The sequence below is a fragment of the Saccopteryx bilineata genome, chromosome 8 (assembly GCF_036850765.1).
Source record: "Saccopteryx bilineata isolate mSacBil1 chromosome 8, mSacBil1_pri_phased_curated, whole genome shotgun sequence".
Taxonomy (NCBI): domain Eukaryota; kingdom Metazoa; phylum Chordata; class Mammalia; order Chiroptera; family Emballonuridae; genus Saccopteryx; species Saccopteryx bilineata.
Window position 1 is genome coordinate 68,515,280 of NC_089497.1, and position 205,333 is coordinate 68,720,612.

The following is a 205,333-nucleotide window of genomic DNA, read 5'->3' on the forward strand; positions in this document are numbered from 1 at the left end:
AGACAAGGTTGTCTTGACCATTAGACAGCAAGCTCCCTATGGGCAGGGCTCATGATTTGCTCCTGGATCTCCCAGCGCCTGGCAGAGAACCTACAAATCAGTGGAGAAAGAGACAGAGATTAACATTTAAAAAAAGAAATATTAAAAAAAAAAAAAAAAAGAAACACGAAAGAAGGACAGGCATGCACGGTGTGGGGCTAAACGGATGGCTTTCCACCGTAACCTCGGCCCAAGGGCTGGTGGGCGGAATTGGGGTCTGGGCGTGGCCTGGGACTGGGGGCGGGGCTTGGCGCGGCTCCCGCCCTAGTCCGTCTGCAAACGCGTTCCCCTGTCCCCAGCCGCACGCAGCGGGCTCCTAAGCGGCGGCTCCGGGCCCCTCCGCGGTCCAGTGAGTCCGGTTAGCGCGTCGCAATGCGCTCCCTGCTCGGCCTGCTGCTCGTCTTCGTTGGCTGCACCGTCGCCTTGTACTTGCTGTCGACGCGACTGCCCCGCGGAGTGACGCGGCGCTCCGCCGAGGAGACCGAAGGCAGGTGCGTGGCGGGGACCCTAGTTCCGGTCGAGGAAAGGAGCCAGTTTCGAGGAGAGGGTCTGGGAATCGGAGATTCGAGCTCCTGGATCCGGGGCGACAGGGCCTGGGTTTGTGGTTCCGTTCTAGGACAGGTGAGAGGGGTCTGGTATCCGGGCGTCTACATGGTCTCGGACAGGCTGGACGAAGGGGAGCCGGGCTGTCCTGGCCGGGACCTGCCGGCGGCGCGGGGGTGCTGTGCGGGCCGCCGCCGGTGCCTTTGGGCAGTGATTTGCGGAGGGAAATGCGGCGCTTTACCCCGGACGCAGCCGGCTCGCGCGCCCCGTTCGCGCCGTGGCTTCGTTTGTCCTTTCACGTTCCTATCGCTTCTACAGGCTCAGCTCTAACCCCGTTTGCAGTCGTCCCTCGCCCTTGCTTGCAACCGTAGCGCCTTCTTCACTACTCCCAGCCTTTCCCCATCGTCCTCTTCACCCCACATCATTTAGATCTGCCCTTGGGAGTCTAAGGCATTCCGTCTTCAAGTGAAACCTTGTACGGACAACTTTAAATTATGCAGGAATTAATGATCGGGCCGCTCCTCGTTTCTGGCTGTCTCTACTTTCCCCCGTCTCATTACCGACTGCGTGCGGCAGGAGGCGCTATATAATAATACCTACCGGGCTGGTTTGTGTGAGTGCTGCTGTCTGTGAAGTTCATGGCGGTATGCCTGGCACAACCTTGTGTCAAGGATGTTACTAGTATTTGAATATTAGGACAATTGTTTTCAGTTGCTGTATTCTTTTGCTCTAGATGAGGAGGTTTTTCACAAGTGTCAGCTATACTAACAAACATTTTGAGAACTAGGAGGGTTTGCTCACAATGGATCATTGATGGATCTAAGGGTTGTTCAGATGGCAGAGGCAAAGTAGCCTTTGCACTGTAACCCTTGTACAGGAGTCGGAGTGCACTGAGGACCGGATAAAGAGCAGGGTGAAAAAGCAGTCTCTTTGAAAGGGTTGGTTTCAAGCCCGACATTATCAAGGTTATGTTTATGGTGCAGTACAAATATACTTTCTGAGAGAATCTTTATTTTATTCTTAATGTTTACTTTATTGATTTTAGAGAGAGGAAGAGAGAGAGTGAGAGAGAAACAGAAGCATTCATGTGTTCCTGTATGTGCCCTGACCTAGGATGGAACTGACACACTCAATGCTACTGGAGGATGCTCTGACCAATTGAGCTGTCTGGCCAGGGCCCAAGAGAGTCTTTAATTGGCTTGTTACTGTCTAATAAGACAGTCGTTTTACCTGGTAACCCAGGAGCAGTGTGAAGTATGAATTGTCCTTGGCCTAAAGTTTCTGGGGGAGGGTCTTCCCCTTAAAAGAAAGGCAATTAAAGACATTTAGTGCTAGCCTGGAAATGAATTCATTTGTTTTTTTAAGAATAGATCATAAGACCTCAGAGCTAAAGGGGAGCTAACACCAGCCCTAAATTTTCAGATAAGGGCACTGAGGCCCAGGGACAAGCCCAAGATCACACAGCTGGATAGTAGCAGAGTTCAGATGCTAACCCAGGTCTTTTGTTTCCAAATCAGGGCTCTTCTGCCTGCTCTGCTGTGTTGTATCAGGTCACCCATCTTCCCGTGGGGTCCCATTATGTGCATATTCCTAGCAGACCAGATAATGAGCGCATTCAGAAACCTACTTTGGAAAGACAACACCATAAGTGACCTTTATAAGTCCTAGGCTGATTTGGACTCATGTTTCTGTCTGCTTTTCCAAATCTCCAGGTCACTGTGGTTCCCCTCTGATCTGGCGGAGTTGCGGGAGCTCTCTGAGGTCCTTCGAGACTACCGGAAGGAGCACCAGGCCTACGTGTTCCTGCTCTTCTGCAGTGCCTACCTCTACAAACAGTGCTTTGCCATCCCTGGCTCCAGCTTACTGGTCAGTGCTATGTCTTCCTTCCGTGCCTGTTAGGAAGCCACCTCTGTCTTTTGAGGGACCCTTAGGCTGCAAATCACACTGTCCAGAGGACAATCTACTGTAACTACTTTCCCTGTGGCAGGCACTGTCCTAGTTGTTTTACCTGCATGACCTTTTTAATTCTCCCAGCCGTCTTGTAATGTAGGAAGAAGCTAACTGTCCAAGGGAGGGGGCGGGCCTGGGGCCAGAACCCACCTCCCCCCGGCGGCAGGGTTGCCTTACCTCTCAGGTGTGCCGCTGTTGTTTCGAAGGCATCGAGAGCTGTGGAGCACTGTCCTTAAGAGACACACACATGGACCCTGGGCTGGGTCAGCTCTTCCTCTTCAGAGCTATTATGTTCTGCATTTTGGCACTTTTTGATTTTCTAAAAATCTGTGTTCAGAGGGACCAAGTCCTTCTGATTGAGCCCCCCTGCAAAAAAAGACACAACCCAAAAAACTGTTTTTTCCATTAGTCTGTGAATTCCTGAATTCCCTAAGGGTAGGGCCTATTTTTTATTCTTAACTCTTGTATTCCTTTGCCAGCTCAGGGAGGCGCCTTTATAAGTGATGAACAATGCAAGTTGTTCACGGGGATATTAAGCTGTACATGATTGGGAAGCTTCCTTGGTGTGGAGAGAACAAGTCATTCTGACTTTTCAGGTGTTAGACCTGAGCGTATTCTTTGGCTGTTGGATGCTTTTCATCAGTTGCCATCTAAGGTTATAGTGAATAATCTGCACTCCTCCTAGCAGCATTTTAAACTGGTCTGTGTAAATGTATATATATGTGAGAGCAGGGGGTGGGTTTGAATCCCAGCTGTGTGACTGTGGGCAAACCACTTTTCCAACCCTGTTCCCTTGTCTGTAAAATGGGCATACTCCTCTGTAACCCCCTAAGGCAGTGGTTGGCAAACTCATTAGTCAACAGAGCCAAATATCAACAGTACAACGATTGAAATTTCTTTTGAGAGCCAAATTTTTTAAACTTAAACTTAGGTACATTGTTATTAACTTAATTAGGGAACTCCTAAGCTGGCCTTTGCTAAAAACGTCCTCAATCTGATTGAGCCGGGGTTTGTGGACCAGTGCCCTAGGGTTATTCCGTGGGAGCCTTAAATGAAACAGTGGGTGGAGAGTGGCTGGCACGGCGGTGGGGCCGGGCACACACTGGCCCTCAGCCCTTGTTGAGTGCTTGAGTGGTGGAGTCCTGAAAGCCGCCTCCTGTCCTGCTGCCCTCTCCTGCCCCAGCGTCTTTTCTCTACTGCAGGCTTAGGCTGGGTCTGTTTCAGCAGTTTCTCACTTGGAAACTGGAAGGAAAGCAGATGTGTCTATGCCGAGAGAGACAGGGAGGTGCGTGGTCCTTGAGGTCAGGGGCTGCCTCCTTGGGTACCTGCCTTCCCACTTGAGCTGATCCCTCTTTAGGGCAAAGAGCCAGCTGCCACCTGGAGGTGAATCTCGTCTCCGCCTGGTGTGATCTGGGGCACGATACTTAATCTCTCACCTGCGGAATGGGGTAAGGATAGTATATGACACAGGGCCATAGTGAGGATTAAATAAGACATGCAGTGAAGCATTTAGCACATAGTAGGTGCTCAGTAGATTCCCATCATCTCACTTCCAAGTTCCCTTTTACTTTCTTAGATTCCATGTTTGGTAGGGTGTTGTTAACCAGCTAAATTGCATTTAGGAAATATTGGCTCACTTTAAAAAAGTTTTTATTTTATTAATTTGAGAGAGAGAGGAAGGGAGAGAGAGGGAGAACCAGAAAGATCAATCTGTACCTGTATGTGCCCTAACCAGGGATCAAACCGGCAACCTTTGCGTATTAGGATGACGCTCTAACCAACCAAGCTATCTGGCCAGGACTTGGCTCACTTTTTCATTTTTGTTCATCTAACACTTTTTGAATGCCTCCTCTCCTATCCTCTCTCTTCTCTCAAATAAATGGAAACAATAAAATAAACAAAGTAGGAGTCAGGTTTGGGTCAGGAGGGCGGAGAGAACCTATGACTCTTGACCTCCAGGATGAGGAAGCTGCTGCTGGTTCTCATGGCCGAAGGTTTGTTTTCTTTGCAGAATGTTTTAGCTGGCGCTTTGTTTGGGCCATGGCTGGGGCTTCTGCTGTGCTGTGTGTTGACTTCAGTGGGTGCCACATGCTGCTACCTGCTTTCCAGTATGTTTGGCAAACAACTGGTGGTCTCCTACTTTCCTGAAAAAGTGACCCTACTACAGAGGAAGGTAAGTGGGAGGGGTATATCTGAGTGCGGGGCTCCCATAAAGTCACCTTGTGGACCTGAGGGGAATGAGGGCAGGGATTTCCCACAGTGTTCCTCCGCTCTGTGAGACAGACATCAGTTTGTCGTTCCTCTTATTTATGCACTCATTGGTTGATTCTTGTATGTGCCCGGACTGGCGATCGAACCAGCAACCTTGGTGAACTGGGATGACACTCTAACCAACTGAGCTACCCGGCTAGGGCCCCTAGGGATTCTTTTGATGTTTCCAAGAGGCACAGACCTGGGATCAAATCCCAGCTCCGTCCCTACAAGCTCCATGACTTTAGGCAAGTTCCTGACTTTTCTGAGCTGGATGTACCTTGTTTTAAAAACAAGGAAAACAGTCTTTGCCCCGGGGGGTTGTTGGGAGATTGGGGAACATAGTCTATAAAGTATCTAGCACAGTATCTAGGCACTGACAGATATTCAGTACCTGGAAACTCTTTTCTGCTTCCTAATGGCCTTGTCTTTTTTGGTTGCAGGTGGATGAGAACAGAAACAGCTTGTTTTTTTTCTTACTGTTTTTGAGACTTTTCCCCATGACACCAAACTGGTTCTTGAACCTCTCGGCCCCGATTCTCAACATCCCTATTGGGCAGTTCTTCTTCTCTGTTCTGATTGGTAAGAAGCTAGTGGAGGAAGTTTGAGTCTTCAGAGTTGGCACGCTGGGGGCCTGCCCTGGGTCCCAGGGCGTGGACACGTGCCTGCCTCTGAGAGCACAGGCTCTCATGAAGAGCATCTTTCGTCTCACTAGCTGAAATCCTGACTTCACATCTACTCAGGCTTAAACTAGAAACCTCATAAGAATAATTTTGGAAAAATAGGACTGTTCATTCTGCAACTATATTTAGTGCCTATGGGGCAGTGAACACTGCTAGGCATTGGGATTAGAGGAGTAATCTGAAGCACAGGGCTTGGCCCATGGTAGGTGCTCAGTAAATACTAGCTGGAAAGGCAGGGTTGGAATGAGGGTGTGTGGGCAGAAGAAACAGTGATAGAGGAAAGGAACAGGAACAGAATAAAGGACTGCTGTCTTTTGGCCCTGTTTATTAAAAGCATTTTTAAGCTTTTTAATGGATTGACTTTAGGGAAACAGAGAGGAAGGGGTGGGAGAGAGAGAAAAAGCATTCATTTGTTGCTCCACGTTAGCTGTGCATCCATTGGTTGCTTCCCTCATATGCCCTGACCTGGGATTGAACCTGACCTGGGGCTTTGCCCCTGTTTTAATTGAGATCTGTCTTAGCAAGATCTGGTACCACTGAAGTTCCTTCTTGACCTTTGACAATTGTGCGACCTTCAGCAAGCTGCGTACCCTCAGTGGAACACCTGTTAGATGAGGGGCTAGAGCAGTCAGTGTTTCTCTAAGTAGGACCTTGGACCACCTTTATCAGAACAGTAAGTGCTTAACACTCTGTTAAGTTGGTGGCTAGTATTTTCTCCAAGAAGTAAAACATTCTCTCTAAGCCTAAGGCAAGTATTGTCTTCGTAAACCTTAGAGCAGGGGTCCCCAAACTTTTTACACAAGGGGCCAGTTCACTGTCCCTCAGACGGTTGGAGGGCCACCATATACAGTGCTCCTCTCACTGACCACCAATGAAAGAGGTGCCCCTTCTGGAAGTGCGGCGGGGGGCCGGATAAATGGCCTCAGGGGGCCACATGTGGCCCGCAGGCGTAGTTTGAGGATGCCTGCCTTAGAGCATGGAGGGAAAGAGTACTCAGGGTGTCTAGGTCAGATATAACAAATCTGTGGTTGAACAGCTGCTATTAATAGGAGGTACTTAGATACTTGAAAGAAATGGAGATCTTAAAGCAAAATTGACCACAGTTAATTCTGGTCATATCAGCTTTCAGACAAAGTGCCTTAGTGCCCCAGTCCTCAGCCTGTAATAACCTAAGTGGTCCAAAGCGTGGAAAGGCTCTGGAGACCAGAGTTCCAGGCCCATCTTTGACAGGCTGTGTGATATTAAGTAGTCTGTGATCTTGAGGCATCCTCTATAGAAGGATTTCAATGAGTGGGAGGGGAAAGGCTTTTAAGATGTAGGTTGCTAGGCTTTACTAGACCTGGTACCCAGAATTCCTGGGGTGAAGCCTGAAGATGTGTTTTGATAAATTCACCAGGTGATTATTATGCCACCAGGCTGTCTAGCCACCACTGAGACTGTTAGGATCTGGTGAATTTGATGACCTATTAGAAATAGTATATTTTAGAAATAGTAAATATCCTAAATGCGGGTATTTCTTACTTGGCTTAGGTACTCAGACCAAATTTGGGGCCCACCTCTAGCAAATGGGTGACCCTCATGCATTTTTGTCCTAAGTGACCCCTTATTTTATTCACTCATTTTGTTTTTCCTGTGAAAATCTTTATCTTATTGTAGTGTATATATTTTTGTTCCTTTGTTGAACAAGGCAGGTGTATATGGGAAGTGAAGAAAGGAGGGGAAAAGTAGAAAAGAAGAAGGGAAAGAGGTGATATGTGTAGGGGTTAGGAGCTGGGGGAAAAACCAAACCTGGAGTCACTGTTGGGAATTCATAGTGACATTTCTGAATGGTTCATGTTCTTCTTTCCTGCCCCTGCACACCCACCCCAGTAAAAGGCTCTTTCCCTTTTCTTCTTGCAGGTTTGATCCCCTACAACTTCATCTGTGTGCAGACAGGCTCCATCCTGTCAACCCTTACCTCTCTGGATGCGCTTTTCTCCTGGGAAACTGTCCTGAAGCTGTTGGCCATCGCTCTGGTGGCCTTAGTTCCTGGAGCCCTCATTAAAAAACTTAGTCAGAAGGACCTGCATCTGAGTAAAACAAGCAGCAGCAATCATCTGAATAGCAGAAAGGTCACGTGAGCTGGAGTTTGGGTTGCTGTGGCCTTGGACTCTCGCTCGCATACATATGTGTAATTGGTGTGGTCCTCTACAGCCCTCCGTTGTTTTTTTCTTTTTTTAACTTAACTTAAAATTTTTTTTTTAAATGTTGTATTTTGTTAGTTTTTTAGAGAGAGGAAGGGAGAGAGCAGGAGAGAGAGACAGGAACATCTGTTCTTGTATGTGCCCTGACTGGGGATCGAACCAACAACCATTGCATTTCAGGTTGATGCTCTAACCAACTGAACTATCCGGCCAGGGCCCTCGTTTTTTAAATACCTTCAACAGGTGGTTTGGACACGATTGATCTGTGTGCAGTCTTATCATAAAGGACACTGTACTCTAGAAGGTGAATTATATCAGGTTCTCAATCCAGCCCTGGTTTATTAGGACACTATGAAATGGATAGTCTCTTAGAAAATCCTGTTTGTATTTTATTGAATAACAGGGAACTCTGGATAACCTGTTGTATTTGCCTCTTGCCAAGCCCCGAGCTACCTCGAGGGAGGATGCTGACTGTCCTTGTCAGAGTGCCTCTTTTGTAAAGGGATAGGCTGTTGTGACAGGTGTTCTCTTAAGTCCCTGGTGTTTGTTATTGGTGTAAATGATGACATGAACCCACATCACTCTTCACCTTGTTAGTCTCTTGAAGAGTGTTTCTTTCGTACTTTTTTTGCTGATGACCTACCTCTTCCATAAAAAGGGAAAGAAGCTAATAAAACCCATCATTTATTAACAGAATGGTTGCCCCTGGGCATGATCTGCTGCGTTCGGGTTTGGCTTGGCCAAGAATCTTGCCAAGGCTTTAATGTAGGCCACACGTTCTACATGAGTTCTTGAGACTGTTCATTCTTGAGGATTAATTCCCAAACATTGTTTGTTTTTTTTGTACTTGTATGTTCAGAAAAGGGAAGAAAAAAGAAAGAAAACCCCCCAGACAGCAAGGACTTCATTTTAAAAGATGTGTTGCTTTAAAAGAAGCTTGATGAACCAGGGTCGGGGTGCAGAGGAGGCCAGTGGGACTGTGACGTCCGTGGCTTTTCATGTCCCTGGAGTGGGGAGGCGGAGCAAGGAAGCCCGACACTTCACCCCTTTGCAGGATGGCCCGCAGGATGGCCACGTTGGTCTCTCTTATCCCCCACGACATGCAACAATGTGCCTTATTAGTTGTGAGTTTACAGGCAAAACAGTTTCCCAAATAAATGGATACCAGTGTTGTGTGTGGAATGTGTTTGTGTGTGTTGCTAACACTCGCTTCCCCTTGCCAGCGGGAATCGGGAGGGGCTGAAAGACCGTCCAGAGGTGTCTTAGCTCTCCACTCAGGTGTTGTACCAGTATTGTTTCTTGGAAGCCAAATTTTCATTTTCACCTCTTTCCTCTCTGTGCTCACTTTATAGTGGGGTCACTGATAACACTTCGTAGCTATAAGACGGGCAGCGGTAAAGCCATAGGGAAGAAGCAGAGGGCCATCTAGGCTATTACAGGTTTATCAAGCAGAAACCATAACATGAAATACTGGTGTTCGTCCTCTCTGGGTGTGTCTAATGCTAGAGCCACAGAACCAGCTTTTCTACCGTCTTGTTTTCCTGGCTGTGGGGACGCAGTGAGGTAGTCTTCATTTCCCGAAAGCCTGACAGGTGCCGAGATTTGTGAAGGCAGCTCTCAGGACACGAGCAGTACCTTTAGGAAAAGATGACCAAAAACACAGTGAAGTCCACTTTTTGTTTAATTCCATGCATTTGTTTGCTTTGATAGTTGCTCTTGTTCCCATTGCTGTACAATTGTTCGGTACAAAGGGAGCCGGCATCAGACACCAGCAGGTGCAGGGAACTAACAGTGTGGGAGACCACAGGGGAGGCAGGTGCAGGGGTGCGTTCTGAGACTTGACCACAAGAAAGAAGTGATGCTCCACATTGAAAGGGGCTTGGCATCCTAGTTCATTCCAGTTTGACTAGATGTCTGAACTATTGTCTGTAACATGCAAACAAGCAGGCTAATGTGATTCTGTGTGCTGGTCTGTGAGGTTGGTAACATTGGTGGTGTGAATGAGGTCAGCAAAGAAGAAAAACCTTGCTGCCTGGAAAGGCACTAAATTCATACTGACAGCACAAGTGAGGGTTCTTAGAAAAGAATGTCACATTGTTTTGGTACATTGGTCACACAGTCGAAGAAGCAAGTAACAGACTGAACATTAACTCTCTGTGCAGAGAAGGCGAGGGAGGAACACACTTAACACAATGAACTGATGTAAATGAGGACACACATTTTGGAATTTAATTTATCAGTGATTGGAGATTATTCCACTGGAAGTGGTCCCAAAGGGCAGTGGGTGGAGGCAAGTGGCCTTTTTCCTCCCGATGACGCTGCCTCCGGAGAGCTGTGGGGTGGGACCCACAGAACACTGGTGTCATCCTGTCCTTCTCCCGTCAGGGCTAACTGGGTCTCAAGCCTCCCTTGGGAAATTAGTTAGCTCAGAGCTGGCTGGCTGGCTTCCCCCTTGCACACCAGTTCTAGTCGAGCGGCAGCTGTTGCTCCCAGCGCTGTGTGTGAGGGTCAGGCTGTGACCAGGCTCAGCAGGAAAGAATAGGGTGATCAGTAAATGACGCTAGGCTTGGGGGATTAGAGTGTAGATTGTAGATGGTGATATGAGGTGGTATTTTGGTTTCTAGCTTAGTGGCAAAACAGTATAGCACACTATATGGAGAGCAGGGAAGGGATTCCTAGGTGTCCAAGTATTATGCTCTATTTTGGAGAATTCAGTTCCAGGAACTTCAAGTAGGAACATTTTAAGGGGAAAAAAAGACATACGGGGCTGGGGGGAAAAGAGTAAATCATTTGATCAATAAGGATGCATTTACACTGGAAGGATATTAATGCTCCACAGTGAGGGAGGCATTTAAAGTTGGGTTGGTACCAGGCAAACCCCAAACCATCAAATCTATTACCTACAGTAAGAGGTAATTTAGCACAAAGAAGCCCTGATATGGATGTACAGTACTTATTGAATTCTACTAAAAATATCCTTAATTCTTGCAAGATGGATTTGTTGACACCAAAGTTTTAAAATATCTGAGCTGCAAGTGGGCCACACCAGATCCTCTTACAACAGAGCTAGCCAGTGTGTCACCTTTCTGTGTTAGGCCCCCCACAATCTTGCAAATAGGTCTAAACTTTAAGGTTTATTATAATTTCAAAGTGGATGCAGGCTTCTCAGTTTCTCTGCTAAGCACTTTAAAAAGGAATTGTTATTCAGAGGACATGATCTAGAAATAGAAATCAGAAACAAATGCCCATCTGCAACACAAATTAAAATCATTATTCTGCTGCCAAAAGCAGACGCTAAATGAATGTGGACATTAGTCCCACGCAATAAACTTTCCATTGACAATAAAGCTCGAAATCACAGCCCTGCGAGGTCCTGGAAGCACGGTGGCCCAGCGGCTAGGACTGAAGAATTAGCTCTTCAGTTCGCGGAGCTCTGGACTCAGTGCTCCTCAGGCGACCGTGGGCGACCGCGTGTTCTCAAGGAAACACCGATTCAGAACTGTTCTGATCACCTCTGGCAGCCTGGAAAGGGCAAGGCTGGGACAGACAAGGCATTTCTCTTTTTAACCTAGAGACACTTCTCTCAAGCCTCTCGTCACGTCTAAAAAAATAGTTTATTGAACTCTTGACAGTGAGTCAGTGCTGTGTACTCCCCTAACATGCTTATAATATTGAATCCAGATAGTCTATATGGCATTATCATGACAGATAGTCAAGATGGGAAGTCACAAAGCTTATGGAAAGTAGGAGCTGTCAGGTGGGGGTTTTCCAGGAAGCTCGTGATTGAAAGGTGTAAGACAGACATTGTCATGTTTTTCTTGGCACTATGGGTGGGGGGCGACAAGAACTGGACCAGCTGGTGTCAGTGTTTTACGTTGGATGGAAAGAGGACACGGAGTGTAGTGTCTCTTGTCTCAGAGACAAGTCACAGTGTAGTGTGGTCTGCAGTCAGAGGATGGAAAATAGGGCTCTTCAAGGTAGTACTTCTCCAGCCCTATGATCAAGCCTCTCTAGAATTTCTCTAGTCTTGAAATAGGATGATATCACATCTAGGCATTTTATGTCATGCATATATATTTTTTTTCTTTCTTTTTTTAGTTTCCCTGCTACTCCTAACCAGGAGGAAAAAGGTTGGTTTTGTGGCATCTGGCAGGAACGAGATGACAAACTATGCTACCAAGTTGTAGAACTACCTAACCCAGGGGCCCCATGCAGAAATTCTCTAGGTCTGTCCCTCTTAGGGCATTAAATAATTCTCTTTTTGCTTCTAGTGTAGTCTCATGATTTTATTTCTTAAGAAACTTGAGAAAGTTTACAGCTTTTGAACTATTTGTCCATCCACCCGTCATCTGCCCGCCCCAGGAGCTGTCATGATCAAGTCAAAAATCCCAATGTACCGACCGCTGCGCTCCAGACCAGAACACAGCATTCTCGGTGATGGCTGGGCACAGACAATGAGGCAGTGCACCTACGATGAATACTGGGGAGCTCCCAACTGGCAGCTCCATTTTCATTCCTTCATAAAAATCATAAAAATTCGCAGTAACTCATGGTTAGCAATAAACACAATCATTGTGCTACACTGTAAACCACACCTTCTGGTCGACAGAAAATGAGAATGATAATAATTATTATAAAATAAAATAACAACGATAATAATGCCATAACTTAAGAGCTTTCATGTAGTCCAGCTACATAATTTATACAAAATGGAATAATTTAATGCAAACAATACTGCTCTCTGTATAAGTTAAACATTTTCCTTCATCTTACATAAGAGCTATAAATTATAGATACTAAATTTTAAATTAATATCTCAACATAAATTGTAAACAAATGGAGGGATCAAACAAGCAAAAGGAACTACTCTGAATTCCCTCCTGCTTTTCCTTTTTGGCTGAGGCAGTCGGTGAAATCCAGAGAGGGCAACGTTTCTGTTGCACCGGAACTGGTTTAACACCCTTCTGTGTAAGTCAGTCTTTCCTAATGTCCGACATGATGCCGTGTCGGAGAGTCTAGCTATCTTCAGGTCTTGAGCCTAGAGACACTGTGTGACAGTAATCTATCTTGGAGACAAAGACAGGAACTAAGCCAATGTCTGTTTTTATGTAAAATTCTACATAAAAATGAGCTTAAAGCTGAGGTACCATCAAATCCTTTGGATGCTTTTCAGAGCCCAAGACTGTGGACAGGAAGGACCTCGTGCCTTGGCGGAGGTAAAATCTTCCCAATTGCTGCTCAGCATCCGTTGTTCTTTCCACAGATTTACAAATCCAATTATTTAAAACTGCATTGATCCAAAGAGAAGTAAAAGATATTTTACAAATAGCATTTTACAAAAATGTTATTGTATGGTGGGAGAGGGGGTGCCTTTTGCAAGTTGCTTATTTTGCCCTTATTCTGGTAGTGGTGGCCAATCACTAAAGCTTATAGGACAGGATGAGTTAACGAATGAACACGGGATGGTTTGGGATTGGGCATTGGACAGACTCACACACACACATCTTAGCTGCCTCCAAAATCTGTTCTCCTTTTGAATCAGTATGTTGCTAGTAGACAAGTAACCTGGGTCCAGAGAAGGGTGGTTCCGTCTTCTCCACGAAGTGGAACTGAGACATTCTGGCAATCTACTTCTACACATTCCACATTTGCTTTTCTAACACTGTTGTCAATTTACTTTTTCTCAGTCCTGGACGGTTGGCTTAGTGGTAGAGCACTGGCTTGGCATGTGGAAGTACCGGGTTCGATTTCCATTAAGGGTACACAGGAGAAGTGACAATCTGCTTCACCCTTTCCCCCTTCTCTCTCTCTCTTCTCCTCCCACAGCCAGGGCTTGAATGGTTCAAGCAAGTTGGCCCCAGATGCTGAGGATGACTCCATGGCCTTGCTTCAGGTGCTAAAAATAGCATGGTTGCAGAGCAACAGAGAAGTGGTGCCAGATGAGCAGGGCCTAGTAGGGGGCTTGCCAGGTGGATCCTGGTCAGGGCACATGTGGGATCTGTCTGTCTGCCTCCCTGCCTCTCACTTAAATAAATTTTTTTTTTTTTTTTTTTTTTTTTTTTTTTTACAGAGGCAGAGATAGACAGGGACAGACAGACAGGAACGGAGAGAGATGAGAAGCATCAATCATCAGTTTCTTGTTGCGCGTTGCGACTTCTTAGTTGTTCATTGATTGCTTTCTCACATGTGCCTTGACCGTGGGCCTTCAGCAGACCAAGTAACCCCCTGCTGGAGCCAGCGACCTTGGGTCCAAGCTGGTGAGCTCTTTGCTCGAGCCAGATGAGCCCGCGCTCAAGCTGGCGACCTCGGGGTCTCGAACCTGGGTCCTTCAGCATCCCAGTCCGACGCTCTATCCACTGCGCCACCACCTGGTCAGGCTCACTTAAATAAATTTTTTAAAAATCCCTTTTCTCATCCTTCTCTCCTCCTCATCCCTTCTCTTTTCCCTAAAGGAAGTAGTCAATAGGTAGGAAGAAAATGGCTACAAGAAAATGGCACATTGGTCAAGGTAACACATTTGTCAAAGTAATGACAATGACAGCATTTAAAAGGTAGAACTCTGTCAAGGAAAGTTTAACTCTGTGTAAGTCTCACTACCAAATGCTGCTTAAAATTAAAAAAAAAATGAAACCAATTTTCACATATATGGTTTTCCTTTTCCTCCTAGAGGAAGCAATGCCCTCAAAGACCTTGGGTGCAAGTGTCTGGTCACCAAACTTTTCTGGGTCATTTCCATCATTCATCGAATAAGCTGGTTGAACTTGATTTAGTCTGTTCACAAGTTACCTGGAATTATTTCTCTTTCGCTGTGTTTTGTTTTCTAAAAAGCTCAACATGTCTTGCTCTGGCTCTTCTTCAGTCATTTGTGGCCAAAAGAACTGGTCCCCTGTTCAAGCAGCAGTAATACCTCTCGGCTCCACAAATTCCCAAAAATGTTGCTCCTAAATTCCAGTTCTTTCTCTCTCTCTCTCTCTCTCTTTTTTGCAAGAAATTATTGTCTCTCTATATATTATAGATAGTTCAATCTTTACAGTACAAAGTGTTAAAATGTCAAACAAAAATAAATATCAATGTTACAGTAGCTAGAATATTCAATAAAATAGATCCCTGCCATTCTTGATTGAAATGTTCAGTGAGACTTAATTTCATTTGGATATTTTTTTCCAGAGATTTGCAAAGTCTCATGTTCCTGTTATTGCAGCTCATTTCTAGGGGTAAGAAATCTGGGGCAGCTCTCTTCCCAGATGAAGGAGCAGGGAGAACGGGAAGAACTGGGGCGCGGGGTGGATCTGAAATGCCAGCATTGTCATGACATCTTCAGGCTGGGTGTCCTCTCATTACCAAGTAGCAGAGCTGTAGTGTTTATTGGTCCTCACTGTGGCATCAGAACACTCCCCATCTGAGGAGTCACAGTCCGATTCTTCAAACTGCCCAGGATTCTGCAGGGTCAAAACAAAATAAAACCTTAATTCATTTCTGCAATCACTCAGTAAACATATATTGAACACCTCCCACATGACAAGCATTGTGCTGGCTTGGTGGGTAAGGGGACTGAAAAGATAGATGAGACCAGGTCCTGTCCTGTGGGGCTCATGGAAAAAGATAACTTATAAATATGATGATCACGATGACAGTTACAACCAGAGCCCCACTTACATAGCGTTTCCTGTGTTCTGGGCACAACTGAGTGCATTACATCTACTAGTCCCCTTACCCTTACAAGAACACTAAGAAACAGATGCTGGGGTGTTTTTGTGTGTGAGGTTTTTTTTTTTTAAGATTTTATTTATTGATTTTAACAGAGAGAAAGGGGGGGGGGAACAAGAAGTATCAACTCATAGTTGCTTCACTTTAGTTGTTTATTGATTGCTGTCATATATGCCTTGACTGGGCAAGCCCAGGGTTTTGAATCAGTGACCTCAGCATTCCAGGTCGACACTCTATCCACTGCTCTACCACAGGCCAGGCTAGATGCTGTTATCATACCCATTTTACAGATAAGAAAACTGATCCACAGAAAAGTGGCTTGGCCAACATCACACTGCACCCAAGGTCTTGGAGGGCATTGGTTCCTCTAGGAGGAAAAGGAAAACTGTATATGTGAAAATTGGTTTCATTTTTTTTTTAATTTTAAGCAGCATTTGGTAGTGAGACTTACACAGAGTTAAACGTTCCTTGACAAAGATCTACCTTTTAAATGCTGTGGGATGTTGGAAAGGAATCTAGGTAGTCAGATTCCAGGGTACACAATTTCAACCACTGTGCTATCCTGCCTCTTGAACGGCAGTATCAAATATGAACTAAAGTCTGACATGTGCTATGACAGCATCATCAAGGGATAGTGGAGACATGGGAGAGGGAGGCCCATACCGTCACCCAGACTGGGAGACAGGGCCAGGAGGAGGTGAGATCTGAGTTAAATCTTGGAACGAAGGGTTCCCGAGCAGTTCAATGTTTGTACCTCATTTGGGAGAACTACCCTCATTTTTGGGAGCTGTGTTATCTATGTACTTTTACTTACTCCATGAAAGCAGTTGTTGTATCTTCTTTTTGTGTGTGTGTGTGTTTTATGAAGTAAGAAGTGGGGAGGCAGAGAGACGGACTCCCGCATGGATCCCGACTGGGATCCACCCGGCATGCCCACTAGGGGGTGATGCTCTGCCCATCTGGGGCGTCACTCTGCTGCAACCAGAGCCATTCTAGCACCCGAGGCAGAAGCCATGGAGCCATCCTCAGAGCCCTGGCCAACTTTGCTCCAATGGAGCCTTGGCTGCGGGAGGGGAAGAGAGAGATAGAGAGAAAGGAGAGGGGGGAGGGGTGGAGAAGCAGATGGACGCTTCTCCTGTGTGCCCTGGCCAGGAATTGAATCCCAGACATCCACACACCAGGCCGACACTCTACCACTGAGCCAACCGGCCAGGGACAGTTGTTGTATCTTCTATACCAAATGATAACTGTAAAGGACCTTGGGACTTGAGCATGTTTTAACTCCACAGAGCCACAGGTAGGGACAGTGATGAGAGGAGAAGGGAAGAGGCCCCACCTCATAGCCACGTTCCTCCACACACAGCTTGCCCAGAGACATCTGCGTCTTCACGCGGCGCACGGCACACTCTTTGTCAGAGAGCCCATCGGAATGCGAGGATATCTCAATGGGAATCTCTGGAGTCTGGGACAACAGGTCATCTAGCTTCTCTGCCAGGCGGTCTTCAAGTTTATCAGCTAATTCATCGGGACTGTTTGAGTGGTCACTGGTATTTCCCTCCTCTCCATCAGACACAGAGAAATTCTCAGAGCTAAAGGTTGAATATGACTGGCAGCTTCTGATACAGCGATGGGGTCTAGAACCACAAAGAACCAGAATAACTTAATTACAGGAACAACTACTTTCCTTACCTTGTTTGTGAATCGTAGCCCTGGTGAGAGGTCACCTAGATATTTTCCTGCCCTTTAGGGAAAGTCAAATCCAGATAGGCTAATACTATTTAACTTGAAAGCAACTGAGAGGGAAATTTTATATGTTTATGTGGCTCATCTTCAAAGCTGATGGCTACCATTGTTTTTTTAAAAAAATCAGCTATTCTCATCATACTGCACACACCTATGCAGGTGTGGAAAAGTTCATATTGCGATTTTGCTTCTTATTCACAGAATCCCAGATCCTCATGGCTGAAAGAGACTTTGGAGATTGGTCTAACTCATTTTCTAGATCAGAAAACTAGAACCTGAGAAGGGAAACGACTTGTTCAAGGCCACACCATCAGAAAAGGCAGGGCTGTGGCTTGGGTGAGTCTGTTCACACTCCACTCAGTGTCCTTCTCTGCCTGCCCCTCCGCCCAGCCGGCAGTGCAGCCCTGAAGGAGCACCTTCACCACCCTGTCAACCCTTACCCAGCAGCAGTGAGCTTGGAAGGAACATTCACTGCAGCTGTGGGCACTGCCCAGCCACTCAGTGGCTCATTCCCATTAGCATCTGGGTTTTGCTCTGGTAAGACAAAGTTTGGGGGTGGGGGAATAGTGGGAGAAAAATTTGTGGAAGTTCCTCACTTCTTTCCTATGGTTTACAAGTACCTTAGTAAATAAGAATGCTGTTAGCTTCTACTAGTTTAAAAACAAAACAGGACAAATAATAAAAGGAGACTGCCTTTCCCTCTGGCACTGTCTGATCTTTCTGCATTTCTTTGTACAAAGTGACTTTGATGGCATATGATCTGAGCCTGGCTGATGACCAGGCCAAGTGGTGGGCTGGGGGTGGTCAAGGTCACATGAATAAAGCCAATATGGGAAAGGAAAGTGAAGGTAAGACTCATACAAGTTCTCAAGGCTGGTCATCCATTAGGGAGACAGGGAGAAGAATATTATAGAAAGCAAACATGTGGTAAAAAACAAATATAATTTGCATCATAGAACAAAAAAAAAAAAAGAAAGGTGGGAAACCATTAGGTAGGCTGAGTTCATGGTGTGTCATAGAAACAAAATCTAGTAACATCATTGTGATGCCAATAGAATGAGTACATTTTACTCAGGCTCAGTCTGGTTGCATAGGAGAGAACTGTGTCCAAGCAGACAATAAGACAGCAGTAGCTTCACGGCAGGAACAGCTCAAGAGATGAGAACAGATTTCACTTTTGTGCACAGTGTGGGGACCCAAAATACAGTTTACTAAAGGACCTGCAGTCCCTTGGTTTGCAGGGAATTCCTGTGTCCAGGCAGGTACACAGCCTTGTAGGGATTCTCAGAGCTCTGCTATTCAAGAACAAAATGCCTACTAGCAAAAATGGTAACACTACCTTCCTTGCATTTACATAGGAGTAGTTCTATTCTAGATGTAGGGGGTTGTGGTCTTTCTTTAATCCTAGAAGCAAAGTTACTATATTGCTGGCTAAACAGGAAGCTCTTTCTGAGGCTGGGTGGAAGGAAGAAGACTCAAGTAATCTAATTCAATTATAATCAACTTGAGACATAAAATCCAAGGCATGGAGTGCTATGGAGTGAACTGTGTGCCTCCCTCCCCCAATTCATATGTTGAATCTCTAACCTCCAATGTGACTGAATCTGGAAATAGAGTTATTAGGAGATAATTAGGTTAAATGAGGTCATAAGTATGGGGCCCTAATCCTATAGAATGTGGCTTTATAAAAAGAGGAAGATACCTCTCTCTCTCTCTCCCTCTCATTCTCCCACCTCTAAGCATATAAGGACACAGGAAGAAGGCTGTTGTCTGCACCCAGGAAGAGAGTTTTCACCAGGATCTTTAATCTTGTACTTCCCAGCACCCAGAACTGTGAGAAAGAAATTTCTGTTGTCTAAGCCACCAGTCTATGGTATTTTGTTATAGAAGCCCAAGCGAACTAATTCAGGGAGGTACACTAGAAACCAATAAAATATCCATAAAACACATGGCCCTCCCTCATAAGCTGCCCACTGTATTCTCAGTTTTAACTGAATCTGTACTTATGCTCTTCATCTTGAAGTCCCTACGAAATGAATTCTGATAACCTGGGACTGGCTGTGCATCGGCAGTTGCCAAAATGTGGCAGTGGGAAACCAGAAGTAGTGAGTTCAAGTTTCCTTACAGGGTGGCTGCAGACAGTGACATGCAATTGAACAGGAAGGGTGGCACACTCAGGATTTCTTTGATTACACGGAAAGCAATTGTGTATGTGATGGTTTTACCTCTGTCTTCGGGGAAATTCAACTTCACTGTCTACTTCCCCTTCTTCCTCTTCGGAGGACTCATCTCCACTCTAAGGAAAACAAGGAGAAAAGAGTTTTTATCTCTCTCTCTCTCTGTCACACACACACACACACTGAGTCCTTACAAAGATTCATTTATCAATAGGCATTGAGTAGTAGCTTGCTAAGTGTCATCTTTAAACATATCTATTTTCATTTATTCTTTTAGCAACTTTTCCTGGATGTCCATGATGACAGGCCTGGCACTAGCTGCTGGAAGACATACAGAACTGAATAAAATGTTATCTTTGTCCTCTGGGAGGCAAAGCCTCAGTGAAAGTGTCAGAGGTGAGTGACAGAGGAAACTGGAGAAGAGGCCTTGGATTTTAGGGGAGTCTCATGTAATTACTACCACTAGTGGTTCCAGGCTTTGTCACAGAGACTCCACCAAGTAATCTTTCAATTGTTCAAAGCCCAACTACTTTTCCTGCTTTTATGTACCACTTTTCCACTGATATTATACTTATTATGCTTGTATCATCTCCACTACTAAGACATATTATTTGAGAGTCAGACCATATCTTATTGAACTATAGCCCTCACTCCACCATTAACACAATGCTGCACACAGAGCAGGTGTTTAGTATGTTATTGTGTCAGCATGAGGCCTCATGATTGCTGGGGCTCTGTGGTCAATCTGGGAGGCTGGGTAAGTGTCCTGAGTAGGTGATCTTCCCTCATAGGGCAACTCCATTTCTCTTCAAGTGCATAGGAACAGCCACACTAACACCAACTGTCCTTAACCACAGCATCATGGTGCGCTGATTCTTACAATCCTTTGTGAGGTAGGCAGTTGGGTCCAAGTAATTTTACCAAAGATCGAGGATCATTTATTTTGAAGGTCAGTCTTACCCGCTTGCATTCTGATCTGCTTTCTGAGTGGGAAAGACGGGGATGCAGATATCCTGACTGCTGAGATGAGCTCTTCAGCCCAGGGGTACACACGGTTGTGTAACTCAGTAGAGAGAAGTTGAACTGCCCTCTGGGAATGCGGTTCTAATGAGATCAAATGTATAAGGTGTGTGCTCCTTGGCCTGCAGACCCTTAGAAGGTACCAAAATGGCATTGGAATGGTTCAAAGATACTTGTTACTTGGGAGGGGTCTGGGGAAGGGGGATTGTTAAAGGGTGCAAGGCTTTGCACCAAGGGTGGTGATGGCTGTGCAACTCTGAATAAAAAGAGCTGAACTGTACACTTTAATAGGAAAACTGTATGGTATATGAATTACATCTCAAGAAAGTTGTTACCCACCCTGCCAAAAAAAATACATGTTACTGGCCATAGGAGTGGGGGAGCAGAGACTGGATTAGCCTAAATCTATTGTACCGCCTGAAACACAATTTAATTTCTGGGAATACTTAGCAGTAGCACTTTCTGTGGGGGCCGAAATGCAGTTCTGAGCAGCAGTCCTCAGCTTCAACTTCTTTCCTATTAGAGGTCCAGTTGACCAGTACATTCTCATGTACATTTTAGTTTAGACCCAAACTTCTGATGAATAAGGATGGTGCTATGAAACAATACTTAGAATTGAGTGGATAGCTACCATGTGCTAAATACTTTTCATACATAACCTTATTTTTAACTCATCAGCAAAATGAGCTCACAATTTTTGGAAGATTGCTACGTACCAGGCCTTGTTCTAAATGCTTTATATGTATTAATTCATCTAATCCTCATATCCACCAATGAGGCAGGGTCCACTATTATTAGCCCCATTTCGTAGACAATGACACCAAGGTTCATAGAGATACTAAGTGGAAGAGCCTGGCTTTGAACTCATGTCCATCTGACTCCCAAGCTCATGCTCATAACCACACTGGTGGGCTGCCCCCTCAGCTAAGAGACCCAAGATGGCCAGTAAGCAAGGAAGTAAGGAACAGGTTTCAATGACTGAGAACTCACTAGTTCATGATGGCTATTAATTAAGGCCATCATGTGGCCTTAATACATTGTGAAGAAAATTAGTTCCACTGGAGAAAGCTGGCAATAGTAAAGCCATGTTATGAGCTTTAAAGACATTTAAAGTCATTAAGGTCCCTGAAAATGGCTATAAGAAAAAAAAGGAAATTAGTTTCATGGGGGGTTAATTGACATTATTTTAAAAGGCAGTGTGGTCAAATCGGTGAGGGAAATGCTGGATTAATGAGGTTACTACAAATCTCAAAGTCTGGGATTTGTAAATGTACTCTAGGAATCTCCCTGAGGTGACAAGAGAATACTGTGTGAACCAAACCTGTTTTATAATGGGGTCCTTCCTTCTTGCAATGTCCCTCAGGACTAGACTAGAGTAGTGGTTTCCAAACTACTGTGATTATATGTCCCTAATATATGGCTGGTTATCTATTAATAAATGATGTATATTTCCATCAGTCCACTGGTTCAATAGTTCTCAAAATGTTTTTCTAAGTCCATCACTTGAGCAGAGTGAAAAGAAAGTACTTAAAAGAAGCTTCTGTTTGTGCATTTGTTAGCTCATCCTTTTACAAAAGGTACCTGTTTTATGCATGTTTTATGATGCACAGAACATGACAGGCTCTGCCACTCTACAAAGGCAGCGGCACGCACCACTGTCGCCCCACCTACCTTCTGAAGGGGCCGCGTTTTCCGAGGTAGCACTGGCGGGGTGGTGTGATGGGGGGCGCCAGGGGACGAGGCCGACCGACAGCCGTGGAACTCACTCTCTTCCATTTTCTCAGAACCTTGGGCATTTTCTGAGAGGAGATTGTGTGCTGGTGATTTGTAAAGGTCGGGGCTCCTCCCCACCGGCTCAGCAAAGGGAACATCTAAGGACCCACACTGTTCTGGCCTGCACTGGACGCAGGGGTCGTAAGGGTCAGCCTGACAACAGCCCCAGGGGCCGGCCTGGCCCTTGTCCGGCTCAGGGCCTCTCCAGCAGTCGGCCGCCATGGCTGTAGAGATGAGGTCAGGGCTGGAGCCAGGCATCTGTCTTTGAGCGTGGTTGCTGAGCGGGCTCCGCAGGGCTGCTGCCGGGCCAAAGTACCTCAGGTTGTTGGCACAGGCCGCAATGTCCTGTCCGTGCATGTTGAGCCTGGGGTGGTGACTCTGAGATGCGGCAGGAAGGGGCTGCTGGTGTGGCTGCAGAGAAAGGTACTGGGATTGAGCGTGATGTAGATAAGCAGGGTGGGGAGAGTTCTCCTGGGCTGGCTGGTTTTTCAAGATAGCTGCAAAGTCACTGTGGCTGCCTCTGCTGTTGCCTCGGCGGTGGCGCGGTTTGCTTCGGTATCGGCTCTTGCTGCTTGAGGTGGACATTCTGGGGCTTCCGGACAGAGGGGAGGCAGCAGGAGCCACCTCCATACTGGGGATGCCTTCAGACCTCAACAGATCTGGCCTGGGGGACAGGACAGGTTTAGTTTTAAACATATAAAAGTTTGTAGAACTGTATCCCAAGCCTTAAAGTACACCGTCTCATACAGGGAGATAATGGATGGCCACAAAAATGTATGTTTGAAGATACTATATTAATGTATTGCCCAAAAGAGCAGAAATTTAGAAACAACCTAGATGTTTACTCACAGAGGATTCCCTTTGTGCCTTCTGGATTTTATTCTGTGCCTGTGGCCAGGTACACAATCCCCTTTAAATTCTAATTCGACCCTACAGGCTTCTTGATCTCTTCCTCATAGTATTAGCTATCAGCTTGGGGCCAATATGCCAACATATAGGCATTTGCCCATGATCAGAAATCTGTCCAACAATGGATCTGGATAGATCCTACAAGGGAATCACAAAGGAAAGAGTTCTGGCACCAGAGATGGAAAGGTCGGGTTAATGAGGCCAGAGGCTGAGTTCAGGGAGTTCGGTCTAGACACGGCCCTCTCGAGGGCGGGGCTGTGTCTTCTGCATTTCTGTGAAGGACACTAACAAAGACTCTTGATCATAGTAGGGACTCAACTAACTAAATAAATAAGTAAAAGTGGGCCAATTGTGGACCAAGGTTGCATAAATCAAGAATTCTAATTAGCCCAATTCTGTGCATTAAGGGTCAAAAAAAAGAAAATCGCATGTGCTATAGTTATAGCATTTTACTCCTGGGGTTGAAAGAGGGTGAGTGGCACGGCCCCAATCACACGGCTCGTAATTGGCAGAGCCAGGATTTCAGTCCAGGTCTGTCTGGCCCCCGGTTTATTTCTCTTTTCCCTACTCCATGCTAAGATAATAAACATCTATGCCTCAGAGACTAAAGCATGGATTCCTAGGGTCCATGATACACTTTCTCTCATGTTCCCACTCGTGGTTTTTTTTTTTTTTTTTTTTTTACAGGGACAGAGAGAGAGAGTCAGAGAGATGTTTTTAGATAGGGACAGACAGACAGGAACGGAGAGAGATGAGAAGCATCAATTATCAGTTTTTTGTTGCGACACCTTAGTTGTTCAGATTGCTTTCTCATATGTGCCTTGACCACGGGCCTTCAGCAGACTGAGCAATCCCTTGCTCGAGCCAGCGACCTTGGGTCCAAGCTGGTGAGCTTTTGCTCAAACCAGATGAGCCTGCGCTCAAGCTGGAGACCTCAGGGTCTCGAACCTGGGTCTTCTGCATCCCAGTCTGATGCTCTATCCACTGCACCACCGCCTGGTCAGGCCCCACTCTGTTTTATCTAGAGGCAAGTGTGCTAATGGTGAGGTAGAGTGGCCACACCCACCATCATCTGATAACGTGTTTTTAGGGGGATATCTTCCCATTTATCTGGACATCCAGTCAGCACCAGGGTCTCACCGTTTGGTCTGCATCCCAGGTTTGTGAGGCACGCCTTTCCTTTTCATGAGCTTCTCCATGGCGTTGGTGTGGATTATTGGGCGAACAGGGTGTCGCTTGTACGTCCCAGGATACTTCTTTTCCACTGCCTGCTCACGTCTGCACAATGAAGGAAAAAGCCCATCTCAGCCTGACCTGTGGTGGTGCAGTGGATAAAGCGTCGTCCTGGAATGCTGAGGTCAGTGGTTCAAATCCCCGGGCTTGCCCAGTCAAGGCACATACAAGAAGCAACCACTTTGAGTTAATGCTTTCCATTCTTCCCCACCTTCCTGCCTTTCCCTCTCCCTCCTCTCTCTAAAATCAATAAATAAAATCTTTAATAAAAGAAAAGCCCATCTCAGTCACTGCAGACAGAAAAGATGGGCAGAATGTTTCACAGGCTAAACCCACCCACAGATTCTAGCCACACTTACCAGGTACAGGCTGTTTGAATAACAAGCTGCTATTCAGGTAAAAAGGGGTAAAAGATATTAGATTCAAACTGACCCGACTTCAGTTTTTCCTTGAGCTCACAGGTGAACTCAGACACTGACCTCCCCTTCCCTAATACACCTCATGAGAGATATAATGCAATGATAGAATTCTACTTATTTCAGTAGCTGTTGTTTTGGTCAGGACCCCAGGATTTTCTTGCTATTCTCAGGAAAACCTTAAACCCCTTGCAGAAGCCACCTCACTTCCCCAGAGGGCACTAAGACCCCACCCTCAACATAGCTCTTCATGAGATGAGGACCCCTTCTCTGAGCTGTTCTGCGGGTGAAGTTGCAAATATCTTTCAAGTGCACGTTCCTCTAGAACCAGCTCTGGAGCAACTCCACTCAACTGTAAACCTCCCCATGGGCAGGGACCTGCACAGAAAATGTCCCCGGAGGACTGTTGAGTAGATGAATAAAATATCTGCCAGTTCTGAGTAGCAGTAACATGGAAGAGCAGCACATTGCTGCTGATGGAGACACTACATCTCTAGGGCAGGTGCAGTCTGGATACACACTTAACGAGCTCCTTCTCCCGCACTTCCAGCTGCAGCATGATGGCGCTCAGCTCCATGTATAAATTATTGGCCCGCTCAAGTTTTCTCTCATAGTGTTCACGAATATCCAAAGCATGCCTATCAAAGAAAACACAGGATCAATGTAATTGACTAACGAGGGGAGAACAAAAATCAGCTCTAATGAAATGAGAACCAGGATGGTTTATCTCAAAAGGATTTGCCCAAGGGCTCTCTAAATTAAAGGCTCCCTTGTCCAATGCAATGAATCAGCCAAGGTGCAGTGGGATCCCACTGGTTTATCCTTAGGGCCAGGGCCAGCCATACAGAATGGCCAAGAGGACCACAGATAAAATGTGAATGTGATTTGTATATAATTTGTAGCCTTTGGGTAGTGTTGGCAATTTCTTATGTTAATGGAAATAGGCAGTTAGAGCTGACACCATTATCACTTGTTTGTACTTGTCCACAGCACAAATCCTATCTAATTATAGTTGTTATCCATGAACCTGTCTTGTATCCCTTAAAATATTATAAGCATCTTGAAACTAGGGACTATATCTCATAAATGTCTGACTTCCATGTCCCTAGGACAGGGGCTGAATGGACAAATAGCATTTCTCCAGGAATCTCTGTTGCAGAGATATAATAAAGGAAGATAAGAGTTGGGGGGAGAAGATAAGACAGTGATATAAAGGAGGTCTAGGTTTTAGGGGCAAATTTGAAGAGAATCACAATAAATAGCACAGTGAAAGATGTGTAGGAAGTGCAATGGTGAGCCACACAGAGTTCCTGCTAATATCTGAAGACCTGGGGACGAGACGAGGTGCAGGAGAGATCGCTCACCTGAGCTCTTCTCTGCGCCTTTTGATCAGCTCTTCATCTAAGCGGTGTATACAGGTTCCTTCACTTTTGATCTTCTCAAAATGCTTTTTAACTTCTTCTCTCCATTCAGCCTGAGTGAGGACAAATTAGACTTTGTTAATACTCAATTCGTGATACAGACTTAGGATCTTGTACAAGATTTTTTTCCTGCATGCTTTTCCTGAAGAAGTTCACAGAATAATGTTCAGTTAATATTAGTTGATAGCAAAATAACTCATGAAAATGTGTCTCCACCCTACACCTCACCCCATTTTTTGTATTTAGTCCAACATGCAATGCTATCTCCCTTTTCCAGTTTCTTTGCAGGATAGGCTACCAGAAACATCACAGCTAGCACACTAGCTCTGCAAGTCAAGATGGTGGCTGAGAGAGCCCGGCCAGAAAGACTAGCTCTGATAACCATACGGTACAAGGATGTCGGCGAGAATATGATCATCTTCACACTGGCACCAGCATTCCTCTTAGGTTTTATGTATGAAAATATCTTGAAAAAGTATTTGGAGTAGAAGACCCAAGAGGCAAGAACAGCAGGAATCAGAATTAAAATACAGAGAATTATACAGGAACTTGGGAGTGAGGGAATGGACAGAAGAAGAGAGGAAGAGGGGAAAGAAAAATACAGTGGTACCTTGAGATACGAATTTAATTCATTCTGTAACTGAGCTCGTAAGTCAGTCAACTCGTATATCAAACTGCCAATACTGGACCCATGTGCCAACACGCCAACTAGCAGCAGCTTCCCGAATCATGACTCGTATCTCAGGATTTCACTCGGATCTCGAACAAAAATACGAACTGAGTCGCAGCTCATATCTTAAAAAATTTGTATGTTGGTCTGTTTGTATCTCAAGGTACCACTGTAGTATGCCCAAACAATTTAGTAAGCTGATGAAATTTTCAAGACAGAAATGGATGTCTAATATGTGATTTAAGTTGTTCAAAATGTCAGCCTCCTCTAATTTCCCAAACCTTTAGTAAAGTCTCTTGACATTCACTCTGACTTTGGCTGAGTGTTTTTGTTTTCTTAGAGATCAAGGAAAGGTGCTGAACTTCATGTTTGGGCCAATAACAGGACAAAGTTAAAGGAACAATCACAACATGGCAGAGATGGGGCCAAGAATTTTAGGAAGGCAGAGCCAGAGTGGCCATAAAATTATAGATCTCCAGAAATTCACAGGAGTATTTGGACATTGGTCTTTCCACAGGGCATGGAATTTCAAACCAATTTTATCTAAATTTTAGGGGTCAGGAAAACCTCTGCTGGAATATAGTCTAAGCAGTTTCTAGAAAAACAACTAAAGAATATGTTTCCTCAAATTATGTATAGAATATCATCCCAGGAAGTTAATGAGATTAAGATGATTTTCAGTGAAGGTTACAGGTGTCATTAAATGTTTCTATTGAATAATTGTATAATCTTTCTCCAGAGCCATTTTATTATTGTTAGATTCATGTTAACAATGATCTTTCTAGATCATGGAAGAAAAATTACAATTAGGTTATTGTGAAATTACAGGTTTCTCCCCAAATTTGCCATTTCTCATTTATTTATTTATTTGTATTTTTCAAAAGTAAGCAGACTCCTACATGCACCTGACCGGGAGCTACCTGGCATGCCCACCAGGGGGCGATGCTCCATTGTAGCTGGAGCCATTCTTGTGGCTGAGGTGGAGGCCATGGAGCCATCCTCAGTGCCTAGGCCAACTTTGCTCCAATGGAGCTTTGGCTGTGGGAGGGGAAGAGAAAGACAGAGAGGAAGGAGAGGGGGAGAAGCAGATGGGCACTTCTCCTGTATGCCCTGACTGGGAATCAAACCTGGGACTTTCACACGCTGGGCCAATGCTCTACTACTGAGCCAACTGGCCAGGAAATTATAATTACTTAGGAAGTGATTATCCTGCTTATTCATTTATAATATGCTATGTGTGTGTGTGTGGGGGGGTGTTTGTATGTATCTGTTGACTGACCATTGGAGAAAGATCTCTGTCAGTCAGTTGACTTTAGGGCACCAAACCTTCCAAACAACACCATTAGAAAGCCAAGATCCAGAATGTGCTGTCCATTGTTTGGTAACAGTCTTTGACAGTATCTAAGCAGTAAGTACAGGTTTGGTTGAGCCCCAGGTAATGCTGTTCTTTCGACCATCAGATCAAAGTCATGAAGTAGGAAGTGTATTGAGCTTTAAGAGGCCAAAGATTTACAATAAAGAGTTGTCAGAACAGAAAAGAATAAGGAGCAGGGTCAAATTTAGGTCTTAAAGTGCCTTCTTTTGTACAAAACCGTGTCATTGGATTCCAGTATAATACCTAAAGGAATCAGGAAAAGGAATACCTCCCTCTAGTGGTGGGGAATCAGATGTCACAGATTTTTTTTTTTCATTAATTTTGGAGGAAATAAACCTCCTGATATTTAGCTTATGGGTTTGGGAAACTTCAAGAGAATCTTCTGATGATGAAAACCATAAGAAAGTGAATTTCCAAAAAGAAGTTCCCTCCTGAGAAGAAGGAACATGGGGTGTGGGGAAAATAGCAGGTACTGATTAATAACGTTTTCCCCAAAGGCATCCTTTACTGGTAGATGGTAACTGGCGTTCCATCACATACACTTGGAGTCTTTATGTAATAGCAGTTCCAGTGGCATTTAACCTGCCATTCAGAAATGCGTGGGCATATCTGAAACCAATTTGCACAGAGACTGATGGGCCTCTGAGAGAAAACAGGCAGGACGGAGGAGTCCTGCACAAACTCGACCCTGACAAAGTCACCGTCATAGGCATTTTCCAGTGTTTCACTCAAACACCTGTGAAATACTGCCACAACCAGCACTGCTCTCACTTTTAATAAGGTGTAACTCAACGAAGAAAGGTCGAGTTCATTGTGTAAACAGAACAATGTGCAGCTTCGGAACCCTGTGAGGCCCAGAGCTTCAGTTGCAGCAAGAAGTGGCTCCCAGTGGATAACAGCAGTGCCTCAAGGACACGGCAGCACCCAGGGGACGCCAGCGGGGGACTCTGGTCTTTTATTTTCTATTTATTTATTTATTTTTATTCATTTTAGAGAGGAGAGAGAAAGAGGAGAGAGAGACAGAGAGAGAGAAGGGGGCAGGAGCTGGAAGCATCAACTCCCATATGTGCCTTGACCAGGCAAGCCCAGGGTTTCGAACTGGCGACCTCAAGGACTATGGTCTTTTTTTTATTTTTTTTATTTTTATTTTACAGAGACAGAGAGTGAGTCAGAGAGAGGGATAGACAGGGACAGACAGACAGGAACGGAGAGAGATGAGAAGCATCAATCGTTAGTTTTTGTGTTGCGCGTTGCAACACCTTAGTTGTTCATTGATTGCTTTCTCATATGTGCCTTGACCGCGGGCCTTCAGCAGACCGAGTAACCCCTTCTGGAGCCAGCGCCCTTGGATTCAAGCTGGAGGGCTTTCACTCAAGCCAGATGAGCCCATGCTCAAGTTGGCGACCTCAGGGTCTCGAACCTGGGTCCTCTGCATCCCAGTCCGACGCTCTATCCACTGCGCCACCGCCTGGTCAGGCAAGGACTATGGTCTTTTAGAAGAAAATAGTGCTAGCCAACAAAGTACCACCCAGCAGATGCCAGGCGGGAGACCGCTGTGTCTAGCCAGTCATTGGAAAGCAGAGCAGATGTTGTTATTTTGAGGCTATTTGAGACCTTACTTTTTATAGGGATTTCCCCCAAAATGCATGTGGAGAGTGGGAGGAAGGAGGCAGGGTTGCTTCACAAGGAACTTATGTCCTGTGTAAGCAGGTAAGGAAAAATTGCAGTGAAGCTTGGGTTATCGCTATTAATGGGTCTTCATGTCCCACATCAGGCCTCGGAAAGGCCATAATGTTTAGGTTTTTGCCTTCTCTGCCTTCCAGTTATTCAATCAGTAGAACTGAAGCTCTTGCACCCTGTGGGGCAATGTGTTAGGCTTGCTCGCGGGTTTACTGGCTGCAAGCACTTTGCTTGATTAGTGCGTGAGCACGTGGCAGAGGCACGTGGGCATAGCCTGTATAAGGCTATGGGTGCTTCCCCTGGGTGGCGATTCTCCCAGATGGCTCTCCCGCCACTGTGAGGTGCGGTTTTCCTTGCTCCCTTGCCCTTACTGCGAATAGCAGATTTTCCTTTGTTTATTAGCTCTTTCACTTTTATTGTTTATTTGCTCACCTGACTTTGCGAGCCTCCAATAAATGGTTATGTCCCAACACTTTCCGGCTCTGCATGTTCTCTACTGTCTGCCCACCAACAGCATTACAATGTCCAGTGTTGCCTGACCAGGTGGTGGTGCAGTGAGTGGATACAGCATTAGACTGGGACGCAGAGGACCCAGGTTTGAAACCCCAAGGTTGCCGGCTTCAGTGCAGGCTCATCAGGCTTGAGCCATGGTCGCTGGCTTGAGCAAGGGGTCACTTGCTCTGCTGTAATACCCTCAGTCAAGGCCATATGAGAAGGCAATCAATGAACAACTAAGCAGCCATAACAAAGAATTGATGCTTCTCATCTCTTTCCCTTCCTGTTTGTCTTTCCCAATATGTCCCCCTCTCTGTCTCTCTCTCACTAAATGAATGAATGAATGAATGAATGAATGAATGAATGAATAAATAAATAAATAAAAGGTGTCCAACATACTAAAGTTTTCCTCTCTTCCTTCCCTTCTATCTCCTTCCTCTCCCTTTCATATTCTTGCTCCAAAAGAACCATTTCTTTTTTATTTGAATTTTAGCACTGCATGTATTGATAAAAGTGAGTTTGTATAAGTAAGGATACTATTGGTGCTTAGTTGCACTATACAGAGCTTTGTATATGGGTGGGGCTCAGAATATGTTGTACTGGCTAAGAAGTGATATTCTGAAACACTCAAGTAAAATCAGCTTAGAACTTGAAGTTTTTCAAGTATATACAGTTATACTGTCTCAACAGCTTGTGACTTAGCACACTCACTGAAAGTGATTTTCAGAATTGTGGTATGTAGTTTTACTGTAAAGGAAGCAAAGCTGTGATTGCCACCATACCTTACAGTTTGAAAGATTGCCTAGAGAGTACTTACTATTATTCTTTTTCACTTCACAAAAGGCCTTTTTTTTTTCCTGAATATAACAGAAGCTATTTGGCCAATGACTGCTCCAGTGCCCCAGACCTCCCTGTATTTGACTAGACAGGCAATAATTTTCATAGTTCTAAAGGAGTTTATCGGAATGCATATTGAAGAGCATAGGAAATGATATTAAGTCAACCTCCTACATACTCTTCTGTAAGATCAAGCACTTTACTTACATAGTAATTCCTCAGAAACACTAAAAATTTAGAGAGGCAAGTCTAACTAAACATTTAAAGACATGGTTGGGGAGAGAGCTAAGTTTGTGGCTTACAGAAAGTGTGTTGGATCTTTGGGAAACAGGCTAAGAATCTCTGATTCATTGTTCCTTAGGAACTCCTAAACCCTGGGGCTTTATTAAGATATCCTCAATGTCTGATGGGCATAGATTCTCGGTGTTCATCAGCAGCCTGAGAAGCACATACTCTGAGCCTGGGGTTGGGGCAGATAGTAAAGCTATTGGAGGACCTGTTTAACTCCTTGGACGGCCCCTCCCATCCAGTACTCTCTCAACATACACTTCCCTGGTAGGTAAACTCATCACCCTCTGCAGATGCGAGGCTCTGAGGAGTAGACTGAAACACCAACTGGTAATAAAATATCTTCTCTGAGAGTAAATCTTTGAAATGATACTGGAAAATACTGTGGAGATGGAATTCATCTTACAAAAATTCACTTAGGGCCCTGGCCAGTTGGCTCAGTGGTAGAGCGTCGGCCTGGCGTGTGGAAGTCCCGGGTTCAATTCCCGGCCAGGGCACACAGGAGAAGTGCCCATCTGCTTCTCCCCCCCTCCCCCCCTCCTTCCTCTCTGTCTCTCTCTTCCCCTCCTGCAGCCGAGGCTCCATTGGAGCAAAAGATGGCCTGGATGCTGGGGATGGCTCCATGGCCTCTGCCCCAGGCGCTAGAGTGGCTCTGGTCGCGGCAGAGCGACACCCGGGATGGGCAGAGCATCGCCCCCTGGTGGGCATGCCAGGTGGATCCCGGTTGGGCGCATGCGGGAGTCTGTCTGACTGCCTCCCCATTTCCAGCTTCAGAAAAATACAAAAAAAAAAAAATTCACTTAGAAGCACAGTTACATGAGAGAGAAAGCAATACTGCTGTGAAATCCTGCAGGCATAAAGCCAGCATTTAGGATCATCACATTTATTTTGAAAGCCATAGCTTCATCCCATTTTACTCCTTTTGCTATTGCCTCGCTCTGGTAGGGAGAAGGACCTCATGTACATTTATCTGCCACCACTCCCTATCCATACTGATAGCGGCTGGACCACCAGTCCTTGTGACATTTACAAAATTTTAACTTAATAGTCACAAATTCCTCTCTCTCTCTGCACCCATGCCTTTCCAATGTGCTATGGCAGATTATTCTCTCATCAAGAGGTGACGTCTATTTCTCCGTCTGGGGTTGCCTGTGACTGGCTTTGGCCGATGAGACATTAGCATGCGTGATGCATACACAGGCTTGAAAATCACTTGTACCCTGGAGCTTGCTCTCTCGCTGCATCTGTCACCCTGAGAACACTATGTGAACAAGCCCAAGCTAGCCTGCTGCAAGGGAAGAGGCCATGTGGAGAAAAACTGGGGTGCTCCAACTAATAGTCAACCAGTTGCCAGACTTGTGAACGAGGCCATCTGGGACCTGCCAGCCTCCCATCCGACCTGTCAACCGACTGCAGGCCTGTTTGACCTGTCAAAGGCAGCAGAGCTGTCTAGCCCAAATTCCCAGCCCACAAAATCGTGAGCTAAACAAAAGTGTATTGTTTCACAAATTTTGAAATGGCTTGTAATGCAGTAAGAGCTAACGGCTACATTAAATTATATTGTATTTGCTGCTACTAAGTGACTTATAAAGTTAAAGGAAAGGTTCTCTCTGGGCCTCATTCTATCCTGGGCTCTTTCTGGTATTTAACTCCTCTCCTCTGTACTTTAGCTTTTCTACTACAAAGATAGTAATACTTTCATGAAATTCAGCAGTAATTCTAATTTGGATATATATACATTACAGCTCTCATATCATCTTTTTCTTTTCAACAGTTTTACGAGAACCTGCTATGAAGATCAGATTCTGATACATGTTCTTTTCAATTGAGATAATAATAGACGTGCTTAAAAAATCCAAAAATGTCAAATGTATAAGGTTTTATAGTTAATGTTTCACAGAGATGGAATGATACAATTGTTATAAGAATCAGAACGGGCTTTTTTAAAGAATGACTTGCTCTCACTGAGAGTTCCCTGTCTATCTATCCAGTAGCACCTGGCAGAAAGCTTCCTGACTTACCTGGGACTTGAAGTAAGTTTCTTGCGGGGTGGCAAGGACGTCTGCTGATGCGATGTCTAAATGCATGAGTGTCTGCCGAAAAGAAGGTCGGTTGCGAGGTTTACTTTGCCTAAAAGTAAAAAAGGGCAGCTTGTGCATTTCAGGAGTTATGTCCAGGAAGATAAAGATTTTGTTCTACTTTATGAAAAAAAAGACATTTTGACTCCATGCATGGCTATATCTCAGGCAGTGTTGATGGAAAACCAATCTCTAGGATCAGTGACCTGTTTGATAGTGATCCCTTAGGACTGGTAAAGTAATAAGACTATCATTTACTAAGGCCTATTACTTCAAGATGTACTAAATTCTTTGTTTGTAAATAGTCCCAAGGCTCTAGTGTTTATACTACCAGGTAAGACACTCCTAATACATACGAGAGACTTCCCTGTAGTTTTAGAGAAGTTGTAAATATGGTGTTGAGGAAGAAGGTAAAAGGATATTAGGAGAAATATATTTCTTACCATGTCTGTTTCATGAGGATTTTGAATCCATCAGGGCAAGTGGAAGGAACTGGAAGGTGGAGGCTATTGCTTCCAACACCCCAAATAATGGCTGAAGAGTCTACATCTTTGTAAGGGATCTCCCCTGTCAGCAGTTCCCAAAGCACCACTCCAAAAGACCTGCAGCAGGACCAGGAACATGTACAGAAGACAGTTCAGAAAGACTGATTTGTATTTTAGCTCTTCATTAATTTTTAACCAAATGTGTACCAGTTTTAAAATTCTAATACTGCTACAACAAAAATGGAAACGGCCAGGAAAACTCTAAAGAAGAAAGTCAGTGAGGGGTACCCAACACTACCAGATAGGAAGACACTTTACAAAGCTTTGGTAATTAACTCCGGTGCATAGACAGCCAGACTAATGGAATGGAACAGAGTTCCAGAAATAGACCAAATACATATAGGAATTTCATATATGATAAAATTGGCATCTCAAACCAGTGGGGAAAAATTAATTATTCAATTGAAAAAATATAAAGAAATAAATAAATGCTGTTGGGACAACTGGAGAGAAAATTAAATTTATACTTCATTATACATAAAGATTAATTCTTAATGAATCGAAGATTTAAATATAAAAAATGAAACCATAAAAATCCTGAAAGACTACATGGGAAATTAAAAAAAAATCTTAGAGTGGTGAAGGCTTTTCTAATTATGAAATTCAGAGCCATAAAGGGAGAGAATGATGAAAAAGAAAATCTAGCATAGAAACAAATTCCAGGGATGATGTCAGAGTAATGGTGCGGTAGGAAGTGATACTGATAAATCTCCCCCAAAACTCAACAAGATCTTCAACCAGAAACAGAAAAACCTATCCTTGGAGCCTCCAGATGTTTCACAATACACCCGAAGGTATGGTCGAGCGAAAAATTGGCTAAATATATCATCAAACCCCGAAGGAAACAGGGAGTAAGAAATGCTCTGCCTTCCTCACTAACCTAAACAGGGCTGCTTTCACTGGGAACTGAGAGTATAGAAACTAAGGCAGGCAAAGGCGGTGAATAGATCCAGGCCACGGCACAAACGGCCGAACCAGGCTGTGGCACGGAGATCCAAGCCGAGGTAACAAATTCCACCATAAGCAATATGTGGAAAATAACAAAATGTGAAAAGTATCTGTAATTCATATACACAAAAGGCTAATCTTAATATATAAAATATTCTTATAAATTGATAATAATAAAGATCAGAAAGCTTAGCAAAGAATCAGAATAGTTCACAAATAAATTACAAATGGTTTGTAAACATGAAAAAATGTACAACCTTATTTATAAGAGAAATGCAAATTAAAATTGCACCAAAGATACTTTTTTTAAACCTACATGGTTGGCAAAAATCCAAAAGTTTAACTTTGTTGGTAAAACTGAGAAGATATTTTTATACATTTCTGTTGGAAACATAAATTGGTATAATCTCTGAGAAGGACATGTTTATAATAATTACCCAAATTACAAGTGATCCCACATTTCTTCTTTATCTTATTTACTCTGGTGTTATATGCAATTTTAATATATGCTGTTATTTTGGTTTTAAGCCTAAAAGTTATTAGTAGTCAATTTTAAGAATGGAAGAAAAGCAACTACAGGGAAATACACTGTTAACAGCAAAGACTTAGAGGAAATTGATAAAAATTTTTTTAAAAGGCCAACAACAACAAAATAGTGTAGCCCACAGGGCTGCTTCATAAAAAGACAAACAGCCCTGTAGAACTCAAGTAGGTCTAAAGCACAGAAGTATATCACATCAGTAGATCACTGATACATAGTACGATGGCCTGAGTCACCAAGAACAGGTAAATTTTGTTTAAAGTATTTTATTTAAGAAGCTGAGAATTATGTAACTTGTTTCAGGAAGACTTTTATACTAAATGGTTATTTAAAGTAAACTTTCCATTTTCTAGAAGGTTGAGTATATTCTCTGAAGGTTCTAAGAACCAAAGATTTTCTGAAAGGACAGTTACCCTAATTCCTATCCCAGTCCTTCTTACCATATATTATTGCACTGGGGCAACTCAGCTAACATGAGCCTGCAGTCAACCAGAAGAACACTAAGGCAGACTTTGGGAAAGTCGAAGTGTTGATGAAGGAAAATGCTAGTGGGTGGAAGTGAGTACAGGCATTCTGGTTGGCACAGTGGTGAAACTCACCATATATCAACTTTTTCAGAGACAGGTTCATTCCGTATCACCTCTGGCGCCATCCACGCGACTGTGCCAGCGAAGGACATCTTGGTACTTTTATCGCTGAGTTCCTTAGATGTACCAAAATCTGAAATTTTTACTGCGTCTGTGTGAGTCACTAAAACACTTTAAAAAGAAATGAGAACACCCAGATCATTAGTAAACATGATGAAACCACCACTCATGAAAAAGCATGTCTCAAATCGGCACATGAAGAGTTTGCTGCCCTCGACCTTGTTGACTCAGTTTACTAATTCCAGAATTACTAGGACACTAATGATACACCAGAGACTGCACCATTCTACTCACGAGGCAGCAGAGCCTAGTGGGTTTTTCCACCTGGTTTTGTCCACCTCCACCACTGTGTGAGCTTTGCCAACTTTCTTAATTCTTCTACGCCAGCTTTCTCACCCGGAGGATGGAGACAATTCAGTTCACACTATCTTATCCACAACTCAAAGGTGCAAAAAGCTGAAAATGGTGTATAACTATTTTTTTCAGATATATATACAGCAGACTCACTTTATTCCACTTTATGTGACTATCACAGGATTTGCTACACAATTTATTAATAACAAATCTGCTATGAATGTGGCTGATGACTGGGTGCTGCCCCAGTCTTCGCTAGGGTTGTAAGGTAAATGCACCGTTACCTCTCTGAAATCATCCTACTCCAAGAGTTTTGGATAAGGGATAATGGGCCTGTATTAATGACCTCATAGAATTTTTGTTTGAATTAAATAAGGAAAGCACCCATGCTCAATTAATATTGGTGTCCACCCTGCCAGTCTTAGATAACCCACTAAAAAAATCCCACTTCTTTTAAAACACTGTTTAAATGATGGCACTAAACTAAAATCACACATGGGATCATGACACTAGAGACTCATTACATTAAAAGGCTGATAAATATCTTGGGATTCCACTAATGTTGATGAGGAAAAGCAGGAATAAATTTAAGCTTAAGTGGATTCTATACAACTCATGTTTTAACTTCCATGGTAGTTACCGGTATCTGAAATGTGACCTGGGGCAAACTGCTTTTGCTAGCTTTAAAGATGAACACAATCTAGTACCAGTTAAATCCAACATATTAACATCCTCACACACTAGACTGAGTTTACTTGAAATAGTCTGTTTAGAACTTCAGAATGTCAATGAGTTAGGGATTCAGAGGCTTAATGGTGTAGAGTCCTATTTTTAACAATAAGAAGGCTTAATACTCTAATAGTACCAAAATCAAGATGGTGGGAAAAAAGGAAACTTCTCAGTCTATCTCCTCCTTTCTGTTTGAACTGAAGACTTCATATTTGCCCCCCTCTGCTGCAATGCCACATAGCTCTCTCTTTACCAAACAGCTCAGTGCTTACAATTGCTTTAGAATACCTTCATCCACATCCAAGCCCTGGTTTTGCACCTGATATTAAAATTCACATAATTTAGGAATTTTGATTTAATGGTGTTAGTCTTGGTGAAAATGCATAAGGATTTAAAATATCACGGGCTATTTGAGATCATTGGAGAATTGATGGTATCGTAAACCATGAAGTCAGAAAGGGTGATAAGCCCCAGAAGGAAAAACACTAGAAACTTCCCCTTCTGTCTCTTTTGTACTGCTCTGTAAGGGCTCTGTTGGCATGACAAGAGGAGCTCGACACGGGAGGGTACTAGAGAAGACATGATGTTGACACTTCCGTGAAATCTTCTCTGAGACAAAGGTCACACACCCTGAAGATTTATGGTGGGCAGTAAAATCTCTCTTCACAACAAAGCCAGATTGATCTTTGATCTTTCAAAGTCAGCCTGGAACCCAAAGAGGCCACGGCTGCCAGGGGATCGGGATGGTACTAATAACAGAAGGAAAAGCTTACTGGGCAACCAACTGATTCTAATCTTTAAATGACAGAAGTGTGTGATTTTTATGTATTCTAAAATTTTTTGACTTCTTCCTATAAAATTAATTCTCATGGAGAATAAGGTGATTCAAAAGAAGCCCACTTAGAGAGGCCTCAGGCAAGTATTTTCTGTGTAAGTAGCAGATGACAAAAGCAACAGGCTGAGCTGAGAATGTAGACAGAAGGAACGGACATGACATAATAAAGTTATCTGCAGTAAAGCAAAAGGAGCTTGTTCAATGAGCTTACGATTGTAATACATGTGGTTGAGAACTATGGTGATAATTAAGAGCTCCTTTGAAGTTTATAATCAAGGACTGATTTGTAACTTCCATGGAGCAGAGGTAAGATCCCCTGTGAATCCCTCACCTTCACACGATGATGTAGGAAGCAGTGGTCTTTGGTCCAAAAGTTCTGGGTTCAAGTCCTAGCTCCATGGCTTTGGGCTCTGAGCCCTACTTTCTCTTATATAAAATAAGAATATGATACTTGTCACATCTATCCCACACAGTTTTTTTAAATACATATATTTATTATTATTATTGATTGATTGACCTTATAAAGACAGAGAGAGGAAGAGAGAGAGAAGTATTCATTTGTTGTTCCACTTAGTTGTGCATTCATTGATCACTTCCCATATGTTCCCTGACCAGGGATCAAACCTGCAACGTTGGCATATTGGGCTGATGCTCTAACCATCTGAGCTAACCAGCCAGGGTTATCCCACACAGTTTTTGCCAAGATCAAAGCAGATGTGATAATGGATATAAAAATATGTTGTAAATCACAAGAGCAGATGTAAATATGTTTGTTTCTCTAAACCAAAATGTTTGATGAGGAATAACAGAAATAATGTTTAAAAACAGGACACACATTGAAATATACTTATACTTAAATATAATTATACTTTATCAATTCCTTTCTTTCCTTTATGCAGTTTGAGGAACTGAATAAACACTCCTCTTAAAGTGGTTATTAGTAGTCAAGTCTTTCTGGAAACAGAGATTACTAGAAACACTTTGTTTCTCTTAAATAATGTTTGTATTTTTATTTTTTCTTTAAAGATTTTATGTTACTGATTTTACAGAGGCTAGGGAGAGCAAGAAGTATCCACTCATACTTGTTTCATTTTAGTTGTTCATTGCTTGCTTGTTGCTTGTTGCATGTGTCTTAACTGGACAAACCCAGGGATTCGAACTGGTGACCTCAGCATTGCAGGTCGACACTCTATCCACTGCACCACCACAGGTCAGGCTGTATTTTTCTTATGGACACTGTGAACCTTATAACTATTTCTTTCTTTTTTTGCTTAGACTCTAGAAAACTCAAAGCAAATATGTAGTCCACCTCTAATAACTGTATGGAATCTCATGATACATATTTTGTGAACAAGCTTTAGTTCTAATGTTTTTATTTTTCTCTTTGCTTCTGTTTTTTTTTTATCCATTATTTTATTTATTTAGTTTTTATTTTTAGAGAGAGAGAAAGGGATAAACAGGGACAGACAGACAGAAAGGGAGAGAGATGGGAAGCATCAACTCATACTTGTGGCACCTTAGTTGTTCATTGATTGCTTTCTCACATGTGCCTTGATGGGGGGGGGGGCGGCGGCAAACCAGTGACCCGTTACTCAAGCCAGCGCCCTTTGGGTCATGTCTATGGGTCCGCGCTGAAACCGGCGATCCCTCGCTCAAGCTGGTGAGCCCATGCTCAAGCTGGATGTGCCTGTGTGTACGCCAGCCACCTTAGGGTTTCAAACAGCAACCTCGGGGTTTCAAACAGCATCCCAGGCTTATGTTTTATCCATTGCACCACCACCTGGTCAGGCTACCCATTCACTTTTATCTGATCGTATTAAATACATTTCTGAAACTTAGTTTTAAGAGATGTTTTTCTGGAAACACACCAAGAAAACAAATCCAGCCTTCATGTGAGGAAGTTTGGCATTATTCAACATGATGAAAGGTGAGTACTTCAGATAATGAATTGTTTCATGTTGTACAACTAAAAAGTGACAAAAAGAGAAAACTACTGCTAGGTGCCTGAACATATCTGCCATAGAGATAAGTAAGTAGGTCAATAATAATCCATAAGATACACAAATAGCATTGCCTACTGTGCTGATTTAAACTGAAACAAAAGCATGATGTCTGAAAACTTCAACTATGGTTGATAGAGTTCCTTATTTCAAAGCAATAAAACCAAATAGCTGAAAAATCAGCTCCAGTACTCACTTAGGTGATTTGAGATCACGATGAATAATTTTGTGAAGGTGCAAATAATTCATTCCACTTGCAATCCCCGTGGACCAGTCTACTAACAGTCTAGGTGTGATCTTCCTGCCTGCTCGCAGAACCTCGTAGAGTTGGCCATGGGCGCAGTATTCCATGATGATACAGTAACATGGGGCCTGAGTACAAACACCCCTTTAAAGAAAACACAAATATGTACATAAATAAGTACACACATAGAAACAAACATATATGCATACATACTTATATTTTAGGAATATTTTATAAATGTAACCATTAAGACTAATTCTTTACCCAAATTATTTTTAATGCATTGGATTCTTACATAAGCATTAAAAACCCTCTGGTCTACAGGTTTCTTTACTAGGCATAGAGACAGTTTTAGTTTGTTTTGATCACTGCAGATATCTGTATATGCTATGCTGTATCTGGTAGGTCCATGCCATTCTGGGACACAGAGCACCCTTTCCTGGGGCTTTGCATGGCTGAGTATTTTCTTGCTTTACACTATTAAGAATAATTTAAATATATTCCTTTTAAAATTAAATAGAGGGTTTTATATATAATGTGCAGAAAGATAGAATTTAAGATATTGCTATTTTTATAATTATTTGCTAAATTTTAAATTACTCAAATTTAGGACAACTAATTGGACTGATTTAAAAAAAAATCAATTTTCTATATTACATAATCTTTGAAAACATTTCTGTTTAGAATAAACATAACATTATACAATGTGTTACACACATCTGTGTAACCTGTATTTCCATCAGTTCCTACATCTTCCCATGAAGCCCTGCCTGATCATTCCAGCCCAGAGAGCTCTTCCTCGTTTCTAAATTCCAATGCCACATAGCAGCCATGAGTTGTTTTTTTTTATTAATATATTGATTTCTAGAGAGGGAGAGAGAGAGAAAGTGGGGGGAGAAGCAGGAAGCATCACCTCATAGTAGTTGCTTCTTGTATGTGCCTTGACCTGGCAAGCCCGGGGTTTCAACCAGCACCAGCATTCCAGATCAATGCTTTATCCACCGAGCCACCTCAAGTCAGGCAGCCATGGTTTTTTACATGCGATTTTTCTCTCCTGATACAGATTACAGGCTCTTTGAAGAGAGAGGTCTTCACGTTCTTTTCTGTCTACCACAGGGCCTAGATGGCCACAGCAAGTCCCTGACAAATAGTTCTAAACTTCACCTAAACTTTCTTTTTCTTTCTTCAATGAGAGAGAGGAAAAGAGAGGGACAGACAGACAGGAAAGGAGAGAGATGAAAAGCATCAGTCCTTTGTTGTGGCTCCTTAGTTGTTCATTGACTGCTTTCTCATATGTGCCTTAGCTGGGGGCTATAGCAGACCAAATGACCCCTTGCTTAATCCAGCGACCTTCGGGCTCAAGCCAGCGACCTTGGGCTTCAAGCCAGTGACCATGGGGTCATGTCTATGATCCACACTCAAGCCAGCAATTCTGCACTCAAGCTGGTGAGCCTGCGCTCAAGCCGGTGACCTCGGGGTTTTGAACCTGGGTCCTCTGGGTCCTCTGCATCCCAGGCCAATGTTCTATCCACTGTGCCACCACCTGGTCAGGCCACCTTGACTTTCTTTGCAGACAAAGCCTTCACACAGACATGTGCAGGGGCGAGGAATGGGAGGAGGGGCACTAACATGAAAGAACATCTATTTGTCAAGCAGGTTTACATGTTTATTTAATTGTTTTATTTAGTCTGTTCTATGCTATTGTAAGATAGATAGTACCTTTTCCACTTTTACAGGTAATGTTCAGAGAGGGACAGTGACTTATCCTAGGTCAGACAACTAACAAGTGACAGTTGAGATTCAAATCCAGTCTGTTTAACTTCAAAGCCATGCTCCACTCAGTGCACCACACTGCCTCCTTTTTATGTCTATAACCTCAGTAGAGACAAGCATATCGGGGATGCCTATATTAATACTATTTTCTTATAAAAGAGGGAATAATAAATTTTAATTCATGGTTTGTTTCTGAGGATATGAAAAAAAAAGAAGAAAAATTACCATATGTGATCCTCTGTTATTTTTTTTGTGTGTGTGTATTTTTCTGAAGCTGGAAACGGGGAGGCAGTCAGACAGACTCCCACATACGCCCAACCGGGATCCACCCGGCACGCCCCCCAAGGGGCGATGCTCTGCCCATCCGGGGCATCTCTCTGTTGTGACCAGAGCCATTCTAGTGCCTGAGGCAGAGGTCACAGAACCATCCTCAGTGCCCGGGCCAACTTTGCTCCAATGGAGCCTTGGCTGTGGGAGGGGAAGAGAGAGACAGAGAGGAAGGAGAGGGGGAGAGGTGGAGAAGCAGATGGGCGCTTCTCCTGTGTGCCCTGGCCGGGAATCGAACCCAGGACTTCCGCATTCCAACACTCTACCACTGAGCCAACTGGCCAGGGCCGATCCTCTGTTATTAAGAGTACTCTTGGCCCTGGCCGGTTGGCTCAGTGATAGAGCGTCAGCCTGGCGTGCAGGAGTCCCGGGTTCGTTTCCCGGCCAGGGCACACAGGAGAAGCGCCCATCTGCTTCTCCACCCCTCCCCCTCTCCTTCCTCTCTGTCTCTCTCTTTCCCTCCCGCAGCCAAGGCTCCATTGGAGCGGAGTTTGCCCGGGCGCTGGGGATAGCTCTGTGGCCTCTGCCTCAGGCGCTAGAATGGCTCTGATTGCGGCAGAGCGAAGCCCCAAGATGGGCAGAGCATCGCCTCCTGGTGGGCATGCCGGGTGGATCCCGGTCGGGCGCATGCGGGAGTCTGTCTGACTGCCTCCCCGTTTCCAGCTTCGGAAAAATACAAAAAAAAAAAAAAAAAAAAAGAGTACTCTACCTACTAGAAACCCAGCTGAAGTCCTCAGCCAACCATCAATTCCTGCTCTATCTCTTAGGCTGCTATAAGTGATGAAGGAGTTTAAAGGCTATAATGGCTTGTGATTATGTGAAAGTCTTATAAATAGCAAGTTATAAAGAAATTAAGTAATTAGTCTTCATCTTCCCTGCTTTGATGTGCCTGTCAAATGCCACAAAGCTATTTTTATTTCTCCACCATTTTTTAAGCTACCCAGAATTCTAATCTTGATTTTTAATGAAAAAATTGTTTCAAGTTTCTGTTACTTGACTTTTAGGAAACCTCAGTGGAGCAAGAGTGTACAGCAACTACAAAGAGACAATTTAATTTTCATCACAGAGGAATAATGAGTAAGGCAGGAAAATGTAATACACTTAAGAATATCAAAATAAATATTTGCTTGAAGCTAGTTGGCATTCTGTTCAACTACGTTTGAACTTGTCACACAGACAGGAGGGGTCTCGCAGTGATGGGGTACGCACTTTTCATCCTCCCTAACGAATGAGAAGCAATCACTCCATCAGCCTTGTACTATGACAAGCTTCAGACTAGCTATAAATAACAGCGCTGTAATCACTTCTAATTTCTACCTTTTCTTCCCCTTGGCACTCAGTTCCATTAGGAGCAGTCAGGTTGGATTTTCTTATGAGACTGCCTTAAAAAATTGGAAGAAAAAAGAATATAGTATTCTTCCCTCACTCTTTCCCTTCTGTAAATGGTTATTACTTCAAAAGAAGCTATAAGCACAGAAGCCCGTGTCCAGAGAGACGTACTAAAATCTAATCTGGCCTTCACATCTTCCAGACGGTCCTGAACGACTCATTGGCCAGGCAACACATGGCACAAATGGCTGAGACATAACACTGCACAAGCCTCAAGAGCGTGTGTAATGGGCCAGGGACACAGTCTCACTATCGTCTTCCATGCAGAGGTAAAAACTAATCAAGTACCTTCAGCTTAAAGAGTTGGGCACCAGCATGGCAATATTTGTCCAAAATGCTGAAAAGTGCATGTGCAGGTAGGTGAGTCAGGGGGTGAGGTGGGGAGAAAAGCTGCAAAGGAAAAGGAAGAAAGAAAAGAAAGGAAGGAAAAACAAAGCTTCTCATACCCATCCTCTTAAGACACAATTCTGCCTGGAAAGCCCTCTTACCTGGGAGGCATGACCTATTTCATTTCAGGAGGCCAAAAGGCCATGCTAATCTATAGAATGTTCTGTTTCTCAAACCCTAGAGATCTGAGCTTCAATGTTTAGTTAAATGAAAGCCCTTCCTTTCATTTGGGATGGTGTAGCAGACTGGGAGGGAAGATCCTCTCAGTGAAATAAAATGAAAGAAAGAAGAGAGTCTCGATAGTTTGCTTAGAAATAATCCTCCTATTGTCTTTTGAACTGATCATCTTTGGAAAGATTAGAGCTGGTCTCTAGGGTGTCTTGTTTTAGTCTTACATCCTCTTGGCCCAACGAGGGCCACCAGGGATAGAATCACTACAGCAGCTGGAGCTCTCTCCCTCTGCACGGATGTTCCTCCCACAGGGAAAGAAATCCAAGCACTCTATTTAGCATCCTAGTTAAATGCGTCTCTTCTTTTTACACCCTTCTCTCTTTCCATAAAAGGTCTTGTTAGAGGATCAAAACTCAGCCTTAGTAATCATTTGAACTCATTGTATAAAACCTGTATCTTACTTTGTCCTTCGTAGCCTTACTTTGGGGATGTGGTTCCAATTAAAAATGATTACACCACATATTTAGCTATATAATGAGAATTTTATCAAGAAAGGATCCGTCTTGGGAGCTGGGAGAAGTTCCGTCTAGTTTAGGGAAGAGGGATTTATAAGTTATTCCACTTTTAACTGTAGCCTCATTGGTCATACTATTTTCATGTATATATAATAAAATATATAATATATTAATTATATTATATTAATAATATAATAAAAGTAATATATAAAGAAGTTCTAGTTTCTACACTTTTTTTTTAACAGAGACAGAGAGAGAGTCAGACAGGGACAGGCAGACAGAAACGGAGAGATGAAACGCATCAATCATTATTTTTTTGTGTTTTTAAAAATATTTTTATTTATTATTTTTTTTACAGAGACAGAGAGAGAGCCAGAGTGAGGGATAGACAGGGACAGACAGACAGGAACGGAGAGATGAGAAGCATCAATCATTAGTTTTTCATTGCATATTGTGACACCTTAGTTGTTCATTGATTGCTTTCTCATATGTGCCTTGACCATGGGCCTTCAGCAGACCGAGTAACCCCTTGCTTGAGCCAGCGACCTTAGGTCCAAGCTGTTGAATTTTTGCTCAAACCAGATGAGCCCTCCCTCAAGCTGGCGACCTCAGGGTCTTGAACCTGGGTCCTTCCACATCCCAGTCCGACGCTCTATCTATTGCGCCGCCGCCACTGCACCACCGCCTGGTCAGGCCAATCATTAGTTTTTCATTGTGCATTGCAACACCTTAGTTGTTTATTGATTGCTTTCTCCTATGTGCCTTGACCGTGGGCTACAGCAGACTGAGTAATCCCTTGCTTGAGCCAGTGACCTTGGGTCCAAGCTGGTGAGCTTTTGCTCAAACCAGATGAGCCCGCACTCAAACTGGTGACCTCAGGGTCTCGAACCTGGGTCCTTGGCATCCCAGTCCGACACTCTATCCACTGCGCCACCGCCTGGTCAGGCTAGTTTCTACACTTTCAATCCACCTAAAGGCTACTGTTTCTGTTCCTCCTGTTTCTTTTTCTAAAGCCACTTTCCATTCACTTGCTCAAGCCTAGGGCACAATTTGAAAGCTGTAAGAGGGAACTCAAGGCAGAAGAGATTGTGTACATTTAGAGCTCAGCACTGCCAAATGTGGTGATTTCCACTAATTTACCTTTAAGCTTCCCTCTTTTGCTAGGGATTCCTGCCAATAATATGAAAATGTTGGTCTAAACCAGGGGTCTCAAACTCAACTCAGCATGTGGGCCGCAGAGCAAGATCACAGCCGTTGGGCGGGCCGCACTAGGTCTACAAAAGGCAACTGTTACGCAACACTTTTCTCACTGCAGTTGAAAACAAAAAAAAATCAGTACAACAAGCACAATCGTACATGCAGTTTACTCAGTGTCACAAAACGACCAGAAACTGTAGTTCGCATCACAACTGCTGTTAACTAAGCTAATATCTAGCTAGGATGCTAGAGAAATGAAAAATACAAGTAGGCCCCTAGGCTTACTTAATTTTATCCAAAATATTTTGAACTTCGTGGATTAGTCTGCGGGCCGCACAAAATTGTTCGGCGGGCCACATGCAGCCCGCGGGCCGCGAGTTTGAGACCCCTGGTCTAAACTATAAAGATCTTGAAAACAACTAGTTTGTGAAATGAAAACAAGCACAAAACTTACTATCATCAATTACTCTGTATCATTCGATTTAGAAAGCTGAGTGTTTGAAAAGCGACCTAGCAAACAACGAGGCAGGGAGGAATGCTCTGACGGTACCTGTTATTACAAGTTAACATTGAAGGAGGGATGCTGATAGGAACTAATAAAAAGCACATCTATAACACAGGAACAAAGTGTTCTCTGATCACTTAGATGGTAGCTTTCTTTTCTTAACTGAATTGTAGGATATTTAGGTTATCTGGAGGTGACCCTGTCATCCTATTGATAAATGAGGTTGGATTTAGCAGATCTGACTGTTTGGCAGAAGCCATTTTCTCACTCTCTGTCCCATATGCACCCTTTCCAAGCAGGGCATCCTCTGGCTAAAAGGACTTCTAGATAATAAACACCTTAGCGACATGACTCTAGTTTAATAGTTTTTTGGTATCCAGCAAAGCCTCTAGCGCAGTGCTTAGTCTATAGAGTAATTCAAAGCATGAATTTATATGTATATATTGAGGGAAAGAAAGTTTCTCTATTTCTTAAAAAAAAAAGCCTTGACCTACTTGAAAGCGATGATGTTAGGGTGCTTCAACTTCCTCAAATGCTTGATATCCGTCTCATTCTGTTCTCTCACTTTCTTGATGGCCACCTCCTCCGCTCGGAACTTGCCCAGGAAGACAGCTCCTTGGGCTCCACTACCCAGCCACTGCAGCTCTGAGATCTCCTCAAATGGCACTTCCCAAGTATCTAGGCACACAAGTGAGAAACAAGCTTAAAAAGGTCTTGAAATCTGCTTAGGGACTGTTCTACAAGGCTACTTTAAAGGTAACAACTTTACCATCACCCAAAATGACCTCTTCCTTTTGTCTCCCACCTGGTAAATCACCAAAAGATAGAACCTATCTGTGGGCCTTGATACTACAGATCAGATATTCCCATGTATTCATTTGTGTCAATTTTTAACCAATGAAATCAAGCAGATCAGAGATCTACAATTACTCTCCTTCAAACAAAACACATACTGACATTCCTACTTCCTCACTTCAAGCTTGCATGTTCTGTCTATTCACTTGTCTGCCTCTATGCCACTATCCCTACCCCATCACCCATTCTAAGTGCTGTTTTATTCCTCTTCAAATTTCTAGTCAGATGTTCAATTGATCTTTGCTGAGTGAATTTTCAATGATACTCTCTTAAGAACCTAATTATGGATAATACCTGTATTAGTATCTGCCTTTTATTTAGTAGTTACTACATGCCAGACACTAGTATAGTGCTTAACATATCTCATGTGCTTAATCCTTATGAGAATCCTACAAGTTTGGCCTTATTTTGGTTATTTAAAGGTGAGAAAACTAAGACACGCGGTGGTTAAGTTACCCAATGTCATATAGATGGTAAGTGGCAGAACTGGGCCCAAAGCTCCAGAACTGGTTGATTCCAGGGACTGTTCTTTATCTGCTATACCACACTGCCTCTTGTGAAGTAACTGCGTGTCATTAGTCATATTTACTCACAACATGCAATATTTTCAACTTTCTCTTTTTCTTAGAGATCAATTTATTTTTTTGCACCAAAAATGTAACAGGAGTCATTTCTTCTTCTTTTTTTTTTTTTTGTATTTTTATGAAGCTGGAAACAGGGAGAGACAGTCAGACAGACTCCTGCATGCGCCCGACCGGGATCCACCCGGCACGCCCACCAGGGGCGACGCTCTGCCCACCAGGGGGCGATGCTCTGCCCCTCCGGGGCATCACTCTGCTGAGACCAGAGCCACTCTAGCGCCTGGGGCAGAGGCCAAGGCCCGGGCCATCTTTGCTCCAATGGAGCCTTGGCTGCGGGAGGGGAAGAGAGAGACAGAGAGGAAGGAGGGGCAGGTGGAGAAGCAAATGGGCGCTTCTCCTATGTGCCCTGGCCGGGAATCGAACCCGGGTCCCCCGCACGCCAGGCCGACGCTCTACCGCTGAGCCAACCGGCCAGGGCCTCAGGAGTCATTTCTAAGTGGTGGTATTATTAGTGATTCATATTGTTCTCTGTCCTTTTCTGTATTAAAAAAATTTAACTGTGAGTATATATTATTTTATAATGAATTAAATGCCATTTAAAATAAAGCACTTCAAAAGTTCAATCAATCTGTGCTTTAATCTTGTGAAACAATATAATTCATGGATCCTTCTCTTTGTCCCCCCTCTGGCCAGGGCACTATCACTGCATTGGTAAGAAGTGAGCATCAAAGGGCTAGGAGCACCACGGAATGAGGAGAGGAGGACTGCAATGTTAAAGGTTATGAGAATTCTTGTTGGATCACTGATCACTAAAACGCTTCTATTTGCAGAACATTGAACCAGGTAGTCTTGAGATAGCTTTGAAGATATTTTGGTCTTGAAAGCAAATCAACTCACCATTTACCATGTGAAAAAAGAGCAGAAAGAGTTCATCAGTACCTAGAAGAAAACTACATTTTCCTCTGCTAGAATTTTTCCTACTTTAAGAGAAAAGAAATTCTGTAGAATCTTAATAAAATGTGGCTTCTCATCACAATGGTGAAAACGTGATCTTCAAAACATAAGCACACAGAGCAGAAAGAATTATAGCAAAGGTGGTTTTATATCATGGGCATGCCTCCCGCGGTGGGACTCAGCTGGTTCACCCCAGTTTGGCAGAACTGACACCTAATTTTTGTTGAGTCCTGCTCAACCTTTATTTACCATTAAGTACTAGAAACATTAGAAAATATCAGAAAACCAGAAAAACATGTATTTTAGCTGATATTCCACCTCATATTCAGTTTTCATCTTCTCTTCTAGTCTTTGTTTTATGCATATGGCTATGTAAAAATTGTATGTAATGTGTAATTTTTTCTTTTTCATGTATTAAGTATTTCCTATGCATTAATATAGTTTTTATGATAAGTTTTTCTCTTTTTTTAAATTTTTTATTTATTCATTTTAGAGGAGAGAGAGAGAGAGAGAGAGAGAAAGGGGGGAGGAGCAGGAAGCATCAACTCCCATATGTGCCTTGATCAGGCAAGCCTAGGGTTTTGAACCAGCGACCTCAGCATCCCAGGTCGACGCTTTATCCACTGCGCCACCACAGGTCAGGTGTATGATAAGTTTTAATAGCTGTTTACTGTGCCCTCATCCCTTTTTAATACTTAAGTCTTTCTACCACTTTGTTTCTAATTTAAATTTGAAATTAAAATACTTTTTTCTTTCTTTATATCATTTCCTCAAACTCAGTCCTTGGGTTAAAGAGTACTGTTTCCTGGATCTTGGTATATAGGTACTCCAAATTGCTCTCCAAAACAATTTTACTAGCTTTTGCTGACAGCAGCAATGCATGTCCCTTTGACAACAACTCTGCCAGCCATGAATACTACCAATTATTTTTTGGTGTTAATTTAACTAGGTATAAAAGTGTTTTACAAGTTAGTACTACTTTAATTGCTAGTGATATAGAATATTTTCTTTATATTTGTTTAATACATGTACTTTGTATGATTGTGAAATTTGTCCTTTGTCAATTTATCTACTAGGGTCTTGTACTTCTCATAAACTTAAAGGAGGTTCCTCTCTATTTATTTGAAAGTATGAAGAGAGCCTGACCAGGCAGTGGCACAGTGGATAGAGCGTCAGCCTGAGACGGTGAGGACCCAGGTTTGAAACCCTGAGGTTGCCAACTTGAGCACGGGCTCACCCGCTTGAGGACGGGGTCTCTGGCTTGAGTGTGAGATCATAGACACGACCCCATGGTCACTGGCTTGAGCAAGGGGTCACTGGCTTGGCTGGAGCCCCTGGTCAAGGCACTTATGAGAAAGCAATCAACGAACAGCTGAAGTGCTGCAACTAGGAGTTGATGCTTCTCATCTCTTTCCCTTCTTCTCTCGCACGCGCGCTCTCTCTCTCTTGCTAAAAAAAAGATGAAAATATGAAGAGAATGTTTCTTTTGTTGTCATTGTTTTGTTTTTTACAAAAGCCCTTTTCATTATATTTTATTATTTTTTTGATCAAAATATTTTGGGGGTTTGCTGAAATTTCCTTTGTAATTTCTTCTATTGGCTACTTTATATCTAAGAGTTGACTTATAGTTGATTTTTTAAAAGTTTAACCTTTACATCCATCTTGAGTTTATTTTGATGTATGATGTGAGGACTGATTTAAGTTAATTTTTTCCATATTGTTATTTAGTGATTTCAAAATAATTTGTTAAATAACCCTTTCTTTTAATATAATTTTACAATACTCACATTGTAATTTACTATATTTTTAATAAATAGTGTCTATTATTAAGTATCTTTATAGAATGAGAAATAAATGAAATTATTAAAATACAACTCTGGAACTCAGATATCAAAAGTTGAGGATATTATAATGAATAAAATATTCCTCTACCAGCAGTAGCTCATGCATGCATTATTCAGCCAAGTCTTAATTATCTGTGAAACAATAAAGGGAATAGCATTGACAATTCAAGAATACAAAGTATAAAATAAAATAACACTTCAACCATCTTTGAATCCATCTTTTTACTAGAACTAATTGTAAAAAGTAAAATCGATGGATGTGATTTAGTCTTCTTGCCCTGTCCAAAATGTCCCTGTCATATCTAGTAAGGAGGCAAGAAACAGAAAAATAGTAGGAAAAAAAAAGTAGCAATAAGAATGTGAAAAATTGGGGGCCTCGATCACTAATGAGCGAGATCATTAACCTCCTAACAATAGAAACTGTCTGTGCTCCCTCAGGGTCAGCTCCAGACTTTCTGCTGCTTTGACATCTGTCCCATTGCTACTCGTCCCCAGCTTTTGTCTTCTCTCTGATTCATCACTATGACTACTATCTTAATTCCAAAATCCACCACGATTCCTGCTACTGAGAAAAAGCCACATGCCCACCCACTTTAATGCATAAATTCTCCTTTGTTTATTCTGACAAACCTATCACAACACTTGCTTTGAGACTGGAAACTATTTGGAAATAAAAGATTGCAATCACACATACTACCTTACTTGGACTTCACTACCAACAAACTAAATAGGAGATGAGGACATCACTAAAATTTTTAAAAATCTAGTGAAATTTCCTCATAAGTACCAAATGCAGGAACACATCTGTTACACGTGCTATCCTTTGGTTGACTGTAATCCAGGATTAAAGATTACCTCCCTGATCCCAGAGCTGACAAGGACAAAACTATATGTAGTGTCTGGCTAGCAAATCTCCTTCACAGCCCCCAGCAACACCGCCCACCGTAGGATACCTTGTCATCTTCTGAGGAGTTAGGCAGCTGCTCTGTCCCTATAAGCTTAAGCTGACCAGGCCCATTTCTTATTTATTCCTGCAATAAGCCTTTCTGCAAGTCACATAATCATTTGGAAGACAAGTTAAATACAAGTTTATAGGTAAAAAAAAAAATTAAAGGCTTCTTTCCATAGACACAGAACATGTATGTCTCTTAATGTGTCTGAACTTCAACATTGCATTTGGATTCTGACACCTTAAACTTGCCACCAAAATAATTATGAGACTGGACAAGTTAACACCCTAAAAATAAAATGCAGTTTATCACTTAAGCAGATAGTTGTAGGTTTTGTGTCTAAGCAGAGAAGAGGGAACTTCTAGAGAATAATAAATTAAAGGCAGTTATCTCTGGATTGAGGAATGATAAATCATTTTATTTCCTCTTTGTGCTTATCTTTATTCCTAATTGAAGAAATAATAAGACTGTGTAACAGAGGAGTCCCCAACCTTATAGTGACAAGAAATGATTTTTTAATTTCCTTGAAACCTTAAGATCATGGAGGGAGGAAAAGGTGAGATGTGCAGAGTATGAGAGTATGTATAAAAAGGCTAGAGACACAGACAGACAGACAGACAAAATGTAGGTACTGACAGAATTTCTGCATGGAGCAAGAATGAAGGCTGTGGTTCACAAATCCTGAAAAGTATGTGTGGCATTGACAGATATACCACTGAATTCCAACCACTTGTGGAGAAGGGTAGAGGGAGAAGTTGGTATTGGTTTAGCATAAGTATTTCTCAAGCAGGAAAAACAGAATGCATGGGCAAAGGGATTAATGGTGACTAATGCTGTCTGGCTGTTGTACAAAAACTGTCAACAGTCCTGAAGAAAAGAAATGAATATACTTTTAAGGGAGGGTCACAGAGTCCAACACCGAGTTATAAAATAAATAAAACAGTCTTATTTCTGGCCCATATTTTTCCTTTCCAAAAATTTTAAATGAGAGATCTCATAACAACTGAATCATTTATACAAGGCTACAAAGTATGTATCAAAGGCCTTAAAAGCAGCGAACCTTTTAAACCCAACCATTCCTCTTCTATGAATTTATCATAAGGAGTAATCAAATATATGTGCAAAAATTAAGTAATAGAAATTGCAGTGTGCCTTATAGTCACTAAAAATAGTGAACAAAATTGTTCACACAATTTAATATTAGGCAGCCATTAAAAATGATGCTGATGAAGTATATTTGATGATACGAGAAATTTTCACATTATGATGTGAAAAACAGTAAGACTCTATTTTTTTAAGGGCACATATACCACATATCCTCACACAGAAAGACTAACATAATATACCAAAAACATTAACGGTAGTTATTCTCAGGATACTGGGGATCACAGATTACCTTAACTTCTGGGGGGAACTTAACCTGTATGTTCCAAATTTTCTACAGATATTACTTTTGTTATCAGAAATAGAAATTTTTTTAAAGATCATAAATAAAGTTATAAAGAACACTAAGGCCATGTGTTCACTTCAAAATCATAATGCTTGAATTGGAATATATGAATATACATGTTACACAAGGATGGGAGTTAAAAACTTACTTTTTAAAGAATAGTGGAATCTAGAAATGATATTTCTCAAGGATGTTTAGATATTTGTCTTTCCTCAGAATGTGAGCTTTCTGTGCCTGAACTATAAGAAAAAAATTCCTTTCATCAGCACCCAGCGCAGGCCTGCAGTCATGGGCAGTGCCCTGTGTGCTCTCTGATGTTGGGTTAGTCCAGTGGCCCTCAGATTTTTTGATTTTGTAAACTTTCAAAATATTTTTTTTTTTAAATTTTCTGAAGCTGGAAATGGGGAGAGACAGTCAGACAGACTCCCGCATGCGCCGGACCAGGATCCACCCTGCATGCCCACCAGGGGGCGATGCTCTGCCCCTCCGGGGCATCGCTCTGTTGCGACCAGAGCCACTCTAGCACCTGGGGCAGAGGTCAAAATAATATTTTTAATTTGAAAATATTATGCAATTTATTTGTAAATTAGATATTGGCACAACTTTATTAACATACCAAATATAATATATAAAAACATGCATCAAAATAGAAATTTTAAATGATGAGATAAAAGGAACAGATGCTCTAACATTTTCTTCCTTATAACACGTGGATGGTCTTATCTGGACTCTACTTTGGGCACCACTGGACTGGACAACCATAAACGATGGGCTTAGAACCGAAAAAGCCCCAACCAAATGTGAGTCTGTTCCATTCAGAAAGTCTATGGGATATTGATATGGGTATTCATTTGGCACTAGTTCTTTTTTTTTTTTGTATTTTTCTGAAGCTAGAAACGGGAGAGACAGTCAGACAGACTCCCGCATGCGCCCGACCGGGATCCACCCGGCACGCCCACCAGGGGGCGACGCTCTGCCCACCAGGGGGCGATGCTCTGCCCCTCCGGGGCCTCGCTCTGCTGCGACCAGAGCCACTCTAGCGCCTGGGGCAGAGGCCAAGGAGCCATCCCCAGCGCCCGGGCCATCTTTGCTCCAATGGAGCCTCGCTGCGGGAGGGGAAGAGAGAGACAGAGAGGAAGGAGAGGGGGAGGGGTGGAGAGGCAGATGGGCGCCTCTCCTGTGTGCCCTGGCCGGGAATCAAACCTGGGACTTCTGCACGCCAGGCCTACGCTCTACCACTGAGCCAACCGGCCAGGGCTGCACTAGTTCTTTAATTTACTCACAGGTCAAAGTTTACCCAGTTAATGGCGATGGTGTGTTTACACAAGAAATATCTTCCAGGTACACACTATAGCTTACCTTGCTGCTGTAATTTGTAATCAGTTGAATATGCCTTCCCTATGATATTCCACACAGGCCGTAAGCATCCAAACAATCCTTCGAGAAACCCACCGCTGCCGCTGCCCGACCTGCTGAACTGAATCTTGATGTCTTCAGTTCCACTCATGCTCTCTCCATCTGCAGTGTTGCTGTTCCCCTGAGACATGGCCATTTCTGATTCATCTTGTTCCCTTAGCTGAAGAACACTGTTCTCAAACTGGTCCCTGGAATCCTCGCTTACACTTGTCAACACTGTTGTGGTGATGGGGCTGTTCAGGCCCTCAGTGGGCTCTGTTTGCACCACCCCTTTTTCTTGCTGGTCCTTAAGGAGCTTGGGGGAAAGGAGGCTCCCCACTGGTGGGAGTTCATCTTGTAGTGCATTGAAGGTTTTGTTTTCACTGGAGGTTAAGTGTAGAGAGGAGGAGCAGCTCAGGTGCTCCTGAGGGTCAGCCATCGTGCCATGAGTGTGCCCAAGGTCCTGAGATGACACTCAGAGGATTATTTGAATAGAGCTCTGATGTAAGAGAAGGCTCCAAAACCTGGGGAAACCAGAGGAGGACATGAGATCACCCTTTCTTTACTCATTAGCACTACTACACTTCTGCTTATAATAATAAAGACATTGAAACAGTGGGATCAGTTAAACAGTGGTGTATATCCACATAATGGAATACTGTGCAGCAATTTAAAAATCATGCTGTGGAAGAGTATTTACTCACATGAGAAAATGCCCATGACATATTAATATACAGGATAGAACAATATATACAACATAAACTGTTTTAAAATTTATTTCAAAGGATACACAAACACATATATAAGAAAAAAGACTGGAAGGATACAGCTAAAGAATTAACAATACGATGACTTGACTGGGGAGTGGGCACACACTCCAATCTACAGATCATGTCTCACAGAAATGTAAAATTGAAACCTATATGATCCTAATAACTAATGTCACCCCAATAAATTTAATTAAAAAAAACCACAATGAGATATTTCCTCACACCTGTCAGGTGGTTATTACCAGTAAATAAAAAAACAAGTGCTGGCAAGGATATGGAAAAAAGGGGACCCTCGTGAATTCTTTGTTGGAATGCAGGTTGGTACAACCACTGTGGAAAACAGTATGGAGAGCCCTAAAGAAATTAAAAATGGAACTGCTTTATGACCCAGTGATTCCACTTCTAGGTATATCTCCAAAGAAACTCAAAAACACTAATTCAAAAGAAATATGCACCCTTATGTTCACTGAAGCATTATTTACAATAGCCAAGATTTGGAAACGGCCCAGTGCCTAGAAAAGCTATGGTACATTTACACAATGGAATACTACTTGGCCATAAAAAGGAAATCTTACCCTTTGTGACAGCATGGATGGACCTGGAAAGTAGAGGAAGTCCCTGGGTTATGAACAAGATAGGTCTTATAGGTTTGTTCTTAAGTTGAATTTGTGTGTAAGTTGGAACAGGTACATTTACCTATTAAATGTAACTTAGATGTTTGTCTTAACATAGTATTTATTTTTACCTTTCTGTGTATACAAATACTTAAACATTTTCAAACCTATAGAACCTATCTCATTTATAACCCAAGGACTGTCTGTATTATGCTAAGTGAAATAAACCAGTCAGAGAAAGACAAATATGTCTTTACATATGTGAAATGTAATGAACAAAATAAACAAAAAAAGTAGAAACAAACTCATAAACTCAGAGAACAGACTGATAGCTGTCAGAGGAGAGGGGGCTCAGAGGACTGGGTAAAAAAATGGAAGGGATTAAGAAAAAAAACCTCACAGACAGACAGTATGGTGATGAACAGAAGGAGAGCGGCGGTGAGGGAGGCGGAAGAGGGCAAAGGATGATAAATGGTGATGAAGGAGACTTGGCTTTGGGTGGCTAACATACAACACAGCATACAGATACTGTGTTATAGAATTGTATACTTGGAACTTATTTAATTTTATTAGCCAATGTCACCCTAATGAATTCAATAGAAGTTTAAAAAAGAAAAAAAAAAAAGAATTAACAATAGTTAAGTCTAGGTGGTTAAACTGAGTGGGGGAGGGTGGTGGAGGTGGTTATATTGTCATGTTTTTCAAGCTATTCCAAGCATTCTGCATTAATATGTTGCTATATACTGAATGTTTGTATCTCCCCCAAATTCATATGTTGAAACCCCATTCCCATTGTGTTGATATTTGGTGGTAGAGCCTTTGGAAGGTGATTAGGTCATCAGAGTGCGCACCTCATGAATGGGATTAGTGATGTTATAAAAGAGATCCCAAAGAGCTCCTTGTCTTTTCTGCCACGTGAGGACCCAATGAGAAGACGGCTGTCTATGAACCAGGAAACAGGCAATGAAGATGAGGGGACAGACTTAAGAGGCAGAACTGGTAAGATCTAGTGATTGATCAGACATAGGGGTGGGTAAGGAAAAGGAAGAGAAGAATAACTTTCAGCCTACTTACTTAAGATAATGGATAGACGAGCAATGTCATTAACTGAGAATTAAATTATCAAGAGAAAAGATTTGGAAAGAATGTAATTAGCTCAGTTATAGCCATAAGGGTTTTAAAGCCTACTGTGTGTGTCATGCACTGAACCAGGCTTTTATTTTTGTTTATCTGATTTTTAAAAGGCACTTTGTAGAAAGGGGTTTGAGGAAAGATAAAGATGGGTGCTCTTTTAGCTCAGGGGAAGAAGTATCAAAATAATCAAGGGTGAACTCGGTTTAAATTAAAGATGTATTTATTAAATATGTGCTAAGAGCTGTGCCATGCAGCAAACCAGGCTCTGTGGACACAGACCCTTCCCTGTTGTCATGACTACTTTTAATGATAATTAAGACAAAGAGCTTCACAGGGTTTTTTGTTTTGTTTTGTTTTTTGTTTTGTTTTAGTGAGAGAGAGAGGAAAGGAGAGAGATGAGAAGCATCAACTCATAGATGTGGCACTTTTAGTTGTTCATTGATTGCCTCTCATATGTGCCTTGAAGGGGAGGGGGCTCCAGCCCAGCCAGCAACCTTGGGCTTCAAGCCAGCAATGTTTGGGCTCAAGTCAGCGATGATAGGATCATGTCAATGAGTCCACGCTCATGCCAGTGACCCCTCAGCTCAAGCTAGATGAGCCCATGCTCAAACTGGCAACCTTGGGGTTTCAAACCATAGAGCTCAGTGTCCCAGGTTGACACTCTATCCACTGTCACCACTGGTCAGGCGAGCTTTACAATTTATAGAGCCCTGTTTACATAATTCAGCAATGTGCTGGTAAACCAGCTCTTCATAAAAAAACTCCAACAATCCAATTTGTAGTGTGTGTTTTCCCTGAAAAAAACACACCCATCATAGCAGATTTCAAGCTAATAACAATTTAACAACCTGCTTGCAAAATTACTAAATATTTGACAATTGGCTCTTAAAATTTGTGTATAAGCTAGCTCCAACACTAATAATCCCTATAAGAGTGTCTTACCATTTTATAGAGAAGAAACTTTTCTAAGGCCATATATGGAGTAAGTGGTAGAGCAGAAATTAAAATCTAATTGAAAGTTCAGATTCCTAAATTTCCTTGTCTTTTTTTATAACATGATGGCACCTCTTACGATAATTCCTTACTTTCTTTTTTTGTTGTTGTTGTTTCTTTTTTCTTTCTTGGGAAGAGAGAGACAGAGAGGAAGGAGAGGGGGAGGGGTGGAGAAGCAGATGGGCGCCTCTCCTGTGTGCCCTGGCCGGGAATCGAACCCGGGAGTCCTGCACACCAGGCCGACACTCTACCACTGAGCCAACCAGCCAGGGCTAAATTCTTTACTTTCTTAGAGTGCTTCACAAGTTACAAAATACTGTGGCCTCTGATCTTAATCCAAACATTTTATCCCCTGTGTAAGGAAGCCAGAGCATGGAATCATTATCTCTGTTTTCAAAGGAGACTAAAGCCTTTAGTGACACGTAGGTGCTAAAGGTCACAGAGCCAGGACTGAATACCAGATTATTTTTCCTTAACCCCAAACTCTTCCCTGTACCATAGTCTCTGTAAGGCACAGTTCCTTCCTTGCAAAGCTTACAAACTAGTTAAGGAGTTAATAATTACATGAGGGAGTCACCTCCTGACTGCCCCCCCCATGACAAATGTACCATATTCTGTTACGTAGAGCTCTGAGAAGAAAAGCAATAATGGGGGTGGGAATAGTTAACTTGGGCTGAAGGAAAAAGGCAGGACTTGAGATGAATGTTTGAAAGAAAGATGTGTTTCCGACGCAAGAAAGGAAGTTGGGGGAATAAGAGCATTAGCAGAGGCAGGGAGGCAGACACGACCAGGACAGGGAAGTGACTGCTAACTTAAGTTCTAGGGCATGGACAAATTTAGGGGCTGGGAAGCTGCCTAGGAATAGAAGGTTGGAGGGAAAAGGGAAAGAAAGAAAAAGAAAAGCTGGATTCATTTGTTACAGCAATAGCTGTTTGCTGAATGGACTCCCTGCCCCCGCCCCATCCTCCCCACTTGGTTCCTTCTGTGCTCATCTCTAAGTTTTGACATTACTGCGTCGCTCATTTTGCTTTATTGCTGATCTCCTGCCACAACCTTGAGCTGTCTCTTGCCTTTGGCCTCTCCAACCTTGCTCTGCTGCTCTCTCTCTGAAGACTGCTGACTCCAGACACCTGACCTGCCACTGCCTCAGCAGTTCCTTCCAGGCTGCCTTGGCCGCTGGGACACGCAGTTATCCTATACCGCACAGGGTATCCATTATGCTATTGGCTCACATCAGACTTGAGCATAATGCAAATACCCAAATGTATATGTGAATTTCAGCCAAACATCTATTTATGCAATGTGTTCTCTGAATCAAACTACAGGATTTTATATTCATTCTTGGTAAATTTCCGTTCTGTCCATTTTTATCCTGAGTTTCTCCCTGATGACATCATATAGGAATGGGCTCACACACAAAAAGCTAGAAAAGCATGTGTTTGTTTTGTAATGTCTCCCCATTCCCAAGAGATTAAGGGTGCACGTGAAGTGGACCTGTTCCCACTGGCATGGGGGATGTCTAAAGAGAACTTCAATATGGTCAGCACATTCAATTTGATATAAAGAGATCAAGGAATAATGGGACCTTCAAGGAATTCAGTCCAGCTCACTTGTTTTACACATAAGAAGCAAACCTCAGACAGATTGCTGATCACTTAGTATAACAACTAAGTAGTGGCAGAGCCTTCCTCATCCTAAACTCTTTTTCTAGTCTGGTTGTTCATTCAGATAAGAGAAACAAATAGCCATGATAGTATGACCACTGATAACAAAAGCAATAGTAATTCAGTGTTATTCTAGATGCACTAAAGCTCCCCCCAAAGAAGTACAAGCCCCTGCCCCTGACAATGGGGCAGTGACAGGCCACCCAGCCATTGGTGATTCAGCACTGTTCTGAGAGTGGGCAGGGGCAAGGGACAGCTCAAGGTGTGCATAAAGATGTGTGGTCAAAGAGGCTTGCCTCTGTTCATCAAGAGTACCAAGTCCACTTTCAGCCAACAAAGGCCTCAGAGAAATGGAGAGACATAAGAACAAAGGGAAAGAAATCATTGCCATGACTGTATTCGAATATGATCGGAGCTGATTCTACATTTCAGAAGAGTGTAGGAGGATGAAACTATCTAAATCTCACCTGTGTTTGTGTGCACAACCACAACCACCACCGCACAGCGAGGAAGGGTGCGTGCACCCGAGGGAGCGCCCGCAGCCCCGCTGCCTCCGTCTCTGCCCTCAGCTCCTCTCTCCCTGCCCGGATCTGGCTCCGGTACCCTCATGGGAACTGACTGGATCTTTTAATTAATGATAAGTCAGAATAGTATTTATTAGAAGGGGAAAGGAAGGAAATGAGGCAAAAATTTTAAACACTGAGAGTCAAGTGGAAAAAGATAAAGAAGAGCAGAGTGTAAAGGGTGAGGCGGCAGGGCTGCAGATGAGGGGACGCTCGCCCCTCACAAGGGCTCCTGACTCTGCCCGCAGCTGTGCAGGGGCTTCATCAGCTGCCCCCCAAGCACATAGCCCTGCCCTGGGAGCGTCTCAGCACCAAGAGGAGGAAGTGGCTTGTGCAAAATTAGCAGGCAAGGGCTGGAGACAGCAGCAGCTGTGCGTTTGCCAGGGCACTGCCAAATTCTGGAAATTACCTTGGCTTTGTGCCAAGATGAGTCCAGCACAGAGAAAAGGAGGAATGGAAGAGGCGATGTGACCATATGGCTTCTAAAGTCTTGTGTTTATTATATAACATAAATTTTTCCATGTTGCTAATAGAGGATCATTTTATAATAGAACATATTTTGAGTTTTACATCATAAAAATGAGTAAATCAAAGATTTTGGAAAATTTTTGCCTCATAAAGTTTTCAATATGACTAAAAATGACTACAATTTTACCGTACGCATTATTGCTGAGATTTCTTGATTGATGGTGAGCACTTCCCAAGCTGTCTTCTCTTTATTTGGGATTTTCTTGCCTTAAAATAAAACAGCCCCGCCACCCTCACCTTCTGGTTATTTCTCTAAAATTCATATGGTAGTATCTAGAGCATAAGAGAGATTTCTGCTATTAGGGTATCCTTCCCATTTTAAAACTGGAGTTAAGTTATTTGTTCATAGTAATAACATAAAATGATCTTCTTAGGATAGAGGCCTGTCATCCAGATCTTGATTTGAATTTTGAAATAATTAATAGTTTTTTAATGGAATTAAAATGATAAACGTGTGATTTAAAATCAGATCAAGAGAGTGGCTTACAGCCGTGCTTTTACCCCTAACCTGCTCTCAGAACTTTGAACCATATAAAACTTCTATTTGAGAGGATAATAACCTCACACCCACTGAATCTACTTACCTACCTCCCCTCATCTTCTTTATGACATTTCACTCAACAATCATGCATTCAAAAATATTGATCCAGTGGTTACCATACACCTATATTTTGGTTAAGATTATGAATATTTAATAATACTGAAGTATTCTGGAGTCAGCAAAAAATTAAAATTACAAAAAGGCAAATCTTCCATGTTGATGGATCGCCTTCTGAATACTAATACTTGTAAGTACAACCATGGTTAAACTCAAAATAACTTTAAAATGTAGGTTTTAAAATGAATAAAGATGCTTAATTTTAGGAGTTGTGACTATAAACTTATCAAGAAATGGATACTTATGAGGCTTCAAATGTAACTTAAGTCAAAGGCTAAGCATAGTCTTGACCAAAGAAATGATTTCCCTATAACCCTTATAAATCTACTATAAATAATATACAAGGTCGGGCAATACTAGTTTACAGCTGTGAGTATGCAAACCACAGAGTTGATTCTTGCATAATTATTATTATATTTTTGATTGATGGTGAGCACTTCCCAAGCTGTCTTCTCTTTATTTAGGATTGTGTGTGTGACAGAGAGAGGGACAGACAGGGACAGGCAGGAAGGGAGAGAGATGAGAAGCATCAATTCTTCATTACGCCACGCTAGTTGTTCATTGATTGCTTTCTCGTATATGCCCTGACTGAGGGGCTACAGCAGACCAAGTGACCCCTTGCTCAAGCCAACGACCTTGGGCTCAAGCTGGTGAGCCTTGTTCAAAACAGATGAGCCTGCACTCAAGCCGACGACCTTGGGGTTTTGAACCTGGGTCCTCTGCGTCCCTGTCTGACGCTCCATCTACTGCACCATTGCCTGGTCAGGCTTATGCATTATAATTTATTAATTGAATTATTTTTCATACAAACAACTATAAATCTACTTTTGCACCACCCTGTCTACTATTTTTAGTGTTAATATTCTAGAACAGAATCAACATTTCCTGACCTATCTGACTTGCCAAATGAAGAAGAACATCAGTAACTAAATAAGTTCAGTTAAAAATGTCTTGAAGAGTGACGTCACGGAAATGGCGCCGTGAGAAGCGCGTCCGACAGCTCTCCCCTAAATCACAACAAATTTATCAACTAGAAACAGAAAAATTTATCCTCGGAGCATTCCAGAGTTCCACACAAACTGAAAGCAAAAGGACTGTTATCACTTGAATCTGAGAGACGAGGGTGTGGAGGAAGCTACCGCAGCAGCGACGCTCATTCAAGCCGCGAGGGAGTGCGCCTGCGGTGAGTCAGCCCATATACTTGGGAACCGCGAGCCGCCGCGAGCGGCCGATGCGAGCCGCCACCGCGAGCTGCCGCAAGCCCCCACGAACCGCCGCCGCTAGCGGCCGCCACGAGCCGCCGCGCACGCGCCCGGTCCGGTTGAGCACCGCTGACGTTCCCAGTGGCCCGCACACTGCGAGTGGGGGTCGCCGGCCACCGGTGCCCGGAGTGCCCCATTCGCGCACGTGCCTTGGGCATTCCACGTGCCCAGGGCGCCCTACTGGCCCACACACCCAGGGGTCTCCATTATCCTGCGCCTGGTGTGGTCCAGCCGCCAGCGGCGGGGCGAGCGGGAGAGGCTTGGGAGATTCTCTCCGTGGGCGGGGCACCTCACCCAGCCATTCAAGCTAACAATCAAGCGTTGGGGGAGGGGCGCGCGCAGGCAGCCTAAAATACCTTCGGAAACACAGCTGCGACCCAATCACTGAAATTAGCTTAACCCATAAAATATGCGCACCCTCGGTTCTAATTGATAAGATCTCTCTCAGTTCAGCGATCCAAGACAAGAGGCGTGATATTTTTTAGTGCCTCTCGCTAAAGGGGCGGGGGCAACTTGTGATTGATAGAGCCTCCATATTCAGGGATAAACGCTAACAAGAAGGACTTGGCAGATAATAAGGTCTATACTACACTAGTCGTAAGCAGAGACTAGTGCCTCTTCTTCCCTGCAAAAACAGGCTACAAAGTGTGGAAAGCCTGGGTTGAGAGGTCCAACTAAATGATAGGCGCTGAACAGTCACCTTGACAACAATTGACTCCCACCCCCGCCTGATTACACTGGAGGCCCTGACTCTCAGAGCCTTTCCCAAAGCCTTGCACTGAGTGGGGATAGAGTGGGGATTTCCCAGCTCTTTGAGCCTCTTACTCCCCAGGCAGAAGCAGTTGCAGCCTTATAGCTGGATCACCAGGCTGCTAATTCAGAAAGGAGGGACTAGGAGAGAGAATCCAGGAAAGCAAACTCTCTCATCGTTGGACCCTGCAAACGCCAACAAGCCTTTACTTCCAGCAAGACTAAAGCCAATTATATGACATTGCCATAGAATCCCATCAACTGCAAATCCCTACCTAAGAGTGACACAGGGGCAGAGCCTGGGGTACAGAGTCACCGACTAAGAAGAGGGAGAGAAAAGAAAAAGGAAGAAGTTAACCTCTCAAAATCAAGAAAAACCCACAGACTTTACAACTTGATCCACTAATTTTTTTTTTTTGTTGTTGTTGTTTGTTTCTTCTATCTTTTTGCCTTTATTTCCTCCACCTCGGTCCTTCTATTCTCTGCCCATCTTATGCTTCCCCTTTCTTGAACTACACTACCCATGAGTGTTGCATTTTATTTTTCTTCTTCATCCTCACCCTCCTTTAAGGTTATACTCCAAAACACTTAACTCTCACTCTCTCCTCTTTTATTTTTTTTTTTTTTTGTCTTGCTTTATTTTGTTTTTTTCTCCTCCTATTTTATTTCTTCCTTCGTTTTTCTCTTTTTCTTATTTTTTCCTTTCTATTCATTTTTTCTTTTCTCATTTTACTTTCCTCCCATATAATCCTCAATCACGAACAAATTAGTCAATTTGGGACTTAAGGCTTTTTTTTGGCTTTATTTCTCTTTTTTGCTATTGTTTTTATTTTTTTTTCTCTTGTTTGTTTATTTTTGTGGCATTTTGGGTCCTCCCAACCCAAGGTCTCCATTGTATTGAGTCTTCGCTCCACTTAATACAACAGATTTTTACTTATTATTTTTATTTTTTCTTCTTTATTATTCTTTTTTGGTCCTTTTTTCTGATTCCCTCTTATCCCTCTCATTATATCTCTTAGTTGACCATCACTTACAAGCAAATCATCTTATGCTTGTCTAAGATTTTCTTCCTTTTTTTTTTTTTTGCATTTAGTAGGTCCCTACTCACTTTTTTTTGCCCCTTGAACTCTTCACCCCAAATCAGGCCCTCCATTATAGGCACGATATTTCCCTGAGGAGGGGAGAGGAGGGAAAGAGAAGAGAGAAAAAAAGGGGGAAATAATAAATTATTACTGTTTTTTTTTTGTGGGGTGTTTTACCCTTTTTTATTTTTTCTTTTTTTTCTTTTTACTCTTTATTAATTCTAATTAGTGCTATCAATAAGACCACGCTCAGATGCCGATAAGAAAGAGGAAATCGAATATTATGGATACAAAAGAAAGAGAGGTAACACAAATAGATGTGGAAAAATCTATGGAGAAAAGACTTAACATATTGGAAGCCTTGGAGCTAAATGACAGAGAATTTAAAATAGAAATCTTAAAAATACTCAGAGATATACAAGAAAACACAGAAAGGCAATATAGGGAGATCAGAAAACAACTCAATGAACACAAAGAATATATTACCAAGGAAATTGAAACTATAAAAACAAATCAAACAGAAATGAAAAACTCAATTCACGAGCTGAAAAACGAGGTAACAAGCTTAGCTAACAGAACAGCCCAGATTGAAGATAGGATTAGTGAAATAGAAGACAAACAACTTGAGGCACAACAGAGAGAAGAAGAAAGAGACTCAAAAATAATAAAAAATGAGAAAGCCCTACAGGAATTGTCTGACTCCATCAGAAAGAATAACATAAGAATAATAGGTATATCAGAGGGAGAAGAGAAAGAAAATGGAATGGAGAATATACTCAAACAAATAATAGACGAGAACTTCCCAAGCCTGTGGAAGGAACTAAAGCCTCAAATTCAAGAAGCAAACAGAACACCGAGTTTTCTTAACCCCAACAAACCCACTCCAAGGCACATCATAATAAAGATGACACAAACCAATGACAAAGAAAAAATTCTCAAGGCAGCCAGGGAAAAGAAGAGTACAACATATAAAGGAAGGCCTATTAGATTATCATCAGATTTCTCAGCAGAAACTCTACAAGCTAGAAGAGAGTGGACCCCAATATTTAAAGCCCTGAAAGAGAGGAACTTTCAGCCAAGAATACTATACCCATCAAAGCTATCCTTCAAGTATGAAGGAGATATAAAAACATTCACAAATACAGAAAAGATGAGAGAATTTATCAACAGAAAGCCCCCACTCCAGGAAATACTAAGGGGGGTTTTCCAACCAGATTCAAAGAACAAAAGAAAACAACACCACAAGTAACAGCTCCACCAAGAACACAATAAAACCAAACTTAAACTGTGACAACAAAGGAAAAAAAGGGGGGAGAGGATGGAGATTAACAGTAGCAAAGGATGATGAAGTGCAGAAATACTTATAAGATAGGGTACTACAATGAATATGGTAGGTACCCTTTGCATTACTTAATGGTAACCACCCTTAAAAAAACCACCACAAAAACACTTGACTTAAAAAAGGTAGCAACAGAGGAAAGAAGTATGGAACACAAACAAACAAAAACAAATGATAGAAAAACAAAAGAGAAGAATCAAACTAGATACAAAACTAACAGAAAGCAATTTATAAAATGGCAGTAGGGAACCCACAAGTGTCAATAATTACACTAAATGTAAATGGATTAAACTTACCAATAAAAAGACACAGAGTAGCAGAATGGATTAAAAAAGAAAATCCAACTATATGCTGCCTACAAGAAACACATCTAAGCAACAAGGATAAAAACAAATTCAAAGTGAAAGGCTGGAAAACAATACTCCAAGCAAACAACACCCCAAAAAAAGCAGGTGTAGCAATACTCATATCTAATAATGCTGACTACAAGACAGAAAAAGTACTCAGAGACAAAAATGGTCATTTCATAATGATTAAGGGGAAGTTGAATCAAGAAGACATAACAATCCTTAATATATATGCACCAAACCAAGGAGCACCAAAATATATAAGACAGCTACTTATTGACCTTAAAACAAAAACTAACAAAAATACAATCATACTTGGAGACCTCAATACACCGCTGACGGCTCTAGATCAGTCATCCAAACAGAGAATCAATAAAGATATAGTGGCCTTAAACGAAATACTAGAACACCTGGATATGATAGACATCTACAGGACACTTCATCCCAAAGCGACAGAGTATACATTTTTCTCTAGTGTACATGGAACATTCTCAAGAATTGACCATATGTTGGGCCACAAAGACAATATCAGCAAATTTAGAAAAATTGAAATTGTACCAAGCATATTTTCTGATCATAAAGCCTTGAAACTAGAATTCAACTGCAAAAAAGAGGGGGAAAAACCCACAAAAATGTGGAAACTAAACAACATACTTCTAAAAAATGAATGGGTCAAAGAAGAAATAAGCGCAGAAATCAAAAGATATATACAGACAAATGAAAATGAAAATACGACATATCAGAATCTCTGGGATGCAGCAAAAGCAGTAATAAGAGGAAAGTTCATATCAATTCAGGCCTATATGAACAAACAAGAGAGAGCCGAAGTAAACCACTTAACTTCACACCTTAAGGAACTAGAAAAAGAAGAACAAAGACAACCCAAAACCAGCCGAAGAAAGGAGATAATAAAAATCAGAGCAGAAATAAATGAAATAGAGAACAGAAAAACTATAGAAAAAATCAATAAAACAAGGAGCTGGTTCTTTGAAAAGATCAACAAAATTGACAAACCCTTGGCAAGACTCACCAAGGAAAAAAGACACAGGACTCAAATAAATAAAATCCAAAATGAAAGAGGAGAGATCACCACAGACATCATAGAAATACAAAGAATTATTGTAGAATACTATGAAAAATTATATGCCACCAAATAAACAATCTAGAAGAAATGGATAAATTCCTAGAACAATACAACCTTCCTAGACTGAGTCATGAAGAAGCAGAAAGCCTAAACAGACCAATCAGCAGGGAGGAAATAGAAAAAACTATTAAAAATCTCCCCAAAAATAAAAGTCCAGGCCCAGACGGTTATACTAGTGAATTCTATCAAACATTCAAAGAAGACTTGGTTCCTATTCTACTCAAAGTCTTCCAAAAAATTGAAGAAGAAGCAATACTTCCAAACACATTTTATGAGGCCAACATAACCCTCATACCAAAACCTGGCAAGGATGGCACAAAGAAAGAAAACTACAGACCAATATCTCTAATGAATACAGATGCTAAAATACTAAACAAAATACTGGCAAACCGAATACAACAACATATTAAAAAAATAATACATCATGATCAAGTGGGATTCATCCCAGAATCTCAAGGATGGTTCAACATACGCAAAACGGTTAACGGTTTAACGTAATACACCATATCAACAAAACAAAGAACAAAAACCACATGATCTTATCAATAGATGCAGAAAAGGCTTTTGATAAAATACAACACAATTTTATGTTTAAGACTCTCAACAAAATGGGTATAGAAGGAAAATATCTCAACATGATAAAGGCCATATATGATAAACCATCAGCCAACATCCTATTAAACGGCATAAAACTGAGGACTTTCTGCCTTAAATCAGGAACAAGACAGGGTTGTCCACTCTCTCCACTCTTATTCAACGTGGTGCTAGAAGTTCTGGCCAGAGCAATCAGACAAGACAAAGAAATAAAAGGCATCCATATCGGAAAAGAAGAAGTAAAGCTATCACTTTTTGCTGATGATATGATCCTATACATCGAAAAACCGAAGGACTCCACAAAAAGATTATTAGAAACAATAAACCAATACAGTAAGGTCGCAGGATACAAAATTAACATACAAAAGTCCATAGCCTTTCTATATGCCAACAATGAAATATTAGAAAACGAACTCTAAAAAATAATCCCCTTCACGATTGCAACAAAAAAAATAAAATACCTAGGAATAAACATAACAAAGAACGTAAAGGACCTATATAATGAAAATTACAAAGCATTGTTAAGGGAAATTGAAAAAGATACAATGAGATGGAAAAATATTCCTTGTTCTTGGATAGGGAGAATAAATATAATCAAAATGGCCATATTACCCAAAGCAATATACAAATTTAATGCAATTCCCATCAAAATCCCTATGAGTTTTTTTAAAGAAATGGAACAAAAAATCATCAGATTTATATGGAACTATAAAAAACCCCGAATAGCCAAAACAATCCTAAGGAAAAAGAATGAAGCTGGGGGCATTACAATACCTGACTTTAAACTATATTATAGGGCCACGATAATCAAAACAGCATGGTATTGGCAAAAAAATAGACACTCAGACCAATGGAACAGAATAGAAAGCCCAGAAATAAAACCACATATATATGGTCAAATAATCTTTGATAAAGGGGCCAACAACACACAATGGAGAAAAGAAAGCCTCTTCAACAAATGGTGTTGGGAAAACTGGAAAGCCACATGCAAAAGAATGAAACTCGACTACAGCCTGTCCCCGTGTACTAAAATTAATTCAAAATGGATCAAAGACCTAAATATAAGACCTGAAACAATAAAGTACATAGAAGAAGACATAGGTACTAAACTCATGGACCTGGGTTTTAAAGAACATTTTATGAACTTGACTCCAATGGCAAGAGAAGTGAAGGCAAAGATAAATGAATGGGACTACATCAGAATTAAAAGTTTTTGCTCAGCAAGAGAAACTGATATCAAAATAAACAGACAGCCAACTATATGGGAAACTGATATTTTCAAACGACAGCTCAGATAAGGGCCTAATATCCAAAATTTACAAAGAACTCATAAAACTCAACAACAAACAAACAAACAATCCAATAAAAAAATGGGAAGAGGACATGAACAGACACTTCTCCCAGGAAGAGATACAAATGGCCAACAGATATATGAAAAGATGCTCAGCTTCATTAGTTATTAGAGAAATGCAAATCAAAACTACAATGAGATACCACCTCACTCCTGTTAGATTAGCTATTATCAACAAGACGGGTAATAGCAAATGTTGGAGAGGCTGTGGAGAAAAAGGAACCCTCATTCACTGTTGGTGGGACTGTAAAGTAGTACAATCATTATGGAGGAAAGTATGGTGGTTCCTCAAAAACTGCAAATAGAACTACCTTATGACCCAGCAATCCCTCTACTGGGTATATACCCCAAAACCTCAGAACATTGATACGTGAAGACACATGTAGCCCCATGTTCATTGCAGCACTGTTCACAGTGGCCAAGACATGGAAACAACCAAAAAGCCCTTCATAGAAGACTGGATAAAGAAGATGTGGCACATATACACTATGGAATACTACTCAGCCATAAGAAATGATGACATCAGATCATTTACAGCAAAATGGTGGGATCTTGATAACATTATAAGGAGTGAAATAAGCAAATCAGAAAAAAACAAGAACTACATGATTCCATACATTGGTGGAACATAAAAATGAGACTAAGAGACATGGACAAGAGTGTGGTGGTTACCAAGGGTGGGGGGGGGGAGGGAGGACATGGGAGGTAGGGAGGGAGAGAGTTAGGGGGAGGGGGAGGGGCACAGAGAACTAGATAGAGGGTGACGGAGGACAATCTGACTTTGGGCGAGGGGTTTGCAACATAATTTGATGACAAAATAACCTAGACATGTTTTCTTTGAATATATGTACCCTGATTTATTAATGTCATCCCATTACCATTAATAAAAATTTATTTAAAAAAATGTCTTGAAAATAAGATATAGACATATTGTCTTTAAATATACAAATATTAATAAGTATAAAAATATATAAGCATTACAAGAAAACAAAATTGGTTTAAATGGTCAACAGTGGTTATTACTGTTGTTCTTTTAAATTTTCTCTATTTTCCTAAATTTCTATTGTTAGCATGCATTACTTGTTTAATCAGAAGTTTTCAATCCAAAACTCACAGACACAGACAACAGTAGGTGACTACCAGAGGGAAAGGGGTGGGGGAGGTAGAAGAGGGTATAAGAAGCGTAAATGGTGATGGAAGGAGTCTTGACTTGGGTGGTGAAAAAAAACCAAAAAATGTTTTCAATCCAAATCTTCGCTGCTTTAAACACTTAGATTAATGAGCTAATTTACCTACATTTGTATATATGACCAATAATATGAAACATTAAGGATATTGTCAGGAAATCTCATTGTCAGTGTGTGCTAAGGCTTGCAAACAGGTTTAAGAATAATTATAAATTCAGTCTGACCAGGTGGTAGTGCAGTAGATAGAGCGTCAGATTGGGATGTGGAGGACCCAGATTGGAACCCCCAAGGTTGCCAGCTTGAGTGCAGGCTCATTTGGTCTGAGCAAGGTTCACCAGCTTGAGCCCAAGGTTGCTGGCTTGAGCAAGGGGTCACATGGTCTGCTGTAGCCCCCTGGTCAAGGCACATATGAGAAAGTGATCAATGAACAACTAAGGTGCCAAAATGAAGAATTGATGCTTTTTATCTCTCTCCCTTCCTGTTTGTCCCTCTCTCTGTCTCTGTCACACACAAAAATATTATAAATTCAAAATGAAAAAAAAAAAGAATAAAAAACAGATGACAATAAGGAAATAAAAGTTGACAACTCTTATTTTGTTTTTACCTTTCCCACTAGTAGGAATCATATTCAATAGGAAAAGGTAGAATAATCATGACTAAGAGAACTGAAACTCAAGAGAGACGCCGACACAAGAGCATATTTATTGTAATTATTTCCAAGTTATATGTTAAGGCACCAAAACCCATGCATTTAGGGTAACAAAACAACCTTTGGTTAAGAATGATCTTTAGAAACAAAGAGCAAGACATTTATTCCCAGAAAAGGAGAAGTTAGAGACATATCTTAATTTAAAATAAACAAAGGGGAGGATTATAGAATACATAAAACTATGAACTCAAGTTGGTCCCTGATAGAAGCATCAAGGATACAGTAAGCACTCAATAAGTGCTAGTCCATTTTCTTCTTTTCTTCTGTTACTTTGAGCCTTTCCCCTCTCTTTTTGTAAACCTATGGCTCTCTTTAAGACAAATAGTTTAGGAGAACAGATAAAATGACAATTGAAATTATTTAAAATTAAAACTAGGCCTGACCAAGCGGTGGCGCAGTGGATAGAGCGTCGGACTGGGATGCTGAGGACCCAGGTTCGAGACCCTGAGGTCGCCAGCTTGAGCGAGGGCTCATCTGGTTTGAGCAAAAAGCTCACCGGCTTGGACCCAAGGTCTCTGGCTCAAGCGAGGGGTTACTCGGTCTGCTGAAGGCCCATGGTCAAGGCACATATGAGAAAGCAATCAATGAACAACTAAGATGTCACAATGCGCAACGAAAAACTAATGATTGATGCTTCTCATTTCTCCGTTCCTGTCTGTCTGTCCCTGTCTATCCCTCACTCTGACTCTCTCTCTGTCTCTATAAAAAAACCACACACACACACAAAAAAAACTACGTTTAAAAATTTAGGCTATAATACAAACTTTATTGTTTCCCAATCAAGCAACTCAAAAACTCCTACACACATCATCATGTAGAGAACAATAGCATGAGGGTCTAAGTCGGAAAGCACTGGAAGAAGACCGCGATTCAAATATTCGTCGTTACTTTGACCTTACTCTCTCAGTCTCAATTTTGTTATCTATAATTGTCAATAACAACAGAGTCCACCTCATAGAACCAATCAGATAATTACATGAGATAATGTATATATAACATATTTATGCAGTACACAGTAAATTCCTAATACTTGTTAGCTATCCAAATCTTTAACAACAACAACAACAAAAAGAATAAAAAGATATATGTCAATATGTTCAAAAGAATGGTAAAGGGAACACAGTAAAGTTTTCTTAAAGGAAATGAAAGAATGAGAAGAGGGAGATAGATCAATATACACAGAAATCGAGGCATGTTGAGCTTATAACATTCGTTTAAATTATAAACGGAAGCACAAAGAAGAGGACAAAAGTAAGATGGAAAATAGGAGAGAAAAATCCCAGAGGTATGCAACTTCTTTTTCATATTTAATTTTCTTTGTCTTTAATTTCATTTATTTTACATTCCAGGTTTTAACTAAATTGAAAGAATAAAATGAAGGCCCTATGTAGCTATCATACATTTGGGAGAATGTGAATGCTAGGCGATCCTAATAATTGGGAGAAAAAACTAATTTCCAAATTTTTAAATTAGGAGATAATTACATTGATTCAAGAGAATACCTATAGGAAAAGATTATGTCTCTTCTTTTGTAGACTATGTTTCTACAGAAAAAAATAAGCAGAATCTTAATAGAGATTAATTAATATCCTAACTGTACTAGGGATTAAATTGAAGAAAACTCTTTATGCTGTACATCATTTTTCTGAATTAGGATTTTCTGAAGTCTGTGTGAACACTGCCTATATGATAGCAAAAATAGGCACTATCAGAGAAGTTTTTTAGAACCCTATTTAGCCCAGTTCTCGGCAAGAAATAGGTGGCACACTCAAATGGGATAAACAAGGAGAGTTGAATAAGAGACTACTTAGTGAGGCAGGGGCAGGAAAAGCAACAGGGTGCTATTCTCTAAAGTTAGTAACAGTCAGGAGGCTGTTAACTGCAGGGGACAAATGATTACCAGAACCCTAAGAGCACAGCGATAGAAGGTCACCCGACAAGAGCTGTAGCCTTAGGCAGAGAGCAATGCCACCAAAGAGTGATGACCTGATAGGGTGGGAGCCAGGGGAATTAATAATGAATTCCGTCCTTACTCTCCTCTTGCTCTTTGAGATCTTGCAGGTATTTCCCATTGGTTGATCCCAATGGAAAACCAGATGGCAAGAAAGTCCATTGATGCAGTCTCTAGAAGTCCACCTCTAGAGGCACAGAAAAGGGTGCTTTGAGGACAGAAAGGAGATCTGATCCTAAGCACTGTTCCAGTGGAGATCCTGCTGCTAAAGGCAGAGACAGAATGGCTAAAGCTGGACATGCAACTGTAGAGCTGAGCACTGGCTACGAAGAGTCCTATGTCTGGCTTCTGGATCTTTTGGTTTGGTGAGTAAACGTAAACTCTGGTGTCAGTCATGGGCTCTGTAGCAGTTGGGTATCCATTGGATAATCTGTTCTTTCTGCCTAGGCTGAAGTATGGGGAAATTTTTCCCCTCTAAATATTTAAAATATTGTTTATTACATTTAGGTAATCCACAAGTCTCCATACCATGTAATAGGCTACAAAAAGGCAGTTCATCAATGAAAACTAAATGACATCCATACTGTGATTAGATAGTGGAGGCAGCTTTCCACAAATGAGTTCTAAAAAACAGCCTTCCTCGTGCAGTTTATGTGCTATTCAATGAGATAATGGACATGAAAGTGCTTTTCAAGCTATAAAGAGGTATCTTGATGCCAACTATTACTGTTAAAATATATGGTTGTCATAGGGTGATGATGTAAGCGTAATTCTTAAATGTACTGCTTAGGAAGAATCGTATGGTTCTGTACTGTTCAGGACTCTAACCAAGTAAGAGAGGAGTATTTTTTTATTTATTTATTTTAGCAAGAGAACAAGGGAGATAGAGAGAGGGAGAGAGAGAGACAGGAACATTGATCTGTTCCTGTCTGTGTCCCGACTAGGGATTTAACCAGAAATCTCTGCCCTTTGGGACAACACTCTAACCAATTGAGCTATCTGGCCAGGGCAAGAGAGAAGTGAAAATATTTTTGAATGAAATTATATTGTGAAAGTTCTCTTCTTCCATTGAATTTATTGTCAGTATTTGCACTGTATAGTTGAACAGTAAAATATAACCAAAGCAGAGATATAAATAATATATATTCTGTACCTATGTTATACTATGTAACATTAAAACCAAATACTTCATTGCCAGCTTAATATAATAGAGCTATTGAAGAGCATCAATAGACTTCCAATGACATATGGCATTTCCCACACAGCTGCATATCCCACATAGACTGTTTCTGGGCAAGACCTCCACATACTTAACAAGCAAGGAGGTGCCAAGAGTCCTTCTGCCATCCTTGCATTGCTTTGTCAGGTATAGCTTAGAAATAATAGAATCACAGATTGTTAGAACTGGACAGAGCAATGAGTGGGTCATGAGTTCTATTTTTCAAGAGAACTAACTCATCCTCATTAGTTTGTAAATTTGTTAGGAGTAGAAACCAAGTATTATTTATCTCTGTACCTTGACCCTCTTCTTTTCCTGCCTACCTGGCCTCAGCACCTAGTACAGGACCTGATTTAATGAGGTGCAATCTATTTTTTGGATGGGAGAACTTTACATGCACACACACACAGAGCAGTGTGATAAGTAATATATAAATAACAATAGCTAACATTTACTGAGATCATTGTCACTCACAGCTCTAAACACTTTTATTAACTTCTCTAATCTGCATATCAATCCTTTGAGAAAGGTACGATTATTACCCCTGATCATAACTGATAAAGAAAGAAACTGGGGCATAGAGTTTAACTGACCTACAACTACCAAGTGGTAAAGACAGGAGTTGACCCCAGTTCCACTTCAGTTCCAGAGCCTGAGCCTGAGTCCAAGTCCAAGCCAGCAACCTTAGTCACATCACACACCCCACTGTCAATACTGTAATGGGCTTCTACTTCATTTAGAAAGCTCTAAGTCAGAAAAATATGGCCTAGATGCATGTCTTACCTTGAATTTCAGTTCTATACTTAAGATGAAAGGTAAAAATTCTTAGCAACAAATAAAAATAAGTGGAGAATCTAAAATGTGCCCCTTTTCTGTAGGGTTTACTTTATTCTCAATTAACATTAAATCCTTATACCTGCACTATCAATTATGGCTATTGTACTTAAAATTAATTATAATTAAATCAAATAAAAAACTTAGTTCCTTGGTTGCACTAGTCTATTGCAAGTGCTCAGTAGCCATGTGTTGCTAGTGGCAACCACGCTGGACAATGCAAAATACAACTTCCCATCATTACATGAAGTCTTATGGGACAGCAGTGCTCTACATGCTTTATTATTATAATGTTTTTGTTGTGAGGATTAATAAAAACTGTGGCTTCCCTTTGTAGGTGGGATTTGCTAAATGCATAGAACTCCAGTTCTGCCTTTAAAGTAACAGGTTTGCTACCAAATTTTAGTACTACCTGTAGATGAAATGATTTAAGTACAACTCATTCTAATGATGGTTTGCCAGGAACAAATTAAAGCAGAGATTTTTTTTTTAAAGGATTTTCCAAGGGGCCACAGCCAGGTATCTAAAACCATCAGAAGAATCAAAGGAATGATTTTCAAATATCTAAGTAGTTTCAACAGTCATTTGTGGAGAATTTTAAAATTGTAATTGGATGATTGTTATTCTATAATTACTCTTCCTTGAAGTTCCTAATCACAGTACTAGTGTAGGTGAAAGGCAGAAAACTAGGGGAAGGCTATTGGAGGGAAGAATAAACAGGACCAGAAGTTTCTACCAAATCACTAACGGCTCTTGTTACTTCCTAGAGAAGACTGTATTACAGATAATCAGAATAAACACTCCAGGAGGCACAAGGAACTCTAGACTCTGGATCCAATGTCCAATTTTAATAGTGAAGTAATTAAAACCATATTAGTGAAAGATCCCATTGCTTTACATTATTACACTTTTCCTTAATAGTGTTTTTGCTCATAGAAATAGTCCTAAGTTTTAATTTTTAAGGTAATGTTTCAATCAAGATGATATCCTAGATAATGGATAATGAACATTTTGAGCTTTACCAAGAATCAGAATTTGAAATTGGCAAAGATCAATCGTTTTTTACCTGTCTTTTGTCTCTGTTTTGGAATGTGAGTTTGACTTTGCGCTAGAGAGTAATCCAAACCCATTACTTAATTATTCATTGGGATAGTTTCCATTTCTACTCCTAATATATAGCTGAAATTTGCAGACTACTAAAGGATCCTTGATAAGTCTCATCTGTCCAAGATGAGGATGACAAGGAAGAACATCAATTAATATTAAATATTTATTCTAAGTGTTAAAAAATAATAAATGTACAAGACATTTCTAAAGAAAAGGAAAATAAATGCAGAATAACAAACTATTTGTGATAGAAAACAGTGCTGATTAATATTACTGAGGATGGAATTTAAAGACATATTTAGCTGCTTCCCTTCAGAAATTATAACTTTAGCTGATTACAAGCACACATTTTCAGTACACATGTTCCTAAACAGTTGTGTATAAATTATATCTTTTAAAAAGTTAACATTTAAAAATTCCCAGAAGTTACTATTTAAAGTAATATATACTAACAAATCTGTTTGCAAAATCCTTTTAAAATGCTAATGATCTTTTATTATTGTGGTTGTTCAGTTAATTTGAATTTTCCTCTGTCTCAGTGTCTGGTATAAAGCAGCTAGTAAACTCATTAGCCATCACTTCTTATAGCTTTTAGTAAATCTGCTTGAGTAATTAATTGTCCTTATAATTTGTCCTGGACTAGGAAACCAGATAACCAAGCTTGTTCAAAGGTTTTGTACAAAGGCTTGAAGAAGCTTCTTATGAATGAACTATGAAAATTGGTACATTGACTTTTATGACGTCTACTTGGTGGTGTGAGAATGTTTTTGTCTCTCTTTTTCTGGTTCTAGATAATTGTTTGCGAATTTATGTACATTATGTCTAGCTGTTTTTTAAAAGCATAGTGTGAATTACAATCACAAGGCTCTATAGAGTAAAGAAGAAGACACATCACCCTGTAAACTGAAGAACCTGTGAAATGACAGTGGCCTTTTGAGATGACGTCAGAGTAATGGCGCGGTAGGAAGCGATACCAATAAATCTCCCCCAAAACTCAACAAGATCTTCAACCAGAAACAGAAAAACCTATCCTTGGAGCCTCCTGATGTTTCGCAATACACCCAAAGGTATGGTCGAGTGAAAAATTGGCTAAATATATAATCAAACCCCAAAGGAAATAGGGAGTAAGAAATGCTCCGCCTTCCTCACTAACCTAAATAGGGCTGCTTTCACTGGGAACTGAGAATATAGAAACTAAGGCGGGCAAAGGGGGTGAATAGATCCAGGCCACGGCACAAACGGCTGAACCAGGCTGTGGCACGGAGATCCAAGCCGAGGAAAAACTGTGCCTGTGGCAACCCAGTCAATACAAGCTAACACTGGCGCCAAACCCAGACAAAGAAAGACAAGTGGGGCAGCCATTCGCCCCTATCTCCTGGTCGGCATGCACAAATAGTGGGCGAGAGATTCCTCCGAGTGCCTCAGCAGTGGGTGCTCGTGTTACCCCACAGAGAGGCAGAGTCAGGGGCCTTTGTGTGCAGAATCTCTGGGCCGCCCCAGCGCCCTGAAAAAGCCGCGCACAGGGAGGGAGCGAGAGCCAATTCCAACGCTGGAACTTTTCCATGCAGGCGGGGGTTTCACTCAGAGGGTGAGGTGGCCGGCCTGATACCCTGGTCGGCGCGCACAGAGAGTGGGCAAGAGGTTCCTCTGAGCACCTCAGGAGTGGGTGCCTGTGTTATCCCACAGAGGGGCAGAGTCAGGGGCCTCTGTGTGGGCCGAAAGTGGAATCTCGGGCCGCCCCAGCACCCTGAAAGAGCCGCGCATGGGGAGGAAGCAAGACCCAATTCCAATGCTGGAACTTTTCCGTGCGGGCGGGGGTTTCACTCAGAGTGTGAGACTGCCAGCCTGATATCCTGGTCTGCGCGCAGATAGTGAGCGAGAGTTTCCTCCAAGTGCCCCGGGAGTGGGTGCCCGCCCATGTTACCGGACAGAGTGGCAGAGCCAGAGGTCTTTGAGTGGGCGGAAGCCCAGCCTGATTATGCTAGCAGTTGACTGACTGAGCCTTACCCAGAGCCCTGTGCTGAGTGGGAATAGAGTGGGGAGTTGCCAGCTCTTTGAGCCTCTTACTATCCAGGCAGAGGCAGCAGCAACCCCATAGCTGGATTATCAGGCTACTAATTGAGGAAGGAAAGACTAGGAGAGAGGCTCCAGGAACACGGACTCTCTCACTGTCGGAGCCTATAAATGCTAATGAGCCTCGACTGCCAACGAGACTGAAGCACAATACATGACATAGCCATAGAGACTTATCAACTGCAAACCTCTACCTGAGCGTGCCAAAGGGGCAGAACCCGGGGTACAGAGTCACCAACCAGGAAGAGGGAGAGAAAAGAAAAAGCAAAAAGATAACCTCTCAAAATCAAGAATAATCCGCAGACTTTATAACCTATCCCATTTTATTATATTTGTTCATTTGTTTCTCTTCATTCTTGATTTTTTTTTTCCTCCTCCAATTTGGTTGTTTAACTCTCTGCCGGTCTTACTCTCTCCTCTCCTTGAACTACACTACCCATAAGTGTTACATCTCCCATTATCTTTTCTTTCCTCTTCCTTTCTCTCTACGAGGGTTGCACTCCAAAACCCTTAACTCTCTCTCCTCTTTTTTCTTTTTTCTTCTTTTAGTGGTTCCCTCTTTTTTTTCTCTCTCTCTCTCTCTTTTCTCCCTCTATATTAGTTTCTTCCTTTCTCCTTTACGTCTCCTCTCATTCAAACCTCAATAACGAACAAATTACCTTATCTGGGACTCAAATTTATGTTTGTGGCATTTTGGGGTTTTTTTACTTCACCTTTTTAACTCACTAGAAATGCTCCCATCCCTGGCTCTCCATTTTATCTAGTTCTTGTTCCACTAAATACAACATTAACTTTTTAATTTGTCCCCCCATTTTCCTGTTTCCCTCTTATTCTTCTCATCATAACTCTTAGTCAACCAACACCTAAAAGCAAATCATTTTATTCTTGATGGTGGCCTTTTTAGCCTGGTACCATGCCTCTTGCAAGGGCTGGGGGGGGTGTAATTGTTTTTTGGAACTTCTACTTCCAAAAGGAATGGATAGAACATAAACATCACTTGTTTCTCTTCACAACTTATTCAAAAATCTTATTCATGTGTTAAACTTATTTTTATATTAAACTTTAATGCCTTTATTTTTTTCATCAACATTTAATGCTGTAAATGAACTCTACAACACATATGTTTCTCTCACTAGAAGAGAAGCTTGCTGAAGGTAGGAACTATCTTAGTACTGTTTTTCCCAACACCTAGAATGGAACCTGACATTAATAGAGGTTCGATGAATTAATAAACTGAGGTAAAAAATGCCTTTTCAAAATTTAAAAGTGATACTTAAAAAAGTTTATTCCAAAAGACTTTCAAGTTTTATCTGATGTTCTTAAAGTCTAGAACTCCAGAGTTTTTACACGATAATTTTATAAATATCAACTTTTTTTTTCTTTAACTCAGGCTGCATTTCTAAAGCAGGACACATCTCCCTTGAATCATTTCAGTTGTTCTTGCTCATCCATCTCCAACTTCACTTCATCTGTCCCAGAATTTTTCTCTGAAAGTCACTACTCCCTGGTTGTGTATTAAAGAGAGCAAAGTTTTCTATTTCATTGCCAGATTCCTGATGATGCCCAACACATTAGAGAGTTGGCCATACACAGTACACTGAGCAAATTTAATTTGGGAATAACCTATTATTATGTCAAATTTCTCTCCAGAACTGTAATGAACCAGACTGTAATGAAGCCCAGTATAGCATAAATAGTTGTTTCCCCATGTTGAGTACATTATACTTATGATGTGTTGTAATAGCAAAGAATCTGGGATTTCAAGTCAGAAGGACCTCATTGCTTTGAATCCTAGCTTTGCTACTTATCAGCTTGAAGTCTTCAACAAATTATATAAATAACTCATTTGTACACTGGAGAGAAGATAAAACTCCCTTCTGGGGTTGTCAGATTCAAATCAAACTAACAGAAATTTTATTAAGTGCTTACTATAAACAAGAACCCAAAATCTTCAAATGGTTTCTCTCTATACTCAAATTTTCTGATTTATTTTCTAAAACTGTCAAATAATATTTCTAGATAAACATGGTGGATTGAACATAAACATTTTATTTATGGCTTCCCTTTTCCCCCACCAAATTCCACTAAGCTGAAAGGCAAGTGAGAAAAAAAGATATAGCATTTAACAATATGAATGAATCTTGAAAGCCAAACACAAAAGGCTACATACCATATGACTTCATTTATATGAAATCCATTTACAGAAAAGACAAAGCTATAAGGACAGAAAGCAGTATAATAGTTAAGGTGACCAACTTTTTTACAATGAAAAGGAGGACAAAAATACATAGAAGAAAACAATATCGTAAAAAAACCCAAACATTTTATTCATTGCAACAATAATACACTATGATATGATAAATGCATAATAAAACATTTGTAATATTTTACATTGTAATTATGCTTACATGCCTATTAATTTTTAATAATAATTGTAAGAAAAAAGTACTCATTTAAATACAAATATAGTACATCACATCACATGCAATGGATCGACTCAGCATCTATCGAAAATGGACATTTACAGATTAGTCTTCCAATATCAAAAAGGAGGACACGTAGGAGGACACTTTTCGAGGGAGGACGGAACTTACAAAAGAAGGACTGTCCTCCCTGAAGGAGGATGATTGGTCACCTTAACAATAGTTAACAGGGGCAGGGCTGGGAGGAGAGGTGATCGACTTAAGCTTTTCTTCCCCTTATCTTCAATACTGAGATCTGCAAATGGCATTCTGAAGGCCAAGTCCCTCAGCTGTCCTGCGCAAATGTAGAAGTGCCAGAACAGGCTCCTTCAATACAATCAGCATTCCAAGGCCACTGATACTTTTCCTGACACTTTTTACTAGGATGCTCTTGATAAAGACAGAGCCCATTTAGTTGGGTAAGTTGTGGCAAGCTTTGTTAAAATGTAATCACATTGCTTTACAGTTAAGACTTTCCGTTAATGTATACATTAAAATTAACTTTGTATTTAGAGCCTCAATACCTTTTGAGTCAGAGGTACCTCTGGGTGTGTCTAAATCAAAGTTCATAGAGGTGAGTCTAGAGAATAAAATGAGGTAAGAGTGTAGCACAGTCAAGGTTATGTGTCTTTAGAATCTGAAAGCTATCCCTAGAGTTTCCCACCTCAGAACCAGTGCTGAGTTAATGGCTGAGGTAAAGATCCAGGTTCTGCTGGCAGCAAATGGCTAAGAAAGAGACACAGGTTATCTCCTGAGGGTCACAGACAAACGCATAATCAGCCCGTAAATTGTTTCCCTCATGTATTGAGGTAAACCAAAGTGTGCTCCCCATAAAATCTTTAATATTTCTATTTTATTTCCTTTCTAGGCATGCTTTCAATATTAATTTTTTTACCCTTATTTTACTGGGTACAAATTTGTGGGAAAACACCCCACATCCCTTCTGTGATGGTCCCATCCCACTCTATGATTTCCAACTTTCATTTGATGAATTTTTCCACAAAGCCCTTTTTCACTTGCCCACCATAAGAGCAAGTAGATTCATTAGTGAGAGTGGGTTTTGAAATGGGGCATCCATTCAACCTCACTAGGTTAACATGAATTGAGCAACAAAATTTAAAATATGAAACTGACTCATTAAATACCTATGAGGAATCACAGAGTTCTTATTCCTAACCCACTCAATGGTTTTCTCATATTCACTGAAATGACAATGAGATTAGAATGGCTCACCAATTGTACCAATGACTTAGAAGTTAACCTTGGATAATTCAGGTTTTGGAATTAATGGCTTTTTCCTTTAGCCTACATATACCTAATCCCATGAGACAGAATTAAAGATATGATTGGCTATGTTCACAGAGAAGCTCAAAGAAAAGTCCATTACTTAACCCAGTAAATTCAGATTCCATTCTGGTTTATTCTCTTATTTGCTCTCTCCTTACTCACACAATCTAGGCAGAATGAAAAATTTAGTCTTTACTAAAATTTCTCAATAGCTCGCATTTAGTTTTAGAGTCAAAGTGATAAAATAAAAAATGTATTTAGGTACCCTTAAATAGGCCTACCATGTTATTGGCTTTATTTCAAACCTTTTCTTGACACGGCATTATAATTTAATTAAGGGAAGGTGCTACAAAAAGGAAAGTTGAGAATTAAATTGCTGGCTAGGGATGGCAAAATTGAGAGGCAAGTGGTACCCTCGGCTTCCTGTTTTTCTGACTTGGAACTGTTTTAGGTAATTTTCCCTGGCTAATCTAGGGCCCTCCAGTCTTTTTTAATTTTTCCACTCCTGGACTCTCATTACCCTTTCACCCAGAGTCACAACACTACACAATTCTAGGGGGCCTCACTTCCACTTACAACATTGCTTTTATTATTTCTCTCTTAAACAAGTCCAGTAAATCTAAGAGTCAAAACTATTTCCAACAAGATCAACTGATGTAAACTGGTTGTTTCATTTTAGGGAATTACAACCAAGTGCTCTAACCACACAAAATATCTAGGGTAGTTCCCCCAATTCACTCACTGTGATGGTCTAATATGTTTGTATTGCCCCAAAATTCATATGTTGTTGAAAATCTTAACCCCCAAAGGTAATGGTATTAGTAGGTGAGGCCTTTGAGAGGTCTTTATATCATAAGGATGGCATACCTGTATATGGGATTAGTGCCCTTGTAAAAGAAGCTCTGGAGAGATCCCTTGTCCTTCCACTATGTAAGAATACAACCAAGAGGACCTCATCCAACCTGACATCCTGATCCCAGACTTCTAGATTCCAGAACTGTGTGCAATAAATTTCTGTTGTTTGTAAGGTGCCTAGTCAGTGGTATTTTGCTATAGCAGCCCAAATGGGCAAAGACACTCACTCAGTAAGCATGCACTGAGCCTGTGCTAGACATTGTGTAACAATGCTGTGGATGATAGAATAGAGATAGTAGACAGTCCTAAGCTCAAGTAGTATATAACAGATAGTCAAGTAAACAGTAACTACAATGCAAAACAGAATTAAGTAAATCTTTAGTGTGACTGGTGGTGGTGCAATGGATAAAGAATTGACCTTGATGCTGAGGTCCCAGGTTCAAAATCCCAAGGTTGTTGGCTTGAGAGAGGGCTCATTCAACTTGAGTACAGGGTTGCCAGCTTGAGTGTGAGATCATTAACATGATCCCATGGTCATTGACTTGAGCCCAAATGTTGCTGGCTTGAGCCCAGGGTCGCTGGCTTGAGCAAGGGGTCACTGGCTCAGCTGGAGCCCCCCAGTCAAGGCACATATGAAAAGCAATCAATGAACAAGGAAAATGCCACAGCTACAAGTTGATCCTTCTCATCTCTCTCCCTTCCTCTTTCTCTCACAAATCAATTTTTTAAAAAACAAGTAAATAAAACCAAGCATAGGACCATGTACAGCAGCACAGGTTATCCACCCACTCCACTGACTTGATCGCCAGCTTTAACTTTAGTGATAATCCACCTAGTTTCTACCCCTGGATATGAGTAAAGCAGTTCTCACATTCAAGTGTGAATGTCTGCCACCAATTTCCCCCCAGGATTTATCCCATCCCCACCCGTGTGCTTTCTCTCTGCCTTCGCTAACAATGGTAACTAGAATAGAGCCCTTCTTGGAGAAGTGCTAAGTCCTTCACCTGTTCTCACAATGCCATTCTTCTGTTCATTGAAAGTTCAGGCTCTCTCTCTCCTCAATCTTTTGTATTTCAAATCCCCCTCTTCATAAAGTCTTCACTAGTAGGAGGTAAGATAAATTCTCAATCACATCCATTATTTAATCTTAAATTGATGCATTATTTGGGCTGCTATTTATGCAGAGTGTAAGTATCGCTACTACGGCAGCTGCTAACTGATGGTGACTGAGGGCCAAGGGACTGTGCTGGGCACTTACAGTCCTCAAAACTGGTAAGTGGACAGCCCCATTACTCTCTGATTTCCTTGTTCTATATAGTTTCGTCCTATTCCTCAGTCTATTATCATTTTCCCCAAAAGAAAAGCAAAGAAAGGAAGGGAAAAAGAAACCCCATTTAGGTCAGATAATTTTGTTACCTGTTAAGAAAAAAACTATTACTGACTTAAAAAAAAAAAGATTTAAAACAATCACTTAATTACAGTTCCTATATTATCTGCACATTTATTATCCCTGACCCTCAATGGATATATTGACCATTAGGTTATGTATATCCATAAGTTGGCTATGTTAAGCAATAAAATCATGGTGGGAAAACACAATGCCCTTTTGAGATGGATTATTAGTACAACACACACATATAGCCTTAATTCTTAATAGAGAAAACTGAAACAGATCATTTACTATATTTGTGAATTCTACTCAACCAATTGATATGTGTAGTATGATAAGCCTTGAGCTTCATGTGATATTAAAAAGGTGCAAGTTTTTATAGGAGTGTCCTGTTGTTGCTGCGGGCCTTCAGACAAGACCCTCTTGTGGCCTGAACCTGTATTTGGTCCAGAGTGCGAAGTGGGGTTAATTTGCTGAGACTTCACCAAGTTCAGAACAACAGCAACTCTAAAGTCAGATACTCTCCACTATTCAGAACGAAACTCTTCGGATCAGGTTACTCCTATTTGCCTTAGCCGAACAGGAATTACAGTTCAGTCTACTAACAATGTTCCAAGTACTATATGTGTAGCTAAAATTTGGCACACAGTTTGTGTTTTTATCCATTTTACCTTTTAATTTTTGATTTGAGAAGACTGTGTACCACTATCCTGTGAATATGAGGAGGAGGTAGGTTTTTCTTTTTACATGAAGAAGACATATCTAGAACCTCCGGACATGTTGCCTCTTGAGCCACAGCTTAACAGCATTAGCGAAAGCAGTTCAGCCAGAGGGGAACTCAACAGCAGCTGGGTCAGTCTGATCTTTTACACTGGGGAAAGCCCTTGGAATTCAGAGGCACACTGCCCAGCTGGAGAGACAAATCTAATCTCCGCTAATGATGTTCCTCCCTCCTTTCCTATCAGGGCTGGGCTTTTTACACACATGCACATAATTATATATGCACACTTGGTGGCCAGTGAAGCCAAACAACACAGCACCCAGGGTTAAATTACACAGGAAGACTTCTAGGCGTCATCTGGCCTCTATATCCTGTCTAATAAATGCTGTCCAGGGCTCACATTGTGGAGCTGTTAAAGATCTTAAGAGTTCAAAAACACACCTCCATACTAAAATTCAAAAATAATAATATAATGGTTTAATTTGAGACTATGATAAGCTCGATTTCTTGAATTGATTTCAATAAACAAATACATATTAGGAGATAGATACATGGACTTTGTCCTAAAAAAGGACTTGAGGCTTTTGAAAAATGCTCATAGTAAAAAAAATAAAAACACACACAGTACAATAGGTAAATAAGTGAAGGGAAAATAGAAATAAAATGCCAAAAACAAAACAGAAAATCCAAGGTAAAAACCAGTAGACAAAAATAATTTATATGTTATCAACTACAAAGGATGGTTCACAAATTTGGACCAGAACTTTGAGTGGCTTAAAAGACATAATTAATTATTCAAGATAGATAAAAACATATCAGTTGTCCAGGAGAAGCAGTGTTTACTCATACCAAAGCCTGGTCTTCTGCCAATCCACACAGAATGGTAAAATAGCCTCTATATCACACTCACAGCAAATCCAGTCACATCTCTCCCAGGAATTTTAAAGTACCTCTCCATACAGGAACACCCCCAAATAGTCCAGAAAAGAAATAGTGGCAGTAAGAGAGTCAAAGTAAAATCATAGTTCTTTGCAAATCTGATTGAATCCAGAAGGGTGTGGACTGCATCTCCTTCAGGAAATCTTCCTTGACCTTTGTTTATCACACCCAAGCTTTCAAAAACAACTTAAGTAGCTAAGAATGAAAGTTCTATTGGCAGGAACCTGGCATGCAAGTATTGAGGGTTTTTATGTAAGAGGTAGATCCATAAGCTTTAACAACCAACGAAGAAGAAGAAAGATCTGACACCCTCCTGTAAAAATTTTCCTTTGAAAATTCAGTAATCTGCCCAGCCTGGGGCAGTGCAGTGGATAAAGTGTCCACCTGGAATGCCAAGATCGCCAGTTCGAAACCCTGGGCTTGCCTGGTCAAGGCATATATGGAAATTGATGCTTCCTGCTCCCCTCCTTCTCTCTCTTTCCTCTCTAAAATGAATAAATAAAATCTTAAAAGAAATAAGAATAAAAAGAAAGTTCAGTATTCTGACCAGACTTTGTGCCTGAAAAACTCATTTCCACACAGAGGGTATACCAGAAAAAATAAGCCTGATCATGTGGTTGTTTATATTTTATTATAACACATAATGTTCTTTGCATTCAGATGAAATCTAACTTTTTTTTTCAATGTTTTCATAAGTATTTTTATACAGAGCCCTTTGCAAATAGCATAAATTATTTTAAAAAGAGAGAAGCAATTGCATAGTTAGTACCTCTGCCACTTCACTAAAGTAAATAGGGAGTGGTGGGGCAGTCAGTCACCATCTGGGCTGTAAATGATAATCCTGCTGCACGGTAACGGTCGGAGGGCTGATCCCTGGAACTCCCCAGGAGAACGCATCCATCAGTGCAGCCGTCCATGGGAGGGACGGAGATCAGGGCCGCTCTGAGTCCAAACAAGGGGCTCTGCAGTCAGATTCTCAGAACTCTCAGGCACCACCCTTCTCCCCCAACCCTGCCTCATCCAAAGCCCCACAGCAAAATTCTGAATTCAGGAAATTTTAGGGAAAAGTGTCACACTTTAAATATAGGAAGTTAGAGGGGACTTGATTTGAGAAGCTCTGGCAAAACAAACAAACAATAGCAAACAATAGGTTCGGAGCTGCTTCATCTATTTTTAATGTTTTGAAAAGTAAAAGGTGACATTACTTACCATCTAATGAAAACTGAGAAGTTAACCTAGCAGGAAGCTATGCGATTCGGCGTGCATGGACTTGTATAAAATTGCACAGCCCCGAACAGTGCCCTACGGGCGGATTCCTCTCCTTGCCTCTCACTGCAAGCTAAGGGCTTAGCTGCTTTGGACTACTTTCTTTAAATATGATTATCGTAAAGCAGGCATAACCAGGTAAAAAGAAGAAAGAAGACAGAAATGATCCTAATAAGAAGGAGAAAGATGCAGAAAATCAAGTTCATAGAAATAATCAGAAAATTACAAGCTGTGAGAAAAATTAAGGTATTTTTTGAGGTCTTACATTAAGCCATAATGGGTACCTGGATTATTCTTAGCAAGAGAATACAACTTAGAAAAGCTAAAACAACTGTTTTTTGTTTTGTTTTTGATATTACTGTTTAAATGCCTTAGCTTAGACACATTTCACAGATACTCAAAAACTTTTATTGACGTCCGTTCTCACAACAGCCATCTAAAAAAGGCACTCGTCAGATGTGCTACTTAAATGACAAGACTACAACTAGAAACTCCCATTTCTGTGAGGAAGGTGGTCGCTTAACAGGTATTTTCTATTCAGCTCATTCACTGATTCCACAAACGCTTCATCAGTCTCATAGCACTGGTTCTGGGTTAAGCAATAAGGATGATGCAAAGATGAACAAGACAGGGGCCCCTTGCTCTGGCGGAGCTCACCTGTTAAAGGAGAAACATACAAATAAATGATTACTATGTAGGATCAGAAGCTCTCTGGGGGAGATGGGTACACACTTCTGAAGTCTATGGAAGAGGAAATTGCTGCCCAGGATAACTAGGAAAGAGGTCTAAGGAAGAGAAAGACCCTGCACAGATGCAAAGAAGTGTGAAAGCAACCACGTGGTTATTTGGGAAAGGGGGAAATGTCTGCAGGGCTGGTAGGAGGTGATAAGGGCTGTAAGAGATTGGGCTAGACAGGTAGATTAGAGGACTTTCTTTTCCCCTCCGGGCAGAGAAGTATGGAGAGGTTAAGGGAAGTGGCACGTTAGATTTGAAAGATGATTCTGTTTAAGGGTGGAAGATGGATGGAGGATAGAAAAAAAGCTACTGTGTAAAGAATCTGAGAGATAGTTAGAAGACGGAATTGATGGGCCGTAGTGGCTGCCTGGGCATGATGGTGAGGGAGTTTCCCTGTGGTGATGAGGAGCTGCTACCACCAGTGAGTGGCAGCAGGGGACACGAGGAGTGGGGCGGGGCTCACAGTTTCTCAGGCACTCCATCAGGCCAGGCAGTTGGAGACGGAATAAGGAAGTAGCTAAACTGAAACTGGGACAAAGGACTACATATTGTTGGGGCGACAAATATGAGGGAAACGTTTCACATAATTAGTTTACTCACATCAGGAAAGTTATCAATTTTATGGACTCACTTTATTAGGTTGATGATCAGTATTATTCTTTTCAGAAGGGTTATTTTGTCATTTTTCCTTTGTGTCTTTGACAACCCTCCTGAATCAAACACCGAGCTCCTTCCCTCCCCTATCCCACACATTTCATACACACGTGAATAATCTCCCTATCCTTCCCTCCACCCAACGGTTTTCCTGTCTTTAAAACCCACCGTCTTTCCAGAGCCAATGTTTGATTCTCCTCAAAAAATCAGTCATGGTAAAAGGATGCAACAGTGTGCACAGATAACAAACTAATTTTACCATTTAAAGCCACATCCAACATTCCCATCAGCTATTTACACCTTTATTTTGTTTCATTTCTTTATTTAAAATTTAAGTCTTCTGAATAGAACACTTTACTCCTTCTGAGTTCTAACATCATCTACAATTAGAACTGTCAAATGTGGGCACTGCTGTTTCGAGAGCCTTTCAGAGCAGCCATTTCCATGAATATCAGTGTATATTTGCATTGACCCTGAGAGCGTAGGGCCCCAGAGAAAATGATTCTGAGTCTACAGATCTGCAAGGACAAAAAGGAGGATTGTACAGGCATAAGAAGGAAGTTAAGGCTGTAATTCAGTAACCCTTTCTGAGTGCCTGCTGTATGCTAGGTGCTGTACAGTGCTTCTTAGAAGCTATGTGGGAATATAAAGGTGTGAAGACAGCAGACTCTCTCTCTTTTAGATTGCCTTACATATTTCATACTTAAAGAAACAAAGTCCCTGTTCCTTAAAACACAAGTCTAATAGGGGAGATAGCCACAAACAGAAATGAAGACAGGCCATGATACATGCTTATACTAGAGGTACATAGATTAATAAATAGATAATAACAACTGAAGCTTTCTGCTTTTGGGGAATGAGTCTGATCATCTGTCTTTACAAGGATATGAGGTCAAAAGTTTGAAATATAGAGTGAAAATGTCTTTCTTACTGGTGCATCTGATGAGCCTGAAATAAATATTTTTACATCTACAACTAAAAAGATATTAAGGCTAGCCCATTGGATCACAGGCTCAAAGGGGCTGCCAGGTCCTCCTTTTAAAGCTCTTGGTTATTTCTCAGAAGAGATAACATTGCTTGTCAGCTCTCTACAGCACACCACTTCCAATGGCCCTCCCTCCACCCTAATCTGTCCATATACCTCAAATCCCTCTCAGTCTCTCAGCGTCTCCCATCAGAGCCAATCAGTGTCTGTCCTCCTTTTCACCACCCCCCCAGGGCAAGGGGTGACCCTACAGCTTCCAGCAAGTCATTCCACAGGACAAAAGTCTGCACATTTCCTTTAGGTGCAGTCCTTCCAGACGGAAGGCACAGACCAGGCGACCTTTCAAAGTCCCCCTGGCATATGGCAGGCTCTGCTCCTGTCTCCCCCACATTGCCACTGATGGGCCTGGACCAAAGCCTGACAGGAATATTAAAAAGCCTCTGGCTCCAGTCCACTCAGCAACCCTTATGTCAGGCAGAAAAATGTGTTTTTGTGTCTTTTTTGGCCATATGACTTCTAAGACAAAGATACTATAAGAATCAGACTGATGACTCAATGTTTATGACTTCAGTCACTTTGCAGTTTAATGATTTGGAAATAAGCTACCAGGAGTCAGGAGTCCCAGCTGTGCCATAAATTAGTAGTTTGGCCTTGGGCAAGTCACCTAACCTCTTTGGGCCTCAATTTTGTCATCTGCAAACTGAAGGAAATGAACTAATGGTCTCTAAAACCCCTTTTAATGATTAAAAAACATTCTGTGAATCTAAGGAGTCAGCACAATCTAACAATGGAAAAGAGTATCTCAAAACTGATTAGCATTCCCATTACTGAAAATGCTCAATCTATCAGAGAAATTGTAAGACTCCTAGATGATTGAACCAAATGACCTCTCCTATGTCTTTCAATTCTCTCATTGTACACATTAGTTTTGGAGACCATAAAACAAATAGAGAAAAATATTAATTTAACAGTAAAAGGGGCAGAGAGGGGAATGCCATCTTCTAGATACGTAAATGTTTGCTGTTACATTAACAGAGCAATCACAGGTATAGCCAGTCACTGTGTAGCTAATAGGGACTGTTTGTCTTGGGCCAGGTTGCTAGGTGGTATAAATAACTCTGCAAACACAACGCCCAGCAATGAAAAGGTCTAAATGCCTTTAGTCACAAATACAGCATATAGGCTTTCATCACATTAAGCCTTCTGATTGCCAGTCAGAAAAGCTAAGAGAAGGAAGGAAGAATATCATGACCGGCTCTCATTAGTTTGGGGGCACACAGACACTTCCTTTAGGGTTGTGCTCCACTATCCTGTGTGCTTATGACTTATATGAGGAGAGTGTGAAGAATAACAATAATCACTGTGTTCTCTTACAGTTTCATACTGGGTTTCCAAAGTAGCTGCATATACAGGGTTAAGCAAAAGTAAGTTTACAGTTGCATGGAAAATAATACAATAATTAATAAATAATACAAGAATAAACTCTGTGTTTCGTGTACTCACAAATGTAAACCTACTTTTGCCCCACCCTGTATTTTAATCTCATTTGACCCTCATAATGGCCATGGGAAGTTGGCTGAGCAGGTACTATTAACCCTTCTCTGAAGAAATATTGAGCTCTACCACGGTTTAGTAACATTTCTCTTCCTCAACAATGGGAAGCTGATCTAATCCTTATTATACCATTTTAAACTTCCTTAAATGCTTTTGTCACAAGAGGTCTGATAGGTATATCTTTCCATTTATGACTTCAGGATATTTGCATATATTCAGGAAATGTCAGAGGAAAATAATATAGTTATGGACTTCCAGGAAATACTTCTAAAAAGTATTTTTAAAACAATCTTGAATTGTGATGGTATTTTGAAAAGCTGAATTAGAAATAGATGTTAAATTAGAAATGCCTGTTGCATCTGAGAAATAATAAATGGGACTTAAAAAACTAGAACAAACCAAACCCAATTTAAGTTGTAATCCAGCAATGTGATTCTGGAAACATTTCCAGGTAAAGCCTGGAAATACCGGAACGCAAGAGAAAAGTCAGTATACTAGGAAGAGAGAGAGAAAAACAAAGTACTTGAAATAAGTGGTACACATATCAAGAAATAAAAATATTTCTACCAAAATTATATTGGAAAAACTAAATTTAGATGGATCAAGACTTAAGCAAAGGAACTAAGTGCTAAATATAGCCATGTTCAAATAAAGGCAGGTTTTGGTATAAAGTAAGTGCCTTAAAAGAAAAAATGCCAGTATCTGTTAAAGCATTGATTTTTTTTAATGCTTATCTATTTTAAATACTTTATCTCAATTAATCTTCATACCTTCATTGAGGTTAATATTATCATTTTATAGATGAGAAAAAAACCTGAGGTTAAATAACTTGTTCAAGTTTACTAGGTTAGTAGATAGCTTGTCAGGCCCACCTGATTCCAAACTAGGTCCTTTTAAAAAGTTACGTCTTAGAAAAAGCTTATCTAAATTTTGCAGTTATATTTTAGTTACTAAAAACATAAGAAATTTTAAAAATACCTTTTCATCTTTCTTAATAATTGGTAGGCTGAAAATTCCATGAGATGTTGTAGTGTAATCACTCATCCTGGTGACAGGAGTTTTAGTGTCAGAAAAATTGAGTATGAATCCTAGAAGCCAGTAGTTCTCAAACTTTTTGAAGTCGGGACACATTTAAAATCCTACAAATAATTGTAGGTGCACTATATACAAACTGCTGAGGAATACGTTATAATAGTTAAGTAAAATATTGAAGAAAAAATATAAAATCCAAGGGTGCTTTTATGGTAATTAAATGAAATAAATACAATAAAATTAAATATATTCTGAAATTAAATAACATTTTTTATGTTACATTTTTTGAGTTATGCTTTTTAGAATTCGTAAAAAAGAGGGGTTAAAAAATATAAAAACGACAAAAACTTATCTTTTTATATATCTAGATACATTCTTAGTAGGATTTAGTAAATTCGGCAGGTCCCGGCATGAATGTGTTAAGCTTTTTCATTCTTGTGTTTATGAGAAACATGAGCCTGATGTGTCCTAGCGATTTCTTCAATGTTTGGGCATATATTTGAAAGGCAAACTTCATTTCCTCATCAATACATTAAAGAATTCCTCTCTTTTTACTCTTAATTGTGTTTAGTGCAGAAAACCCCCACCATACATATCATCTTAACTTTACACCAAACAAAGGATAGAAGAAACTTGCCTCCAGTCTTTCCAGGGAACATGGGGGGTAGTGTAAACAATGCAGCACCACAGCTTAACAGCCTTTTGTAACCTAACCAGGCAAGTGAGGTGGGGGGGTGGGCAGACTGTCAGCTTACAGCCAATTCCCCACACCTCTGTCCCCCAAAAATCTAAACTCCAAAACCCTGTTGGTTTTTTGATCCCCAATAGGCACATATTTCTCTGGAATACCATAGGGCGCACCTGGAAATCTTCTAGGGTGCTCTAGTGTGCCCTGGCGCACACTTTGAGAACCATTGACTTAAGCAGCTGTATGCTCTGGGGCAAGCTCGTGAACTCTTTTAGGCCATAATCCAATATATTAGTTTTCATTGTGAAATCTAATTACTGGATCTTATGCTAGGTGTCCAAGGGATAGAAAGATAAACAGGACATGGTTCTCGATCTTCAGTGTTATTTTCATTAAATCAATTTAGTTCAATCAAAAACACATTATGCATATTTTTGAGGTCATATTATTGAATTTCTCACATCATGACTTACGTCTCATTTTCTCTGCTATATGGTTAGAATCCAGGAGTGTCCAGGCTTCAGCCTCTTAGCATCCAGAGTGATCACAGGGGTGCTCTCAAGTTGTACAACACTATTCCTTCTCCATCACAGCTGGTCCCCACTTTGGCCCTGCTTGTGCTCCAGGCTCAACTGTCCTGCCATGTCTCAGCAGCAGTGCTGGACCCTCCCACTTAGTGGCTACAAGTAGTCACCAATGTGATACTGCTCCCTGCCTGCTCTCATAACTTCATCTAACTCAACATTCTTAATCAACATCATTCTTTAGGCTTTTATGCCAGGCAAGTAGGTGTTAGGCACCGGTGCACAGAGGGACACAGGATAAATGAAGAGTTCTAACACTGACACTATAAATCAGAGGACTACTGGGAATAATTCTTCAAACTTTGTAGTCAGCTAATCCCACCTTTCATCACATTCCTGTTCTCCTCTGCTACTGCCCATAATATAAGCATCTCTGGTTCATAGCCCCAACCCTGTACTTCTCTGTGCATTATCTTCCCTGAACCTGTTTCTTACTATGCTTCTCCTTCAAATTACCAAAGACATAACAGGCAGAAAAAAATTGCTGAGTATCCTAGCCTACTTCACCATTCCTAGTTTATGTGAGGCTGTCCTTGTTTTGGAGATATTCGTACCTCTGAAAATGGTAGCACACTAGTAATGCAACTGAGTCTTGTCCATGGAAATGCAAATGAATTGTATGTGGTGAAATGCAATTGATTATTAATGCTCTCTGGATACGAATCAGTTTGCCCCTAATTGCACATTCATTTCAGCATTACCCTAGTGCCTACATATATGTGTGTTCTCTGAATTTTTCTTACACATTCTACCAGTTCCCTCATTAATTAGTGACTTAAATAAAATCTTTGACACAATCATTTTGTGTGTATGAATCATTATTTTACCCTTTAAAAAGTATCCTTTAAATTCCTGAATATCTCTTAAATGGTGCACATCTCTCCATTGCAATGGGCCTTCCTGTGGTCATCATCATCTCTGCTTAGATTATTTTAACAATCCCCTAATTTTATCCTTATCTTTAGTCTCTCCATCTTATTTCATTCTCTCCATAGCCTTAGTGCTTTTCTTAGTGTGTAATCCTGAACATACTACTCAACTTTATAAAATTCCTAGAATAAAGACCGACCCTCTTGACATGCTTTGCTTCTCTAGCCTCATGTTTGTTTGATACCAGCCCTACAATTCAATCATATTCTTCACCCCCTTCACTCTCTGCTCTCTCTCTCGTCTTTGGAATTTAGCACTTGCAGTCTTCTTTGCATGCCACACACTCTGTACAGTTCTTCCCACCCAATTCTTGCTTGTTATTCAGGGTTCATGTCTTGAATCACTTCCTTAAGGAAGCCTTCCTGGATCCTTTAAGTCTGCGTTAGATGCTTTACTTATGTTCTCCTCTAGCTGCCTGTACTTTTTCACCTTCCTCAACCCACCCACCGCTAAGAGCACATATCACTATATTATAATTGCTCTGTAACTATCTGCTCTCCTGGTCTGTGAATTCTGTGAGGGCAGTGCCATGACGAGGTTGTTCACTGCGATGTCTCCAGTGCCTAGCCCAGTGCCGAGCGTACTCTAGTCATTCGAGAACATATTCTGAAATCTCAGTTCTCTGCACGGTCCCATAATAATAACTTTTTGGTACAAATCCTTCTCAAGGACCATGACCCACAGGAGCCATCTCCTCACATCCCTCACCCAAAAACCACAGGTTATGATCAAATAGAAATGTACTTGTTTCTTTTGGCTTTTATTTTATAGAGTCAAATATTCAACTGATCTGCATTTTAAATTGTGAACAGTTCCATAAAATGGCCATTCCTAGAAAGAAGGTTTTGTTTTCCTTTCTCTGATGGGGGAAAGGAGCTGGGAGCAGAAAAAAGCATGAGAAAGGGAAAAGAAAGCAGAGTCTGGCAGTATTCAGCCTGGCTGCTAGCGTTGCCCAGCCATTCCTTTTTTTTTCTTTCAATCTCCTAATAAATTCTTCTTTTCCAGAGAACATTATGACTCTTAGGATAAATGTTAAAAATAATATCTTTGTAAGCCCTGGTCAGTTAGCTCAGCTAGTTAGAGTATCATCCAGAAACACCACGGTTGCGGGTTCAAGCCTTGGTCAGGATACATACAGGAAGCAACCAATGAACACACAACTAAGTGGAACAACAAATAAATGCTCTCCCCTCCTCACCTTTCCCTCTCTGTCTTCCTAAAATCAATCAATTTAAAAAAAGAAAAAGATAGCAGTTTTGTAATAAGGCATAGAAATAGTACATTACAGGTTTATGTTACTTTCTTTAAATTTATAGTATTTTACATTCTTTTTTTTATTAACTGATATTTCCTTAGGTCTTGTGTCCATGATTTATTCTTTTTCTTTTTTTAAGCGAGAGAGAGAGAGAGAGAGAGAGAGAGAGACAGCCAGGGACAGACAGACAGGAAGAGAGAGAGATGAGAAGCATCAATTCTTTGTTGTGGCTCCTCAGTTGTTCATTAACTGCTTTCTCATATGTGCCTTGACTGGGGGGTTACATCTGAGCCAGTGACCCCTTGCTCAAGCCATTGATCTTGGGCTTCAAGCCAGCAACCTTTGGGCTCAAGCCAGTGCCCATGGGGTCACGTGTATGATCCTAAACTCAAGCAAGGGACCCCTCACTCAAGTCAGATGAGCCTGCGCTTAAGCTGGTGAACCTGGGTCCTCAGCATCCCGGGCGGATGCTCCATCGACTGCACCACCACCTGGTCAGGTCCATGATTTATTCTTAACAAACAAAACGCTGGCTTGATTATTCAGCCTTTAAAAAGGGAGGAGATTCCAATATATCACATATGCATGAGCTTTGAAAACATTATGCTAAGTGAAATAAGCCATCACAAAAGGACAACCATTGAATAATTTCACTAATATGAAGTACTTAGAATAGTCAAATTCATAGAGACAGAAAGTAGAATGTTAACTGTCAGTGACTGGGGGGAGGGGGAGGGGACGTCATTCTTTAATGAGTAGAGCAATTCAGTTTGGGAAAAAAGTTCTAGAGATAGATGATGGTGATGATTGCACAGCAATATAAATGTATGTAATGCTACTGAAGTGTACACTTAAAAATGGTTAAAATTGTAAATTGTATGTTATGTATATTTTATCACAATAAAAACATGGGGCAATCTTGTTTCTTAGCCTTGAAACTGCATTAACTGGCAGCTCTTGGAACCCTGGACAGACTGGTATATATAAGGCAGTGCCGTTCATGCAATTAAAAAATCTGAATGTAAAGTGGTTTAGAAGCAGCTTATTGGTTAAAGCTGAAGGCTGAAAACATTCCCAAGAATAAAATCCTGTTCTATATTTAGTAGCCATGAAGTGTTCTCTCAAGATCATTTACAAGAACTCCTATTCTTGCATATCCCTTAAGAAAAATGTCTTCTCTACGAAATCTTCCTTAGTTCCCAAGTAGGAAAGTAGTACAGCAGCATAGAAAAGGGTTCGAACCCTGGATCCAGAGTATCTGAAACTAAATGTGGCTCCACTTTGAGGAACTAGCCCTTTGTGCTTTGATGTTATCTGGAAGTTAGGAAAAATAACAATAGCACTTTCCTCATAGAGTTGTTGTGAAGTTTAAGTATATACTGTATTTCTCATGTATAAGACGCACCCTTTTCCAAAAAATCTGGGGTCTAAAAATTGGGTGCGTCTTATAAAGTGGTTGTAGTTTTTTTACTTGCATTTCCCGCCTTTTCGCACTTGTTTTTACTCTCACTGTTGAAGACAGCGATTCGTCATCAGACACAGATGAGGACAAGCTAAGTGATGGGAATTTTGACAGTGATGAGGAGTTGTATGAATTTTATGATTAATGAAACTTGAGTTCAATTACTTTATGTAATACTTTTTTTTTTCAAATTTCGGGCCCCAAAATTAAGGTGCATCATACATGGGAGCATCTTATACATGGGAGCATCTTATACATGGGAGCATCTTATACATGGGAGCATCTTATACATGGGGAAATACAGTAAATCACTATGAATAGTGTCTGGCACAATAATAAATGTTATACGTAAGCATAATATAGATGTTAGCTATTCTTTCTCTTCTTCATACTCACATTCAATGCAGTGGTGCTCATAGTGTGCTCTGGGCACTCCTGGGGATCCCTGAGAACTTTTAGGGGATCTGTAAGGTCAGAACTATTTTCATAATAAGATGTTGTGGGGAAAAAGAAACCCTCATTCACTGCTCGTAGGAATGTAAACTGGTACAACTACTATGGGAAATGGTATGGATGCTCCTCAAAAACTTAAGATTAGGATGAACATATGACCCAGGAACCCCTTTTCTGGGTACTGCCCTCAGATTTTGAAAACATTTATTCACAAAGATATATGCACCACTGTGTTCACTGCAGCATTATTCATGATGGCCAAGACGTGGAAAAACCGAAGTGTCCTTTGATAGAGGATTGGATAAAGAAGATGTGGTACATATATACAATGGGAGAAGATGTATATATGTACCACATATATAGAAATAATGATATTTACAACAACATGGATGGACCTTGAGAACATTATACTGTGTGAAATAAGTAAATCAGAAAGAGCTAAAAACTGCATGATTTCACACATACGTGGGAATAAAACTGAAACTCATAGACACAGATAACAGAATGGTGGTTACCAGAGGGAAGAGAGGTAAGTGGGGTAGTAATGAGGGCCAAATATATGGAGACAAAAGGTGATTTGAATTTAGGTGGTGGGCACACAATACAATACACAGATCATGTATCAGAAATGTACACTTGAAATGTATATAATCTTATTAACCAATGTCATCCTAATACATATAAAAAATCCTCTTAAAAAATAAAGACATCATTTTATTTTTTTATTGATACTCCCTTACAAGTATACAGTGAAATTTCTCAGTGGTTACTATAAGCCATTCGATACAACAGCAGATAAAAGCAGAAATGGAGATGAAGACCTAGCTATCATCTAATGCAGTGGTCCCCAACCTTTTTTGGGCCATGGACCAGTTTAATGTCAGAAAATATTTTCACGGACCAGCCTTTGGGGTGGGACGGATAAATGTATCACATGATAGAGACAAGCGTCAAGAGTGAGTCTTACATGGAAACAACCAAAAAGCCCTTCAATAGAAGACTGGATAAAGAAGATGTGGCACATATACACTATGGAATACTACTCAGCCATAAGAAATGATGACATCAGATCATTTACAGCAAAATGGTGGGATCTTGATAACATTATAAGGAGTGAAATAAGTAAATCAGAAAAAAACAAGAACTACATGATTCCATACATTGGTGGAACATAAAAATGAGACTAAGAGACATGGACAAGAGTGTGGTGGTTACCAAGGGTGGGGGGGGAGGGAGGACATGGGAGGGAGGGAGGGAGAGAGTTAGGGGGAGGGGGAGGGGCACAGAGAACTAGATAGAGGGTGACGGAGGACAATCTGACTTTGGGCGAGGGGTTTGCAACATAATTTGATGACAAAATAACCTAGACATGTTTTCTTTGAATATATGTACCCTGATTTATTAATGTCATCCCATTACCATTAATAAAAATTTATTAAAAAAAAAAAAAGAGTGAGTCTTAGATGGATGGAACAGAGGAAATCTGGTCATTTTTAAAAAATAAAACATCGTTTAGACTTAAATATAAATAAAACAGAAATAATGTAAGTTATTTATTCTTTCTCTGCGGACCGGTACCAAATGGCCCATGGACCGGTACCGGTCCGCGGCCTGGGGGTTGGGAACCACTGATCTAATGTATTATGTCAGAAACTAAAGAAACATGCAAAAATCTCTTCTCTAATACTAGTTTCCTCACAATATTTGGAGGTATGGGAGCTACAGTTATTTTTCATTAATAAAGTTTCTTTATGATAATATGCAATGGTTTTTATTTAAAAAATAGTATTTAAATTTTTTCTCAGTTTTAAGTTCAACTATGGTAAATGTAGAAGATATAACCCATATAAACAAAAGCCCTTGGTAATCCTCAATAATTTTTTGATATTGAGATCAAGGAGTTTGAGAACCACAGTTCTATTATATGATAATATAGTATATATATATCAATCTCTATAAGTTGACTGGGAATGTTTATGGACAGGAATACTTCTTTTTAATTCCTCAGTCATCAACTGACAGCCTTTTTTTTCACACAGTAGACAGTCAATAAAGGGAATGAAGCCAAATATAGTAGCAACTACGATTTATTCAGGGATTAGTACTGTATATGTTATGCACTGTGCTTAGCCTTTTATTGAACACTCACTAGGTTCTAGAATTATCCCTGTGATATAATTGCGGGAAACTTAAGAGACATTAAATAACTTACACAAGGCATAGGTAGTTGATAAACAGAAATGCCAGGATTCAACCATCACCTGCCTAATTTTAGAAGCCAAGTTCTCAACAATGTCAAAAGAGTGGGAAAATGTCGAAATGAGAGAAGCTATGATTAGGCAAGACAAATTAATTACAAGCATGATTCCAGTAGTATCTATCAAGTAAGTACCTGGTTTACCTTTGCTAGAGGTGTGTAATCTGGATTTCACGCTGGATTTTTTTCCAATGTGTAACACTGGTTATTCACAGTGTGACTGGGAACAATTTTTATTTGCTTTAACACAGCATACTTTCTTATACTAATGTTAATAAGTCCTTCCTAATATGGTCAGCTCCTTAACCAGAAAGTACTGCCTCTGCCACTCGTGAAGGTGAAAATATGGCCCCTCTTACTACCTAATACCTCTGAAATAACTAGTAAGACAAATTTTGCTAGGCCTAAGCAAAGGCCTTCCTCCCCACCTCCACCTCTCAAGCGGGGACAGGCAGGAACTCTGGAAGCAGAACTTCAGGACAGGAGCACAGAAGAACTGCAGCCAGGGCACAGACACAATGCCGAATAACTAGGAAGACAAATTTTAACAGGTGACATTATAAAAGCAATATGGCAATATTATAAAAATTTGAGAAATAGATAAAAAATAATTCTATCACCCTAACTCAAAAAATTTTAGTGTACTTCAATAAATTTTAAACATAACTAATTGTTCTCTACTTGAAACTTTGTCTCTTGTTTCTTTTCTCTTAATCACTACAGCATACATTTTTTTCATGATTGCATAATTTCATCAGTATCATTTTATCATTTTTAAATGATAGCATATATTATATCAATTGGCTATTAATTATAATTAATTCTTATTATTTGTGATAGTTGTGTTGTATAAAGTCAACACAAACACTGACCTAGTGAATACCAAACCACTGCTCCTAGGGGAAATACAGGATTAGCTGGTTACAACATTTTTGTCAACTGACAACCTTGCTTTATTTGTGCTTCTGTTTAAAGAAACTTTACTTACTATATATTGTTGATTTATCAACACTGAACTTATGGCCAACAGCACAATAAAATCATGCTTAAACAAAGCCTAGTTTCTCCATAAGGCACATCATAGCCTTCTGGCACTCAGGAATTAGTCAGCACTATCACTGTTGTTTTTTTGTTTTTTTAGGAAAGGAGAGAGAGAGAAAGGGAGACAGAAAGAGGGACAAACAAGAAGGGAGAGATCAGAAGCATCAACTTGTAGTTTCAGCATCTTAGTTGTTCATAGATTGCTTCTCATATGTGCCTTGACCAGGGGGCTCCTGCTGAGCCAGTGACCCTGCGCTCAAGCCATCGACCCTGTGCTCAAGCCAAAGGTGACCTCAGGGTCTGGAACCTGGGTCCTCAGCATCCCAGGCCAATGCTGTAGCTTTATCCACTGCACCACCACCTGGTCAGGCTGGTTGAGGCTATTTTAAAAAGCAACATCTCCAACAAAAAGCACAATCATGCAAAAAACAGGGCACTGAATCAACTTCTGAAAGGTCACCCCTTTACAGTATTAGCATTGAAACAAGAAGGCAGAACTGTTGCCTTCCCCCATCTCAGCTGGGTGCATACACTTTAGGTAACTCGAGTTTTTCACTGCTCTACGCATGTCTGTGAATGACTGTAAAGTGTTACAAGTATTGATTTGGGGGTTAAAAATAAATTTTAGTGAATAGGTAAGTTCACAAATACTAAATTTGCACGTAATGACTATCAACTATATTTCCCGATTATTGAAGAGTTAGGCTATTTCTTTTTTTTCTATTAACAGAATGCTGTGATTAATATTTTAATTCACAAAACTTCTTCCTGTAGAAGTATTTCCTCATGAACTACTGAGGTAGTTATAATTTTGATAGAGCCTATTTATTGCAGTAGTTCTTGGAGTGGCTTGTGCCAATCCTTTGGATTCTTTTTTTCATATAAATAAATCTTTATTAATTTTAATGGGGTGACATCAATAAATCAGGGTACATATATTCAAAGAAAACATGTCCAGGTTATCTTGTTGTTCAATTATGTTGCATACCCATCACCCAAAGTCAGATTGTCCTCCGTCACCTTCTATCTAGTTTTCTTTGTGCCCCTCCCCTTCCCCTTCCCCTCTCCCTCCTTCCTTCCCCCCCCCATAACCACCACACTCTTGTCCATGTCTCTTAGTCTCGTTTTTATGTCCCATCAATATATGGAATCATGCAGTTCTTGGTTTTTTCTGATTTACTTAGTTCACTCCGTATAATGTTATCAAGATCCCACCATTTTGTTGTAAGTGATCCAATGTCATCATTTCTTATGGCTGAGTAGCATACCCTAGTGTATCTGTGCCACATCTTCTTTATCCAGTCTTCTATTTTTTTTTTACAGTGATTAAAGCCTTTAAGCAAACTCTTGGTCAATACAACAACAATCCATAAAAGAGTAGTGTCCTTAACATGTTCACCAACACCATTCCAGATCCCTGAAAATGCAACCCAACCCCAGTTCAGTCCGTTAGGAGCTGTCACTTTGGATTCTTGCTACTTGCAAATTGGGGTCCATGGACCAGTAGTAGCATCGTGTCACCTGGAAGCGAATTAGATGCTGACAACATTACCCAGAATCTGGTTTTTAATAAAATCCTCAAATGATTCCTATGCACATTAAAAGTCTGAGAAGCTCTGCTGTAAGTCAAGTATTCTCAAACATCAGTATGCATCAGCTTCACCTGCAGCTTGTTAAAACAGATGCCTAAGCCCTCAGAATTTCTGGGGGCTGGCCTGAGAATCTGCATTTATAACAAGTCTCCTGGTGATGCTGATGCCCGTGGTCCCAGGGCCCCACTAGGAGAAGCACTGTGTAAGCTGGTCCATGGGTAAGTCTGTTGCAGGATTCATGTTTTTAAACTGCTAATGCTTTTTTTTTTTGGTAGAAGAAAGAGAAGAAAATAATTGGTTTATAGCTCATCAAAAGAAACCATCAGCGAATAGGGCCAGGTTTTGTGGAGGTGGGTTAGCTAGCCAGAATGGTCCGACTGATTAGACTCTGTCATGGCTGGTGGAGAACAGCCAATATGGATGGGTCAACTGAAAAACAAAAATATAGTTTAAAAAATTATTTTCTCTCTTATTATTTAGGAACATTCTATAAAGTAATCTATTAAAGTATCTGAAAAAATTCTTATTGAGTAGTTTTTCTTAAAGATGTTATATTTTATGAGTTACATACAAAAATAAGATAATCTGAAGAATCTGCTTCATAAAATTTGTCATAGAAACGTTTTTTGGGCCCTGGCCGGTTAGCTCAGCGGTAGAGCATCAGCCTGGCGTGCAGGGGACCCGGGTTCGATTCCCGGCCAGGGTACATAGGAGAGGCGCCCATTTGCTTCTCCACCCCCCCCCCTCCTTCCTCTCTGTCTCTCTCTTCCCCTCCCGCAGCCGGGGCTCCATTGGAGCAAAGATGGCCTGGGCGCTGGGGATGGCTCCTTGGCCTCTGCCCCAGGCGCTAGAGTGGCTCTGGTCGTGGCAGAGCGACGTCCTGGAGGGGCAGAGCATCGCCCCCTGGTGGGCAGAGCATCGCCCCTGGTGGGCGTGCCGGGTGGATCCCGGTAGGGTGCATGCGGGAGTCTGTCTGACTGTCTCTCCCCGTTTCCAGCTTCAGAGAAATACACACAAAAAAAAGAAACGTTTTTTGTTTTTTCTTTTTTGGTTTTCTGTGACAATATACAGCAATGGAGGACTAGGTCTCAAAACAAGGCCCCCAACCTTAGTTTCCTGGTCTTTGGTCTTTGCGGCTACTCAGGAATAAACCAGAGGAGATTTCTCATAGAAGATGAAAGCCTCCAGACTAAGTTTCCTCACCCTGAATCTCCAAGTCCAGGACACAGTCCATTCCAATGCATAACTACTCTCCAGAGTAAACACATTTCTGAGTACAGGTCATATGCAGTTCAGGTAAAGCACAATTATGGTTCATATCGATCACGAGCCTGGCAAACTATTTTCATAGTAATGACATTATTTTCTTTTTTACCTGAATAGGTACTCCTTTGCAGTGACTCCCTTTTCCTTGCCCTACAGGCCCTTTCACTCGGCATTAATAATGAGGTTATCTTGGTCATTTCTCTTTATTTTCCAGACTTGGTCCAAAGCTTTTAGAATCTGGTTGGCTAGCTGTTCTTTGTTTTTAAAACTATTCCATGGCCTTTCAAATAGGTAGCAGAAAAAAGAGAGAAGCATTTATAAAACAATTCATGGCAAAGGCACTTTGATTCTAACAAAAGCCACTACAAAATTCAGTTAAGGGAAATCCGTGTCAACGTAGACAACTTTGATCAGAGGAGAGCAGGTGACAAGGAGTGAGTTCTGTCTCAGTGTGTGTGGGCAGAAGCCCTGTTTGGAGAAAAGATCACTACAGAAAACATAACGGATTATGTAATTGTTTTTTCTTCTCACAAAAATCTAATCCTGTCTCCAAGTCTCTGAGAATATTTAAGGATGAGATTAGAGCCTAGGTTTGATAATTAACACAAGCAGTATAAAGCAAATGTTCAGTTATTTTTGATTAGACAAACAGATGGAAGAAATTCTGTTCAAACATGGCCAGAAATAGGAGGGGGGAGCTGAGGAGAAGGGAGGGAAAACCTGGCAAAGCAGTACAATGTCTTTTCACACTGGCTCTTGACCCTAGCAGCTGCAGTATCAGGTGGGTATTTCCCAGGAGTTTCTACCTTTGGCAAAGGTTTTAAATGAGCCTGTAATTTACATCTAGAAAATAGTGACTAGAAATATCCAAAGGTATGCTGCATCTGTTTCTCCTTAGTGTACATATGTATTTGAATTTATTATATGACAGGAAATAACTGGTGAGTAATTAGTAAAATGCTTAATCTCACTTTCCTCAAAAGACTATTTTCCCTGGAAAAAGTGGTCATGGCTTTGTATTCTGGTGGGCTTGATCTCAGGAGTCTCAATTATACACGCTTGCAGATAGCCTAATGCGTCCCATTAAAGGCAGGGGGAACAGCTACTAGAAATGCAGGCTCAGTGCCTTGGGGGTAATAAGAGGCCTCAGTGGGCTTATTTTGCAAATTGAGCTCTCTTTTGAAAATAGCAACTGTGATAGCCCTCCTTAGGTCTCTAAAAACGTCTTTTTCCGTTTGGGTCCCGGCTCTACTTTCTTTGGTTGAAGATGGAAACCGCTGTCTTGGCTGCACCTGCCTGAACCCATCCCTGAGCCATCAGCTCGGCCAGTCTCCCTGGGCCCTCCATCACCTTTCTCCAGTGCTTTGTCTTTGGTTACTTCTAAGCCCTTTACCCTCAGAATCTAGAATTTCACAAACATATCCTTCGAGTAAAGTTCAATTCTACTACTACCCCCAGCCCAGGAGTTTACAATACAAGTAAGCACACTAAAAACAATACCATCTGTCTTACATTGTTTTTTCTCAAAAATTTTAAACAACTAAAATTGCACAGTTACTACACATTCTCTTAGGACTGTCCTGCAATATATCATTTCTTTCTGAAAGCTATTTTCACCACACTGCTACACATATAAGTATTATTACTAAATGGAACCACTATTGAAATTATAGTAGATGTTAGGACTAGCATTAGCCTTCTCTGCTTGACTATTTATACAAATAAAAAAGGATATAAGAAAAATTTTAGATTGATGAACACAAATATAAAAAAGAAGTTTTTTGTTTTATAATATTTTTAATTAATTTATTTTTTCTTTGACAAAAAAGATCTGCAAACTTAAAACACCAATCCATCAACCAACTTCTTATTTGGACAAAAGAGTAATTTTCAAAAGCTAGTAACTCTCATGCAAATAAAATCTTATTTTTTTCAAACACTGGTTATACTCATTTAATGCGTCTTCATTTTCTTATTTACTGCAGTCTTTCTATCTTCATCAAGCTTCAGCCTGAGTTAGAGAATGATAGGAGGTAGTAAGAGATGGACAGAAAGTGCAAATATGATGAGTTTTGTTTCTTAATAGCACTAATGAAAGTCAGGTCAAGGAAAAGGCTACAACACACAACAAAACTGAGGTTATTAGATAGATCATCTGTAGTCACATTCCATATTAGCCCAGACTCCCAAATTCTCATGTAATGAAAACTCTCTCTTGACTACAAAGAACAATGGTCAAGCCAGATGACATTTATGACAGGCATGCTAAAGGATGGTAAGGTCAGATCTCATCAGGACTCTATTCCCACTTACAAGGAAGTCCCTGGGCAAATCTGAAAGTGATTTAACCTTTGTATGTCACCCAGGCATCTCGTGACACTTCTGACACTTTCTCCGCCTCCTTAAGTATAGCAGCGTCCCAAGGGGGCTAAAACTCTACAAAGTTGCTATGAAAGAATTAGAGTAAAAGATTTTAACCAAATTGTCTTAGAAATTGTCACTTGCCTATTGATCTTGGTAATAACCAGATTGTAAGATCCTTCTACCATGTTAAAGTTAGAAAGGACATTTGAGATCATGAAAAACAATTTCTTCATCTTGTATGTTAAATCCAAAGCTGAGAAAAAAATTTAAAAAGTTGGGAGAATTGTCTTGCCAAAGGTGACCTGAGACTGCTGTATAGGTCCTTGTACGTAGTCTTAGTCCAGTTCCTCTCTCATCGCATCTTGTGCCTTACGGAAGGTAAAAGACGTCGTGTTGATTTTTATCCATTATTAATATAAGCAATTTTCTAGGTAGAGAAAAAAGGCTTACATTTTACTTACAAACATACCTAGAAGGATCAATACTAATAGGACAGCACGCAGAGTTTGAAAATATCTCCCAAGCACCAGCCCTGCCCTGGCCTCCACCCAGTGGACAACTCACTAATCCAAAAAAATTGTGTCACACAATAAACAAATGTTCATGAATGTCTACTCTGCTGGGTGCTGGGATGAAGTGGTAAACAAAAGGTTAATACTATCAACTTTAAGTTTTAGTACTTAGAACTCTTTATCCAAAATGCCTGACTGGTCAACCTCAGTTAGATGGTTCCTCAGTCTCTTCGAGGAATCTATGTCTGCACAAAGACTATACAACAAAAAGGTCTCTTTTTGACTCTTCCCTAACCCCAGCACTCTCTAGTCCCCTCCCACTTTTATTTTGCTCCTTAACATTTATCATCATCTAAACACAATTTACTTATTCATTCTTTGTCCACCCCAATAAAATAAGCCCAAGAGGGCAAGAATTTTTGTGTTTTTTCCACTGCTGTGTACTCAGTACAGAGAACATATAGTAAATGCTCAATAATATTTGTTGATCAAATGAATGCTAACACTTCTACACCTAAAGATTTTATTTGATATATCCTCTTTTCCATCGTGGTCTCAAAATAATTGCCTTTGCTCATCCTTGCATGCCTCAGATACTGGCCCTCCATCCTCTTAGACTTCTTCCTGCCAGTTGCATCTAGGCAGAGTATAGCCAGCCTCGGCTCCATAACTAGGTGTCACATGAAAATCTTTTACTCCCACTCTTGTATCTTCTACTGTGCCAACACACCCCTGTATGGCCCCAACCACCATACTTCTCTTACCCTTTGTCCAGTCCAGAGCAGTCCTACAGAAGATGAAAGATTCATGCTGGACTGCACCAATAACAACTCCTGGTAGGACTCAATGATCAAAATTCATGGTAAATGAAGAGAAATAATGGGATTAGGAATTAGAGCTGAGCCTGACCAGGCAGTGGTGCAGTGAATAAAGCATTGGACTGGGACGCAGAGGACCCAGGTTCGAAACCCCAAGGTCACCAGCTTGAGTGCGGGCTCATCCAGCTTGAGCACGGGCTCACCAGCTTGAGCATGGGGGTCTCTGGCTGGAGCGTGGGATCATAGACATGACCCCATGGTCGCTGGCTTGAGCCCAAAGGTCGCTGGCTTGAACCCAAGGTTGCTGGTTTGAGCAGGAATCACTCGCTCTACAGTAGCCCCTGGGTCAAGGCACATATCAGAAAGCAATCAACGAACAACTAAGGCACTGCAACAAAGGATTGATGCTTCTTATCTCTCTCCCTTCCTGTCTGTCCCTCTCTCTGTCTCTCTCGCTATCTGTGTCAGAAAAAAAAAAAGAATTAGAACTGAATTTGAAAATTGAGTCAGACCAGGGGTCCCCAAACTACGGCCCGCGGGGCGCATGCGGCCCCCTGAGGCCATTTATCCAGCCCCCGCCGCACTTCTGGAAGGGCACTTCTTTCATTGGTGGTCAGTGAGAGGAGCACAGTTCCCATCGAAATACTGGTCAGTTTGTTGATTTAAATTTACTTGTTCTTTATTTTAAATATTGTATTTGTTCCCGTTTTGTTTTTTTACTTTAAAATAAAATATGTGCAGTGTGCATAGGGATTTGTTCATAGTTTTTTTTTATAGTCCGGCCCTCCAGCGGTCTGAGGGACAGTGAACTGGCCCCTTGTGTAAAAAGTTTGGGGACCCCTGAGTCAGACCCTTTCTGAACCTGTTTTCTCATTTGTAAAATGGGAGTAATAGTACCTACATCATAATCATGAAGGTTGTATTTTAAATTTTTATTGATTGACTGATTTTGAGAGAGAGAGGAAGAGAAAGCAATATAGATTTGTTATTCCACTCATTTATGCATTCATTGGTTGATCCTTTTTTTTTAATTCAGTGAGAAGAGGGGAGGCAGAGAGACAGACTCCTGCATGTACCCTGACTGGGATCCACCCAGTAAGCCCAGTAGGGGGCAATACTCTGCCCATCTGGGGTATTGCTCTATTGCTTAGCAACCAAGCTCTTCTTAGCACATGAGGTGAGGCCATGGAGCCATCCTCAGCCCCCCCCCTGGGGCCAACTTACTCCAATCAAGCCATGGGTGCAGGAGAGGAAGGGGGGGAGAGAGAAACAAGAGGGGGAGGGGTGGAGAAGCAGATAGGTGCTTCTCCTGGGTGCCCTGACTGGGAATTGAATCTGGGACATCCATATGTCAGGTGGATGTTCTATCACTGAGCCAACTGGCCAGGGCCTTTTGGTTGATTCCTGTGTGTGCCCTGACTGGGGATCAAACCTGCAACCCTGGTGTATTAGGACAATGTTCTAACCAGCTGAGCTACCTGGCCAGGGTGAGGGTTATAGTTTAAATGAAATAATGTATGTGAAAGCTCTTAGCAGATTTATAGGCAAGTAGAAGGTGCTTAATAAATATTAGTTTCTTTTCTTCTTTTAATTTAACATATTTCACTAACTTCCAATTATGTCCTCACCCTTTGAAAATGACTAACTCCTACTTAGCAAGAAAATCCATGCTTTCTGGTATGAATCTTCTTTTTTTAAAATTTAATTCAATTTAGTTTTTATTATTATTAAATGAGAGGTGGGGAGGCAGAGACAGACTCCCACAGGTGCCCCAACTGGATCAACCCAGCAAGCCCCCTATGGGGCAATGCTCTGCCCATCTGAGGCCGCTGCTCTGTGGCTTGGCAATTGAGCTATTTTAGCACCTGAGGTGAGGCCATCCTCAGTGCCCAGGGCCAACTTGCTTGAATGAGTCATGGATGTGGGAGGGGAGGAGAGGGGGAGGAAAAAGGAGAGAAGGGAGGAGTAGAGAAGCAGATGATCGCTTTTCCTGTGTGTCCTGTCCATGAATCGAACCCAGGACTTCCACACGCCAGGCTGATGCTCTACCATTGAGCCAACCAGCCAGGGCCTGAATCTTCTTAATATTCCTCACTTCTTTCATTTCTATATCAGAATTGTGTGTCTTAACTCATCCTCTCCTCTTCTTTTCTAAGACTATCCCTTTGTCCACACCAATAGTTTTCAACCCTGGCTGCAAATTAAAATCATCTGGGGAGCCTTTAGAAAATACAGATGTCTAGGCCCATCACAGACTACTTAAATATGAACTCTGGAGGCAGGAGCATGGCATCAGTATTTTTTTAAGTTTCCTGGTAGAATGACATGACTATTCAATTGGGGGAGGAGTGGGAGAGCAGTCTTGTAAACAAATATTGCTGGACCTGCATAGACACCCTCCTTCAAAAGAATGAAATTGAACCCATGCACATTAATGAACTCAAAATGGACTTAAATGTAAGAGCTAAAACTATAAAAGTCTTAGAAAAAAACAGGAGTAAATTTTCCTAAACCTTGGGTTAGGCAAAACCTTCTTAGATATGACACCAAAAGCACAAGCAACAAAAGAAAAAATAGAGAAATTGAACTTTATCAAAATCTAAAATTTTGTGCAGCAAACAACATCAAGAAAGTGAAAAGAAAACCCACAAAATATAACACAGTATTCGCAAGCCATATATTTGATAAAGAACTTGTATCCAGAATATATAAGGGACACTTAAATTCAATAATAAAAAAGATAAATACAGTTAACTAATTTTTTAAATGGGCTAAAGGTGAATAGAATAGACATTTCTGCAAAGAAGAAGTACAGATGGTCAAGAAGCACATGAAAAGATGCTCAATATCATTAGGCATTAGGGAAATGTAACCAAAACCACAGGAGTTACCACTTCAAACTTACAAAGATGTCTCTAGTCAAAAAGAAAAATAATGTGTTGGTGAGGATGTGGAGAAGTGGAAAACCTCATGCAGTGCTGCTGGAAATATGAAATGGTGCAGCAGCTTTTGGAAAACAGTTTGTATTTCCGGCAAATGTTAACTGTACCGTTATCATATGACCCAGTAATTCTACTTCTAGGTATATAACCAAGAGAAATAAAAACATATTTTCACACAAAAAAGTGTTCACAAATTTATATAGTAGCAGTATTCATAACAGTCCAAAGTGGAAACAACCCAAATGTCCATCAATGAAACGGATAAAAGTAGTATATTTGTACAATGTGATATTCAGTAATAGAAAGGAATGAAGCACTAATATAACATGGATGAACTTTGAAAACCTCGTAAGAAGCTAAAGAAGCTAGTCATTAAAAAAAACCTATACCTTGAATGATTTCATTTCTATGAAATGATCAGAACAGGCTAATCTGAATATAGAAAAATCACATTAGTTGTTGCCCAGGGATGGCGGCGGGGGAGGGAGCTGAGGGGAAATGAGGATCGGCTGCTAATGGATATGGGGTTTCCCTCTGCAGCGATGAAATGTTCTAAAATTGATCATGGTGAGGGCTGAACAACTCTCTAAATACACAGTACTAAAAATCACTGAAGAGGAAAGAGAGAGAGATGTTGGGGGGGGGGTAGAGAAAGAGCGCAAGTGAGCATCCGCCCCCAGGTAATTCCAATCTTAAAGTCTATTTATGGAGACCAGTTTCTGACCCACACACTGTATCTTGGATAGTAACTCACCTTCTAGATTCCTTAGGGGCAAAGATGGCATCTTCTAAATCTTTCCTTCCTCCATATCCTTGAGGAATAATAACTAACACAGAGCAGAAAAGTGATACCTTTACAATTTTTTAAAGTAAAAGAGTGTTTGGGGGGGAAAGTTGTTTATTTTAATTAAAATTGCAAGGGTCAGGCTGCCAGCTTGGCAGAATTGGCCATCTTGACTATCTCGATTCATCTGAACTACCCAAGTAATTAATTCAGTGGTAGCACATCAAGAGAGGGTAGGTAGACAGTGCAAACCAAACTGACCAGTTCTGCCGTCCAAGGTGTGGTTGCTTCATCATATACCATTAGATGTGGCCTCTCGCCCTTAGGAGCCATTCTTTTGGCAGTTCCTCAGGACATGGCTCTGCTTTGACTGACTTTGTTTACTAAATAAATTAATTCCTACTTCTGGAGCAGCTTCAATTTTTAAACAGAAAGCCATCTATTGACAGTCACTGATACACAGGATTTTATTGTTTGATATTAAACAATTAAGAGTTATTGTTTTTTCCCTACAAGTACACTATACATGAAAATAAATATAATCTAGAACACAGCCACTAGGAGTGAAGAGAGGGAAATTCTATAGCCACTCTCGGTCTTAAAGGGACAGTTTTACTTTACTAAATCCATAATGCAGACTATATTTCTTGCATGGAAATAAAGCTTTCTCTCAGCAAAACATATATAAAAAAACCAGAATCTGATCATCATCTCTTATGATGAGTCTGATTATTAAACATTTTTTTTTAATCCTAAGAATTCAGTCTTTTTATCTGGCAATGATCTAGTAGAGTTCAATAATTTAAAATTACTCTGAAATTGCTACTTTCAACAAAGTCTTGGAAGGTACACACCAAAAATTTTTGAAATAAGTTTAGAAGTTTACAAAGATAGGAAACTATATCATTTGTTTAACCCGGTACATTTAAAAATAGCAAAATATGAAACCATAGTTGTCTGAATATAGGACAAAGATCTGGTTCAGAATTAGGCAGAAGCTCTCCCTTTGTAACACTAGTGAGTTTAAATGAACTCAGAAAAACAAGGAGTGAGGGCAATGCCAAGATGAGAAACAAAACAGAATTCTAAATCCTCAGGTAATTGTGAAATGAAATGAGTTTATAGTTGGAAGAGTCATTAATAAGGAAATTCTAAAGATATCATTAGAGCCATAATCTAGACGCCTTGTTTCACGAGAAAAGATTAGAATATGAAATTCTCAAAACTAAATATTGATTATACAAGGTAAACATGACAAGGCTAGGTGATAAGAAATAACAAATATTTTGCTTCCTCTCTCACTAGAAAGGACAACCAGGTACATGCTAGAATATAAATTGCTCAAAGTGAGGCAGTTGAAAAATGCTATTGGATTATTCAGGTTCAGGAGCTGCCCAGGGCGGAACGTGTCACAATGTCACATCTCTCTTCTTTACTATCATAATTTTCACCAGAATAAACTAGAGCCTTGGAAAAAATATTCAATCACAAACACTAACTTTTTGTTAAAACTCCAAGCAAACTATCAAACTAACTGAATACAGTGAACATATCAGAACTTTTCCATGTTTCCCAAACACTGTCGAATAAACTATTTTCAGTATCTTAGAAAAATAGTCATGTGTGTATTCACACAATATAATTATGGGATATATTAAGAAACCTTAGTTTTCATTAGGGGATATGAGAAAGTCAGAATTTAAGAATAATTTCCCTTTTGCCTCTGGTGTAGGTTTTTAGGTTCTTGAAAATATAAATAAAATATGCAGAGTGACATAAAGAGCTACAAATACGTATAAACACACCACTACAGCTCCCATAATAAAAGCTTTTGGGGGAAATGGTTGGACAAGTATTCGTCTACCCCAAATTACAATCTCAAGATATTGGTTGTTACACAATTACACAATTTTGAAACAAGAACAAGGTGAAGGGTGAGAAACAACAGAAAGGACAGTAGGAAGGAAGACAAGTGGTCAGCAGGACAGAGCCTGCTCCTTCTAGCTGGCCCAGCTTTCCCCAGCACCTTTCTGGTATCAGTTCCAGGCTTTTCCTTCAATACAATCCGCATCATCGCGCCGAGAAATGAATCTCCCTTTAAGGAAAGCCAAGCCAGCATCCAGAGGTAACGTGCAGAACCGTAAATGAAAAATGTCCACGTCTAGCAGGCAAACAAGCAAAGGAAAACCAGCTGTCACTTTCAGAGGCTCCTAGCTGTAACGGGGGTTTCAGGTTTCTCTCTGTCTCTGTCTGTCTGTCTCTCTCGATAATATCAGCTTTTTAATCACCTCAAATCCCAAACACATTCTCCATCTGTCCTTGTGAAATATATGCTGAGGAAACAGAAAAATAGAGTGCGATACTCACAACAATGAAGAATTCCTACACATGCAGTTCCATTTTCTTGCTTTAAAGAGATGAAAGATTAATTTAAAAAGCCTTGCAGAATTGGAAAAATAAAGGGGTGGGGAATTCCACCCACACAATCCAACAGCCCACCGCAAAGGAGCCCGAAGGCTTGCTGACGTCACAGATTCATGAATGGATGTAAATTGGTCTGGTTTAGGATTCCGCACAGACTACTGTGGTGTGTGCCATGAAAAAAAAGGGAGGGTCCAGAGCAGTTCCGGCCAATAGGCTTCAGGCAGGAATGGCCTGCCTCCTTTTAGGAGGAATCTGGTCACAGAATAAACAGAGCCTGCCAATCAGGCGTCTGCCACGGCCTCAAGACAGACTGGCAGCTTGAGGAGGGTGAGAGGGTGAGAGGGTGAGCGGCTGAGAGGCTGAGAGAGAGAGAGAGAGAGAGAGAGAGTCGTTGTGATAGAGGAGGGTGTGTGTGTGTGTGTGTGTACCTGTGCTAGGCGGGTGTGTATTTTCAAGCTGTGATAGTCACGAAAACATTATTGCTATTGAATCAGAGGATCAAAATAGAATTTAAATGAAATCAATTCTACCAAAAATGGATATAGAGAAATGAAATTCTTATTTGTTAAAGCTATTTTCTTTAACGCTTTTCTTGCTCTTCAGCAATGTGCTTGAACTGGTGATTTAAAAAAAAAAATCAAAGTCAGGGAAATAGTTTCCAAAACTGATGACCAAGGGACATGTTTGCCCTGCACACCAAGACTTGTCAGAGCAAAATAGTAGGAAAACAACTTAGTGACTAAGGAAATAACAATATGTAAGACAATATTACATAAATATAATTGTTTTGTAGAACAATATCATCTTGCTGACCTTTGTGATGCATCAAAAGTGGGTGTGGAAGAGTAATTTATTGCTACTTTTTAATTAGGTAGAACATTTCCTCATTGGTTTAATGAACTTCTAACATTCCACTCAGACACAGCTCCCAAAGAGCTCTTAATGAATCTTGGAGCAAATTTTGATTTTAGTAAAATATCTCATTTTTAACAGCTAAAACAATTGTATTAAATTCATCCAAGAGTTCATGACATTTGAAAAAATTAAACTTTAACAGTTTTATTAAAGTATAATTGATATACAAAGACTATACATATTTAATATGTAAAATTTGATGAGTTTGAACCTATGCAAACATCTGTGATACTATTACCATAGTCAAGGTAGTAAACTTATCTAACATCTTTAAGAGTTTCCCTGTGTTCTTTTGTGGATTCTTTGTTGTTTTTGGTTTTGGTTTTTGTGGTAAGAACACTTAACATGAGATCACACTCTTAGCAAATTTTGAAGTACACAATAAAATATTGTGTTGTAACTATAGGCACTATGTTTATAGCACATCTTTAGAACTTATTCATCTAGCATAACTGAAACTTTATACCTTTTGAATAACAACTCCCCATTTCCTCTTCCCAGCTCCTGGCAGTCACTATTGTATTCTCTGTTTCTATGAGTTTGGCTATATGATTTCGCACACAAGTAGAATCATGCAGTATTTGTCTTTTTTGAGACTGGATTATTTCACTTAATATAATGTCTTCCGGGTTCATCCATGTTATCAAAAAACATCAGGATTTCCTTCTTTTTCATGACTGAATAATATTCCTTTGTATGTATATCCCACACTTTCTTTATTCATTCATCATCTGCAACTGACACTTGGGATTATTCCCATTCTTAGTCATTGGAAATATGCTGCAATGAACATGGGATTATGAATATCTCTTCAAGATCCTGAGTCAAAATTTTAATACATATACCCAGAAATGAGATAGCTGGATCTATTTTACTTTTATGAGGAAGCTCCATACTGTTTATCATAGCTGCTGCACCATTTACATTCCTACTAACCTCACCAACAAAGTTGTACAAGGGTTCTAATTTCTTCACAACCTTGCCAATACTATTTTCTATTCTTTAATAATAGCCAACCTAAGAAGTATGAGGTAATATCTTATTGTAGTTTTGATCCATATTTTCCTGATAATTAATGATCTTAGGCTTCTTTTCATATACCTGTTGGCCATTTGTATGTCTTATTTGGAATAGACATGTCTATTCAAGCTCTTTACCCATCCTTCACAATGGTCTTGGCAATAATTTCCTGGATATAACATCAAAAGCACAGGCAACAGAAACAAAAATATATAAATGGGACTACATCAAAATAAAAAGCTTCTGCATAGCAAAGAAAAAAATCAATGAAATGAAAAGAGTCCTACAAAATATCTGCAAACCATATATCTGATTAGGGGTTAATTTCAAAATACATAAGGAACCTCAATAGCACAAACACAAATAACTTGTGACATTTCTTTACTATTTAAAGAAGTTCAAAATTACACAAAAGTGGAGATTAATATAATTTGCAGCCCCTGTGTCCTATCACTTTGTTCCACAATTACCAATACTTTCCTAATAGTGATCACAACTTTTTGAATTTGGGAAATGGCCTTAAGTCCTTGAACCTGGAACAATAGTGATTAATAAAGGCCTCAGTTATGAAGTGTCCGGTGACCAGGAACATTCTGAACAGAGATCTGTTCTCTCAGTCAGATTATTTGTACAGCTGAGAGAAGGAAAACATTTGCCTCTTTCTTATGGAGAATTCAAACCTGACACTGGTAAATATTGCACACTGCTTAGCTTATTTGGAAAAAGAAAACTTTCCAGCAAAGATGTTCAGTGTGCTGTTCTATATACTAAAGCAATAGAATATCATTGGCAAACATCACGCTCAACAAATTTCTCTGCAGGAGCTTACTGTGGAATATCATTATGGAAAAAAATAAACTGAAGAAATTTAACCATGTAAGATGGGAGTGCTCAAAACCAATGCAGTACTGGTATTTTCTTCATAGGCCTGAGGGCACCACATCGGCCTATAGCAATATGTCCATGTATTCACATTATTTTAGAATCTACAAGTGGAATGACAAAAAAGAAAAGACATCTGTTTCTTTTAACAGCAGTCAAAACCAACCAGGATATGCTAAACAAATCAGATTTACAGAAAAAAATTTCTTCCAAAATATTACAGACTAACTCATAGAAGGCAAGCAACCTCTTTGTGGACTATGTCAATAAAATGGCTAATCTGTTACAAAAGCTTACATTTGCTGTAAGGTTTAACAGCACTATTTTTTTTTTTTTTTGACAGAGACAGAGGCAGAGAGAGGAACAGATAGGGACAGACAGACAGGAAGGGAGATGAGAAGCATCAATTCTTTGTTGTGGCACCTTAGTTGTTTATTGATTGGTTTCTCATCTGTGCCTTGACTGGGGGGCTACAGCAGACCGAGTGACCCCTTGCTCGAGCCAGCAACCTTGGGCTTCAAGCCAGCAATCTTTGGGCTCAAGTTAGCGACCATGAGATCATGTCAATGATCCTATATTCAAGCCAGCAACCCCACACTACTAAAGCTGTTGAGCCCTTGCTCAAACCAGATGAGCCCTCACTCAAACCAGCGACCTCGGGGTTTCGAATCTGGGTCTTCTGTGTCCCAGTCCAACACGCTATCCACTGCACCACTGCCTGGTCAGGCTTGACGGCACTATCTTTAGAAACAATAAATCCACCAGGGGTCGGGGTAGTCTCTGAAGCAAATCAACAAAACAGTCTAAGAACGCTTCCAATAACTGCCACCTGAGATGTTGGTTCATGTAATCTGGCAAATAAAAACTAGCCGTTCTATGGACTTGCCATTATAGTAAACTGAACTCAGTCTGGGTGAACATGCTTCCCAGTACTGCAAAAATATTAACTGGGCCAACAAAACTTTCTCCATGTCAAATATCACAGGAAATCATTAGAAAGATAAGTTGTCTTTCCAGATTACTAAAGCTGTAGCAGTCATTTTCGGAGGAAGCCATTGTTGTTTTAGGGACAGAAGGAAGGCAGGGAGAGAGGGCCATGAAAAATCCCCGTCCCAGAGCAACGATGCTGGGAAAGGTCCTGTGCTGATGGAAATGCTCTATCATTCGCTGGCTGAGACAGTAGCCAGATGTGGCTACTGAGCATTTGAAAGGTGTCTAGGAACTGAATTTTAAATTTTACTTAATTTTAATTAACTTAAAAAATAAATAGTCGGCCTGACCTGTGGTGGCGCAGTGGATAGAGCGTCGACCTGGAAATGCTGAGGTCGCCAGTTCGAAACCCTGGGCTTGCCTGGTCAAGGCACATATGGGAGTTGATGCTTCCAGCTCCTCCCCCCTGTCTCTCTCTCTCTCTCTCTCTCTCTCTCTCTCCCCTCTCTAAAATGAATAAATAAAATTAAAAAAAAAATTAAAAAAAAAAAATAAATAGTCACATGTGGCTGGTGGCTACAGTATGGGACACAGTAATTTGAGAGATATCAAGCCAAGTCTCATCATTACAAGTAATTTTTTTATTTCAGCATGTGGACAGGCTAAGTGTAGAAGACTACAAAGTCACTATCAAGGTGAGAAAGCTCTTTTAAGAAGCAAATGAACCTTTTCTTTTTTTTTCTAATTTTTATTTATTTATTCATTTTAGAGAGGAGAGAGAAAGGGAGAGAGAGAGACAGAGAGGGAGAGAGATAGAGAGAAGGTGGGGAGGAGCTAGAAGCATCAACTCCCATATGTGCCTTGACCAGGCAAGCCCAGGGTTTCGAACTGGCGACCTCAGCATTTCCAGGTCGACGCTTTATCCACTGTGCCACCACAGGTCAGGCCAAATGAACCTTTTTTTTTTTTTTTTTTTTATTCATTTTAGAGAGGAGAGAGAAAGGGAGAGAGAGAGACAGAGAGGGAGAGAGAGAGGAGAGACAGAGAGAGAAGGTAGGGAGGAGCTGGAAGCATCAACTCCCATATGTGCCTTGACCAGGCAAGCCCAGGGTTTTGAACCGGTGACCTCAGCATTTCCAGGTCGACGCTTTATCCACTGAGCCACCACAGGTCAGGCCAAATGAACCTTTTCAACTTCAATTATGACTAGATCACTCTGGTCTCATTCCTAAGAAGACATTCAAAACTCATGATTAGAAAAAAACTTAAGAATAGAAATTAAGGTATAATTATTCTGATATAAAAATATGGGTTTTTATTTGAGAAAAAATGTGTTTTTTACAGAAAAATAACTTATTTAAGCTAGAATCTGATAAAAATCCAAAGTATTATGACCCTGTGGCAATTTTTGTCAGAAATACGAGGATAAAAAATAATATAATGACCTCAAATGCCAATGCATTGAAGATTTAGATTTCTTTTATAGGCAACACTGTATAGTAGTTAAAATCCATTAAAAATTTTGGTTCAGATCTTGTTGCTGCCACTTATTAGTTACATAAAGTCAGGGAAACCTGCGTTTCATTTTCTCATTATTAAAATGAGGCTAATAATAGGCTGTGCCTGTTTTGTGGAAGGTAAATAAAATAACACATGTAAAGAGTCTGGCACAACACCTGCATATAGAAGATACTCAGTGAATAATACTGGTAGCAGTTTTTGTTTTATTGCTATTATTTAAAAACCATGGACCCTTCTGCTCTCTCAATAAGAAAGATTTTAGCCCTGGCCAGTTGGCTCAGCGGTAGAGCATTGCCCGGTGTATGGAAGTCCCAGGTTCAATTCCTGGTCAGGGCACACAGGACTGGCAATTATCTGCTTCTCCACACCTCCCCTTTCTCTCTCTCTTTCTCCTCCCACAGCCATAGCTTAAATGGTTTGAGCAAGTTAACCCCAGGCACTGACAATGGCTCCATGGCCTGGCCTCAGGTGCTAAAAAAAAAAAAAAATCAATTAGTTGCCTAGCAACAGAGCAACTCCCCAGATGGGCAGAGCATCACCACACAGAGGACTTGCTGGGGGGGGGGGGGGACATACAGGAGTATGTCTCTCTGCTTTCCACTTAATGTTATAAAAAGAAAAGATTTCATCAACTGTGCAGTTCCAACAATAAAAACCAAAGAAAAGAACACAAAATCTTTATTTTGCTATAATAAAGCCTGAACAGATCTTAGCAGGAAATTTTAAAAATATGTATTAGTGATACATCTTTCCCCCAAAAAGCTTATTCAAATCATTTTCCTTTGGGAAGCTGGGAAATACTCTCTAGTCTATGAGATTCTGAAGCAGAGGGGGGAAACCCTCACTCAGTAAGTTAAACTATTTGACCAAAAACCCTCTTTATAAAAACTAACTAAATAAAAAAGCTAAATTTTTTTCTATAAAGATGTAGTCTGTATGCAATGATATGAACTAATACAAAAAACAGTCTGTCTACAAGGTGGGAAAGCCCTGGCTGATGGCTCAGTGGATAGAGTTTGGGCCCAGTGTATGGATATCCTGGGTTTGATTCCCAGTCAGGGCATACGGGAGAAGCAACCATCTGCTTCCTTCCCCCTCCCATTCCCCCTACTTTCCCTCTTTCCCTCCTGCAGCCAGTGGCTCAATTGGAGAGTGGACCCAGATGCTGAGAATAGCTCAGTTGGTCTGACACATCAGCCTCAGGCACTAAAAATAGCTCAGTATTCGAAGATCATCTCTAGATGGGGTTGCTGGATGGATCCCAGTAGGGGTGCATGTGGGAGTCTGCCTCACTAACTCCCCTCCTCTCACCTGAAAAAATAAAAATAAGTAAAACTAAGGTGGGAACACTGCTCAGAATTTTCCATTTCGATCCATATCAGAATATTAATCCTAACTTTCCCTGTTTTCAAAGCATATGGATTCTTAGTAATGATTTCAATATTCAATGTTCACAATGCAATATTCAAAAACCTCAGCAGACTATTACTTCAATTTTCTGTTGTTGCTATCCAGCTCCCATTAAATGCCTACGTGAGAAAGCGATTTTTGAGAAACATCTAAGGAAAAACATTCTTATAAGTACCACTAAAATCAACCCTTGTATCAGGAACAAGCTACATAGGATAAACATTGTCAGCTACTACCCTTTAGAATCACTATCATTAAGTTACATTTTAATGTTACGGTGTACTTTTATCATGTTGTTTCTGTGTTGTCCATTATCCTGCATGATGCAACATGTAAGAAATTCATAAGGGAAGTCATTTTAAAACTTACTACCAGGGAAAAGATTTTTTGTTGTTGAAGATTTATTAGTCATTCATCTTTTAGATGGTAATAATTTAATCCACTAATTTCCATTTTTTGTCCCTGCTTCTGGGAAGCTCAGAGCCAAGTATATGCTTAAGTCAATCTATCTACTTATACCTATCTACACTTTATTTTAGCTTTTGTGTTATATTGAGTATATTTGCTTTTTAATTCTTGCTTTGGGTTTGAGCTCATTTTTGTTAACCTTATTGTACATATACTTCATGATAAGCACTTCAAATCCCTTTTGAAAAGGTACACTATAAATAAAAATGTAGACTAAATACGTATCTATTAACTTAAAAAAAACTGCAAGTCTCATGTTGGTAAATCCTACAATCATCTTCATGATAAAATAAAACTCTAAAGTAAAGGTCACACATTTATGGCAAACTTTGAAGAATATCATGAGGTAAGTGGATTTGAAGTCTTCAATATTTTTTATCAAAAGATAATGAAATAGCCTGACCTGTGGTGGCGCAGTGGATAAAGCGTCGACCTAGAAATGCTGAGGTCGCCGGTTCAAAACCCTGGGCTTGCCTGGTCAAGGCACATATGGGAGTTGATGCTTCCAGCTCCTCCCCCCTTCTCTCTCTCTGTCTCTCTCTCCTCTCCCTCTCTCTTCTTTCTATAAATGAATAAATAAAATAAAATAAATTAAAAAAAAAAAGATAATGAAATATACAGTCAGTTGAAGAAGAGAAATTGCTGGAAATTTTATATGCTATTTAGAATAAATCTTAATAGCTTAATGAAGTTTTAATGTTTTATCTCTGTCAAAAGGATGACTAAAAATGGAATATATAAAAATTCTTCTCTAATCGATAATGAAAATGCATTGAAACAAACCAAAAGCAAATGGATTTCTCAATTAATAAAATATTTAACACCCCTAACATACATTACTCCATAATAGTCAAATTCTGGCATGGTACCATAAACCAAACTTTTGGGAGACTAAAAACAGTATCTTGAGTTTATAAAGGCACTTAACATACTGAGAGAATAAAAGGAAACTTTCTATATTACTACTTACTCACATAAAATTTGTGCTACTTTCTGAGAGGTCATGTTAAAAAAAAAAAGTCACCTAGCTTCTATTCTTCTGATCCTGTTTTAATTACCCCTTTTTTAGCTAGATATTATTTGGCATTTCCACTTTAGCCTTAGAGTACAGGCAACATAATTGGAAGATCAGAATATGGGAATAGTGGACATCTGCTTTTTTTTTTTGTCTGCCCCTGCATCTCCAACTTTCAGTCCAAGTGGTTCAGATGGTATCAACCCTACCTAAAGCTAGGGCTTCAAGAGTGACCCTGTGGCACAAGGCTGTCCAACTCACCCTCTTGGTCTTATGATGAGTGAAATAACAGACACATGACCTAAGCCAGCCAATGAGAATTATCCAAGCCATGCCCAGGACCTTTGCTGCAACTATTGGAGGCAGAGGGAGCATATTTGTCTAATCAGTATACTCGGTATAATGTAAGCAGAGAGCTGTCAGCTTTGTCCATACACAGGACAGAGAAAGCAGGCCTGAGAGATAAAGCAAAAAAGATTCCTAAAAACAGTAACTGAGCACCTAATTTCAGAGATGTCCAAAGCTAGTTACTCTGCTGGAGCTCCCAATGATGTAAGTCAATCACTCCCTTCCCTCTGACTCTCTTTTTTTTTTTTTTTTAAATAGGGAATATGTTTTTTTTTTTTTAATGTTTTTATTTATTTATTCATTTTTAGAGAGGAGAGAGAGAGGGCGAGAGACATAGAGGGAGAGAGAGGTGAGAGAGACAGAGAGAGAGAAGGGGGGAGGAGCTAGAAGCATCAACTCCCATATGTGCCTTGACCAGGCAAGCCCAGGGTTTCAAACCGGCGACCTCAGCATTTCCAGGTCAACGCTTTATCCACTGTGCCACCACAGGTCAGGCTGACTCTCTTTTTGGAGAACTTAAACCAGTTTGATATTAACTTTCAGCCAAAAGAGTCCCATTAACACAATGTCATTAACTGATTCTCTTCTGTCATACTCAAGACACCCCAATTACTATAACATTGCTTGTACTATGAAAGTTCTTTTTCTGATACTAAAAATTTCAATACATTGGTAGATTAACTTTCAAATTCTATTTTCTAACTCTCAGTGTTTGTGCTTTATTACTACCTTTGTCATTCTCAAATGTTTTTTAATTTTAATTTACTGTATGGTTTCAAGTGTCCCACTCAATATAATACCCTCTACACCACACATCATGCCCACATGCCCCTGCAAGGTCTCTTTCCAACCCCATTTCCCCAATGTGCCCCTCTCCCTACCTCCACTTCCCTTTTACTCTGGCTGTTGCTACCTTGTTATCTGTATAGAGATGTTGTGTGTGTATGATTTTGACTAATCCCTTCACCTTCTTTGATCCATCCCCTCTTCCTCCTTCCCTCTGACAGCTGTCCATCTGTTCCCTGTGTCCATGCCTCTGTTTCTACTTTGTTCCTCAGATTATTATGTTAATTAGATTCCAGATATAAGTGAGATCATATGGTATATATTTGTCTTTCTTTGCCTGGCTTATTTCACTTAGCATAATAATCTTCAGGTCCATCTATGCTGTTGCAAAAGCTAAGATTTCCTTCTTTTTTATGGCTGCATAGTATTCTATTGTGTATTTGTACCACAGCTTTTTTCTCCACTCATCCACTGATGAACACTTGGGCTGTTTACAGATCTTGGATCTTGCAAACAATGCTGCAATGAACATGGGGGTGCATGTCTTCTTTTGAATTAGTGTTTTAGGATTCTTGGGATATATTCCTAGAAGTGGGATAGCTGGGTCAAACGGCAGTTCCACTTTTAAGTTTTTGAGGAAACATCATATTGTTTTCCACAGTGGCTGCATGAGTCTGCATTCCCACCAGCAGTTGCAGGAAGGTTCCCTTTTATCCACACCCTCACCAGCACTTGTTGTGTGTTGATTTGCCAATGAAAGCCATTCTGGCAGGTGTGAGATGATATCTCATTGTTTTAATTTGCATGTCTCTTATGATTAGTGACATTGAACATTTTTTCATATGCCTATTGGCCATCTATATATCCTCTTTGGAGAAATGTCTATTCAGTCCTTTGCCCATTTTTTAATTGAGTTATTTACCTTCCTGGTGTTGGGTTTTATATATTCTTTATAAATTTTAGTTATTATCAAATGTTCAACATTTTTAAGACCCCATATCTTTCAATAGCAAGCCCTAGCTTTGATATTTTAAAGTCACTGACTTTTACCTATTTGTACTATATAGCAAGCATTGTGCTAAAAGCCTTATATATCTCTCTCATTATTGGGGTGACATTGGTTAATAAAATTATATAGGTTCCAGGTGTGCAATTCTACAGGGTTGTTGTTGTTTTTTAATTTAAGTGAGAGGAGGGGAGATAGAGAGACAGCTCCCGCATGTGTCCCTACCAGAATCCACCTCGCATCCTGCATTTGGGTCTGATGTTTGCCTATCTGGGGCTCAAGTTCGCCAACTGAGCTATTTTTAGTGTTTGAGGCAGAGGCTCCATGGAGCCATCCTCAGTGCTATGGTGAAGCACTCAAATCAAATGAGCCATGGCTGTGGGAGGGGAAGAGAGAGAAAAAGAGAAAAGGGGGAGGGAGAAGCAGATGGTCACTTCTGTGTGCCCTGAATGGGAATCAAACCCGGGACTTCCATATGCTGGTTCCACGCTCTACCACTGAACCAACCGACCAGGGCCAAGGTTGGTATTTTAATCCTCATTTTAAGATGAGGAATGTTAGACACAAAAAGGCTAAATAATTAGAAGTTGCAAAACCAGTATAAAATAAAGGCAGCAATCTCTAGAAGAACCTATGCCCTTACTATGCTAGTCTGTAAGAAAAAAGATAATTTGACTTGGAGTCTTACACAAGAAATATGTATTAAAACAGTTGGATATATTTTCAGAGAGATATGTATAATTATTGTTTAAAAAGTTACACTATAATACAGTGGTACCTTGAGATACGAGCAGACCAACATATATATATATATTTTTTAAGATACGAGCTGCGACTCAGTCGGTATTTTTCAAGATCTGAGCGAAATTCTGAGATACAAGTTATGATTCGGGAAGCTGCCGCAGATGATATGATCCTATACATCAAAAACCCCAAAGAATCCACAAAAAGATTACTAGAAACAATAAACCAATACATTAAGGTCGCAGGATACAAAATTAACATACAAAAGTCCATAGTCTTGCCCTGGCCGGTTGGCTCAGCGGTAGAGCGTCAGCCTGGTGTGCGGGGGACCCGGGTTCAATTCCCAGCCAGGGCACATAGGAGAAACGCCCATTTGCTTCTCCACCCCCACCATCCTTCCTCTCTGTCTCTCTCTTCCCTTCCCGCAGCCAAGGCTCCATTGGAGCAAAGATGGCCTGGGCGCTGGGGATGGCTCCTTGGCCTCTGCCCCAGGCGCTAGAGTGGCTCTGGTCGCGGTAGAGCGACGCCCCGGAGGGGCAGAGCATCGCCCCCTGGTGGGCAGAGCGTCGCCCCTGGTGGGCATGCCGGGTGGATCCCGGTCGGGCGCATGTGGGAGTCTGTCTGACTGTCTATCCCCGTTTCCAGCTTCAGAAAAATACAAAAAAAAAAAAAAAAGTCCATAGTCTTTGTATATGCCAACAGTGAAATATTAGAAAACGAACTCCAAAAAATAATCCCCTTCATGATTGCAACAAAAAAAATAAAATATCTAGGAATAAATATAACAAAGAATGTAAAGGACCTATATAACGAAAACCACAAAGCATTGTTAAGGGAAATCGAAAAAGATACAATAAGATAGAAAAATATAGGAAGAATTAATATAATCAAAATGGCCATATTACCCAAAGCAATTTATAAATTTAATGCAATTCCCATCAAAATTCCTATGACAATTTTTAAAGAAATGGAACAAAAAATCATCAGATTTATATGGAACTATAAAAAACCCCAAATAGCCAAAGCAATCCTAAGGAAAAAGAATGAAGCTGGGGGCATTACAATACCTGACTTCAAACTATATTATAGGGCCACGACAATCAAAACAGCATGGTATTGGCAGAAAAATAAACACTCAGACCAATGGAACAGAATAGAAAGTCCAAAAAAAACCTCACATATATATGGTCAAATAATTTTTGATAAAGGGGCCAACAACACACAATGGAGAAAAGAAAGCCTCTTCAATAAATGGTGCTGGGAAAACTGGAAAGCTACATGCAAAAGAACGAAACTCGACTACAGCTTTTCCCCTTGTACTAAAATTAATTCAAAATGGATCAAAGACCTAAATATAAGACCTGAAACAATAAAGTACATAAAAGAAGACATAGGTACTAAACTCATGGACCTGGGTTTTAAAGAGCATTTTATGAATTTGACTCCAAAGGCAAGAGAAGTGAAGGCAAAAATTAATGAATGGGACTACATCAGACTAAAAAGTTTTTGCTCAGCAAGAGAAACTGACAACAAAATAAACAGACAGCCAACTAAATGGGAAATGATATTTCAAACGACAGCTCAGATAAGGGCCTAATATCCAAAATATACAAAGAACTCATAAAACTCAACAACAAACAAACAAACAATCCAATAAAAAAATGGGAAGAGGACATGAACAGACACTTCTCCCAGGAAGAAATACAAATGGCCAACAGATATATGAAAAGATGCTCATCTTCATTAGTTATTAGAGAAATGCAAATCAAAACTACAATGAGATACCACCTCATACCTAGTAATAGCTAATAATAGTTAGATTAGCTATTATTATCAAGACAGGTAATAGCAAATGTTGGAGAGGCTGTGGAGAAAAAGGATCCCTCATTCACTCTTGGTGGGAATGTAAAGTAGTACAACCATTATGGAAGAAAGTATGGTGGTTCCTCAAAAAACTGAAAATAGAACTACCTTATGACCCAGCAATCCCTCTACTGGGTATATACCCCAAAAACTCAGAAACACTGATACGTAAAGACACTTGTAGCCCCATGTTCATTGCAGCATTGTTCACAGTGGCCAAGACATGGAAACAACCGAAAAGCCCTTCAATAGAAGACTGGATAAAGAAGATGTGGCACATATACACTATGGAATACTACTCAGCCATAAGAAATGATGACATCGGATCATTTACAACAAAATGGTGGGATCTTGATAACATTATACGGAGTGAAATAAGTAAATCAGAAAAAAACAAGAACTACATGATTCCATACATTGGTGAGACATAAAAACAAGACTAAGAGACATGGATAAGCGTGTGGTGGTTACCGGGGGTGAGGGGGAGGGGGAGCACGGGAGGGAAGGAGGGAGAGGGGGAGGGGGAGAGGCACAAAGAAAACTAGATAGAAGGTGACGGAGGACAATATGACTCTGGGTGATGGATATGCAACATAATTGATTCACAAGATAACCTGGACATGTTTTCTTTGAATATATGTACCCTGATTTATTGATGTCACCCCACTAACATTAATAAAAATTTATTTATTAAAAAAAAAAGAACTGCTGTCCTGGTTTCTCCTTCAACAGAAACTGTTAAACCAAGCCAGCATTTCTTAAAATGTAAAACGTATACCTACCATATGATATAGTCATTTCACCCCTAGGGCTTTTACCCAAAGGCAATGAAAGCATATGCCTATACAAAAACTTGTACACAATAGCTTGATTTGTAATAGCCCCAAAATGAAAACAACATAAATGTCCATCAACAAGGGAGTGAATAAACAGTGGTCAATCCATACCATGAAAATATTCCTCAGCAGTAAAAAGAAATGTACTGTTGATACATTCTACAACATTGATGAATCTCAAAGTAATTATATTGAGTGAAAAAGCCAGATAAAAGTGTGTATACTCTGCCTGACTGGTGGTGACACTGTGGATAGAGTGTCAACCAGGGATGCTGAGGACTCAGGTTCAAAACAGGAGGTCACCGGCTTGAGCACAAGCACAGGCACATCCAGCTTGAGCGCAGGCTCACCAGCTTGAGCACGGGGTCACTGGCCTGAGTGTGGAATCATTGACATGACCCCATGGTTGCTGGCCTGAGCCCAAAGGTAGCCAGCTGGAAGCCCAAGGTTACTGGCTTGCACCCAAGGTCACCGGCTTGAGCAAGAGGTCACTGGCTTGGCTGGAGCCCCCTGGTCAAAGCATATATGAGAAGCAATCAGTGAACAACTAAAGTGATGCAACTACAAGTTGATGCTTCTCATCTCTACCTTCCAGTCTCTCTCTATCTCACAAACAAACAAACAAACGATGCCACCACACTGGAAAGCACTTGGTTTTCCATGATGTGCAATCACGCTACCCTAGGATAGGGTAGAATTATCTTTACCAGAAGTAAGAAAAGACAGTAGTTATTATTAGTAGCAATCTGCCCCAAATTAATCAATTGACATATAATATATATTTTTAAATTTCACTGCTCATAGTAGTGGACTACTGATCTAGTCTCCTCAACTGGGTTGAGAATAAAAGTTTTATATGTAATGTTCATTCACTGAACAAGCAGTATGTAGATGGAGTAGGGTATGGGATGTGTGTGTGTGTGCTGGTGACAGTACTTACTTAGATATTCTGAAAAATCAATCCATAAATTAAACATATTTTATTGAATGACATCTATGTTCAAGATACCTTGACATGTGCTCTGGGCTATAAGTACAGGCATACATCACAAATCATTAGATACGAGAAACACAATAAACAGTGAAATAAAAATTGTTATAGTGACTTAAAATCATAATAGAAGGCACAGTAGTGAGGACTGCCCCCCCCCAGTATCCAGCCTCCTCTCTTACCTTTTAGTTATAGAATCTTTACCCCACACCCACTTTTTAGTTTTAGGTGGGTACGTGCCATGCTGCTCAAGACTTTTCTATTCTCCTGGCTGTAGATGTGACACATGACTAAGTTGTAGACAATGGGATGTGAATGGAAGTGGTGTGTGGAACCCCCAGGTGTTCTTGGTGAGTCAGCTTCCACCATGCAGGTCATGACCACACCCAGTCAATGGCAGGGAAATAAAACAGAAGTGACCTTGGGCTTTGACTGTTTTGATAAATCAGAGTTATCTGTCTTGAAATGCCTGCCTACTTTAGGTTTGTTTATGAAGGCTGTCATAACAGTTTTCCCTTTTCAGCCACAAAATTGCTTGAGGCTCTGTGTTACTACTGCTTGGTCTGTACCCCAGCTAATATAGCTTGTTAGTAGGTAGTGATTGCTACCTAAATGAGATAAATAAGCACTATTGTTCCAGACATCCTGAGAAAAAATACCGACTCAGAGAATCAAGGAGTTGGGAGAATCCTAAAAATTCAAATCTACTCTGTCTCCTTTTGTTTTGTTTTGTTTTTTATATGTGAAGAAACTGAGGTTCAGAGACTTGTCCATAGTCTTGGAATTCGTGGTAGAGCCCAGGATTGATCCCAGGTCTCCTGAGTGTTTTGTTTTTTTTTTTAAATTAATCTTTTTTTTATTTATTTATTCATTATAGAGAGGGGAGAGAGAGAGAGAGAGAAGGGGGGAGGAGCAGGAAGCATCAACTCCCATATGTGCCTTGACCAGGCAAGCCCAGGGTTTTGAACCGGCAACCTCAGCGTTTCCAGGTTGACACTTTATCCACTGCGCCACCACAGGTCCCTGAGTGTTTTTATATTATTACATCATCCTACAGGAGGTTGGGTAACAGGGACCATTAATTCTGCCTCTTTCTTTTCCTGACACAGTGAAAATTCACTCAGTATTCCCAGGGCACAGAATATTGTCTTCAGTTCTAAAGGAAAGCCAACAAGAATTTTTAAAATCACATGTTTTGTCTCAAAAGTATCTGCAATCTAACACAAGAGAAAATTCTAGCCACAACTATACGATATGGTACTATTAAGCTAAGGCCAAACAAGAACAGGCCCAAGCAATTAGAGATCCAATAACCTTTAAGTAGAAATGGTCATAAAAGTATTATAGAAGCAGATCACTTCCTGATAACAAGTTGTTTGGAAAGGCAGAAAATATGATTCAAGAATACTTGAATCAATTCTTAAGGGCTCTGCTGAAACTCAATTCAACATACCAGGGCCTGGAAGATATTTTCAATTCTCGTAAAATTCCTTCTTTTACTTTAGCCTGGAAAGTTTTAATGCTTTAATCTTTTAAAAACCACCCCAGAGCCTCCAGCCTGGATATCTCTTCTGTACTGGCCAGGCCACAAAAGCCCTTCTCTTGCAGGAGCCTTTCTCTAAGTGGTGCTCTAGCTGAGAGGAGAGTCAGTGTGCAGCTCTGTAAGGAAGCACAGTGCCTGCTATAGGACGCAGGAGGAAAGGGGCACTTGAGAAAGATATGAGAGAAAGGATGAGGGGGAGGGTCACTGTGAGGTAACGTCATTTGTTCATCAATAAAAACTCAGGGCACTCTGTGTGTGCTGGAGTTGAACTGACATCTCATGATAAGTACATAGTCCCTGCCCTGAAGAACCATACAGTCTAGAACTGGAAACTTTCCTTTTTAATACATATTCATAACAGAGTTTGAGCTGGGAGGGCTTGAAGGGTGAAATAATGCTTTAGCCCACTCCCCCCAACCTTATTCTTTGGACTAGGAAAAACTACTCCAGACCACCTACACCTTGTTCCTAAATCCTAATCTGTTTGTTTTTTCATTCTGAGGTCAACCTAAGAAAGGTAGAAAGGAAAGCCATTGCCTCCAGTTCCATGTTTTTCCTATAGCCTCTGGTTGCTCTTCGTTGAGAGCAACCCGGTCTTTCTGGCATCAAAATAATCGTTAGCTTTCACTTGCCTTATGTAGCAAGTGTTCCCCTTTCCTCTGAAAACCCACAACCTCTAGGCCTATCTTACAGTTTCCTCCCAGCTTATGGTACATACCAGCCACCAGTCATCAGAGTTTAGAAATAGACCAGGTGTGCTCCCAGATCCCCTGTGGTGGTGAGGTTGATCCTGTTGCGAATGGACTACAGACAATGCTCATCCAACTTTAGGGGAAATATTATGATCTAAAGACAATTATTACAAATACTCTTATTTTTTTATTGATTGATTTTAGAGAGAGAGAGAGAAACATTGATTTGTTGTTTCACTGATTTATGCGTTCATTGGTTGATCCTCATATGTGCCCTGACTGGGGATTGAAGCCATATCCTTGGTGTATCGTGATGATGCTGTAACCAACTGAGCTACCCAGCCAAGGCTAATAATATTCTTGAGATATGTATGGATCTTGAATTTTAAAATCAGGAAAATGAAACCTCATTGAAGACCACCCATAATGGGAACTGTGGTCTCAAAAGGCCACATTTTGTTAGCATGTATTTTTAGCCTGTTAAATTACAAAAGGCTCTGTATTAAATGGTCATCATTCAAAAGGCCACTCCTCTGAAGAAGAGGCTGGTGTCTTAAAGAAGCTTTCACTATAAGTATAAAATGAGGTGGAGGAGGGAGTAAGATTCCAGGAAAAAAAAAGTAAAACATACTATGATTAGTAAACATGACGACAGCATTTGAAAAATAAAATGCATTTTCCCAAGAAGAGCATTTGTTGGAGCTTACTTCTTAGCTGGGCTATAAAATACTCACAAATTTCATGCTTTATCAACATCCCAGGGGCAGCCTCCGTCACAAAGCTCATCACACGTAGGGCAAGTTCCTTTATACTGTCTACCGTCAAGGCCTGACTACCTTTGAAACGAATGGAAGGATGCTTTCCACTGCTGCCACCTACTGAAAACTTGAAAAATATGCTCGAAAAACTTAAAAGAAAATATATAGTATATTATTCCTGAAGCATAATTTATAAGTCAGAGAAGTAGAAAGATCAATGTCATCATTTTTTCATTTTAATTAGGATACCAATTTTCCAGAACTCTGAATGGTGATCAATAAGGTAACGTTGCATGAAGAGAGTAAATAAGCTACACAGAACAGTCGAAGTGGCTTTGTCAACATCATTACATCATATAGCATCAATCATTTCATGTATCATATCACCACATCATATAAAGCATAGTATATTTTCTGTCAACTCTGTGCTACAGGGAGCCATTAGGAAACACAGACTTTTACCCAAATGGGGTTTTGGGACAACTTGGTTGCCCCAAAACAATATTGAGAGGTAAATGCAATACTTTATATTTTGTAAAATAGTTGTTTAGAAAGGCATATCTGAGCCCTGGCTGGGCAGCTCACTTGGTTAGAGAGCCCCCCGTACGCCAGGTGGCAGGTCTGATCTCTGCTCAGGGTGCATACAAGAAGCAACCAATACATTGATGTTTCTCTCTCTTCTCTCTTTAAAGTCAATAAATATTAAAAAATTAAGGCATATTTTAAAAATCTGATATTCTACATGGGGTAGGTTTTTTTTGTTGTTGTTGTTTTTAGTGAGAGAGAGACAGACAGGGACAGACAGAAAGAAAAGGAGGGAGATGAGAAGCATCAATACTTCGTTTTAGCACATTAGTAGTTCATTGATTACATTCTCATATTTGCATTGACCGGGAGCTCTAGCTGAGCCAGTGACACCTTGCTCAATCCAGTGACCTTGGACTCAAGCCAGTGACCTTGGGCTTCAAGCCAGCAACCATGAGGTCATGTTTATGATCCCATACTTGAGCTGGCAAACCTGTGCTCAAGCTGGATGAGCCTGTACTCAAGCCAAAAACCTCAGGGTTTCGATCCTGAGTCCTCAGTGTCCCAAGTTGATGCTCTATCCACTGTATCACCACCTGGTCAGGCTGTGGGGTAGTTTTTAATAAAAGAAAAATTCCTGAGCCCTGGCCGGTTGGCTTAGCAGTAGAGCATCGGCCCAGCATGTGGAAGTCCCAGGTTCAATTCCCAGTCAGGGCACACAGGAGAAGTGCCCATATGCTTCTCCACCCTTCCCCCTCTCCTTCCTCTCTATCTTGGAGCAAAGTTGGCCTGGGTGCTGAGGATGGCTCCATGGCCTCTGCCTCAGGCACTAGAATGGCTCTGACTGTAACAGAGCAAAGCCCCAGGTAGGCAGAGCATCACCCCCTGGTGGGCATGCTGGGTGGATCTTGGTCAGGCGCATGTGGGAGTCTGTCTGACTGCCTCCCCGCTCTGACTTCGGAAAAATACAAAAAAAAAAAAATCCTGAGAAGGTAGAAGTGGTATAAATATAAATTAAAAATTGTTACTCAGCCCTGGCTGGTTGGCTCAGTGGTAAAGAGTCGGCCTGGCGTGCAGAAGTCCCAGGTTCAATTCCCGGCCAGGGCACACAGGAGAAGCGCCCATCTGCTTCTTTACCCCTCCCCCTCTCCTTCCTTTCTGTCTCTCTCTTCCCCTCCCGCAGCCAAGGCTCCATTGGAGCAAAGATGGCCCGGGCGCTGGGGATGGCTCCATAGCCTCTGCCTTAGGCCCTAGACTAGCTCTGGTCGCAACAGAGCAACGCCCCGGATGGGGAGAGCATCGCCCCCTGGTGGGTGTGCCGGGTGGATCCCAGTCGGGTGCATGCGGGAGTCTGTCTGACTGCCTCCCCGTTTCCAGCTTCAGAAAAAAAAAATTGTTACGCAAATATACTACTTTTAATAACCATAACCAAATGATTCAAAGCTATTATGAATTATTTGGCTCTCAAAAAGATGTGTCTTTGACCTAGATTTTAAACATCTGGAAATCTCTCCTAGAGAAGTAATAGAAAATATAGACAAAAATTAGAACACAAAGGTATTCAACATAGTGTTACTTGTAATAGTTAAAATTTTAGAAATAATATAAATGTCTAATATAGAAAAATTATTAAATAAATACAGTACACCCACACAAAGAAATATAATTGTTAAAAATCATATTTTCACCTCACCTGTGGTGGTACAGTGGATAAAGCATTGACCTGGAATACTGAGGTTACGGATTCAAAACCCCAAGCTTGCCGGGTCAAGGCACATACAAGAAGCAAATACTAGAAGTTGGTGCTTCCCACTCCTCTCCTCTCTTCTTCTCTCTTCTCTCTAAACTCAGTAAATGTTTTAAAAATCATATCTTTAGAGATAATGAAAATGCTTACTGTATAATGTTATATGAGAAAGATACAAACTATAGAGTATGATCTCAAGTTATTTTAAAATATATATTTGTACATGTGTAAAAATAAAAAAGAAGACTAAATATAAATCCTCCAAATAATTACTAGGGTGATGTCTAGATATTAGACTTTTATGTGATTTTTGCATCATTAGTTTCTATTATTTTATATTTTATAAATGAACATATATTACTTTTATAATAAGAAAAAACTCACAAAACAAAAATGGGTGGTTAGAGAACAACATGAAAGGGGGCTGGGGGACCCAATGAAAAGCCCATCCCTAAGTGCTCTAAACCTCTCACCACTGCTAGAGAAGGTAAACAACCTTATAAATAAGCCTAGGAAAAGATGATCTTGTTACAGAATGGTAGCTGTATATGGTCCCATGGGAATGAGGCAGTGTTTGAAAATGATCCCAATGAGATGACAGAATAGGGCCAACCATATGGTACCATAAATGGCAAGCAAGGATTGCTCCTTTGTGATTTGGTGTAACTATGTCCATGAGCAGACAAAGATAACATGATCTGCTTATTATATATATTTTATATGTCATTTTTATCTCTAGTCTATCTCATATGCAAAAACCAGTTTACCCTTTGTGTTGAGAAAAACCCAATTCAGAGCTACCAGGAAGATGAAGTACAAAATACACGTTTACTAATTTGAACAACTGTGAGTTCAAAAATTATCAAGGGAGATAAACATAGAAATAATCAGGGTGGTGGAAGGAGAAGAAAAGGTTTGTGAACAAGCAATTCACACACACAAATATAACCGTTAAGAAAAATGTGAAACTTCAGTATCAAGGACATGCAAATTAAAACACCATGAGATACCAATTTCTCTTTGCAAAAGTGGCTAAGATTGCTTTTTCACATAATAATAAATTGCTTTGGAAAGGGTTTGGAAAAACAGACACTCATATTCTGCTCATGATTAAATAATAATTACAACTTTTTAGAAGTACAATTATTTGCCAAAAGGTATCAGCAGGCTTAAAATGTAAACATCCTTTGATCCAAAATTCATTTATTCTAAACAAATCAGAAATTTTCACAAAGAATCTAGCTATAAAGATTTCATCACAAGCCCTGGCCAGTTGGCTCAGTGGTAGAGCATCGGCCTGGCGTGCAGAAGTCCTGGGTTCGATTCCCGGCCAGGGCACATAGGAGAAGCACCCATTTGCTTCTCCACCCCCACTCCCTCCTTCCTCTCTGTCTCTCTCTTCCCCTCCCGCAGCCAAGGCTCCATTGGAGCAAAGATGGCCCGGGCGCTGGGGATGGCTCCTTGGCCTCTGCCCCAGGTGCTAGAGTGGCTCTGGTCGCGGCAGAGCGACGCCCCGGAGGGGCAGAGCATCGCCCCCTGGTGGGCAGAGCGTTGCCCCTGGTGGGCGTGCTGGGTGGATCCCGGTCGGGCGCATGCGGGAGTCTGTCTGACTGTCTCTCCCCGTTTCCAGCTTCGGAAAAAAAAAATTTTTTTTTTAAGGGATATATTAAGTTTCATAGAGGTGGCCTGGAAATGATTCTGTAATACACTGTGCTATAGCAGATAATGTATTTTCTCGCTGAAGTGAAGGATGGCCATGGCTGGGATAAGCTTCAAGGATGTGGTAGGGTTTAGGACTAAAAGTCTTGACTGGAAGGTAGGTGTATATAGGTGTGTGTGTGTGTGTGTGTGTGTGTGTGTGTGTGTGTGTGTGTGTGTGTACTTACTTATTTTGTTTTGCAAGAAAATATAAAAGTGAGGATGGTAATAAAATATTATGAGTAGAAAGGAATTTGAGAAACTTCATTATAGGAGGCACAGTCAACTAGTGAAAAGACTAATAGGGTTGGGATCATAAGGAATGCAGGAGATTTGGATAGCTACTGTGGAGAATGCAAATAGATATGAATTAAAGGCCACCAATCAGCAGTGAGGACCCAACTGAGGAGGTAAAACAATCAATGAGGTGGCAGAAATATAATTAGGGAGGTGCTGTGTATTGGGCACAGTCAAAGTCAGAGGTTATCTAGGGTTAGAGAAACCAAGACTTGGAGAAAGTGATTGTTGAAATGGCTAATGGTTTTTCCAAGCTGGATGTGACATAAAGAAAAAAGAGTCAGGGATATATTCAGTTTGGTTGCTATGGCATTTAATGCTATGTGTGACACACAGTAGAGCAGTGTAATATATTTTTAAAGGAAAAAAAGTGAAGACAGACTGTATAAGGAGAGGGGTAAGACAACTAATATAGCTGAGCACCTACTGTGTAATATTCATTTGGCACAGATAAATATATAATCTTTAGTCTTTTCTTAGTGCCTGGGTTTCTCCTTTGCCTATAAGCATGTCCATGTCTCTTCTTTTCAAAATTTCCCTTTGACTTAGCAGTTTCCTGTTCATTACCACCAAACTTCTTGGAAGAACACTTGTTATGCAACAATAGAGCAACCACAGAACTGAACACCAAGCCAACTAGAGACAATCTGGTTTACATTTACAGAAAACAACTAAACCCTAGAGACACACCGAATAAAGATTACAAAGGCCTACTTTAGAGTAGAGTACTCCATTTTATATAAGTAACAGTGAGTAACATGATCGAGCAAACATTCCGCTGACGACTCAAATAAGCATGGGGTAAAGCCTAATTATTTTGTTAATGATAGTTAAAATCAGTAGCAATGATCATACATAGCGCTGTTAGTAAGGAGAATTATGAAAAGTATAGCAGATACAGCCCTTGCTTCCAATATCCTTTGTTTCCTGGAAGTCTTGTCTGTCACCTGGGAGTTTCACTATGTAAGTCTCGTTTTCTATCACCCCAGTAAAATTAATAATAATAATAATAATAATAATAATAAAAGGCACCAGAGGTAGGAATCTAGGTGAGGCCAGAGTGCCCTCTGCTGTCTAACTGCTGAGCAATCCAAACCTTAAAAAAAATTAAAAATAAGTCTCGTTTTCCAGATTCTAAGATAGCAAAATCCTGTAGCATAGACAAGACACACAGAGCTGCTTGCAGGCCACAGGGCTCACCACAGAAGGGGAGGAAGAGTGTACTATCTATGTATGGTGGCAAAACAAATTGCCCCAAATATAGCAGCTTAAAACAACAAATATTTATTATCTTACAGTGTTTCTGAAGGTCAGGAATCTGGGAGCAGCCAGATGTATGGTTCTGACCCAGGGTTTCTCACGAAGTTGCAGTCAAGCTGTCGACCAAGGATGTCATCATCTGAGAGCTTAACTGGGGCTTGAGGAGCAACTTCTAAGAGTGTTCACTGATACAGCCGTTTGTTTGTAGAAGGTTTCAGTTCCTTGCCATGTGAGCCTTTCATCGGGGCTATCTGAGTGTCCTAGTGACAAGGCAGCTGGGCTTCCCCAGAGCCAGTTAAGATCAAGCAAAAAGCTGCAGTGCTTTTTATGACCTAGTGCAGGGATTGGCAAACTTGTACTTAAAGGGCGAGATAGCAAATATTGGTCTTGCATGTCAGCATAGGCTTGCATGCTACTTGCCTCAGTCATTTTAGTGCAAAAACAGCCACATACAATATGTAAACAAACGGGCATGGTATGTTCCAATGCAACTTTATTTATAAAAATAGGCAGTCAGCTCGCAGACTGTAGCTTGCCAACCCTTGAGCTGGTATGCAAGCTGCACACTCTCACTCATTCCCCTCCCTTCCACCCATCAGAACTAAGTCATTAGTCCAGCCTACACTCAAGGGAGAGGAATTAGTCACTTCAAGAAGTAGTGAGGAATTAAAGAATTGGTAGACATCAAAACCTCTACAATGGGCTTAACATATGGAAAATAGACTTGGTTTAAATACTGCATTAGTTTCCTAGGGCTACTATAACAAATTATAGTAACTGGGTGGCTTAAAGCAACATAAATTTATTACCTCACAGTTCTTGAGACTAGAAGTCCAAAATCAAGGTGTCACTAGGGCCTTTCTCTCTCTTTGCCTCTTCCTAATTTCTGGTGTTTCCTGGCAATCCTTGCCGTTTCTTGGCTTTTAACTGCTTCACTCAAGCCTCTACGCTGTCTTCACATGGCCTTATTCTCTCTCTCTCTCTCTTTCTCTGTCTTTTAAGTGAGAGAGATGGAGACAGAGAAAGAGAAAGAGAGAGAGAGGGTCAGACAGGAAGGGAGAGAGATGAGAAGCATCAACTCATAGTTGCGGCACCTTAGTTGTTTATTGATTGGTTTTTCCATATGCGCCTTGATGGGGGGGGGGTTGTCTCCAGCTGAGCCAGTGACCCCTTGCTCAAGCCAGTGACCTTGGGGTCATGTCTATGATCCCATGCTCAAGCTGGCAACCCTGTGCTCAAGCCAGGACCTCGGGGTTTTGAACTTGGGTCCTCAGGGCTTCAGGCTTTATCCACTGTACCACCACCTGGCCAGATGAATGGCAATTCTCTACATATGTCTCTGCATGTCCTCTCCTCATCTTATAAAGCACCAGTCATTGGATTTAGAGCATACCCTATCCAACATGGCCTCATATTAAGTGAAATAATTACATCTTCACAGACCCATTTCCAAATAAGGTCACAGTCTGAGGTTCTGGGTGAATATGAATTTTGTAGGGAATGCCATTCACCCACTCACCCACCAAACAACCACGCTGTGCTGTGTGTGAACTGCTTCTAACTTACAGTCTTGCTGTTGCCTCTCCCTAGGGTGCCTGTCACCTCTTCCTTGCTTCTACTTATCCTTTAAGACTCTGTTCAACTATCCCTTCCTTCAGAATCCTATGGTGACTTCCTTGAATCTGTGTTTCCCAGCACCCTGGGAATATTTCTAACACATGTGTACAGTAATGACAAAGGTGTAAGTTTGTATTCTGCACAAACCCTAAGTGGCTTGAAGTCAGTAACTGTTATTTTCATCCCTGTATCCTCAGCATCTAGCAGAGTACTAAGATAAACAGGTGTTCAAGAAACATCTGTTTATTAAATAAAGTTACAGAATTTTATTTTTGTAAGTTCTTAAAGGCAGATAAATCTCTTTGGGCTAGGATAATTTATTTTATTTTATTTTATTTATTCATTTTTAGAGAGTAGAGAGAGAGAAAGAGAGGGAGAGAGAGGAGAGAGAGACAGAGAGAGAGAAGGGGGGAGGAGCTGGAAGCATCAACTCCCATATGTGCCTTGACCAGGCAAGCCCAGGGTTTTGAACCGGCGACCTCAGCATTTCCAGGTCGACGCTTTATCCACTGCGCCACCACAGGTCAGGCGGGCTAGGATTATTTTAACCCTGTCCTGCATGAGCACAAGAGATTGGGTTTAATATTTCAATAATTACTTTTATGAGAGTGTCTCTAGGCTGGGCCATGGCAACGAAGGACTGTGGGTACACAGCTAGCCCACATCTGGCACCATAAGTGCAGGCAAGTTCATCAACACTGTTCTGACCCCTTCTCCCACCCTGCCAGCCCGGTAATAGGAACTGTGAAGCAGTGTTGACTGTTGTATTTTTATAATATGTCAATAAAAGTAGAAACCTTGATATTTGAAAGGCCCTTGACTTTAAGCAATCAAATTTGGTTACTTTATAGCAAGAACATTTTTAAGCTGTAATTTCTATCAAGATCACACATAACAAGAAATAATAGAGAGATCCCTTGTAAACTTTGTCCAGTTTTTCCCCAATGGTAACATTTTGTAAAATTATAGTATAATATCACAGTCAGGATAGTGACAGTGATATAATCTACTGGTCTTATTTAGATTTCCCCAGTTTTATTTGTACTCATTTGCATGTGAATTATATTCTACACAATTTTGTCATCTGTGTAGGTTCAGTTATCCATCACCACAGGCAAGGCACTGAAGAGTTTCAATAGTCCAAGTATCCCTCATGTAACCCTACACAATATAATTCTATTATGTCCCTTCTTTTGTTTTCTTATTGTCATATTGTTTATTTCAAGTGTTTACATTTTATAAGAAATGATATGTTAATAAGTAGAATGTAATAATTTAAGGATACATACTGAACTCTCTAGAGCAGGGGTCTCAAACTCGCGGCCCGCCGAACAATTTTGTGCGGCCCGCAGACTAATCCACGAAGTTCAAAATATTTTGGATAAAATTAAGTAAGCCTAGGGGCCTACTTGTATTTTTCATTTCTCTAGCATCCTAGCTAGATATTAGCTTAGTTAACAGCAGTTGTGATGCGAACTACAGTTTCTGGTCATTTTGTGACACTGAGTAAACTGCATGTACGATTGTGCTTGTTGTACTGATTTTTTTTTGTTTTCAACTGCAGTGAGAAAAGTGTTGCGTAACAGTTGCCTTTTGTAGACCTAGTGCGGCCCGCCGAATGGCTGTGATCTTGCTCTGCGGCCCACAAGCTGAGTTGAGTTTGAGACCCCTGCTCTAGAGGAAGTATTAAAACATATAATAAAGATATCCCTAAACAAACAAAAAAACCCATGCCTAACTAGTCATTAGGTCAATTGAAATCAGTACTACAAAATATTTGATAAGCTGAAATCAGTCAATCAAAGCAAGGATGTAGGGAACAAAATCCAGATGAGATAAAGAGAAAATAATGAAAAAAGCACACCTAAGTGCAACCATATCAATAAATACATTAAATGTAAATCTACTGGAAGGTAGAAACTGTAAAACTGAATAAAAAGCAAGACTCAACTATATGTATTTATAAGAAATACATCTCAAATATAAAAATCACAGACAACTTAAAAGAAAAAAGTGATGTGAGAAGTGATATACCACACAAATGCTAAGCATAAGAAAGCTTTTGTGACTGTATTATCAAACAAAGCACACTTCAAGACAAAGAATATTAGCAGAGATCACAGGGAGATTTAATAGCAATCAAATGGCTACTTCATCAAGAAGACATAACAATGTTAAAGTGGGTGTATTCAAAGTACAGAACTGAGAGAACTAAAGAGAGAACCATAAACCTACAATCATGGAAATTTTTTTTTTTTTTTTGCATTTTTCTGTAGTGAGAAGTGGGGAAGCAGAGGGACAGCCTCCCACATGCGCCCAACCGGGATCCAGCTGGCAAGTCCACCAGGGGGCGATACTCTGCCCATCTGGGGTGTTGCTCTGTTGCAACCAGAGCCATTCTAGCGCCTGAGGCAGAGGCCATGGAGCCATCCTCAGCACCCAGGCCAACTTTGCTCCAATGGAGCCTTGGCTGCAGGAGGGGAAGAGAGAGATAGAAGGAAGAGGGGGAAGGGTAGAGAAGCAGATGGGTGCTTCTCCTGTGTGCTCGGGCCAGGAATTGAACCTGGGACATCCACATTCTAGGCCAATGCTCTACCACTGAGCCTACTAACCAGGGCCCACATCATGGAGATTTTTAAAACCCCTTTTGTTAGTAGTAGATAGAACTAGACAAAAAAAAAAAAAAAAAAACTCACAAAAAAAACCTCAAACAAAAAACAACAACCAGTAAGCAGATAGACTTAAACAATACTATCAACCATTGACCTAATTAACTCTCACAGAATGCTGCACTTAACTGCAGAAAATATGCAAAATAAGAATTCTTTGCAGAATAAGCACAAAGACAGTTCATTAATATAGGCTTTATTCTGCACCTTAAAATTAACCTCAATAAATTTTAAAAGACTGAAATCTTACAATGTTACTAATCACCTATAAACTAACTCAGACATCCATAAGATATGTATTTTTTTAAATATGTAAGTAAGGTTTGTTTTTTTAAGTCCTTGTAATATTTGGATACTAAAGAACATATCCAATAATCCATGGGTGAAATAAAAAAACCACAAGAAAAATTAGAAAAAATTTCAGCCTGACCAGGTGGTGGCAGTGAATAAAGCATTGGCCTGGGATGCTGAGGACCCATGTTTGAAACCCCAAAGTTGCCGGCTTGAGCATGGGTCCACCAGCTTGAACGCAGGGTTGTCAGCTTGAGCTTGGGATCATAGATCTCATGGTTGCTGGCTTGAGCCCAAAGGTCACCGGCTTGAGTCCAAGGTTGCTGGCTTGAGCAAGGGGTCGCTCACCTGTTGGAGCCCCCTTGTCAAGGCACATATGAGAAAGCAATCAATGAACAACTAAGATGCCACAACAAAGAATTGATGCTTCTCATCTTTCTCTCTCCCTTCCTGTCTGTGTGTCCCTTTGTGTTCTTCTGTCTCTCTGTCTCTCCCTAAAAATAAAATAAAATAAATAAAATAAAGACTTCAAACTAAAAAATTTTTTTTTAATTTAAGAAACAACATATCAAAATTGCAAAGTAGATCTGAAACAGTGCTTACAGGAAATTTTATAGCTTTTTAAAGTGTATTTTAGAGAGGGATTTAAAAGCAATGATCTTGTTTCCACCAAAAAAAAAAAAAAAAAAGTAGAGCATACTAAACTAAAAATAAGTAATAGAAAGTATAGAGCAAACTTACCCCAAAGCAAACAGAGGAAATAATAAAGAACAGAAACCAATAAAATAAAAAAATAGGAAAAAATCAACAAAACCTACAGGTTTTAAAAATATATTAATAAAACTATTAATATCTCAGCAAGACTGATGGTGGGGGTTGGAATAAAAAAAACAATTTGTGTTAAGTGAAAAAGCCAATCTGAAAGGTTTACATACATATGACTTTAATTATATGACAGCCTGGAAAAGGCAAAACTATGGAGATAGTAAAAAGTGGTTGCCAGGAACTCGAGAGGAAAAGAAGGATGAAGCGGTGGAACACAAGACTTTTAGAGCAGTGAAACTATCAGTATGATATTGTAATGTGAATACATGTCTTTATATATTTTTCAAAACCTGTAGCATCTACAACATGAAGAATGAACTCTAATGTAAACTATGGAACTTTAATTAATAATGTTATTAATACTGGATCATCAATTCTGAGAAAGGTATCACACTACTTACTGCAAATATTAAAATAGGGAAAAGTAAGGTCTACTAGAAAGTTCTGTCCATTTTTGGAATAAAACAAAATACAAATTTTTCTTGCCGTCAATAAACTTTATTAAATAATATAATTGCATTATTAATGATTTCTTGCCAGTGTGAGGGCAATTTGTATATCTCATTTTTGAAAAATGTTTTATCTTTTGATGCGAAAAATTGAACCAGTGCTTGTTTGATATTTTCTTCATTTTTTAATTTTTTGCCCTTCAAAAAATTTTGTAAGGACAAAAACAAGTGATAGTCAGAGGGTGCTAAGTCCAGGGAATATGGTGGATGTGGCAGAATTTCCCAGCCTAGTTCTCCAATTTTTTGACAAGTCCCCAAAGCAGCATGTGACCTGGCATGATCATGATGCAGTATGATGTTCTTCCTATTGAACATCACCAGCCTCTTTTCTAAACTTTGTTTTAGTTAATTTGCTACGTCAGTATGTATACATTAAGTGACAAAAATAGAGAGGCACACATGCGCCAAATAAACATGTGCTTACGTGTCGAAACTTGTGATAGAAACGGACAGAACTTTCAGGTAGACCTTATAGATAGGGGTGAGCAGGAATATGAGAACTCTTCATCTTTCTGCTCATTTTTGTAGAAACCTAAAACTACTTAAAATTAACAAGGTCTATTATTTAAAAAACTAAAATAAAATATTGCCAATATTAGGAATGAAGAAGAGATCACACATCAGATACTGAAGACACTAAGAATAATACAGAAATATGGTGAATGTTATGTCAATAGATGCAACAATTAAAATAATATGAAGAGATCTTGAAATATATAAATTAATTAAACTGACTAAAAAGAATTAGAAAAAAAGTACCCATGTTTATTAAAGAATTCATAATTAATCCAATTCATAAGAAAAGCCTTTCAAAGAAAACTCTAGGCACAGCAAAGGAAATCATCAACTAAATGAAAAGGCAACTACTAAATGGGAGAAATATTTACAAATCATATATCTGATAGGGGTCCGTATCCAAAATATATAAGGAACTCATATAACTCATTGGCAAAAAAAACTGCAAAAAGCAAAAAACCAATTCAATTAAGAAAATAGGCAGATGATCTGAATAGATATTTTTCCAAAAAAGACACACAGAAGGCCAACAGGTACATGAAACGATGCTCAACATCACAAATCATAAGGAAAATGCAAACCAAAACCACAATAATAAGCTATCACTTCACAACTGTGAGAATAGCTGTTATAAAAAAGATAAGAAAAAACAAGTGTTGGCGAGAATGTGGAGAAAAGAGAACCCTTATGCACTGTTGAGGGGAATGCAAATTTGAGCAGCCGCTATGGAAAAGAGTTTGGAGGTTTCTCAAAAAATTAAAAATTGAACAACCATATGAACCATGATTCCACTTCTGGGTATTATCTAAAGAAAAGAAAAACAAAACACCAAGTTAAGAAGATTTATGTACCTCCATGTTCATTGCAACATCGTTTCCAATAACTAAAATATAAAAACAGCCTACATCTTCATCAGCAGATGAATAGATGAAGATATGACACACACACAATGGAATACTAATCAACCATAAAATACAATAAAATCTTGCCATTTGTGACACATGGATGGACCTTGAGGGTATCATGCTAAGTGAAACAAGTAAGACAGAAATAAACAATACTGTATTACCTCACTTATATATAGAATTAAGAAAAAACAACAGTAAAAAAGCAAGCTCATGGATATAGAGAACACATTGGTGGTAAACAGAGGTCAGGGGTGGGGGTTGGAAGGAATGACTGAAGGGAGTCAAAAGGTACAAACTACCAGCTATAAAATAATTAAGTCATGGGGTGTAATGTACAGCATGGTGATCATAGTTAATAATGCTTTATTGCATATTTGAAAGTTGTTAAGATAGTAGATCTTAATAGTCCTTATCACAAGAAAATTTTTTTATAACAATGTATGGTGACAGATGTTAGCTAGACTTAGTATGGTGTTAATTTTGAAAATATATACAAATATCAAGTCATTATGTTGTATACCTGAAACTAACATAATGTTATATATCAATTATATTTCAATTAAAAAAAGAAAAAAAACTCCAGCTTACATGACTTAATCAGGAGTTAAGATAAAATATTTACTACCACCACTACCACTTATTACTACTACTAAATAATACTGATTCTACACAAACTCAGAAAACAGGAGAAAAAAACATTTTCTAATTCATTTTAGAATGTCAGCATAACCCTGGTACCAAAACATGACAAAGACATTATTAAAAAAAAGAATGTTAGAGACCACTATCTCTCATAGATATTGATATTCCTCATTGCATCTCACACAGATACAAAGATGCTCCAACCAGCACTAGTAAATTGAATCCAGTAATTTTTTTTTTTTTTTTTTTGTATTTTTCTGAAGCTGGAAACGGGAGAGACAGTCAGACAGACTCCCGCATGCGCCCGACTGGGATCCACCCGGCACGCCCACCAGGGGCGAAGCTCTGCCCACCAGGGAGCGATGCTCTGCTCCTCCAGGGCGTTGCTCTGCCGCGACCAGAGCCACTCTAGCACCTGGGGCAGAGGCCAAGGAGCCATCCCCAGCGCCAGGCCATCTTTGCTCCAATGGAGCCTTGTTGCGGGAGGGGAAGAGAGAGACAGAGAGGAAGGAGTGGGGGGGTGGAGAAGCAAATGGGCGCTTCTCCTATGTGCCCTGGCCGGGAATCGAACCCGGGTCCCCCGCACGCCAGGCCCACGCTCTACCGCTGAGCCAACTAGCCAGGGCCTGAATCCAGTAAATTTTAAAACACAATATAACCAAAGTGGCATTTATCCCAAGAATGTAAAGTTGGTTTAATGTTAGAAAAACCAAACAATATAATATGTATGAGAATAAAAGAGAAAAACCTTATGGCCATCTCAATAGATACAGCAAAAGCATTTGATAAAATTTAACAACCCTTCACGATAAAAATACTTGTAAAACTAAGAATACAAAAGAACCTCCTTAAATTGATAAAATGTATCTACAAAAAACTTATAACACTATAATAAAACATGAAATTCTTTTCCCCTAAAATTGGAAACAGGCAAGGATGTCCACCCTCAACACTTCAACTCAACACATATTAAGTGTTCAGGATAAAGCCTGACACATAGAAAGTGTTCAGTAAATGTAAATGCACTGTACACACGTACAGATGTAAATGTTAGCAGCTTCTGGTTCAGCTTTAATAGATACCACCAGTTTCCAGAGGTTGGTGCTGACTCTTTTTTAAAATGACTTTTTTGTGTGTTTTTAAAAATTAAAAGAAAAATTAAAAATAGTGGCCCTGGCCAGTTTACTCAGTGGATAGAGCATCGGCCCAGTGTGTGGACATCCCAGGTTCAATCCCCAGTTAGGGCACACAGGAGCAGTGACCATCTGCTTCTCTTTCCCTCCCTCTCCCCCTCCTCTCTCTCTTCCCTCCTGCAGCCAGTGGCTTGGTTGATCTGAGCATTGGCCTCAGATAGGGGCTGCCAGGTGGATCCTGGTCCGGGTGCATGCAGGGGTCTGTCTCTCTCTCTCTCCTTCTCTCACTTAAAATAAAAAATTCCCACAATAACCATTGTTAATGTTTTTTTCACATTATCTTCAGTCTTTTTATTGCATGTTTATTAATTACCCATCCTAGGGTCATCATCTTAATGTAGTTTTATGTCCTGCATTTAAAACTTAACATTAAAATATAAACATTACCCATACTTGAGAAAATGTAATGTAAAGGCATGTACATGTGATATTAATAAATTGAGGAACTTTGTTCTTATTTACAAATCCTGCAAAAATATTTTGTAGTCTGTCGTTCTTATATACTACCTATTAAATAAATCATCTTATTATAAAATTGATATCCTTACTTTTCTTTTAAAAATATTTTCCCAGCTCTATTGAGATATAATTGACAAATAAAATCATATATATTTAAGGTGAACACTGTGATGGTTTGATATACATATACACTGTGAAATGATTACCACAATCAGGTTAATTAACACATCATCACCTAACATTGTTACCATTTGTGTGTATGTGGTGAGAACATTTAAGATCTATTAGCAAATTTCAAGTATCAAATACAGTATTACTAACTATAGTCCTGATGCTGTATATTATATATCCAGAATTTATTCATCTTATAACTGAAATCTTGTGCCCTATAAACAACATCTTCTATTTTCCCCACATCCATTGCCTGGTAACCACCATTCTAATTCTGTTTGTATGAGTTCAGTATTTTTAGATTCTACAATGTGAGATAAGATAGTGTCTTTCTCTCATTTATTTGACTTAATATAATATCCTCCAAATTTATCTGTGTTGTCATAAATGGCAGGATTTCATTTTTATGGTTGAATGATATTCCATTGTGGAGATACACCACATTTTCTTTATCCATTCATCCACTGATAGAAACGTTTCCATATCTTGGCTGGTGTAAAAATGCTGCAGTGAATATGGGAGAGCAGATATCTCTTCAAATCTTGATTTGAATTCCTATGGATATATACTCAGTAGTGGGATTGCTGGATTATGCTGTAGTTTTACTTTTAATATTTCGAGGATCTCCACACTGTTTTCATAATGATTGTACTAGCCTCACCTTTTACTGATTTTGAACCACCTTCTACTGTCTGGTATAACTCTAGTTTTCATCAGGGAGTATATATTCATTAAAGATATTGAATGATAATTTGTTTGATAACATTTGTTTAATCTAATTTGAGATCACTGTTAAAAATAATTCAAAAATTTTATTGGGTAGTATTTTGAGGGGAGGGAATATTTTTTGAATTATGTTGTTAAAATGTTAAAATGTATCAGTGTCATTGATACAAATTTTCTTTTTTGAGGAACTTAATGTATATAGTTTTCCTTTAGCAATGCTTAGGAACCTTTCATATGGTTTTAAATGTAACCTTTGGTTTATATTCCTAAACATCATGTTATTTATGACAAATATTTTCTTATATTTTATGTGAAAAAATATTGATTCCTTTTATAATATTGAAATAGAATTTCAATTTTGTTTTCTCTTATATATACTAATAAAAATATTTGCTGCTAAGATTTTTGAGGAAAATTAATATAGAAAGAAAGGAATATATTCATGTAAAATTCTAGCTAATTGTTTTTTGAAAGTATGACATATATTGTATATTCCAAATATTTGATTGACTTTTCTACACTTGATTATGAAATTAGCCTTCCATTATTGTTTTTCTCTTATTATGTTAGCAATTTTGGACAAAAATTCTCTTTTAAATTCTTGCAATTTATTACTGAGAAATTGTACATTATAAACTGTGGCTTTGCCACTTTCAAACTGTGAAAACTTAGGCAGGTTACCTAGCAACAGCTATAAAATAAAGATGATGTCATACCTACCTATGGTTACTGCGAAGCTTGAAGGGGATAAAGCATCAGTGCCCAAAGCATAGTGCATGGCTCACCAATGTTTGCTAACACGTATTTAAATCAATCCAGTCATTAAATCCAATCAATTGACCCTGGCCATTGGCTCAGCAGTAGAGCATTGGCCCTGTGTGTAGATATCCCAGGTTTGATTCCCTATTAAGACACACAGGGAAGCAACCATCTTCTTCTCCAACCTTCCCCCTCCATCTTCTCTCTCCTCTCTCTTTCTCTTTCTCCACCTTCTGCCTTTATGGCTTGATTGAGTGAGTTGGCCCCCCAGGGCTGAGGATGGCTCCTTGGCCTACACCTTAGGCAGAGCAAAAGAGCAACACCCCAGATGGGCAGACCATGCTCCATAGGGGGCTTGCCAGCTGGGCAATGTGGGGGTCTGTCTCTCTGCCTCCCTGCTCTCAATTAAAAAAAAAAAATCCAATCCACTACATCTAAATGTCATTCAGGCTTACTCCCTCTCTTGATTTCCAGAGTCTTTGTCTTAGGTTCTTTTCAACTCTCCTCTTCACTGTAACAATAGTCTCTAAATGTATCTTCCAATTTCTAACCTCTTTCACCTTCAATTCATTTAGGAATAACATTCTTAAAATACAGTCCGATTTTTCACTCCCCTGATGAAAAACTATCGTTTTTAGTTTCCCATCACACAGAACAGTGTCCCAACTTCATTCATTCCCATACCTCCTCCCAAGTGCTACAAATATTTTCACTACCTGGACTGTCTTCCTTACCTCTCTTCCAGAAGAATTTATGTTTATTCCCCATAACTTATTTTATCTGTAATAAGAACTATTACCTACTGTGAACAGCAGACTTTATTCCTTATTTTGTGCTTTAAAAAATCTTTGATTGACATATAATTTACCTACAAAAAATGCACAGATCTCAAGTGTTCAGTTTAATGAATCAACAATATGTTTTCTTTTTTTAGGTGAGAGGAAGGGAGACAGTGAGGCAGACTTCCGCATGTGTCCCAACCAGGATCCACCAGCAACCTCCCTCTGGGCCCAAAGCTCGAATCAATTGAGCTATTTTTTTTTTAATTTTAATAATTTTTTTTAATGGGGTGACATCAATAAATCAGGATACATATATTCAAAGATAACAAGTCCAGGTTATCTTGTCGTTCAATTATGTTGCATACCCATCACCCAGAGTCAGATTGTCCTCTTTCATCTTCTATCTAGTTTTCTTTGTGCCCCTCCCCCTCCCTCTCCCCCTCTCCCTCTCCCCCCTCCTCTCGTAACCACCACACTCTTATCAATGTCTCTTAGTCTCACTTTTATGTCCCACCTACATATGGAATAATGCAGTTCCTGGTTTTTTCTGATTTACTTATTTCACTTTGTATAATGTTATCAAGATCCCACCATTTTGCTGTAAATGATCTGATGTCATCATTTCTTTTTTTTTTTTTTTTTTTTTTTTTTTTAACAGAGGCAGAGATAGACAGGGACAGACAGACAGGAACGGAGAAAGATGAGAAGCATCAATCATCAGTTTCTCGTTGTGCGTTGCGACTTCTTAGTTGTTCATTGATTGCTTTCTCACATGTGCCTTGACCACGGGCTTTCAGCAGACCGAGTAACCCCCTGCTGGAGCCAGCGACCTTGGGTCCAAGCTGGTGAGCTCTTTGCTGAAGCCAGATGAGCCTGCGCTCAAGCTGGCGACCTCGGGGTCTCGAACCTGGGTCCTTCCACATCCCAGTCCGACGCTCTATCCACTGCGCCACCACCTGGTCAGGCATGTCATCATTTCTTATGGCTGAGTAGTATTCCATAGTGTATATGTGCCACATCTTCTTTATCCAGTCATCTACTGATGGGCTTTTTGGTTGTTTCCATGTCCTGGCCACTGTGAACAATGCAACTGAGCTATTTTTAGCATCGGAGATTGACATTCAGACCAACTGAGCTATCTTCAGCATCTGGGGCCACACTTGAACCAATCCAGCCACTGGCTGTGGGAGGGGACGAAGGAGAGAAGAGGGAGAGGGAGGGGGAATGAAGCAGATGGTCACTTTTCCTGTGTGCCCTGACCAGAAATCAAACCCAGGATGTCCATATGCTAGGCCAACGCTCTATCCACTGAGCCACTCACTGGCCAGGGCTGACAATTCTATAAATCCATGTGATCACCACCTAAAACAAAACCTAGAACATTTCTAGAACTCCAGAAAGTTCCCTGATGCCCCTTTTCAGTCAATAAAATACCCTTCTTCCTTCCATCCCAGCCAAAAATGTTGACAAAAAATTTTTTTTCTAAGCGTGGTGTGGGGGCAGGAACAGATAGACAAGAAGGGAGAGAGATGAGAAGAATAGATTCTTTGTTGTGGCTCCTTAGTTGTTCATTGATTGCCTTCTCATATGTGCCTTGACCAGGGGGCTCCAACTGGTGAGCGACCCCTTGCTCAAGCCAGCAACCTTGGACTCAAGCCAGAGACCTTGGGGCCATGTCTATGATCCCACACTCAAGCCAGCAACCCTGTGCTCAAGCTGGCAACCTTGGGCTCAATCCAGCAACCTTTGGGCTCAAGCTAGCGACCATGGGGTCATGTCTATGATCCCATGCTCAAGCCAGCGACCCCACGCTCAAGCCGGTGAGCCTGCTCCCAAGGTCGACACTGCACCATTGCCTGGTCAGGAGATGTTTTAAAAATCACAGAATAATCATAATTTTCCCCTTGATATTAAAAGCGCTTTGCGCCTGACCAGGAGGTGGCACAGTGGATACAGCATTGACCTAGGATGCAGAGGACCCAGGTTTAAAACCCTGAGGTCACTGGCTTGAGCACAGGCTCACCAGCTGGAGCACAGGTCGCTGGCTTGAGCATGGGATCATAGACATGACCCCACGGTTGCAAGCTTGAGCCTAAAGGTTGCTGGCTTGAAGCCCAAGGTCACTGGCTTGGGCAAGGGGTCACTCACTCTGCTACAGCCCCCTCATCCCTGGGTCAAAACACTTATGATAAAGCAATCAATGAACAACTAAGGTACTACAACAAAGAATTGATGCTTCTTATCTCTCTCCCTTTCGGTCTGTCCCTATCTGTCCCTCTCTGTCTCTTTCCTTCTCTCTCTCTTGCTTAATAAAAAAATGCTTTGCATGAATTCTGCTTGATCTTTTTTTATGGTCCCATATTACCTTGCAAACTGAGGACAGTCTATATTTTTAAATATCTCATTCTGTTTTCCTTTGGCATTTTAGTTGTATTTGTGCATTTGCATGTGTGCGTGTGCGTGTGCATGTGTGTATTAATGGTTGCTCTAAAGCATTAGTTGGCAAACTACAGCACATGCACCAAATCCAGCTGGCTGCCTGTTTTATGTATTGTCTATGGCTACTTCCAGCTACAATGGCAGCATTAAGTAGTTGTTATAGAGACCACATGGTCCACAAAGCCTAAAATATTTATTATCTGGCCCTTTACAGAAAATGTTTCCCAACCCTCGCTCTAAAGTGCTGCTTCTTAAATTTCAGCATGCACCAGAATCACAGAAAGAAGTTGTACCATACCTCTAGAGTTTTTGATTCAGCTGGGTCTGCAGTAGAGCCAGAGAATCTCATCTCTCAGAAGATTCCCAGGTGTCGCTGCTGCTGCTGCTGGTCAGAGTACACTTTGAGAAGCACTGTTTAGACTTTATATTATATAATTTTAACTTATTATAGTCTACCTCATATTATATTATACAACTTCTTTATATGCTCTTAATTTTATCATGTGTTGTTATTATTTTTGCTTTAAACAGGTAAACTATGTATAGATTCTTGAACTGCCACCACAATGACTCCCTTTGCTAAATCTAGTAAAAAAGAGGAACATGCCCAGATGGAGAATTTGACCTCAGAGATGAAAAGCACAAACAAAAAATCAAAAGAAAATGCTAGAAATAAAAAAAATAAATATCAAAATCAAAGAATTCATTTGAAGGGTATATTGGTCATGTTATTTATTTTATTTTATTTTATTTTATTTTATTTTTTTACAGAGACAGAGAGTGAGTCAGAGAGAGGGATAAACAGGGACAGACAGGAATGGAGAGAGATGAGAAGCATCAATCATTAGTTTTTCATTGCGCGTTGCAACACCTTAGTTGTTCATTGATTGCTTTCTCATATGTGCCTTGACCACAGGCAGGCCTTCAGCAAACCGAGTAGCCCTTTACTGGAGCCAGCGACCTTGGGTTCAAGCTGGTGGGCTTTTGCTCAAACCAGATGAGCCCGCGCTCAAGCCGGCGACCTCAGAGTCTCGAACCTGGGTCCTCTGCATCCCAGTCCGACGCTTTATCCACTGCGCCACCGCCTGGTCAGGCTTGGTCATGTGATTGAGTGAAGGTAATGTCTGTACTGGATTGTAAGATTTTCATGTTTTTTGTCCTTTTTCTTTGGTCAGTGAACCTGCACTATAACATCCACCTATATGTTGGTAAGTTCCAATTTGCTATTTATTGTTTCTAATTTGTGTTTTGCATGATTTCTGAAGTGTATTGTTTGAACACTTCATTCTTGAACGTTTCAATAGGAAAAGTTCTGGCAAAATTATTTTCTCTTTTATCCTTTCTCAAAGCAGAAATATAAGCCACTTTGTTTTCCATGTCTGTTCCTATGGACTTTATTCATTTTCCAGATAATAGATAATATAGGCAGCCTTTTTTAATACTTCAATTAGTAACTTTTTATGGTCATTCATTGATGAATTTGCGAGTTTACAGCCCCTTAGTTATTTTAGGGAACCTAAGTGAAGAAAGCCTGCCATTTCCCAAGCACTTGCTAGCCAGTGTCCCCGACCCCCACCATCTTATTAAATTCTGAAAGCTGTAAGGACAATGGAAAGACAGCCTAGAGGTGGGGTTCAGTAGCTCTCAACCCTTCCATTCTGATCATAATAAAGGGTCAGGCTGCTTGAAAAGAGATCAAGCTTCTTCTAGCTCTCAGGTCCAGGTTAATAAGCAGTCAAGTTATACAGGCATCTGTCCACTGGACCCCCACAACTCCAGGTGCCTTCTGTGGTACTTCTCATCCTTCTGTTGATCCTATCTTAATACAGGCTACAATTCAATTTCAATGTAAAATTCTTTCTATTGTCCTCTAAGTTGTTATCCTACTCCTATTGGTTCATCTAAGTAGCTCTTTTGCCTAGTGTTCTTTGATGAGGTGTGTCATAAAGTACTGTAAAGTGTTTACTTTGTTACATTTATTGCTGAGAAAAAGGGTTGTTCCATACTTTCCAGGTGTTCCCATTGTCTTTGATGTCTGTGGAATATCCCGTGTAAATTGTTTCTGCTGTTTGTATGGCAAATGCATTTTGAAATAAATTTTATCAGGATCCATCACGCTATTTTGCTATGGAAACACTGGTATGTATTTCGCAACATGGAATTCATGATTTATTCCTTAAATTCTAGAGTAATGCTGAAAGTAGTGTATTTTATTATCTGGCTATGATTTTTGTTGTCCTGTAAGGAAGGCAGAGAGAGGTATTATCTCATTTTCCAGATGAGGAAGGTGAGGCATGGACAGAGATGATTAAAGGAGACAGCACCTGAGAAAGCCGCTGTGACAGAGCCCGCTGTGCATGTCCACGTGTGTACATATACACGTACATAGACACACACATACATACATACACATCTATAGACACATATAAAGAGAAACTGATCATTAACTTATTACTGCTCTCAAAAACAGTATGTCTTGCCTGACCAGGTGGTGGCGCAGTGGATAGAGCGTCGGACTGGGATGCGGAAGGACCCAGGTTCGAGACCCCGAGGTGGCCAGCTTGAGAGCGGGCTCATATGGCTTGAGCAAAGAGCTCACCAGTTTGGACCCAAGGTCGCTGGCTCCAGCAGGGGGTTACTCGGTCTGCTGAAGGCCCGCGGTCAAGGCACATGTGAGAAAGCAATCAATGAACAACTAAGAAGTCGCAACGCGCAACGAGAAACTGATGATTGATGCTTCTCATCTCTCTCCGTTCCTGTCTGTCTGTCCCTGTCTATCTCTGCCTCTGTAAAAATAAATAAATAAATAAATAAATAATTTAAAAAAAACAAAAACAAAACAAAACAGTATGTCTTGAGGGGAGAAGCAAAGCAACACTTGCCCAAGTACGGCATACTCACTCCTGCAGCTGAATGCGCTCCACATGAAAACAGGATTCAGTGGTCAAGACTGGGAAGTGCTGCATTACTCTCTTACTAGAAACAGTAACATATTAAAAGTCCTGAGAAGCCTTACAATAAGTATATAAACTCATCTGATTTTATTTAATTTACTTTTTTTTCTTTTTATATTTTTCCAAAGTTAGAAGGACAGAGGCAGTCAGACAGACTCCCGCATGTGCCCAACTGGGATCCACCTGGCATGCCCAACAGGGGGCAATGCTCTGCCCATCTGGAGCATTGTTCCACTGCACCTGGAGCCATTCTAGTGCCTGAGGCAGAGGTCATGGAGCCGTCCTCAGCACCCGGGCCAACTTTGCTCCAATGGAGCCTTGGCTGCGGGAGGGGAAGAGAGAGACAGAGAGGAAAAAGAGGGGGAAAGGTGGAGAAGCAGATGGGTGCTTCTCCTGTGTGCCCTGGTCGGGAATCAAACCCGGGATTTCCACATGCCAGGCCAATGCTCTACCACTGAGCCAACTGGCCAAGGCCTTTAATTTACTTTTATGGTTAGTGTTTTAGTGTCCTGCTCAAGAAATCTTTACATACCTCAAGATTGCAAAGATATTGTCCTTTTTTTCTTCTTCTAACTTTCTGGTCCTGAGGTTTATGTTTAGATCAATGACCCAATCTATTTAATTTTGGGTACAAAGTGAGAAAGATGTGAAGGTTCTTTTTTTCTATAAGAAAATCCAATTTTTCCTAGCAACACGTTCAAAAAGACTATTCTTTTCCCATTGAATTGACTCAGCATCTTGATGGAAAATCAATTGACCTTATATGTGGGGATCTATTTCTGGATGCATTATTCTGTTACATTGATATATCTGTCTATCTTTAGAACAATACTTGATTATTGTAGCTTTACAGTTAAGTCTTGAAATCATATATTATAAATCACACACCTCATTGTTCCTATTCAAGATTGTTTTAGCTATTCCATATCAGTAGCATTTCCAGAAAATTCTAGAATTATTTGATAGTTTCTTCAAAAGTGCCTCTTGGAATTTTGATAGGGATCACATTGGATATCTAGAAAAAAATTGGCATCTTAACAATTTTGAGTGTAATAATCTATGATCATGGTGTATACATTGTACTTTGTATTTGGTCAAAGAAATTCTTGCCCTCATAGAATTTATGTTCTAGTGAGGAAGACTGTTTATATATTGAATAAAATAAATTAAATAATGCCAGGTAGCTATTTTTCTTTTTTAAAAAGTTGTAACAGGGTAAACAAAACAGGAGAAATACAGGAGAAGTGGGGTAGTGGTGTTGAGTAGCAATCTGAATGAAGGGAAGGAAGAAGCACATTGGGAGAAAGCCTTCCAGGCAGCAGAGGCTGTGAGGCGGGAGCAAGCCTGACCTCTTCCGGAAACAGCAAAGATACCTCCGGATCTGGAGCAAAGTGAGTGACAACAATGCTAGGCAATGATGTTAAATTAAGCAAATGGTCAGAACGTAGAACGTGTGGGCTTTGCAGGGTAGGAGCAAGGGTTTAAATATTAGAGACAGCTATTGAAGGTTTTTAAAAATATCTGAAAGGGTCTTTTTAAAAATTCAGCCTGTATACACCTGTATGGCCTTTCAGGTTGTGAAAACACTGAAATATTTCAAATCCGGTTAGGAAATAGCTGCTTCCATGGTAGCAGTCTTACCTGTTACGCTGGCTCCTTTGCCAGGACCCCCCAGCCCCCAATGTCCCACCTCACAAACCAACAACTAAATAAGTAACCTAGCCCAGCAGAGGCTATTGAGTTGGGGAAGTCAATCAGCTCAGGAACCTAAAACCATTGAAATTCATCAATCTAAAACATGAGTACAGGTTTACATCGGTCCAGTCCTAGAGCCTGCTCAGAACAGTGTGTCTGAGCTTCCATTCTATCAGGGGTCGGTGGGGCTCAGCACCGTGGTCTGTGCTCTGGCTCAGCCCAGGACTGAGTGTCCCTGAGATTTGAGTGATGACAGAGGAAAGGGGAAATCCAGTGTATTTTTATATAAACAATCTTCAGCACTTCCTGAGTTGATTTGAAAGGCCAGTAGCTAACTTTGATAACTTTGTGTGTGTGTATAATTTTTTTTTATTTTTTTTTAGATTTTTCATTCATTTTAGAGAGGAGAGAGAGAGAGGAGAGAGAGAGAGCAAGAAAGAAGAGGTGGAGGAGCAGGAAGCACAAACCCCATATGTGCCTTAACCAAGCAAGCCTGGGTTTCAAACTGGCGACCTCAGCATTCCAGGTGAACCCTTTATCCACTGCGCCACCACAGGTCAGGCATATAACTTTCATATATAAACCACATCAAACATTGTTTCTATATTCAAAGTCATAAAATTGTCTAGTACCAAGAGCTATTTTTAATACTGTGGCAAAACGGAAATAGAAAATACCATCCTCTCCAAACCAAATGCAACCTTAACATTCTCATAGCTGCACTCAATAAAGTCAGTGCTTGTGTAACAATGTATAGTTCCTGGAATCCTAATCTCAACATAGAATACAACAGTTGAAATAAAGCAATTCTAATTTCATATATGAAATGTATTTTACACACTACAGTACTGAAAAATTTGTACATATGTCAAAATCTTAAAAACAGATTTCTTCAAAGATACATGAAATTTCTAAGGTCACTTGCCATTTTCATCCATTTCACATCCTCCTCTTTGAAAATATATTATTCTCTTAAATCTGGAATCCCAATATCTTATTACATAATATTGAAGTTCTACTTTATTTACATTTATTTATTTGATATCAACACCTTCAGTTTAATTACCTGAGAGACTAGATATTAAATATTTGCTAACATAAACTTGCAACATGAACCTAAACTAAAGGGAAAGCAACCGGAAAGAACATCAGGGAAAAATCCAAGCACTACTTAGAAACAGTCAATCTCTGGGCACCAGACATACATTCACTCACTTCTATTTTCTGACTGTAAACAACTTCACTCAACCAAAGACAAAACATTAAAAACCATTGTACGCAAGCGGGATCTGTCTTAATAGAACACTTGCCGGAAAACTCCGTGGCTGTTTCCTTTTCATTTTTTATTTTTAACATAAAACTACTTGTGAAATGTTGAAACTTTTTAAGTAGGTCTATACATAAGATTTAGGGTCAGGCAGGACCCTAATTTAATCTGAGATGGAAATTATTCCTACAATCCTTTTTATATTCAAATACCATAATTTTTCTAATCAAAACTTACTTACACCACAGCAAGTTGAAGTTTGGACAAACAGCACGAAACTACCAGCAAGCCACCTGTTTCTTCACAGACTAAACTTTGTTCCCTCACTGGCTGTTTCTGGATCAGGTTCACACTGATACACATTTACTGCGGCCTTGGAAGCTACCACCCCATGAGGGAGGTGGGAGGGCTTGTTCGTTTAACTCCTGCTTGATAACTTATCAGCAACTTCTTAAAGGTCGATTTTCTTGTGTTTAAAGAGAAAAATGTAAGGAAGATTATAGAGAAAGCCTAAAAAGTCTCAATGGCCTCTGCTGGCTGGGCTTTGGTTTCAGAGGGGATTCTGTTCCTGTTTGTTCCTGGAAAATATATATATCTCCTCTGAGCTTCAAAAATCTTGCTTTCTTCCTTTGATAAGAGCTTTCCCCTTCTCCTCAGAATCTATATATTGTGCAATCATGGCAAAAAATGTCCAGGAAATGGCTTTTCTACTGCAGCCTCCAATCACCCCCATTATCACCAACTTCTACTAGTTAGGAAAATAATACAGAGTTCTTGTTAAATTTAGTGCTTTCTGACATTGAAACCTTCTGCTGATCTAATGTAAAGTGAGAACATGGATCTCAAATTCTGTTTTGCCAGACAAAACGTTAGGCTGTTTCATCCCCATTCACATCTTTAAGCTTCTTCCCCTTCTGAGCTACTATATGTCTATAATTTGTAGTATTAGCCTTCAAATCAAAAACCATTTATTATGTACTTCCTTCAAATCAAAACCATTTATTATGTACTTACTGTGCTAATCATTTTATAAACACTATCTAATTCTTGCCTAGGAATGGAATTTGGGGATCATCTTCAAATCTTCTTTGTCTCATTCTCTGTATCCAATCTAGCTCCTTCACTGTTCCTGGTGATCGTCTGTAATAAGCTCTGAGTCGGCAGAATAATGAATGGTCCATCCCTCTCAAAGATGTACACACCCTAGTCACCAGAATCTGTGAATATTTACCTTACCTGGCAGATGAGACTTTGCAGAAGTGATTAAGGTTAAGGACTTTGAGATGGATCTAAAAGTAATCACCCGAGTCTTCTGAAAGCAGTGCACCTTTCCTGGCTGTGGTCAGAGAGAGGTGAAGTGAGGACTTGACTTGCTCTTGCTGGCTCTTGTGTTGGACATGGCAAGAAAACAGATTCTCCTCTAGAGCCTCCAGAATGGGACACAGCCCTGAGATACATTGGCCCAGAGAGATCCGTGCTGGATTTTCGACATACAAATTGTAAGAGTTGCATTGTTTTAAGTTACTAAATATGTGATAACTTGTTATGGCATCAAAAGAAAAATAATACAGGGACTTTAATTTCAAAAATGTCCCTTTGAAATATAATACCTAGAACTGAATAGAGTACTACAAATGAGGTCTATTGAAGAAAAGAAGAACTGTGGAATTACCAAATTCCTTAATCTGGACACTATACTTACAATTCAAGATTGTTTTATATTTTTAATGCATTATACTCTGAAGTTAGTGGATTCCTAAGTTTTGATCACACAGACTAGCAAGGTGCCTGATTCTACTCTCATTTGTTTTTTCCAACTAATTTTGGAAATGAAATGCAGAGCTTTACCTTCAACCCTTTGAAATTCTACCTTATTGGTTTTAGCCCATCCTTCCAAACTATTAAGACAATTTTGAATCATGCCTGTGTATTTTGTCGTAAGCAGTACCCCTTTTTAAGGCTATCTGCATCTACTTAATTCCCATGGATTCAAGAAGTTATTAGTAAATAAACACTGAGTAGTCAATATCAAGAACAGAGTTCTGAAATACAGAACAGAGTTCTGTTATTAGAGACCTTCAGTTTGACACTGATCCATGAATCAATACTTTTTGAGTACACACTTTAATCAGCTAAGTCACCTTATATTTTTTAAATTTATCAAACATATCAGGAGAATAAAATGTTTTGTTTTGTTTTTTTTTTTTTGTATTTTTCTGAAGCTGGAAACGGAGAGAGACAGTCAGACAGACTCCCGCATGCGCCCGACTGGGATCCACCCGGCACGCCCACCAGGGGCGACGCTCTGCCCACCAGGGGGCGATGCTCTGCCCCTCCGGGGGCGTCGCTTTGCCGCGACCAGAGCCACTCTAGCGCCTGGGGCAGAGGCCAAGGAGCCATCCCCAGCACCCGGGCCATTATTGCTCCAATGGAGCCTTGGCTGCGGGAGGGGAAGAGAGAGACAGAGAGGAAGGAGGGGGTGGGGGATGGAGAAGCAGATGGGCGCTTCTCCTATGTGCCCTGGCCGGGAATCGAACCCGGGTCCCCCGCACGCCAGGCCGACGCTCCACCGCTGAGCCAACCGGCCAGGGCCTAAAATGTTTTAATAAAGATATGTCTATAACATACTAATCCACTGCAACTCTACTGTTAATGGAAATGTGGTCAGTTTGATATGAGCAGTTTTTTAAAATTCAGTGCTGTCTTCTTTTTTTTTTTTTGTATTTTTCTGAAGCTGAAAACGGGGAGAGACAGTCAGACAGACTCCCGCATGTGCCCAACCAGGATCCACCCAGCACGCCCACCAGGGGCGACGCTCTGCCCACCAGGGGGCGATGCTCTGCCCCTCCGGGGCGTTGCTCTGCCACGACCAGAGCCCAGAGGCCACAGAGCCATCCCCAGCGCCCGGGCCATCCTTGCTCCAATGGAGCCTTGGCTGCGGGAGGGGAAGAGAGAGACAGAGAGGAAGGAAGGGGGGGGTGGAGAAGCAAATGGGCGCTTCTCCTATGTGCCCTGGCCGGGAATCGAACCCAGGTCCCCCGCACGCCAGGCCGACGCTCTACCGCTGAGCCAACAGGCCAGGGCCTAGTGCTGTTTCTTAATGAGGATCATTTTCTTTACAAACTTTTGTCGTTCCATATAAATTTTTGAAATATTTGTTTTAGTTCTGTGAAATACACCATTGGTATCTCTATAGGAATTGTGTTGAATCTATATTGTGTTGTGTAATATGGACATTTTTAATGAGGTTAATTCTTCCAATTCATGAACATGGTATATGTTTCCACTTATTTTATCTTTTTCTATTTCTTTCTTTGGTGCCTTATAATTTTCTGAGCACAGGTCTTTTACATCATTGGTTATATTTATTTTACAGTATTTTTTTTTAAAAAAACTTTATTCATTTATTCTTTCATTTATTTTCAACAATTTGTTCATTTATTTGCAGGTTAACTTTTTTTAATTAATTAATTTATTTATTCATTTTTAGAGAGGAGAGAGAGACAGAGAGAGAGAAGGGGGGAGGAGCTGGAAGCATCAACTCCCATATGTGCCTTGACCAGGCAAGCCCAGGGCTTTGAACCGGCAACCTCAGCGTTTCCAGGTTGACGCTTTACCCACTGCGCCACCACAGGTCAGGCCATTTTACAGTATTTTTTGATGTAATTATAAATCAGATTGTTTTCTTAGTTTCCCTTTCTGATAGTTCATTATTGGTGTATAAAAATGCAACTGGTTTCTAGATATTTATTTTGTATCCTGCTATATTACTGAATTTATTTATCAGTTCTAGTAGCTTTTGGGTGGAATCTTTAGGATTCTATATATACAGTATCATGTCACCTCCAAATAATGACAGCTTTACTTCTTCCTTTCCAATTTGGGTACCTTTTATTTCTTCTTTTTGTCTAATTGCTATGGCTAGGCTTCCAGTACTGTGTTGAATAGAAGTGGTAAAAGCAGACTTCTCTATCTTGTTCTCAATCTTAAGGAAAACACTTGTAGTTTTTGCCCATTGAGTATGCTATTTGCTGTGGGTTTGTCACCTATGGCCCTTATTACAGTGAGTTATGTTCCCTCCATTCCCACTTTGCTGAGAGTTTTTATCATAAATGGCTACTGGATTTTATTGAATGCTTATGAAATAAGAAATAAATACACATTTAAAAAGTTATTAGAGTAGCTATGGTGGAAATAGCTTGGAAAGAGAAGGGATTGGAGCCAAGCAGGCCAAGTGTAAACTGTAGAAATAAGCTTGGCATGACCTAACAAGGACATCAATAGGATTAAAATCATGAAAATACAATGAAAAGAATGAATACATATAAAAGATCTATTTCAAAAGAAAAAATCAACAAAACATTTGCAATAGCAGAGAGCAGAGGTAAGAACAGTGATACCAATGAGAAAAGATGAAAACTAGAAGAAGCTGTTTTTTTTTTGTTTTTTTTTTTCCATTTTTCTGAAGCTGGAAACAGGGAGAGACAGTCAGACAGACTCCCGCATGCGCCCGACCGGGATCCACCCGGCACGCCCACCAGGGGCGATGCTCTGCCCATCCTGGGCGTCGCCATATTGCGACCAGAGCCACTCTAGCGCCCGAGGCAGAGGCCACAGAGCCATGCCCAGCGCCCGGGCCAAGAAGAAGCTGGTTTAAAGAAAACGGAGACTCATTTCCTTAATTCATTCAATAAATATTTGTAAGTACCTACTATGCCAGGGCAATGTGGATATGAAAGTGAGTTTATAAATGCCAAGTATGAGGTGACCCTAAAATGTCCCAGTTAAAATGTCCCAAAGGCACCTGCATATTACAAGTGAGAAGACAAAACTGGGGTAGCTGAGAAAGGCAGCAACAAGTGAGGAAAGAAGCTAAAACTTAACTGGGAACAGCCACACCATTATAAGAGAGGAGCAAAGCACACAGGGAAGGAATGGCCAGAGTTTTGAAAAGAAACTGGATAGAGAGACCAAGATAAAATAAAGATCAAAGAAGAAGGGTTCCATGAAGTGCACTATCCAAGAAATGGCACACAAAGGACCACCAAACAGTTGGTTAAAAAAACAGAGAGAGCTCACTGATGGCAGAGGGGACTCAAGAGAACCATTTATACCTTCAGTAAAGCCCAAATGGGGCCCTGACTACAGACTACAGACTACAGACGTTAACATTTTCTCACAAGGAAGCATTTAAAGGGCTTTGGGAAATTGGATTCTATTTATTATCATGCTCCTCAAACTGAGGTATTTGAAACCACAGGGCAAATTTTTACATGGCATCAGTTTTATCTGGAAATCAAAATATGTTGAAACAGAGAAAAGAATGCAAAATTTGCATGAGCTTTTAAGATAAATTCTAAAATACAAGTGTAGAATGTTGTTATAAGGAGGTCATCTTCTTACTTTTAGGGCTACAAATTCACTCTTCACTTCTATAAAGGAGCACTTGGGCCTGACCAGGTTGTGGTGCAGTGGACAGAGTGTTGGACTGGAACACAGAGGACCCAAGTTCGAAACCCTGAGGTCACTGGCTTGAGCGTGGGCTCATCCAGCTTGTGTGTGGGCTCACCAGCTTAAGCAGGGGGTCGCTGGCTTGAGCGTGGGATCGTTGACATGACCACATGGCCGCTGGCTTGAGCCTCAAGTTTGCGAGCTTGAAGCCCAGGGCTTGAGCAAGGGGTCACTGGCTTGGCTGGAGCCCCCCCCCCGCCCCCGTGCCCCATCAAGGCACATATGAGAAAGCAATCACTGAACAACTAAGGTGCTGCAACAAAGAATTGATGCTTCTCATCTCTCTCCCTTCCTGTCTGTGTGTCCCTATCTGTCCCTCTCTCTGTTTCTGTCACACACAAAAAAAAGTTCCTGCAATTTGGTATTACCTAGAAAAGTTGAAGAAAGGTGTTCATAAAACCAGCAATTTAACTCCTTGGTATACACCTGAGCAGAGCTCCCCAACTGCCATGCTATGGTCCCTGAGCATGCAATGAATGGGTGATAGCTATACCCACATACGGAGCTCCTCAGCCCTCCAGTCAAACAGAAGCCCCCCCAGGCCAGAGACACAGCTTCTTCAATACAATGTATTGGATAAATATTATCTGCTGTTTTCTGTGTGTGCTATGACATGAAAAGGTTAGGAAGAGTTCTTGCATATGTATGGCAGATACAAATAGAGATATATGTACACATAGGAGCAATGTTTGTGATCATTAAAAACTAGACTATCCTGACCCAGTCGATAGCTCGGTTGGTTAGAGCAGGGGTCCCCACACTACGGCCCCGTGGACCGCATGTGGCCCCCTGAGGCCATTTATCTGGCCCCCGCCTTACTTCCGGAAGGGGCACCTCTTTCATTGGTGGTCAGTGAGAGGAGCACACTGACCATCTCATTAGCCAAAAGCAGGCCTATAGTTCCCATTGAAATACTGGTCAGTTTGTTGATTTAAATTTACTTGTTCTTTATTTTAAATATTGTATTTGTTCCCGTTTTGTTTTTTTACTTTAAAATAAGATATGTGCAGTGTGCATAGGGATTTGTTCATAGTTTTTTTAATAGTCTGGCCCTCCAACGGTCTGAGGACAGTGAACTGGGCCCCTGTGTAAAAAGTTTGGGGACCCCTGGGTTAGAGCATCATCCCGAGGCACAGAGGTTGCCGGTTCAATCCTTGGTCAGGGCACATACAGGAACAGATGGTTTCTGTCACTCTTTTTCCCTTCCTCACTCTCTAAAAAAATAAAAATAAACATTAAAAAATTTAAAACAAAACAAAACAAAAGAGAACCCTGACCTGTGGTGGCAGAGTGTACAAAGTGTCTACTTGGAACACTGAGGTTGTCATTTGGAGACCCTGGGCTTGTCTGATCAGGGCACACATGGGAGTTGATGCTTCCTGCTCTTTCCCCTTCTCTCTCTCTCTCTCTCTTTTCTCTCTAAAATGAATAGATTAAAAAAAAAAAAAACTAGACTATCCCAAATGTCCATCAATCAATTCATTTGCTAATGGAATACTCCCACAATGCAATATTATACAGCAGTGAAAATTCATGAGCAATAGCTATGTGCATTGACTTGAGTAAATCTAAGACTATAATGTTGAGCAAAAACCAGTAAGTTCCAGAAAAACACATACAATATAATTCCATTTTTATTAAGTTTAAAAACACATAAAACTAATCAATAAACTGTTTAGGAATATACAGATGTGATAAAAAAAAAAACATGGAAAGAAGCAAGAAAACTAACAGAAAATTCAGAACTTTGTTTACCTCTGAGGGAGCAACAAAAGTTTGGGCTCAGAGAGAAATACACAGGAGAGTCGAGTTAATGGTAATATTACATTTTTGAACTAAGCTGTATAGCTAACATATGTTCTCTATATAATTATTCCAATAAGCCTTATGACTATTCTATAAATATCTTCTATCTACTCAATATTTAATAAACATCCTTTATAAAAGCCCTGCTTTGTCCAAAGGTAGACAGCAAAGGCATCTGCCATCTCCGCAGCAGCACGAGTTACGTGAACTTGGAGGGACAGGGTACCAGGTCGCACAGCCCCTGCAGGTCAGACACGGAGCCTTTCACCAAGGCCGACCAGCTCATACACAACCACAACAAGCAAAGATTAGAAGTTATACAGTAAATAAAATTAAAACTAAATTCAATATGCTATTATTTTATGAGGCACCATATATGTGAATTTTAACATTAAGTAAAATATGGATTTAAAGACTCAGGACTAAATAAACTGCCACCCTATGGAAAAATAACTCCTCTCGCTTTTGCCTAAACAGTCAGCATTTCATTGTGTATTTAGACCACACAAAAGACATTTACAGTATGACAATAGTTTAATTCATCATGTATATCCAGCAATGTTTGCTTCGTCAAATGCCTGCTGTTTGTCAATGTCATTTAAGGGCAGGTTTATAAAGCTTCAAGAGTGAGAACTGGGTCTGTTTCAACTGATATAACTACCAAGAAAAACACAATGATCTCTTTTTAAGGAATTCATGCCTGTACTCTGTCTCCTTGTATTTTAAGGGCTAGACTGTGAAAGCCATATCTCTAAGCATTAGATATTTTGCCAATGCAGAGAAATATAATAGACCACAATGATATAAACTTAACCTCCAAATTAATTAAATTTGCCTTTTTGAACCAGAAAAGAAATCTAGTTTGAGCTCTCCCTTTAATATTAAAAAAAAAAAAAAAAAAAAAAGAACCACTAAAAAGCAGATAGTTAATGTTTACACAAAGGCAATTTTTTCCCTTTTTTTAAAAAAATGTTCTTTCAGGTTTTAATGGGCGAGTGACCTTGCTGGAATTCCCCGTCAGTGCTGGAGCACCTGTCTGGGTGTTTCGCACAGAACCCACTTTCACATGATACATTAGAATGGTATGCCAAGTGGTATCAGTCTCTGTACCTTGAACTTGGATATCACAATGAATCAATAAACTTTATACAAAATGAACAGCTTTTCCTTCCTTTAGGCTATTTAAGAAAAGTTCAAATTTAAATATGTGTGACATTATGTATCCATAGGATCAATTATACACAGGAAAACTTCACATATTTACCCAATTCAAGAAATTCACCCTTACTACAGCTTCAGGTTATCAAAGACAGGACATTGTTAAAAATGTCAAACACTGAATATATCATGCTGAAGTGGAATCTGAGTCCATAATTAATCCCTGTTCCATTAACATAACTACCTTAAAACCTAGATGATATAAAGCATTTTTGGTTTTGCTTTATTTTAGAGTTTTTTAAAATCTTTATTTTCATTGAGAGGAAGTTAATTCAGATTTACTTATGAGAAACCTGTCCTTCCCAATGTAAGGTGATTATGAAACTAACCCCAAACCACTGAAAATCACAGTCATAGTCAACAGTGGGAATAATATAGAATAGAAACAAAATATTTCCTCAATCTAGGCCTCGTCTCTAGTTTCACCCTTGACACTTCTTTCCCTCATTTTCAGAAGGTGAAAGTACAGTAAGTGTTGCCCTGGAATTAGAGCTCAGTCATCTATCATGCTCTCAAAAGTTCTTTCAGGACAGGAAAAAATCAAACATTTCACAATCTGAGTTCCCGCAGAATGATACTAGTGTTTCCAAAGCTGAGATGAGGGATAAGTGACGATATGGACAAAGAGAAGAGTATCAGGGAAAGTTCAGCATAGGGAAGACACTTTTTCATATTTTTCTTTAAAACTATCTACACTATTTTGTACCAGTGGCTAGAATCTTCTGTGAGACAATAGGGAACCTCAGTGGTGCTGAGGACCTTTAAGGCCTGGGCTGCCAAGAAAATAAGTAGACAGGTCTCGGGCTGAGCAAACACATGGAATCACAAGGCTAAGGTTCTTAAAAAAAAAAAGGTGGGGGGAGGAAGCAAAGAGTACTACTATCTGGAGTAGGGATGTTCCTAAGAAACTCTTTCTAAAATAGGAGAAAATTAAGGTACCAATCATATCAAAGTACCACTGGTTGGAGCTCAGTAGAGACATATAATTTTGAGACATAGTTTAGTTGAAAGCACCCTTTGACCGAACTCCTAGGAAGTTGTCTTTAAGTTCCATCAAAACAGCCTGGCTTTCTTCTAGGAAGTTGAGTGTAGCTTTCTTTCACTCACCACCGTGAATGTCAGAGCAGAAAATAGCTAGAACAGAGAAACATTAAGGAACACAAAAATGAATGAAGAGGAATGGCAATGACAGCATAGTGGTAGGTGCTGACTCCCTCATTCTTCAACAGGAATGACCAGGTACTTGAAAAGCTGTGCCATTTTATTTTCACTACTTTTTCTTGTCACATCTCTCTCTCTTTTGTACTTCAGTTTGGATCATTTCTACTGACCTATTTTTATGTTCACATATTCATTCCTCAACTGTGTCCAGTCTGTTGATAAGCCTGTCAAAGAAGTTCTGCACCTTGGCTATATTTTATTTCAGTATGTCCATTTGACTCTTTTTACAGTTTATATTTCTCTACTATAACTCCTCATCTGTTTATGTATATGCCCTACCTTTTCTACTTTCACCTTCTGAAAATGAGAGAAAGAAGTGTCAAGGGTGAAACTAGAGGCATGGCCTAGATTGAGGAAATATTTTGTTTCTATTCTATATTATTCCCACTGTTGACTATGACTGTGATTTTCAGTGGTTTGGGGTTAGTTTCATAATCACCTTACATTGGGAAGGACAGGTTTCTCATAAGTAAATCTGAATTAACTTCCTCTCAATGAAAATAAAGATTTTAAAAACTCCAAAATAAAGCAAAACCAAAAATGCTTTATATCATCTAGGTTTTAAGGTAGTTATGTTAATGGAACAGGGATTAATTATGGACTCAGATTCCACTTCTACTAGATTTTTCAACATGTTAATCATAATTAAAGTCCCTGTCTGATAGTAGAGTCATTTCTATGTCTACATCTATCGATTGCTTTATCTCTTGAAAATGGGTTGTTTTTTCACATATTTTGTAATTTTTGATTGAATGCCAGACATTGTCTGTAGAATGACAACACAAATTGTGAAAAAGAATAGCTACAATTGAAGACAGGCATACTTACTCTTCTATTCTGCAGCCAGGTAACTGAAACTCCAGAGACATTATCTATTCAGTAGTTCAGCTGATTTATTGCTTTATTGTTACTGTAGTTTCCTTCAGTGTACCTTCCTCTAGCAGTGGGCAGCTGCTACTTTGTGCTTAGTGTGGAGTATAAGATACTTAAGGGATTTACTGCAGGCTCCCATTCCTCCACCCTCTGCTCTCAGTAGTCACAGAAGAGGCTCCTTCTCTGTATCCTTAACCTTCCCCAAGTGGCAAAGTGTTCATGTCTGTTAGTGATAACTATCTTGGTTCTCTTGGTCCAGCCTCACTCTTAGGCAGTCCTTATGCACTGAGGCCTCGGGAATGGGGTTTTCTGTACCCCCACCCCAACCCTATGGCAGTGAAACCCTGCTTTGTATCTGTGAGAAAACATTGTAAAAAACTCTCCAGCACCCCATATCCCACACAGAACACATGGGAGCAGCAGCTGCCGGTGGCGATGTTCCCACACCTTCCCCGCGCAGAAAGTGTTTGCTTTTACCCTACCTCCAGTGAACCTTTGCCTGGACCCTGAAAACACAAAGGTCTTCTGTTCTTCCCCCTGAGTATTAAGAGTTTTGCTTCAGAGTGCCCTGATGTGGACCCCATTGTGAAGGAAGGAAGTCTGTGCCAGGGGGACAAGCGGCCCTCAACTGCAAGTTAATGAGGTCCAAGAATGGTCTCACACCAGACACTCTTCCCCTGGTCAGAACCTTACATAAGACACCTAGTACCTTAGCTCACCCCAAGGAGAAGGAAGGGAAGGACATAGTCTGAAACTGACTGACTTTACATTCAAAAGTAACAATTTATCTTGAACTGGCAGAATTTTTGTTCTGCCCTAAATAGAAGTGAACATTTTGTAAGCTAGACACTTAGGAATGAGTAATGTTTTTGTATTCCTGATGGTCATGTCTGTAAAAATTTAAAACTGTTCAACCCTCAAAAAAAAAAAAATAGAGCAATATCTCCAGCTGACCCCATTTCTCCAGTTAATAACTTCCTATTCTTTTTGGGTTTTTTTTAAGAGAGAGAGAAAGAGAAACAGGAAGGGAGACAGATGAGAAGCATCTACCCGTAGTTGTGGCACTTCAGTTGTTCATTGATTGTCTCTCATATGTGCCTTGACTGGGGGGACCCAGCTGAGCTAGTGACCCCTTGCTCAAGTCAGTGACTTTGAGTTCAAGCCAGTGACCTTGAGCTTCAAGTCAGCGACCTTTAGGTTCAAGCCAGTGACCATAGGATCATGTTGATGATTACACACTCAAGCCTGCTACCCCGCACTCAAGCCGTTGAGCCTTCACCCAAGCGGCCTCAGGATTTCAAACCTGGGACTTCAGCATACAAGGTTGATGCTCTGTCTGGTCAGGATCACTTCCTACTCTTTGTCTCCATAGTAACCACATCCATTATCAAAAAACAAGTGCTATTTTCTATGTATATCCTACACTAAAGGGTATGCTCCTTAAATATAGAAATCATGTTCTTTTTTTTTTTTTTTTTTTGTATTTTTCTGAAGCTGGAAACGGGGAGACAGTCAGACAGACTCCCGCATGTGCCCGACCAGGATCCACCCGGCACGCCCACCGGGGGCGATGCTCTGCCCACCAGGGGGCGATGCTCTGCCCCTCCGGGGCGTCGCTCTGCCGCGCCTGGGGCAGAGGCCAAGGAGCCATTCCCAGCACCTGGGCCATCTTTGCTCCAATGGAGCCTTGGCTGTGGGAGGGGAAGAGAGAGACAGAGAGGAAGGAGGGGAGGGTGGAGAAGCAAATGGGCGCTTCTCCTGTGTGCCCTGGCCGGGAATCGAACCCGGGTCCCCGCACGCCAGGCCGACACTCTACCACTGAGCCAACCGGCCAGGGCCTAGAAATTAAGTTCTAATTTGAACAGAATATTAAAAATATTAAACTTAAGTTTTACAAATAAAAAATATTTTTGCTTCATATGAGAAAATGACTAGTAAAGTGGCAGAGTTTGTAACTATGAGTCCTAAAACATTGTTCTCTCCAATCTTCTGTCTTGCCCCCATTTTTACGAGAACCAATGGAAGCTACTGTTAGTGCAATTGTGTTCCCCTAAAAGGTAAGTTGAAGTCCTAACCTCTGGTATCTGTGAATGTGACTTATTTGGAAACAGGGTCTTTGCAGATGTAACCATGTTGACATGAGGTCAGCAAGATGGCAGAATAGAAAGTCCTAGATCTAATTCCCCAGAGACGTTAACTTAACAACAGTATATGATCTAAAAAGCATTTATGTGGCCTCCAGAAAGCAGTTAAGAAATTGTAGTACCCAAGGAAAACTCAAAGCCTAAATAGCCTCATTGACATGGGTACTAAAGCCATTTCATTTGATCTGTTATAGCCCTTCCTCCAAGCTGGCACAGTTCATCCTGATCCAAGTAAACACCCAACTTGCAACTTCTCCATTAGGAGGGAAAGAGAAGAGAATGTCTGTGTAACGTGCCAGCTTTTGGGAAGGCAGCCTGAGAGACTGGTTTCTCTCACCTGACTTGGAGAGCTGAGGTCATTGGCATACTTTGTATTCCTAGAGCACAGAAGCTAGCTGCAGCACCAGAAAACATGCAATACCAAAGACGAACACCAGATGGAGCAAGAGATTACAAACTCCCGAAAACAGGTGAATGTCTCTTAGGGAAGGCACATTCCAAGCCCAGGGATGATACATCCCTACAGAAAGGTTTGAGAGGCCCCCAGGATCTATAGCAGGGCTGTCTGATGAAGGTATTTCTTTATATGAAACCAGTCTATAGAACTGAGAGAGATGGCTGTTTTTTCAAATGCACTAATCCCAGCAAAAAATAACAAGGCATATATCAACATGACCCAAACAAAGAAACTAAATGAACCTCTAAAATTGACTGTAAACAAATGGAGGTCTATAAATTACCTGACAAAAAAAATGCAAAATAATTCTTAAAGATGCTCAAAGTGCCTAACTAGGTGGTGGCAAAGTGGATAGTGTCGACCTGGGATGTTGAGGACTCAGGTTCAAAATCCCAAGGTCACCAGCTTGAGCGCGGGCTCATTCAGCTTGAGCGTGGGGTGGCCAGCTTGAGCGTGGATCATAGACATGAACTCATGGTCTCTGGCTTGAGCCCTGAGTTCACTGGCTTGAAGCCCTAGTTCACTGGACTAGGCTCAAAGTCGCTGTCTTGAGCAGTGGTCACTGGTTCAGCTGGAGCCCTGCAGGTTAAGGCATGTATAAGAAGCCATCAATGAACAACGAAGGAGCCAAAACTGAGAGTTGATACTTCTCATCTCTCTTCCTGTCTGCCTGTCTGTCTCTCTCTCACTAAAAATAAAAAACAACAACAACAAAACCCTAAAGATGCTCAAAGTGCTACAAAAAGACACAACTAAAGAAAGTCAGGGGAAGAAAAAAAAAAAAAAAAGGAAAGTCAGGGAGCGTCTTTTTCCAACGGGGAGTGAGCTTCGGCGCTCCGATTGTAGTCGTATCAGTGTGTTATGATGCCACCTCGTACCAACCTGGCTACTGGAATCCCCAGTAGTAAGGTGAAATTCTCAAGACTCTCCAGCACAGATGATGGCTACATTGACCTTCAGTTTAAGAAAAGTCCTCCTAAAATCCCGTATAAGGCCATCGCACTTGCTACAGTGCTGTTTTTGATTGGCGCCTGTCTCATTATCATAGGCTCCCTCCTGCTGGTGGGTTATATCAGCAAAGGGGCAGCAGACCGGGCCATTCCCATCCTGATCATTGGCATTTTGGTGTTCCTGCCAGGATTTTACCACCTGCGCATTGACTACTATACATCCAAAGGCTATCATGGTTACTCCGAGGATGACATTCCAGACTTTGACGACAAGCACCCGCCTCAGCCCATCGTTCAGACTTAAATATAAATAAAACAGAAATAATGTAAGTTATTTATTCTTTCTCTGCGGATCGGTACCAAATGGCTCACGGACCGGTACCGGTCCATGGCCCGGGGGTTGGGGACCACTGCATTAAATAATATAAGATCATAAACTATAAAACTCCTGGAAAAAAATAGGTGAAAAGTCACGACATTTAATTTGGCAGTGATTTATTGAATATGATACAAAAAACACAGGCAACAGAGGCAAACACAGACAAATGTGACTGCACTGAGCCTGAAAACTTGTGTGTCAAAAAAAAAATCAACAAAGTAAAAAGAAACCTACAGAATGGGCAAAAATATTTGCAAACCATATATATGATAAGGGGTTAACGTCCAGAATGTATACAAAAAGTTCTACAACTCAACAACAACATACTAATAATCTGGTTTAAAAATGAGCAAAGGATTTGAATAGACATTTCTCCAAAAAAAGATATACAAATGGCCAAAAAGCATATTAAAAGATCCTCAAATTCACTAATTCGCAATGAAATGCAAATCAGAACCACAATGAGATACTATCTCACATCTGTTAGGATGTACACTATCAAAAAAAATCAGAAAATAACAAGTATTGGTAAGGATATGAGAAAACAAAACCCTGTGCACTATGTAAAATGGTGCAGCTGTTCTAGAAAACAGTACGACAGTTTTTCAAAAAATTAAGTGTGGAACTACCAGATGATCCAGTAATTCCACTTCTGGGTGTATATCCTAAAGAATAAGAGGTACGTGTACTTCCATGTTCATTGCAACATTATTCACATTAGCCAAGATGGAAAAGCAACCTAAATGTTGCTAAATGTCCATCAGTGGATGAACTGATAAAGAAAATGTGGTATATACATAAAATGGACTATTATACAGCCTTTAAAAAGAAAGAAATCCTGCCATATGCTGCAACATGGATGATCCTGAGAACACTACACTAGTGAAATAAACCCGTCACAAAAAGACAAATATTGCACGAGTCCACTTACATGAGGTATCTAGAGTAGTCACTTTTAGAAACATAAAGTAGAATGATGGTTGCTAGGGGCTGAGGAAAGGGGAAAAGTTCAATGGGCATAGAGTTTGTTTTGTAAGATGGAAAGTTCCGGAGTTCCATTGTACAATGTGTACGTAATTAATACTACTGTACTGTATACTAAAAAAATGGTCAAGATAGGAGAGGAAGGGAGGGATTGAGGAGAGAGAGAGAGAAGACACAGATATGTATAAGGAAGATAGCAATGTGAAGATGGAAGCAGAGATTTGAGTTAAATTGTCACAAAGCATCCTTGCCAAGTCAAGGATTGCCAGTGAACAGCAGAAGCTAAAAGAAAAGCACGGAGCAGATTCTTCTGTAGATCCCTCAGAAAGAGAGCATGACTTACCAGCTCTTTGATTTTGGACTTCTAGGATCCAGAACTGTGACAGAATAAATTTCTGGTGTTTAAGTCACTCTCGTTTAGGATACTTATGTCATGGCAGTCCTAAGAAACTAATACAAGGAGCCCACAGAAAAGAGTTTAAAATGAATGCAGTCTCCTCTGGCATCTTGGGTTCCTGGTTATTTTAAACTGTTACTCTAGCCCATACTTAGAATTTAAGTATTCATTGAATTTTAGTTGCTTTCTTCTTATCTATTTTTTCTTTTCTTTTCTTTCTTTTTTTTTTTTTTTTTTTTTTTTTTTTTTTTTTGTATTTTTCCGATGTTGGAAACGGGGAGGCAGTCAGACAGACTCCTGCATGCCTCTGACCGGGATCCACCCGGCATGCCCACCAGGGGGCGGTGCTCTGCCCATCTGGGGCGTCGCTCTGCCGCAATCAGAGCCATTCTAGCACCTGAGGCAGAGGCCACAGAGCCTTCCTCAGCGCCCAGGCAAACTTTGCTCCAATGGAGCCTTGGCTGCGGGAGGGGAAGAGAGAGACAGGAAGGAGAGGGGGAAGGGGGAAGAAGCAGATGGGCGCTTCTCCTGTATGCCCTGGCCGGGAATCGAACCCGGGACTCCCGCATGCCAGGCTGACGCTCTACCACTTGAGCCAACCGGACAGGGCCTCTTCTTATCTATTTTAATGGTGGCTGTCTCTTCCTCCTATGCTCTGCCAAAGGCAAAAACAATTCCCATGTCCTATCTCTCCTAGGAAGGGCTTGTCTCTCTTTGGCATTTCAGTTCACCTGATTGCCTTGTGACCTCAACTCTCTAATGGTTTCAGTAAGTTGATTTTGTGGATTATCAGCCTTTTTCTCAGTGTTAGGGTAGGAGAAATATTCTCCTGCAATTTATAACACCCCAAACAGAAGCAAAATTCTATTCCCATAATTTAATATGAACATTTTTGATTTGAGAGCTTAATTTACACATATAACTACAAATCTAAAACCATCTCAAGAAAACATGTTGTTTCATTTATTTGCTGTTTATTAATTTTGGCAGAAATTACATATCTAAAAAATGTTACCAGCCTGACCAGGTGGTGGCACAGTGCATAGAGCGTCAAATTGGGATGCAGAAGACCCAGGTTCGAAACCCCGAGGTCACCAGCTTGAGTGCAGGCTCATCCGGCTTGAGCACAGGCTCACTAGCTTGAGTGCAGGGTGCCTGGCTTAAGCATGGGATCATAGACATGACTCCATGGTCACTGGCTTGAGCCCAAAGGTTGCTGGCTTGAGCCCAAGGATGCCCGCTTGAGCAAGGGGTCACTTGCTCTGCTGGAGACCCCACCCCACCCCCAGTCAGGGCACATATGAGAAAGCAATCAATGCAGAACTAAGGTGCCACAAAGAATTGATGCTTCTCATCTCTCTCCCTTCCTGTCTGTCTATCCCTATCTGTCCCTCTCTCTGACTCTGTCTCTGTCAAAAAAAAAAAATGTTACCACATTTTAATATTCAATAGTTATCATTAAAATCTCTGAACAAACTGAATCATAAATCTTCATTATCTTGGTATTTGTTTTTGTCTTCATTCTTAACACAAATCTGCAATACATACACTGGTTCCTCTGAATTGGACCCATGCCAATTTCTGATCCTTGGGTTAGATTTGGGGTGTTTTGTTTTGTTTTTCAAAATAACGCTCTTAATACTGATATCTAATTCTGGTTTTCAGTCTTGCTACTCATATTTTGATATGTCTGTAACTAATACCACATGGTTATAAAAGCAGTTGCATTACAGCTCATACAAACTTGGAAGTCAGTCTTTTCTTCCCTTGTGTGAAAGTTCTTTAGTCATTTTTCTATTTAGTATATGTACTCTTTTATTTTCTCCAATTAAATTAGCTACCATTCTCTACATATCTATTTGTATATGCTATGGCTAGTTCAGAAAAAAATACTACAGCTATATTGACTATGTCTACCTTGCTCATTTAGGAACAATTTACTGAATTCTAACTTGTGGAAACATTATTTCTAATTGCACACTGACAGCATATCTGAAAATAGCAAGTGCTAATGAACAGTAATTGAATGAATGAGTCTAATTACAGTGTGTCCATAAAGTTATGGTGCACTTTTGACCAGTCACAGGAAAGCAACAAAAGACCATAGAAATGTGAAATCTGCACCAAATAAAAGGAAAACCCTCCCAGTTTCATACCTATTCAGTGCAGTTCAATGTGGGCTCACACACAGATTTTTTAGGGCTCCTTAGGTAGCTATCCCATATAGCCTCTACAGCAGGGGTCCCCAAACTTTTTACACAGGGGGCCAGTTCACTGTCCCTCAGACCGTTGGAGGGCCGGACTATAAAAAAAACTATGAACAAATATCTATGCATACTGCACATATCTTATTTTAAAGTAAAAAAAAAAACAAAAAAAAAAAACAGGAACAAATACAATATTTAAAATAAAGAACAAGTAAATTTAAATCAACAAACTGACCAGTATTTCAATGGGAACAATGGACCTGCTTTTGGCTAATGAGATGGTCAATGTGCTCCTCTCACTGACCACCAATGAAAGAGGTGCCCCTTCAGGAAGTGTGGCGGGGGCCGGATAAATGGCCTCAGGGGGCCGCATGTGGCCCGCGGGCCGTAGTTTGGGGACCCCTGCTCTACAGACTCGTCACTGACTGATAGCCTACCAGAACAGGGTTTCTCCACCAAACTGCTAGTTTCCTTCAACTGCTTATCCCACCGAGTTAATGTTATTCCTATGTGGTGGCGCTTCGTTATAAACGCACCAATATTCACGTTGCACTTTGGTCACGGATTCGAATTTAGCAAGCCACAGAACACACTGAACTTTCCTCTGTACCGTCCACATCTTGACTGGCATGGCCGTGGGCTGCTCCGCTGTATACATGGTGTTATGTCATCATCTGTGCATGCACACATGCTGCCACATCATCCTACAGAAACTGGGAGAGTTTTCCTTTTATTTGGTGCAGATTTCACATTTCTATGGTCTTTTGTTGCTTTCCTGTGACTGATCAAAAGTGCACCATGACTTTATGGACACACTGTATATACTGACAGTCTGAGAAATTCTCAACTCAAATGGGATTTTAACCATTATTTCAAAACTTTGATTTCTATATAGATCCAATCATTATTTAATATTCTGCCACATTAAGGAAACTAAATATTATATTCAGGTAATTAAGACAATTAAGCAATTCCATAAATGAGTAATCCATTAATTCATTCAACAAATATTTAGTTAATACCTTCTATGAACCAGGCCCTGTTCTAGGAATGGAATTATAGCAGAGATTAATCAAACAAAAAAGACAAAACAATTCCCTCTGATCTCATGCAGCTTAAATTCTAGTACTGCAAGAAAGAAATAAGATACATAAGGGAAAACAGAGAATATTACATAGTGAGAAGTGCTAAGGAGAAAAAGAAAGGAAGAAAAGGGATTAAGAAGTGAGCACTGCCCTGGCCGGTTGGCTCAGCGGTAGAGCATTGGCCTAGCGTGCGGAGGACCCGGGTTCGATTCCCGGCCAGGGCACACAGGAGAAGCACCCATTTGCTTCTCCACCCCTCCGCCGCACTTTCCCTCTCTGTCTCTCTCTTCCCCTCCCGCAGCCAAGGCTCCATTGGAGCAAAGATGGCCCGGGCGCTGGGGATGGTTCTGTGGCCTCTGCCCCAGGCACTAGAGTGGCTCTGGTCGCAACATGGCGAAGCCCAGGATGGGCAGAGCGTCGCCCCTGGTGGGCGTGCCGGGTGGATTCCGGTCGGGCGCATGCGGGAGTCTGTCTGACTGTCTCTCCCTGTTTCCAGCTTCAGAAAAATGGGAAAAAAAAAAAAAAAAAAGAAGTGAGCGCTGAGGATGGCTCTGTGGAACCTTCATCTCAGGTGTTAAAAATAGCTCAGTTGCGAGCATCAGCACCAGACTGAAGGGGGTTTGCCAGGTGGCTCCCCATAAAGATGCATGCATGAGTCTGTCTATCTATCCTTTCACTTGGAAAAAGGAGGAGGAGAAAGAGGTGGAGGAAGAAGAGGAGGAGGAGGAGGAGGAGGAGGAGGAGCAGGAGGAGGAGGAGAGGAGGAGGAGGAAGAGGAGGAAAGGAAAGGAAGAAGAAGGAGGAGGAGGAGAAGGAGGAAGAGGAGGGGGAGGAGGAAGGGGGGAGGAGGAGGACAAAGAAAAAGAGGAGGAGGAGAAGAAGAAGGAGGAGGAGGAGGAGGAAAAGGAGGAAGAGGAGGAGGAGAAAGAGGAGAAAGAGGAGAAGGAGGAGTGTGTGGTGAAAAAGAAGAGGGATTGGGAGTTAGACCTCACTGAGGAAGTGACTTCTGTGTCAAATCCTGAAGGAGGTAAGGAAAAGTGCCACATGGTATCTAGAACTTTCCAAGCACTGGAAACAGCACCTGCAAAGTCCCAGAAAGTAGGCTGAAGCAAGAGAATCTTAAAGTAGGAGATCAGGTCAAAGAGGTAAATAAAGGGTTTTCATTATTGAGATAGGAAGCTTTTGGAATTTTGAGCAGAGTGACTTGACATGGATTGTCTTAACTGGATCACTTTGGAATTGTGTTAATAAAGTGAAAGGGGCAAGGGTAAAAGAAAGAAGATAAAATAGGAGGCAAGTGTGAAGGGGAGCAGGAGAGGTGATCAGATTCTGGTTAAATTTTTAGCGTTGAGACAACTTTCTAAAGGATGAGAGAAAGGACTCAGGGATAACTCCAGAGTTGAGAAACACGATGGATGTAATTGTCTACTGAAATGGAAATACTGAAAGAAGTTTGATGAGAGGGAATATTCGGAGTTCAACTTTGAACATGTTAAGTTTGAGATGAATATTAGGCATACAAATGGAAATATTAAATTGGAAGTTTTGGAGTTCAGAGGAGGGTCTAAGCTGGAGATTAAAATTTTCAAGTAAAGATGTTATTAAAGCCTTGAGTCTAACTAAGATCAACAAGAGAAATGAGTCTAGGTAGAAGGAATACTGAGAGTAGTAGGAGGTAAGCCCACAGTGTGTCACATACTGGAGACCAAGTAAAGAAAGTGTTTCCAGGAAATGACAAGTGACTATCAACACTGTACAAATTATTCAATGACTACACATTCAATTTAGTTTACATGTACCAATTTCAGAATAATTTATATTTTAACATCTATATTCACTAAGTATTGAACAAAAATTTTGAAAATTTTATTTACTTAGTTTTAAAGTATAGCAAATACTGTCACAGAATATATTATTAAACATATATATGTATACATATATTTTAAATATATATTTAAATCTAGAATGGCATTTCCTGGTACACTATTCCAAATGCTATTCAGATTTTATGAGCAAAAGATGTTGTGGCCACACTAAGCTTGAAAAAATGCTAATTTGCATTAAAAGTTTCCAAAAAAAAGAATGCAACATTTTCCAAACTTATTAAAGAACCCTCTTGGTTAAAGTCTTTTAGCTGTGTTAGCATTCTGAATAACAGTTGGGAAACAGTAAGTTAAAAGCCTGGACATATTACTTTTGTCCTCACTATAGCAAAATTTATGTCAACAAAGAAGTTGGGAGACATTTTCTTTCTGCCCCTTCAACACTTTTACTGAAAACAAGATCTTTCTGCTTCTACACAACTTATGCTAGAAGATATGATGGCCTTTGCATTATTTTTACACAGATAGTTCTGTCTGTTCTCAGGTTTTCTACTGTTACTCACCAAACACCAAAATGAAGAGATGCTTGATTTCTTTAAAAATGAACCCAATGTTCTAGTAAATATGTCAAGTACATTCAAGTAATACATTTTAAATTATTTAGAATAACCCTGGCCAGTTGGCTCAGTGGTAGAGCGTCGGCCTGGCGTGCAGAAGTCCCGGGTTCGATTCCCGGCCAGGGCACACAGGAGAAGCGCCCATTTGCTTCTCCACCCCCCCCCCCATTCCTCTCTGTCTCTCTCTTCCCCTCCCGCAGCCAAGGCTCCATTGGAGCAAAGATGGCCCGGGCGCTGGGGATGGCTCCTTGGCCTCTGCCCCGGGCGCTAGAGTGGCTCTGGTCGCAACAGAGCGATGCCCGGGAGGGGCAGAGCATCGCCCCTTGGTGGGCAGAGCGCCGCCCCCTGGTGGGCGTGCCGGGTGGAACCCGGTCGGCCACATGCAGGAGTCTGTCTCTCCCCGTTTCTTTTTTTTTTTTTTTTTTCATTTTTCTGAAGCTGGAAACGGGGAGAGACAGTCAGACAGTCTCCCGCATGTGCCCGACCGGGATCCACCCGGCACGCCCACCAGGGGCGACGCTCTGCCCACCAGGGGGCGATGCTCTGCCCATCCTGGGCGTCGCCATGTCGCGACCAGAGCCACTCCAGCGCCTGAGGTAGAGGCCACAGAGCCATCCCCAGCGCCCGGGCCATCTTTGCTCCAATGGAGCCTTGGCTGCGGGAGGGGAAGAGAGAGACAGAGAGGAAAGCGCGGCGGAGGGGTGGAGAAGCAAATGGGCGCTTCTCCTGTGTGCCCTGGCCGGGAATCGAACCCGGGTCCTCCGCACGCTAGGCCGACGCTCTACCGCTGAGCCAACCGGCCAGGGCCTCTCCCCGTTTCTAGCTTCAGGAAAAAATAAAAAAAATTTAAAAATATATATATATATATAAATTATTTAGAATAATATATACTGGCCCTGGCTTGTCAGCTCAGTGGTAGAGGGTTGGCCTGGCATGTGGATGTCTCAGGTTCAATTCCCAGTCAGGGCACACAGGAGAAGCGACCATTTGCTTCTCTATCCCTCTCCCTTCTCTCTCTCTCTCTCCCTCTCTCTCACTCTTCTCTCTCCTCCCTTTCTGCAGCCATGGCTCAAATGGTTTGAGCAAAGTTGGCCCTGGGTGCTGAGAACGACTCCATCGAGCTTCCACCTCAGGTGCTAAAAATAGCTCGGGTTGTGAGCATGGCCCCTGATGAGGCAGAGCATCGGCCCCAGACGGGGGTTGTTGGGTGGATCTCAGTCATTGCGCATATGGGAGTTTGTCTCTCTAGCTCCCCTCCTCTCACTTGGAAGAAGAAAAAAATTTTTAAAAATCATGTATAATTATAAATTTACTATAACTCCGTATGACCATTTAATCAGTACATTATTTATAATGCTTCTGGTAAAATTACTTTCCTTTTATGAGAACTGTCCATTTTAATGGTTCTGTGGTGTTCTTATTATGTCTACATACTTCTTTGAAATATGTAGAGCAGAAAAGATTTTTTAACAAAATACATATTTCTATTATTTCTCTAAAAGTCTAGTGTTGGTTTCATTCCCCTCTTTCAACCCTGAAAAATGGGGCAGGACAGAATATTTGAATTCAAAAAGTCCTATTTATATTCAGCTCAAAAATAGAAAAGAGAAAGGAAAGAAAGAAAAACTCAAGAGCACATTTTGCCAGCAGAACACCACTTAGCTAAATAGTCTTTTCTTGCCTCAAAATACCAGTTCTGTTTAATGAAGTATAGCAGAGTTTAAAGTTCTGCAGTCCATGCCCTGCTTTATCTCTGGCCTGCAGCTGTCTTCGCAATTCTTAAGACTCAGTTTGAAATGTCCCACCCCAGAAAAGACAAAATTACAAAAGTATATATCCCATGAAAAGAAAGACATATACTTATATACTGTATACTGTCCCACACACACACACATTGTAGCTGATTTTTGGCTACTATATTAGTGAAAGATTCCTACTGGTGGAACTGTTGAGTCAGTGAGAACAAGCATTCAAAATGTACAGGCATCGCTAAATTGCCCTCCCTGGAACAGCGTACAAGGGTGCCTATTTCCCCACAGTCTTGTGAACACTTGGCATTACCAAACTATTATTTGTTTGCTAATCTGATAGATGACAAATGGAATTTTTTTAATTTAGAAATTAAATTTAATGGAGTAACACTGATCAATAAGAGTACATAGATTTCAGGTGAACATCTCTATAGCATTTGAAATGTTTGTTGATTGTGTTGTGTGCCCATCACCCAAAGTCAAATCATTTTCTATCACTTTATATTTGTCTCTCTTTACTCCCCCTCTCCCTCCTCCTGGTAACCACTTCACTTCTTTCTGTATCCATGAATTTCAGTTTTATATCCCATCTATGTGTAAAATCATAGTTCTTAGCTTTTCCTGATTTACTTTATTTCACTTAGAAGTCTAATTCACTTGCTGTAATCCTAGTCCTCCACCCTAATCAACAATTGTTGATTGTTTTAATCTTTTTTTTTTTTTTTCTGAAGCTGGAAACGGGGAGAGACAGTCAGACACTGACTCCCGCATGTGTCCGACCGGGATCCACCCGGCACGCCCACCAGGGGGCGATGCTCTGCCCCGTCGCTCTACTGTGACCAGAGCCACTCTAGCACCTGGGGCAGAGGCCAAGGAGCCATCCCCAGCGCCCAGGCCATCTTTGCTCCAATGGAGCCTTGGCTGCGGGAGGGGAAGAGAGAGACAGAGAGGAAGGGGGAGGGGTGGAGAAGCAAATGGGCACTTCTCCTATGTGCCCTGGCCGGGAATCGAACCTGGGTCCCCCGCACACCAGGCCGACGCTCTACCGCTGAGCCAACCGGCCAGGGCCTTGTTGATTGTTTTAAAACCAGTTTTATTGAAATACAATTGACATATAACCTTGTATTAAAGGTGTACAACAGTATGATTTGACAAATGTATAGTATATATTGCAAAACAAAACACTTACTTCTAAGTCACCAATTATCTACTTCAGAAGGAAGAAAGCTACAACCACCGGAATCTCATACTACCTCATGATTAAAGTTGGAGAAACTAGAGTAATTAATGCACTGGTTGGTATCTTTGAGAGCAGACTTTCAAAAATATCCAGTCACTAAGTTTGGATCAACCCTAGAAACGTCCTGGACATAATATAAGCAGAGGCTGGTAGCCATGACTGTCATCTCTGTGTACACCTTATACCAACAGGTAATTTCCTAATAGAGAAAGCAAGTTTCTCTAGAAGAGCAATTTCACAATTGTATAGTTAAATCAAATAGGTTTTCTGGGTTCCTATGTAAGACTCAAATGTCTGTGACCTATGCTACAGAAAAATATTTCATAATGAGTCAAATCTACAACCTGCCTTTAGCCACTAAAGAAGATGTTCCATACATACACTTTACTCAATTTATTGTTACTATTACACTTTTGTTTAATTCTCTTTATGTCTTCAACCTTTTGTACTATATGTGTTTTTAAAAGCCACATCAAATATTTTTTAGAACAGAGCAAGATATAAATAAACTTAATTAACTTAACTTTTAAAATCACTTAAAATATTAAATCCCTACAGTTCAGGTAATAGGTCTCATTGTCACAATTATGCATCTCTGTGAGTACAAGTTAAATTCATTCATTCAATAAATAAATTCTAAGTGCCTACCATGTATCAGGGAAACATTGGTAAATGGTATCAGAGGTAAATACCATGGGGAAAAATAAAGCAGGGAAGAGGAATAGGGATGGCAGAGGGTGGTGGTGACGCTACAATTTTAAATAAAATGGTCAGAGAAAGCCTTATTGAGGGGACAAACCATGACTTGAAGAATCTGAAGATGAGAGATTAAACCACATAGATATATCTAAGGCAATAGCATTCTAGGGTCTAGGAATAGCAAGTAAAACGTGCCCGAGGCACAAGAAAGCTTTGTATTTCTGATTAGCTAGGTGACCAGATGGCAGGGAGGCTCTTAGGGCATAGTGGAGAGAGGGGAAAGCGAAGGCAGATCGGGTAAGACCTAGGACACCATTGTAAGGACTCTGGCTTATAACTAGAGATGAGAAGCAATTAAAAGGTTCTAAACAGAAGTTAAATAACCCAGAAGACTTTACAGTATGTGAAACATTTAAATGACGGGTAATAGCTGTGGAAAGAATCAGTCCACAAATGTTTATTGACTTCATACTATTTACTAGGATTTCCCTAAGCCCTATGCATCAGTGATAAATAAAACACATTAAATCAGTCCTCGTCCTTGTGAAGCTTTAGTCTTGTGGGTAAGAATATTAACAAATGATTAAGCAAATAATTACAACTATGTTAGATGATTTAAGAAAGAATAATGAGGCCCTGGCCAGTTGGCTCAGCCGTAGAGCGTTGGCCTGGCGTGCGGGGGACCCGGGTTCGATTCCCGGCCAGGGCACATAGGAGAAGCGCCCATTTGCTTCTCCACGCCCCCCCCCCCTTCCTCTCTGTCTCTCTCTTCCCCTCCCGCAGCCAAGGCTCCATTGGAGCAAAGATGGCCCGGGCGCTGGGGATGGCTCCTTGGCCTCTGCCCCGGGCGCTAGAGTGGCTCTGGTCGCGGCAGAGCGATGCCCCCTGGTGGGCGTGCCGGGTGGATCCCGGTAGGGTGCATGCGGGAGTCTGTCTGACTGTCTCTCCCCGTTTCCAGCATCAGAAAAATACAAAAAAAAAAAAAAAAAAAAGAAAGAATAATGAGGGAAGACAGTCTACTCTAGTCTGGGCTATGGGGGAAGGCCTTTGAAGAAAAAAATATTTAAGGTGAGATCAGTAATGTAAGTAGGAGTGAGTTAAGTAAAGAGGTATAAGAGGGACAAAAGCATTCCAAGCAGAAAGTATTGCAAAAATCCATGAAAAAGAAAAAAATGGCATCTTCAAGGAATTGGAAGGCCATTGTGGTTGAAGCTAAGTAGGCACAGAAAAATGATTAAAGATTTTGGGTTGAAGTCTAAGGGTAATAAGACACCAAGAGTTTAAAGCAGAAGACCAAAAAGATTATAGAGTTGCATTTTTTAAAAGATGACTAAAAACAGTAAGATTAGAAAAGGGTGAATCCAGGACACCAGCCAAGAGCTATTGTAGAAGTGCACACACAGTTGATGGCAGTAGAAGTGGAGTGAATGTGAGAACAAGAGAGATGGATAGTTTGAAAGATATTTAGGAGGTTGAAAAGACAGAATTTGATGAGACTCATGAGGGTTGAAGATCAAAGACGGTCAAGGATGCCTAACTACTTTTCTTGACTGTTTTTGTGGGCAGTCTACCTTTTCCACGGAGAAAAGATAAATATCAAGGTGATCCTTTGGGAGGAGGAACGACAAAAAGTTTATTGTATATAATCATAAACCTTTATGCCACTGTTGCAATCACCATACACAAAAGAGCCTCGATTTGCTCAATCTGTGTGATTTGCTCAATCTGTGTGATTTGTTTTGTTTCTACCAATGCGTGAAATTTGGTTATGACTGTTCAGAAAAAAATGAAGCAGTTGGATTCCACATTTTCAAACTTCTGACATTCATGTTGCTAGGATTATATACATTTATATAATTTGTAAGGAGAGGATATCAATATTTTCTACAGTATTCCATCCAAATGTAAATAAGGACTCTCAGGGCACTAAGTGCATTTGTTCAATATACTAAAGAATTAGTTCTTTGCCAATGAATTGGAATATACAACCCTTGGAAGAAAAATCCATTCCCTATTGTTATTCATAGATAATATAAGTCACCTATTCCTAACCAATGCTATTACCAAAAAGGTGGATATGTTTTTAGAGAAAGTTAATGTCAGTGACTTATTTATTATTATTATTATTTTTTTTTTGTATTTTTCTGAAGTTGGAAACGGGGAGGCAGACAGACTCCTGTATGCGCCCGACCGGGATCCACCCGGCATGCCCACCAGGGGGCAATGCTCTGCCCATCTGGGGCGTTGCTCTGAGCCATTCTAGTGCCTGAGGCAGAGGCCATAGAGCCATCCCCAGCGCCCGGGCCAACTTTGCTCTTATGGAGCCTTGGCTGCAGGAGGGGAAGAGAGAGACAGAGAGGAAGGAAAGGGGGAGGGGTGGAGAAGCAGATGGGCGCTTCTCCTGTGTGCCCTGGCCGGGAATCGAACCTGGGACTCCTGCACGCCAGGCCGACACTCTACCACTGAGCCAAGACTTATTTATTTTAAATCATTATCAATAAATTTAGTTATTCAGAGAAAAAAAATGGCATTTTCTCTTCTAGAGAACATCAGACTCCTAGTCATATGAACCATATTCTCTATAGCCCTTCCTTCCAGGGAGATCTTCAAACAATGCTAAGCTAAGTAGAAACCTTTTGTTTTCCATCAGGCCAGAAAAATAAAAGTAAAAAAAATTTAAAAGAAAAAACATTTTATAAAATGTTTCTACTAACATGAGTTGAACCAATCTTTAACGTTATTAACAGTATGGATGTCAGAATAAACGGCATTAAGATGTTAAACAAAATTTCAGAAGATCTATAGGCTTTCTCTGTATTCTGAAACATTTTAAAAATCTCATTAATTATACCAAAAGTCAAACTAATATTAACTGTTAAGTCTTTTGTTACAAGTAGTATGAAGTAAAAAGAAACAGTTTCCTAGGAATCCAAATGCAGAGAAAAGCGTTAGTACTAAAATGATATTCCTAGAATAACAGCAACTGCAACTCATAGGAAAAACATATTTTATTTAATGACCAAGTACACAAATAAAAACACACACATTCACACACATATATAGCTAAAACAATATTTACTCTTACCGGGTGGGATGCATTGGGAAATTTTCTGCTCTTTCATAAAAATAAAAAAATACTCACAGGTCACAACTTTTAACATATTGCAAACCACAAATATATTACAACACATAACACCTCTAGAGCATTATCAATGCTAACTTATGAATGAAATGTATAGTCTTCCTCCTTAGAATTAGCCTACAAGAGTATTCTATGTACTTTGAAAGAAAAAAAAATCCACAAAGCTTTGTTCCCATGTACCCAGCCTTGGTGCTTCCAGTGTGCTTAAACCACTTCCTTCCTAGGATCAAGGACCGAGGGAATGACTCACACTATGTAACAGGCCCATGTCTGTACCGCACATTTTATCTAAAAGTCCTTTCTAGGCACATTATTTCCTCTGATCCTCACAACAACCCTGTGAGGTAGGCAGGGAAAATATTTTCAGATTTACTTTACAGGTGAAGTTAAGGTTGACAGCGGTCGAGGGACTTTCCAGGTTATCAAACCTAGGAAGAGGCAGAGGGAGTAAGAACCATTAACTTTCAGATTGAGGCTCTTTTCTCTACCACATAGCCTCTGAGCGTATGAGCTGACCTCAAGTATTTTTGCCACTTCATCCTTTTTCTTATTGCTGACTCAAGTTTTTTTTAGGATACAACAAAAGATGTGATTTTAAATTTATCATGCCAAGTTTATGCTTCTGGAACACTGAAACCCCACGGCCACAGGATCTGGGTTCATTTGGAAAGCACGGTTTCCCTGGCTCTAGTCTAAAGGAAAATAAGCAATATGAAAGACCCTAAAAGGGAAGGAAACTGGAGAGACCAGAGAAAAGGATATAAAATGGAATGTATAATATTAATGGATTTTAGTCCCTTAAGGCTTTTACTTTTGTGACAGAGTTCAATGGAGAACTTTAATGCAGATGAGACTTGAGGCTTTTGAAGAGGATCTAAGTCTTGATGAAGTTATTCAAACTCAAATCTTGAATGCATAATGGTGGTAGACCTCGGGATCTTCAAAACCTTGTACTTGATGCTTTAAAACAAAACAAAACAAAACAAAAAATTTCTACTAGCCAGTCTAATAAACTTGTTTAAAGGAATCTGAAAAAGCTGTAACTCTTTGGCCAGTAATTAAATAGATCATTAGAGAGCATGCTGAAAGAACAAAAGAGAAAATAAAAAAGAAATAAAGAAAAAGGAAACAAAGAGTTTTAAAGATATAGTGTACAGACATCATATGTTCATTGGCTTATCTCTTTAATATTCTCACTTTAAATCGAAACAAAAATTAAAATTCTTACCATACCATCTCAGACTGTAGTAAGATAAACTGACTTAATGTTAATTTCCTGAATCTCTTTGATCATTATCCATGACATCTGATCCTCTTAAAGGGCTTTTGTTTTTTGAAAGCATGGCCAAAATATTTGTTGAAAGATATGGCATAAAATGAAGTTAATTTCATGGGGTAGAGAAAGAAAATGAACCAGGAATATTATAATTTGAAAATATTTTTAACAGGAAAAAAAAGTAACAAAGCCATAGAATGAAAAAATTCAGACCATTTTGCAGGTTCAAATGAATAACATATATTCTAAATCTTACCCACTACTTTAGTGATGTGTCTGACTTGCTTCTTTTTATCAATAGTTTATGTGCTCCTATAGACCTGCCCTTTTTTTTTTTCAAGAAAACCATAAGCTTTTAGAAATTAATAATAAAAATAGCAAGTAATATTTACTGAGTCTATCTTTTATGCCAGGCACTGCTTTAAGCACTTTCTATAAATTCATTTAGTCCTCATAACAATGCCATGAATTAGATACTACTATTACCCTCAATTTACAAATGAAGAAACTGAGGCACAGAGAAGAAATTCAGGTAATTTACCTAGGTAGGAAATAATGGAGTCAGGATTCAAACTCAGGTCTTCGGGCTCCAGAACATCAACCTACACCCAATACTCTACAAAACTGGTTTTAATACAACAAAATGTACCAGAACTAAGGCTTTCTGCAAATCAGCATTGTGCCCTGTCACAATCTTTCACTGTATATTCTGATTAGAACATGTACTGACTAATTTAAGTTTCCCAAGAGTAGTAATGTAGACTCAGTTTCAACAGCCACTTCTCAGAAGTGCCATCAGGAATGTCAAAAACTGCAGGAATGTTGCCCTGGCCGGTTGGCTCAGTGGTAGAGTGTCGGCCTGGCATGTGGAAATTCTGGGTTCGATTCCCGGCCAAGGCACACAGGAGAAGCGCCCATCTGCTTCTCCACCCCTCCCCCTCTCCTTCCTCTCTGTCTTTCTCTTCCCCTCCCACAGCCAAGGCTCCACTGGAGCAAAGTTGGCCCGGCGCTGAGGATGGCTCCATGGCCTCTGCCTCAGGTGCTAGAGTGGCTCTGTTCGCAACAGAGTGACGCCCCGGATGGGCAGAGCATCGCCCCTGGTGGTTGTGCCAGGTGGATCCCAGTCGGTTGCATTCGGGAGTCTGTCTGTCTCCCCATTTCCAGCTTCAGAAAAAACAAACAAACAAACAAACAAACAAAAAACCCTGCAGGAATGTCAAAGCAGTTTTAAAATAACACATGCCACTAAAATATTAACAGTGGTAGAAGATTATCTGTGACACTACCCCTTCTATCATTTTGGTGTGTGTGTGTATGTGTGTGTGTGTGTGTGTGTGTGTATATATATATATCCTAATATTTCTCCCCCCCATATATAGTATATATAAAGCTATATACTAATTTTTGTAAAGTAGACATGGATTACCTGTACAATTAAAACAGTTAAGGTACTTTATGGTAATAATGAAACATAATAGCTACTATCTGTTTATCACCTAATACTGGCAAACCTTTTACATATATTATCTTTTACTCTTCAGTAAATTCCTATTTTCCAGATGAGACTGAAGCTTGGAATAAATAATAAACTTAATTAACAGAACACTTAGTAGATACTGGAGGCCAGACTCAAACCTGACTCTACTACTCTAGAGTCCATGCTCTTTCTACTACTATACAATGAAGCCCCTCCAAAGGCCAAATATCCGTCTTTTGTCATTAAACACACTGAAGAGATCTTTCTAAAATTTCACATTCTTCTTAAATAGAACATACTGAACATAACTTATTTAAGTTCAGTCAAGCTTATCATTTTGAATATCCATTAACCATACAGCTGTTTTCATTTAATCAAATAAGCCCGGGTTACTACAATTTTAAAATTAGTTGGTCTGCTTTCTGACTTTCTCCTTGCCCTTGTTTGTCAGTGTGCCTGCCTCCAAAAGGAGCACTTGGCACACTAACAATCTGCTGCTTCTAAAACACTGTGCAGTTAGATACCAGTTAATTAAGCCTATTAGAACTATGTCTACAAAAAAGTAAATAAACTGAGTAAGGACCTGAGAAAAGCATATAGTTTGTGTCTTATAATTTTGGAGCTCAGGTTAATTTTTAAATTTCCTGTTTATGGGTAAGTGGAGCTTGGTGGATAAGTAAGCTATCAGTATTTAAATGCAGAGATAACAGAACATATACTCATACTATTAAAAAAAAAACACTATAAAAAAACCTTAGGTTTGAAAGGAATTTCATATTAATCTAGTGCAATCTTCCACACAGTGAGAAATCCCCTCTGCAACATTCCTGATGTTCAAACTGTGCTTAAGTAACTCAATGTCCTGGGGTTCACTGCCTCCTGACACCATCTACTCGATTGTTGTCTAGTTCTATACCTTCTCTTAGAATTAATTTTGGCCTCAATAGAACAAATGTACTTCCTAAGGAGTTTCTCCAACTCTTCCAAAGTTTTCTATTTTCTGAACAAAATAGTCCCTGTCCCCTTCAACGTAGGTCATCATAGTTGTTGTTTCATGTAGTCACAAAAATAATTAACATAATCCTCTTTTCCTTCAAGGTATATCTAACAGTGAAACCAAATTTTGTACATTTATGTTTTATAGGTTGATAGATCTAGTTACTCCATCTTCGTCATACACAATTGGAATGCTAGTAAAGACTTGTAGATGCAACTCAAATTCAAATTGAATAGCAATACTTTTTTTTTTAATTATTGCGTTTATATAAATTCAAGTGTCCCACTGAGTACATCCCCCACCCCGTTCCCCTTGACCCCTCCTTGCCCCCTCCTCCAATGCCCTCCCCCTTCCCTCCAGGATTTGCTTTCCTGCTCTCAATAACGCTGTGTTATGTATATATTTATATAATTTCATCAATCTCTTTCCCTTCTCTGATCGCATCCTCTCATCCCCTTTCCCTCTGTCTGCTTTCTCTCTGGTCCCTTTGATCCCGCCTCTGTCTCAATTCCACTACTCAGTTCACACTGTTCACTGGATTCCTCAAATGAGTGAGGTCATATGATATTTTTCTTTTTCTGCCTGGCTTATATCTCTTAGCATAATAGTTTCCAGGTCCATCCATGTTGTCACAAAAGGTAAGATTTCCTTCTTCCTCACGGCCACGTAGTATTCCACTGTGAATATGTACCACAGCTTTTTAATCCACTGGTCCACTGATGGACACTTGGGTGAACAGCAATAAATTTTTGAGTTCTCCCTTCTTTCTCCTCTCCCCAAAACAATACCAAGAACAGAATCTTAAAAGATATACCCTTAACCATAACATAACACTAGATTTAAACTGTCTCACTCTCAGGGTTTTGTCTACCTTCCCATTAAATCCTGTAATGATCCTAAAACATACAAAATTCTTTAAGCTGCTCTCACAATCATGAATTAGCCTATGACAGGCCCAGCTCTGAGGCCTTAAAATTCTAACTTATTTTTCTCTTGGATTAACTGAGTATCTTCCTAGAATTTTTTTGTTTTCAGAAATATTTTTATATATATGTGAAATAATATATACATATTTTATATATATTACATATTATGTGCACAGACATACATATACATGTATCTCCCTCAATTCTGTTATCTATATGTAAGTTTTATGTTCATGTTCCTCTCCTTTCTATTTTTTATCTTTACCATATTCACCTTGACTCAGGAAAACACAATCAAGCCTTGGATTCAATTTACTACTATCCAATCTCTTAGCAAGAGCAAGGAGTCCCATTCTAGGCATCCTGCCCAATGATTTTCATTTTGTGGCTAGTTGTGATTAAATTCAAGGCTCTCAAGAAGCAAATTATTTAACAGCAATGATTATAAGCAAAATACTCTGCTAAAGTATGGTATATAGAGAACACCTGACCTACCATAACCTATTCTATTCCATTAATCATGATGCAGCCCCTAGATTAGTGGCCTTCACTTTGGTTTTAACAAGTTACACAATCAGTGGTATCCTATGGGTAGGTATCTTACATAACTTATTCTCAAGCAGGTTTCAAATAAAATTCTACTAATAAAACAAAGATTATTTTATCTTTAAATTTCTTGTAGGACTCATTTTATTCACCTATTACTATTATTCCAAATTTCCCACAATGAAAGTGTGGAAAGACATAGCTAGAGAAGTGAAAGTCACCAGAAATTTCTGCTGAGTCCCAAAGCAAATAATCAGCCAATTCTAAGTAATATCATCAATATAAAATAAGGTTATCTGTATTATCTAAATTTATTATATTTAAATGACCTTTCTGGTTTACTGATTTTACTAACAGAGAAAACAGGCCGTTCTCTTAAATGCATTAGGCCAATTCTAGAAATCAAAACAAAGTGCAATAGCCCTGGCTGCTTAGCTCAGTCAGTTAGAGCACTGTCCCAAAATGCCAAGGTTAAGGGTTCTATCCCGGTGAGGGCACACATGGGAAGCAACCAAAGAATGCACAATCAAATGGAATAAGAAACGCTTCTCGGCCCTGGCCAGTTGGCTCAGCGGTAGAGCATCGGCCTGGCGTGCGGGGAAACCGGGTTCGATTCCCGGCCAGGACACATGGGAGAAGCGCCCATTTGCTTCTCCACCCCGCCCCCCTCCTTCCTCTCTGTCTCTCTCTTCCCCTCCCGCAGCCAAGGCTCCATTGGAGCAAAGATGGCCCGGGCGCTGGGGATGGCTCCTTGGCCTCTGCCCCAGGCGCTGGAGTGGCTCTGATCGCCGGACCGAGGCCCCGGAGGGGCAGAGCATCGCCCCCTGGTGGGCGGAGCGTTGCCCCTGGTGGGTGTGCCGGGTGGATCCCGGTCGGGCGCATGCGGGAGTCTGACTGTCTCTCCCCGTTTCCAGCTTCAGAAAAATACAAAAACAAACAAACAAACAAAAAAAACGCTTCTCTCTCTCTCTCTCCCTTCTTCCCTTCCTCTCTCTGTCTTTCTAAATTCAATAATTTTTTAAAAGTGTAATTATAACTAAGATTTGTTTACAGAGTAGAGCCCCTAAATACCAATTCAAATAAAACAAAATCCATCCTATTCAGTAACAGACGCTCAAAAGAACCTTGCCAATGCAATACAAACCTAGCTTGTAAATGAAGTATCATCCATATCACCTCATGAAGTCAGCAACATGCTATAAACTATATAACAGTATTGAATTTGGCAGCACTAAGCACTTTAGTTCATCAAAAATCCTTATTAAGAGTAATAATCTAATGTCAAGGTTAAAAATCTATTATAATATCACTAACCCTTCCATGCAGCTCTGTAAAAAAAAAAAAAACAAAAAAAAAACTTAACTCACTTGTGCAACCCCATTCCTCTGACTAGTGAAAGTAATTATAAGGACAAAAGTCAAATGACGCCCATAATTATGAAATTAGTCTAAAGTTTTGCTGTTTGTTTCTTAGTATTATACAAATAAAGCCATTTTCACAGTAAAAAAATATTTAATCCACTAGAAAGAGTATACAGAAAAATATGAGTCTTCTTCCTAATCTAGACCTATATAGTCTCATTCCTCAGGAGTACCTGCGTCATTAGTGTGCATGTGGGGGTGGGGGTGGGGGTGGATAGACATATCATAGTAGTGTATTCTATAGGTATGAAGAAATTTTGCATGTATATATATAAATGTGTGCTTTTAAAAACACAAATGAAAACACTATATGTTATAGTTTTATACTGTTTTTCTAGTTAACAATCAATCTCACAGAGATTTTTCCATATTTCCACCAATGAGTCTGTTTCATTCTTTCTAAGAGCTGCAAAGTACTACATTGTATGAAGGCATTTATTTAATCAGAACTTGGTGGAGAAATGTTTAAGCTATTCTAGTTTTTTTTTAAATTTAAAATGATAATATGATGAATATTTTTGTATACAAATTTTTGTGTGCTAGTGCAAATATATCCAAAAGAGGAATTCCTAGAACTACTATCTGATTTTAGAATTGAACAAATTCTAAATAAGAAGCCAGTGCATCTACAAAGGAGACCAGGAAAAGCCATGTTTAGTGCTTAGTGATTAAAAGTTGCCAAACATTATCACAAAGTTAGAGGTTCAAGTTTTAAAAATTAACAAACTCCTAAACTAGGAATGATAAAAATAGAGAAAGAGAAATTTTATTCCCTGGGATAGAAAGATAAAAGGTCCAAAGAATGAATCATCCAAGAGATATTTTAAAAGAAGAAGAAGAAAAAGAAAATAGCACTAATAAGGCAGGATAAGGGGAAAAAAGACATTTTGGGGTCTCTTTTCTTGCTTCAACCTAAGACATAAAATTGGCCAGATGAGTTGAGACCTATATTATCGCAGTGCCAAAGTTGGATGTAAGATGATTTAAATAACTATTTGAGGTCCCAAACCTACAGAGTATCCATGATATACTCTACCAGATTCTAAAGTGTTGAAAAAAGTTCTCTCAAAAAAGAAAAAAAAGGCCCTGGCCGGTTGGCTCAGCGGTAGAGCGTCGGCCTAGCGTGCGGAGGACCCGGGTTCGATTCCCGGCCAGGGCACACAGGAGAAGCGCCCATTTGCTTCTCCACCCCTCCGCCGCGCTTTCCTCTCTGTCTCTCTCTTCCCCTCCCGCAGCCAAGGCTCCATTGGAGCAAAGATGGCCCGGGCGCTGGGGATGGCTCTGTGGCCTCTGCCCCAGGCGCTAGAGTGGCTCTGGTCGCAACATGGCGACGCCCAGGATGGGCAGATTATCGCCCCCTGGTGGGCAGAGCGTCGCCCCTGGTGGGCGTGCCGGGTGGATCCCGGTCGGGCGCATGCGGGAGTCTGTCTGACTGTCTCTCCCCATTTCCAGCTTCAGAAAAAATGAAAAAAAAAAAAAAAAAAAAAAAAAAAAAGCAGAGTCATAATCTTTGAGAAATAATATACTTTGTCAATCACTTTAATTTCTGATCAATTTTATAGGTAAATAGTAACCACTGCCTCATAAACACAAAACAAACCTGTCTTTGGAAGGTCCACATTAAAATAATTTCAAGAGATTCAGTTTATATTTTTCAATTACAATACTACAAGTTCCTAGATCAATCCAGGGTTATTCTCTCATCTAACATAAAACAGTCAATAACTTACCTTTCCCAAAGCGCTAGGATATGAATGCCACAATACAAAATGACTCATGTTTTTGTCCGTTAATGGTCCGTGGATTTCTTTAAATGAAGTCCATGTTAGAGTCCATGGATACAGTGTTCTGCAAAACTGAAAACCTCAAGAATGTCAATCCACATATCTAAGTTACCACTTGGATACCAATTTATTACATATAATAGTTACCATTATGAATACAGACATTTAGATGTGCAAAATAAGTGGGAATGACATTGAACATCAGGTTGAGGTAGCAAAATTAGACTTTATTTTTAAGTAAGACAATATTAATGTAAATCTAGAGGATCTCAAAACCTTACTTTGTACCGTATTTATACAAACTGTAAAGTTGACACCTTAGTAAGAGCATACAGTGATGGGAGTGGTTTGGACACCAACCCTTTCCAAACATTGGGAAAACAAGTTTGAAAGGCAGGCAAACTTTTTAAATTTAAATGACTGCAATATTTATTCAAATGTCTACTTTTTGGTTTTCCAACCTATTTTTAAGAACATCTTATATTTTTTAAATCCAAAGACGCTTATTAAGCTTCTCTTTGTAAAAAAAAAAAAAAAAAAAAAAGGCCATAAATTCAGGTTTTCCTACTCCATAATATCCAATGTAATTATAAGATTCCAGAACCTCTCAGGAGCCATTTTCATCTCATGGGACTGAATCTAGATAGTGACTGGTGCCCAGATCCCATTACACAGTCTGACAACCGAAAACAATCTGGTTATGGTGCTTGTCCTTTAAATCTATTCCCACTCTTCATAACATTTAAGACATCTAAACAAACCGTTTACAAAGGGAACAATTTAATCTTCAGGGATTTATTCTTTTGGAGGCTTCCTACAACTGCTTGGAAGTTAACCTTATGTGAACACACGAGGTGAAACCTCTCACTGGATTTTTATAAATTACTATTTTCATCTTTGTTATAAAATAATTCTCATTTACATTTACACCTCAAATGTAAGAAGTACTCCAGTATAGGAATGAAAACATTAAGAAAAGGAAAGTGAGTTTGTACTTATAAAAAGAAAGCACTTAGAATACAAATTAGAAGTTCAGTGGTACTACTGCAGCTTATCATTTGATGGCCAACTCCTCCCCGGTATTGTTCACCGGGAAGGTCTTTCCAGAAAGGAAATCTGAAAGAAGCCAAATTAATCGCCTTATCCTCTCTACCCATTTCTAAATTTCAATAACCACAAAACAATGTCCTGAATCTCTACTGCACCAGCATCCTCATAGCCAGTGGTCAACAAACTAAACTGGAGTCACTTCTACATTCAGTGGTAAGAACACTGAAATTCTGGAGGTGCCCCTCCCAATGAGGCAGAATCAGTTTCGTACGTTTATTAGTTCCTATTCCACAGCATCTAAAGAATGCCCAATAGTGGCAGAGCACTGTCCCGGATGAAGAGCTGAAAAGACGAGTGAGTCCCTGTCCCCGACGAGAACAGCACTGGGGGTCAATGCGAGTGGAACATGAACTCTAGGTCAGCTCATCTCAGTGCCGAGGCTCCATCGCTCCACCCTTGAGCGCCAAAGCTACGGAGCCTGTGAGCCCCAGCCTGGACCGATTCCTGGAAGACTCGGCCTGTCTTTATTTTATCGACCACCTCGGCCCTCACGACCCCGTTCCTAAAGTTCCTCGTATCCCTATCACTTCAGGGAGTCCCACGCCAACGAGCCTTTCCCCGGGCCACCCCCTAATGTGAGACTCACCTCCCCCGGCCAGAGCGTGGGGCCCGGAACAAACTGGGCCACCAACCCTATCTCCCACCCTTGCCCAGGTCCAAGCTCAGCCAGTACTTTACCTGCGACGGAGCTAAGGTCCCAGGACGATTAGACAAGCTCCTCCCAGCCCATCGCGACGCCCTCCACCACCTGGTACCGCCTTCAGGGTGGGACTTCCCGTGCTTCACTTCCGGTAGATTGCCACTTAGACCGGTAGTCCGGCTAAGAGCCCAGTACTTCTGTTTCATTTTCAACTTGTTCCTCTGTTTCCCCGGGACTCAGGCAGATCTTGTTTACCAGTTCTTTTCCGCCTGCTTTCCTAATCGCCGGCTGTGTAATCCAGCCTGGAGAAGTGCACTTTTTTAGTTTTTCAAAATTCTTTGACAATTTCTGCAGTCTTCTCTTTTGGAGACACTTGCCTCTGCTCCTTCTGTACCTTGAACTCCAAAATCGTCTGTCCTCCTAGGAAAAATCACGAAATTGTTCTAGTGATTTTTCTGATTCTTCTGCCCAGTGGAGTGCCGGCTCTGGGGTTGTGCTGCGTAGTTCCAAGTCTGCCTCAATCTTAATGCTGTTACCTTGATAAGTTAAATAACTGGCTTGAGCATGGGATCATAGACATGACCCCGTGGGTTACGGGCTTGCGCCCAAGGTAGCGGGCTTGACCAAGGGGTCACTCTGCTCTGCTGTAGCTCGTCAAGGCACATATGAAAAAGCAATCAATGAACAACGAAGGAGCTGCAACAAAGAATTGATGCTTCTCATCTCTCTCCCTTCCTGCCTGTCTTTTCCTGTCTCTGTAAAAAAAAAAAAAAAAAAAAAAAAAAAAAAAAAAAAAGAACTAATTTCAACTCTTAATTTAAATCACCTGCTTGGTTATTGTTCTAGATACTGGGAAAAGATGAATAAAACCCAAGCCTGGAAATACTTAAATTATGGACATAATAATAATAATAATAATAATAATAAAAAAAAAAACAGAGGAAAACAGCTCAGCTGTTTCCTGAGAATTTACCCTTAGAACAAAATAATTCAAAGAAGGTTAGAACTGAAAAGAACTTTAGAGATAATCATTTGGCTAACCTGTTGTTACAAGTAAAGAAAATTGGATCCAAAGAAGCAAGAGACTAAAAGTCATACAATTAGTGGCAGGGCTAGAATCAGAAGTGGAATCTCAAAATGCTCACCACCTCCACCACCACCCTCCAAATCTGTCTCAAGGTGTTAATAAGGTAAAAGCAGATCCACCTTCAACACCTTCACTCTCAAGTTAAAAAAGGACTAAGAAAATCCAGAAAATTCAGTCCAGAAGAGATGAGAACAATGTAACCTAGAAGATACTACACAATTCTGATAATAATTTCATTTAAAATAATATAAATGTATCCACTTTAAAGTAAAGCCAGAGCTGCCATCCCAGAGGAAATGCCTTGCCTATCATGGGCCTCAAACCTTTGGAATATGAATATATATATTTAGAGAGAGAGGGCCTGACAGGGACATACAGGAAAGGGGAGAAATGAAAAGCATCAACTCATAGTTGCAGCACTTCAGTTGTTCGTTTATTGCTTTTTCATATGTGCTTTGACTGGGGGGGCTCCAGCTAAGCCAGTGGTCCCTTGCTCAAGCCAGCAACCTTGGCCTCAAGCCAGCGGCCATGGGGTCATGTCTATGATCCCACGCTCAAGCTGGTGACCCCGTGCTCAAGCCAGCGACATGTTTTGAACCTACAGTCCTCAGTGTCCAAGGCCGATGCTCTATCTGTGCCATCACCAGGTCAGGCAAACGTTTGGAATATTAAAACAGGACAAAATAACCTTTGGACTGGGCCTAAATCAACATTGTGTACAAAAGAACTATTTGCAAACATAATAAGAGAGCAGATGTGACTACTGGACTGAAAAATAAAAGCATTGTTTTAAATTAGCATCACTAGGTTAGCTTTTCTGCACCATAGAAATGCTTTCCTTTTATTGATATAATTTCTCCCCTTTTCCTTCTCATAAATACCACTTGCCTTTGTTTTCTAATGGGAACACTATTTGGGTTTCAGCCTGAGTCAGTGATTTCTCCCAAAATGATTGTTTTTTATCTCAAATAAATGCTTGTTGCCGCTCACTTTGAATGGCCATTTAGTTTTAGGTTAATAACTTGAGCATCTGGTCTGGTCATTCCTGGGTTCATTTCAAACACAGTAGCCCCCTCTACTCTAGCAAACTTCTTATATTTACTCAGAAATGAGGGATTAAGTATTATCTCCTATGAGATCTACCTTCAATTTTAACTGGCCAGACAGGAATAAGTTACTGATCCAAGTGTTACCAGTGAAACAACAAGACCTCAATTATTGTCTTCTTGAAGGAAAGAATTCCGTAAAGAGACAAAGTGCAGGCCCTGGCCAGTTGGCTCAGTGGTAGAGTGTCGGCCTGGAGTGCAGGAGTCCCGGGTTCGATTCCCAGCCAGGGCACACAGGAGAAGTGCCCATCTGCTTCTCCACCCTTCCCCTTCTCCTTCCTCTCTGTCTCTTTCTTCCTCTCCCGCAGCCAAGGCTCCATTGGAGCAAAGTTTGCCCGGGCACTGGGGATGGCTCCATGGCCTCTGCCTCAGGCGCTAGAATGGCTCTGGTTGCAGCAGAGCAACGCCCCAGATGGGCAGAGCATCGCCCCCTGGTGGGCATGCCGGGTGGATCCTGGTCGGGCGCATGCGGGAGTCTGACTGCGTCCCAGTTTCCAGCTTCAGAAAAATACAAAAAAAAAAAAAAAAAGAGAGAGAGAGAGAGAGAGAGAGAGAAAAAGTGCAGCAAGCAAAGCCAGAATTATTGGCAATACAGGAATACCCAAAAAGGACTGAGAGGGCAATTCACTTGAGAGAATGAGTACTCCAATCGGTTACAGGGTTTAGGTATCTATGGGCTTTTACTTCCTGGACTTTCCCATTCCTGTTTTTTTCCAGCTTCTCCCTCTTGTTTATCTGTCTTCATCATACTTCTAAGTGGCTGATATCATATCAGGGAACTTTCAACTTCAAGTCTGGGTGTGGTAAGACCTGTTCTGGCTTAAAGATTCATCTAGACCAGGGGTTCCCAAACTACGGCCTATGGGCTGCATGCGGCCCCTGAGGCCATTTATCCAGCCCCCACCGCACTTCCTTCCAGAAGGGGCACCTCTTTCATTGGTGGTCAGTGTGAGGATGCATCCTGTGCTCCTGAAGTACTACTGTATGTGGCAGTGCCGCAAAGCGCAGCATTGCTCACGTACAGTACTACTTCCGTTTTGTTTTTTACCTTAAAATAAGATATGTGCAGTGTGCATAGGGATTTGTTCATAGTTTTATTTTTTTATAGTCCGGCCTTCCAATGGTCTGAGGGACAGTGAACGGGCCCCCTGTGTAAAAGTTTGGGGACCCCTGATCTAGACCCTGCAGATGCACAGAAATGCACGAGGGCAATTTATCCCTCCCCCCTTTGCTTGTCCCAACTCATGTCTTACTAGCTACCAAACCAAACACAAGCAATTCCAGAAGGTAAAAATAAAGACTGAATTCACTGCTCATTTTACACAGTGCAACTTTATTTAGACTTTTTTATGGGAAGCAATTTCTCTTAAATATTTAACCTTTATTTTAGAAATATGACAAAACTAGCATAGGTATTTTTAGTAAAATATTGGTAATGAGTCTGTATTTTAAATAATCAAGTAATCTCATAGGCCTGTAGAATAGTTGGCATAGATAAAATTTAAGGTTTTTCCAACTCTATTATAAAAAAGTTCAATGACAACTTTTAATCAATCTATGTACCATAGGGTTTAAATAATCTGCTAAAAGTCGCAAAGTTAGACAGTGGCATTCAATTTTAGAATCTAAGCCTCCTAATTTCATTCATTCGTTCATTCCTTCAGGCATGAACAACACCAAGCCAAGCATTAGGAATACAAAGATGCATAAGAGAATCCCTGCCTTTACGGAGCTTCCTATCTGTGAGGGAGGCAGATTTTTTTTTTTTTTTTTTTTGTATTTTTCTGAAGCTGGAAACGGGGAGAGACAGACAGACTCCTGCATGCGCCCGACCGGGATCCACCCGGCACGCCCACCAGGGAGCGATGCTCTGCCCACCAGGGGGCGATGCTCTGCCCCTCCGGGGCGTCGCTCTGTTGCGACCAGAGCCACTCTAGTGCCTGGGGCAGAGGCCACAGAGCCATCCCCAGCGCCTGGGCCATCTTTGCTCCAATGGAGCCTTGGCTGCGGGAGGGGAAGAGAGAGACAGAGAGGAAGGGGGGGGTGGAGAAGCAGATGGGCGCTTCTCCTGTGTGCCCTGGCCGGGAATCGAACCCGGGACCTCTGCACGCCAGGCCAACGCTCTACCACTGAGTCAACCGGCCAGGGCTAAGGAGGCAGAACTTTTAATGGAAAAATAATTCAGTGTCAATGTTATCATAGATTCATTTGGTTCCTTCATTCAACCAATGCAGTTTTCTCCCTCTGCTACCAATATACCATAACTTGATAAAAATAAATACAAAATATGATGTTTTAAATAAAATTTAAATCATATGAACAGCATTTTGTAGGAGTTTCAAATAATCACAATTTATACAGGTATTAGAGTTCATTTGTTTGGGTGTATACCTAGCTTTGCTATTAACTAACCATATGACCTTAAATCACTTGTGGGTCTTCATTTCCTCTTGAAGGTCCTTTCTAGAGTAAACCTTACCCTGCCTAGTAGAAAAAAAATGGATGACACTTCCCACTATGACCACTGGCTAGCTTCCTCTCTCCTACTTTTGCTCCCATACTCCCTTCCTCTTTCTTATTAGTTTTTCTGACCAAAGTCATCACCTATCTGAACAATGACTTATATAGGTAACAACTGAGTATTCAAAGACTGGGAAATGACACGTCTAAAATGTTTGTTGAGGAAATGAAAGAATGGTTGGATTCCAGGGCCTTTCCATCTCCTCCTACTACTGCCCCTTTCTCCTATTAAAATACTTCTTCTTTTTTTTTTTTGTAATTTTTCTGAAGCTGGAAATGGGGAGAGACAGTCAGACAGACTCCCGCATGCACCCGACCGGGATCCACCCGGCACGCCCACCAGGGGCGATGCTCTGCCCACCAGGGGGCGATGCTCTGCCCCTCTGGGGCGTCACTCTGCCGTGACCAGAGCCACTCTAGCGCCTGGGGCAGAGGCCAAGGAGCCATCCCCAGCGCCCGGGCCATCTTTGCTCCAATGGAGCCTTGGCTGCGGGAGGGGAAGAGAGAGACAGAGAGGAAGGAGGGTGTGGGGGGGGGGGTGGAGAAGCAAATGGGCGCTTCTCCTATGTGCCCTGGCCAGGAATCGAACCCGGGTCCCCCCGCACGCCAGGCCGACGCTCTACCGCTGAGCCAACCGGCCAGGGCCAAATACTTCTTCTTTTGAAAGCTTTGGAAAGAGGCAGAATAGATGAGACCATATGTAGAAATTTGGTAGGGAGGAATGCAAGTGGGATTGGGAGGAGAATGCAAAAGGCATTGTACTGCATTTCAAAGCAAATATTAGTACACTGGATTTATGGATGAAATCATGTCTGAGGCATATTTTTTAATAATATGGAAGTGTTCATTATAATCTTTCTAATTTTTTGTGTATGCTCAAAAATTTACACAATGCAAACTTGATAAGAGAGATCATGAGTGCATTTAACTTCCTCTAGATATGAACAGGTTCAGACTTTCCTACCAAATCTCAATCAGATGCTTTTGCTTGATATTAAAGAAAACTTGTCACAGTCTGAGTTTCTTTGGAAGTAGACACTGATACAGAGATAGGGAGAAAGATTATTATTAGGAATGGACAGGAAGCAGGATTGGTCAGAAGGTCATCACTTGAAACTTAAAAGGGTAAAAAATGTCTTTATGGATAAGAGAAAAAAAAGAGTGAACATGAGTTAAGGAAACACGAATATGACCTGACTGATGACAGGTGCAGAATACAGAGAACAAATGCCAATCAAAGGGTCATTGACAAACATGAAGAGTGTCTCAAACGAGAGATAACTGATCCTATGAGAAATGGTTCTTCCTGAAAAAGAGACTATAAAGAGCAGGCTTAGCTTGATCAGGCAGTGGCACAGTGGATAGAGCATCGGACTGGGATGCGGAGGACCTAGGTTCGAAACCCTGAGGTTGCCGATTGAGCATGGGGTCGCTGGCTTGAGCATAGGGTCATAGACGTAATCCTGTGGTCACTAGCTTGAGCCCAATGGTAGCTAGCTTGAAGCCCAAGGTCGCTGGCTTGAGCAAGGGGTCATTCGCTCTGCTATAGCACCCCCAGTCTTGCTCTGCTGTAGCCCCCTCCCCCTGTCAAGACACATGAGAAAGCAATTGGTGAACAACTAAGGTGCTGCAACAAAGAATTGATCCTTCCTTCCTGTCTGTCTGTCCTATCTATCCCTCTCTCTGACTCTCTCTCCGTCTCTGTCAAAAAAAATTTTTTTAAAAAGAGCAGGCTTAGGAAGACGTATTAGCATCTTTAAATATTTGATGAAAGTGTGTTAAAGAGAGACTTAACATATAACAAAAGTAGAATCAGGGAGTTGAAAGTCCTAGGACTTATTTCAACCAGTGAAGATAATCAAAGTGACTAGGTCATTTTTACCACAGCGGGTCTTCTTTAGGAATCTTGATAGTTTATCTTCATTTTTAAGATACTGAATATGCAGGTGTGTGTATCTCTAAGGCTCAACACTTGAGTCACTTGAAATTATAGAAATTGTCATTACTGCTATTGGTGGTATAGTGAAGAAATTACTATATCTCATCTTCTATTTTCAACATTTATGTGGGCAGTTTTTCTTCTCAAATGTCAGCCAACCTTACCATGGAAGAGTGTACTCACTGTTCATTTCTTCACTATATTAGTTAGCACAGGTTGAAATTCTTAAACAAAAATGTCTGTCTTTCTCCTGTAACAGTCCATGTTGGTTCCAGTCAGCAGGGCACCTCTCCTCCACAAAATCATTTGAGAAGTCAGGGTTCTATGTCTGGCTCTATTCTCCCCTGGGGTCTTGTGTTCATTTCTACCCCACAGTAAAAGGGGAAAGAGCACGTGTGAGATATTTTATCAATCCAGCTGGAAAACAATATTTTGTGTTTGTTCTAGGAAAACCTGACTGGTTTATCAGAGAAGTCAGTGCTGATGGCTTCCTGTCACTATAAAATGAAGTTTCACAGCACAACACCCTGGGTTCCAGGGCTAATAGATCACTGATGCAGGGCAAAGTCAACCTTAGGTAGCCACCCCTGTTCTTAGTGTGAGTGCATATGTCCATGTTCTAGCACAAAATTTCTATATTTACATTCTTCTATTTTTCTTTTAAGCTTTAATGAACCGCTTCTGATCAAGTGATCTGCTTTTGTGAATTGCAATTCCCATGACAGCAATGAATATGACATTTTAATATGAAAAGCAGTAACATACAAATCATGTGGAAGTACCTTAGCCAAGAGGCCCAGCACCCTGTTAAGTAGCACTTACTGAGGCAAATTGAATGAGAAGACTATCTGAGAATATAACAATTCATCACAACGATCAAGAGACAGTCAACAGTCAAGTTGTCTGTAAGCTGCACCATGGTAGTAGCATCTGCTAAACAGACTTGCCACACTTAGATTTGGCCTATAGGAGCCCAGAATAGACTTAGGCAGTTTATTATTTTTTTAATTAATTAATTTATTTATTCATTTTAGAGAGGAGAGGGAGAGACAGAGAGAGAGAAGGGGGGAGGAGCTAGAAGCATCAACTCCCATATATGCCCTGACCAGGCAAGCCCAGGGTTTTGAACCAGTGACCTCAGCATTTCCAAGTCAACGCTTTATCCACTGCACCACCACAGGTCAGGCCGGCAGTTTATTATTTACACAGACAGCTAAAGAAACATCAGCATGGTATTGGCTCCCTGTGTCCCTAGTACCACAGGATGACACCAAACAGGAGGGCTAGATGACAGATGACAGGGAACCCACCAGTTGTTCTGTTGTTGAAGAGCAAGGCAGGGTCAACATGTGCAGGAACCTGAGAGTGAGCACTCTCTTAAACTTTAAATTTTCCAGAAGTTTGCCTAAGGGGAGAGATGGGGAAGTGAGGGGGGGGGTAGTGGGAGGTGGGAGGCCACAAAGCAGAAAGTTCTGTGTTCAACTGAAACCAGGAATACAAATAAAAAATGACTTGTGTCTGATTTCTCCAAGATAGAGATGAGAAACTGTCTTAAAACAGCTCCACGCCATCCTGATCCAGAAGAAATTTCAAGCCATTCAAAACTGTTAAGCCTTGCCTATGTGGGCTTTCTGGCGGCATTCAGAGCTGCTACGATTCATGCTGGAGTTGTTCCTCTAGATTCCGTTATCTGAAATCAGAGGGCAAAGCTGAATTAATTGCTTCCTATAAAAAGGAAAAGCTAAGCTGCACGTGCACGATCTCTGTAAGAAGGGCAAACTGTTGATTTTACCTCGTTTTGCAGCTAGGTGGGAGTTCAGGGACTGGTGAGTTTTCAGAGGCATTAAAGATATGACCTGTAGGAAGTTGGTTGTTGATTGTTGGTGCTCAGAGGCGTTTACACTGGGCTGTTTGTGATTGGCTGGCCATCCTTAATGATTGGATCCCTTCACACTGCTACTTGTTTCTAGGGCTTCCATGCAGTTGGTCCTTTCCTAGAGCCTGGAACCTGTTTCTATTTATGAGAAGTAAAAGAATACCTGTAAAAATAGTCCTTAATTATTGTTAAAATTTGTTGTCGTTTGAGTGTTTTGTAAATATGTGGTTCATGTTCAGAGGTGGATTAAGGTCGTTGAGGCCCCTGGGCGCAGAAGAAAATATTGGGCCCCTTAAAGAAAAGAGAGAGATAGGGAAAATAAAAGAATACATATTAACCATATTTTTACGTAAATAAAAATATTATGTGCTGGCCCTGGCCAGTTGGCTCAGCGGTAGAGCGTCGGCCTGGTGTGCGGGGGAACCGGGTTCGATTCCCAGCCAGGGCACATAGGAGAAGCGCCCATTTGCTTCTCTACCCCCACCCCCTCCTTCCTCTCTGTCTCTCTCTTCCCCTCCCGCAGCCAAGGCTCCATTGGAGCAAAGATGGCCCGGGCGCTGGGGATGGCTCCTTGGCCTCTGCCCCAGGCACTAGAGTGGCTCTGGTCGCGGCAGAGCGACGCCCCGGAGGGGCAGAGCATCGCCCCCTGGTGGGCAGAGCGTCGCCCCTGGTGGGCATACCGGGTGGATCCCGGTCGGGCGCATGCAGGAGTCTGT

At 40.7% G+C, this 205,333-nt stretch overlaps 2 protein-coding genes, 1 non-coding gene and 1 pseudogene across 9 annotated transcripts; 3 read left to right on the forward strand and 1 right to left on the reverse strand.

The window, feature by feature from the left end:
* The first annotated feature begins 318 nt into the window (after positions 1-318).
* Positions 319-8,830, forward strand: TMEM41A (transmembrane protein 41A). Its single transcript, XM_066241421.1, has 5 exons — positions 319-530; positions 2,295-2,448; positions 4,544-4,705; positions 5,226-5,364; positions 7,365-8,830. Exons 1-5 carry the CDS (start codon positions 412-414, stop codon positions 7,583-7,585), a joined length of 795 nt encoding a protein of 264 aa, XP_066097518.1. The 5' UTR covers positions 319-411; the 3' UTR covers positions 7,586-8,830.
* Positions 8,831-11,919: 3,089 nt separating this feature from the next.
* MAP3K13 (mitogen-activated protein kinase kinase kinase 13) lies at positions 11,920-194,414 on the reverse strand. 7 transcript variants are annotated; one of them, XM_066240640.1, is made up of 14 exons: positions 194,286-194,414; positions 54,571-55,130; positions 47,072-47,255; positions 40,266-40,457; positions 36,104-36,262; positions 33,914-34,072; positions 33,414-33,522; positions 25,991-26,100; positions 25,148-25,264; positions 24,118-24,255; positions 21,967-22,732; positions 19,324-19,394; positions 16,692-16,989; positions 11,920-15,087 (listed from the first exon to the last, which is right to left on the reverse strand). In XM_066240640.1, the coding sequence occupies exons 2-14, from the start codon at positions 55,043-55,045 to the stop codon at positions 14,986-14,988; spliced, it is 2,880 nt and encodes a 959-aa protein (XP_066096737.1). In that variant the 5' UTR covers positions 55,046-55,130; positions 194,286-194,414; the 3' UTR covers positions 11,920-14,985. The 7 variants fall into 7 exon arrangements, with proteins under 7 accessions (XP_066096737.1, XP_066096739.1, XP_066096741.1 ...); XM_066240642.1 differs by lacking the exon at positions 194,286-194,414 and adding an exon at positions 157,650-157,711; XM_066240644.1 differs by lacking the exon at positions 194,286-194,414 and adding an exon at positions 157,646-157,699.
* On the forward strand, positions 21,309-21,438 carry LOC136312404 (small nucleolar RNA SNORA33). Its single transcript, XR_010726990.1, has one exon. It is a non-coding gene; the product is annotated as a small nucleolar RNA SNORA33 (small nucleolar RNA).
* On the forward strand, positions 171,474-171,892 carry LOC136311699 (transmembrane protein 230 pseudogene; annotated as a pseudogene).
* Positions 194,415-205,333: the final 10,919 nt, after the last annotated feature.

What these genes read in the sequence shown, in the direction of transcription:
- TMEM41A (XM_066241421.1), top strand. Translation starts at nt 412, where the DNA reads ATGCGCTCCCTGCTCGGCCTGCTGCTCGTCTTCGTTGGCTGCACCGTC. An exon ending in TGACCCTACTACAGAGGAAG is followed by an intron (nt 4,706 to 5,225) that starts GTAAGTGGGAGG and finishes TTTTGGTTGCAG; the next exon opens with GTGGATGAGAACAGAAACAG. An exon ending in CTTCTTCTCTGTTCTGATTG is followed by an intron (nt 5,365 to 7,364) that starts GTAAGAAGCTAG and finishes TTCTTCTTGCAG; the next exon opens with GTTTGATCCCCTACAACTTC.
- MAP3K13 (XM_066240640.1), bottom strand. Translation starts at nt 55,045, where the DNA reads ATGGCTGACCCTCAGGAGCACCTGAGCTGCTCCTCCTCTCTACACTTA. An exon ending in TTACAAATTACAGCAGCAAG is followed by an intron (nt 47,256 to 54,570) that starts GTAAGCTATAGT and finishes TTGTGTGCCTAG; the next exon opens with ATACTTGGGAAGTGCCATTT. An exon ending in CGGGAGAAGGAGCTCGTTAA is followed by an intron (nt 24,256 to 25,147) that starts GTGTGTATCCAG and finishes TTCATTGTGCAG; the next exon opens with ACGTGAGCAGGCAGTGGAAA.